We start from the raw sequence: 241198 nt of genomic DNA, 5'->3' as shown, positions 1-241198 counted from the left end.
AACCATAAAATTATTTTCGTTGCTACTTCATAACTGTAATTTTGCAGTGGGAGGACTAGCGCCCCATCACTGATGTCAGTGGGAGGAATAGTGCCCCATCGTTGGCGTCAGTGGGGGGGGAGGAATAGTGCCCCATCGTTGGCGTCAGTGGGGGGGGAGGAATAGTGCCCCATCGTTGGCGTCAGTGGGGGGGGGGGGAATAGTGCCCCATCGTTGGCGTCAGTGGGGGGGGAGGAATAGTGCCCCATCGTTGGCGTCAGTGGGGGGGAGGAATAGTGCCCCATCGTTGGCGTCAGTGGGGGGGAGGAATAGTGCCCCATCGTTGGCGTCAGTGGGGGGGAGGAATAGTGCCCCATCGTTGGCGTCAGTGGGGGGGAGGAATAGTGCCCCATCGTTGGTATTAGTGACACAAATGATGGGGCACTATCCCTTCCACTGACACCAATGATACTTACCTTGCTGACTCCTGCTCCAGCCTGGGCTCGCTCTCTCCCTCTCCCAGCTACAGCCTGCATACCTGGCTGCAGCACCAAAATTTGCACTTACCTGTCAGCTGTCTTCCTTCTCTGGCCTCTCTCTTCACTCGTTCCTGCAGCTCCCTCAATCTTCTTCGATCTCCGCGCGCTGCCGCTCAGCTCCTCCTCTCCAAGCTCCACCTTCTCGCCGGTGATTGGCCGCCTGTGTGCCTCTCCTGAGCTACAGTTCCAGTGGCCAATCAGCGGCGAGGAGGCGGTGACAGGGGCATCATATCATCCCGCCCACACATCGCCGGAGACAGCAGCGGTGTCTCGGTTCCTAAGACCATCGGAAATATGTGTTTTCTGATGGTCTTAGGCGACCCCTGGGAAATGGTCGTTCGACCCCCAGGTTGAGAACCGCTGTGTTAGAAGATAGCAAGATGGTAATCGTGGTCTGATCTGATTACCTACCTGTAGCCAATGTGAAACGTAGACCATCCTACTTCTCCCCTTTCAGAATGGTAATGATCAATGGATTTTCTTCACTATATAGCTGGCGGTACGTGTCAAATACGCAAATCTTATCACCCGATATGTGGGACATGCAGTTCCATGGGCCGGGTAGGTGTTTGTCTTTTTCACATTTAGCCATGCTGCGGGCAAGCAGCCTCTTTAGCCTGGGTTCACACGTGTGCTAAAATTGCAATGCTTCTTTATGAATACCATTCCTGTGCGATTTCATTAGAGGCTCTCTCCCCACAGCTGCTTCCCGTTGACTTGCAATGCAAAAACTCCTGGCAATAGGAATCCTACGTGAACACTTAAATATGCATGCCACTCTACTCCTAACAGTGCAATCCAGACTTGCAAGTGATAAACTCCCACAGGACCCATGTAATAATGGCACTCAAAACGCAATGGGGGTGTGGTTTGTATCTGTGTGAATCACCTCAATAGGAACACGTCTAACCTGTCATGCGAATCTGTACATTTGAAAATGCATCCAGATTTGCATGTGTGAACCAGGGTGGTTACCATTTACACCTGGGCATTTTGGGATCATTGCAGAATTGCTGTCATTCTGCCGGCGATCACAAAATGCAGGTTCATGAGCCATTTTCAATAGCACTTAAATATGGTGCAGCTTTGTAGAGACTCTCTCATAGCAAATCGAATGAAGTTAGTAGCGCAAAAGAAACTCCCTCCTTTTTGGACAACAAGCTTCACGCAATACAATTGTGGCAAAACTACATCATTTTTTTTTTAGGTACCACCAAAAATGACCCCTCACCTTGTGTTTTGGGATGGTAGTGTGTTGAGTTTGCGGACAGAATCACAGCAATTCTGCCATAATGCCCAGGTGTGAACATGTCTGAACTGGGTAGACACCAGAGCTGATTTGACTGCTCAGCGCGTGCGCCCCCCCCCCCATACCTCATTTACTTGCTAAGCAGCTCCACCTCTAAGCCGGACACTCCCCTTTCCTGATGAGCACCCAATTTCTGATTTTCACACTGCAAGGTCACCCCCTCCCTGCTAGTTCCTGGGGGTGGTACTGGAGACAGGCGGGAAGGTGAGTAGGATGTAAACAATGCAATATTAAAAAAGTTTAAAGTTGGCATAAAGCCCCCTTTTTGTTATTAAAAGCCCTAGACAGTCCAAACAAACAACCATTTACTTTTTTTTTTTTAAACTATCTCATCGGGACAAGTAGATTAAGACCCCAATTTAATCCCTTAGACAAGTGGCTTAAAAAAAAAATCCACCCATCTGAATTTCTAGTTTTTACTAGGTATTTGGGGTTATTAAAACATAAGTGCAAAGTCTGGTGCAGCGCTGCATAGGAAACCAATCCGCTTCCAGTTAGAAACTCATTGGCTGATTTTGCACGTTTTAGTAAATAACCCCACATTTCAGAAATTCTCTCCCCTGAATTTCCCCATTCCTGAGGAACTTCAGCTGATTTTAAAAGTATTTATTAAAAGAAATGCATTTAGCAGCCATAAAATGGATGACTGTGGCTGTAAATCCACATTGCATTTTGGCCTGCTTGAAACTCTGACCTCTTGCACACGGCTGCCACAAAATGCTCAGTTTGTGTTGCAAGAACATTACTTAGAACCCCCCAAACATTTTCTGAAAGCACAGACCCTGAAGAATAAAATGGAGGCTGTTGCAAATTGTCACATTTTGCACAGCCCTTTAAGAAAAAAAAATATACATCTAAATTAATTTTAGTGCATGCAATATAATCCCCATTTTTTGTTGGGGAAAATATAAAATGTTGCACCAAGTAGATACTAAACATGTCAAGACTTAGTATTGTGCACACCTGTGAAAACTATGGTACCTAAACTTGTTCATAGCCAATATTGCTCTGTGATTGCAGCACATGTGAGATATTGCTGAAAACATCAGTTTACATATGCATGCAAAGATGGGTGCTTTTAATTTGTTTCATTCAACTTTATTGCTATCACAAGTGATGAACAACATTCCTTGCTGTAGACAGCAGGGGCCTATTAGTCCCTTGATCCATCCTTTTCCTCCAAAGCATCTGATCAAAAAGATTGGTTTGCCCACACAGAATTCACAAGAGCACTATTCAGCAAGATTCATGAGAATAAGCACACCAGATCTTACAGGGCAATAAGGTTTCCCTCTTGAGACTTCTCAAAGTTCCCAGCTGCATGCCATCACTATCTGATAATGCAGATAGTCAGGCTATCTGCTTGAACTCCCAATCCACATTCTTGGACTAGTTTGACTACTGATCAGCTGGCATTTTTAGAAGAAAAGGACAGACTTTATATTTAAGAACCACCTCAGCCCACCCTAAAGTTACACTTAGTGTTTGGGGGAAGTTAGTGCGTTAGGGTGTCTGTTTGTGACAATAGTGAAAGGACTCCAACTTTCCCTATTGCATTGCAGCATACATTAAATAGCCAACACAACAGGAGCAGCCCCAGGGTGGATAGGGACAGAGCTCGTCTTCCTATTCATGTACAAGAGTTGAGGTTATCAGGTTACTTCTTGCTGTATGTCTGACTGGGCAGATTTATCTGAACTGGAGATGACAGGAAAATGAAATCTTCCCAAAGTAAGGGGTGGCCATCTTAGAACATTGTCATCAAACATTTGTCTCCAAATATTTTACCACTCTTCTGATGACAATTTTTGACTTCTACCATTTTACTCAATCTCCATTTTCAGTCCTGCCTCTACATTCCTGTTAATTTAAACCAGAGTCTATATGTGACTGCCCAGTCCAGCAGGCACCAGTGTTTGAGAACAAGGTCCCTTTTTTTTCCCCCCTAAAAGCACAGCATACAGATTACCAAAAACAGCAAGTGCTGTCCCTTGCAAAAAGAAAAAAAAACCCAGGGAACAGGGCAACAGTAGCAATGGACATAGGGTCCATCAGCACCTGTGGCTGACTTGTCCTTTGACAGGCAAGTCAGCCACAATGTATAAATAAATGTAATAAATGCATGCTGGCACATTATAGTAATGTGAAATGACCTAAATACATTTCAGGTGCATCAAAACAAAAAAGGTGTTCACTGTATTTTTCTTTCCAAATCAGCAACAGCCTGAGTAGATCTAGATCCTAGTGGTTGCTTTGCAGAGGTCTGACGCCACCTACTGAGCTGGAGCTCTGCAATCAGCAGGGAGCATATAAGCAGAGGATTGCAGAGCTAAAAAGGTCTGACTCCGTAGGGTGCTCTGCAGACAGACCACTGCTTCCACAACAGCAACAGGCTTTTCTACTCAGGCAGTAGAAAAAAAACAAACTTTTGGGGACCTTTCACATGGGCGTTCTGTTTTTCCTTTGAAAAAATGTGACTAAACTGATGAAAAAAAAAAAAACAGATCAGTGTTTACATCTACTACAAATGGATGCAAAACAAACAGTTGGTCCATTTACATCTGTTTTTCGTCCATTGTGGGGTTTTTATGGAACAAAAAAAAATAGGGCTTTGATCCACTCCAAAAAACAAATTATGATGTGGATGTAAACTGATGAACATCCATTTTTCCATAGAGATGCATTAATGTCAGTTTTTCATCCATCAAAGGATGGATAAAAAAAAAAACAGACAAACAGAATGCCCATGTGAAAGGGGTCTAAGACTGTACACCTTTTTGTTTACATGAACCTGGAAGGTATTTATGGATTTAAAGTCCCCAACCCCCCAAAAGTCTAAACAAATAATGAAATTAAAAATTACACTTCCAAAAACAATCAAATGGAATGTTAAAAGTTGCTTTATTATTTAGAAGTACATACTGCTACCATGTTTATAGGAAACATTCTTTGGTGTAAAGCGGGCTCGGACAGCTTTGTGTTTAGGCAGCTAGTGAAACTGCCACAGCAGTAATCAGAGTAAGAAAGGATGTAGTTTAAACAAGGAAAAGTCAAGTTATAATCTCTTAACACTGATTTAATTAACCATTTCACTGAGCTCTTATTGATCACTAAAGAAAAAGAATAAAATCCATCTGATTGTAAACCAAACAAATGAAACAATATCAAACAAAAAAACTACTTAAAAAATAAAGTGTCGATATTAAACACTAGGTGCTGGTGACTTCCCATACAGGTCTTTTATCCAATTCTGTCACACATCCATGGATCACATGCTGCACTCTGATTCTACTAAATCCTATAGACAGAAATGATCAGGGAAATCTGCTTAAACAAGGCACAAGATACAAAAACGTGAAAGGGGAAACTACAGGTACAGAACAAAGAGGACACCATGAACATAAAAGTTCCTGTACATTACATATTCCCTGACAAACATTTGCCATCAACTACTTTTAATAAGCCTTCATAGTCCTTATTTATAAAAGTGTCCAAAAAAAAAAAAAGAAAAAAAGAGGACTCATCTCAGCCAACAGGAAGATTCCCTTCTTATATCCACAAAAAGCAAGAAAACAATTAGTTCTTATTGGACAACATATTGTCCGAGACCATACTTATTTTATAAATACGTGCATTGATGATTTCAGTACTCTGTACGGTTCAGGTAAACCACTTACGACCCTATTCACAGTTAAATGTTTCTCAATGTTTTCATATCAGAAAGCAAAGTATGGTGTCATCACTTGTATACACAATTCAGCATCATGCCACAATTAGGGACATCTGCTGCTTCAACACAGAATGTGCTCCTTCTAAAAAGGTCATGCTTTACATGTCTATGTATGAAGAGAGCCTTACACACAACTCCTATCTTGCCCCCACATGCCATCCTTGAGGTGGCACAGTATAAATTCCTCTCCCTGGGACTGCAGAGTTGAAAGCAATTGCCAACACACAGCATCTACTCCAATGATGCTTTATTAGGACAACCTGCACACAAGGTAATAACCACTAATATATTTCAGTTTACGTGGCATGGTTAAAGAGTAACTACACTTTCAAAGTGAACTTATTCATTTTGCCCCGACCTAAACAACACAACCCCCTTCGGTGTCACAGATGTATTCTTTTGGTGATCTGACAGCTGAGTCCTCAGCTGTGTTTACATCCAGCAGTGAAAGGCTCCCTCTCCTGGCAGCGCCAGCACATTACAATCATATACAATTCTACGGGGCTGTCTCCCAGCCAGGAGATGGAGGTAGAGGAGGCCCATAGAAGTCTAAGGCTGGCCATAGATGGGCCGTTTATCGGCAGATAAGCGAAAAATCGGTCATTGCTGCCATGGATGCTGCCACCAATACTTATGAAAAACAACTGTTTTTCGTGGATTTTCCAGCATGACCGATAAAAATAAACGAGAAGATCCACGAAAAACAGCCAACGGCATTGCCCCACCAACGGCGTGAATATCGGCCGATTTTTCGTTCAGACAAAAATTCGGCCGATAAACGACCCGTCTATGGCCTGCATAAATCTGTGCTACTTAGGCATGGGCAAAGAGAGGGAGCCTTACACGGCTACATGTAAACTGCTGCACTGAGGACAAGGGCCATCAATATCTGCAAGTCTACATCTGGGAAGGGGGGAGGATGGGATTGTCTGGGTTGAGGTTATAAAAAGGTGCATCTTGCTTAAAAGTTCACTTATATTCTTTAGGGCCACATATGCTGAAACATTAGCAGCTTTTACCTTGTGTACAGAATGCGTTTCTAATAAACCATCCTTGATGTATATTCTGTCCTGCTAACTGCTTTTGTTCCTTACTCTACACCATTCAGAACGATCTGCACCTTACTCTACACCATTCAGAACGATCTGCACAAGGACAAACTCTGCCAATAACTAGAACAGTCAACCCATATGATTGTACAAGACTGTTAAATCCCACATTTTAAAAGAATTGCATAGTATTCCTGGAAAACTCTGCCAAATCAGACCGATTGCTTGAATGGTGTACAAAAGTCAGTGAAATGATTAGTCTTAAATCACAGTCACATGACCCTAGCATAAAGCAGACAATACACTTTTTTAGCCCAGAGACTAAAACGGGAAAAAAAAAAAAAAAAAAAAAAAAAAAGGATTCCTCCATCCATGCTGTACAGTGTGGATGAACAAATCCCCTGCTTCAGATATTGTATTTAAAATACCTGAATGAATACAGCTGCTGCTTGGCTGGAACTTTCCCAAAAGGTTCCTTCAACAAATGTTGACAGAACAACTTTATTCAAATCTAGTGGGGCCAGCAGGGCCATAGAAAACCTGCTGTAACTCACAGCATATAACCAGTATAACCAGCTTTAGTCATGTTACATATTAGCATCATGTCTAGCATGGTTCACTACAGGGTACTAACAAATGGTCACCTGTAAATCATGTCATACAACTCAATGTCCCATTATAAAACAGTTGAGCAATAGGTCAGGAAAACAGAGGTGGCCCATTTGCAGCACAAGCCAGAACAGCTGTAAAAACACATCTACCATGGCTATGATTAAGAGCCAATTACCCCCTTCTACCAACAAATGGAGATATAAATACACAAAGTGGTTTCAGAGGACGAAAGTCACTGAATGGATGTGGATCGGACATCTGCTGGATGAAGTGGTGTGATCAGACCTCTGCCAGAAGTCATAGCTATGGGAGTCCATGTAAAATGTGGTGTATTCCTGGGCACCCCTGTCATGCATGAAGTAGGACAACAGGTCCTAGAGCACCTCTTATCAGGGGTGCCTGTGTGATGATAAGGGTCCATGTATGAAGTAGGCCAAGTTGTAGAGTACACCTGATCAGGAGTATCTGTGTAATCAGAGGGCACCATATATAAAGTAGGACAGGTCCCAGAGCACAGCTGATTAAGGGGCTCCATGTATGAAGTAAAAGGCCAGGTAGAGAACAGCTGGTAAGGTTTGCCTGTGTGATCACAGGGCTCCATGTATAAAGTAGACCAGGTTGTAGAGTGCAGCTGATCAGGGGTGCCTATGTGATCAGGGGCTCCATGTATGACGTAGGACAGGTCCTGTATTACAGCTGATCAGGGGTGCCTGTGTGATCAGAGGGCACCATGTATGAAGTAGGCCAGGTCCTGTAGTACAGCTGATCAAGGGTGCCTGAGTGATCAGATGGCACCATGTATGAAGTAGGAGGCCAGGTAGAGTACAACTAATCAGGGGGCTCCATGTATGAAGTAGACCAGGTTGTAGCATGCAGCTGATCAGGGGTGCCTATGTGATCAGGGGCTCCATGTATGACGTAGGACAGGTCCTGTATTACAGCTGATCAGGGGTGCCTATGTGATCAGGGTGCTCCATGTATGAAGTAGGCCAGGTCCTGTAGTACAGCTGATCAAGGGTGCCTGAGTGATCAGAGGGCACCATGTATGAAGTAGGAGGCCAGGTAGAGTACAACTAATCACGGGGCTCCTTGTATGAAGAAAGCCAGGTCCTGTAGTACAGCTGATCAGGGGTGCCTGTGTGCTGAAGGGGATGCATGTATGAAGAAGTAGGCCAAATAAGAGTACAACTGATCAGAGGGCTCCATGTATGAAGTGGGCCAGGTCCTGTAGTACAGCTGATCAGGGGTGTCTGTGTGATGACAGGGCTCCATGTATAAATGAGGACAGATCATGTAGTACAGCTGATCAGGGGTGCCTGTGTGCTGAAGGGGCTCCATGTATGAAGTAAGCCAGGTCCTGTAGTACAGCTGATCAGCGGTGCCTGTGTGCTGAAGGGGTTCCATGTATGAAGTAGGAGGCCAAATAAGAGTACAACTGATCAGGGGTGCCTATGTGATCAGGGGGCACTATGTATGAAGTAGGCCAGGTCCTGTAGTACAGCTGATCAGGGGTGTCTGTGTGATGACAGGGCTCCATGCATAAAGGAGTACAGCTGATCAGGGGTGCCTGTGTAATGAGTGGGCTCTGGTGTTGCTCTCCGAGTTCCATGGTGTCCTATTAGAATCAGACGTGTGCCTGTTAGGTGAAGGGGAGTCCTCCTAATAGCAGGATCCAGATGGCCCCTTATAAGCCCCCCTCCTTCTCGGGCTCGGCCTGCACGGCCTGGCTATAGGGGGGCGGTGGGCTGTCCTTGGCTGGCATGTTGATGGCCTCCTCGTAGGAAGGAAGGAACAGGGGGTTCTTCTCCTGGCCGGCAGGCACCACGATGAGGGCCAGGCCGTCGGGCTCCCCGGGTGGAGTGCTGACTCTGGTGAGCAGGTATCGGTAGTAGGTGAGCACACAGCGGATCAGGTAGATCTTCAGCAGCAGGAGCAGCAGGGACAGGGCGATGAAGAGCACCGAGCCCCCGGCCACTGCCGCCTTGTCCTGCTCGTCCAGGCCGGGCAGGTAGGGCCTAGTGCTGACCATACGGAGTTCGGAGGGGAAGCGGACGAAGAGGCCGCAGAAGAGCAGCAGGGAGCCCAGGAAGTCGATGATCTGGAAGGCCAGGAAGGGGAGGAGGAGGCCAGGGCGGCGGCGGAGGACCCCGAACAGCAGGCATAGGCTGAGGAAGAGAAGTACGAAGGCCAGAGAGTACATTACAGCCACCGGGCCCGGAGAGCTGAGCGGACCCGGGCACACCCCGCCGCATTTCACCACCGCCACCGTCTGCCACACCAGCGACTGCAGGCTCAGGAACACGTAGTACACCGCCACCCCTAGGACCACCGAGCGGATACTGAAATAGCCGCAACACCGCGGCGGCTCCTGCGTCGTCATCACCATCATTACTCTCCGCTTCCTACAACACCCAACTCCGCTTTCCGGGACGTTCTGATGGAGGACCGGAAGTGGGAGTGCTTATGAGTAGAGCGATGCCCCGCCCATACAGGATGTACCTCATCCGAACACTGTGCAAGAGACTTTCCTGCCTTTGCCATGGAGTCAGGAAATGATGATGTAATGAGTTGCTGCATGAAACGTAAACCTCTGTATATGTTCAAGGCTTGAAAAGGGGGTTTCTGGTGTGGACAGAGGGTGCCACCATCCCTGTATTATTGCAAACTCCTACTATGTACGTCTATTGGGATTTTAAATCAGTTGTAAAGGCTGATGGGTTTTTGCCTTTAGATATTCTATGTATGAACGTAAAAAAACCTGTGTGCTGCTCGCCCCTCAGCCCCCCCAATACTCACCTGAGCCCCCTCTTAATCCAGCCATGTGCATGGGAGCCTCGGCTGTCCTGGGTCTCTCTCTCTCATTGGCTCAGGAAGATGTCAAACACAGCCAGTAAGGAGCGAGCGGGGCTGAGGCGTTGAGTACACATGAGTGCACCCAGAGCAAGCGGCTTGCTGTTGGGGCAACTCAGCAGGGAGGAGGGGGGACCCAAGACGAGGAGGATTGTGCAAAACCACTGCCCACAGCAGGTAAGTAAGCCTTTAAAGCGGTTTTATAGTCATTGTTAGAAAAATTAAGTCAGCAGCTACAAAAACTAAAAGGATGCTCACCTGTCCCAAGACCCAGGGCTGTCCTCACCCAGCCAGCTTGTTCATCGTGGTTCAGTCCCCGGCATACTAACTGTGGGCAGCCAACTGTGACTGCTGGTGGCTTTATAGCCGGCTACTCACTGCTTGCAGCATTACAGCCGGCTGCCCACTGTGCATGTGTGTGCCATGCTACACTATATGAATGGTCCTGCAGCTTTCTGGGACCAGTGACATGTCCCAGAATGCTGCAAGGGAAGAAGAGGGGGGGAGGTAAAACTACCTCTCAGATCCGACTGTCAAAACCAGGTACCTGCCCCCCCCCCCCAAATAAGGTGCCAAATGTGAAGGGGGGAGTAGGTGGAAGAGCAGGACTTCCCCTTTTGGGTGTAGTTCCACTTTTACTAGTTGCCGACCACAGATAGCCAAATGACGGCTGCACTGCGGCCGGCCAAATCTGGGAGGGCGTCATATGACATCCTCCCAGAACGCACTCTCCTGCGTGCACCCGGCGATCTCAGTTATCGCTGTGTCCTATGGACACAGCTGATCACGTGATGTGGTAAAAGGCCAATCACAGCAGCCTTTTAGCACGTGATCAGCCGTGTCCAATGACACGCTGTTCACCAGGAAATGCAATTGCTGGTTCTCGACTGTACTTTCCTCATGCTGTCAGAACATGAAGAAAGTACTGCCGAGAACCGGCAGTTGTCAGAGCAGGGATCGGCACCGATCATCAGGGCACTGATAATCAGTGCCCTGATGATCGGTGCACAGCAGTGCCACCCACCTGTGCCCATCAGTGCCACCCACCTGTGCCCAGCAGTGCTACCCACTTGTGCCGCCCACCTGTGCCCAGCAGTGTCACCTACCTGTGTCCATCAGTGCCCATCAGTGCAGCCCAGCAGTGCCGCCAGTCAGTGCTCAGCAGTTGCGCCAGTCAGTGCCCACTATCATTACCCATCAGTACCAGCTCATTAGTGCCACCTATCAGTGCCGTCTATCAGTGCCACCTATCCGTGTCACCTCATTAGTGTTGCATATCAGTGCTGCCTATCAGTGCCACCTATTAGTGCCCATCAGTGCTGCCTATCAGTGCAGCCTCATCAACGCACATCAGTGAAGAAAAAAAGTTACCTGTTTGCAAAATTTTATAATAGAAACAAAGAAACTTTTTTTTTGTTTATAGCGCAAAAGGTAAAACATCCAGCGGCAAGTAAATACCACCAAAAAAAGCTCTATTTGTGAGAAAAAATTATAAAGATTTCATATGGGTACAATGTTGCATGACCACGCAATTGTCATTGAAAGTGCGACAGCGCTGAAAGCTGAAAATTGGCCTGGTAAAGAAGGGGGTATAAGTGCCCGGTAGGCAAGTGGTTAATATCACTTTAAGTGCAGCCAACAATTATTCTGTAAAATATTTAAACTTTATTATGTACATTATTAAAAACCATAATAAGGTGGTTGCCACCTATGCACATGTTTTTTACAAAAGATATCAATGAGTAGCTGAACACTTTGTACACATTCATTTGTGGCAATCACTCTCAGAATCCAGATAAAACTTATAACATGAGGTCATTATAATTGTTATCAAAAGGTCCATGAACTGGGTATCCCAATTCAAATTTCTCTTTTGTTCTTCCTCAGGGGTGAGGGTCCACCACTATTCTCATACAGAGGAAATGTATAACAATAGTGTTCATAAATACCAGATGTCTCCCACTGAATCATAGGAAAAACTGTCTCCACTCGGCCACCACAAGGATTTACCTAGATTGTAAACTCCAAGGAGCAGGGCCCTCCAATCCCTCTTGTATTGAACTGTATTGTTGCTGTATTGTCTCCCTTTATATTGTAAAGCGCTGAGCAAACTGTTGGTGCTATATAAATCCTGTATAATAATACTCCTAGATTGTAAGCTCCCAGGAGCAGGGCCCTCCAATCCCTCTTGTATTGAACTGTATTGTTGCTGTATTGTCTCCCTTTATATTGTAAAGCACGGAGCAAACTGTTGGCGCTATATAAATCCTGTATAATAATACTCCTAGATTGTAAGCTCCAAGGAGCAGGGCCCTCCTATCCCTCTTGTATTGAATTGTATTGTTGCTGTATTGTCTCCTGTTATATTGTAAAGCACCGAGCTAACTGTTGGCGCTATATAAATCCTGTATAATAATACTCCTAGATTGTAAGCTCCCAGGATCAGGCCCTCCTATCCCTCTTGTATTGAACTGTATTGTTGCTGTATTGTCTCCTGTTATATTGTAAAGCGCTGAGCAAACTGTTGGCGCTATATAAATCCTGTATAATAATACTCTTAGATTGTAAGCTCCAAGGAGCAGGGCCCTCCTATCTCTCTTGTATTGAATTGTACTGTTGCTGTATTGTCTCCTGTTATATTGTAAAGCGCTGAGCAAACTGTTGGCGCTATATAAATCCTGTATAATAATACTCTTAGATTGTAAGCTCCAAGGAGCAGGGCCCTCCTATCCCTCTTGTATTGAACTGTACTGTTGCTGTATTGTCTCCTGTTATATTGTAAAGTGCTGAGCTAACTGTTGCCGCTATATAAATCCTGTATAATAATATAATAATAATAGTAATGGACCACACAGGCCTAAACCACCCAATCTTGTCTAGTGGTTCACTTGTGCACCAAGACTCTCCGCTGTCCTTTATAAGGTGTCCACCTTATGGTTTTTAATATTGTATATAATAAAGTTTTAATATTTTAGAGACTCATTGGTGGTTGCCCTTAAAATCCCAATAGAGATACATAGTAGGAATTTGTGCTATCAATACCCCCTGATGAAGCCACGTGACCAGTGGCGTAACGCGTAGGGGTGGGGCTGCAACGTCACTCGGAGATAGCCGGATTGTTTGACAGACGGCGGGTGCATGACTCAATGGTCGGCGAAGGATTCGTTATACACTGGATTGCCTTATATCGTTTTTAGTAAATGTGAGTGTACTACTTGGAAGGAATAAAGCAGTGTTTTAAAAGGATAAAACACTATGTTTGGCATTTTTTCCCTGCATGTGGAGAGACGCATGGAGAGGAGAGTATAGGGGCTTGTTATCACCGTGAGGAGGGATTAATCCCAGAGGGGATAATCAGTGCTAAAGGATATCCCTGTTCCACAATCTAAAGAGGAGAAATCTTAAACAAGCAGGTTCCAAAGGAGGTGAACCAAAAGCGCATATAGCCTAATTGCAGGCAAATAAGGAGGTGAGCTTACATCTGCACTAATTGGAGGATTCACAACACAGTCACGGATTCATAATCAGTCACGGATTGAAGATTAATTATAGCACAGAGTCACTATATATATATATATTTTGATTAATGGGACTTTGTTTTTGCACAAAATTAATCAATTAATTTTATATGAGTATTTATTCACAAAAATTTTTTTTTATTATTTTTCACTAATCATGATGCACAATTAATTATAATTAATTATAAAATCACGGATATGGATTAATAATATGTTCTATATATTAAGTTATTATTATATATGAATTTTGGGTAAAGTTATATATTCATGTTTTAGCATTTTTTGTATATTTGATCACTAGGAAATGCATGATTATTTATTTTGGGATTATAAGTATCTAAAGAGATATTAATTAATAAGGAGCGCAACACAATATGGTGAAGGAATTTGTTCTATATGTTTATAGATGCTTTGAAATGGAATTGAAAGTTGAATTCCAGATTACACCTAACTACTCGTAAAACTGCTCCCTCCCCCAACAAACACCTAACTAACCTGTGTAATAGAGATCTGTAACTTACCTATTTTCTGCCCAGTCTAGTCCAGTCAAATGATCCCCTGTGTATGTTGTAGCTGCAGGGGTGAGGAGAGAGTGCTCTGACAATGGCTGGTAAAGCTTAAAGTGGTGACAGCACCCTTAGGCTTCAATGGCTCATCCATTGTTGGCACTCCCTCCTCTCCCCTTCTGCCACCACTTGCTGACACAGGGGAGCTGCATTACATGACCAGACCAAAATGGGCTGAAGTTAGGTAAGCATTGTGACAGACCACCTGGCACTACGTCTGAGTGCATTTGCCAAAGAGCTGCTTCTTTGCCGCTGGACACAGGAACACAGGACCAAGGTACTATAGCTGGTAATTGCACCCAAGAACTAGTCAACACTAGCTTAGATGCAAACAGGAACTCTCTTTATTGAATATTCACACAGAATTTATACCACACACAGTCAGATAAGAGCTTGCTCACATTAACCTAAACAATGCAAACTTTAAACAGTAATACCATCAGTACCTCTAACAGTACATCTATTGAACAGCTAACAGTAAGCTATTAAACAGCCAGGCACCCAGACCACCCCAGACAGTCCGCCAACAAGTCCTTTCAGGTGTTTGGCTTTTACTTGTGTAATCTGTCCACTAGAAAAGTCATCATAAGACAAAACTCATACAATGTTCTTGCAGTCTGAAAAAGTGAAATTAATTTATCGTCATTGATTTCTTTCTCGCTCTCAGCGTTCATCAAGTTGTTGTCCATCATTAGAGAATGATCTGCTCTTTCCATGGAATCAGAGGTTGAACTGAGCTCTCTTCCGTGCTCTGACCAGGAATAGCAGACAATTTACCAGATATTCTCCATGGTCCTTAATCAGTGGGTAGAAGGCTAGCCCTTTAGTCCCCTTCAAAAGCCCCTGTCCCGGTTGGGTCTGTCACAAGCATATACATTTTTTTTTAACAGGTTTGTCAGCATAAGTATTAGTAGGGGGGGAGCAGTTTTAATGCCTGTTCACATATATGTAGATTGGATGCGGTTTGAACCGGATCTAATCCGCATGACATGTGAAAAAACATTGCTTCCCATGGTGCCTGTTCACATACTGTATGTCCGGTGTACTGGCGGTGCGGATTCAGTGCAGTTTTAAAAAGAGTCATGTCTGATTTTCGTGCAGTGTGGTTTGGTTCAGGTGCGGATTATAGGCTATTGACTTCTATGGGAACCTTTTCTAAACCACATAAGTGTGAACAGGATAATCCTGAGGTATGTCAAACTGAACAAGATGTATGATCCAAACATGAGCCAAACTCTGAGGAAGAGGTTGTTTCCTCGAAATGTTGGTCATCCAGGGTTCCATCTTATGGACTCAGATGTTGTTTGGATCATACATCTTGTTCAGTTTGACATGCCTGTGTTTTTATGTCTATTGTGAGTATGATACTCACTTTGTTTCTTCAATAAATATTTTAAACGATAATGCACTAGGTCGGTGCGCCCTTTTTCTGTTTCTCCATGACAAGAGAGAAGACAGTGGCGTGGGACTGGGTGTGCTGTGGCAAAGCACCAAATCCCTAGGAATCATTACTAGATCGCCAGGCATTATGTGCATAGCCCACTATACAAATAAGAGGGGAGGCTGAAAAGTGTGTGTATGCGTGTGGGGGGAGTAAAATTCCTTGTTAAAGTGACTTTGTTGCTGATATAAAAATGAAAAGTTCCTGTAAATGAGGAAGGACACCTTATACCTGCTCTGGAGCCCATTCGGTAAATTGCCACCTTCTCCTCCACTGGTAACATAGACAGCAGTTGATGGAACCACAGAGTGGAGGAGGGAGCAAAGATTCAACTAATGGGTTCCAGGACAGGTAAGTATAAGGCGCCTTTCCTCATTCACGGGAGCTTTTTATTTTAGCAACATAAAGTCACTCTTTAAAATTGAATCTTTACTCCCATCTGCACTCTGTGGTCTCATCCACTGCTGTCTACATTTCTCCAGAACACTACAATGACATGGGAGGAACCACAGAGGGCTGTGGGGGGCTTTTATTAAAGCTGAAGTTAAGTGAAAAGTTTCTTTTAAAAAAAGAAGCACCAGGGATTTACCATGAATGAAGATGGTCCCATGTGCTGTGCTGGTGGCTGCCATGTTAAGTTGAATTCAAAAGTCCTCTGCCCCAGTATTCCCCTGCAGTGGTGATCTTCTGGTGCTGCAGGGTTAATATGGGCAGCTGCATCTGAGACAGGTACTCAAGTTCTGACTATGCCCACCCTTTCCACTCCCATGCTACATTAAGAGAATTTGTACTTTAGCTTTAAATTGATACTAAACCCAGGACCCTGCATTCAGTATATCCAGTTTCCCACAGTACACACAACGTGGAAATGCATTTATTTTAGTAAATAGAAACTGCTAAATACCTTTACTCATCACCAGTTATAGCAGTCTTGTGACTTCAGCAGAACACTGGGTAAAGCTTGTAGGAGGAGTTTTCTTTCTGCTCTAGGAGGATGTGAAGCCCCTGACCCTCTGTCTGGTCAGTGCTGATTGGCTCTGTTCTGATCACATGCACTCTCCCAAGAAAAGAAAAACCTTTCTAGCAATACCCACCAAACTGAGCATGTGCATGTGACCACGGATTCAGTTTGTATCAGGTGGTCATTTCAACAAGAAGAGGGGCAGAGAAGAAAAGGATCAAACAGCCTTTTTACACAATGCAGAGGATAACCCCTTAGGTTCCACAGTGAGTATAACAAGCATGCTTTACTGCATATACAGACTGATTTTACTGTTGTGGGTTTAGTAACACTTAACACTTTCCCACCCGGCCTATAGCAGATTGACAGCCGGGCAGGACACTCGCCGCTGTGACTGGCCATCATATGATGTCCTGCCAAACGAGCCGCTCACGCAGCCGCGGGGCCGTGCAGTAGCACGATCTGTCAACGGCTGTGTCCATGGGACACAGCCGATGACATTTCACTAAACCGGCCCGTTGCCAGTGTCATGTGACCGCTGTGACCAACCACAGCAGATCACATGTCAATTGTATACAATGGATGGCTTCCTGTTATGCCATCCATTGTATACAATTATGTTGTTAGCTGTGACTGGTCAAGGCAGTCACATGATACAGACAGGGCTAATCACAGCCCATCTGTATCATGTGATGAGCTTTGCCCAATCACAGCTAATCACATCAAAAGACTGAATGAATCAGTTTCATTCAGTAACAATGATTGCAAATATCAATGAAATCCTGATCACTTGCCCAGAGTAGTTCAATGTTACTATGGTAACATTGTATTGCTTTGATCACAGTGTGTTGAAAAAGAAAAAAAGAAAAAAATTAATAAAAAATAAAAAAAAATAGAAACGTTTAAAAAAAATACAAATTCAATTACTATTATTTTCACCAAAGAAATGTAGCAGAATACATTTTGACCTAAATTTATGAAGAAATGTTATTTATTCGCATAATTTTATAACAGAAACGAAGTAAAGTGCGTTTTTTTTCAAACGTATTAGGTTTTTTTTGTTTTATTTAGCAAAAAAATAAAAAACTCAGTGGTGATTAAATACCACCAAAAGAAAGCTCTATTTGTGTGAAAAAAATTTCATAGGGGTACACTGTTGCATGACCGCGCAATTATCATTCAAAGTGTGACAGCTCTGAAAGCTGAAAATTGGCCTAGACAGAAAGGGGATATAAGTGCCCGGTATTGAAGTGGTTAAAGTCCTCCAAGGTCCTGCTGGAAGTAGCTGGTTGTACAAGCAGATGAAAGACTCCTGGTTCCCAATCTGCTTGGACTAGACTAGTGGAAGGGGATACATAAGGCCCCTTTCATACGAGCTTTCCGTTTTTTTCATCAGTTCAGTCACGTTTTTTCCAAGAAAAAAACAGTTCGGTTCACATCAGTTTGCATCAGTTTTCTTCAGTTTATGTCAGTTTTTCATCAGTTTACATCTGTTTTTCATCCATTTACTTCTGTTTTTGTCTGTTTACATCCATTTTTTTTGTCCATTCCGGTTTTTTTAACGGAAGAAAAAATGGATGTTAACGGATGCGGACATTAATGGATGTAAACAGATGACCATCCGTTTACATCCGTTAGTCCAGACATAAATGGGTGTCCGTTTTTCATCCATAAACAGACATATGAAAAATGGACATACGGAATGCCCGTTTGAAAGGGGCCTTAAGGGGTTTATTTACTAAATCTGCATGGTGCAAAATCTGGTGCAGCTCTGTATAGAAACCGGCTTTCAGGTTTTATTGCCAAAGCTTAATTGAACAAGCTGATTGGCTACCATGCACAGCTGCACCAGATTCTGAGTGCACCAATTTTAGTAAATCTTCCCCTAATTGTCTAATAGATATCCCCACAAATAGGACATGTTACTTGTTTAAAAGAAAATTAAAATATAAAAAAAATTCATACATTTGAAAAAAATAATTGATGCATGCAAATATAAAAATGCATACAGTGCAAAATCATACTTCATCATGAGCTGACAAAGCCCAATAGGGAAACATGCAAGATGTGCATGATATCATTATGTTTTTACATGAAGAGGTATGGAGTTATGTTTGAACACTGGTACTTTTTTACTTGTTTTCAACTATTCTTAAAGAATAATTCCAGGCATCGGCATGTTCTACATAGTTACATTACTCCAGCTTGGACCATACCATACCTGGCCCTTCCCCCTAGAAGCTGGAAATCACTGAAATATACACCACTACCACAGTGAACTCCACTTGCTTCTGGGTCCTGTGCTGGGCAAATGAATTGTGAATCAGGAGGTTGGCCGCTCGGCACAAGCACCATTCAGAGAACATTTTGCATTTTCTAAATCAATACAAAGTGTTCTCTGATTGGAGAAGGTGGAGAGCATGATGTCACTGCCCCAACGTCTCCAATTAGAGAACGCTCTGCATTTATTCCGCACATGCAAAGTTTTCTCTGAATGGTGCCCATGCCGAGTGGCCAACCACATGTGTTCACAATGCAGCAGAGCAGCCGCTTGGTGCAGGACCCTGAAGCAAGTGGAGATCTCTGGAGTAGTCATGTCTACTTCAGCCATTTCCAGCTTCCATGGGCATTGTTATATTCATAATTACACCGGTCCAAGTACCAGTATAATTATATATGTATATATAATATATATAATGTATATATATAAAACATTCCCATGCCTGGAATTCTTCTTTATTAAAATTAATATAATTTTGCACTATGTGCTGTTTTTCATTTTTTGTGCATTGATAAATCCCTGGGAATTAATCAGATTGAGGGAATAGTTTGAGTGCCACAAAAAGTTTAAATAGGTGGATGCGCTACTTCTGAGACTTATCATTAGCATGTACCAATCTCTATATTTGCAGTTTGACATTAGTGGTCCTGGTGAGTATGCACTTCAGTTTTTATAAATAGCCTTTAATAAATGGTTAAGGGAAATCACAATTAGGTTGTGGGTGCTGTACACAGAATGACACTATTGGTTGGTTAAAGTTTTCCTGAATCCTTCTAAATGTTCATTTAAAGTTAGGGCAGTTCCTTGCATAGATCTGTATTCAGCAGTATCAGAGTGGAGTTTAGTGGGTTTAAAATATCACTCTGCATTTTTACAAATGTTTAAAATTCTTTTTGAATATGACTCTTTATAGACTATTGTTAACAAGCTGAGATGATAAAATTCTTATGTCTGACCCAATCAAACAGGGAGACAATTGATAACCATTTGAACCAAAAAAACATTCAAACACTAGATGACAAGCACTAATCCTGTTATTAGTGTCAATTTATATTGCCGCCTAGTGGTCAATTTCTTGTACTGTACATACATCTCATTATTTACCACCAGCAGCTGAAAGTTTACTTTACTGTATGTGCAAAATGTCTCACATGAATTCATGGTGATTATAGAAAAAAAACAGCTGCCATAGATACAGTTCCCTAATTGTTTCTCTTCCTCAGCCTGCTGGACAATGAAGGAGCAGCAGCAAATCTATGAGGTTCAGGGACAGCTGAATCTGGCCAGGTTAGATTGGCCAAGTGTTTGTTGAATCCTATATTGAAATTTTGGTGAACCCGAACATGGGGGCAAAATTTGCTCTGGGGATTTTTAGGGCTAATAAACTACTGTTTAAATAAAATCTTGGGAAGTTGGGCACTTCCATGGGAGACATGTTTTAATACGAAAAAGTTTTTTTTTTTGTGTGGCTTCGAGAGCAACACTGAAAGAAAATAAATCCTCCAAATAACATGCATGTAGTATGGCCTGTAAACCCTCACCTTGTAAAACAACCTATTCAGTTTAAAATAGAAATGAAAGGCAAAACATTTATGTATACATATATAAAACATTATAAATAACTTTTTCCCATTTTATGTAAGTGATCATATACTCTCTTGTTCTCACCTGCAAAAGGAGTTCAGTGAGCTGTGGGTGGAGTAACAGCGTACACTGATCTTCACAGTGAATGGCTGTGCGGGGGGGGGGGGGGGGGGGGTGCGGGCATGTCAGAACAAGTCTGATCATTGAAAGAGAGCAGGCTCTCATCACAGCTAGAAAACTGACCATACTGTGCTCTCATGCCAATTGTGGCTAAATGGTTAGCACTTCCACCTGACAGTACCAGGATCACTGGTTTAAATCCCAGCCACAGCAGCACCACCTGCCTGGGGTTTGCATGTTCTCCCTGTGCCTGTGTGGGATTCTTCCAGGTGGGTACTCCAGTTTCCTCCCACTTCTTTTTTTACTTTTAGAATTTGCTTTGCTTTCATACAGAAGCAGTAGCACCCCAATCTAATTCATTGTAGTTCGAAAAAAAAAAAAAGGCTGATTTCAGGTATTTTCACAGCAACATATGCTTTTTTCATTAAAGTGTTTTTTTACCTTAAGGCCCCTTTCACACTGATGGTCCGATTGGGTCCACCTGTCAGTTTTTCAGGCAGACTCAATTGGACCATCCATACACTTCTACAGACCAGCGGACAAGTGTCCGCTGACACCCGCCAGCAGCCGATCTGATCCTGTACGCCTGGTGAATCGGATCTGATGACAGTAAGGTGGAACGGACAGGTGGTCCGTTTTCATCTAACTGCCCCACAGGAAAAAGCAGGCTGTGTCTGTGTCTACTCTGCAGCAACGGAGCGGACACAGACCTGTCATCCACGTGCTCAGCAGGGATCAGCGGAGAGATCCCCCGCTGAGCAAACAGATCTGCTGGTGGGTCCGCCTCATCTGAAATGGGCCTAATGCATTCTATGCATTAAGGTAAAAACATTCTGTGTAAAATAATCCCCCCAGCCATGTTATACTTACCTGTGCCCCATCGCGATCCAGCACTGAGCATGAGAGCTGCAGCTCTCCTGTCTTTGTCCCTCCTCAGTGGGCAGATCGATACCAGTAGGTGCCATTGGCTGTCGCTTCTGTCAATCAACTCTACTGACGAGGGAGCAGGGGTGGGGCAGAGTCCCGCTGTCTGTGTCAATAGAGCGAGCCCCATGGGAATTGGCTTCCTATTGTGGGCACCAGCAAGAAGAGAGGAGCCAGTAGCACTGGAGGGGGACCCAAGAAGAAGAGTATCGGCGCCACTCTGTGCAATTCTATTGCACAGAACAGGTAAGTATAGACATGTTTGTTATTAAAAAAAAAATCCTTTACAACCACTTTAAGTGTTAAAAGCCCTTCTTACACTGGCAGATAGAAACTGGGCAACAGTTTGTGAGGCTGTCTGTGTTTTTGCTGATACAAACTGTCCTGCTGTTTGCCAATTTCTAACAAACCCTCATCAAGACTAATGCCCTGTACACACGATAAGAAAATCGTACAAAACATTTTGCAGAACCTCTGATCGAATGATTTTCTCTTCGTTGATGAGCAGGATGTTTTAACCGATAACGATATTGTGAACGAAAAAATACGGTTGAACAACAGTGAAAAATGTTGTTGTTTTGCATCTGAACGACCGATTTTCTATGCGGTGGTATGAAGGTCATACAAAAAAAAAATCTATCAAGCTCTATCACGCATGAGCAGAAACAGAAGATGACCCGGATGTTTATGTCCAAGGAATCTTCGTAAACACGAACGAAAAATCCAAATGTTAAAGGAAGATTGGCCTAATGAGATAATGAAACCAGAATTCTGCATATTATATTTTTATGTATCACTATTTATGTATATAGATAATGTAATATATGATAATGTAATATATTATACTCATTGATGTTAATTGTTGTGTATATCGCTTGTTCTGGCCAGAAGAGTGTGGCTACAAGGTCACACGCACACTGCATCACTTCCACTTGTACGGAAGATGTCAACACTACGTATTGCCTGATGAATGATTTTTTTAGATTGGTTAATGTGGGCCATGATTTCGACCAGCGAACGACCGATCGGTCGATTTTCTAATCGTGTATTCCCACCTTAAGTGTTGTAGTATACATGGTGGTGTCCAGGGAGCTAAAAATAAAGTCCCTGATTATATACATATATATTACATGCAGGGTGTAAGAAGTTATTCTACGAAGGAAGGAAGGAAGCTGTGATAACTTTAAATATACAATATCTGACAACAGGTTGCATGGTTCATGCAATGACAAGGGTTGCTTGAAAAAAAAAAAAGTCATATTTTTAGAAACATCTTCATGGATTAAAGGGTGCATTTTAAAATATTTCCCTAGAGGTCTACTGTTACTTTTAATTTTAGTTGCTACGATATCAAAGGACCTACCTTTTTATTCCACATTGTGTATGCTTTTGTTAGAGTGAAATATGAAAATATGAAATTGTGGGATTTTAAAGGTGCAAAAAAAAAAAAAAGAAGAGTCCCCAGGCCAACTATTAGGCTCCGTTCACACCAATGTGTTTTTAGTGCTTTTTGCAGAAATCCACTGCAGTCCATTTAACATGGTTTCCTATAGAACATGTTCACATCTATGCTTTTTTGAGCTGCTGCATTTTTGAAAAGGGTCAGGGACTTCTTTAAAAGCAAAAAGCAGCATTTTTGCTACAATATAGTTAAATTGAGAAGCTGCTGAATGCATGGTAGTGCGTTTTTGCCGCTTTTTTGCGTTTTGCATTTTTATTCTGCCTAGTAACACAAAAAATGTCACTTTAACAAAAAAAAAGCTGAACAAAATGCAAAACGTGTCAGAAACAAGTGTAGAAAAACGCAAAACAAACTGCAAAAAGCACTGGAGAAAGCATCAATCGCAAAATGCATATATGTGAACCAAGCCTTAGAGATTAATGACTGCAGTTTTGAACTCTTTTAAATAGTTTTTTTGCTTTTAAGTGTGAACATCATGGCAAGACCTAAGAAGTGCCCGCAATATGATGGTGAAGCACCTAATTTCTTAACATAGAGTTGTCATTCTGTGTAGTTTTGCAGTTGTAAATAATAATAATAGTTAGGAATGAACAAATTAACAGTATATCTGAACTTGCAGTGAATTCAGCTGGCACACTTTTTTGCCAATGCAGTTTGCTTTCCCGACAAAACCAGTTCCCTAATGTGAACTGGTAAAGTTTACTAAAGGACCACTTAACCAGTATGCTGCAGGCTTGCAGATTGACAGCTGGAATGCTCACTTCATAAACCCCAGTAAACCTAAACATGGATACCCACTGTACTGGAAATCACCCTCTAGATCACTCATCTTCAATATTAATAACAGAACTAATACATATATACAGTGCATTCATAAAGTATTCAGACCCCCTTCATTTTTTTTTTCAATTTTGTTATGTTGCAGCCTGATACTACAGTTGTTTAAATACATTTTTTTCTCTTTAATCTATACTCAGTATCCCATAATGAGAAAATGAAAACAGAATTTAAAAAATGTCTGTGAATTTATTAAAGAGAAAAAAACTGAAATATCACAATGGCGTAAATATTCAGACCCCTTGCAACAACACACAGGAACCTCCTGTTTCTCTTGATCATTGCTGAGATATTTCTACACCATGATTGGAGTCCACCTGTGGTACATTAAATTGATTGGACATGATTTGGAAAGGCACACACCTCTCTATAAAAGGCCTCACTGCTAATAAGGCATGCTGTATCAGAACAGCCATGAGGTCAAAGGAAATACCTGCAGAGCTCAGAGACAGGATTATTGTAAGACACAGATCTGGGGAAGGTTACAAAAAAAAGTCTGCTGCACTGAGGGTTTCCAAGACCACAGTGGCCTCCATAATTCTCAAATGGAAGACATTTGGCAGAACCAGGACTCTTCTAAGAGCTGGTCCCCCAGCCAAACTGAGCAAGGAGAAGGGCCTTAGTAAGAGAGGTAACCAAGAACCTGATGGTCACTCTGACTGAGCTCCAGAGATCCTGTGTGGAAATGAGACAAGTTCCAGAAGGATCACTATCACTGCAGCCCTCCGCTGATCTGGAGCAGCTAGCAAGGGCGTATCTGCCAAGAGGCAAACAAGGCACCTGCCTTGGGTGGCATTTTTGAGGGGGGGGGGGGGCGGCATCACTTTGTAGCAGAAGGGACCAGTGCCATCTACAAAGGGCTGTGCTCGGGAACGAGGGCGGGCTCTTGTGTGCTCGGGCAGATGGGCTCTGCTGTGTTCGGGAGGGGGAGACGGGCTCGTGTGTGCTCGGGCGGGGGCAGCTCTGCTGTGTTACGGTGGGGGGCGGGCTCGTGTGTTGGGCGGGGGGTGGCTCGGCAGTATTCGGGGGGGGGGGGGGTGGACCGCAATACTGCTGCCCTGTGTTGTGTCGGCGCTAGTGGGAGCGGGGAAAGCATGTGATTGGGGGACTTTGGGGACCAAATTAAAGAGAATGGGCTCTAGGGACCCTGATGTAAGGTGGGGGACTCTGAAGACCATGCTGTATAGGGGACCTGATGTATTGGGGGGACTTTTGGGACCCTGATGTAAGGGAAGGGGGGAACTCTGGGGACCCTTATTTAAGGAGGTGGATCTGGGTCTCTGGGGACTGTGATCTATGAGGAGGGTCTATGGGTGGGGGGGGGGGTACTCTGGAGACCATGATGTAAAGGTGGACCCTGATGTATTGGAGGGGACTCTTGGGATACTGATGTAAGTGGTAGGGACTATGGGAACCCGTATTTAAGGAGGGGGGCTCTGGGAGAGCATGATGTAAAGGGAGGGCCTATGGGGACCCTGATATAAGGTAGGGGGAATTTGGAGACCATGATGTAAAGGATTGACCCTGATGTATTGGGGGGGGACTTTTGGGATCCTGATGTAAGGAGGGAGGACTCTGGGAATCCTAATTTAAGGAGGGGGCTATGGGGGCCCTGATGCACATAAGGTGGGGGGACTCTGGAGACTCTGGATGATTTAAAGGGGATCCTGATTTATTGGGGGGCTTTTTGGACCCTAGTGTTGAGGGGGGACTCTAGGGACCCTGATTTAATGAGGGGGAACTTGGGGACCCTGATGCAAGGGGAGGGGTTTTGGGGACCCTCTCCTGTGTCCTGTCCGCAGTCTCTGACCATGGAGGGGTGGGGGTGGAGCTGTAATGGGGAAAGGTGGAGCCTAAAGTGGAAAGGGCAGAGTTTATAGATGAAGGGGTGGATCCTAAACAGGAAGGGGTGGGGCAACTTTAGATGGGGGGTGCGATTTTAGTTTTGCCTAGGGTAGCAGAAATTCAAAATACACAACTGGTGGCTAGACGTGAAAGCCTGCTTGGAATTTGCAAAAGTTTTGCAAACACACATTCAAACACACTCTGGTGGTTCTGGGTCTGTGGAATAGGATGAATAACCATCGCATCATTAATAGCATTCAGGGCAGAACTGTTTTTTCTAAGCTGAGAGTCATTCCATTGATTTTCCAGATCCTCTCTGCAGTAGGGGTCCCATACAAAACTCCACCAGTAGCATCTCAGTCTTAGCTAATAGAGTATGGTGATGGAGGCAGAACCCTTGTCAGTACTGAAATACAGATAACCTCTATAGATCAAAATTAGTCATCCATAGTACCTAGTTGACAGTCTTAAAGTCTGCTTTCTGAAACAGAAATCTTATTAATTCGCCAAAAATTATTGTTGGAGGATTCTATTTCCCAAAAGTGTTTTAGACTTTAGCTTATTATCTGGTCAAAATCAAATATTCAAGGTGGAACCTAGGAATCTAGAATACATTTCTTCTCTTTTACTTTTGTTTTGTTCGGTTGCTTTTCGTGTCATTTATGTAAATATGTCTTTGTTTTCTGCATTTATTCCATTGCAAAAATAATCTCAATATAAAATATAGGGTTGTATCTATTAGATAAAATAATTATACGCAAACTAGCTGTACAGCATTTTGACATTCGTAGTTGCTCTGATTATAATGTTCTGTATGCAGTAATTGCTTCAGGCTAAGGCGTCAAGGTCATGTGTTGCAACAATCAAAGCTGTATAACCGAAAAACCTAGATATTTCTTTTGTTCCTCTATTATTGATGGTAAGTCAACTCCAAAGTGACGTACTGCTTAACAGTCTGACCTCACTGGTCACTTGACACTGAGTTATTTTTTCCACAGAGACAAACAAAATACAAAGGGAAACAAAGGGAAACTGGGTATGCTTGATTAAGTGATCACAATATTCTTAAACAATATGTATTTCATAACTGTTTCCCATGATTGTTAGAAAAGGTCACAATCAACAAAGTCAGAAAGGTGAGGTGGACTTAATTCATTTAGCAGATTAAACTTTTCCCCACTTTATGGAGAATTTTTAAATTGTGTAAAATCATGACAACGTAAAATAATAAACATCCCCCTTTATTGTAGCAAATATTCTGTAAACTGATAAAAAAAAAAGTGTATCCAGAAATTATAATGAATACACGCTACTGTAAACCAGTCTTAGATTAGAGCTGCATGAGAAACGTTTTAATGTTTGAGATAATATGGAATCTTACTTGGGGTAATGCTAACATAAGAACACTGATGCAACGTTGCATCAAGCGAGCTGGACTGGAAAGTGGGGAGTTTTGATCAGGAGATGCCTGGACATCCCTCATGAAGACCAGTCTGGTCTGAAGAAGGTCCACCTGCCCATGATCTATCCATTAAATGCATGTGCCTCTACTATGGGGACTCACAAATTTTAGAGTTAGGACCACAGATTACCAGGGTGCCGTGTCGTGGCTCTGTGGCTTACGTATGTATTTGCAAATGTGTGCTAACTAAACCCCTGTTATAAACGCATACTGTTAGACAGGTTAATTCGGTTGTTAGCAAGCTGGCTGGCAAGTTGTCCAAGAACATTGTTCTCTCCCCTTTATTCACTATGTGATGCCTGTTTATGTGTCCTTGCTTCATAAGCCAGTTATAGACTTGGGCGGGTGGCCACTTTTATGCATGTTTGAGTTTTTGGTACGTGGGTGCACTGGGGCCCTGGTTGCCATTGTGCTACATGCTGGGGTCCAGTGCACTCCTTTGCCTTTAAGAGGGGTGGCTCCCTCAGGTCCACCTGCCCATGATCTATCCATTAAATGCATGTGCCTCTACTATGGGGACTCACAAATTTTAGAGTTAGGACCACAGATTACCAGGGTGCCGTGTCGTGGCTCTGTGGCTTACGTATGTATTTGCAAATGTGTGCTAACTAAACCCCTGTTATAAACGCATACTGTTAGACAGGTTAATTCGGTTGTTAGCAAGCTGGCTGGCAAGTTGTCCAAGAACATTGTTCTCTCCCCTTTATTCACTATGGTCTGAAGAAGGAGCCTACTGAGCATGCTCTGAAACTTGTTACCGCCCCTTCACCTCCTACATCCAACTCTGCTCTCCAAGCCTCATTTTGATACACAGACACATCCTAGGTCTTACTTCCTGATCCTATAGACTGAGGTGCTGCTGGACAGCTGGATGTCTCGCCTGAATCTTAACACACCACATGATGAGTCTAAAAAGACTTAATTCATTTAGCAAAAATAGTTATAGTTAAAAAACTATTTATCTTGTAAGTGCAATTTATCTATTGTTCACTAATAAATTGTCTCTACTGCACTTAAAGGTGTCTTCCTCTCTTTTTCAAAGAAATGTCATGCCTACCAGAGTGACAAGATCTATCATCAGAAGGCTAGCCAAAAGGAAGCCAAGAGGAAGCAGAGTAAAGCTGGCTCACTATTACTAGCAAGGACATTCCAGGGCTGAAGGCTGGAGCTTTCTGTTAGGAGCTTGTAAGTTCTCAGGAGAAGTTGGGTGCAGATCAGGGACGGACTGACAACTCATGAGGCCCCCGGGCAATAGGGGATCATGGGGCCCGTGTCCTTGCCCAAACTCAAAAAAACCTATGAAAAAGGTACCTGGGGCATCTCATGGGGCCCCCTACTGACCCCGGTCCCTCAGGCAGTGCCCGAGTTTCCAAATGGTCAATCCACCCCTGGTGCAGATATAAGGGATGCGAGGGTTGCATCTTGGTGCCCACAGTGCTGAAGATCTCCTGGGTACTGCAAGTGGGATAAATTGGAGCTAGGATAAGTTAATATTCCTGGCAGACATTTTTACTGTTGCATGTGGTTAGTCTGGTCATGTGACGTTACTTTTTAATCTAGTTGATTATTTTTAAAAATTAGTTAATTAACTCTAACCCCTCTACCACAGCCATTAATCCTGTTCCTGTTTACATATGTCGAATCTGATTTCTTTTTATGAGAAAGTAAACAGAGTGGCTGTGGATATAGTATACTTGGTTTTTGCAAAAGTTTGCCACAGTGCCACACTCATGGCTGTGTGTAAGTTAAAGTCTATGCTGATGAAGTCCTGCCCAGGACATAATGTGTATGGGGGGGGGGGGGGGCTAGGTTTATGACGTTATCCCGTGGGCATCTTACCAAGTGGTAATGTGCATCTCACATCAAGTGTATATCCCAGCACTGTGGTGTGCCGATTTTTGTAAGTGGCGTTTTACTATTAACAGCAATAAATCTTTTTGAGAGCACTGTTGGCTGTTCTTTTATCTTTCATGGAGCTTCTGAGCAGAGGAGAACAGTATATTGATTGATAATTTAACCCTTAAAAGAGTAAATGCGCATTTGACCTACTGTTGGCTCAGCGGTCATATTCCAGAGGGGAGCGGCCACTCATTATTTTGGTGGAGGCGTGTTATTCTATGAAGAATATTTCATCACTTGGCACATGTCGGTGATTGGGCCTTTTGTTATTGAGTTTGTGTTTTGACTGGTTTTGATTTATGGACATTTATGCCACGAAGTTGGTTGCTCTGCTGTTTATGTTTAAATATAAAGGTATGTGCACTACCTTATGTTTTTTCCTTGAAATACTCTTTCATTCCTTAAAGCAGAAAGAAACTCTCTCAATCAACATTAACTAATGTTAGTTCTTATGCCGCAAGGCCAAAATTATGTCATACATTCCAAGAGTCTTCATGGGCATTTTCTCTTTCACCTTGAGGACGGAAGAAGGGTTTTTCTCAGCTAAGCACGTCCTCCCGCCTGCATGCCTTAAGGGTAAATGGATTCAGGAAGTAAACACTAGATGAATCATTTGCTGTTACTCAAGATGGCCATGGCTAGAAATGCTAGGGAGTGTTATTAAAGTGAATTCACGGCAAAATAAAAGCATGGAGATATGGAAGGATGGGTAGTTTGCTGTGAATATTAAAAATGAATCAGCATTTTCAGTTTGTGGTGCTCAGATACAGTTAAGTTCCACTTTAAATACTTCCTTTAAATTCACTTTCTGAACATCTTATCATTCATGCAAATGTAACAAATAATACCCGTAAGTTTTGTATTATATGTGTAATTGTTTCTTTGTTGCCTTTCGCCAGTTGCATGTAGCATCCCTAACATTAGATCCAAAGAGATACACAGCCTTAAAAACATTAAACCATGAGAGTTTACATTTACCAATAGAGAAAGTTGGCTATAAGCTAAGAATATTTGACCAGCAGGGGTAATAATATGCGGGAAACGTCAGTACAGTGTGTAGTCTATGGAAATTCCTGTGCAATGGCTGAACGAATGGGTGTTCAGCTGAGGGATCCTCCAGCTGCAGTGTGAAGTGAAACATTTATCATTGGTATTATTGCCACTGTTATTGCCACTGCTATCTCCTAGTTAGTATGGAGCCAGTACCTGCTGGTATCCCAACAGCCAGTGACTGAACCCTGCCCAACACATTCAGCTGTCAGCCAGGAATTCTAGACAGGTAAATGTAAACAAACAATTTACATTTAAAGATAGTTTTTAAAAAAAAAAAAAAAGGGTGGCATAAGGGTCCTCTGCAAAATGATATCAGGTCTGGAATTTAGGCCCTTTAGGTATGGATTTTAAGGGGGACCCCATGAAAAATAAAAAAAGGCATGGGGTTCCTCCCAAATTCCATACCAGACCCTTCAAGTCTGGTAAATATTTTAAGGGCGATCTCCACAGAAAAAAACAAGGAAAAAAAGTGTGGGGTCCGCTCTAAAATTTATACCAGACATTTATCTGAGCATGCAGCCAGGGTAGCCAGGAAAAAGGTGGATGATCAGCGTTCCCCCCCCCCAAAAAATATACCAGACCACATGCCCTCAACATAGAGGGGACAAGGACCACTTATCTACAACCCTAGCCTGGTGGTTGTGGGAGTCTGCGCGTGGAGGCTTATCTGAATCTGGAAACTCCCTCTAAAAACAAGGTGGCCTCCAGATACTGCTCCTTCCATGTGAATGAATATGGGGTAGTGGAAACCCACGGTCAATCACATCATCCACAATGCAGATCCACATCAATAATGATGCCCAACCCTGTTGACACTCCTAAAAGAAAAAAAACAACTGCCCATGAAACTTCCAAACACATCAAATTTTAATCTCCCAGTCCCACTGCCACAAAATAAGCAAAGGGGCAGGGTCTTGGGATGACAGTGACATCATTGACCATATATGGAACATATTTGGTGAATGACGTTACAGGGATTAGTAAATTGAATTTTTAAATAAACACACCACTATTTGTTTTGTGGCCCAAGATATGAACTAGGAGGGCTAAATAGACTCTTTGAGATTGGAATTTGTACCATTTGTATGAAAATAAAAATTATGCAAAATATGTGTGCATAAGGTGTCAATTAATTAAAGTGTTCACCAATGCCATAAGTCTGCCAAGCAAAATAGGTGAGTTGGAAGCTTTGGTGCACGAAGAGAACTATGATTTAATCGGTATCACTGAAACTTGGCTTCATTCTTCACATGACTGAGCCATTAATATTCCTGGCTATGTTCTATGTCCGAGAGACAGGATAAAAAGGAAAGGTGGTGGTGCCTGTCTCTATGTGAGAAGTGATCTCAGAGCGAGTGTGAAAGAGGACCTAGTTGATGGAAAGTGTGATGAGACTGAAGCATTATGGGTGGAACTGCACATGGGGGTGTGTACTACAAAGGTAATCCTTGGAGTTTGTTACAGGCCACCCAGGGTTAATGAGGAGGTGGAGACTCAGCTCCTTGTACAGATCAAAAGAGCTGCAAGGGCTGGGACAGTGATAATAAGGGGGGATTTTAGATACCAATAAATTGACTGGAGCAATGGCACTGCAGGAACAGTTAAAGGGCAAAAAGTTATAAACCAACTACAGGATAATTTTATGGTACAGTTCATAGAGGCCCCAACTAGGAAAGATGCTCTGCTGGACTTGGTAATCTCAGACCATGCAGAGCTTATTACTAATGTCCATATAAAAGAACATCATGGTAGCAGTGACCATAACATGATTTCATTTATTGTTAGCTGTAAACAACAAGCACATAAGGGAAAAATAAAAATGCTCAAGTTTAAAAGAGTTAATTTTCCAAAGCTGAGAGCTGTTCTTCAAGACTTAGACTGGGAGGGAATATTGGCATCAATGAACATAACACAGAAATTGGAGTTCTTCAAAAAGACTGTATGTGAACACACTGCAAAATATATTCCTATGGGCAACAAGTTTAAAAGGCTAAAAATGAAACGTATGTGGCTTACGGCCAAAGTTAAAAAAAACTATAAATAATAAGAAAAGAGCTTTTATTTAATATAAAAATAAAGGAAAGCTAACATTGTTTAAAACATACAAAAAATATAACAGAATATGCAAAAAGACAGATTGCAAAAGATAGCAGGACAATCCCCCAAAAATTCTTCAGATATATTAATAGTAAAAGGTCAGGCTCGAGCATGTAGGTCCTTTACAAAATAATCTAGAGTGGGTGACTGGGGACTAAGAGAAGAAAAATCTATTAAATACCTTCTTCAGCTCTGTGTATACAAAGGAGCATGGGGGAGCTCTTGTCCATAATGGGCATGGTATTGACACAGCTCTAGATGATCCACAGTGGCTCACAACTGATATGATTCAGAAATACTTAGACAGAATAAAGGTGAATATAGCACCTGGACCAGATGGCATACACCCACAGGTCCTTAAGGAATTGAGCTCTGTCATTTCAAAGCCAATGTTTCTCTTTAATGATTGGCATAGTACCACTGGATTGGCTGCTTAGATATAAAAAGGGATCAAAATCTTTACCAAGTAATTATAGACCTGTTAGTTTAACATCTATAGTTGGGAAGATACTGGAGAGTTTAATAAAAGATCACATAGATGAGTTCTTGCTGTAAAAAAATATTTTAAGCAACAGACGGCATGGATTCATGAAACACAGAAGTTGTCAAACACATCTGATTTCTTTTTATGAGGAGGTGCGCAAAACCTTGGACAGAGGGGTGGGTTATTAATGGTGTACCCCAAGGTTCAGTGTTGGGACACTTACCTTTTAATAGATTTATAAACAATATAGGGTCTGGGATTAAAAATCCCATTTCAGTCTTTGCAGATGACACCAAACTGTGCAGTGGAATAACATCCTTACAGGATGTCTTCAACTTACAAGCTGACCTCAATGCACTGTTTAATTGGGCAACTATGTGGCAAATTATTAGTATTATTATTATACAGTATTTATATAGTGCCAAAAAGTTTGCTCAGCGCTGTACATTATAGTGGGGGACAGTATATGAGACAATACAGTAACAATACAATACATGAGGGGTTCGAGGGCCCTGCTCCTTGCAAATGAGGTTTAATGTTGATAAATGTAAGGTTATACACTTGGGGGCTAAGAATATGCATGCATCATACATACTGGGGGAGTACAACTGGGGGAATCAATGGTGGAGAAGGATCTGGGAGTTCTGGTAGATCACAAGCTTAATAATGGCATGCAATGCCAAGCTGCGGTTTCTAAAGCCAGCAAAATCCTCTCTTGTATTAAAAGAGGTATAGACTCCAGAGAGAGAGATATCATTTTACCCCTGTGCAAGACCTCATCTGGAATATTCAGTTCAGTTCTGGGCACCAATTCACAAAAAGAATATTGGGGAACTAGAGAAAGTGCAGAGAAGGGCAACCAAACTGATAAGAGGCATGGAGGAGCTCAGCTATGAGGAAAGATTAGAGAACTGAATTTATTCTGTCTTGAGAAGAGGATATTAAGGAAGGATATGACCAAAATGTCATATAGTGAACTTGGTGTAGATTTAGGGGGCACTCTTTACGTCTGGAGGAAAAGAGATTTAATCTCCAAATACGGAAAGGTTTCTTCATAGTAAGAGCTGTGAAAATGTGGAATAGACTCCCTCAAGAGTTGGTTCTGGCCAGTTCAGTGGATTGCTTTAAAAAAGGCCTGGATTCTTTCTTGGATACACATAATATAACTGGTTACTAACATTCAGGCCCGGACTGGGACAAAAAATAGGCCCGGGCATTTTAGACTGAGCAGTCAATTTTTCCAGGGGGGAGGGGGGCCTTCGCAGGGCAGTTGGTGATGCATTATTCACAGTTGGAGTTGGTCCTCCGCACTGCAATGTAAAGGAGCACTGTGATATAAAGGGGACTGCATTGTAAAGGGGCACTGTATTGATTACAATGCCCCTTTACAGCGCAGTCCCCTTTACATTACAGTGCCCCTACAGATCTAATCAAAGTGCCCTCTATAATTTCAAAGAGATTGTCAATCCGGCAAAGAGACATCCCAATCCAACAAAGAGACATTGCCCATATAGCAAACAGAAAGCCCAGTCTAGCAAACAGACATCCCCATATAGCAAAGAGACATCCCAGCTAGCAAAGAGATAGCTCGTCCAGCAAAGAGACAGCTCGTCCAGCAAAGAGACAGCCTGTCCAGCAATGAGACAGCCCGTCCAGCAAAGAAACAGCTGTCCACCAAAGAGACAGCCCGTCCAGCAATGAGACAGCCCGTCCAGCAATGAGACAGCCCGTCCAGCAATGAGACAGCCCATCCAGCAATCAGACAGCCCATCCAGCAAAGAGACAGTCCATCCAGCAATGAGACAGCCCATCCAGCAGAGACAGCTCACCCAGCAAAGAGGCAGCCCAATTCACCGCCGAGCTGTAACAGTGTGCAGGCGGGTGAAGGAGAGAGGCCACCGTTGTCCCTTCAGTGCGGCTGTGTGCAGCGGCTGGCTGAGGAGGTGTGTGTGTGTGGTTGAACTGGATGGACTTCTGACTTTTTTCAGCCAGACTAACTATGTAACTATATGAGATGACACATGAAGCTTGCACAGGAGAAAGGACAGCTCTGAATTTCTGAAATGATCAACAGGTATTTTTGGCACTTATGAAACAATTATTAGCAATGGCAGAAATTGAATCTGCCTTTTGGATTTTGCCAGTCCTCCCACAAGCTTTTAATTCCTTAGGTTTTCTTTTTGAAGAAAAAAATAATATTTGACAAATTCCTGTCAGTGGGGTGTTCCTCATTTTGTTTTTACTTTGAAGCATTCTTTCCTTCTTTTTGGTGTGGGTGGATAAACAAAGTCTGGTTCAGTTTCCTGATGTGGCAGATACTTGTAGGGATGTCATTATGTTGTTCATTTGTTGTTGCTATTAACTCTGTTTTCTGTTAAAGCAGAGGAAAATGCAATGTCCGTTTCATTTGTAGCCCCCAACAGGAAATGCTAGGTGAAAGAAAAAAATAAGAATATAGCAAAAAAAAAAAAATACGAATAAGAAAAAAATAAATATGTACCTTACACCCCAGTTCCAATTGATTTTGCCTAGACGAGGGTGACATTATTGGTGACGTGACATCAATGGGTCCTCTTGTGGGCTCTTGGGAATGCCAAGGAGTCCAAATCTCACTTTAGCTACTTTTGTACAGTGCTGTAGCAACTTCTTCCGAGAAATCAGCTTTTTGGTATTCCCGGGATCATGGGAGAAGACCTAGTGGCATCACACACATCTACAGGAAATGGCCAGGCAGCATGTAAAGAGGTGTACAGTGACTTGTTTATTTTAGGTATACAGTACAATTTTTATGGGTGTGTTCTGCATTATTTAGAGATTACAGCATATATTAGTTATCTTATTTTTATTGTTTTCATCTACATCCTATTGTATTTGTGAGGGCACATTTATTGGAGCACTTTTTTTGCTTTTGATATAAACAAAATAAGAATATCTAAAAAATACTTGACAAAGCAAAAATACAAACAGAATATACAACCCACACACAAAAACACAAGTACTTGACAAAGAAAAAATACCAGCAGCATACACAACCCATACAGACACAAATAAAACCCCAGAACCCAACCAAAAAAAACAAACAAGAGAAAAAGAAAATTGCGCATGCAAAGCATGATGCAACCACAAAAATTGATAAAACCATCTAAGGTTCAAAGGGAATTCCCTTGTGAGCTGCTCAAAAGATTTAAGTGAACCCTTTTCATATAACTGCGAAAGAGTACAAACTCCTACTTGTTCCCATCTCTCAAAAGCCTGCAGGGTAGATAACTCAGGGAGACTATCATTACCCCAGATGGGAGAATATTTAGTAAAGGGAGAAACCCCCAACAACGTCTTGACAGAATACCAAACCTTAAACAGCAGTATGCAGGTGGGCATGTTGGAAAAAACAATACGCCTTGACATCCCCTCCAAAGCATGTAATGGTGAGCACCCCTGAAGCATAGACGGCGGATGGGAAGCAGCGCCAATGCGGGCTAATGTTCCTGTATGTCAGCCCGCATCGATGGCTCCTGCGTGGCTCACAAAGCGAGTGCCTGAGAGCCTGGTGATTGGTGTGTCACTCAGACACAGCGGATCACATTACTGCCGTGTTCAGGAGATCACGTGGTGTTTTACCATGTGACTGCTGTGACCAATCACAGCACTCACATAGTAAACACTAGAAACTGAAAGTAAAGATCGGTTCTCTCTGCTCTCAGTGTGAGAGCAGAGAGAAGAGATCCTGCAGTATGTGAGTGTTCAGCAGCCTGTCAGGCTGCTTGCACACTCACACACTGCAGTGCTAGCCACCCCAGTGCCCCAGTTTAGTGCCCCAGTGTCCCTGGTCACTGCCCCACCATAACAATAATAAATAATGCAGGGAGGCACTGTCACCTGTCCCAGTGTGCACAAAACACCCCCATACACCATACCAATGTTCTGATCACTGCCATACCAGTGTCCTGATCACCGCAATACCCCAAACACCCTGATCACTGCCATATGCCATGCCAGTACCCAGATCATCTTCATACACCATACCAGCACCCTGATCACTGCCATACACCATACCAGCACCCTGATCACCACCATACACCATAACAGTGCCCTGATCACCACCATACCCCATACCAGGATCCTGATCACCGCTACATCCCACACCAGCATCCTGATCACCCCATATGCCATACCAGTGTCCTGAACACCGCCATACCCCATACCATCACCCTGATCACCAACATACCCCATACCAGCATTCTGATTACTGTCATATTCCCATACCAGTATCCTGATCACCCTCATACCAAATAACAGCATCCTAGATACTGCCATACCAGTTTCCTGATCACTCCCATACCCCATACCAGCATCCTGATCACTGCCATATGCCATACCAGCGTCCGGCATTTTAGGATCTCAACTGATCCATTTTCAAATATATATACCATAGTTTGTAGACTTTATAGCTTTCACACAAACTAAATAATATAAACTGTTTTGGGTTATTTTACCCCCAGACTGTACCAGAATACATTTGGGCCTAAATTTATGAAGAAAAATTATCTATTTGACAAAATTTTATAACAAAAACTAAGCACAAAATGCTTGTTGTTCCAAATTTTTGGTAGTTTTTCATTTATATAGCAAAAAAAACAAAAAAAAAACAGTGGTGATAAAATACCAGCAAAAGAAAACTCTGTCTCAAAAAAAAAGGATAAAAATTTCATATGGGTACAGTGCTGCATTACTGAGTAATTGTCACTCAAAGTATAATAGTGCTGAAAGCTGAAAATTAGCCTGGACTGGAAGGGGGTGAAAGTGTCCGGACTTCCGGACTTGAAGTGGTTAAAGGCCAAGGCAAGATCTGCAGAGCACAAAGCCAGATCGATTCTGGACAATGAATTAAACGTTTTAGAATAACAAGTATGCTAATTTACAGTAGGAGTTAGCCTCCACCACATGTCCTACAGCCCTAATTCACTTCAGAGCCTTCCTAGCAAAGAGAGGCCATCCACATGTAAAGATCGACGAGATGGAAATCAGTCATATGTTGGATTAATCACATTATTGAACTCTCCTGTCACCAGAATAGGAAGCAAGGGAGAGACCTTGGCAAATGAAATAAGCTGAAAAAGCACTTCAGAATTATAGGGAGGAGGAATATATATAGTTAAAAAATCAATTCTAAATCAAATCACTGACATTGAAGAAAAATACATTTTCCATTCTCGTCCATTAGAGTCCTAGTGAAGGAGAATACCACATCATTATAGATTAAGATAGATACCCCCCATGAATAGGAGGCGTTAACAGAATGATAAGCATTCCGAACAAAACGTTGTTGCAGCCAATTGGTAGTGTCACGAGTACCGTGGGTCTCCTGCAAACAGACAACAGATGGACAGAAAGAAGCTATATAATCAAAAACAGCATTCCTATTCAAGGAAGCATTCATGCCACGTACATTTCAAGATAGAACACGAATATACTGTGTTTCCAAAATCAAAAGTAAAAGCAAACTATTTTAAATAGTCCGGGCCACTGACCCATGTATATCCATAAGCATGACTATACAATGCTGATGCTATTGAACCCAAAAGCATGCCAAATAATAACTGAAAAACATGCTTCAAAAAACAAAACAAAAACACACACACGGCTCCTCACAGGAAAACATCGTGAGGGGTTCGTAATCTAACAGCGAGTAAGGTAAGTGACTTACTTGTTATATTTCTGGGGTGTTTGTCTCCAATCACATGCAGTTTTATCAGGTAACACTACTACAACTGCAATCCAGACTATACAAAAAAAAAACAAAAAAAACCCATGTTACTGAATACTACAGTACTTCACTATTTCTTTAAACTTTGTTTTTAAATAAATAACACATTGGAGTAGTGTGACCATCTCTTTTTTCCACATATGCTGACAAAGAAGTGTAATACTACTCACTGTCAAAAGATGGCAGTCAAAACCGTGCAGCTTACTAGGAAATCATTTCAACACCCCATTTAAATATTACTACGTCAGCTAACATTTTTTGTCATAAATACACTGTTCATACTTATTTTAGATTAATTCTGTGTTTAGGGCCAGTTCGCACCATGCCCTGAGCTGAATCACACAGGAATGTGCTCAGTGGTGTATTTAGGATTTGTGCTGTCCTAGGCAACACAAAAATAGGATGCACCCCCCCCCCACCCCCGCCTGGCAAAGAGAGAGCCTAACACCTACCAACACCAGACAGTGATCAACAACACCCCTGCCCCCCCCCCCACCTGAGAGAGCCTTCCACTAACACCCCCCACCATGGCAACAAGGAGACACTCACCTTCACAGCTCTGGATATCCCTGGGAACAACAGTTGGGCTCTGCATACACCATCAAGCAGCCCGCAGCCTCTCTCGGGTTCCCACCTGGTCCCTATGCTGCATATGTCCCTTCTTCCAGGGCGCAGTGCTGCCCCTCTAAAAAATGCCACCATAGGCAAATGCCTTGTTTGCCTTGTGGTGAATATGTCCCAGAATGTGCTGCTTGTTCCTGTGTGATTCATCTGCTGCTCTGTGCTGTGCGATTTCAAGCCCATTAATTTGAATGGACTGAAATCGCACCATGCCGCATGTACTCTTGCAGTACATTATGTAATTCTCACTGCCACACACTGTCAGCTGCATTATACAATAGATAGGTCTGACTGACATTGTTTGAAAGCTGTGCTGTCCTTTTCATACTCTGGACCACTGCATTATGTAAGCTGTGCTGTACATAACATACTCCTGGTTATGGCACTAGTTAAGCTGGGCTGTATATTACATACCCATGAACAGTGTACTCTGTAAGCTATGCTCTATATTACATACTACTGACTGCTGAATTCTGTAAGCTGTTCTTTAAATTGCATACTCCTGTGTGCTACACTTTGTAATCTGTTCTGTACAATATATACTCCTGGTCATGGCACTTTTTAAGCTGTGCTGTACATTACATACTCATGATCACTGCACTCTGTAAGCTGTGCTCTATATTACATACTCCTAACTGCTGAACTCTGTAAGTTGTTCTTTAAATTACATACTCCTGTGTGCTACACTCTGTAACCTGTGCTGTACAGTGAGGAAAATAATTATTTGAGCCCCTGCAGATTTTCTAAGGTTGCCCACTTACAAACAAAATGAAGGGGCTATAATTTTTATCACAGGAATATTTTAAATGATAGAGACAGAATATCAACCAAAAAACACACAATACAAATGTTATACATTGAGTTGTAGTTCAGTGAGTAAAATAAGTATTTGATCCCGCATCAACCAACAATAATTCTGGCTCTCACAGACTGGCTCATGTGGTACACAGATTAGTTCTGTCAATTTAAGAAGGTGCTCCTAAAGACAACTCGTTACGTGTATAAAAGACACCTGTCAACAGAATCTCTTTTTTCCATTCAAATGCCCATTCCATCATGGGCAAGACCAAAGAGCTGTCAAAGGATGTCAGGGACAAGATTGTAGACATGCACAAGGCTGGAAGGGCTACAAGTTCATCAGCAAAAAGTTTGGTGAGAAGGATACAACTGTTGGAGTGATTATTTGCAAATGGAAAAAATACTAAATAACCATCAATCACCCTTGGCCTGGAGCTCCATGCAAGACTTCGCCTCATGGGGTAAGGATGATCATGAGAAAAGTGAAGGATCAGCCCAGAACTACAAGGGAGGAGTTTGTGAATTATCTCAAAGCAGTTGGGACCACAGTCACCAAACAAACTGGTAGCACAATAGTCCGCCATGGATTGAAATCCTGCAGCGCCCGAAAGGTCCTCCTCCTTAAGAAGGCACATGTACAGGCCTGTCTGAAGTTTGCCAATGAACATCTAAAGTATTCAGAGAAGGGTTGGGAGAAAGTGATGTGGTCAGATGAGACCAAAATTGAGCTCTTTGGCATTAAGTGTGTTTGGAGGAAGAAAAATGCTGACTATGACCCCAAGAACACCATCCCTACAGTCAATCATGGAGGTGGAAACACTATGCTTTTGGGGCTGTTTCTCTGCTAAAGGTACTTTGCTGCATTGAGGGGGCCTATGGACAGAGCCATATATTGTAAAATGTTGGATGAGAACCTTCTTCCCTCAGCCAGAACACTGGAGATGGGTTGTGGATGGGTTTTTCCAGCATGACTCAAAACATACTGCCAAGGTAACAAAGGAGTGGCACAAGAAGAAGCACATCAAGGTCAGGAAATGGCCTAGCCAGTATCCAGACTTTAATCCTATAGAAAATGTATGGAGGGATCTGAAACTTCAAGCCGCCAAGCAAAAAGCCAAGAAACCTTAAGGATTTAGAGATCTGTAAAGAAGAATGGATCATTCATTTGAATAGGATGCTGTGCTCAAGCTTCGTGCAAGGAAAAATTGTATGCACCTTTTCTGAAATGCATCCGCATTCAAACAGTATGGTCTTTTTGACCATGCAGTTTTCATGCGGTTCCCGCACCTGCAATCGTGCCATGATCGTGCAGCGTGATGAGATGTGGGGGGTGCCATTCTGAATGGCATTCCCCCCCCCCCCGTGTCTCACAAGAGACATGTGATGCGGCTGTGGGTAATTGTGGGAGTGGGAATTGTATCTATTGTGACAAATTGTACTTCTGTAGCCTAACTTGGGATACCAATACATATCTGGATCAGGAGGCTAGATGGGATGGAAAGTGAGGGAAGATTACCTCAGTGGAGTCAGAGGCAGAAAGAAAGAAAAACCTATCAGTGCAGAAAATAAAGTTTTAAAACAAGGCGAGATAATAATTAACACTCACCTGTTCTACAGCCCGCACTGCCAAGATCTAACTCCTGCTGTAGAATCTTCTGTATCTGACACATTTCTGGGTGTGCTGGGTGCCTGTCCCTCTCTGCACTACATCATTCACTTTTTTAGCTTCATGCGACACAAGGCTCAGGTGTGAACAGGCCCATTGAGAATAATGGGATTATTCAGCATTGGGGAATTGCGTGACTAAACACTCTGGTGCAAATAGTAATGTAATATCGTGGTTTTTGGATGGAAACACAATCCACAGAGGGGGACCAGGAACCCAACGCAACTGGAAAATGTATCAGATGAAGAAGATCTGTTAGCATCAATAGCCTTAAGTAGAGTGAAAACTAGTGATTTTTTTTAATAGGATCCCTTTAAAAAAAAACATTTAAACCCCTACTGCCTACTGGGCACTTATACTCCCTTCCTGTCCAGGCCAATTTTCAGCGCTGTCATACTTTGAATGACAATTACGTGGTCATGCAACACTGTACCCATATGAAATTTTTATCATTTTTTTTAGACAGACAGATTTCTTTTCCTGGTATTTTGAGTGTTTTATTTTTTGTGCTATAAACAAAAAAAGAGCAAAACATTTAAAAAACAAGTTTTTCTTTGTTTCTACTATAACATTTTGCAAACAGGTAATTTTTCTCCTTCACTGATGTGCGTTGATGAGGCTGCACTGATAGGCAGCACTGATGGGTACTGATAGGAGGCACTAATAGGTGGCATTGATAGGTGGCACTGATGAGCTGGCACTGATCATGTTGCACTGATAGGCGGCAATGATGGGCAGCACTGATGGGCGGCACTGCTGGGCACAGGTGGGTGGCACTGAAGGGCATAGGTGGGTGGCACTGATGGGCACAGGTGGTTAGCACTGCTAGGCACAGGTGGCTGGCACTGATGGGCACAGGTCGGTGGCACTGCAGGGCACAGGTGGGCAGCACTGATGGGCACAGGTGGGTGGCACAGGTGGGCGACACTGCTAGGCACTGATCATCAGTGCCCTGATGATCAGTGCCGATCACTTCTATGACAATTTTCACAGCATGATGAAAGTGCAGCCGATAACCTGCAACTGTATTTACCCAGTGATCTGCTGTGTCATTGGACACAGCTGATCACATGGTAAAAGGCCGCAGTGATTGGCCGTTTACCGTATCCTATGATCAGCTGTGACAGTCAGAGTCATAGTTTTGTTTTAGCCCAAGTTCACACTGATGTGGTGCGGGATTCGCAGCAATTCCCGTGCTTTCCCCACACACTGCATCACAATCGCACTGTGTTCATGTGATCTGTTGAAGGTGTCAATGTTAAAGTGTTACTAAACCCACAGTATTAAAATCAGTCTGTATATGCAGTAAAACATGATTGTTAGACCAGGGGCGGACTGACCATTTGGGAACTCGGGCACTGCCCGAGGGCCGAGGTCAGTAGGGGGCCCCATGAGATGCCCCTAGTACCTTTCATAGGCTTTTTTGGGTGTGGTTTGAGTGTGGGTGAAGACATAGGGGCCCCATGAGTTGTCAGTCCACCACTGTGTTAGACTCACTGTGGAACCTAAGGGGTTAATCCTCCACATTGTGTAAAAAGGCTGTTTGATCCTGTCTTCTTTGATCCTCCCCTTCTTCCACAGTCCTCAGTCCATCTGCCATAGTACAGAGAAGCATGCTCCGTTTGGTGTGTATTGCTGGAGATATTTTTTTTTAAGAGAGTGCATGTGATCAGCACAGGGCCTAGTAACAGTGTCCAGACAGATGGTCAGGGGTCATGCAGGACAATCAAGAAAGAGAGAAAACTCCTCCTACAAGCTTTAACCAAGTGTCTGCTGGACACTGATAAAAGTTACAAGACTGCTCTAACTACTGATGAGAAAAGGCATCTACTAAAATAATTGCATTTCCATGTTCTGTGTGAGGAACAGAAGTATTTGAACGCCCTGCGATTTTGCAAGTTCTCCCACTTAGAAATCATGGAGGGGTCTGAAATTCACACTGTAGGTGCATTCCCACTCTGAGAGACAGAATTTACAAAAAAAATTCAGGAAATCACATTGTATGATTTTTAAAGAATTTATTTGTCTTGCACTGCTGAACATACGTATTTGAACACCTAAGAAACAGCAAGAATTCTGGCTCTCAAAGACCTGTTACTGTGCCTTTAAAAAGTCCACCTCTACTCCACTCATTAATCTAACTTAGTAGCACCTGTCTGAGCTCTTCAAAGATACCTGTCCACCCCACAGTCAGTCAGATGCCAGCTACTACTATGGGCAAGACCAAAGAGCTGTCAGAAGACACCAGAGACAAAATTATGGACCTCCACAAGGCTGGAAAGGGCTACGGGGCAATTGCCAAGCAGCTTGGTGAAAATAGATCAACTGTTGGAGCAATTGTTAGAAAATGGAAGAGGCTAAAGACGACTGTCAGTCTCCCTCGGACTGGGGCTCCATGCAAGATCTCACCTCGTGGGGTATCACTGATGATAAGAAATGTGAGGAATCAGCTCAGAACTACAAGGGAGAAGCTGGTCAATGACATGAAGAGAGCTGGGACCACAGTTTCAAAGGTCACTGTCGGTAGAACACTACGCCGTCATGGTTTCAAATCATGCATTGCATGGAAGATTCTCCTGCTCAAGTCATCACATGTCCAGGCCCATCTGAAGTTTGCCAATGACCATCTGGATGATCCAGAGGAGGCATGGGAGAAAGTCATGTGGTCAGATGAGACCAAAGTAGAACTTTTTGGTCTAAACTTCACTCATCGTGTTTGGAGGAAAAAGAAGGATGAGTTGCATCCCAAGAACACCATCCCTACTGTGAAGCATGGGGGTGGTAACATCATGCTTTGGGGGTGCTTTTCTGCGAAGGGGACAGGACGACTGCACTGTATTAAAGGAGAGGATGAATGGGGCCATTTATTGTGAGATTTTGAGTAACAACCTCCTTCCCTCAGTCAGAGCATTGAAGATGGGTCGTGGCTGGGTCTTCCAACATGACAACGACCCGAAGCACACAGCAAGGATAACCAAGGAGTGGCTCCGTAAGAAGCATATCAAGGTTCTGGATCAGCCTAGCCAGTCTCCAGACCTAAATCCAATAGAACATCTTTGAAACTCCGCATTGCTCAGCGACAGCCCCAAAACCTGACAGATCTAGAGGAGATCTGTGTGGAGGAGTGGGCCAAAATCCATGTTGCAGTGTGTGCAAACCTGGTCAAGAACTACAGGAAACGTTTGACCTCTGTAATTGCAAACAAAGGCTTCTGTACCAAATATTAACACTCAGGTATTTTTCTCAGGTGTTCACATACTTATGTTCAGCAGTGCAAGACAAATAAATTCTTTAAAAATCATACATCATGTGATTTCCTGAATTTTTTTTTTAATTCTGTCTCTCAGAGTGGGAATGCACCTACAATGTGAATTTCAGACCCCTCATGATTTCTAAGTGGGAGAACTTGCAAAATTGCAGGGTGTTCAAATACTTCTGTTCCTCACTGTATAGTTAATGTAGGGTCCTGGGTTTAGTCACACCTTAAGTTATTGACATGCCAAAAAACAGGTTGCAAAACACAGTGTGATTGCCTGAATTGGATCACATAGGTGTGAACACCCATGCGATCCAATTCCAGTGTGGCAAAAAAAAAGGTGCCTGCACCTTTTTTATGCAGATGTGGCGCGATTTGAGCCATATAAAGTGAATGGGCTCAAATCTACACAGAATTGCATGTGATTTGTATAGAAAAGCGGTGCGAATCACATGTGATGTGACAACGTGAGCCAGGGCTTGCACAGCCAAAGTATTCATAAAGCATTTGGATAGATGGAGGTCTTGGGGGACCCATTTACACAGCTGTGTTTTAAAGCATGTGTTCTGTGTTGTGGTTTCCCTTAATAAACGTAGTGTCTGTTCCCATCCTAATACTGTAGTGGAATGCGTTATGACATGTCTGTTTTTTTCTGTGTTTGAATATGTTGGGAGGCCCAAAGAAGTAAATAGCAGCACATAAAGTTGCATTTAACATGCAAAAAGTATTAATAGCTGTTAAACCCTATCCGCTGCAAATTCTGAATTCCAAAGCACATTGAAAACGTGGGTCAAAAAGCTCCGAAAAGGAAACACATGTTGACATATCTCCCAAATTTTTGAGATGAGAATGATGGACACCTATCAGCAAATGTAGGTAGGCATAGAGCACGCACCCCTGCTACGCCCCTTAAAAGAGAATTGTATATATAAAACAAAATGTCAAAGCCAAAAGTGCTTTTTTAACCACTATTATTCCTTTATACTGGCTTTTGAAGTTTACAAATGCAATTTAAAAACTGGACCAAAAGTTTAGCACTAGGAACCACTTTTCGAAAGATAAATAGTGCATTTTATATACGATATAGATCAGACCAAAATGAGGGACAAATAAGGAGGATCGAGGGACAGAAGAACTTTGTTCCAAATGAAGGATAGTCCCTCAAAATCAAGGACAGTTGAGAGGCATGCGTTGAACGCACCTGCCTACTGTAATGCTAACAAAAAAATGTACCTCTGCGCATAGGCCTAAAGGGAGCCTTGAAGGTCTCTGATATATACAGCATTGTGGAATTTATTTCATGTAGCTGATTTGTCCCAGCACAAATCTAAAAAAATGTTACAAACTAGCTTGTTACGTGATTGCTGTGGAAACATGTCAAAGCTTACCCATGTATCGTTTTATTCCAATGGGAAAGCTTGTTCATTTAACTACTCTTAGCCTAGGGAGGACTTCACACTGCCCTGCTGTGCTTTGGCTAAAGTGCAGCTAACCTACTGTTTTCATGCAGGTTAGCTGTACTTTCCTATATACTTCTGTCCTGCGGTTTTGATGCGCTTTGTACCTGGAATAAAATGATACATGGGTAAGCTTTATCATGCTTCCACAGCATTCATGAATCAAACTATTTTGTAACATTTTTTTTACACTTATGCAGGCCTGGAAAGCTTGCAAAATGTGCTGCTCTTTAGCAGATGCATAGGAGTTACATTAATTCTTTAAGGCACCCCCATGTATGGTAAGACGCCCACATTTCCATGTGTGCCAAACCGCATGGTGCTGCAGATTCTGTGCAATGTGATGAGCATTGCCATACAATTTTTGGCCATTTCCTTTAGATTTACCTTCAACTATGTAGTGCAAGGGCCTACCTGATTGGATACAAACTGAAAGTGTTGTATAGGTTTGACCTTATGTTATACAGTGGGGGAAATAATTATTTGATCCTCTTCAGATTTTGTAAGTTTGCCCACTTACAAAGAAATGAAGGGTCTATAATTTTTATCATAGGTGTATTTTAAACGATAAAGACAGAATATCAACCAAAAATGCAGAAAAAACACATAATACAAATGTTATACATTGAGATGCAGCTCAGTGAGTAAAATAAGTATTTGATCCTCAAGAAAAACATGACTTAGTACTTGGTGGAGAAACCCTTATTGGCAAGCACAGAGGTAACACATTTATTTAAGTTGCCTACCAGGTTTGCAGACATCTCAGGAGGGATTTTGGTCCACTCTTCTTTACAGATCTTCTCTAAATCCTTAAGGTTTCTTGGCTGTCACTTGACAGCTCGAAGTTTCAGCTCCCTCCATACATTTTCTATAGGATTAAGGTCTGGAGACTGGCTAGGCTACTCCATGACCTTCATGTGCTTCTTCTTCAGCCACTCCTTTGTTGCCATATTTTGGGTCATTGTCATGCTGGAACACCCATCCATGACCCTTCTTCAGTGTTCTGGTTGAGTGAAGAAGGTTCTCATTCAGGATTTTACAATACATGGCCCCGTCCATTGGCCCCTCAATGCGGCAAAGTAGGCCTGAACCTTTAGCAGAGAAACAACCCCAAAGCATAATGTTTCCACCTCTGTGCTTGACTGTAGGGATGGTGTACTTAGGGTCATAGTCAGCATTTTTCTTCCTCCAAACACGGAGAGCCAAGTTAATGCCAAAGAGCTCAATTTTGGCCTCATCTGACCACAGCACTTTCTCCCATTCCTTCTCTGAATCATTTAGATGTTCATTGGCAAAAATCACACAGGCCTGTACATGTACCTTCTTGAGGAGGAGGACCTTTCGGGTACTGCAGTATTTGAATCCATGAGGGCGTATTGTGTTACCAATGGTTTGTTTGGTGACTGTGGTCTCAACTGACTTGAGATAATTCACAAGCTCCTCCTGTGTAGTTCTGGGCTGATCCCTCACTTTTCTCATGATCATTTTTACCCCATGAGGCAAAATCTTGCATGGAGCTCCAGACCGAGGGCGATTGATGGTTATTTTGTATTTCTTTCATTTGCGAATAATCGCTCCAACAATTGTCTCTTTCTCACCAAACGTCTTGCTGATGATCTTGTAGCCCTGTCCAGCCTTGTGTAGGTCTACATTCTTGTCCCTGATGTAATTTGACAGCTCTTTGGGAGTATTCCAGTCAGGCTTCATGAGGTACGGAAATGGCCTACACTGATGGTCTTAACCTTTGGTAAAGGTGAGCTATTCCTAATAGACAAGTTTGACAGGTGGTTCCTCCTGTCAAACTCAACAACCCAAATTACATTTTCCACAGCTACAGCATATGTTTGATCCCCTCCAGCTGTTTGGTTAGGCTTTTTGGGGGTGGCAAAAAATGTGTCCAAACCACCCATTGTGAACGAGGTCTAAGGGTAGTATTCTGACCACCATTGTAAGGCCTCGTTTACACTTAAAAAAATTTAAAAATTTGTTTTTTCTTACCCCCAACTGTGATGATCCCAGGATCGCTGCCACCAATATGTGACGAACGTGGCGTCAGACCTCAGCCCTTCTCACCAAACTCATGACCGAAGGACTAGCCAATCTAAAACCGCGATGTCACGTGAGTTACAATGCCACACCCAGCTGCACCCTGCACAACGATTTTACAGCTAATTGGACCACAAACTATGTACCGGCAGCCTGAGCGATTGTTACTGGGTCAGGTTAATTACGCAATTAACCCTTCACACTGCCACCACCTCCTTTTTGTACAGAGAAAGAGGAAACTCGGCAATATCAGCTATAACACTATAATGGTTTAGATAATCATCTGTATAACACGGTCACCACAGGCCAGTTATACAGAGGGTTAAACAAACACAGTAGCGCTCTTTTAGAGGCAGGAATTCGTAAATTGCAATAAAGAGCTATAGAAACAGTTCAACACTTTCAGAAGGAAAGATTTATTACTAAAAGGTCAAACGGGTGCAGTAAAGATATTTACAGAAAAAAGATGTAACCAATATATATATAAATATACAGAGAACAGCAGCACAGCAAAAAAGTAACAGAAAGGAGGTTAAAGGGTTAAAGTACTTGCCAAAGTCCTGGGTTAGCAGATCAAGTTTCAGAGCGAAAGGGCTGTTTACCAAGCTGGTTCTGATGTTAAACGGGAGAATTCTTCAACTTCCTTCTCATAGGCCTAACATCCCATTTTGCAGTTCCCCTGGCAGGGGGTGTCTCTGAAGTCAAAGACCAATACCCCTTTTAGGGAGGGATCGTCTGGGCGTGGACCTAAACTAGAGTCAAAATCTCTTATAGTTCATATTTTGGCTCATAACTTTCCCTATGCACAAGTGAGATTCCACCTGCGGGTAGATTATTATGCAGATGCCTCTGAGGAGCGGGTAGATATGAAATATGAAATACATATTTGAAGGGTTCCAGAGATGTAATTTTCTGCTTTTCTATGTATTCCAGTCAGGGAGTGTGACCTACCAAACTGTTCGTCTCCTCGGGGCCAATCTGAAGATATGCCTGATTTTTATGTAAGTCTCATATTTCAAGATATGAGACATAGGGGAAAAATTGATTTTAAAAGTGTTATCTGGTTTCCTGCTTCTCTGGAATGCCTTGAACTCCTGGGAAGGCTTGCATTATATCTTACAAGGTGCTATATGGCACAGCTCTCTCAGACAACCAGGCACCTCGCTCAGAGAGGTGTTTTATAGCTCTGGGCTCCATGCTGTGCTCTGTCCTGCCGTGACACTGCCAACACACACAACCAGATGTCACTGTGGCTGAACAGAGAGGAAGGGGGGAGAATGAGGGACAACATGGGGATTCTTAACAAAATGGAGGGTTGGAGCAAAATGATTGAACCGCGTCCATCTCTGTGTGTACGCTTGCTACACCAACCTCTCCCCTTTACAGTGAAAAATAAAGGGGAGCTATTGTTATCTTTCCTTCAATGGTTCCCGACCCTTGCCTGGTCTTTGACTGTCTTCATTAGCTGGCATGGGATGATGTCACTCCTGTGCATGTGTCATCCTGGCACACAGGGAAAGGCCGGCCATGTAAGCTGAGCTGCGCATACACAGCTCAGTTTGCATCACTGGAGTAGACAGTGAGTAGGCAAGTAGGTATATTTTATTGCAGAAAAGGCATTGCATGTCTCTTCTGCAATAAAATCCTACCTGCTTGCTATTTGTCACAGTGCTTTAACTGCTTTCCTGCCGCCCTATAGCAGAAATACTGCTACAGGGCAGCAGGGCTGTGAAAAGTCACGTATATATACGTGATGTTGCAATTTGCCATTGGCGGTTTCACTGAGTCCCGGACGGTGATTCCCCGCCAGCACCCGGCGATCGCAGAGTATCACTGACGGGGCAGAGGTCTGTATGTAAACAATACAGATCTCTCCCCTGTCAGCTCCTGCACACTGCTTTGTATGGCTCTGCATGCATAGCAGAGCCATGCAAAGCAGTGTCCTTACACAGTGAAACATACACACAGTAAAACAGCACACAGTTAACCCTTTGATCGCCCCAGATGTTAACTTCTTCCTGCCCAGTGCCATTAGTACAGTGTCAGTGCTTTTTATTAGCACTGATCACTGTATTAGTGTCACTGTGGATGTCAGTGGCAGTTAGTCAGTTCCCCCCCAAGTATCAGAATGCCTGCCGCAGTCCTGCAATAAATCACTTACTAGTCTAAAAAAAAAAAATTCCAGTTATATACTGCCATTTGTAAACGCTATAACTTTCACGTAAACCAATTAATTTACACGTACTGGGATTTTCTTTTAGCAAAGATATGTAGCAGAATACATTTTGGCCTAAATTTATGAGGAAATTTTATTTACATTTTTTTTTACTGAACATATTTAATAGCAAAACTCATAAATATTGTTTTTTTTCTCAAAATTGTTGGTCTCTTTTTGTTCATAGTACAAAGTGGAGGAGGGTGTACACATGCTGTGGCTGTGATGCTTTACGACACAGCAAACATGATCCCTGCTGTGGGACTGCAGAATGGAGGTGCCCTATAGGTGGGGGCTTTGAAAGGTTAAAACAGGCAATAAGCCCCCTCACTACCTGACACCCTCTGAAGCAGGGGCGGACTGACCATTTGGAAACTCGGCACTGCCCGAGGTCAGTAGGGGGCCCCATGAGATGCCCCTGGTACCTTTTTCATAGGCTTTTTTGAGTTTGGGTAAGGACACGGGCCCCATGATCCCCTATTGCCCGGGGGCCCCATGAGTTGTCAGTCCGCCCCTGCTCTGAAGAGAAGTCCAAACGTGGCAATGCGAGCATAAGAGTCGTATTCTTCCTACTGGCCACCAACGTAGAAGGCAGTTTTACCATTAATCCCTGCTGAGTAGATTTTAGTAGAGGCCCCTGAGACCAGGAAATGGTTTTAGGAATCCCTCTGAGGTAAAATGGTTGAGAAAGGCTCAATGGTTTGTGAGGAACTACAAGTTCCAGCAGAGTGTGCTGAGATTTCTGGAAAGTCCCCAATGAATGCTCTGTGGTTTCTTACTAGGAATGTGAGTGATGGAGAAGTTTAGAAGACAACAAGCTATGTGTACAGAGAGGGAAGAGGGATGTGAGAGCAGACATGGGCGTTATTAGAGGCTTGGGAGGGAAGTCAGTCAGGAACAGGGAGGAGAAGGAGGGGAGGGTTGTGCAGTGTGGAGGAGGTGAGCAAACTCCATACACAAGGACAGGTTGGGGGAGAGGTTGTGTGTGTGGGGGGCTCCTAACATGCTCTGCTCTTTCCTGCACTCTCCCAGCTGACGCAGGCACTGTGTACAAAGGCTCAGTCATTCCATTCTGGACAGTCTGCTGAGCTTGGGACTGACTGTCCGCATCCAGCACCTAGGGAAGAGCACAACTTCACCGGGAGCTCTCTACTCCGACCACCTCTGCACTCCAGGTATGTACTGAGGGCACACTCCCTGCCTTCTCAAAGCGGGAGCTCTCTTCATACTGACATCCATTGCTGGGACAGAGGAGAGCTCAGAGCAGTGCTGGGAGGGAGCCCTGACACAGCCCTTCACAAGGGTGATGGGAACTACTCAGCTCTCTGGCTGGAGACTATTTCGTGTGTGTTCATACTTTGTGTCCATTGGTAATCTTCTCAAGGAGAATGTTCATTGTGTAACCCTGTACACTGGTATTATAGGCTTCTATTCATTCTAGTATCAGCACGTTGTGACTTCCAGTGTTTATTACTTCTAGTATTGGTAGTTTATAGCTTCCGCCATTAATTACCTCTAGTATAATGGCTTCCAGTTACTGACTTCTAGTATCAGTATTTATTACCTCTGGTATTGGTACTTTATGACCTCCAGTATCAGTATTTATTACCTCTAGTGTGGATACTTTATGGCTTCCAGTATTTATTACTTCTATTATTGGTAGTTTATAGCGTCCACCATTAATTACCTCTAGTATAATGGCTTACAGTTACTGACTTCTAGTATTGGTATTTATTACCTCTATTATTGGTACTTTATGACCTCCAGTATCAGTATTTATTACCTCTAGTATGGATACTTTTTATGGCTTCCAGTATTTATTCTAGTATTGGTACCTTATTGCTTCCGCCATTACCTCCTAGTATAATGGCTTTCAGTTACTGACTTCTAGTATCTGCATTTATTACCTCTATTATTGGTACTTTATGACCTCCAGTATCAGTGTTTATTACCTCTAGTATTGGTACCTTTATTGCTTCCAGTATTAATTTCTTCTAGCCTAGTACTATGGCATCCAGTATCGGTATATAATACCTGTGGTGTTGGTACTTTTAGGACTTCCAATGTAAGTATTTATTACCTCTATTATTGGTATTTTATGGTTTCCAGTATCAGTATTACCTCTAGTATGGATACTTTATGGCTTCCAGTATTTATTCTAGTATTATGACTTCAAGTATTATTTACTTCTAGTATTGGTAGTTTATAGCTTCCACCATTAATTACCTCTAGTATTACGGCTTCCAGTTACTGACTTCTAGTATCGGTATTTATTACCTCTGGCATTGGTACTTTATGACATCCAGTATTTATATCCTCTAGTATGGATACTTTATAGCTTCCAGTATCAGTATATAATATCTGTGGTATTGGTACTTTTATGACCTCCAGTATCAGTATTTATTTCCTCTAGTATGGATACTTTATAGCTTTCAGTATCGGTTTATAACATCTGTGGTATTGGTACTTTTAGAACTTCCAATATAAGTATTTATTACCTCCTAGTATGGATACCTTATTATTTTTTTCTAGTATGGATACTTTATGGCTTCCAGTATAAATATGTATTACCTCTATTAGTGGTACTGCGGCTTCAGTATCAGTATTTATTACTTCTAGTACTGGCACTTTATCTCTTTCAGTATTAATTACCTCTAGTATTGGTACCTTTTTTTACTTCCAGTATTAATTACTTCTAGCCTACTATTATGGATTCCAGTATCAGGAATACCTCTTGTATTGGTACTTTTAGGACTTCCAGTAGAAGTTTTTTTAATTATGTCACTGACATCCCCAGTGACACCAATACAGTGATCAGTGCTTAAAAAAAAAAAAAAAAACCAAGACACTGTACAAATGGCACTGGTCAGGAAGGGGTTATCATGGGCGAGCAAAGGGTTAACTGTGTGCTGGGTGTGTTTTACTAGGGGCCGTGTGTTTGTGCTTCACTGTAAGCACACTGCTTTGCATGGCTGTGCACAGCCATGTAAAGCAGTGTGCAGGAGCTGACAGGGAGGAAAACTTTTGTTTACATACAGTTTTCCCCATTGGAGATGCTCAGCAATCACCGGGTGCCGGCAAGTAATCACCTGCTGGGACCCGGTGATTGACAGCCGCGAATGGCGGTGCGGGTAGGGAGTGTGCCGCCTCATGCACGCCCCCTACCCGGAAATTCAAAATGACGTATATATATATGTGATTTTGTGCACCCTTGCCGCCCTGTAGCAGTATTTCTGCTATAGGGTGGTTGGGAAGCGGTTTATATTTATACTTGTATAGCCCTGTCAATTTACGCAGTGCTTTACATATATATTGTACATTCACATCAGTCCCTAACCCTTAAAGAGATTAAAATCTAAGGTCTTTAACTCACATTCATACATACACATACTAGGGCCAATTTTAGATGGGAGCCAATTACCTACCAGCATGTCTTTGGAGTTTGGGAGGAAACCCACGCAGGCACAGGGAGAACATGTAAACTTCAGACAGGTAGTGCTGTGGTTGGGATTCAAACTGATAACCTTCGTGCTGCTAGGCAGAAGTGGTGCCCACTAATACATTATAAGCAGTTACAGCAGGTTTTCTCCCTTTTGAGATAAAGCTTTTACATAAAAACTAATCATTGTAAGCACCCCTGTCAGTGGTAAAAAATAAAACAAATGCAGCCATCACATCTAAGAATTGGTATTTTGCAGTATGTTTGATTTTATGTTTAATACCACTTTAAGGCCTCATGTTGTGGGTGCCTGGGGCCATGTGATGTAATCGCCTGGTTTACCTGTCAGTTTTTCATATGGAACTGATCGTAAGCTATGGGCAGGCAGATGTATGTGGATTTGTGTCTGTTTATATCATCTTACCTCCGACCCCATCCAAAAAAATGGACATGGTCTGTGTCCTTTTTATATTTTTACAGCCCTTAACAAGAATGAGCAATCCAATTTGTGAATGGGGGAGAGTATCCTCTGACTCATCAGACTCTTGTCCATTCACAGGTTGTATTACAGGCTGTAAAAGCAATGAAGAAATGTTTCTCATTGGAAGAGAGGGAAGTCATCAGGACTTTTTTCGCAGCAGCTTACTCCCGAAGCTATTCTGTTATGCTACAACCTGTTGGCTAATTATACCTGGCAAACATCATGAGCACTTCCATACTTGTCTGGTTTTGTTTAGAAAATGTCATTTATGAAGTCAGGTCAGTTCAAGATTTCAGGTCCTCAAAGATTTTCACTTCCTTTAGGAGATCAACCAAGGTAGAGTATGTCTGTTGAGTGTGTTTGTGTGTGTGTATATAGCTTAGTTTGCTCATATTCAAATCAATATGCAGAGTAGAAACAATGCTTTGCATAGAATTTATTTAGCACAAATATGTTGTGCATGAACAAAAGCTATGGAAAATGTTACATTTGGTGGTAACATTACGGCTTGGAAGTGGGGGGAAAAAAAGAGAATAGTGGCAGGTGGATAACAAGAATTTGCTATGAATGTGAACTGTTATTTACTTTCATAATAAACTCCATCCAGTATTTATTTAGTTGTGCACAGTGTGGAGAAGGGTTAAAATGTCCAGAGATGTTTCACTTTGCTGCCTGTCCCACTACCCATGGTCAATGAGATGGGAAATCATCCCAATAAAATCCTAACAGAGGCTGTAACCCTTTATTCTTCCAAACATGTATTTATTGCTGCCCGAGTTTTTACCATCAATTTGTGGGACAGTAACCATTGTCATCAATACAGGTTACAATAAAGTATAGGATATCCTCCTCAATGACTAATAAAGAGGAATAAAAACCTGAGTGATTCTAACCATCTCCCACGATATTAGAAAAAAAAAAGGAAATGAAAAAAAAAAAAAATCAGCAACCTGGTACTATTATGAATTACCACAGTATTTATTTGTTCTTTTAAAATATGTAATGCTTCCTGTCAAATGCAGATGAGGGAGAAGTAGGTTATTCAGATCAGTTAAACAGGGTGCTGTGCATCTTAATGCATACGTACATGTAGTTTTATTGTATTAAAGCTGACTTGTATGGGAAACGCTCAAAAATGCAGCAAACAAGAGTCTTCCCTAAGGCACCTCAGTGTCATGTGTTGTAAGCATATCCCACTGAGAACAGTTCTCAAGCACATTGACTATTCTGAAAAATGCAGATATGTGCCTGAACTGTACCTAATGTGAATGAGCCCAAGTGTTTACTCTTAAAATTCTGACCGTCTCAGGTTTCTTTTTTTTGTTTTGTTTTTTTTTCAGTCTGTGTCCTTATTAGAGAGATTCCCCTCACTTGCCCTCCTAACAACCAAACAGAAATGCTAATTTTATTTTAAAAAAAGTTTTGGTTGGAGTTCTGATTTCCCCACAACCATTTCCTAAAAGACTTCAACCCCACCCCAGAGCCTTTTCAATCTTGGGTCATGCTGGTTTTGTTATTAGCTCAGTCACCTAAACCCCTCTCCCAGTGCCAAACAGAAATATCTAATCCTCTCTGGATCCACACAGTGCTTCAGTATTGGTAAAATATTCCCTTCGCATCACACGGCCCCTGCAGTTGTCCTAGTCTCCATCTATAGGTGACTTTTGAGGGAATTAGATTGGTGCGTACACTTTACACAGCAGTGACATGTGCCACAGCTGATGAAATCCTAAATTAAATACATGTAATAAACCCCAAAAATTATTTAAATATCCAAAAATAAATTAAAAATAAAATATTATGATAATAAAAATAAGTCACTCGTGTCCAAAATTAAAGTCACTCCAATCCTTGATTCCAATAATGCAAATTTTCAGATCCTTTAATATCGCGCCCTCCTATTGGCTCCCAAAGGAAAATATGTACCTCAAAAAAAAAAAAAAAAAAAAAAAGGAAAACTCATATAGTGCATTAACTTTATAAAAAATCAATTATATACCATATGCACTGTGCAACTTAAAAAACGTGATGTTTAAAGTGAAAAAGGGAACACAGTGTAATAACCGTGATGGTGTGTCACTCTGTGAATCAAATAATCCAAGTGACCATTCAGTGTACACTTCTGTAGTGTAAGGCATAAATACACTTACCAAAAAACGCCTTATCAATACTGTGAAATAAGTATCACGCTCCAACGGATTTCTTCCAAGCTCAGAATAATACTCCTTACAATGTCATCAACCACCTTCTCCTAGATGTCATCATGGCTTTTAAGGAAGTACTCCATAGTACTTTTAGTACCCATGCTCCTCTGCTGCCACTTCCATCAATGTCTCCTCGCTGCAGCTCCTTGGAGCTTGTGCTTTTCAGTATCCTGCAACCTCATCCTTCCTCCTGCCTATGTTTGAGATCTGCAATAAAACTTCAAAAGCCGCTCGTAGACTAAGCCTGAACTTTGTCAGTGAGCTTCTGGAGCTGGTGCCAGGGCTGGCAGCTTATGAACAAGTAAGGGGGACCCAATCTTCTTCCAGTGGCTCTTTTGAGGCTAAGTGCTACACATTTTATTATTTTGTACAATCGCATCAGTTCCTGCCCTCAAAGAGCTTACAATCTAAGGTCTATATGTCAAAGGCATGCATACACATCATACCTTTTTAGACAGGAGCCAAGGAACCTACTGTAATGTCCAGCACTGTGTGTATAATATATATTATAGGCATTTTGAAGAAATTTAATCTTCAGGGTTTGTTTACAGCAGTCCACACAGAAAAACTAGCCGAGCAGTCTGGTATCTGTTCTATATGGGAGGGAGATGCTTAGCCTTGCATTTTTATGATGCAAGCCACCCTTCCTTTTTTTTTTTTTTTCATTTTAGAAAGCAGAATCGTGGCAGCCCTGGAATTGCAGTGGATGTTCCCAAGCTTTGAAACCTGAATTTAGAGGCTCTCTTCCCAGGGGATTAAAGGATAAGTCCACCTTGTAAAACAAAGAAACTGAATACAAAACTGAATACACAGGCAAGTATAAAATGACAGGAAGTATCAATGAACTAGCTAGAGTGCTCAACAGCACTCTGGTAGTTCACTGAGAACCACAAGCCGTAAGTCGCCAAGCCTGATGGTAGTTAGTTTCCCATTCACAGAACTCTGTTAATGAATGAAGCTACGGGTGGGCAGAGCCCTGCACGGCTGCATCTTTTTAAAATTGTGGTATCAGGGACTTGGGGGTGTCTGTTGGTGGGCACAGGAGCAGCTGCAGCAGTACCATGTTACACCATGAATACGAGTGTTACAGAAGGTGCACTTATCCTTTAATTCCTGCACAGTATAAGCAGTTAGAGAGGTCAGGAATAGCGTTCAGTTTTAAAGTACTTTTACTGCTTCTGAAAACTTCAATGTCAATTATCTGGGCACAGGTGCACTTTAAAGCTCATCATTCAGCTTCAGACTTGGAGTGTCTAAAACCACCTCAAAGTGAATCTGAGGACAGACCTATACAAGTAACCACGGCTAGGTTTTGCTCTGGAGCGATATGGCCTTCTGTGTACATATGCCATTTATTCCAAATTAAAACTGGCATGTATACCCTTTTATAGTTCCACCACTTGTGGCCATAGTTAGACCGATATCTTCCCAAGTTTAGACCTGTGTCTAAACTTCCATGCCTCTGGAAAGATATCCATGTTTGGATCACTTATCAGAGGGGTTTGACAGGTGGTGAGAAGGTGATGTGATGCCTCCTCACAGGCTGTTTCATTCCTGTAATTGCTGCACTAGTGCACAAAGTTGCGGGCCATTTGCAGCACTTCTCTATTCTTTTGAATGGGTCCCGTTCAGCAGGCTTACTGCCACCAACAGTGACCGGAGAAATAGTTTTTACCATGGGCTCGAAGCAAAGCATTGTGACTGTTGCATGTGAACACTCCTCAGCCCAACTGTGTGTTTTTAATGCCAGTCTGACTGAGGCCTTAAATACCTCAGTTTGCTCTGTGTTTCTCTGGAAAAACAAAAGCATGTTATGCTTGCTCTGTTATTTCCCTCCTGATGAGCAGCAGTAATGTGCAGCCCCATCAAAGAGTGATTATCCAACAAATTAGTTCCACACTGATAAACTAGGGGTTGACATCACCCAGTCATATGAAATCCATTTGCCATTGTTCACAGTGTGCAGGTGCGACAAAGGGTGCATGCGATTTTGTGCATTTCTACACATCATGTTTAGGGCAGCCTATAGTTTCAGTTGGATTTCTCTAGGTTGAAGAAATGTGCAAGATTTCCCTGACCCTTTTTTAAAAAGAACTTTATGCAGATGCGCATGTTGGCAAGATGCATGGGGGTGCCATTAAGAACTAATGGCACCACTGCACGTTGGCTAAAGAGTTATGCGTTTTTGTGCATTGTAAGAAAGTATGGATTTTGTGCTGGTTCCACAATGCACAAGTGTGACCTTATGTTCATTATTCACCAGCTGGCAGTTTCCCATACAAGCTTGTATCAAAGTGGTTGCTTTGGGGCAATATAGACTAGGTTTTTGGGGCACAAAAAGAAAATAATGGGTCCAGCTGACTTGCTCAGCTCTCATCCCAGAAACATGTAGAATATAGACCAAAAGAAGAATAGTGGGATTTTAACCTGTGCTGAAAACCTCTCTTCAGAAAAAACTCATAAAGACCTTTTCATAAAACAAAAAAACTTTTTTTTTTTACAAAATTCTTTAAAATATCTTGAGGTAAGATCCCCTAAAAACCACACACATAAAGGTAAACCATTAGCAGCTCAGCAACCCCCAACATAATCCCCTCCCCCCCAATATAGATCTTATCGTAATAATAATAGTATAAAAAAATAGAAGGGGGTTAATTGTGTAGATGTTATCCCAATGCATTTCCCAGATAGCTTCTTCAGGGGTTCAAGAGGTGCAATTCATTGTAACTGAAAAATAACCACAGAGGGTGTTTAACATGGGCTGATGGATGGCCCAGCTAAAGTACTAAAGGAAAAGCTGCAATTTTACATATAACTTTTTTAATTTGCTAAACGTTTCTTATTTTCACAAGCATTTTTTACTAAAGGTAACCTGTGCATTTGGATTTTGTTCTATGCTTAAATTGAATTGTCAAGGTTTGCATTGAAGTTCGAGTCGAGTGTGTGTGGCCTGATTTCTTGTGTGTCCTTATTTGTGATTTTATGCAACAGTAGTTCTAATCCCAGCACATGTACAGGAAGCGCAAATGAGATAATTTAAAATATGCATGCCTTCTACAATACGTTATTCTTCTAAGGTCTGTCTGATTGCACAAACTAGATAAGAATCCATCTCCTGCACGCCATCTCTCTGCTTCCCACTCACATTTAAATATCATTTATATATAAACACATACTGGATGTAATACCCTAAAAGGAAAATTCTTACTACATTGTGTTTAGAATAACAGCTGTCTGAGAGCACAACTGCTATAAACTTTTATTTTACAGAAAATGGTAGACAAGATGTTTTTTCTTATTTTTCCCCTTATTACCGACTAGTAGTTGTAATAAAGTGATATTAAAGTCTGAAGAGTGTTTGTTTTTTATTAAAGCTTTATTTTTTATAAAAAAAAATACTTACCTGCTCTGTGCAACGTTGTTGCACAAGGCAGTGCCTTAATTCTTCTTTGATCGTCCTGTCAGCATTCTCTGCTCCTCCTTTCTTCCATCTGCTGCCATAGCAAGCCACATTCTATGTGGGCCCCTGTATGGAAGTGCTCCGCAGCTGGACTGTGTGTGTCCATAGATACACTCATCTTTGACTTGGCCACGCTCTCTGCTAACTCTTCACAGAATTTGGGTTAACATCAGCAAGAGCCTATGGCCCCACTGCAGCCTCTGAATCTAGAGAGGATGAAGAAAGTGGGGCCAGTACTGGATAGTGAGAGGTGTCAGAATAAGTGGTTGGGGGGAAAAGCGTGTTCTGATTTACCTCGCCAGCATCCAGCCTTATGGATTAAGTGACAGTGTCTGCTGATAGACCCCCCCCCCCCCTTATTAGTTTTGGACTTACGGCAATCAAGTGTGGCATCCGGGCACAGCAGACTGATCTTGCAGGGACTTAGGTGGAACATGAACAGCTTTGGACAGTGATATAGGTTGGGGTGTAGAGACAGTGAACTGCAAAACAATAGGGTTTCCGGGGTAGTGGTGGTGGGGGGTAATGGTACCTTCCCCATATGACAGAGAGTGATCAGTCCCTACCCAGGTAGGTTCCGACACCTGAACTTACCTGGCATAGAGTCCTGCAGCAGGGTGGCAATGAGGCATCATGGGTAATTGAGTATACATTGATTGTGGGGGGGGGGGGGGTTACAGACTGGTCCTTCCAACTTAAAGGGCAGGTGACAGCATCTCTATAACTTAAATATAATTTTAGGTGAGCTGAAAATATTAGCGTAAAGTACACTAACACATAACAGCATATTCCAGGTTAAAGGTCTGATTGCGTTACAGAGTAACCTTGTAGGTGTTTTCTATGTTTTAAAAATCAACCAGGAGTTTTACAAATGAGTCGTCTTCATGTATGATTGCTGGACAAATCTGTTTCAGATGATTTTCACAAGATATTTTAAATTTTATATTTGATTCTTCTGGAAGATTTATAGTTTTATATGGTTTTTAAATCATCTGTAGGATTTTATATCAAAGCACGTGTGTGCCTAATGTTTGATGATGTTCTTTAAATACACTATAACTTTCCAGTTGGTAATATCCAGTACAGATATTTTGCAGGTCTTAACAGGTGCTAGAGACCAGTGTCGTCATAATCCAGAACCTTTACATGCAGTTTTAGAAGTATCGTTTAACACATTCCTGACTTCTGACAAGAAAGGTGCTGTAATGTACTGAACGCCTGCTTGTATGCTAATATTAACAATTTACTATATCCTAAATCTAGACATAAACACAAACGTGACAAAGAAATGTGAACTAAAACTGATGTGGCTTATCCTGCAGAGACTGTCCATTAACCTGTAACCCTCATATGCTAATGTTAAAGGCGAAGTATAGCCAATGTGTTTTTGTTTTTTGCTGTACTTCTATGGCTCACAGGAGTGCAGCTAGTTCTGCACTCCTGTGACCTGTTTTCAGCTGACAGAGGGCTGTAGTCACAGAGCCGATTCAGGCTCTGAAAAGATCTCGACCATATGGTTGAGATCTGCCCAGAAACCTGGACTGGCAACTGGCTCAGCCTCTCAGCAAGCCACTGAGAGCCTGAGCCAGCTGCTCCTGCACCCTCCACAGCCCAGTGCTCCAGTGAGTGCTGGAGGGGCAGAGCACCAGACAACTGAGTGATCGTGGTGTTTGATCGCTCAGTTCTCTATTCAGTGCTGCCAGGGGACAGATGCAGTATTGGATCGATGCTGCATTGCATCCACCTAGGTGAGTAATGTTGTTTTTTTGTTTTTTTTTTTTCTAATTCTCTTTTAACCCGTGTTCATTCCCTAAAATACAAGGCAGATGTGCATAGCAGAAATGTGCATATATACAGCTCTAAACTCTAATACAGTGGGGGAGATTTACTAAAACTGATGCAGCTGTGTATAGTAACCAGTTGGCTTCTAACTTTAGCTTTTTCACCTAGGTTTTGACAATAAAACCCAGAAGCGGATTGGTTACTATACACAGCTGCACCAAATTCTGTGTGCACCAGTGTTCGTAAATGTTTTTCACGAAATGCATTGGGCAGAGCTACTAGTTAACGTCTTGCCGCCACTTCCAGGACTGGCAGCTATCTCAGTAATCACACTCCTATTATACAGTCCTTTTTGTGGCTTCACTTGGTGAGCTTTTTTTTCACCCAGCTCTCTAAGTGTTGATGGCTTTCTGAAGAGTAGGTTCACACTGCTTTTGTAACTGAGGAAGTCCAACAGAGGCTGTTGGCTTTCATCTTTTACATGCATTGTTTACTGATTACATACATGCAGCTTGGGAGTTGGTGAATGGGAATTGATGGTAGCTGGTTAACACAGGTATGTTATATCAGTTATTATCCTTTATTTGGTGGAAGAAATAAATGAACACGTGTGTTTTCATCAGTGGGCTTTATTATATCTCCTAGATTGTAAGCTCGAAAGAGCAGGGCCCTCGAATCCATCGTGTATTGTATTGTTTCTGTCCTTTCTCATGTTCTGTCCCCCTGCTATTGTACAGCGCTGAGCAAACCCTTTGGCGCTGTATAAATACTATATAATAATAATATTACAATATGCTATTTGTTCTTAAAGACAGTTTCTTATATATTCACTTGAGTTTAGTGGTGCACCAAAATCGAAAATTCAGGATGTGCTTGGCCGAAAACCAAAACCGAAATGGACAGTTTTGTAAATTTTCAAAAAAGTTTAATGTGGCTGGTGTTTTTGCATTGCTTTCACTAGGGAGCGGTTTTGCATTGAAGTCGCTAAGGGAGGAGGGTTTGCATTGAAATCGTCAAGGGGCGTGACTTTGCATTGAACTCTACGGCCATTATCGGCATTTTTTTTTTTTCTATTGGAAAAATGTCAACCCTTTTTTCGGGGGCCGATATTACTATTATTATTTATTATTATTATAATACAGTATTTATAAAGTGCCAAAGAGTTTGCTCAGCGCTGTACAATAGCGAGGGGGACAGAACATGAGAAAATACAGTAACAATACAATACACGAGGGGTTCGAAGGCCCTGCTCTTTTGAGCTTACAATCTAGGATATATCTGTGCATCCCTACTTGAGTTTATAGTGAATTACTTTTTTGTGATTGCTTTATTCTTTTCACTTTTGAGCCTTTTTAGTAATTTTTGTTTTCACATAACTCGTGATCCTCTGTGATATTTTGTCTTCTATAATATCTTGTTGACCATCGTTGTTTTTTATTTTCTCCTTAATGTGGACAGAATATGTCCCATCCTTTAGGGTGGTCTAATAGAAATGGATGTATACATGTACTTGTGGACCCTAATGGCAGAGACATGTATGGAATAATGATTAGATGGTTGAGATGGCCATACACGAGATGAGCATCTCCTGGGCAGGTACATTAAACACATTTGAAAACATGGTCTGCTCGATGTTCCCTGTACAGGTGTACCTCGGTTTACGAACGCCTTGGTTAACGTAATTATCAGTTTACGAATGAAAATCCATTGAAAATAATGGCTCGGTTTACTATTTTTTTTTTTTCGCAATATGAATGGATGAATTGGTTTTCAATGCATTTACAATTTTTTTAAATCATGTCCCTGTACAGTACTATGCCTTTTTAAAGTGCACTTTAAAAAGAGTTTTGAACAGAAGACTTTTTTTTTTTTTTTTTACTTTTTTCTGACCTCCGAAACGGATTAATTGGTTTTCAATTCATTTACGTTTTTGTTTTTTGTTTTTTTAATCATGTCCCTTTTTAATGCCTTTAAAGTGCACTTTATTATTATTATTACAGGTACTTGTATAGCGCCGTCAGTTTACGCAGCGCTTTGTACATTCACATCAGTCGCTAACCTTCCATATAATCTAGGCCCTAGAAAAGGAGTTCTAGATAAATGTCGCTTGAAGCAAAATGGATTTTCTGTTTAAACTCAAGGGCACACTATGGGTTAAATAAAGGCTTTACCTTCCTCCACTTTGTGATTAGGGACTCTGTTTTTTTGTTTTAATTGACCTGATAAAATGCTATATAATGGTATGAACTGTTGTATATGTAAACAAGGTTTCCAACAAGTGAGGTACTAATGCTGTGTCCATGGGACATTTGTGGAGTGGAACAGCAGTATATATTACCTCCTGAATTGTTGTAGTGTTGTTTTTCATCCTGAAGATGAACTGAGCATGTCCAGAAGTTTAGAGGCGCCGTGACGTCACAAATGTGATAACACGTGTGCATGATGACACACGTACGCGGTGACATCACACACATGGTGGCTATTTTGATGGCCTCTCTTTCTCACATTTCATGCCACCATGTGATATTGAGCACAGCTTCTCACTAGTACCTGATCTGATTTTAATTATTCGTACTCCTGATGAAGCTCTGTAGTTTGAAAGAAACATGTAGAGTTCCTTTTTTTTTTTTTTTTTTTTTTTTTTTTTCTCATTCCTCAAGATAGTGAGGTATTTTTGACTTGATATGGTGATGTATGGGGCTTGTCCATTAGAGGCTTGTATTGAGGCCCGTAGATGAGTGTACCCATATTACATATCTGTAGCAAGATAGACCTTATTACCTATTGGGTTTTTTCCTGGGGGAATTTAATTTCTTCAGTGGTGAGTGTATGCATCCTACCTGGTAGGCATATGATCAAACCACAATTGTTTTTGCCACAACGTCATCCAAAAATGGTATGAAGTCAAAACTTGGCTTGGCACTAGTAATTACTTTGGATGTAAGGGATACATTTAGTGGCTAATAATTGTAATGAATTCAGTTATGAGATTGTAGCGCAGTGCATTCCAGTCTATAAGTTTTTGCATTAAATACAATTCTGTATATACATTTTTTTTCTATAAAAATCCTCATAAAAGTTATATTTTAAATGTACTAATTGGCTAAATTGGTGCATAGAGAGTTCTGGATGGTTTTTTTTGGTGTTTTAAGCAGTGCATTCAAATAAATAGGCTAACAGGTGAAATAACATGTTAACAGGTATGTTTTTTTTTTTTTTTTTTTTTTTTTTTGCTGTTACAATAGCACACATGCTATTTCTACCTGAGCATGCATCTTAATTTAATGAAGGTGGGAGCCTGTAGGGCTTTTCAACAGTTCCTGCGTAGGCTGAATTTCAAGGAAAATATTAGCAGATAGACAAAAACAAATCCTTCCTGGCTCCTAACCTACAACCCTCAGCATGAATGCAGGTGCCTCCTATTAACCGCAGGTATGAGAGCTTTCACCATATCTGGCAAACCGTTTTCAAATTGGGAGATAATCATATCACATATAGTTTGACTTCTGTCTTTGAACAGCACTTGCTGTAATATATCTTCATGAACCCTTGAGTACCCTGGCCATGTGAATACCAGCCTTAGAATGGTATTGAGTGGGGTGCAGAGTTGAGTTATTTTGTTATAAAGATGGAGAGATCTCCTATTTCCGCTGTTTGTAGACCATCAGATCTAGCCTGTCTATTAATGTGAGGGCAGGCCTTTTATGTTCTGTGTCATTAATAACTGTCATACGATTAAAATGTAATATATTATACTGCTCTGCTTATTTGTTTCATTTTGTAAATTGTGTTAGTGTTTAATACAGATGGTAGACCAACTAGTAGCCTTAGCACAAGGTGATATTCTAGTAGTTGTACATCCAAGCTTGAATTTCATCTTTTAAAGATGCTGTTGGTTATTTCTAAAAAAATAATTTGTCTCCTTTCAGCAAACTGAAAAGTAAAATGTCACAGCTGGCTGTTCTACTTTTTGGAGAATATGTTGAGATATGAGTGACGCCATAGGCTTGGTTTTGTAGATCAGCTAGCAAGTAAACACATAATGTAGAAATATCAGTTTTGGGTAGATTCAGTCCAAAGGTTTGGCATCTTCATTCTTAAAAAAAAAAAAAAAAAAAAAAAAAGTCAACATTGTACACATTGTCGTTTTCAAATACTAAAATTCATTTAATTGGCATTTTCCTCCTACAAACCTGTACAGAATGTTGTATCACAAACCTGCAGTAAGTCACTTCCCATGTAATCAAAATGTAGCGCTCTCTTGGTAATTATAGTGAAATGTATAGCAAGTAACAGGTTTTCTGTGTAATTTGAGATCAAGACTTTGTAACATAATGATAAGATGAGGTTCAGTGAAAGAACTGTATTATGAATTCTATAGCTATAATTTAAATGCTTTTTAAAATGTTTAAATGCAGTTGTCTAGGTCTAGAAAATGACATGGTTGCATCTATTTATAGTGAAAATAAAAGAGAGCCTGTTTTTGGTGGCATCCAGGCTGTGTTCCCAACCACATATGGGCTTGGTTTGGCTTACAGTGTAGTCTATAATGAGGACATCTGTGAAAAGCAGAGTCTGTGTAGCCTTGCATGTAGCATTTTAATATATCACAAATGTAAATCATACACTGATCAGTCAAACCATTATGACCACCCGTCATAACCTGTCAAGGCATGGACTACAAAAGACCTCCTGAAGGTATGCTATGGTATGTGGCACAAAGCTGTCAGTAGCAGATCTTTTAAGTCCTGTAAGTTGCAAGGTGGGGCCTTCATGGATCGGACTTGTTTTTCTAGCACATTCCACAGAGGCTAGATTGGATTCAGATCTGAAGAACTGTTGTGTTCCTCAAACCATTCTCGAATTCTTTAAACCTCTTCCATTGCTCCATGGTCCAGTTACGATGCTTATGTGTCCATTGTAGGCACTTTTGGTTGTGGATACAGGCCAGCATGGGCATCCTGACTGGTGTGTGCCTATGCAGCCCTATATGCAACAAACTGTAATACACTGTGTGTTCTAACACCTTTCTATTGGAACCAGCATGGACCGTTTAAGCAATTTGAGCTCTTTTGAATTGAACTACATAGGCCAGCCTTTGCTCCCTATGTGCATCAGTGTACCTTGGCCTCCCACAAAATTATCGCCAGTTTGCCAGTTTTCCTTCCTTGGACCACTTTTGGTAGGTCCTGACCACTGCAGACCAAGCACACCCCACAAGAGCTGCAATTTGGGAGATGCTCTTACCCAGTTGTCTAGCCATTACAATTTTTGGCCCTTGTCAAAATTGCTCAAATCCTTTACAATTGCCCATTTTTTTCTGCTTTCAACACATCAACTGCAGGGACAACATATTTGCTTACTGAATAAATATAGACAGTATCCGGTCACCCTACATATAACAGTGTCAATCCCTGTGAATATATACCAGATGTTCAATATATGTTTTAGCAATATGAGTCCATACACCCTATTAAATCTTCATATAGTCCCCCAGTACTTGGTGCTCTTTCAATTCTTTGTGTACAGCAAACCAATTCGTCCTCTTCTATTCAAAGTACCTCGAAACAAACTCAACATAGTGCATTATCCTTAAAAGCAAGTATAATAAGTGCGTGTGAATCACAATCCATATCCCGTGAACACTTTTATAAATACCTCCCCTAGCCAAAATTAGTGAACAATAGCTTAATGCTCCACACTCCTCATACACTGTATGTGCCACGCCACACTATAAATAGTGACCAAACAGTGCAATCAATCAGGTGTGCCTCCTGCCAATCCATGTACCTTACCGAATCAACAGGTGGTGTAGGCTAAATAATTCAAAGTGCTCCAGGATTCAGCTGCCACTACAAGGTCAGCTATTCCTCTTGTAATGTAAACTCGTGCCACACCAAAACTTCAAAAGTGGTCTATATCCTCTGTGGTTTAAATATTAAGGCACCTGTCAACCAATATACCTTACCAGAAGACAGGTAATCCAAGCTTGACTCAGACCCAATAATAGCTCCAGGCTCTTGCAACCAGTACTCCAAATCAGCGATGACAATGCCCAGAAAGAAAGTACAATATCATTGTGCAAAACCTTCTTAAAAGTATTGTGAAACTTTATTAAAAGTGCTTACATCAATGCAGAGTATATGCAGCTTTAAAATTCGCTTAATAGCTCACTATCTCCTTATGGCAGTCCGGACCTCATTTAAGATGGGCGCCGGTAACATCTGACGCCCCTTCTGACGCGTTTCATCATCACGACTTTATCAAAGGATCCTGATCTTGGAGTACTGGTTGCAAGAGCCTGAAGCTATTATTGGGTCTGAGTCAAGCTTGCATTACCTGTCTTCTGGTAAGGTATATCGGTTGACAGGTGCCTTAATATTTAATGGCAGTTAGGGTGCCATTGTCTAGCCTGTAGAGGGCTGTACATCCCTCCATGGATATGCCTCCCTAGACCATCACTGACCCACCACCAAAGCGGTCATACTGAACGATGTTACAGGCAGCATAACATTCTTCTAGGCTTCTCCAGACCCTTTCTCATCTGTCACATGTGCTCAGGGTGAATCTGTTCTCATCTGCGAAAAGCACAGGGCACCAGTGGCAGACCTGCCAATTCTGGTGTTCAATGGCAGATGCCAATCGAGTTCTATGGTGGCAGGCAGTGAGCACAAGTCCCACTGTCAGACGTCAGGCCCTCAGGTCACCCTCCATGAAGTTTGTTTCTGATTGTTTGGCCAGAGACATTCACACCAGTGGCCTGCTGGAGGTCATTTTGTAGGACTCTGGCAGTGCTCATAATGTTCCCCCTTGCACAAAGGAGGAGATACCGGTCCTGCTGATGGGTTAAGGACCTTCTACGGCTCTGTACAGCTCTCTTAGAGTAACTGCCTGTCTCCAGAAATCTCCATGCTCTTGAGACTGTGCTGCGAGACACCGCAAAAGATCTGGCAATGGCACGTATTGATGTGCCATTCTGGAGGAGTTGTACTGCGTGTGCAACCTCTGTAGGGTTCAGGTATCACCTCATGCTACCAGTAGTGACATTGACCCTAACCAAATGCAAAATAGTGAAAAACAGTCAGAAAAGATGAGTAGGGAACAAAATGTCAGTGACCTCCACCTGTAAAACCATTCCTGTTTTGGGGGTCGTCTCATTGTTGCCCCATCTAGTGCACCTGTTGTTAATTTCATTAACACCAAAGCAGCTGAAACAAATGATTAAGCAGCTGATTAACAACCCCCCTGCAATATCCCAGGAATTTAATTGACTTGATGCTATACTCTGATTAAAAAGTGTTCCTTTAATATATATATATATATATATATATATATATATATATATATTTATTATACACAAAATTTTTTCTTAAGCAGAGGCCCCTAGAAAATAAAATGGTGGGTTATGAAATTTTTTTGTCTCGCATATCCTTTTATAAAAAAATGTTGTTTTTTACTTAAAAAAAAATCTTCATAGGTGATGCTTTTTTTTTACAGGTCACCAGTTTAGAGTTACACAGGAGGTCTGGTGTTAGAATTCTTGCTCTGACTTTTGTGGCTTTACCACATATGTGTGGTGCGATTGACGTTTACATATGCATGTGGGATGAACTACATCTGTTCCTCCCACTGTGTCTCAGGAACCAGGATGCTGCTAGCCATGTCCTTACCAAGCTCCCCTAAGGGAGATTTTAACCCTTCGCTACTGTATTCAAAATGAAAACAGTTTGTCTTTTTGCCCTGTTCACATCTCTGTACCCACTGTCCTGCATTTTGGGTGCATTTTTTTTTTTTTAAAGTGTTACTAAACCCACAACAGTAAGATCAGTCTGTATATGCAGTAAAGCATGCTTGATATACTCACTAGGGAACCTAAGGGGTTAATCTTCTGCATTGTGGAAAAATGCAATTTTAATCCTGACTTCTCTGATCTTTCCCTTCTTCCAGTGTCCCCCTCTTATCTCCTGATAAGACATATCTTGTTGAGACCCTTGGCACATGCTCATTTTGGTGTGTATTGCTAGAGGTTTTTTTTTTCTTGGCAGAGTACATGTGATCAGCACAGGACCAATCAGCATTGTCCAGACAGAGGTTAGGATTCTGCATCCTCCTAGAGCAGAAAGAAATCTCCTACAAGCTTTAACCAGTGCTCGGCTGAACACTGATGGAAGCCACAAGACTGCTCTAACTGCTGATGAGAAAAGTTGTTTAGCAGTTTATATTTACTAAAATAATTGCATTTCCATGTTCTGTGTAGTGTGGGAGACCAGATATAGTGAATCCATATCCCCGTGATCACTTTTATAAATCGTGTTTAATAACACTTTAAGTGCTTGTATTTATGCAATTTAGTACTTTTTACATTGCTTTTTTGTAAACCAATGAAGACTCTTTTCCTGTAATGACATAATTAGTGAATGTGCTTCTGGTTTGCAGTGTATGGAGAGGAAACATGGGCGATTTTACACAGCAGTCTTCACATAGCAGGTTTTGGTGCATCTAAGCATGGGTGTTGATTCATTTAAATGGCCATAATAATAATATATTCTGGCCATTGAAGTAAATTAACACTCAAGTGCTAAATGCTCCTAGAGCTTGGACGTGTTTAGGTGTTAGGCATTTGTTCTGCCAAAACGCTGCTGCTCCTGGGCTTGCTGGCAGTGGGTTTTTCTGCCTCTAAATACCCGTGTCTAAACTCCTCTATATGCCTGTGTATGAATGGACACATAGGCTAACAGGCAGGGTTGTTTAACCTCTTCGCGCCGGCCGCACACAAATGTGCGGCCTCCCTGCATCTGGGTCTAGACGCCGAGCGGCCGCACATTTGTGTGCAATTAAAAAAAACATATGTGCTGAGAGCGCGTGCACTCCCAGCACACATGTCCGGTACTCACGGAAAGGTCCTGATCCTCTTTCGATCAGGACCTTTCCCGATTAGGTGACCACCATGACGGCGAATCACGGTGGTCACATGACCCTAAAATCCCGCCTCCCAGCTTCTGAAACCCTTAAACGTCCGGGAGGTGCCGGCGCCAAGGGGTTAAAGGCAGAAAAAAAAAAACGACAAACGCCCCTAAGAGCAGCATCAAAAACGCCCAGTGTGCATGAGGCCTAAATCAATTAAAGCTGAACTCCAAAAAATCAGGCACTTTTTAAAATGCTCTGGCATGCTATGAGTTAAGTCCAACCAGGTGCATACAGTATGTCTCCTCCTGAACTTATCTGTTTAATTTTACATCTGACAGATGCAACTTTGGGAGGATAACTATTGCTAAGTTTCCGAAGCTCGGGTCTCAGCTTCTTCACTTACAGTGTCACAGCCCTCCGCTCCTTATGCCCAATCACAGCTCTGTAGTATGTGAACTCAGATGCACTTGTTACATTTCATCGGAATATTCAGTGGTTTGCCCAGAGTTGCAGACATGAGAAGGACAGAAATAGAGCTTTAAATACATTTGTAATATTCATGATTTTGTTGCAACCTGAAGGAAAAAAAATATGGGAAAGAAAAGAGCACAATTTTTTTCAGGGATGCCTTTTTAAACACATTTAAAATAGTTTAAAGGAAATAAATATTGCGATGCCAGTGCCGTTTCTTATGCAAATACTAGCTGTCTGGCTTCCATGCTAATGCTTTGGCTTCAGTACTTTCTAATTCACTGACCTTGGACAAATGAAGATGAGGAATTCTGAGTTTTTTCTACAAATTTATAATTGTTGGACATGACGCTAACTGTAAATTTATGGTTCAGTGATTAGCATTCTCTTTACACACCCTAAGTTTATTAATATCACTAGATAAAACATCAGCATATCACTTTTATCCTTTTAATGTATTTAGCTAAGTGACCACGTGTAGTAATGTTAGATTATATTATTTTTTTTTAAATCTTTTTTTGAGCTGCTAAAATCAGTTCATCTAATACATTTTGTTTTTCTACATTGTGCATTTTCCCCATTCTTATTCTATACTCCTTGTTGTAAAAGAATATCTGTGGTCAAAATGTAAAATCATATATTCACATTGTATTTCAATTATTTCTAGCCTATTCCCATTAATCTGAATGATTCTGAAGTTTGTACGCTTGCTTTGTGAAGAGCCCCACACATTTGGCTTCCTTGAATTCTGTGAAATGTATTTACTATGCCCTGTGAGTAGGCACTTCTGTATCACACATTTCACAGAGCCTGCCTTCTAAACTACAGGGGTGCTGAGAGGCAGAGTTTCAGGTGGTGGAATCGGTACAGAGATCACTGCTTTCAGGCAGCAAGGTACCATGGGATATGTAGTCCATGGAAAAGTAAACCGCAGAGGAGAAGCTATAAAGTATGCAGGGAATCTAGGAAGTTGTGGAAAGAGAAGGCCTGCACACAGGCAGCACTCACAACATGATAGGAAATTTTTAAAATAAGCTTATATTGGATTGTCAAATTTATTAACTATTATTTTGTATTGCTATTACAAAGCTGATTTTAAAACAGGAAAGTGTATGCTGTGTCATAGAGGTCTTCTCTAAGTGCTTCAAAATATATTACATAATGTTTTGCAGAGATGGTTAAATAGAGCTTATTTGCAGAATCAATGAGGAAATGGTGTAGTGGAAAAGGAAAGTAGACTTCAGAAGATGTTTGTGTGTGTGTTCCTGTTCATGATTATGGGTCAAATAGTTTTTAAACTGTCAGTTTTTGAGGAACTGAATCAGCCTACTTAGACAAGGTTTTGTTTCTTTTCAACAGGTCACAATCAAGCATGACCGATCCCTCCAACCTTACAAAACAAAGCGCATCTCTAGATATTGATGAAAGTCAAGGGGATGATAGATCAACACATAATGACACTTTTCCACTCTCGTCCTTTGCCAACTTGTTTGACAATGAAGAAGGGGCGGTACCCACAGAGGTGAGCCGTACTCCACAGCTTCCAGGAGATGGAAAACAGAACCTCAGAATAAGATTTCAAGGGGCATTCAAAAAGGGTTTAGGTCATCCTATGGATCTCCTGGAATCTACCATTTATGAATCATCAGTGGTCCCAGGTCCAAAGAAAGCACCTATGGACTCTTTGTTTGATTATGGGACCTACCATCATCACCCTACAGAAAACCGTCGGAGGCGAAAGAAAATACTTGCAGAGTAAGCAAACTTGTTTATTAGAAATACAATGTGTGGGGTAAAGTGATTTTTAGCCTTTTTTTTTGTTTTCTATAAATGTGTTATATAAATCCTCAATGAAGAGATTCAGTCTCTGTTTATAGGAGATGATGGAAAACAATCAAGTCTGGTTTTTTTTTTTTTTTTTTATATTTTTCTTTATTTTTATCCTTTTTTTTTTTTTTCCCCTGAGTTTACTGTAGAACTACACTATATTGCCAAATGTATTGGGATGCCTGCCTTTACATGCACATGAACTTTAATGGCATCCCAGTCTTAATCTGTAGGGTTCAATATTGAGTTGGCCCACCCTTTGCAGCTATAACAGATTCAACTGATTTGGGATGGCTGTACACAAGGTTTAGGAGTGTGTTTATGGGAATGTTTGACCATTCTTCCAGAAGCGCATTTGTGAGGTCAGGCACTGATGTCGAACGAGAAGGCCTGGTTAGCAGTCTCCACTCTAATTTGTCCCAAAGGTGTTCTATCGGGTTGAGGTGCAGGCCAGTTTAGTTCTTCCACCTCAAACTCGCTCATTTATATCGTTATGGACCTTGCTTTGTGCACTGGTGCGCAGTCATGTTAGAACAGGAAGAGGTCATCCCCAAAATATTCCCACAAATTTGGAAGCATGAAATTTGTCTAAAATGTATTGATATGCTGATGCCTTAAGAGTTCCCTTCACTAGAACAAAGGGGCCAAGCTCAACCCCTGAAAAACAACCCCACACCATACCGCCTCCACCAGTCTTTACACTTGGCACAATGCAGTCAGGCAACCGCCAAACCCAGACCCATCCATTGAATTACCAAACAGAGCTGTTTGATTAGTCACTCCAGAGCAGGGGCGTCCCTAGGGTTGGTGTCACCCGGTGCGATAACACTTGGTGACACCCCCTCCGACGATCCCCGCAGAATGGATCAGATCTGTGGATTGAGCATAATGGATCAGACTCTGATCCATTATGCTCAATCCGCAGATCCGATCCATCCTGCGGGGATCGTTGCCTGTCTTTACAACTTACCTTTTCGTGGAGCAGGTCTGGTGTCAGCCCGTATAGGTTGCATGCCGACGATCCCCGCAGGATAGTTCGGATCTGCAGATTGAGCATAATGGATCGGAGTCCCCACTGACCCCACTCATTTTACGTGGCCTACCACTTCGTGGCTGAGTTACAGTTGTTCCCAGTTGATTTCACTTTGCTAGAATACCACTAACAGTTGATCGTGGAATATTTAGAAGAAAGGAAATTTCACAGATGGACTTATTGCACAGGTGGCAACCTATCACGGTACCACGCTTGGATTCACTGAGCTCCTGAGAGTGACCCATTCTTTCCCCTAAGTTCACACCTGTGCCTTTTCTGCTGCATTTTGTGTTTTGTAACAGCACAGTCCATTTTACATGATTTCCTATGGGGCAGGTTCACATCTCTGCTTTTTCACCCGGTGCATTTTTTGGAAAGGGTCAGGGACTTTTTTGAATGCAAAACGGTGTGTTTTTTGTTCTATAGACTTCAATGGGGATACTGCAGAAAAGCATGTATTGCATTTTTGATGCATTTTTGATGCGTTTCTGCTGCGTTTTTCATGCATTGTTTAAAATCTACCTAAAAAGAAAAAAAAATGAAAAACAAAATCTGCATCAAAAATTCGTCAAGCGCAACACAAAGGCGTTATACACCTGTGGCCATGGAGGTGATTGGAACACCTGAATCCAATGATTTGGATGGGTGTCCCAATACTTTTGGCAATTTAGTGTATATTTTATTCTAGGCATATCTGAATTTTACCCACTGTTGATTGCTTCTGCGGGAAGGTTGTTTCAAGCATCTACTCTTTTGCTAAAATTCTTTTGACATTCGTTTTGAACTGCCCTCCTGCTAGTTTGTCCTGCCCCCTATTTTTTATTGTAACCTCATACCACAATACTAAAATTATTCACCTTCTGAACCTTATTCACGCCCACTTTCCTCAAGGCTATACATATCAGAGATGCTTTTTTTTTTTTTTTGTTTATTTTATATTGTGCCATAAAAAAAAAACTATTCCCCTTGTTTTATCCCTTTAAATACCCTACAATTACAGAAAAATCTAAACGAAGAAGAAAAGTTGCGCAAGAGGAAAAAAATTCAATAATAGCAGCCAGCACACAGTGTCAGGATACACCATAGTATAGAGGAAAAAAGCACATATAAGTGCAGTTTTAAATCCAACAGTGAGAATTAATTGAAACACACATATACAGAATATCATGCACAACTTAATAAAAGTGAGTTAAACAGGTTACATGTGCAGCAACAAACTTAAAACAAACCCAGCTCATTCTGTGATAAGTGAATTTGATAAAACACCCCGTGTCCTCCACCAAAATACTCTGTAAGGCTTACCAGAGTGCCTGTGACTCTTGGGAGAGAAGTTCAACAGCACTTGTTTAATCCGAATTTCCCCTGGTTCACTGGCACACTTAATGGTGTCTCTCTTCTCACCTCCCCTTACAGCGGTCTCCCACCACAGCACACTCCGGGACCAGGAGTTAGTTCAAGCATCAACCTTGTAAAAGATCCAAAATTACACTTCCTGTAGTGTAAATCCCTCAAGCAGGTTTATTAAAATTGGTTAAAAACACAATGTACAGCATAAATTCGGCTTGAAAAGTACAAAAACCAGAGTTCTCGGTGATGCGCATGCGTGGTGGCGTCACAGCTTCTTGCTCCATTCAATGTGTTTCGCCAGACTACTCGAGCTCTCTCACTTTTTCATCTCTCTATAAAAGTGAATTCTTTAGTCCAAGGATAAGAGCTAGGAGGGCTAACAACTTTTTTTTAGATGACACAGGAAGTGTGGACAAGACACAGGAGAGTTCTGAATTTCTGACATGATCAACATTTTGCACTTCTCAAACAGATGGCACAAAACACTTTCAGTGTTATATTTTGATATATTTAACAGTCCAAAAGGAAGCAAATAAGCTGTGCACAGCTAAAATTCTATCACTGCCACAAGGTTCTTATGAAATTCCACTACCTAAGTGTCAGGTAAACTCCATCCATGCCTCTTCCCTGGACTGACAGAGGCTGTTTGTCACAACACACTTTGAAGCTAAATTTCAGATAGGATCTTTAATTGCATATTATAATAACCTTTCTCAGTGACTTTTCTATTATCTATTCAAAAATTACTTATAAATAAAATATATTCCTCACAAAGCAAAGGAGACTCATATAATAGATTCCAAAGTATAAGGATAAATTTATTAAATGACTTACATTGGAGATAAAAAATCAGCTCTGTGGCTAACTCAACCATCCTTGCAAACAATAGGGCATGTAAACCACGTTTTTCCAGTAGTTAAAATGGTCGCGGCGCACTTCTGGTTTTCGTGCGTGCGTCTTGACGTCACATCCCCTAACTCGTTTTGTCACTTCCCGTCAGCCGCAGTCCGGAAGTGACGAAATGCGTTAGAGGATGTGACGTTAAGACGCACGCATGAAAACCGGAAGTGCCGCCGCGGCCATTTTAACTACTGGAAAACGTGGTTTACATGCCCTATTTGCAAGGCTGGTTGAGTTAGCCACAGAGCTGATATTTTTTTTTATCTCCAATGTAAGTCATTTAATAAATTTATCCTTCTACTTTGGAATCTTACAGTATATGAGTCTCCTTTTGCTTTGTGAGGAATATGGAGGATGGGCTCCAGAAGTGGAGGAAGACTTGGATATAATACCTTACCAGAGATATCATGATAAGCTTATGAATACTACCAGAGGGTAATGGTGTTTAATATCACTATTTGGAGTGTTCACTATATGAATTGGAGTGGTCACTGAGTGTTCACCATAAGTATTGAAGTGTTCACTTTAGTTGGAATTTTGTTCACATCTAATAATTTTGAAGTATTAAAATATATTTTTGGTATATATAAATGTATTTATTTTTTTTGCATAATCACTAGTTTTTGGATTGATGCACGGATTTATTTTGCACGTTTTACTGTTATCTCTTATTGTGGAAGATAATGCACTACATGAGTGTTTTTTTTTTTTTTCGAGGTATCACGGGATTGAAATAGGATTGGAATCCTTCTTAGTGGACTCATTTGTATTTACTTTGGGTGGATTTCTGATTTGGACTTGAATTGGACTACTTTGATTATTTTTTATAATATATATTATTTTGTATAATTTATTTATAAGTTAATTTATTTTATTTATAAGTAATTTTTGAGTGTTTGAATAGATAATAGAATAGTCACTGAGAGAGGTTATTATAATAGTTCTTTCTATGGAGAAAGTGTTACGTTCAAGTGGGGGATTCACATATTAAGGTGTATTGAGTTTCATCTTAATTGTATAGTAACATTTGTCCAGCTTGGACCAATGTGAGTATACATTTTTCATACATGATTTACTACTGTGGAAGCTGAAAATCACTTCTATCTTCTGGTTCCTCTGTCGAGGAGCTGCCCCACTGCACACTGACCACATGGAGTAATTTTTTGGTGCTGCTGCCATTCACAAGAACACCTTGTATCTTTTCCATAAATGCTAGGTGTTTTCTGATTGGAAGGGGTGGTGAGTTGGGGCAGTTTGTGAATGGAAGCCAAGGTAACTATGGAAACAAGCTGGGGATAAGTGGTTTTAGTATTGAAGGACAATTTTCAGCATTTGGTAGAGGCAATGTTAGAAAATGAACTTGCTTGCTTAAACCAGAGCTTCTGCCAAAAATACCAGCATAAATTTGAAGTAGGCACATTCCTTCCTGTGTTTGTGGGCAAACTAGCATTTTATTAAAGATAAATTAATAAAAAAAACTCTGATAATTAGTGGGATCACACCAGTAGAGTGAGTCCCTAATGTAAGGCTCTCTGAAGATGAAGCTGGTTTTGCTCCAGGTAGCAAAGGATAGGCGGTTTTCATTTAAAGATAGTACAGTGTATCATAAAAACATTACGCTTCTTATACAGCTGCTGAATCCTCCATTTGCGTGAAAGGTGCCTCATTACAAAAGTGTTTAGGTGGGGTTTTTGGTTGGCACTGTCTGGTGCTTTTGTTTACATTATTATTTTTGTGTGGATGATTGTTTCCGCCCTTCAAGAGTCAAAATAATAATGTTCTCAATTTATTTTGGGAAGCAAATGTTCTTCTTGTGCTTACCAGCTTATTCCTTTGAATAGTCTAGACCCCAGTGTACATTTCCAGGCCTCCACCTAATACATTCCAGCAGTACTCCTAAATTCCTTTCTTCCTTTTGTAAACTAGTAGACCATGTACACTGTAAAGTCAGACTAATTTCTGAAGCCTGCAGGAAAGTAAATAGAAAGGAGTCACCCATGGCATCCAGTAACATTTAGGTGATATTTTCTTCCATGACCAAAATCTCCACTTGGCAGGTTAAACCGCTTAACAGATGACTGGTTGCATATTCTGCAATTTATTATACAATACTACTATAAATTATGTACAATTGTTAACAGGGTTCTATTTATTTCACACATACACAAAAAGGTTTACAATGGGTTTATGTATCCTGTACTTTAAAGCAGACCTTTAAAAACCTTTAACCCTTAAATTGCTGGAAGTTAGAGCTTTTGGAATGAAGAAACTGTATAAGCATGTTTCTATGATCAGGCTACCTACACTAATGCATTTATATATTCTGAACAATCTGTAAGGGATTTCTAACACTAGATGTGTTGGGGCTACACTGGCAGCTATAGGCACATAGGCAAAAATCTCAGCATCACAACACTGCTGCTGTGAATATAGCTGTATTTAAAATGTCACTCATGACATTTCAAAAAAGTTCTGTTAAACTAGAAAAAAAATCCATCCTTCACATCTGCAGGCTCTGTAGCTATAGATACTGGGAAGAAATTAATCTTCAAGCTTCACAACAGACGGTGTGAAGACTTCTAATAAATAATAAACAGCTAGTGTTTCTAAACTGTTAAAACAGATTTTGGCCACCATTCATTTTTGAGTGAATGCAGGCAAATTTTGAGGCTTTTTTTTTTTTATTTTGTCTGTCACGATCGCAGCGTCAAACCCCAGCCCTTCTCACCAGACTCGTGACCGAAGGACTAGCCGATCTAAAACCGCGATGTCGTGCATAACAATGCCACACCCAGCTGCACCCTGCACAACGATTTTCCAACTAATTGGACCACAATCTATGTACGGGCAACCTGAGCGATTGTTACTGGGTCAGGTTAATTACGCAATTAACTCTTCACACTGCCATCACCTCCTTTTTTGTATAGAGGGGAAACTCTGAAATCTCAGCAATAACTCTATAATGGTTGAGGTAATCGTCTGCATACATGGTTATACAGAGGGTTAAACAAACAGTAGCGTTCCCTTTAGAGGCAGGAATTCGTAAATTGCAATAAAACGCTATAGAAACAGTTAAACACTTTTAGAAGGAAAGATTTATAACTAAAAGGTCAAAGGGGTGCAATAAAAATATTTACAGAAAAGATGTAACTAAGATATATATATATATATATATATATATATATATATACACACAGAGACAAACAGCACAGCAAAGAGAGAGAGGTGAAAGGGTTAAGGTACTTGCCAAAGTCCTGGATTAGCAGATCCAAGTTTCAGAGCAAAAGGGCACGGGTCTCCCCAGGTGGTATTGATGTTAAAATGGGAGACATCTTCAACTTACACTCTTAGGCCTGACAGCCTATTTTGTAGTCCCCAGCAGGGGGTGTCACTGATGTCCAGGAACAATACCCCGTTTAGGGCATGTAGGTATGGGTGGATACCTCAACTAGAGCCAAAATCTCCCTTAACTCATATTTTGGCCCATAACTTTCCAGCTGCACAAGTGACATTCCACCCGCGGGTAGATTATTATGCAGACACGTCTGAGGATTGATTAGATATGAATTATGAAATGATACACTGTACGGTTCACGAGATCTACTTTTCTGTTTTCCTATGTATCCGAGACAGTGCGAGTGACCTATCAAATTGTTCGCCTTCTCGTTGCCAATCTGACGATGGGTCCGGTTTTTATGTAAGTCTCTCATATTCCAAGATATGAGACATAGGGGAGAAAGGGATTTTGAACAAAGGTTATCTGATTCTGTCACCTACGCTGAGTTAGGTTTATTAGGTTGGAATCTTTCAACTCCTGGGAAAGCTTGCCTTATCTCTTCCGAGGTGTTACAATTTGCAGGTTCTTTGGACAGGGAGGCCCCAGCTCCCTTGGGGGGCTTTATAGCTCCTATGACCCTCCTGTGACATTCCTAACTCGCACACATCTGGCCAAATGCCTCTGGGCCTCTCCAAAAGGGAGGGGGGAAGAATGAGGAAGAAATATGAAGATTCTTAAAATGGAGGCTGCGTCAGTCTCTGGGTATACGCTTGTTACATTTTGTCAACTTTTTTTTGCATTTTTAAGAGTGAAGTGCTGTGCAGAAACTTCTTTAAGCCAAGATCATGCATTTTTTTACCCATAAAAGTTGTGGTTTTTTTTTTTAATGGAAGCATCGGAAAAACCTGTATATATTTTTCTTGCACTCCCATTGCAGTCAGTGGGGCTAGAAATGGCCCATTTTTCAGTAGCTCAGTTACCTTTTGGAGCTTCAGACGTTGAACTACAGGAACTTGAATGCTCAAATGAGACCAGGTATAATTTAAAAGTACAGTATTTTGGTTTGCTGAGCTTTGAACTTCAAGCTACAAAACACTTGGGTGTGAATGGGGGCCAGGGCTGCTTCAATCAGCCACCCCTGAAAATAGCAAAACAATATTTTTACTAAAGATACACTAAAATCATTATTAGTGGACACTAACATAACTTGGAAAGCTCCAGGAATGATCGGTACCAATCACTCACTGTGTTCTTCCCCTAAAGGAAGGGGTCGGTAAATAGGTCACTTTCCATCCTGAGCATCCCCCTGTATACCCGCTGCAGATGGCAGGAGAGAGAAGCTGGCAGCACGGCAGGGGAAATGGGGGAAGGGGGGGAGGGGGAGTCCAGGCACACAGTAGGGAGAATCAAATGTGGGCAGGACAGGTAGGGGGATCAGTACGGCAAGGGATGCCCTGTGTGTCTCCCTGTAGCAGCTGAAAGTCGGCAGGAGGGAGAAGGGGAGAAACTGCCTTTCAGCTACTGCAGAGAGCAGCACAGGGCATCTTTCTCCCCCCCCCCCCCCCCCCCCTGCAGCACCGATCCCTTCCCTGTCCTGCCCACATCTGAATCCTCCTGCTGTCTGGGCCCCTCTGTGTGCCAGGCTCCCTACAGGAGGCCCTGATGGGGCTTAGAGGAGTTGTTATGATCTTTGAGAATTAATTACTTCACAGTAAAAGCAGGTCAGGAATGGCTTTTTTTTTTACTGCTTGATCGGAATATGTATCGGATGCCAAAAAGGCTAACGGGACACAATAGACCTCCTAAGTGGGATGTACAAATTATCTATATCATATTGGTTATCTAACAAATTGTAATTCCCATTCTGCTAAATATGGTGGTTTTTGGATTGCATAACTTTGTCAAATGTACATGTATTCCACCCAAGCACACTTTCATCATACCCCTTGAACCCTATGTTTGGAGGAATACATGGGAATTTGCTGGCAATGACCTGGCGATGCTGGAAGTTTGCTCAGGGTGCTGGTCATTTCCCAAAATCTAAACATATCTGGAATTCAGATTACTCTGAGTTATGCATGCTGCCTTTCAGGAGGAGAGGAAGAGGAGTTGGGCAGGAGCAAAGTAGATGGGAGTGGGCATACCAGGAAGCATGTACACTGTTCTCGTTTAGTCTTCTCATTGGCACGGGTGGGGACACATGTAACTGAAAAGGCTAAAGGATCAGCCAGCCATGCCACCAGCAGGGTTTGTTTGTGTATGCCATGTGTATGTATTTGCATAGCTGGTACTGCAATGCTATATATAGGAGGGTGTACTTAGTCATAGGGGGTTTTGTGCACTGAACTGTATATACTTAGTCTTCTGCGCAAACATATGTGTTGCATGCACCTGACCTTGCACTCTGCATTACCCACTCCTGACCCCTACACTCTGTACATTAAACACATCTTATTCCTGCAGTATGTATGTTACCAACCCCAGACCCCTGCACTTTATATGTTACATACTTATGACCCCTGTACTCTGTACAAAGACTCAAATTCTAAACTATTCCTACCTCCCACTACAATTTTGTCATACCTGCCATTCGCCCCTCCACACTTTCCATTGGCCAGTCTTACTAATTACTATTTCCAAAAGTTCCCAAGACTTAATATAGCACAAAATGATTGTGTGTTTTAACTCTGTAACACCCTATTCAGGGACAAGAAAAAATGGTTGCATTTGCAGGTCTGAGCTCTTGTTCAACATCAAAACTACCTTAGATACTGTGTGTCACTTTTCTGAGGGCCAGTGACTTTTGTAAAACATATGGTGGCGGCTACTGTGTGTATATAAACAATTTGAGGTTCAACCGACCTTGCTACCCTCACACCTATAGTCAGGGTACAGGTGCACTTTAATTAGTCACAGAAGAAACTGCATAGGAATGCAGTTCTCTTGAGTAAGAAAATTGCATGTGGCTAATGTAACATTACCCTAATTGTACAGACATGTAAAAATATGTAATGTATATATTAAAGTGTTACTAAACCCAGGACCCTGCATTCACTATATCTGGCTCCTACAATACACTGAACATGGAAGTGCAATTATTTTAGTAAATATAAACTGCTAAATACCATTTCTCATCAGCAGTTAGAGCAGTCTTGTATCTTCTATCAGTGTCCAGCTGACCACTGGTTAAAGCTTGTAGGAGTAGTTTTAATTCTGCTCTAGGAAGACCCCTGACCTCTGTCTGCACAGCGCTGATTGGCCTTGTGTTGATCACATGCACTCTCCCAAGAAAAAAAAAGCTCTCTACCAATACATACCAAACTGAGAATGTGCAGTGACTCCACACGGTATGTCTTATCAGTAGATAAGAGGGGGTCAGTTGAAGGGGAGAATCAGAGAAGACAGGACAAACTGTGTTTTTATGTAAACCCTTAGGTTTCACAATGTGTATAACAAGCATGCTTTACTGCATATAAAGACTGATTTTATGGTTTAGTAACACTTTAAGTGACTACCAAAGACAAAAATACAACAGATGAACTGAACAGACAGGGTCATGTTGAGCATCTTTGTTTAAAGTCTCTTTATCATACAAGGCTCTTCCAGTGTAGAGAAGAAAGGCAGGAAGTCCACAGATAAAAAAAAAAAACAACTCTTTGTGAAAATATAAGACTAACTCAAATATTTTAACCATGTGACCTTTACAATTCTTTTACAAATAAGTGGAAATAAATGAACAAACTAGTGTGCATACCATTACATCAGTCCTGTTCCTATAATTAGGCTATTTAGCTACAAAGTGTACTATTTCCTAGTATTTCATATATTCAAGGCAAGTCATTTCTTTAATCATGTTTGTGGTTGTTATCTCTCTAGATATACTTTTACATATATTCCTTGTCATAAGACGGATAGCCAATAAAAACATTTTAACTTCTCATTGCACATTTTAAACAGTATTTACACCTATTATATACTTGGTCACATGATCAATCCCTTCCTCATAAAATTCCCTTGCTTTGCACGTGGCCGCACAAAGTCAGTTGGTGCTGTTGTGGTCAGGTGTTATTGGGGAAAAACTCTTTCCAAGAAAACTTAATATAGCACATTGAAGCCAAATATTATTTTCCCAAAAAAGACAGCTTTAATAAAACGTTTGAATTTTGGACTGGTGTAGGCAGAGCTTCTGCAAAATGACAGTTCCAGTTAACCACCCTGCTAAAGCCAATCACAAGAAAAGTGCCACATGGAGCAGCTAGCAGAGAGGTAGCATCTGGTACCCTTGCTGGAGCTGTCCCAAGTGACTATCTACCTTGGCTTGTGGGGCAGATCCAGCAAGGTTGACTGACAGGCGCTCCAACAGTCTAAACCTTGTTTTTCATAATTGTAATTTTCAGTAAAAAAAGATTGGCTTTAATTTGTTTTATTTACAAGTTTTCTGGGCTGAGGTGATAAAAGTCCTGAAATCAACCATTCTGTAGCTTCCCGTAAGCCAATGAAAAGTCATGCGGGGTGGCTTCCAGGAGAAAAAAGGCAGTGAATGGGTTGCTCATGGTAAATAATCAGAGTATGCGCACGAAGTGTGTCAACTGAGGATTGGCTGCAGAATAAGGAAGATCAGGCAAATGGCAGGATGAACCAGATTTTTACTAGTAACACATTTAGTAATTAGGTGAGAGTTAGTGTTCCTAAACCCACAACTGTAAAATCAGTCTGTATATGCAGTAAAGCACTCTTGTTCTACTCACTGGGGAACCTAAGGGGTTAATCCTCTTCATTTTCTAAAAAGGCTGTTTGATCCTGTCTTCTTTGCCCCTCCTCTTGTTGAAATGACCACCTGATACAGACTGAACCCGTGGTCACATGCACATGCTCATTTTGGTGTGTATAGGGAGGTTTTTTTTTTCTTGGGAGGGTGCATGTGATCAGCACTGTCCAGACAGAGGGTCAGGGGGTTTCATATCCTCCTAGAGCAGAAATAAAACTCCTGCTACAAGCTTTAACCAGTGCTCTGCTGAAGTCACAAGACTGCTCTAACTGCTGATGAGAAAAGGTATTTAGCAGTTTATGTTTACTAAAACAATTGCATTTCCATGTTCTGTGTACTTTGGGAGTCCAGATATAGTGAATGTAGGGTCCTGGGTTTAGTTTCACTTTAAGCACAGAGGTAGAGAAAAATAATTTTATAGACAATGACACCAAAAACATTTTCGGGTTTACTGACACAGTACAGTAGTTAATGGACTAAGAAATTATAGTCATTCTCTCTTCTCCTCCTGCCCCCACATTCCCAGCATTGACTCAGCTGCATTCTAATATTTGTAAGCACAACTTTGGGCTCTGGACTAACTCCCTTTTGCTCTTTAGGCTGGTCACATATTGCAGCAGGGTCATCTTCATATTTTCGTTCGGCTGACTAGTCCTTCAGTCTGTGGGCTGAACAAAGAAAACAAAAAAACTTAATGAAAAAAAATCAGATTCCATGCTATACAGCAACCATGCTTGGCTTCATTCAACCCAAAAAGACTTAGGAAAACTTTGGCAAAAAGAGATTTTTGCAGGAAACCGTGTAGGATAGGAAGTAAGGTAAAATGTTTTTACACCTGCTGGGGAACAGTTAAAAAATCAATCTGCATACATGAATGTAGATAACCAGTGTATTAAAGGATAGATTCACCTTTAAAAAAAGAAAAAAAAATTATAAGTGCACATTTTTTTGCTGGCAAACAAAAAATGTGCATTTTATTATTTTTTGACACTGGAGCCTGTAAGGCCGTGCACTCATGATCAGCAGGTTTTGGGTGAATTGCCAGGATCTTGCAGACACTCAGTACAGCTGTCTCCCCATACCCAGTTACTGAATTGCAGGAAGACTCAATGAATTACGAGGGTGCTCATAAGCGTTCTTGTAATTCATTCAAAACTACAAGCCGTTGGCCCGACGTAACTTGTAACTCATTCATTCACAGAACTCTGTGAATGAATGACGTGACCCTGTGGGCAGAGCCCTGTACAGCTGCTCTGTTTTTAAATTGCGACAGTGGGTGCAGGGAGAGGAACCCTCACCTGGTGTCACAGGGAGTGGTTGGGGCTGAGGTGGAGAGGAGGCAGGAGCTGGAACATGTATCATGTTTAATCCTAAATACAGGTGGAACATGTAACATGTTCCAAAGGTGAACGTATCCTTTAAGCACTAGAGTATAGTTCGATTATTTCAGAACAAGCATCCAGCATTAAAGATAAAAGACTAAGAAAAACACCCTCGTGACTGGACTGCGACGGAGCATAGGCAGGACAGAACACACCAAGAAGATGATAAACACTCAAAGCTTTATTGAATTATGACAATCACTCAATTTGGGTCTGAGGGTAGCGTCCAAGTACCCGGAGCAGGAGAGGAGCAGGGAAGGGGCCAAAATAATTGTAATCTGGCCCCAGGGAGGGCAAACTTGGAGTCTCTGGTAAATTGTAATCCAGGCAGGGAAGAGTAAGGGGGAAAAGTTCACTGATAGTCCATACAGGGGGAAAACCGGGGGCAAGGATACTCAGTTCTGGCAGGGGTTTTTCCTGGCTCACAGCAACCGACAGCAGGTAGTGACACTTCTCAGCACATGGCAGAGGATCCAAACAGCTGGTATTTCCAGCACACAGCAGCACGGGCAATCCTGGCCCCACAGTATTAGACAGTGTAGCAGCGGGTACTCCTCCTGAGCCCCGTGTATTAGCAGAGTGTTCAGTGGGTAATAATCCTCAATCTCCCGGAGTATAATGCAGAGTGCCCAGCGGGTAATAGTCCCAACATCTCCCGGAGTATTATGGAGGGTGCCCAGTGGGTAATAGTCCCAACATCTCCCTGGAGTATTATGCAGAGTGCCCAGCGGGTAATAGTCCCAACATCTCCCGGAGTATTATGGAGGGTGCCCAGTGGGTAATAGTCCCAACATCTCCCTGGAGTATTATGCAGAGTGCTCAGCGGGGTTGGCTGCAGGAGTCTGGCCTCAGCGCAGACCTCCCAGCAGCTTCAGGCAGCGGACAAACAACCGGAGAGTCCTGCGTCAGCCTTCTTAAGGCTGGGCTGGATGCTCCTGGTTGCCCTGGCAATGTCCGGCGCAGCGCTGCGTTGCCGGGCAACGAGGCACGCCTCCTTGACACGAGACATGCTCTCCAGAGTGCGGCCTTTGTCTCTGGTGAGTGACAGGTCGGCGGCCCTGCGCCGGAATTCTCTGGCGGCTATATGGCCAGGAGAGGTGGGAGTTCCACCGCAGGGGTCACTTTCCTCCCATCCTGTGCAGCCTGTCTTCAAAGGCTGCGACAGGATGAGAAGAGGGTGAGGGGACACAGGGTATATGCCAGGGAGAGGTGTGAGTTCCGCCTCAGGGGTCACTTTCCTTCCATCCTGCACAGCCTGTCTTCAAAGGCTGCGTCAGGATGTGAGGAGGTGACAAGGGGCAAGGGGGGTGAGGTGACACTTCTCATTCTGTGCAGCCTATCTTCAAAGGCTGCGACAGGATGAGAAGAGGGTGAGGGGACACAGGGAAGACACAGGCACCAGGGGGGTGGGGGCAGCAGAAGAGGAACAGGCACGCCATGACATGGACTAATATTGCAAATGCTAATTTATGTGTCAACCAATTGTTTCAGGACAGTAACTCAGTGGGATAGATTGATCTTCACTGTCACAGAGCCAGTTTATGGACATATGTAAAACAATGGCTGCTTCCATCAGCACCTGATCACATTTGCTTTGTGACTGATGCTGTTTAAATGCATAACATTGTGAACACGTTTTTCATCAGATTGTAAAAGAGAGTTATTTACAATTATAAGCTAAATTTAAATGGGATTCCATGGATTACTGTGTTTTTTATACAGTGAGGATCGAAAGTTTGGGCACCCCAGCTAAAAATTTGTATTAATGTGCATAAAGAAGCCAAGGAAAGATGGAAAAATCTCCAAAAGGCATCAAATTACAGATTAGACATTCTTATAATATGTCAACAAAAGTTAGATTTTATTTCCATCATTTACACTTTCAAAATAACAGAAAACAAAAAAATGGCGTCTGCAAAAGTTTGGGCACCCTGCAGAATTTATCGCATGCACTGCCCCCTTTGCCAAGCTGAGACCTGCCAGTGTCATGGATTGTTCTCAGTCATTGTCTGGGAAGACCAGGTTATGTCAATCTCAAAGGTTTTAAATGCCCAGACTCATCTGACCTTGCCCCAACAATCAGCACCATGGGTTCTTCTAAGCAGTTGTCTAGAAAACTGAAACTGAAAATACTTGACGCTCACAAAGCTGGAGAAGGATATAAGAAGATAGCAAAGCGTTTTCAGATGTCAATATCCTCTGTTCGGAATGTAATTAAGAAATGGCAGTCATCAGGAACAGTGGAAGTTAAAGCAAGATCTGGAAGACCAAGAAAAATATCAGACAGAACAGCTCGCAGGATTGTGAGAAAAACGATTCAAAACCCACGTTTGACTGCACGATCCCTCTAGAAAGATCTGGCAAACACTGGAGTTGTGGTACACTATTCCACTATAAAGAGATACTTGTACAAATATGGTCTTCATGGAAGAGTCATCAAAGGAAAACCTCTTCTACGTCCTCACCACAAAAATCATCGTTTGAACTTTGCAAATGAACATATAGACAAGCCTGATGCATTTTGGAAACAAGTTCTGTGGACCGATGAGGTTAATATTGCACTTTTTGGCCAAAATGAGCAAAGGTACGTTTGGAGAAGAAGGGGCACAGAATTTAATGAAAAGAACCTCTGTCCAACTGTTAAGCATGGGGGTTGGATCAATCATGCTTTGGGGTTGTGTTGCAGCCAGTGGCACAGGGAACATCTCACGAGTAGAAGGAAAAATGGATTCAATAAAATTTCAGCAAATTTTGGATGGTAACTTGATGCCATCTGTGAAAAAGCTGAAGTTAAAGAGAGGATGGCTTCTACAAATGGATAATGATCCTAAACAGGGGATTACATGAAGAGGCGTAAACTGAAGGTTTTGCCATGGCCTTCACAATCTCCTGACCTCAACATAATTGAAAATCTTTGGATAGACCTTAAAAGAGCAGTGCGTGACAGACAGCCCAGAAATCTCAAAGAACTGGAAGACTTTTGTAAGGAAGAATGGGCAAAGATACCTCAAACAAGAATTGAAAGACTCTTGGCTGGCTACAAAAAGCGTTTGCAAGCTGTGATACTTGCCAAAGGGGGCAGTACAAGATATTAACTTTGCAGGGTGCCCAAACTTTTGCAGATGCCATTTTTTCGTTTTCTGTTATTTTGAAAGTGTAAATGATGGAAATAAAATCTACCTTTTGTTGACATATTATAAGAATGTCTAATCTGTAATTTGATGCCTTTTGGAGATTTTTCCATCTTTCCTTGGCTTCTTTATGCACATTAATACAAATTTTTAGCTGGGTGCCCAAACTTTCGATCCCCACTGTACATTATTTCTGCACTCTTTATTATTATTATTATTATTATTATTATTATTATTATTATACAGTATTTATAAAGCGCCAATGGTTCGCTCAGCGCTGTACATTACAGAGGGGGACAGAACATGTGACAGAACCAATACAATGCAAAAAATGAGGGGATTGAGGGCCCTGCTCTTTCGAGTTTACAATCTAGGAGATTATTATGTAAATAGTTTGTTATAAATCACAATGCTTTCTGCATTCTCTTTTCACAGCGGCTTTTGGCACTTTCTGAAACTATTACTTTTGGTTAACAAAGTACTTGAATTCTGTGCTTATACAGTATCTATAAAATTTTCAACATCTTGTAGCATTCCTAGCAGCAAAAAGTGACTCCTAAGATATGAGTGTTCCAAAACTATATTACAGTGTTTAATAATTAGTTCCAGAAAGGTCTGGAGTGCTTTTTACTAAGCTCTAATAAATAAGCTTCAAATCTATTTCTCAAGTGTGTGCTTTGGCACAAGCCGTAAGATCAGCAGATCTGTGAGAAAACTGGTCTGATCACTTTATTTCTAGGGTATAAAAAAAACTATATTACACATTCAAATATCATGTTACCCTCCCTAAATATACCACTGTTTTCAATATATTGTATTTCATTTCCTATGCTTTATTTTGTATACACAAGTAATAGACCCACTGTTAGTAGAACTTTATAGCGCTTAATGCAGAAGTTACTCACTCAGGTAATTTTTAAATGTTTCTTCAAATAATGTTTTCTGCAGCTGATGTCCATTGCGGAATGGATGGTTTCAATCACAACTGAGAAATACAGCAATTGTCTAACCTGAAACAGCATATTTTGTTTAAAAAAAAAAAAAAAAATTCTACTCCTTTGAAATAAATGATTCCTAATATTTCAGTTTTCTTTTTCTAATAGATCAATTAGTTGCTAGCAGTGGAGTACTCGAGGCATGTCTGCTTAACCTGTTACCACCCATGTGACGCACATGCGTGGCAGCAAAGAGCGTGGGCTTTGCTGCACATATGTGTCATTTGGACAGCAGAGGTTTCTGTGCTGAGAGCATGTTCACTGCACACTCCCAGTAGAGTGACTGAGCTGTCAGACAGCTCCTGGTCTCTAGTTATGATTCAAAATTTTTATACAAGTGCAAGACTCTTTGGAAGCTGAAAATATTAACTATTTTAGAAAATAAATCATATCCTTGTGTTTTTAGATTTGTGAATTGAAACTATTTTGTTAAAATAGGCTTCAGAAGTTAGTGGCACATGGATATGAGATCATATTCATCCAATGTTGCCGATATCTTCTGGATCAGTTTGTCTTGTTTTTGGGCACCAGCAAAAATTGGCAGCCAATATATTTTGGGGATAGCAGCAATTGGACGATTCAAAAATTTTTATCTGTTAACTGCTTCTATTGAGATAACCTGGCTTTGGAGTCTCTTCCATAGATGCAGGTGTGATCTTGCGTCATTGAAGCAGTTATGCCTGTAACTGGCCCAAAGACGTTTTCAGATGGTGTCTGCATATCTGCTCTTCCTCTGAAGTTTATAGAGGGCTTTAAAAATGCAATAATTTTAGGTTTTCTTCTTTGTAGCATAGAGAAACATTGAGGTGGAAAAGCTGTTTGTGGATAATAAATACCCCCCCCCCCCATTCCTGAGTTTGGTTGGCCAGGGGCTTTCTAAAGAGGTCAATGCAAAAAATCAGAGTATAAACATTTTTTTTTTTTTTTTTTGTGTGTTCAGCCAGTAGGTTGAACGAAAAAAAAAAAAAAGAAAAATCCCCATATTCACACAAACGATGTGTGGTGCAGGGATCTCCCCTGCTGCACTATTGTATTCTGACAGGGGGGGGACAGTCATTGGCTTTGAGCCCTGATCAAATGTTGGTTTTCCAGCATGCCTGTTGAACAGACAACAGCATATGTGGACTGAAAGTCAACTGGTTCTTGCTGAACTGGCTAATTTTCAGGCTATGTATAACTTGCTAAAGCCAGCCATAGATGGATCAAATCTTGTTCAGCGGGGACTGGGTGAGATTCAATATATCTATGGGCAGACTAATTGTACCCAAGTTGATCTATTGACCGACTTTGGTACAACCACCCTATCAGATTTTTAGCATGCGATTAATGTCTGCTTCTGTAACCGCTAGCTGTAATTATTATGTTCTCCTGGCATAGACTGCACCTCTCTGGGAGAACACAATAGTTCCATGGGAGGGACTCACAGTCAGCAACACAGTCAGTGTTGATGGGAAAATCCTAGTGATATTTTTTTTATTTTTTTTTCTTTCCTGCCTTGCCTAAGATTGTTTCCCAGTTTGATTGATTGTTACTTTCCTGAAAAAGCATCAGTTATGTCTGTAGGTCTTTTTTTTCCCTGTGACTTTACCTTACCTGCTTTGTTCTAGGAAGGATAACAAGAATTCCGAGTCTCCAAGTCCTGACCCTCCTGCAGTCATCAAGATATTTAATAGACACATTCTTTTTGACATCGTGTCACGAGGGGCCACATCAGAACTGGAGGGTTTTCTACCTTTCTTGTTGTCTAAGAAGAAGCGGCTGACAGATGAGGAATTTCGAGGTTAGGTGCTGACATTAAACATTGGTGTATCTTTAAGTTCTCACTGAGTTTAATCTTTAGGAATCTTAAGCTTTTAATGTTGGCATGTTCCAGAGTAAGGTCTTAACTCGACTGTACTTTCACAAGATGCTAATATGATATTCATGTGGCGTATTAGGTCAAATATGCAGATTTCTTTAACTTGCAGATTAATTACAGGGGCTACTGGTGGCTATGAGCACACAAGCACAGGGCTTCAAAGTTTTTCATGACTTTAATAGGTCTCTGTTCTTCACAACATAATGTTTTAAAAGTTAGCACATTGCTTATTAACTGATCTACCTATGCATAGTTCAGAGGTCACATGACGTGCTGAGAATCGTTTTTGGTAATGTGTTACTAAACACACAACAGTAAAATAAGTCTGTATATGCAGTAAAGTATGCTTATAATACTCACTGTGGAACTTAAGGGGTTAATCCTCTGCATTGTGTATAAAGGATGTTTTGATCCTGTATTCTCTGATCCTCCCCTTCTACTGTCCCCAATCCATCTCCTGATAGAACAGAATTTTAGGGACAAGCTGCACATTCTCAGTTTGGTGTGAATTGCTAGATAGTGTTTTTATTTTTCTTGGGAGAGTGCATGTAATCGACCCAGGACAGAGGGTCATGGGTCCTTCAGCCTCATAGGACAATCGAGGAATGAAAACTCCTACAAGCTTTACCAGTGCTCTGCTGGACACTGAGAGAAGTCATAAAACTGCTCTAACTGGTGATGAGAAAAGGTATTTAGCAGTTTCTAATTAATAAAATAATTGTATTTCCATGTTCTGTGTACTGTGGGAGACCAGATATAGTGAATGTGGGGTCCTGGGTTTAGTAACACTTTAACATCTTTTCTTTAGTTGGCTTGAATCCCATAACATCTTAAGATGTAATTTCTCCTGATCACCACATTGCTTTGATTTTGCAGCTACTTTATTGCTTAATGTATGGCCCGGAGGACTACTAAATGATCTAGTTCCTATAAAACTATAGAGGATGCTCATTATACAGGTCTCACACTGTTCCTCTGCATATTTTTCTTGTTTATAGTGGCATTTTCTGCCTGGACAGCTTTTTACTAAAAAAAAAATTTGTGTCCAATACTACTTAAAGAGGAGCTCCAGGCTCCAAGTACTGTAGCTGCTTACTATTAATATAAGGGTCCTTACCTATCCAGGGGTCTAGCGCCATCCTCACACAGGCTAGTTCTTCACTAGCCTCCAGGTTCCCAATGTCAGCATAACAAGGGAAACCGGAAGTGAAGCCTTATAGTTTCACAGCCGGTTTCCTACTGCGCATGTGCGAGTCGTGCTGTGCCTTGTGAATGGTCCCATAGTCCTCTGGGATCTGTGAAGTGTCCCAGAAGACTGCAGGGGAAGGAGAGGGGGGCGAACTGAACCGAAAGTGGGAGCAGGTACCTGTCAATACCAGGTACCCACTCCCCCCAAAAACCACGGAAACTGCAAATGCTGACCTTTCCTTCTGAATGTGCTACTTCTCTGGCTGTTATGCTGTTCATTTTGCATTAAATAAGTCTCTAACTTAAAGAATACATGTGCTGAAATATTAAAAGTTAAATTACCCATGTTTTGTGCGATTCCAAGATGTGATGAAGTTGGTAAAAGCAAAATGTTTGTTCTCTGGGTATTCATGTTCTTTGTGATTTTCAGAGCCATCGACAGGGAAAACTTGTTTGCCCAAAGCTCTGCTAAACCTAAGTGGTGGCAGAAATGACACAATACCAGCATTGGTGGATATTGCAGAAAAAACAGGGAATCTCCGAGAATTTCTCAACTCCCCTTTTCGAGATGTTTATTACAGAGGTTAGTACAGCAGTTTGCTACCTTAAGTGATTATGCATGCCAGAATATTTATTTATTTTTTTTTAAGATGGTCAGTAGATTAATGTATTTTTAAGGAGAAGATCAGACCTTGTACATCCCTTGGCACCAGTCAATGTTTTCATGGGTCGAAGAGTACTGTTTTTTCATTATGGTATTCTGATTATGAAGCTAGCCAAACACGGGTGAATGCCTTTATATCACAAAATAAAGATTTATGAGAACTAACCTTTTTTGCAGTAATTGCTTAACACAATATCAGTATGATTTGCTCCTCACTTGGTTGTTCTGTCTTTGCAGAGTTTTTTTTTATTGGACAGTGTGATAAAGCCCTGGTTCACACTGGATCCAAATTTGAAATTGTGCGACTTTACTTGAAGTTGCATGATTTCAAAGCCACATGTCAGTTCGATTTCAGGTGTGACTTGGATGATATCTGTGGGACTTCATACACAAATGTCTGTGCAAGTCGCACCTGAAATTGCAAAAATAGTGCAGGAACCTTTCTTTCAAATCGATGTGGCACCGCCAAGTTGAAGTTGCACCAATTTTGAAAGATTCCTTTGCTGACAATAGCAACTTGTCACGTGATTTAGAGCTGTCAAATCACATGACAAGTCGCATTGGTGTGAACCAGGGCTAAATGACATAGATATTTTCTAACTTGCTAAAAACTTTCTGTTCCTGGTATATTTTGTTTTAGTAGTGTCTGTTGTTAATTAAACCAAACATTACTTCATTAATACAACCTGTGATTGTATTTCAAAAGAGCCTATTTAGGTAAAATATAATGGGGGCCCACCAGAGGACGCCTTGACCCACTTGTGTATCTGGTAAATAGCAGCAAAATTATTTCTCTATAAAATCATGAATGACTAAGGCAGACACAGTGAAGGGACAGCACTACTTCTCACATCTCTGCAAGAAACAACAGAAAGGGGAAGCATAACCCACAAGGGGAATTGATTCTGTCATATAACTACAGGCAGAACAAATTTTCACAGAAGAGGAAAACTTAGAAATCTCCTCCATGGACTTAAAATACAATCAAATAGAAACAGTCAGTCTTGCAAATGTGAACATCAGACTCCCACTTACCAGGAAAAAATGTTTTCTTTTTTTTTTTCAGGAAAGATAAAAAAAGAAGATATTAACAATCATCCACTTCTCCAGTGGCAAGCACATTTGCTGGTCCACATGGGTTGGATGAACTGGTCTCATCACCTGCAGACATTTCCGAGCAGCTTGCAATGCCTCAAGGCACTGAACTTTTGCTTTTAGCAACACAACCACAATCCTAATAAAATCTGTAAATTCTTTCTACGAGGATTTGTTTTTCAAAAATAAAAGTATTTTTCACATGTCCCTATTATTAGGTCCAGAAAAGGAAGGGGGGGGGGGGGTATATGAAAAGCTGGTGGTGTGGCATGTCCAGATATGGCCGAATTGCGTCACTGTAAAGTCTCCTTTAGATTTACCAAGACCGTAATGGGAGGACACACCTAAACAATCCATTCAATTTGTTTCAAATCAGGCAAGCCCTTAAACTATATAGTTGACAGTACATCTAAAGGGAATTGTGTTATCCAATTGTATAAATTATGGTCACCTTTAAAATACTAGTGAAACTCTGCATATTCATTTGTTATGCAGTTTTGTTGTGGCCTTTTTGTAGTGAACCAAGGTGTGATAAACCTTTGTTTTATCAGGGCAGACTGCTCTTCACATAGCTATAGAAAGACGCTGCAAGCATTATGTGGAACTGCTGGTGGAGAAGGGAGCGGATGTCCATGCTCAGGCCAGAGGACGCTTCTTTCAGCCCAAAGATGAAGGTGGATACTTCTACTTTGGTATGTGTAACCTTGGTCCTTTCGTCAGGATTTCACTTTTTTTTTTAATTTTTTTTTCATGAAAATTAGTGTCCATGTGTTTCTGCAAACTGTTGCCCTAATACTGGTTAAACATAATGTTTGTGAAAAGGTTAAATACAATATTTACAAATTTACATGAAACTTTAGTGCAGAAATATATCTGTATTCACCATATTTACTATCCATTTGTTCAAAGTGAACAGCCTCTACTCCTTTAGTAATTCAACCCAGTATTATTAATATTCAGTATTTATATAGCGCAAAAGTTTGTGCAGCACTTTATAATATAAAGGGAGACAGTACCATTACAATACAATAAAATACAAGAGTTAGGAGGGCCATGCTCATAAGAGCTTACACTCTAATAGGGTGGGGCAAGTGGTACAAAAGGTTATAAATGTGGGGGATGAACTGTTGGAAGTCATAAACGTTCAGTTAGTTGAAGGGGTGATAGGCTTCCCAGAAGAGATGAGTTTTTGGGGATTGTATACAGGCAGCCAGTGTAGCAGATGGCTGGATAGGCCAAGGTATAGAGGTCCAGAGGATGGAAGAGGCTCTGGAGAGGTCCTGGTAATAAGCATGGGAGGAGGAGACAAGAGCTTGAGAGCAGGAGATCTTGAGTGGAGGGGACAGTTTGGGTGACTTTTGGAGACAAGATTGGTACTGTATCTGGGGAAAAGTTGTGAATGGCTTTGTATGCCGTTAGTATTTTGAATTTAATTGGCTGGCCAATCGGAAACCAGTGGAGGAACTGGCAGAAATGGGTGGCATGATAGCTTGAAGATGGGATAGGCTATGGAGAGGTAGGCCTATGAGAAAGGAGTTGCAATAGTCAAGGCGACATATAACAAGGAAGTAAATGAGTAGCTTGATGGTTTCATTAGTCAAACAGGGGAAACTTTTAGAGATGTTATGGAGGTGGTCTACAAGCTTTTGACAGTGATTGGACTAAGATTTCACCTAGTACCCTTGCGTGAGGGGAGGAACTGATAGTTGCATTATTGATCTTGATGGAAAAGTCATGGAGGAGGGCCCGGGGGAGAATATATCAACTCTGTTTTAGATATTTAGTTTAAGGATGTAGTGCAACATCTATGCTAATATGTTAGTAATAGTAGAGGAGACCGAAGGAATGCAGTGAGGAGTAGAGAGATAGCTTTGGGTATCATTGGCATAGAGGTCGTATTGGAAGCCGCAGGAGGTTATCAAGTGACCAAGAAATGAGGTGTAGGAAGAGAAGATGTAGAACAAAGCCTTGGGGAACCCCTACAGAAAGAGGGTGTGAAGAAGAGGAGACAGAGTTATAGGTAACACTGAAGGAGCGCTGTGATTGATAAGAGGAGAACCAGGACAGAGCAGAATCTTGGAGGCCAAGGAAGTGGTGTTTATTGAGGAGTGGGTGGTCAACAGTATCAAAGGCCACCGAGAGATCAAGTAGTAAGAGTATGGGGTAGTGGCCATTGGTTTTAGCAGTTAGTAAATCGTTAATGAGTTTTAGTTGTTACGTTTCTGTGGAGTGATGCGAGCGAACCTCAGACTGTAAGGGGCTAAGAAGGTTGTTTTTAGTGAGGTAAGAATTAAGACGATTGTAGATTAAGTGTTCTAAAAGTTTAGAGGTGAAAGGGAACAATGAGGTCTTAAGTTGTTCAGATTGGTGGGGTCCAATGAGGGCTTTTTAAGTATGGGGGTGATATGTGCATGCTTTAGAGGGGAGGGGAAGGTGCCAGTAGATGTGGAGAGGTTGAAGATGCGAGTGATAGAATATAGTATAGAAGAAGAGGGTGACTGTAGTAGTTGCGAGGGGACAAGATCCAGGGGACAAAGGTGGGCATCTGAGAAAAGTTTGGTAACCTCTTCAGTAGCAGCCAGTTCAAAAGAGGAAAGTGTTAACTGTGTTGTTAGACAGGGTATGTTAAGTGGGGAAAATATCTGTACAGTGGAGGTGTTCTCATCGATCTTGCTTTTGAAGTGATTGGCAATCTCTTGGGCAGTGAGTGCATTAGTCAGTGGAGGGGGTGGGGGACAAAACCGAGAGTTACAGGTTCTGGCGCACTGTTGAGTAGTGCAAATGCATGCATACTGTAGCAATGGCATTATAGTGTAAGTTGTGCAGTCAATCAAATTATAATTACTTAGAATCGGGTTGAGGTATGGAGCTCCCTGCTACCATGGGTTTGAAGTGAACCCTGCACGTTTGAGGTTGCTGGTCCCAGCAAAATAATTCAGGATTTCACCTGACTGCATTCTTTGGAACCACGATTCACCACCTTGCCTTTTTGAACCTAGGTCAGTTAAGCTAACCCCCTCATTATAAAAGAGTGAGGTCACAGCAGCCATATTGACAATATGTGTTGTGATAGGGAAAGCCTGAGGAGTGCTGCTGACAAACTGTATAGGGAGATATTTGTTTAGGGTTCATAGGCACTGTTGGGCCTGTAAAGTGGATGTAAATCCTACTGAATGTCATGTGGATAGTCCACTGCTGTGTGTCTTGGGGGACAGATGAAAAAAAAAAGTACTATAGTTATGTGTGATTTGGTAAAAATTGGCCAGCACCAGAATAGTACGTGAACCTGGCCACGTAGAATTGGCTAAAATGTGACGACAAACAAACCCAGGTGTTTGAAATGATACACTTGAACTTTTAGTGTAGCAGAGATGCACTAGAAAATATTTACCAGCAGCAGGGTAATTTTGTGAGCAGATTGAAGTGGGAAAATGCTTAGACACAAGACTGGTGTTTTGTTACACTAAAGGTAAAAGCACACTGCCCCAGAGACATTTCAGAAAAATTGACCTCAGAAAGGTTTAATATATCCAAGTAGAATTGTCAAAACTGTGCAGACACAAACAAGCCAAGTGTGTTTTCTCCAACAAAATTAGTTTAGTATATCTGTGATGGACCACCTAGCACCCCACCTGGGTGCCTCCCAGCCCTCCAAACCCTTCCAGCAGACAGATTAGCTAATTCCACCCCTTTACTCCAAGCATTGTACACAGACAGGATGTTGAGTTAAAAACAAAAGGAATCACTTTATTGAACAGAATTACATGGTTTTATACATTCAGAAATAGGGGCAGTGCCCATATGGACAATACAAACAAAATTTACATTGGAGTAAACATCCCACAATGGTTGGGTAATAAGGTAAAGTTGCCACAAGACTAATCACATCTGGTATGATGAGCAAACAGCCAGAAACAAACAATAGTCAACTCAATGAACAATGGGAATTCACATCTAGGAGGCACACAATAGGAGAGAGACACTTACCCATAAACACATAACACCTTAATAAACCGATTACAACAGGAGAGCCCAGCATCAGGTTGTTTTGAGCTGAATATATTAACATCTGCTGTGAGTCTCTGAGTCTAGGAGGGGGTTGAAGCAGTTAATGCTTGTTTAGGCTGTCTATATCCCAACAAAACACAGAGGCCCCAAATCTGTTCTCAGTCTGTGTGTTTGGGGGAACATGGACTTGAATCCGAAGTAAAACTGCTGCAAAGGTCCCCCAGGCACATGCCTCCCAAAGAATAGAACACCCTCAAATGCCAGGGCCCATGGTCAGTAGGCAAGAGACTAACCTGCAGTCCCCTCCAAAAGCCCCTGTCCCGGTTGGGTGCAATATTTCTTAGAAATCTGACAGTTTCGCTCTTTTTTTTTTTTTTTGTTATAATTACGCTAGAATATTTGGTCCAATGAACTGTGATTGCTGATTAGTTGGTATGGGTTACTTAGATTTGCTTTACCCTACCAAATAAGGCCAAATATCTTTTTTTTTTTTTTTTTTTGTGCACATAAACTACCTGCTGGTATGGAGAAGTTTTCTTGGTTGGTTTTTAACATAAGATGTACTTTCCTGTTCTACACTGGTGGTATTATATGGTTTATGTGGACTGACCAGGCGTTGCCTTGCCTGCATAGTGCTGTTTTCATGGTTCTGCCCTGTCAGGAAATGAGTGCAAAGAACATAAATAGAAACCCTGCCAGCATGTCCTGCAATAAAGGGAGTTCCCTGAATATGAACAGACTGTGTATGTGCTCACCTGTGACAGCATCAGCAGAGGACAGTGGTCTGTTGTAAAACCATCAAGGGGCCTTTTATTAATCAGAGACCAGGCAAAGAGCAGTTTAATTGGAATAATCTCCTTGAAGATTATGAAAGCATAAGTGAGCCAAGGTGACTAAATATGTAGCCTCCCTTCCAGTATTGAATATATTCTGAGAAAATATATAGCATCTTTGATTTGAAAAAAATATATATATCAAAGTGCACAAAACCTTAAAGCGATATTAAACCCGGGGGCCAAAAATGTCATGTATTGCAGCTTACCAGCCGTAAGATTTGGTGGCTGCATTATTTATTTAGGCCTTTTCCCTCTGTTTTAACCTGGTGATCTGGCCAGTAACACACTTTCTGTATTGAGTGCTAGCACCCTGTATGAAGAAACACAAACACCTTTTGGACAACAGCATTGTAAGTCTGGGGGGAGGGGATTGATGGATATAGTAACAGATTTAGATATTCTAAACAAACTGAGGCCAAATTCCAGTTAACACTTTATAAGCAGTTACAGTAACAGTGGTCCTTTTGGGATATAGGGTCTTACATAAATAAAGCTGACCACTGTAAGCACCCCTGTCAGTGGTAATCGATAGGACAGAATGTTCTGTTGAAAAACCGTCTTACAGGATCACCAGGTCAAAATAAAAGTCTAAAAAAGAAAACTAATGCAGCTATCACATCTATCCATTGGTAAACTGCAGTATAATGTTAGCTTTTTGGTTTAAGGATGCTAACGACCCTTGGCCTAATATATGTTTTGAATGCAGATCTGATGATAGCATACCATCTCTTATTTAATCATCATTTTGTTTCTATGAAGAATTCTGTGGAAGAGCATGACTGCTGCATGACCTTAAAGAAGAACTCTGGGATAGGCAAACAAAAGCAACCCATTCGTACACCTCCTTACATAAAACACTAAACCATTAATACATTTGTGAAATTCCTTACCATTGAAGAGAAAACGCTAACTGAATTTTCAGGAAGGCTTCATTGTAATTCAAAAGATAACAGCATCTACTCTGCCAAGGAGGAGGTGTAACAGCAGGGATTACATCATATGCTCTCTCTCTCTGCAGTAAAAGGAAACTATACTTCCCATCAACCTCTGGGAATTGCATTGAATGTGGCCTAGGCACTAGGCCTGTACATGTTGAATGTGTACTCGCTCACTTCAGCATAAATTGCGCCCCTTCATTCTCAAGCCACACTGCTCAGCAACACGCAGCAGGACAGCTAGGTAACAATCATATAAATTGTAAAGCATGGATATACAAAATGTTTATTAAATTCTATGTAGTCTACTTTAAATATTATTATTTTTAATATTTTATCTCTTGAGAAGAGGAGATTAAGGGGGGATATGATCAACATGTATAAATACATCAGTGGTTCATATAGTGAACTCGGTGTAGAGTTATTCACCCTGAGGTCATCACAGAGGACAAGGGGGCACTCTTTACGTCTGGAGGAAAATAAATTTAATCTCCAAACACGGAAAGTTTTCTTCACAGTGAGAGCTGTGAAAATGTGAAATAGACTCCCTCAAGAGCTGGTTCTGGCCAGCTCAGTGGATTGCTTTAAAAAAGGCCTGGATTCTTTCTTGGATACACAGAATATAACTGAATACTAACATTTATAGGTAAAGTTGATCCAGGGAATATCCGATTTCCTTCCTGATCCTCCGAGAGGCATTTTTTTCCCTGCAATAGCAAATTGGATCATGCTTTGCTGGGTTTTTTTGCCTTCCTCTGGTTCAACTGTGGGTATAGGATTATAACTTTTTTTTTTTTTTTTTTTTTTTTAATGGTTGAACTGGATGGACTTTTGTCTTTTTTCAGCCAGACTAACTATGTAACTATGTAATTTAATTCTCCTTCCTCTAGGTTTTCTGTTACTGGCTATGGCTGCTATCTTCACATGTGACCTCTCCCCCTCCAGGCACAACAGCAGATAAATGAATTGATCAGAGACTGTAGACATATTAAAGGAGATGACTTGAAACATCTCATGGAGGTCACATACAAGAACACACTTATAGTGCAGCAACGAAGACATTGAACCTCTGACAATGTTTTCATGGCTGTTCCTGTGCCAGGGTCAGAAATTGAGGGGAAGTCTCCCTCCAGTGTAGTGACCACAGAAGCTGGAGGTCTCCCTCCAGTGGAGGGGTTCGCAGAAGCTGGAGGTCTCCCTCCAGTGGAGGGGTTCGCAGAAGCTGGAGGTCTCCCTCCAGTGGAGGGGTTCGCAGAAGCTGGAGGTCTCCCTCCAGTGGAGGGGTTCGCAGAAGCTGGAGGTCTCCCTCCAGTGGAATGGGGCCCCGGGTTTTCTGTGGAGGGGGTCGCAGAAACGCAAAGTGAGGGAAGACTTCCTCCAGTGCAAGGGTCACGGAAACTAGAAGTCGCCCTCCACTAGTATCACATAAAACTGTTTTAGGTAGCAGCATTTTGTGATAACTAAACATTGTTTAGCATAGGTTGGCATGTATGGTGGCATGGCATAAATTGGCAGGGTCATCTTGACTTGTAGTACTACAGGAGCTGGAGAGGTAGCTGTTATACGCTAAATCACTTATGAATTTTAATTTCTTCTCAACATTTTACCCCACGGGACCCCCTAAAAAAAATTTCAGGTCTCAGGGTAATCCTTACTAAAACCAATTCATTGGGAGTCTGTGGGGAAAAATGTCCACCTTGCGGTGGTGGTGAGTAGGAACAATTACATAGTTAGTCTGGCTGAATAAAGACAAAAGTCCATCTAGTTCAACCATAAAAAAAACAAAAGTTATAATCTTATTTCCACAGCTGATCCAGAGGAAGGCAAAAAACACCCAGCAGGGCATGATCCAATTTACTACTGCAATGGAAAAATTCCTTCCTGATCCCCCGGGAGGCAATCAGATATTCTCTGGATCAATTTTACCAATAATGTTAGTATCCAGTTATATTATGTGCATCTAGGAAAGAATCCAGGCTTTTTTTTAAAGCAATCTACTGAGCTGGTCAGAACCAATTGTTGAGGGAGTCTATTCCACATTTTCACAGCTCTTACTGTGAAGAAACCTTTCCGTATTTGGAGATTAAATCTCTTTTCCTCTATATGTAAAGTGCCCCTTTGTCCTTTCTGTGATGACCTCAGGGTGATGCACTCTACACCGAATTCACTATATGAACCACTGATGTATTTGTACATTTTAATCATAGCACCCCTTAATCTCCTCTTCTCAAGAGAATACATTTATTTTCTTTACTCTTTCCTCATAGCTGAGCTCCTCCATGCCTCTTGGCAGTTTGGTTGCCCTTCTTTCTCCATTTCCCCAACAAACTTTTTGTGAATTAGTACCCAAAACTGAACTGCATTTTCCAGAAGAGATCTTACTAATTGTTTGTACAGGGGTACAATTATATATTTCTCTGGAGTCTATACCTCTTTTAGTACAAGAGAGGATTTTGCTCGCTTTAGAAACTGCATCTTGGCATTGCATGCCATTATTATCTACCAGAACTCCCAGATCCTTCTCCTCCATTGATTTCCCCAGTTGTACCCCCCCCAGTATGTATGATGCATGCATATTTTTAGCTCCCAAGTGCATAACTTAACATTTAAACCGTTTATATAATTTATGAATATATAAAAAAATAAGGGTTCCAACACTGAACCTTGCGGTACACCACTAACAAACTCATTTGCCACATAGTTGCCCAATTAAAAAGTGCATTGAGGTCGGCTTGTAAGTTGGAGACATCCTGTAAGGACATTATTCCACTGCACAGCTTGGTGTCCTCTGGAAAGGCTGAAACTGTATTTTTAATCCCAGACCCTATATTGTTTATAAATATATTAAAAAGTAAGGGTCCCAACACTGAACCTTGGGGTACACCACTGACAACCCTAGACCATTCAGAGTATGAATCATTAAGCACTACTCTGTATTCGGTCTTTTAGCCAGTTTTCTAACCATTTACATACTGATTTTTCCAAGCCTGTAGACTTTACTTTACATGTTAGCCGTGTGTGGGGAACTGTGTCAAACCCAAGGTTTTGCTCACCTCCTCATAAAAAGAAATCAGATTTGTTTGACAACTTCTGTATTTTATGAATCCATGCTGTGTGTTGCTTTAAAATATTTTTTTAAAGCAAGTCATCTATGTGGTCTTTTATTAAATCCTCCAGTATCTTCCCAGCAAGACAAGTTAAACTAACAGGTCTATAATTACTTAGTAAAGATTTTGATCCCTTTTTAAATATAAGCACCACTTATGCCAATCCAGTGGCAATATGCCAGTCATTAAAGACTCCCTAAAAATTTGAAACAATGGGTTTGAAGTGACAGAGATCAATTCTTTAAGGACTCGTGGGTGTATGCCATCCAGTCCAGGTGCTTTATTCACCTTTATTCTGTCTAAATATTTCTGGACCATATCAACTGTGAGCCAATGTGGATCATCTGGTGCTGTGTTAATACCATGCCCATTATAGACAAGAGCTCCCCCATGCTCCTTTGTATACACAGAGCTGAAGAAGGTATTTAATAAATTTGCCTTCTCTTTCTGTTATACTCTTATGTAATGTTTAAACTATAGCGTTTTTTCATTTTTCTATTCAATAAAATCTCTTTTCTTATTTAAAAATGAGCTCCAGGGGTTTGAGAAGTATTAGGAATTTGTAAATTGTTAAAGAGTTTAATATTGTTAATATTGGTCGACCTTCCAGGAATGAATCCTGTTTGGTCGTATTTCACCAGTGAGGCAATGACCGAGCTTAGTCAGACAGCTAGGAAGGTACATTTTCTCAGTTTAAACATTTGATATGGTTTTTATTTTCTATTTTGAAATAAGACTTTTGTCTTTTTTCAGCCAGACGAACTATGTAACTATGCATTTGAAAGTTAATTGGACCAAATCACATATATTTTCTATGGACCCAGATTTCTTCTTTAATGTGCTCCCTGATTGCCCACTGCAAACCACAAACAGATTTAGATACTTAGGAATAGATATTTAACTACCGCTATCTAAATACCATGGCAATAACTTATTACCCTACGTATCCTCCTTTTGCTCCAAGACTGCCCAATGAATTAACCACTAGCCTACAGGGCACTTATACCCCCTTCCTGCCCAGGCCAATTTCCAGCTTTCAGCGCTGTCACACTTTGAATGACAATTGCGCAGTCATGCAACACTGTACCCATATGAAATTTTTATTTTTTTGAGACCGATAGAGCTTTATTTTGGTGGTATTTAATCACCTCCTGGGATTTTTATTTTTTCTTAAACCAAAAACCACTGAAAATTTTGAAAAAAAATTTTTTTTTCTTAGTTTTTGTTATACAATTTTGTAAATAAGTGATTTTTCTCCTTCACTGATGTGCTCTAATGAGGCTGCAGTGATGGACACTGATAGGTGGCACTGATGAGGCACTGTTAGGTTGCACTGATGGGCATTGACAGGCATCACTGATGGGCACTGATAGGCGGCACTGATTGGCATTGATGGGTGACATTGAAAGGCAGCTCAGATGGGCACTGATATGTGGCACTGATGGGCACTGATATGTAGCACTGATGGGCACTGGCACGTGGCACTGATGAGCACTGACTGCTGCCACTGATGGACACTGACAGGTGGCACTTCTGGGGCCACACTGATCATCAGGGCACACTGATCATCAGTGCCCTGATGATCAGTGTATATGTCCCCTCTGTGGAAAGCCGATTACCGGCTCTCCTCTCCTCTTGAGCTGTCAGCGTGACAGCTCGAGAGGAGAGAAATGCCGATAACCGGCAATTCCATGTTTACATGTGATTGGACACAGCTGATCACATGACCGAGCCGACATCTTCAGCTCTTTCCGTGATCCGCTGTGTCCGAGGGACACAGCGCACCGGCGATCGCCGTGCTGTGTACTCCCTGAGCCGCACATGCACGGTGAGAATGGAAGCATGTCATATGACGTCCTATCAGAATGAGAGAACCACCTTGCGCCCGTCATTGTATTATATGGCGGGCGGAAGGTGGTTAAACTTCCCCTTACCTTCAACGGAAGGGTGAAACTATTTAAAATGCTAAAATGTTTGTATTTCTTATCTAACTTACAGATTTATGTTCCCAAAAAGGTATTCAAAAAAATTTACTTGATTTTCTCTAAAATTCTTTGTTACCTGAAATTGGCCAGACTCTCGCTGGAGACTTTTCAGCTCCACGCTTCCTGAGGAGCTGCGTTCCCTAATCTGTCTCTGATAGTATGCTGCCTAGCAGGTATACATCCATTGGTGGCAACTGAATAATGCTGCTGTAGTCTCCTCATACAAGATGCTGGCCAACGTTATTTTTAGGCATACCCTTCCTAGCTTTTCTTTACTCTCTGACAAAGCTCACCTACATTCCCCTAATCAACCCATTTTGGTTTAAGCCCCAATTACCTCACTTTTTTTTACACTTCTAGATGGTCTGCTGTGGGCAAGATATGGCCTCACATACTTGCACTAGCTATATTTTCAAGGCACATTCAAGTCCTTTTCAATACTGCAGCAGGAACTGGGGATTCCAGTACACTGGCACTTTAGGTACTTGCAGCTCTGGCATGCTGTGGAGGCTCAGTTTGGGCTTTGAAGAGTACAGCTCTCTATCTCTAAATTAGAAAAGGCTCTCTTTTCTTGACCCTCGACCCACATTTGCCTTTATCCACTTTTTACTTTTTTCTAATGGATAACCAATGCCCCCCCCCCCCCCCAACACTTTGCCAAGCTGATATCCCTACAAAAAACTGGCAAAAGTGTTTTAACTCGTACCCCGACACTGTCATCTCTGTCAGAGATAAGTTTATTCAACTATGACATTTACACAGAATATACTACACCCCACAACAAATATGTTGAATGCATAAAAAGAAAACACCCCCTAGTCACAAATGTGTGAAAGATCCCAGGATTTCATTCTCATGTACTGGAATTGCGACAAGGTCAGACCATTCTGGTTGTAAGTTACTGCCTTTATTTCTGCTACCTTCACATTCCCCAATATTTGCAATCAGGACTGGTGCTAGACTATTTTGCACCCTAGACAAGACCAGCTACTTGCACCCCCCCCCCCCCCCCCAAAAAAAAAATAAAAGACAAAACATTTTAAAAACAGAAAATATTAAATCAGCAAAGCCTTAAATTGCTAATATTAAAGACAAAATCAGTGTCACGGACGGACTGTATCTGTGGGTGACAGTTGCAGTGAGTGGAGGATGATGGATCCACACTCTAACAGATCTCAGGCAGGGGGGAGATAAAATGCTGTGACAGTATGCAGCTGTACTGAGCACACAGTGACAGATCTGACACAACACAACACACCACCTCCAACACTGACACAGATCAGCAGGCACTAGAAGAGCAGACTGTAGGATTGTGATGATGTCCCCACTCACTGACACATTGCACATGGATGACGGATGTCCAGCTGGCTGCATCACACTCACATGGACACGACACATCAGAGTCAGACATTACCTTCCTCTGCAGGTGCAGCTATGCCTCCGCTGATGAATGGGAATAGAAGGGCTGTAACTCCACAGTGATCAGCAGCCACCAGTCGGCTTGTAGTAAGGGATTGCGTTTGAGAGGAACACTGGCACGACGGCAGCTCAGCTTCTACACTGGCCCCAGACAACCGGCATCTTCCTTTGTCCTTTCTTCCTCCCCTCTGCTGCCCCTCCCCACAGTTGAAGGATCATTCATGATGTGGCGGCATCCCACACAGGGTGCTGGCCTTTGCTGTACCCAGGCGCACCTGGGTGGCAGTGCATCCTAGGCGACCGACTCATTTTCCTAGTGGAAGCACTGGCCCTGTTTGCAATCCTAAATGGTGCTTATTGGGCATTTTTGAAGACTTGGATATCAGTGGCACGCATAAACACTTCCTTCAGATTCCACTATGCCAGGAAACTCCAGTGACACTCATGTGGATCCAGGTGGATTTTATTATAGTGTAAAAGACCGATTAACCGCTTCCCATCCACCCAATACTGCTACAGGGCAGCACGGATGTGCAAAATCACGTATATACATGTGATTTTGTATTTCCGGGTAGGGGGCGGCTGCAGCTGTCAATCACCTGGTCCCAGCCGGTGATTACTCGCCGGTGCCCGGTGATTGCCGAGGATCTCCGACGGAGGGGGAGAACTGTTTGTAAACAAAACAGTTCTCCTCCCTGTCAGCTCAAGTAAACATCTTTTAATGGCTGTGCACGGCACAACCATGCAAAGCAGTGTGCTTACAGTGAAGCACAGACACAGCCCCATAGTAAAACACACCCAGCACACAGTTAACCCTTTGATTGCCCCAGACGTTAACCCCTTTCTGCCCAGTGCCATTAGTATAGTGTCAGTGCTTTTTTGGTTTTTTGGTTTTTTTCAGCACTGATCACTGTATTGGTGCCACTGGGGATGTCAGTGACAGTCCTCCCCAGTGTGCGAATGCCCGCCGCAGTCCGGCTATATGTCGCTGATTGCCGCCATTACCAGTGAAAATTAAAAGAAATAAAAAAAAAAATCCCAGTATATATCCCATTTGTAAACACTAACTTTCATGTAAACCAATTAATTTACACGTATTGGAATTTCTTTTAGCAAAGACATGTAACAGAATACATTTTGGCCTAAATGTATGATGAAATTTGATTTATTTTTATTTTTTTTTTACTGGACATATTTAATAGCAAAAAGTAAAAAATATTGTTTTTCTCAAAATTGTCAGTCTTTTTTTATTTTCTTTTATAGCACAAAAAAAATAAAAACACACAGGCTATCAAATACCACCGAAAGAAAGCTCTATTTGTGGGAAAAAAAGGATGTAAATTTAATTTGGGTACAGCATTGCATGACAGCGCAATTGTCAGTTAAAGTAATGCAGTGCAGTAACGCAAAAAATGGTCTGGTCAGGAAGGGGGGTAAATCCTCTTGAGGGCAAGTGGTTAATTAAAACCTGCCTTTATATAAACTAACTTATGGAGCCAGGGATTGCACAGGAAAATTCTATAAGATATGAGGTACATGGCTGGATAGCCAGGATGCCAGCGATTTTCCTTCTTTCACTGATTACTGACTCTTTATCTTGGATCACTGCTACATCTTTTGTCAATGTGTCTCATACGTTTTGAAAAAAAAACATAAAAAAAAACCACAGGACCCTTAGCTGATATAAAACTAGCACTTCAGTTTATTTTGCTCAGCACACAGGTGAATACAGGTCCAACTTAAAGGATAGGTTATAAAAATAAAATGCATATCATTTTGCAGGTAAGAAAAAAAAAATAAAAAAAAAAATAAAAAAATAAATATATATATATATATATATATATATATATATATATATATATATATATATATTAAAGTATTGCACCCGCATCAGCGGATCGCAGGTACAAAGTCCGACTCCTGCAAACTCTCAGTAAGCTGTCTGCCCATACCTCCTGTCGGCGCCTTCTCAGTTCATTGTGAACTACAAGCCAACGGTTGTGGTAGCCAAGTAGTTGTAGTTCATTTACAGAGCTCTGTGAAGGAATAACACGGCCGCGTGGGCAGAGTCACATACGGTCATGCTGTTTTTACATTATAACAGTGGGTGTGTGAAAGTGATCACCCCCACCCACTGTCACAGTGAGGGGGGAGTGGAGAGAAGGCAGGAGCTGGAACATGTTACATGTTCCACCATAGATACAGGTGGAACCTGTAACCTGTTCCAAAGTTGAACTTAGCCTTTAACTTGGTCATTGCCAAAAATATTGGCACCCCTGCATTTCTGTCAGATAATGCATCACTACCCAGAAAATTGTTGCAATTACAAATGTTTAGATATTCTCATGTTTCTTTTGTTTGCATTGGTATGACAGAAAAAGTGGAGAAGTAAAAAGCCAAATCTGACACATTCAACACAAAACTCCAGAAATGGACTGGACAAAATTAACACCCTCAATTTAATATTTTGAAGCCCACCCCTTGGAAAAAATAACTGAAATTAATTACTTCCTGTAACAATCAATGAGTTTCTTCCACCTCTGTACTTACATTTTAGACCACTCTTCTTTCACCAACTTCTCCAGGCCTCTCAGATTGGAAGGGTTCCTTTTCCCAACTGCTGTTTTGAGATCTATGGTGCTCTATGGGATTGAGATCTGGACTCATTGCTGGCCAGTTCAGTTATCTCCAGCACTTTGTCTGAAACCATTTCTGGTTGCCTTTTGATCAGTGGTGTATTTTGGTTTTGTGCTGCCCTAGGCAAGACTAAAATCGGGCACCCCCCCTATCTAAATTCATCCCACCCCTTCCTGTTTAAGATCCACCCCTTCATCTGTAAACTCCACCCTTCCTCTTTAGGCTCCACCTCTTAGAGCTCCACCTCTTATTTTATTCCTTATCGGTGTCATTTGGAGGAGTAGTGCCCCATCATTGGTGTCAGTGGAAGGAGGAATAGTTCCCCATCATTGGTGTCAGTAAAAGGAGGAATAGTGCTCCATCATTGGTGTCAGTGGCAGGAGGAATAGTTCAATCAGAGTGACTTGCGAGCCACAGGTGTGATAATTACTAGAGGATCGCAAACATGAAACACATAACTACAACTGTGTTGGAAATATCTACAAATATATGTTGCGCTCCTAAATACTTCTCAATAAATAAATTATTACCATTAAATTAATTCAAATTATGATACAAATAACTAATAAAAGTGTATAAATACCAAAAAATATTTAAATAGATAGTTTCAACTAATCAATCTCCTCCAAATAAATATCAAAATAATTCCACATGAAATACTCCTCTAAAATATTTTACCAAGTGCTCATAAATCATCTATTAGTGACATTATGTACTTACTAATACCCTCAATTTCATTTATATTCATAATACCCTCATTTAATATAATAAAAATAGTAAACCAACTAATAACCCTCAACTAAAACGCATTTAAATGATCCCCCATAAATAAAAATAACCAAATGCTCATAAATAATTAATAGTGATTAGTATGAATCCAAATATCATCAAAATAATAGTCCCATTGAATAAACAATTGTTTGTATATAGTGACTTGGTGCTTGTTGTTCTTCAATTTGTGACTTTTGTGAATCCTTCAAATAGTGAAGATGTGCGCTCACCTCCTTTGATACCTGCAATTAGGCTATACACGCTTTCGGTTCACTTTCCCTGGAACCTGCTAGACATACTTTTGCTGGTGAAATAGGGAGATCCTTCCTTTAGGAGTAATGGATGTATCCTCTGGTGGCTGATTATCCCCTCAGGGATTACACACTCCTTTTGTTATCCCAGACCTCCTAATTATAGTCTCCTTGTGTTACTCCACATGCAGGAAGAAATAGAGGACATAGTGCTTTACCTTTTTAAAACTTTTTATTCCCACCATCCAAGTATTAAACTCACATTACACAGGTTTAGGTAACGCAATATCCCATTGGAAATCCTCTGCTGGCCTCTGAGTCATACACCTGCCGTCTATCGTGTTGTGCGGCTCCTCTCCGAGTGATGACGTAGCCCCTCCCCTCAGGGATTGCAGGGATGCCAATATTTTTGGCCATCACTGTATTTCATTGCATTATACAAGCTTTGTTTTTGGATTAGTTGAAGTCTTCACTTTAAACATTTTCTGATGTCATTTACATTCATTTGTGCAACAACAGTCTGTCGTTTTAAGCTCTGTGTGCCTTTTGATAGCTGATCCACTGTTGGTCTGTAAGATAATCCTGTTACTAATGACTGGAATATTGCCTTGTGAATGTATTTTTTTATATACTCAATAAAACCAGTTTAAAAAAACTGAAATTGATGGCAGCAATGCGTTAAAAAAAAATAAAAAAGTTGGAATAGGGCCATGTTTACCACAGTTAAGCATCTCCTCTTCTTTTAACAACACTCTGTATATGTCTGGGAACTGAAGAGACTACTTGCTGGAGATTTGGAAGAGGAATGTTGTCCCGTTCTTGACTCCTGATATAGCATTCTAACTGCTCAACAGTCCTTGGTCAACTTTGTCATATTTTTAATTTTAAGATGCACCAAATATTTTCAATTGGTTCAAAGGTCTGGACTGCAGGCAGGCCAGTTAAGCACCCAGACTCTTCTACTATGAAGCCATGCTGCTGTGATAGATGTAGTATGCGGTTTAGCATTCTCCTGCTGAAATATTCAAGTCCTTCCCTGTAAAAGATGTCTTGATGGGAGCATTAGCTACATGAAAACCTGGATATATCTTTCAGCATTGATGGTTGCTTTCCAGATATACAAGCTTCCAATTCCATAAGCACTAATACACCCCCCCCATACCATCAGTGATGCAGGATTTTTAACTGAGTGCGGATAACAAGCCAGGAAATCCCTCCCCTCTTTAGTGCAGAGGATGCAGCACTCATGGTTGCCAAAAAGAGAATGTAAAATTCCAATTCGTCAGACCACAAAACTTTTTTCCATTTTGCAACAGACCATTTTAAATGAGCTTTGGCCCAGAGAAAACTGTGGAGTTACTGGATCCTGCTCGGATTCTTTGCAGAGAGCTTTACTGTGTATTTTTGGATGGCACGGTGAACTGTGTTCACAGACAGTGATTTTTGGAAGTATTCCTGAGTCCATAAAGTGATGTCCAGAATCGTGACTTTACTGGTACAGAAAGTGGACAGCATATTGTTGCATAAAACATGTTTATTGAGACATATTTTCCACAAATTTACCATGAAAACAGTATTTTGTCTAATCAGCCCAATATATCACAGCATTTTATATCATGACATCAAAGTACTCCAGAGGTTGACGCGTTTCGCTTGTTCGCTTCCTCAGGACCCCAAAGGAGTTGAAGACAAAACGTCCAATATCCTAGCTGGAAGATACATATGTGCATATATTTGCAACACATTAGTTAAGTAATTATAATCGTTACATAACACTACCAAAAGGAAACTTTCTCCACAAACTCACATGTCAACATGAATGGTAATAAAGGGCATCCACATAGCATCCCATCCCAGATGAGTATCTGCCCATACGGCCAGATCCCCACGTGCCGCATAAATTAATAAACACTAAACACAGTCATATTGCATCCTAAGGCAAACAGGAAAGGGGATACACAAAGAAAAAGGGGGGAAAAAAAGAAACATCCCAAATGTGACTCACATTAGATGATTCACTAATAAAGGAAAACACACGGCGACAATATCCACATGCCGCTGTAAATCTCTGTAATGTCTGTAATATGCACCTTCTGCTCGGGGCAATCTAGGCATAATGGTAATAATAACATACAGAGTCAAAGGGGATATCACTATATTTCCAGTTCCATCATTACCACTCCATCTTAAATGAATAGATCTTTACCTGAAAAGCCCCGGATCCAAGGGGAGCTAGAAAACGTCCGCCCCAGCAACAGTAATATCACTAGGTAGTTTGTCTAAAAATTCTCCAGTATCAATCACCAGAAGCATCCAAGTGTGACTACTATAATTTATATAAATAAGCATCTATATTCAATATTGTTCCCAACCTCGAACCCTCCGTACCAAGATGCTGACCCAAATAAACATCTATCATACCTCCAATACAACCATGTGGCGGCAACCGCTCTGTAGATGCGTCCTTCCCTGCTGGCGCCAAAACACTCATCTATCGCGGCATTTAAATCATGTAATCAATCAGGGCCGGACCAAATGGTCCCATGGGAAAGAACCTTCCATCCCACGATCGGCGCACATTGCGCATGTACGCCTACGTCACTTCCAGCTTTAGAAGTGTACGGGTGGAAGTGCCACTTGCATCTGAGAAGCGGCCATGACACCGATCTATTCTAGATGTTAACCCCATAAATAACCATCGAATGCATATACATATACACCATCCTCAACACAGTCCACAGGGCATCCAGCAACCAAAACGCAGTCGCCGCTCGGCTTCCACCACCTCAACTCCACCACCTTGGTGGGTCTAGGACCCAAAATCGGTCCAGTCCACCATATATTATCTATAGCTGAGTATATGAGTTACATCTATTCCAAACTAATGGTCAAAGCCTTGTTAATTATATCAATCAGCTCACCCATATATAAATGGAATCTATAGGATGTCTATAAGGGCGGCACATAAGCCAAGGGTTCAAACATCTATCCAGACCAAACCACCAATAGGCATCTCCAACCCCATAGAACCCCCCTTCTTGACATGTGGTACATAAATGTAGAGAATAATAAATGCAAAAATTAAAAATCTAATTTACATATAGATAAACATTAATGCCCCATAGCATAGTACCAGCAAGGACCAGATGGTTATAGCCTGACCCAATGATATTAACGTAACAGGGAAACCTCAAACATCCAACGGGAGAACACACAGACTATCAAGAACAATGGCTCGAAGAATATACATCCTATAAAAAGGGAGTATAGCTCAATGCCTCATTGAGGCCAGGAGGGGAGGTAGCATTTAAAATATAAATCCATCTTGCCTCTTCCTGCAGCACCCTTCGATCAAAATTTCCACCATGGATCCTCAAAAACCCTTCAAGGGCTGCAAATCGTATCATGTCTACATTGTGACCATGTTTGAGAGCCACATGTCTTCCAATAGACGTGTAAGGCAAATTCCTTCTAATATAGTAGATGTGGTCATATATCCTTCTCCAAAAATTTCTAATAGTTTTACCCACATAAAACACATTGCATCTATAAAACATTAGTATATCACGCCCTTGGTTTCCACACGTCCTTGGCAATCCACAAATTGTTTAATCTAGTGTGTTTTTCCATTGGGTTAACCAATCGATGTCCCCTCCAAGATCCACGGACAGTAGTCACATGAACCACATTTGAAAGTACCCTTCTTACTTTCCACATGACATGGCATATCCTGGAATATCCTGGAAATTACTCTTAGCAACACAGTACTTCAATGATCTACATCTTTTCAATGTAATTTGAGGGTAGTCTCTGATGTATTTATTAAGTATATGGTCACCAGTTAGTAGATGCCAATGCTTCTGTATGACATCTCTAATTTTCTGATGTTGATTAGAAAAAGAAAAGTAGTAACAATTCTAACCAAATCCTGTTGAGACCTTGTTTCCCATTGTTCAGATAAATTGTGTCTCATCTGTAATTTAACCCTATTGTAGGCCTTTTTAAGGATCATCTTGCAGTGACCCCTCCTTGTTAATCTCACTCTCAATGCCGCTGCCTCCCTCTCAAACAATTCCTCCGTAGAACAATTACGCCTAATCCTTAAATATTGGGAGTATGGTATACTTCCAATAAGTGGTTGTGGATGGGCGCTCCTCGCATGGAAAAAGAAAACCTTCGGCAGGGAATACCAGTATAAGGCAGAGCCTACAGTTCCATCCTCCTGAATATAGATATATCCAGAAATGAGATGGTGTTTGGGTCATGTTGTACAGTAAATTTAAGATTGTAACTATTCTGATCCAGAATTTTCATAAACGTCACTAGGGAGTCTACATCAGAGTCCCAAATCAAAAAAATATTGTCTATATATCTGTACCAACAAAGAATGTTGGACATGTAAGATGTATAGGCCTCATTTGAAAAAAGGTTACGTTCCACTCCCTCAGGTACAGGTTTGCATATGATGGGGCACAACATGTCTCCATCACCACTACCTGTACCTGGAGGTAGTGGAAACCATCAAAAGTAAACACATTTCTACTCAGAATGTGTCTTAAGTAAACGTAGAATGAAACAAAGGGAAAGGCTGCTACATCCTTTTTGATTCAAAAACCGCCCCACTGCAGATACACCTAATGAATGAAGGATACTGCAGTATAAAGCCTCCGCATCAATGGATACCAATAAATAACCAGAAGGAACTACTATGTTGTCTAATTTGCGAAGTAAATCTGGAGTGTCCTTAACTAGTTGCCGACCGCAGGTGGCCGAATGACGGCTACACAGCGGCCGTCCAGTTCTGGGAGGGCGTCATATGACGTCCTCCCAGAACACGCTCTCCTGCGAGCCCCCAGCGATCTCCGTGATCAGCTGTGTCCGTAGGATGTGATGTGGTAAAAGGTCAATCACAGCGGCCTTTTACCACCTGATCAGCCATGTCCAATGACACTCTGATCACCGGGAAAGGCAATTGACTGTTCTTGGCTGCACTTTCCTCACGCTGTCAGCGTGTGAGGAAAGTACTGCCGAGAACCGGCAGTTGTCAGAGCAGGGATCTGCACCGATCATCAGGCCACTGATGATCAGTGTCACGATGATCAGTGCCCAGCAGTGCCACCCACCAGTTGTACCCAGCAGTGCTGCCCACCTGTGCCCGGCAGTGCCACCCACCAGTGCCCAGCAGTGCAGCCCTGCAGTGCCGCCAGTCAGTGCCCAGCAGTTGCGCCAATCAGTGCCGACTATCAGTGCCGCATATTAGTGCAGCCTATCCGTGCTGCCTATCAGTGCCCATTAGTGCCACCTGTCAGTGCCACCTATCAGTGCAGCCTCATCAACGCACATCAGTGAAGGAGAAAATTTACCTGTTTGCAAAATTTTATGATAAAAACAAAATTTTTGCTCTTTTTTTGTTTAGAGTGCAAAAAATAAAATGCCCAGCGGCGAGTAAATACCACCAAAAGAAAGATAATTTGTGCGAAAAAAAATGATAAAAATTTCATATGAGTACAATGTTGCATGACTGTACAATTGTCATTCAAAGTGCGACAGCGCTGAAAGCTGAAAATTGGCCTGGTAAGGAAGGGGGTATAAGCAAGTGGGCAAGTGGTTAATATAGGATGGAAGGGTTTATACATAGGGGCACAGATAAGCATCCACTAACTGGCTTCCCTTCTCTGTCTTGGCTCCTATTCCAGAAATGATGGGTCTCCCAGGTGGCTTTTATGTGTCTTAGGAAGAGCATAGAAAGACGGAATTCTCAGAAAGGATACCAACAGCAGCTAATAAAGTTCCTTGTCAATTATAGCATTAGTATATGCCTCCTTTAATATCTCATCAAATTCCTTATTGAAAGTCAGAACCATTTCCTCAGGAATGGGCCTATACCACTCCCTAATAGAATATCGAGACACGACCACGTTACCTCCTTTATCTGCCATTTTTATTGTCAGTGTTAGTTTGCTGTAATCCCTCAAGTGCATGTCGTTGGGCCAAGATTAAATTGTAATTTAGCAGTACCAGCCAGGTCAAGCCTTTCAATTTCCCTGGTGGACTGAGTAACAAATGTCCACATGTTACGATTAGTTTGTAAAGAGGGGAACTTAGAAGATTTCTTCTTTAGTTTCCCAGTTCTTTGTTCTTTACATCTTGTGTGGGTGGGATCTCAGGATTGGACTCCATATCTCCTCCATTCCTCCTACCACTCCATCCCCCTCAGCCACTTCCTCCTTTGCCAATATCCCCTCCCTCCTAGATTGTAAGCGCGAAAGAGCAGGGCCCTCGAACCCCTCGTGTATTGTATTGTTACTGAATTGTCTCGTACTGTCCCCCACTATAATGTACAGCGCTGAGCAAACATTCTGGCGCTATATAAATACTGTGTAATAATAATATCTGCACCATCAGCTACAATAGTTTGGGAGTCATCTACAATTAAAGAGCAGCCCTCATTTTCAGTTAGAAGATCCAAAGCCATGAAGTCCTTCACTGTATATCCCTTCCATTGCTCCTGTTCTTGTATCTCGCATTTCTTCCTTTTTATATCCTCATCAAATAAATATTTGTACGTTAAACTACGAGCAAACAAACTGAGGTCTTTGACACATTCAAATGTGTCCGGTCTAGTCGTAGGACAAAAACGTAGCCCAAGCTCCAAGACCTGTACTTCACCAGGAGATGACTCATGGGATGAAAGATTAATAATTTGTAATTTATCAGTTTTTTTTTTTTCTGTTTTACCACATATCTGTCCAGATTGTTGAGGACCTTTTTGACCATTTCTTGTTTTGGTGAACTTTCTAAAATATCTTTGCTGTTGTCTCGAGAGGACATCCCTTTAGGGACTCCTCCTGATTTGGAAAATGTATCATATTGTGCATTTGTATTAGGTAGTGTTCGTGTAGGTGCTACATCATGAGCAGCCTGTGTGATCGGGGCCATAGCCCCTGAATAAATCTCCCTAATGGAAATATCCAAACCTGTTTCACCTATGTCAGAATCAGTGCTAGTATCAATGTGTTGACCACATTCCCTTGCCTTCTTTTTTCCACCATCATTGTACCCATTACCAGTGTTAGGAAAGTGAAAGGATGGGGTTGTGGTTTCTCTGAAACGATCTAAGTGATTGTGAAGTATAAAAAACTATTGAGATATTGCAAATATCTGAATACGTGCCTTCTTGTGTACCCTCCCTATTAACCAAACCAGCTGGACATGTTGGTCTATTTCTCTGCCCCACCTCCACATTGTGGCCATCTATAGGCATATTTGCCAATAAATGCCATTTTAGCTCTGATAAATTTCACAACTTTATTATATATCAAATCCTTATTATATTTTTCAAAATGGTCTTTTAGTTCCTCATCCTTTTCCAAAAATCTGGGATGTGCACAGAGGACCATATTTTGCCTCTGTACTTCGACAATATCATTGTCATTTTCTTTGACATGATGATCAAGCAATAAAACCATCATTCTCCTAGTACAATCCTGAAGGTTGGGTTCCCATTGTTTTTTAACCGCCTCCCGCCCGTAATATAAGGAAATGACGGGCGCAAGGCGGTTCTCTTGTTCTGGTAGGACATCACATGTCCTCCCACTCTAACTGTGCATGCACGGCTCTGGGGGCACGCAGCGGATCAACGGTCATGTGACCAGCTGTGTCCAATCACAGCTGATCACATTTAAATAAGGAAGTGCCGTTTATCAGCATTTCTCTCCTCACGAGCTGCCATGCTGACAGCTTGAGAGGAGAGCCAGTAATCGGCATTCCTCAGAGGGGACATCTACACTGATCATCAGGGCCCCAGCAGTGCCACCTGTCAGTGTCCATCAATGCCAGCTGTCAGTGCTCATCAATGCCACCTGCCAGTGCCCATCAGTGCCACATCAATGCCACATATCAGTGCTACCAGTGCACATCAATGCCGCCTATCAGTGCCAGTTAGTGCCACCTATCAGTGCCGCTTATCATTGCCAGTCAGTGCTGCTTATCGGTGCCGCATATCAGTGCCAGATGAGTGTGCCTTTCAGTGCCCATTAGTGATGCCTGCCAATGCCCATCAGTGCCACCTACCAGTGCCTCATCAGTGCCACCTATCAGTGCCCATCACTGCAGCCTCATTAGCGCACATCAGTCAAGGAGAAAAATCACTTATTTACAAAATTTTATAACAAAAACTAAGAAAAAACTTTTTTTTTTTCAAAATTTTCAGCAGTTTTTGGTTTGTTTAGCAAAAAATAAAAAAACCAGAGGTGATTAAATACTACCAAAAGAAAGCTCTATCTGTCTGTACAGTGTTGCATGACCACACAATTGTTATTCAAAGTGTGACAGTGCTGAAAGCTGGAAATTGGCCTGGGCAGGAAGGGGATATTAGTGCCCTGTAGGCAAGTAGTTAAAATCACTTTTAATGTCCTATAGGTTAGATAAGACCTGAATTCTCAAACCCTGAGGACTCAGGTCTTTCTTAATATAACGTTCCAGGAACTTCACCTGCCAAAATAGAATCGATTCTGTAGATGATGCTATATTTAAAGTCTTTGAAATACATTGAGGAACATTATTGTAAAATTGTTTGACAATTTTTAAATGCAGATTTTTAACAGATTGGTGAACCTCCGTCCATCTTTACTTCTGAGACACTCGGGGAGATTTAGTAAACCGTGAAAGTGCAAAATCTTGTACATCTCTGCGTAGAAACCAATCAGCTTCCAGGTTTTATTGTCAAAACTTAATTGAACAATCTGAAGTTAAAAGCTGAGTGGCTACCATGCACAGCTGTGCCAGATTGAGTGCTCCAGTTTTAGAAAATCTCCCCATTTGACTCTCTAATGCAGGCCATAGACGGGGAGAAAAACGGCCGATTTTTCTTTTAAAACACGAAAAATCGGTCGTTCAACCGGCCGACGTTACCACCAATGATAAAAAAAAATCGGCCGATTTTCATCCCGTCTACAGCCGGCAAAAAGTGTCCCTGCAGAGAGCTCTGCTATTTCTTTGACAGTTCTTTGACAGTTCCTTGACATTTACAGAGGTTGCAACAATGTATGTATTTGTATCCATTTAGGATACAGATGTTTTTATTCGGAAACAAATAGATACAATGTTGCAACCTCTGTAAATGTCAAGGAACTGTCAAAGAAATAGCGGAGCTCTCTGCAGGGACACTTTTTGCCGGGCTGGAATTCCTCTTATTTTTCATCCTTCTTCTTCATCATCATCCTCTTCCTTCTTTATTCATCATCATCTTATCATCCTCCTTCTCTTTTTCTCATCTCATCATCCTCTTCTTCTTCTTCTTCTTCTTCTACTTCTTCATCATCCTCCTCCTCCTTCTTCTACTTCTTCATCATCACATCATCATCATCCTCTTCTCATCATCATTATCCTCTTCTTCATCATCATTATCATCTTCTTTTTCTTCATCATCATCCTCTTCTTCTTCATCATCATCCTCTTCTTCTTCCTCTTCTTCCTCTTCCTCTTCCTCTTCTTCCTCTTCCTCTTCTTCTTCTTCCTCCTCTTCTTCCTCCTCCTCTTCCTCCTCCTCTTCCTCCTCCTTCCTCCTCCTCCTCTTCTTCATCATCTCTCATCATCCTCTTCACTCTCCTCCTCCTCTTCTTCATCATCATCACTTCACCTCCTCCTCCTCTTCTTCATCATCATCCTCTTCATCCTCCTCCCCTCATCATCCTCTTCATCCTCCTCCTCCTCATCATCATCCTCTTCATCCTCCTCCTCCTCCTCCTCTTCATCATCCTCTTCATCCTCCTCCTCTTCTTCATCATCCTCTTCATCCTCCTCCTCTTCTTCATCATCCTCTTCCTCCTCCTCCTCCTCTTCTTCATCATCCTCTTCCTCCTCCTCCTCCTCTTCTTCATCATCCTCTTCCTCCTCTCCTCCTCTTCTTCCATCCTCTTCCTCCTCCTCCTCCTCTTCTTCATCATCCTCTTCCTCCTCCTCCTCCTCCATCATCATCCTCTTCCTCCTCCTCCTCCTCCATCATCATCCTCCTCTTCCTCCTCCTCTTCTTCATCATCTCCTCCTCCTCCTCTTCATCATCATCCTCTCCTCCTCCTCCTCCTCCTCCTCTTCTCTCATCATCACCTCTTCTTCATCATCCTCCTCCTCCTCCTCCTCTTCTTCATCATCATCCCTCTTCCTCCTCCTCCTCTTCTTCATCATCATCCTCTTCTCATCATCATCCTCTTCCTCTTCCTCATCATCCTCTTCCTCTTCCTCTCCTCCTCCTCCTCTTCCTCTTCTTCCCCTTCCCCTTCCCCTTCTTCTTCCACTTCTTCTTCTTCTACTTCCTCTACTTCCTCTTTTTCTTCATCCTCTTCTACTTCTTCTTCATCCTCTTCTACTTCTTCTTCATCCTCTTCTACTTCTTCTTCATCCTCTTCTACTTCTTCTTCATCCTCTTCTACTTCTTCTTCATCTTCTTCTTCATCTTCTTCATCTTCATCTTCTTCATCCTCTTCTACTTCTTCTCCTTCATCCTCTTCTACTTCTTCTTCTTCATCATCCTCTTCTACTTCTTCATCCTCCTCTTCTACTTCTTCTCCTTCTCCTTCTCCTTCTCCTTCTCATCCTCATCCTCCTCCTCCTACTCCTCCTACTCCTCCTCCTCATCCACTTCTTCTTCCTCCTCCTCCTCCTCATCCACTTCTTCTTCTCATCCTCATCCTCGTCCTCTTCTTCTTCCTCATCCTCCTCATCCACTTATTCTTCCTCATCCACTTCTTCTTCCTCATCCACTTCTTCTTTTACTTCTTTTACTTCTTCTTCTTCTTCTTTTTACTTCTTTTACTTCTTCTTCTTCTTCTTCTTCTTCTTTTACTTCTTTTACTTTTTCTTCTTTTACTTCTTTTACTTCTTCTTCTTCTTCTTCTTTTACTTCTTTTACTTTTTCTTCTTTTACTTCTTTTACTTCTTCTTCTTCTTCTTTTACTTCTTCTTCTTCTTTTACTTCTTTTACTTCTCTTCTTCTTCTTTTACTTCTTCTTCTTCTTCTTTTACTTCTTTTACTTCTTCTACTTCTTCTACTTCTTTTACTGCTTTTACTTCTTCTTTTACTTCTTCTTCTTCTTCTTTTACTGCTTTTACTTCTTCTTCTTCTTCTTTTACTTCTTTTACTTCTTCTTTTACTTCTTCTTCCTCTTCTTCTTTTTCTTCTTTTTGTCTTCCTCTTGCAGGTCACTGCTCATGCGCAGATTTTTTTTCCAACTTTACCGATAAAAAAAACCCGGCCAAAATACCAAAAAACGGCCGAACAAATAGCCCACTAATGATCCGAAAATCGGCCGATTTTATTTTTGGCCGAAAAATCGGCTGATTTTCGACCCATCTATGGCCTGCATAAGATGCTTTTTTTTGTACCCATAATACCTGTTGTCAATCAGCCTATTTAATTACGAAATGTTCTTCCAGCTCTTCCATGTTCGTACCACTTTGTCAGCTTTTTGTTGCCCTGTCCCAACTTTTTTTAAGCTCAAAAAATGCTGGTAATAGTGGGTTTTAGTAGCGTTAGTGTTAATGTTTTTACAGTACATGTAGGGGGAAAAAGCTGGAAAAACTGTTAGGAGCAGTTTAGCAGTGTTTTAGTAGCTTTTCGCTTTTTTTTTTTTTTTTTTTCTTTTCCTGCAAAAAAACGCTCCTGATAACTCTACAAAATCAAATTGTTTTCTGCTCCTAAATGCTACTAGCCTAAAATAGTGTGCATGGACACATAGGATAATAATGTTTAGCTTCTAGGATCTTAAAAAAAAAATACCGCTAGTGTGCATGGAGCCTTAAAAGTTTTTAATTTCAACTACAGACATAAATAACATTTTATCTCAAATTCAAAGGAAGAGAGAGCAAAATACAAGATAAAACAAAAAACAACAAAAAGATTGCGCACTCATTAAAGTTAATTGTATATTTTTTATTGTGAATAAAATATGGGTTTATGAGATTTGCAAATCATTGCATTCTGTTTTTATGTAGATTTTACACAGTGTCCCAACTACCATTTATTTGATCCCCTGCAGGTTTTGTAAGTTTGCCCACTTACGAAGAGATGAACGGTCTATAGTTTTCATCATAGGCATATTTTAAATGATTGATACAGAATATCAGCCATAAAACACATGATACAAATGTTATAAATTGAGGTTCAGTGAATAAAAGTATTTGATCCCCTACCATCCAGCAATAATTCTGGCTCCCACAGACTGCCTATGCACTCATGTGGTACACAGATTAGTCCTGTCAAGGTGCTCCTAACGACAACTCGTAAAGTATATAATACACCTGTCCACAGACAGCTGTATATTCTGTCTCTATTATATACAGGATCTCACAGAGTATACTCCTCACATTTTTGTAAATATTTTATTCTATCTTTTCATGTGACAACACTGAAGAAATGACTCTTTGCTGCAATGTAAAGTAGTGAGTGTACAGCTTGTATAACAGAGTAAATTTGCTGTCCCCTCAAAATAACTCAACACACAGCCATTAATATCTAAACCGCTGGCAACAAAAGTGTGTTCACCCCTAAGTGAAAATGTCCAAATTGGGCCCAATTAGCCATTTCCCTCCCCGGTGTCATGTGACTCATTAGCGTTACAAGGTCTCAAGTGTGAATGGGGAGCAGGTGTATTAAATTTGGCGTTATTGCTCTCTCATACTGGTCACTGGAAGTTCAACATGGCACCTCATGGTAAAGAACTCTCTGAGGATCTGAAAAAAATAATTGTTGCTCTACATAAAGATGGCCTGGGCTATATGAAGATTGCCAAGACCCTGAAACTGAGCTGCAGCACAGTGGCCAAGACCATACAGCTATTTAACAAGACAGGTTCTACTCAGAACAGGCCTCGCCATGGTCGACCAAAGAAGTCGAGTGCACGTGCTCAGCGTCATATCCAGAGGTTGTCTTTGGGAAATTGGGATATTGGGACATTCTCCCAATCCTCTTCTGGATCATCCAAATGCTCTCTAGCAAACTTCAGATGAGCCCGAACATGTACTGGCTTAAGCAGGGGGACATGTCTGGCACTGCAGGATCTGAGTCCCTGGCGGCGTAGTGTGTTACTGATGGTAGCCTTTGTTATGTTGGTCCCAGCTCTCTGCAGGTCATTCACTAGGTCCCCCCCGTGTGGTCCTGGGATTTGCCAGGGCCCATGCTAAAAAAGACTACTGGGACACTGTACTCCGGAGTGATGAGACCAATATAAATGTTTTTGGAACTGATAGCTTCAAAACTGTATGGAGTTGCAAAGGTGAGGAGTACAAAGGAAAATGCACGGTGCCTAAAGTAAAACATGGTGGTGGCAATGTCCTTCTGTGGGCCTGCACGAGTGTTGCTGGTGTCGGGGAGCTGCATTTCATCGATGGTATCATGAATTCACAGATGTACTACTCTATATTGAAAGAGAAGATGCTACCATCACTCCGTGCCCTTGGTTGTCGTGCACTTTTCCAACATGACAATGATCCAAAACACACATCTAAGGCCACTGTTGCATTCTGAAGAAGAATAGGGTGAAAGTGATTCAGTGGCCAAGTACGTCTCCTGATCTGAACCCAATCAAACACCTATGGGAATTTCTGGAGAAACAAGTTGAGCATCACTCTCCATCCAGCCTCTAAAAGAGATCGTTCTTGAAGAATGGAAAAGATGTTGCAATATTTCGCCAACTTGTTCGTTCCATGCCTAGAAGACTTGGCGCTGTCCTTACATATCATGGAGGTCATACAAAATACTAGATGTAGTAGTTTTTGTTGTGGGGTGTATTCATTTTTGCATCAACTAATTTGAGTGAAACTGAAGATTTTGTAATCCAAGTTATAGTATTAACCTTACTTTCATGTAATCAACTACACAAATGTTCTATAAAACTTAGTTTTGTCAAAATTCTGAAAATTGTTCTTGTGTCCATTGAGATGATTAAAATCTTACTGGTACTGTTCAAAAGGGTTGTACTCATTTATGCTGAGCACTGTATATACACACATGCTCACACATATATACCTGTATATATTTATCTATATTTAATTTATATATTAATTTTTTCTGTTCTTTCTGTATTATAGTCAGGACCCAAAATACAATCAAATTTTATTTAATCAATGAATTAATTAATATTTTAGGGAGATATACATTGGGGGGCAGTCCAAAATGAGTTGCCATTGAAAACCATGAAACCCATTCCACCACATTCTGGTCCATGCTTGACCATGCGTTGCTGTACTGGGTGGCAAAGGCATGTGTTTTTTTTTTTTCAAAACACAAAGATGTGACTCAACCATATAGTTTTCTTTTTGGTCTTATCTACCACCCTAGCCGTGATATATCAGTAATATATCTCATATTTGTTATGATAACTAGAAGCTATTAATTGAAACTAACCAAATAGATGAAAAAAAAGTTGTTGCGAATTGTGGTCAATTAGATTCCTTGGTTTATTTTCCCATAAAGGGGAAACCATGTTGGTCAGCAAAAACTATGTATTTTTGTTTTTCTCCACTTTTTTCTTAGAAAAGGTCAGCTGCTCTGGGTAGTACACTTATTTATTTATCTTGGCTACAGTTTCAGGAATTAGCCCTTTGAATGTACACATCAGAGGAATATATTTAATCACTAAGTAGTAAGAACTGATGAGAACTGAAAGGTTGCAGAACCACTGAAATTTGCATTCCAAATACAGATTCAGATACCTGCCCTTCAGATACCATTCAAAAGTCTGTTTCAGAAGTCGGTGATAGACCTGGCCATAATTAAATGGGTTCAATCATGAGTATCACAAGTGAATAAACACTCTTCTCAAGGTACAGTGTACTGATGCAGCATTGGCAAGGTAGCTGTTGTGATGGGAGGTAGTGTTTTAAGCAACTATTATAGTTAATTATGGGTGTTCTCTGTTTCCTAGAATTTTTAACTTGTGCCTGTTTTATCATTTGCCTCATTATCTATGGTAGTTTGAGACAACAGGGCAGGGCAACATGCAGTGCTGTTGCTAGTGTTGGCCTTAAAGTTAAATGGTTTTTGCAAAATATTTCACATGATGCACTTGGTGTGTCTGAATACTGGTTACAATAAATGAATACAGCCTTTGCACACCTATACAGTATGTAAAGGCTCATTCATACTAGCTTTGCTCTTCAGAGAGCATTTGATAGGTGGTGAGGAGGCATTCTATCTCCTCACTGCTTCTTTATCCCCTTGGACTCATATTAGCGTGTTGCAACCACGTGTGTTGATGTGGTTGGGGTGTGCTTGTAGAACACCGACCAAAAGCAAAGGTGAGTAGAATCTAGGGTTGAAACAACTAATCAATATAATCATAAGCAATTATAAAAATAGTTAACTATTTTCATTATCGACTAGTTGGTCAGCCGATTAGTTGGCCTGCATACAGAATGCAATATTTTGTTCACATATCAGGAAATACAGTTCAGCACACATACAACTGAGTGCACAGTCCATAAATGTCAGTAAGTGTCTGAGAACATGTGAATGTGTAAGGAGCAATGCTTCATGGGACATGTCGTCCTGGGCAGGGGAAGAAAGTGATTCTAAAGGCAGAAGATTTTTTTTTGCTATAAGGACACAATACTATACTTTGGGGCTTGCTATAGAGGCTCTCTGAAGGCAGTAGGAGCCAGAAATGCTGATGGGGAACCCCAGAAAAGGAAAATCAGGGCTGCTCATTGCAAAGATCAGGTGAGTATAATGTGTTTGTTAAAAAAAAAAAAAAATTCCCAGCCTTTACAATCACTTTAAGGGCTCTACGCCACTCCTTCTTATAGCTTCATGTCTGGCTCCCAGAGATAGATATGTATGTATATGTGTGTGTGTGTATGTACTGTATGTATGTGTGTGTGTATGTATATATATGTATGTATGTATGTATTACTTTCACTGTTTCGTGGTATAAATTAACCAGTTATAGTAGTGATTTATGTGCTGTTTTTTTGTACTATGGTTATTTTTCTGTTTTTTAACCCCATCCTTACAGGTGATACAACAAGCATTCTGCTGCTACTAGGTGTCTTAGTGATAGAGGGGCGAGTAGCTTGTATCTCGCTACCTGCCTATAACAAGGGAGTCTGCCTTGCATGATATTATATTACAATCCACACAACCGTGTTTTTAGGTCTTCTTTTTTTTTTTTCTCTTTAAATAAAATATATGATCTGAGTATGATGATATGTACCAGATTCAGCTTCAAATAGTGTATATCTATCTATTGTCTGTCATTCTCCTCATTGTTCCTGAACCATATAGCTGGTTATTTATATTTACCACTGTACATAGATATTCAAGAACAAATTGAGGTTTTTTTTAAACTTTACATATTAACTAAATTATGCAGTGCACTTTTTTTAGGTTTTATCCTGTATTTCGATTAATCTAAACAATAATCATTCAATTAATGAATTATGAAAATAATAGTTAGTTGCAGCCCTAGTAGAATTCCTGCCACGGCCACAAAACCTTTGCAGTGAAAGGGAGTAGCAGTTGGGAATGGTGAAAGTGCGGCTCAACCGCGATGTTACTTCCACCCAACTGCTAGTGTAAACCAGCCATAAGAGCAATATAAGAATCATAAAGCGAATTGGTTGCTAAACACCCAATGGAACAATTTTCCCTGTTGGCTCAAAATACAGATAAACGGATGCAATAGACTGGCACACAATCAGTACGTTCATTTTTGTACTGTTAATGTACCCAAAGGACAAAAAAAGTGTGTGTATATATAGCAAAGTGGATATTTCACAGTGCAAGCCCTCTGCTTCAACAGACAAAAATAAATATGATGGTGATGATGCTTTCCATTTGTCTGAAAACTTGTTAACCTGTGTAAACTGTTACCAGCTTAGCCTACAGCAGACATAGATCGATCAAACACTGAATGAGTTCCCCTATCCACACAAGCAAGGTGGGTAGAAGGCCTGTCAGCACAAGTCTGATCAATGGAGGACAGGCAGACTGTGCTCCCAGCAGAGCCAGAAAACTGACCACGCTGAGATGTGCTTCTATGACTAGCTTGGCGAGTCTGAAATAGGAAAGTAGGGGGAATGGCAGGAGCACCAGGATTTCCCACAGAGGAAGCAATACAAAGAGAACAGGATACTTTTTTTTTTTTTTTTTTTGTGCAATAAATCAATCACTAATAAAATGTGAAAAAAGCCTTGGATCATGAACACCAAACTTATGCTGTCACCTTACTTTATATAAATGAATGCAAATATCCCAGTACACTGTGCAATATTATGTAAACAGTTGCTTTTAATGAGTCAGGGATGACATTGAACTGTCATTTCAGACACCTGCGTGCTGTCCCCAGGGAAGGTAGGGTGGGAAGCAGTTTCAGCGTTACCACAGCAGCAGTTGTGACATCCAAGCAGTAAGGATACGATACATGATCCTATTATACATGAGGCAGTGATGAATCATCCTGGAAATGAACAATATTTCCAGTAGGAGCTGTGACACACATTTAATATAGAGGATGGTGTATATACCCCATAAGAACCGAACATACACCTCTCATAGTAAAGGAATAGACGCATTGGTTTTAGATTTGGGAAGGAGGAGCCATTCACCTGAGTATAATTAAAGTTGGCCATTGTACCTTAGGAGTCCAAAGTATGAGGTGCCAGTGTGTTTTCATTAACCGTGCTCACTGACCGTATCCTAGACTGTTATATACAGTATATTTACAAATATTTTCTGGATATGCAATGGTGTCCTGCAAACCATGAAGACGTGTGGCCTTCCATCCCATGAAAGCCTTCATGAGTTTGTATAAATGTGACAGGCTCCGACCTAGAGTCGGAAAGTTAGGGGGCAGGATTTTATTAAGATTCTTTTTTGTAAATCTTACTCTGCAAATTAGTTTACATTTGACCAGATTATTTACAGAATATATTTGGTATTTTGCAGCAGAAAATATCAGGTAATAATAAAGCAACCTGGCCTTCTGGAGGGTGGTGTGTTGACCATGCTCACAAATATTTTTTTTAATTCTGATATTGCCTACTATGCATACATATTTATTTTAATTACATATTTACACCTTCCTATACTGTATAAACATATATTCCTCCTTTTTGTACTTTTTCTGAAGAACATGGTAATAAAGGAGCTATTTGCATCATTGTAGCACAGACCGGGATATAAAATGTACAGTAACAAAAAAAAATATTTTGCAAATAAATGATAAATCCCAGCTATGTTGTTCTAAGAAATGGTGAGAGAATGATGTACCTTTTTTATATACTGTTTGACTTATTACAGTTTGTGTATTCACCCAAGTGCTGTTTTTTCTTTTACCTCAAAAACCTTAAGTTTAAGGCTGCAGCCAATCTAATATTGTGTTTTGCTAAACCAATATGTAATTATGTGCTTTGTGAGAAGTAAAGCAAAAATCTTGGAAGTTGTATTTTGCAGTGTTTAGATATTTAATTTACCTGGATACTTGTCCTTTCTATTCTAGGTGAGCTGCCACTGTCCCTTGCGGCTTGCACCAACCAGCCTGACATAGTACATTACCTGACGGAGAATGCTCACAAGAAGGCAGACCTGCGTCGTCAGGACTCCAGGGGCAATAATGTCTTGCATGCATTAGTTGCTATTGCTGACAACACTCGAGAGAATACTAAATTTGTCACCAAGATGTATGACCTTCTTGTTATTAAATGTGCCAAACTGTATCCTGAATGTAGCCTGGAGGCAATACTGAACAATGATTGTATTTCCCCCCTAATGATGGCTGCAAAACTTGGAAAAATAGGGGTGAGTATGTCACTTGGTAACCATATAGGATATGGGGATGTTTATTTTTAGATAGAATAGGGGACAGTTAAAACAGTGTTTGTTTGTTTTTTCCTTTCATTCCCACTGTGTGCCATTGCTGAGATTTCTTTTATTTCCTGTGCTGGAGGCAATATCGTCACAGTGGTAGATGAGTCAGTCTCCAATGGGAACACATATGGCAAAAAAGGTTCCCCTATCCTAATAATATGGTTTTATTGTCTTTGTGTCCTTGTGTTGGAGAGATCTCCCCTCACTTCCTGTCCTGGTGCTAACTTTGGAAGAGAGGGTGTTATCGAGGTGAGTGGATGGTTTAGATAAGGGGCTGGATAGTTTCGATTAGAAAGGCTAGGCAGGATGTACTTTTTTAGAAAGTATACTTTCCCTTAAAAGCCTAACTAAACTCAATAACATTTGTAGCATCTAGCGAAAATACCTGTTTGTCTTGCAATAAAGGTGGCGCCATTGTCATTTCCTGTGAGATGAACTGGAATCAAAACAAATCTTCTCTATCTTTGGTAAACTGTTAGTCCCATCACCCCACATGTAATTTTCTCTTAGACTGTAAGCGCTAACAAGCAGGGCCCTCTGTTTTCTCTTGTACCAAATTGTATTGTAACTGTATTGTCTCCCTTTATTTTGTAAAGCGCTGCGCAAACTGTTGGCGCTATATAAATCCTGTATAATAATAATAGTAATGTAATCTAGATGAACAAAGGCAGCCATGTTTGAAGACATGTTAAAAGTCCAGCCCCATGGCCCCTTCCACTAATACACTGGAGGAGACATTGTGGCCTCCCTAGGGCAGGAAGTGTTATTCAGAGTATTACCAGTTTGAAGAAAGTAAAAAGCCTAAGAGAGGCCACCACATCTAAGAGTTGGTAAGCTGCAGTACATAGCATTTTGTGTCCGGATTTATATAAGTTTTAAAGCTAGCATGCTTGTATACCTGCTAGGCAAATACGATTATGACAAGGTTGGCCTTGTTATTTTATTACTGATAATTAATACTTATGTATATTCAGTACACATGGATATACATCAACCTACATCTGCAAAATGTTAAAGAAAAAACCCCCCAAAACTTTCCTTTTATGAAATTGGTATTTTGCTGCCCTCTTGTGGTACTAATGAAGATTGCATAGTAGCATTTGTGAGGGTGTACTATAAAGCACGGTTGTAAAGTGACTTTAAATACACATTCTGGCCCTTATTAGCTTGGACAAGCAGTTTTTACCCATTTACCAATGAATTAGAAGTCCTTTTTGAAAAATAAGTAAGAATATTAATTGCAAACAGTCATAACTGGGCTGCTGTACATAATTTATTTTTTGCATTGTTGTTAAAGAATAGACCTCTTTATTACATAGCAGTCAAAAACAGGCTTATTTTCATTTTTATTCAATATGTGGCATTTATGACACATGTCCTAATTTTTTCTGATAGATTGACTTATCATGAACTAAATTTGCCATCAGTAATTGAGACATTGACTTATTATGTCCCTTCTAGATATTTCAACACATAATCCGCCTAGAGATAAAGGATGAAGAAGCCAGGCATTTGTCTCGTAAGTTTCGGGACTGGGCCTATGGCCCTGTTTACTCCTCTTTGTATGATTTGTCTTCCCTAGACACATGTGGTGAAGAAGTGTCTGTGCTGGAAATCTTGGTTTACAACAGCAAAGTGGAGGTAAGAACAGCCAATTTTTGTTTATACTCAGGATTTGGTCTATGAACCTGTTTGTGTCAATAGGTATCTGTGGGTTTTTTTTTTAATGTTAGGGACTTTATAGAGGACAGTGCACTTTTCTAAATATAAAATACAAAGTTTTTAAATTTTTGTTTTTCCAATAATAAATCTGAGCAGAGTATTAACACTGTAATTGTAAAAAAAAAACAAAAAACTTATGTCCTTAAATAGAACCTTCTCTGTTCTCCCCACCCCCCTCTATAAACTGCCAATAAAAGTTTATGCCTAAGCATGCATACTTACATGTACATGACTTTTTCTTCCACTGGTTTTCATGTTGCCCCTCCCATGCCACCATTTTTAAAATTTACATCACGAGTGTGCTCATAGTTTTGTCATAGTACTTGAGATGCATGATATTGATTATACTGCAGATCTAACGTATGATATCATGCTAAAATATACACCAAAAAGCTGCGTATCCCTTTACATGTATGCATCCAGTGAAAGTGCTCTAGTGCAACAATATTCATATACAAAGTGCTACAGTGCAAACAATTCATGTGTATCACATAAAAGTACTTTTAACAAATAAAGTGCTTTTGTGCCTATCCAAATAAAGCATGAATTAGACTGGTGCTGTGAGAGATCCACACCAAAGTGCTAATAAACCGGTACCAACAAAGTGCTCCTGTGCAATTGATAGTCCCACAAAGTTCATAAATCAATGGATGAATTGGTGTTCTAAAGAATCTCTTCCAACGTCACCACTGTGCAGCCCCATTGCCGGAACCAGCATCTTACCAAATGGATTACCCTCCAAATTATAAAAGGTTAACACAGCAGATAACAATCCCCGGGAATCACAGGAAAGATCTTGCTTCCTCTATGTGGCTTTCTCCCTGGGACTTCAGGAATCCAGCTCGTACTCTCCCAGGTCTGGCTGAAGCACCCAGAGAGAAGCAAACCACAAAAACCAATATCTTCATTTCAAAACATGTATTATACTTTGCTTATACTTTGCTTCAACAGGCATTAAAATAGCACTGCTGCCTAACTGGCGGCATGCATGATGACCTGTATAGCCCCGCCCACAGACACTCCTCACTACTATGGTGTCATGTACCTCATCTTGCGTATGTGCAGTACGTTATTACATCCAGTTGTTTTGGGGGGGGGGGTAGCCTTCATCTGAAATCTTGTGCAATCTCTAAGGAAAATGTATTTTGTAAGCAGCAAACAAGTGTAATTTTGCACAGCACATGTGTAAGAAGATGTTCTTACAAGTGCACAGTAGTACAGTACTGTGAGATTTTGGAGTTCATTCATGAGATCTCCCAGGAAGCAATGGTGATATCGCCTTCCCAGTGTTAGACTATTTCACAGTAGCATGCAGAGATGCATTCTAATGTGACTTTTAGAAAAAGAGGTGAAATTATCACTGTAAAGCATATGTAATCTGAGTGACATTTTATATATTGCACGTTACTAAATGGGTTGTATTAGTTTTTTTTTGTTTTTTTTTACAGCCATTTTTTTCCCTTTATTTTCACCTGGTGTTCTTGCCAGTAACACGCTTCCTGCCGTAGGGTGACAACTTTCACATATACTGTATTGTATTTGTGAAGGTGCAGTATTGTCACAGTAGGACAGGAAGTGTTTTAAGACTACAGAACATCTTCCTTTCTCTTAACATAGGGGGATGTGTATTTTATAGTTCACAGAATGAGCTGGAAACAAAGATAATTAAGAACAGTGCACCACAAACGTCAAGGAAATTATTGGTTCACTCATAGCTAAAGAGAATATAATTTAAAACAGAGAAAGCACAAGTGATTGGTGAGTTATTTGACTTTCTGCATTGTAATAAAATTAAAGATGACCTATGGCCATTGTAAAAAAAAAAAAAGTCCAGTGCTGACTTTACCTGGGGTGTTAGTCTTGGGATCCATGGCACTGCCATTTTGAGTATGGAAAGCTTGCTGTGACTTCCTGCTGTTTCACAGCCAGCTGCCCACTGTGCATTCACAAGAAGGGCTGCTCTGTCAGACTGAAAATTGTAGAGGTGAGATTGGGTGCCAATAATTGGGAGGTGGGGAGGATGATGACAAAACCTTTCACTTTTAGGCTCCATGCACACTTGGCATTTTAATAATGCTGGTAGCGTTAGCTGTGTAAAGTCACGTTAAAAATGTGAGTTTTTCAACATTTTTTTTAGTGTTTATGCAGTAGCGTTTAGCCACGATTTTTCGCATTGGCAGTTTTTAGCAGGTTTTTTTTTCCCCCTTTTGTTTTTTTTTACCAAACAAATATTTTTTTTCTGCTGAAAAAAGTCAAAAACCACCATTTTGCTGCGGTTTTCAGCATTGGAGCATTTTTATACCTAAAAAAACTCCTCTAGAAACCCACTAGTTCTGGGGGTTTTTTCCAGCCAAAAAACACCCCTGCCAAAAAATGCTGATTAGAGTCTGTGTGCATGGACACATAGGATAACATGCTGGGGAGTTTACTGGCTGTAGGAAAAAAACATCAAAAGCCAAAAACAGCCGCTGTAAAAACATCTAGTGTGCATGAGGACTAAGTGAAGTTCTTCTTTAAGACTACAACTTCTCTGCATCTTCACATCTCCATTTGCCTTAGTGCTTTGTTTAAGCCTGGCTGGCACATTTATAATGTGTATGGGATACACCACGTGAACAAGCACTTGTTATGAGATCTAATAGAGGTAATAACAGCATTAAACAAGGAGTGATTAAGCATGAGCTCATTTCAGCCAGTTAATACTCTCTAAGACAACAGTTCATTGGGCAAATGGCAGAGCTGACAAATTGCCAGGTTTGGCTTGCTATACATTTATGTTAATGTTCTGAATATGGTGGATTTATACAGAAATGGTACCTAGTAATAATTAACATAGAAATACCTATTAATTGCTTAGTTCTAAGTGTTTATGATTTTTGAAGCAGATATGTTTCCCAGCAGAATGGTCAGATATTTCTGTCTGTTTCCCATGCAGAACCGCCATGAAATGCTAGCAGTTGAACCCATCAACGAACTGCTGAGAGATAAATGGAGGAAATTTGGTGCTGTCACATTCTACATTAGTGTTATCTCCTATCTCATTGCCATGATCATCTTCACGTTAATAGCATATTACAGGCCAATGGAGGGCAAAGTGAGTGTAAAAAAAATTAAACCATTACATTAACACTTGTTAATGTGAAGACCTTCAAAACCTGACTGGAAAGTGTGATCTCTAATGTATTTCAGCATTTTTTAACCAAATGCATTAGGTCGCGTGTGTGTGTGTGTGTTCCCTGAAAAGTGGTTTACCATCTATTATTAAACTATATGTGAACCCTTAACTGTTAAAACAACCCATTCAGTTTAAAATAGAAATTCAAGGCAAAACATTTGTATTTGTGTGTATGTGTGTGTGTGTGTATATATATATATATATATATATATATATATATATATATATATACCGTATTTTTCGCTCCATAAGACGCACTTTTTTCCCCCCAAAAAAGGGGGGAAAATGTCAGTGCATCTTATGGAGCGGCCAGTCCTGTATTTCCACTGCCGCCATGTCAGAATACAGGGCCGGCCGCTCAGCTCTGCAGTGGGACCTTACCTGTTCCTCTATCCAGTGGCGCGCTGTCTTCCCGGCTTCTGTAGTGTGCGTGACAGCCGTGTGCCAAGTGCGCATGCGCAAGAGGCGGTGCTCTTTGTGAATGGTAAGGCGGTACCTGGGACACATGACAGATCCCAGAAGCCGCCGGACCAATCACAAAGCGCAGTGCTTCTCGCTCATGCGCACTGGGCATCCGGCTGTCCGCTGAGCGCCCACACTACAGAAGCTGGGTAGACAGCGCGCGGCTGGATAGAGGAACAGGTAAGATCAAAGAACAACTCCGCGGAAGTAAAAGCGGGTACCTGTCAAATTCAGGTACCCGCTCCCCCCCCTCCTCAAAGGTCAGCAGTCATCTCCTGTACTGTCCGCAGTCTCTGGTCATCTCCTGTACTGTCCGCAGTCTCTGGTCATCTCCTGTACTGTCCGCAGTCTCTGATCATCTCCTGTACTATGTCTGCAGTCGATTAGTTCAGAATTTTTTTTTCCTGTTTTCTGCCTCTAAAACCTAGGTGCGTCTTATGGAGCGAAAAATACGGTATATTTTTATATAGTGTGTTATAGTAGTATAGTATATAACTCCTTTGATCATATGACCACTGTTCTTGGCTGCATAAGAGGCTTACAGAGGTGTGGGTGGTGGCTACAGGGGGTGTGTCAGCACAAGGCAGAGAAAGAGAGCAGTACACAGCCAATGAAAGGCTGTACAGGGGACATGTCAACACGGAATGTGGCCATTGGAGGACAGGCAGGCTGTATTCCTAGCGTGGTTTGCAATAGAAAAGCAAGGGGCATGTTACAAAGGAAGAAATACAAAGAGAACGTTATACTTTTTAATAAAATTAAATAGTACAATAAGCACATATCAGGAATATGAAATGTTGGGGTAACAAACACATTATTACTTTTGCATGTAACATTGTTGTGTAAAGCTCACAAACATATATATTTAGTTTAGTACAAACTGTACATGCTTTGCTATTTCCAGTTACATGACATTTCCTTTTGTGAACTGTGTCCAAGATTTAACTGCATACTCAAGATGAGGCCTAACGTTTGCTTTGCAAAAGGGCAAAATGTTCTGTCCTCTCCTCTGCTTTCTCTCGCTATTCTATTGTCTCTCCTTGTGTTCTCCTCTCTCTTAACTAAGACCTATGTTTTCTTTTGTTAGCCACCCTACCCATACAAGACTACAACGGATTACCTACGGCTAGCAGGAGAGCTTCTTACCCTTGTTACAGGAGTATTTTTCTTTCTTTCCAATGTAAGTACTGGTATGTGATACATATATGTGTATGTGTGTGTACATATACATGTGTGTTTACATGAGTTGGGTTAGGCTGATCGGTTCATCTTTGGTTTGCTTACCAAAGGGAGGTAGATGTCTCCTCAAAAATGATGGGTGGAGAGAGAACTTGTGTTCAAGCGATTTTTCACCCACATTTACTTGCTAATGCTAGTTATCATAATTCAATTATTCAGTTATCCAATTTAGTATGTGAATAAGTGAGGTGCAAGAGTCCATCACTTGCCCTTTTTATCTATTGTCTTACTTTTTATGGTCAGCCATAGACATTGAATGGTGGTGCAAGTAAGCAATCTGAAACAAATTCTGCAGCCCACTCGGTGTTTTTATTTTTTTTTGTCCTGCAATCTCATGGCTGTTTAGCTTGCACACCTTTTAACTTCCTCTTTCATTTTTTTTTCTCGTTGTTCTTCCTCTTTGATTTGCATCACTGTAGCCTGGAAAAAACTGCAGCTCCATAACTACAAGTCATTTTTTCATATATTCATATAGAATATGAGAGATAAGCAATCATTGGTTGCTTTAGGTAACAGAACGTTAAAAAAAAAAAAAAGTAATATAAATTGGTTTATGGTCCTCTTACCTGCAGAAATGTTATGGCTAGAGTGGATGGGAGGTTGGAGTCTGTGGAAGCTTTTCATGTGGACCTGTGGGTTTTTTATTTGGACCTGTGGATTTTTAATTTTTATCTAATATTTGTTTCTTTAAGCTAAAAGACCTGTTTACGAAGAAGTGTCCGGGTGTGAATTCCTTGTTTATAGATGGATCCTTCCAACTGCTTTAGTAAGTTTTCCTTTTCTATATTGGAAGCATGTGCTAGGCTTGTTTCCTGGAGTGATATAACATGAACTACTGTTGTCAAAATCTGATGTACTTGTATCTATTGGTCACCAAAGTGCTGTCTGTAAAATATTAGACAGCCAATACTTCCTACTTACAGGGCTGAAGCACTGTGATGATAATCTCAGTGATTTTGACTATTTGTTCTTTCTACTTTCAGCTTCATATATTCAGTACTCATCATTGTCACGGCTGCCCTGTATTTGGCTGGTATTGAGGCTTACCTGGCTGTAATGGTGTTTGCCTTGGTTTTGGGGTGGATGAATGCACTGTATTTCACTAGAGGTTTGAAGCTCACTGGAACATACAGCATTATGCTACAGAAGGTATTTAAAGAAAACTTTGAACAGTTCTCTTTACACCAAAAATAATATATTTTGTATGCATCTAATATTGAATATACTTGAAAAATTTGCTTAGACCAGAGCTCAGCCATGTCGTATTGAGGTGTGCCTTACGTGTAGCTGTTCTAGCACTGATTCTGTTCAGAAAACGTTTGTTGTCAGGTTACCGTGACAGATGAAAGCCTCTTTATTTGTTCAATCAGTGATAATTCTTTACTGATCTTTTGTTGTACTTAGCCATGCAGGGTTTTACAGTAATTTGAGTTCATGACCTAATTGCTCAAGTATTTTTCTGGTAATTTTATGCAGCCCTTACATTGTGATAGTGTAATAGTGCTATGTAGTGTACAAATCATCCCTGTAGAAAACTTTCAGCATGATTAAACTTATTGTAAAGGCTAAGGATTTAAAAAAAAAAAAAAAAATAAACATATTATACTTGCTCTGTGCAATGGTATTGCACAGACCGCCCCAAAACCTACTCATCTGGGGTCCTTCACCAGTGCTCCTATTTTTTTTTATGTATTTATTTTTTACCGCAGACGGGCAAAAGAACCACTTTAATGATTATCTTTTAGGTTTAGTATTATGCTGTGCATCTGAATTGGAATTGCATATTTGCATTTTCATTGTGCATTTGTGTGCAATATGTTGATATTTTTATACATTTTAGGTTAAGAAAAATGCTAATATTGAGCTTGCTGCCTAAAAAAAGTTGACAAATTGGTAAAATCGAATAGTATTTACACTTGCAATGTTTTGCTATAAAAAGAAATAGGATTTTGTAAGATTTTGGACTCTCTTGCTGCCTGGTCAGTTTCTTTTCCCCTCAACGCACACACTAAACACATTTAAAATTCCCAGAAACATATATTTTCTGAAACCGAAAACTTGGTGATATTGAAGGGATTTTTAAAAAATAATAAACCTGTTCTACTTACCTATAACAATAAAACAAGTGCAGCGCTAAAAATAGTCCTCAAAATGTGAATAGTCCTCAGTATAAAATGTAGAACATATATATATATGATAAAAAGCTCTGTGTGACTTCACATATCTCAATGTATCACTCCTTTATAGGATAGCTGAGGGGCAAGGTAATAAGTAAAGTGCACACTCACCGGACGCACAATGGTTATGCGCAGTGTATAGTATAATGGAGGTCTGCCAATGGGTCCCTCTCAGCATAGGAACAAAATCAATCCAGGATAGGTAGATGTCTTCAAGAATATTCAACCGGAGGTCCCCTATAAGGACACGGGTGCAGCCTCTTCAGTATGGTAAGGTGATCACCAGGGGGAGCTCTGGGGGATTAGGTGCTCAGTAAAGAGCAAAAAATGGAGATGCCCATAGTGTAGTATACTCTAATAGCGTTTAATGAAAGGTATGACTAGTAGCATAAAAGGTATTCCCATACATGTAGATGTTAAAGCATACACCAGAAGTCATGCAGTAAACAGCATCAGTAAAAATGACAACCATAAGGTTGCTATGAGCACTAACCAGCTGGTTTGTAATAGGGGCCGCCAGACCTCCTTGATCCGGCGGCATGACGTCAAGGCTCGCAGGCTCCTCCAAAACGCATTTCGTACGTCAATAAAATTGTACTTTTTATATTTTTTGAGTATATATTAATTTCTTGGTATGGTGCCTCATAAAGTCCTATTAGTTTTTCCAGTTAGGGTTTTCATGTTTTCCATAGAAATATAATACAATACAGAATTAAATATGATTTACAAATGTAGCCATAGGTTTTAACAAGCCTTAAAGTGTTACTAACCCACAACAGTAAAATCTATCTGTATATGCAGAAAAGCATGGTTCTTATACTCACTATGGGATTTAAGGGGTTAATCCTCTGCATTGTGTAAAAAGGATGTTTGATCCTGTATTCTCTGATCCTCCCCTTATTCCAGGTTCCCCATTTCATCTCCTGATAGAATAGAGCCTTGGGGACACTCTGCACATGCTCAGTTTGTTGTGTACTGCTAGAGAGTTTTTTATTTTTCTTGGGAGAGTGCATGTGTTCAGCACAGGGCCAATCAGCAATGTCCAGACAGAGGGCCAGGGGGTATGCAATCTCATAGGGCAGTGGGAGGAGAATGAAAACTGCTCCTACAAGCTTTAACCAGTGCTCAGCTGGCCATTGATAGAAGTCACAAGACTGCTCTAACTGCTGATGAGAAAAGGTATTTAGCAGTTTATATTTACTAAAATAATAGCATTCCCATGTTCTGTGTACTGTGGGAGACCAGATAAAGTGAGTGCAGGGTCCTGGGTTTAGGAACACTTTAAGTACTACACGATTAATTAAATTCTTATTGTGGCGAATGCCTAAAATCTTACATGTATCTTAGTGCATACTTGGCACAGTGACAATCCGTGAGTTATTCACAAAAGCTGGTTATTCATTTGTGGGTGCATTATGTACATGATGGGACGGTGTGCAGAATGCTTCCATGTTGTCATATTGCAATGAATTACAGCAACTGTAGGGTGAAATGGAAAGATAATTTTCAAGAATATTAAATTACAGAATGATGTAATTTTATCTGCTGTATGATTATTTTATTTTTGTTTTTCAAAAGTAAAGTTTACCTTTATGGCTCCAAGAGATCTGAACTGCTGCTGCTGGTGGTGGTGGTGGGGGGGTGTATTCAGCTCATTTAGTGTCCTCCAAACAACAAAGCTAACAGTTTTGGTGGTATTGGCTTGTGAATTCAAAAGCATGGCCTGACATTACAAAGTTTATTACATATCGAAATTTTATTGTATATGGCCAGTTTAGCCCTCACCTTCAAGTAAACATACGCGTTACCTATGCAGTGCAGCAGGCTGTAGCCCAAAAGCATATACTTAAAGGGTAGCTCCACATTCATGGAGAAAAAAATAGCAGTTAAAAAAAAAATGGCATACAGTTGCGATGTTATTAAAAATTACCTTTCATTTCCAATCTGCAGCACTCTAATTTTCTGTAAAATGCAACATGGCAACCTGGAGACGTTCTGTACACTGATGTACGGAATACCCCCCAGAAATGTCATTTCCTGCTCTGTGATTGGTTTACTGATTTTCCCAGAAGTCTGCACCAAGATACAAGTAAGATTTTGGGCATCCCGTGGCCTCTCACCATTTTTGGTGAGATACTCCCAAAGAGAAATCATGTCTAAAGGGATGCAGATTCCGCCAATTTCCTCAATAAACATTTTTAATTTTATATTTCTCAGTTGATTCCTGGCGTCGGTCAAAATTATGCTGTACATCCTAGCAGTCTTATTGTACGTTTTTTGTTTTCATCTGTAGGAGGGGAAGAGGGGCTTTCACAGCTAAGCACACCCTCCTGCCTACATGCCTGAGCTGATGGCATATGAATTCCAGGAAATAAATGCTACGTGAATAATTTGCTCTTACTTCAGATGGCCATGGCTAGAAATGAGTGCTTTCCAAAGTGATTTCTCAACAAAATAAAGCATGGAGACATGGATGGATGGATGAGTTTTCTTTGAATATTAAAAATGAATTAAATATTGCAGTTTGTGGTGCTCAGATACAGTTTTGTTCCACTTTAAAGTGAGCCTGTTGGCTTTCCCGACATGGTCAAAATACTGGTTTGGTTTACGTTGTGGAAATACATATTCCTCCCCGCTTTTAATTTTCATTGCAAATGTACTCCACATTCGCACATTACTGATGATTCATCACCACAAGTACCCCGGAGTTATGCAAGCAGTTTACTTCTACGTTATACATTGTAAACTCTGAAATCGCTGGCAGACCTGCTTGAAATTTGCCATTCTATCAGTAAACTCTCCACTGAGCAATTTTATTCTCAAACGGCAATATCATGTCAAGAAAATTTTTGTGGATTTTGACCTGGAGCAGTTTACAGACTATCTATATTGCAAATGCAGGAACAATGCATGCAGTTGTGTTGAACAGGTATTAAATGTAACAGCATAGAATGAGCAGCATGCGAGTGTGTTTATCACTAGGGATGAGCAAAACTGCCTGTGTCCAATTTGCAGAGAGTTTGGTAAATCCTGTTTGAAATTCAGCAGACCCAAGTCCTCCTGAAGTCCCTAGAGGGACTTCATTTAAACTCTGGCTCTTTTTAGGGATAATAGGCAAACTTGTGTCCCCAAAAAATACTGTGCAATGGAGAGGGGGTCTTTCTAGTTGGCTTCCAAGGAAAAATTGATAAAAGCACAAAACCCTGACTCTTCCAACCAAGGATTGGAACTAAATTTGTGTGTCTCTTTAAGACATCACATAATATCCCTGCCCTGGAGAACTCTGTTAAAGCAGAACTGCACTACATCCGAGCACCACAAACGGAAAACACTATGTAATTCATTATAACATTCAAAGCAAATTTACCAATCCATCCATGTCACCATGCTTTATTTTGCTGAGAAATCAATTTGAAAAACACCCCACTAGCATTTTTGGACATGGCCATCCTGAGTAAGGGCAGATGATTGATGTAACATTTATGTTGTGGAGTCCATCTGTCCTTAGCTCAGGCATGCAAAGAGAAACGCCCTCCTGCCCTCCTATCCTCCTGAAGACTCCAGGGATGTATGACATAATTTGCCTAGGCCTGGGAAACCGAAAGTAACTGAAAAAGTAAGTGTAAAGGAAACGTTTTTAAAACAAGTAAATATAATATCCTTTCCTATTCATTTACTAATGCTAGTTGCATAAGGATTAAAAATAGTCAATGTTGATTGAGAGAGTAAAGTTCCACTTTAAGGTCCTGTCTCAGTTGTATTACACTCCCGCCAGAGTCACAAAATGCCTCCCATCCTTTCCTTCTCTTGTTTTTGGGATGCTTGGACCTGGAGGACATGAAACATCTAGGGTGGCTGTGCCCTAAAGTTAAATGCATGTGGAGACTAGTATACAGTATGGTCGATTATGGTACTGCAAATCAACTTGCACAAACACCCCTGGAAAGCAATCTTTCACAAACCTATCGATCACATTCTTTGTCGGTAACTAGTATTATTCACTCATATCTTTATGGCTACAAAACAGACAATTGCTCGGGGGTGAAAAATACCAACACTCTATTTCAAAGAGGTAAAGAGTCATATGTACTCTTAAGCAAAAAGCTAACTGCTATCCTTGACAACAAACATGATCAATTCCTGAATATCTGGCAGCCCTTGCAACTGACAGCACATCTTTTGGACGTGTAACTTCGCAAGATGTATGTGCATCTTCTGGGGTGCCTTTAGCCATCTTTCTCCCCATTCCTTCTTCCTTCTTTTCCCCACCATCAGCTTCCCTCCTAGACTTCTTTGTTGGTCTCTTCCTCTCTCCAAAGGAAATCAATAAAATTAAAGTGAAAGAAAAGATGCAAATCCTTTAGGTATCATGCTTGGGGATTGCTTTAACCCTTTCGCTGCCAGATCTGTTTTTCGGGTTTTGCACACGTTTCAAAACAATCATTTTAGGCCTGAAGATTACATAAACCCCCAAAACATACATTTTCAGAAAGCCTACATCCTTGAGAATAAAATGGTGGTAGTTCCAAATTTTTTTGTCACATGAATGCACAGGTCTAGGAAATGCAAAATTGCAACAAATTAATACACTAAACAAAAATGCAATAAATTACCCAATTTATTTTGGTAAAAGGTAAGGTTGCAACGAGTAAATAGATACCTAAACCCTAAATTTGAGTGGGCCCATGAAATGGCGACAAACTTCAGCACTCTATATTTTCTAAAGGGAACATTTTAAAACGTCATCAGTTTAGCATTACGGAGGAGGTCTGGTGCTAGAATTATTGCTCTCACTCCGTGCACGGCAATATGTACAATGCGTACTGCAATCAAAGTATTCATGTGTAGGCGCCCCCCGGCCCATCCGTTTTACGTTTGTGGGGGCCTCTGAAAATTATTGAGGGGATTTTATATGCTTGGGCATAACTTTAATTTTGAGAACAAACGGCACAGCGCTGCAGATACTGTGACAGCTGTAGTTGTCAAGCCATGGCTCAGCGGGGATGAGCGATCCCCACTGGCTGTTTCACACTGTGAATACTGTAAAGCTGCAATCCAGTAGGAGGATAGCTTCTGGCCTGTTACAGGACCATGGCCTGGCAGTTTAGAAATCCTATACTAGAGAATGGGGGAAGCCTTTTTGCAATGGTCACATGTCTTGCTCTTACACATGTTTTTTTATTTTCTATATTCATTGCTTTGCCTAAGAGACCTTACAGTGCCATATTTATTATATCATAGACTGATTTGTTTCTCCTTATGATTTGAAAAGCAATACATCCCCTCATTGATAACTGCATTTTTTCTATCTGAATGTCTCTTAACCTAAGTTTGGTTCCTTCTGTTTTCTAGATCCTGTTTAAGGACCTGTTCAGGTTCCTTTTGGTGTACCTGCTCTTCATGATTGGATATGCTTCAGGTAACACAAAGAATATTCACTAGAATCATTTTCAGTAGCCCTTTGCATACACACACAAGCTCCTGCAGCATGGATGGCTAGAGGTGTTCAACCTATCTCTTCTTTATATTTCAAATAAATGACTTTGACAATACAATCAAAATGTAATGGACTATATGCATTATGACAAAATGCTACAAGAGTGTTTGTAAGGAATCCACTTCCATGGTTTTCACCACAATGTATTGCTGTAATCTGAATGGTGTGGGTTACACCATAGCTCATTGCACAATATATTTCCGAAAATATGTCTGAACTACATATTGTGGTTTAGAATGGAAAGGTGACCAATTTGCCACTTAATTAGTACCTGCCATGGAGCATGTGCAGTATGTGTATGCATAGTTCAGTTGGTCCTGTATCTGTGTTGTGACACAAGGTGGCAGACTGCCTGGATTGGTCCACAAAGAGCCACTCTGTTGTCAAGGATGGCTGATTTGTATGTAAGCTGTGGATACCATTTTGCAGATGTTGACTGTGCAAGTAACTCTAGGCAAAGCTTCCTCTGATTGCCTTTTTGTAACGCTGATTTTTGATTTATAATATTACTGTTGACATCCCATATTCCTTTGTGCCTTGGTTTAAAGAAAGCCACAGTATTTCTGGTTACATATAAGCTAAACATAGGCAATGTAGGTTTGTAAATTATGAGATAGTTTTGTTTTCTGACACAGCAGGGGTATTTTTATTTTCATTTGTGGCTATTTTGATGTTTGAGATCAAAAAGTAATTGTGCTTTTTGGCAGAACAAATAGTAGGTTTGGAGTTACAAATTAAAAAGTAGATGTATGTAACTGAACATTATACTGTACTGTGCTGAGAGGACACAGCATGCAATGCAAATATTTTTGGTAACTGTTTTAATTCTTCTTTTCATAGCTCTGGTGTCCTTGCTGAATCCATGTCCTGCTCAGGAGACCTGCACTGACGGAAATTGTACAATACCTGGATATCCGTCGTGCAGAGACAACAGTACATTTAGCAAGTTTCTTCTGGATCTCTTCAAGCTAACCATCGGGATGGGGGATCTAGAAATGATCGAAAGTGCCAAGTACCCAGCTGTCTTCATTATACTCCTGGTGACATACATCATCCTCACTTTTGTACTTCTCCTTAACATGTTAATCGCTTTAATGGGGGAAACAGTTGGCCAGGTGTCAAAGGAAAGCAAACAGATCTGGAAGTTACAGGTAACAATACTTGCCAAACTCAAGCCAAAATGTTTTTTTTTCCTTTAGTTTTGGATAGCGTAAGGAAGGCTCAATTTCATTTTTTTTTTATTTTTTTGTATCCCATTGGCAAGATTTCCCTTGACTGCCTGTCTTATCGACAAAACAGGAAGTGATAGAAAAGCTGTCCAAAGAGAGGAAAATGTCCTCATTAGACAGTTATCATTAAAACAAGTGTTTCTATTGAAAAATGTTGGATTTTCAGTCCTGGCAACAGTAGTCTCTAGGACAGGGGTAGGCAACCTTAAACATGGGAGAAGTCAAAGATCACCGGCACAGTGTTGGCCAGTGTCACCTCCTCACACCTGCAGTATTACCATGTCACAATCATGTGCTTTGCACGGCAATCATAGGTGTAAATCAGGTGGTGAGGAGGTAACATATCGCCTCCTCACCACCTGTCAAACACATTCTGATCACTTTGCTGAGGAGAAGTAGTGTCTGCTGCATGTGTGAATGACCCCCTAGTTGCATCTGGCAGCAGCACTCTTAGGGCTTGTTCACATGTAGAGTTGGAGGGCGGTAAAACCCTGCACTTGAATCATGGTTAAAGCAGGTGGTGAGAAAGCAACACAACGCTTCCTGTTTAACTCCTTGTTTTGCTGTACTGCACAAGGTTGCAGAGCGGCCTCATTCACTTGAATGGGTCATGCTTGGTAGGTGCTACACCCGCCAACCTTGACAGGGTGTAGGAGCCAGCACTACAGAGGTCACATCAACTTATGCAGCTCTTGCTCCCTACTACAGCTCCAACTTTTAGTCCCTCTGCATTGCACTCTGATGCTCTGGGATGGCGTGCCAGCAAGCCCTGATTGTAATCTAACAGTCACCTGGCCCCGATCTACTGGTTGTTGACCCCGCTCTAGGACAAATGGAAATAATCACCCTAGCTCTGTCACAGATAGCAATAAAAAAAACATGACAGGGGTTGTAACACTATACCACTCTATCCGTAAAAATGACTTTAGACTTTAAAGATCTGAAAAAAGATAAGAAGGTGTTTATTTTTCTCAACAAAATGTGAGAAACAAGACTCTACTAAATGTCTTAATGATCACACGCATCCAAAATGATTTTTTTTTTTTTTACAAATGGATTTTTAGGCGGGTATAGTACAATCTCTATGCAGCAAAATGCAATTTCTGTACCTTACATTTTATGTTTAAGGCAGTATCTTTAAAATTAATTGGACAGTTAAAAAAACCTAAGACTGTAGATTTTTCTTGGGCTGAAATAAACTGTTTCTCACCCATACATCACCTCATTACCCAAGTCTTTATCACGATCTAAAAAATGGCAGCTCTCTTTTAGGATTGGAATTTCTAACAACTGAACATGGATTCGATTGTACATACTTAGGTCAGATGCTCACAAAGTGTGTTGGTTGGTAGGTGGTGGCTTAACAGCCTTTTGCTGCTCCAGGTTTAGATGCATAATTGATAAGCAGATCATTTTCGGAGCATCATTGGCATACTTCATCCTTGCCAGCACTTTGTTGGGGCATTATTTTATCTAGAGTAGGATCCCTTATACATGGGAACTATTGAGTTATATTCAGTGATGGGATGTGCCGTACATACACAGCAGATTGGTTTCAGTCAGTCTGAGCTGACTGAAAAGCATGTACTGAGGCAGAGAAATAAACGTTTTCTGTGGAGCACTAGTATGGAGGAAGAACAGCCTTTATTCTTAAATTGCAAATATGCATGCCATTTATTCATATTATAACAAACAATGCACAAAATAATGTTTTTAATTTTACACATATGAATAAGACATGCTTAAAGTCCAAAGGAAGGAAAAGTGGAGGTGTTGCCTATATTAAAACTGGATTCCAGACACAAACATTTTCACAAACAAATATATCCACTTTGTATGCACCAAATGCCTTTGCAAATCCAGATACTACCTTGTAAAAGTACTGGTGATCTCATTGCTTTAATTAGCTTCTGCAGAAAGCAAAGCTGTGCAATGGGCCCAGTGGGTCCTTACACTGCAAGCTGCCTACACAAAACTAGAAATGGTGGGGGATCACAGCACAGATCTGGAAGAAATACACAAAGTACACCCAGATTGAAGTGAAAATACACATTCCTCTTCTGTTTTAGATAATATTTTCTTATTTCGGAAGTCCGCTTTAGCCAGTCAGAACTATATGGGTATGTTCTTTTCTGCATAGGCTCACTTGCAGCTTATAAATGTGCATATTAATTGCTTCTTTTTAAATAGGAGTACTGCTTATGCTAACGAATCTCTCTTTTATTAGTGGGCCACCACCATCCTGGATATAGAAAGGTCATTCCCTGTAATTGTCCGTAAAGCATTTCGTTCAGGAGAGATGGTAACAGTTGGAAAAAATTCTGATGGCACCCCTGATCGACGTTGGTGTTTTAGGTAAAAATGTTTCTGGTATCTGGATGTACAGGGCAGTTCTGAAGGCTCATAAATGAGAGCTAGTAACACAGAAGAAGCAAAGCAAAATTAAATATACTTTAGTATGTCTGTAATTTGTCTATACATTGTAGGAGATTTCGAAGAAGACAGACCACTGTTTTGGCATATCTTTAGCCATGATATTTAGATTCTCGGGATAGCGAAACGCCACCAGCCAAAAAACATCTAAACAGAAGCGAAGATGGGTCTGCCCTCTGCTGTAAAGGATAGGAAGGCTTAGTTCTACATTAATATTGAGCTTTGACTTCAAATTGCAATAAAGTCAAATTGCAATGTTAAACATTCTTTTTCTTGAACGGTGTATTAAGCAGGCAGTACCACTTAAAACAAAACAACAAAAACTTTCCCCAAGCAAAATATTGCATGTTTTGTATACATGTAACTACTAAACCGTTTTTTTTTCATAATTGTCAAATTTGCTTGAGAGAATTCTAAGAAACTGTGATTTGAGGACAGTTCATTTATAGAATAGTTTTGTTGCTGGTAAATTATGCAGCCGTCATTCTACAAGCACAACATTGTCTCTTTGATTATACAGCAATTCCCAAGCAATTTGAACAGAAAAGGCTCTACTGGTAAATAATTTGTTTCTCATTTGAGCTGGCTTTGGCTGTGCGTGACTGAACCTGGTGTGGTGTGTGTAGAATGTATGGTTCTTAATTGTCCAGTTGTACAGAAGTACCGTAATGGAATGAGAGATGCAACTGGATTATTTGTAAAGTCATTTAAATCTATGTCTAGATTGTAGAATTTTTGTTGCTGAAAAACAATCGGTCTTGCATGCATATCCTTCGTATGCTTAAATGTACTTTAAACAATTCTTATTCCTCTGTATCTTGCTAGCCTTTAGCACAGCTCTTGGCATTTGTATTGCTCTGGAACTGGAAGGGTTACTATAGATAGGTTCTAGAAGACAACACACTAGTGTTGATCATTAAAGAGGGGTGCTGTGTTGGTTCCTGCTCTAAAACCACATTTTAATTTGCATATTAATGAAGTCTCCAGCTATACCACAAGGCACAGCATGAATTAACAGATGGTATTTAAATCTTCTAGTAAATATGAGAGACAGGCAGTGACTGGCAATTATGGCAGTATCTAATGGAATATCTGTTATTGATTCATAATTAGACCTCATTAGACCCTTGTCTATCTTTGTGTCATTCTCACTTGCGACGAAAAAGGCTCTCTTGGGTTGGCAGATGGTTAAACTCATTCACTCTGCTAATTGTTAGGCCTGAATAACTATTTGACCTCAAAATTGTCAACATTTAAATTAAGCAGCAAATAAAAGCACATATTACATTTACAGAAAATGTTTTACATAGCAGCACAGCACAAATATAAAGAAAAGGAAATCATATAAGTTTTGCATATAAAATATGACAGTAAAATAGAAGAAAGACTAAGATTTGATTAGGGCAGTAGGTTTCCTGGAACAGAAGAAAAGATGCCAGTAACTGTTAAATTCTGATGATCACATATAAAATGGGGTGAAAGAAACTCTTCAATGGATTTTTTTAAAATTGGAGAAAAGCAAGTCAGAGGTTGCTCATAACTTGCTGCCATGTTTTATTTTCCCAGGTTGTGTTAGAGACTTAACCTGGCTGGCAGTTAACCTTTTTCTTGCTCCACTTTTAAAATAATCCTTAATACTAAGCTTGGCCTCTTGGGGTTGGGGTCCTCAATCTACAATTGTATTTTGGATTTTTTTTAAATAGCCCGCAGGTAGTCAAAATTGGTGAGCAATCGTCTTTTTTGTTATGTGAGTACAGGTACTCCACAGGGATATGTGTTACGTCTGCTATTATTCACCTTGTTTACCTCTGATTGTGCTGCTCATTATGAGGGAAATTGTGTCATTAAATTTACAGATGACACTAACGTTTGTAGGCAAGATTAAAAATGCTGAGGATCTAGGCAGAAATGGATCATTTGTGGAGATGGTGCAAGGATAATATCTGCTGTTAAATGTGAGTAAAACTAAGGAGATGAACATAGACTTTAGAAGGAAGAGAGTTGGGGGCATATCTTAGTGGGTATAGATGGAGAGGAGGTCCAGATGGTGAGTAGTTGTAAGTTTTTGGGAAAGAAATACTGCTTTGTTTCTATAGGGGTGCAATAGAGAATATTATGTCTTGTCACCCTGTGTCAAGGCATGTGCACAGCCCAGGTTATTAATGTAGTGCAGAGGGTAATGGACTGCACAAAATAATACAGGTATCAAATTGCCAGGTGTTAATGAGAGCAGAGATGCCTTTTGTAGGGCACACAATATTTTAATGGATATTACCTATCTGAGATTCGAGTATTATGGGATGCTCCAATCAGATAAGTGTTAAAGGAGCATTGGGAGCAGTGGGGCTCATGCAAATAGATTCAAAAATATTTATTTTTTCCTCAGGCATTGCAGCTTTTAAATTCAGTAGGTTAAATAATTAGGATATAGTGATGTTTACAGCCATACCTGAATTTCATTGTATGATCTGTGATTGTGAAATGAAAGTAAATTGTTTAAATAGTTGAATCCTATAAAAAAAAAATGTTATGTAAGTGTTCTGTGATATATGGGAACCTTAACCACGTCATACCTTTAGGACATACCCATACATCCTTGGGTTGAAGTGGTTATGCCAGGAACATGGCTGCAGCCACAGCCATAATCCCAGTATCAAAATTTTCAGCTGGGTATGGGCTCTCCTGTAGACGTGATCTGAGCTGCTATGCAGGTGCCCAGTCACTTCTACATGGAATGTAAGGGGCCCCTCTCCTCCCACCCGCCACTGTTCCCGAGCTCTCCGGTGCTATTGGTTAGCCCAGGATGCTACATTCTGTGCGGCTGGCTAAACACAGAGGAAAGAAAGGTACATCCTTACCCTCCCCTGCTCTATGATGAAACCAGAAGTGATGAGGATGTTGTCACTTCTGTTTGTTGTTTACAAGCCATTACTGGTTTGATCCGATCAAACCAATCTAGCTTTGAGAAGATGCCTTTGAGGGCAGATGATAGATCTGGGGTGCATTAGACACCAGATCTATCAGTAAAGCACACCTGTCACTGGCCATGCTATCACATGGGGTTTTGTTCATCCTTTGTAATATCAATAATGTTGACCCCCCAAACAAAATAAAACGACAATGTAAAAAAAGAAAAATGTAAGGGCCCCCATGCTCACTTGCAAATGTGAACACATACATAGATCTTGCATGCATCTCTCCAGGGCCTCTACTTTAAAAAATACATAATGTTTGGGTGTTCGAAGTAATTTTCTAACAAAAAAAAATAGCAGATTTCAACATGAATGTGAGAAATGTCAGAATTGTCAGTTCTCCTACTTTGCAGCGCTTAGTTCTGGATTCAGTTACAAACTTTCACTTCATCCACATGACATTTGTGTAAAAAAAAAAATTTCCAGGGATGTAGTTTCCTCAAAGAGCTATGTTAATTATCTTTTTACAGATTTCTTGTATGTGTTTATGATGATAACAGAAACATTAACACCTCATTTACAAGAGATGCAGTCAGTTGCATTTTTGAACACCGCAAAAACACAGTACAAATGCATGTGCAAGAAAAAAATGTATTAAATGCATTTGAAGAAAGAACAGCATGCTGCATTTTTCTGCACTGGATTGTATGGAAAAAGCGCATGAATGCATGCGAATGTACCACAAATGTGCATGAGTGCAGGCAAGCGCACTTGAATGTGTGCAAACACATGTAAAAGCAACTTAGTAAAGAAAATGATTTGAAGTAAATAAAAAAATGTTTTTAAAAAATGCACTGAAACACAGTGCACACAAACACACGTAGAAATGCACAGTGAACACAGAAATTTGTGGTATAAATGAGCCCTAAAAGGTCTATGTACTGTGTAAAAAAACGTTTAAGCGTTTGTCAGCCTAATTTACATTTAAATTAATAGAATACTTATGTATGTAAACAAAGCTTAGGGTTTAGAACTTTCATTTCATTGACTTCATTCTGTTCGGGACTGGTGAAATATTGCTCAGTAACACTGCTGTTTAGCCTCTAATAGAACAAACTGCTTTGCTAAGGATAAAACTGTATGTTTTGGGTTTTTTTTTTTAACGTTAGTTTTTCTTATTACAGGGTAGATGAAGTAAACTGGTCCCACTGGAATCAGAATCTTGGCATTATTAATGAGGATCCTGGAAAGTACGATACCTATCAGTATTATGGCTTTTCCCAAACAGTGCGACAGCTGCGAAGAGGTAGGCCTGAGATCAAAAAGACAATCACATATGCATGGATGTATGTGTGTGTGTTTTAATATAAAGTATAATTAAAAAAATAAAATAGATTCTTTTCTATAGGGCTAATGTTTAAAAATGCATACACAAGTTGACCCTTTACATATACCCTTAAAGTGATATTAAAGCTTTGATTTTTTTTAAATTACAATAACAAACATACCTGCTCTGTGCAATGGTTTTTCACAGAGTAGCCCTGATCTTCCTCTTCTTGGGTCCCCTGCTGGAGTTCCTGGCTCCACCTCTTCAGCGAGTGCCCCCCATAGAAAGTCGCTTTCTATGGGGGCAGTCGCGTGGACTTAATTCTGAGCTGCTCTGTACGCGCCTATTGACACAGACAGGGCAGCTCGGCCCCACCCTCTTCACAGAATTTGATAGCAACGGGAGCCAGTGGCTCCCACTGCTATCATTCTGCCCAGTGAGAAGGGAGAGAGTCGCTGTACTCATGCACATGGCTGGATCGAGATCAGGGTCAGGTAAGTACAAGGCAGAGCTGGTGGGACCATCTGGCACAGAAGGTTTTTTACCTTCATGCATACAATGCATGAAAGCAAAAAAAGTCAGCCTTTACAACTACTTTAAACTACACCCCCCTGATATATGAGCTGAATTGAGGTTTGGGAGGGGGGGTGAGATTGAGGGATATACGTATGTATAGATTTATACGTTTAATAACATCCTTCCTTCCTTAAAGTGCTACTAAAGCTAAAACTTTATTTTACCTAATGCATTCCTTGCATTAAGGTAAGCATTTTCTATTCCTCTGCCCACCCCCCCTACCTTCCCTATGTAGAGCGGAGAATAGATCAGCTGTGTGCAGGGCTGCATCTCTTTTCCCCTCTCTTCCTCTTCACACAACACTCAGTAGCACCAAAAGCCATTGGCTCCTGCTGCTGTCAATCAAATGCAGTGGGGGGGGGGGTGCAGGGCTAAGTCCTGCTGTGTGAGTCTATGGAGCACAGCTCCATAGACACACAGCACGAGAGCGAGCACATACTGTGTGCCCCCATAGCAAATGGCTTGCTATGGGGACACAGGAAGAAGAGGAGGAGCCAAGATCGCCGGTGGGGGACCCAAGAAGAGGAGGATCAGGGCTGCTCTGTGCACGGAGCAGGTGAGTAGAACGTGTTTGTTGTTTTAATTTAAAAAGAAAATATATATATACTTTTTAGTAACACTAAGGTACCAAAGGTTTGTTGCCTTTATTCCTCTCCCATCCTGTATACATGTATGTGTATATGTGCGTGTTTATACATTTTATTTATACACACAAATGACCATCTGAATTCCCTCTCATGAACTCCGCAAGGTCGTTAGTTTATTAGCTTATGCTGGCAGCATACTTGATGGATTAGTTCCGTGGCAAATAACATGTTTTTATCACAGGACTAAATGATCCATCAAATATTTGACTGTTAACAGTAAGGTTTGGTGAAAAAAGGGCCGGATTATTTATATCTGTAGCATGTTTAATAGATGATTCCTTCGAGGCCAAAACAGATTTCACAGCAATAACACATTTTAAGACCATCTTGTGAATGCTGTTCTGCTTAGGGAGAATATACCGTAGTATCTGTGTGTATAAATAGTAAAAAAAAAACATTATTCCTTTTTTTTTTTTTTTTTAAATATAACATATAAGCATAGAGGACAGATTCAGAAGATGGTTTATATGTTAAAGCTTATCTGTATCAAAATAATGTAGTTGTTAGTGTTTGTTTTATGCCCATTTATGTAGCGAAATGGATTTATTATCTGTAAATTCCAAGACGCGGTTTTTGAGAGATCATTTGCAGTTCCCCTATGGGCAACCCACACAGAGCAGAAAGGAAATGTCTGTGTGCAACAGCTCCTGTGAGGTAGAACAATAACAGGATTTTTGTACATATCATAAAATCCTTTCCTTGGAGTTCATTCAGGCACACAAGATCAGTAGAATCAGAAACAGTGAGTTATACTTCTTCCTTTAGGAGGAACTGGACTCTCACAAACCAACAAAGGCTGTTAAACCCACCCACTTTCAAGATGGATGAGACCTGTCTCTTGATGAGAAAATGATTTTATGGTGATTTCAAAAATCCTGTTTTCTTAATCATTCATTAAGGGATATGGGATCTGTAGAATCAGGAGCATCCCAAAGCAGTCCAACTGAGGGAACCTTACGTCCATAGCTTGCATCTGTAATTGCCTGAACATCTACTTGGTAAAACTTAGAGAATGTGTGAATGGAAGGCCAGATGACAGCCTTGCAAATCTGAGAAACAGAAGCTTGATACTGGAAAGTCTATGATGTGGTCACAGATCTTGTGGAGTGTGCCTTGACAAGGAAAGTTAGAACCTGATCCTTAAGCTGGTAGGTCTGATGTTCCTGAAGGTATGAGCCCCTGAGAAATGGTGGGACATATAGCAAGCTGTCCTTTCTCAAGAATGAGAAAAGGTAATCAGTCTGTCTGAAGGAAGATGTAGCTGAGAGGCAGACATATTCAGTTCTAACCACATTCAAGTAATAAAGGGATATCTTCTTAGTATGAATCAGAGCAGGACAGAGAAATGGAAGAACAATGTCCTTGTTAAGGTGGAATGTAGAGACCACCTCTGGGAAGCTCTTATGAAGGATAAGAAAAGGTAATTTGCATACACAGCTGCCATTTGGATACCCACCTATTGGAGGTGAAGGCAATGTGTAAGGCTACCTCAGGAGGTGACTTGTTTCAAAAGGCAGCCTTTAAAGAGCTGAGCAAACCTGGTTGAAATCAGAATAACCACGGAAGGTGTACAGATGTAACTATGTGAGCAACACCTTGTACAGTAGCCTTCACTAGGGAATTCTGGACTGTCTGACTGACATTGCCCAACAAAGTCTGTGCTGTTATAGGAGTTTGTAGAGATATCCCACTATGGGAATGCCCTGTGAACATTACCAGGCTAGCATTGGAGCCAGGAGCTAGTTCATTGGTGAACACATAATCTGCAGAAGACAGAAGTGCAGCAAACTTGTACTTTGAGATCCACGATGGGATGGGTGCCCCCTTTTGGCTTTGGGATCAGTGAACAGGTTTGAGTAAAAACCTTGAAACCCTTCTGCTTAAGGAACAGCAGTGAATCTTTGACATAGGAGGTTTGCCAAGTCAGCATGGGCATCTGGTAATTTTTGTGAAAAGGTAGCCAGATTTGACAGTAGGAAGTGGGAGAAAGGCATAGATTGAAACTCTAGCATGTAGCTACTAGGTACAATATCTTTTACCCATGCATCGTTAAGGCTATTGGTCAAGGTATCCACAAAGACTAACAGACGTCCCCCACTTTGGAAAGTATGAACAACTCCTGCCCACCTACAGCCTCCTGAGACACCTCACATGTCCCAGGAGGTTGCAGGCATGTTTTACAAAGCACTGAGGGTTGCTGATGTGTGCTTCCTCAGTCATATCTTCCGTATCCAGGATGGCGATGCCAGGGATGCACAGTGGTAAGAAGAACCAGCCACAGGAAGACAGCGCTGGACCCCAGACACTAGTAAGTACTTGATCTAATGAACAGTGGGGTCAATTCACTAAAGATTACTGCATATGATAAGATGGTCATGTGACTCATTTGCATAACTTAGCATACTTTAAAAAAATGTCCAATTCACAAAAAAAAAAAATTATGGTTATGTGGTGTTAAAACGCAGAATGAAAAATGTGCCGGTAAATATCGCAAAAAAGAAAGTGGTAAGCTGTTAAGTCCAATTCACAAATGGAACAGAAAGCAAAAAAAGATCTTTATCACCATGGCTTTGCTGGCGGTATCACGTGCTGTATTTTTTCAGATGCAGCGTGGGGGACCCCCCCTATCCATACCAGGCCCTTTGAGTCTGGTATGAAATTTAAGGGGAACCCCACACCAAAATTTAAAAAATAAATGACGTGGGGCCCCCTCTTAAATCCATACCAGACCCTCAGGTCTGGCATGGATTTTGGGAAGACCCCCCATGCCATTTTTTTGAAAAAAAAATATTGTCATAGGGTTCCCCCAAAATCTATACTAGTCCTAAGGGCCTTTTTTTTTTTTTTTTTTTTTTTTCATTTTGGTGTGGCGTTTTTCTTAAAATCCATACTAGACCCGAAGGTTCTGTTTATTTCATAATTTTTAATGGCCGAAATGTTTTGTTAAAGACAAGGCGGCCAGCCGACATGTTTTGTTAAAGACAAGGCGGCCAGCTTCCTTAACCACTTGCCCTCCTGAGGATTTACCCTCCTTCCTGGCCAGGCCATTTTTTGTGTTTATGGCGCTTCAATAATTTAACTGATTGCGCGGTCACGCAACACTGCACCCAAATTCAATTTACGTCTTTTTCCCACGAATTGAGCTTTCTTTCGAGGTATTTGATCGTCCCTGTATTTTTTTTTTTTTTCCGCTATAAAAAAACCCCGACAATTTTGAGAAAAAAAAAAAATATATTTTTGATTTTTTGCAATTAAACTTGTCCAGTAAAAAAAAAAATCTAATTTGTCAAATTTATGTATTCTGCGACATGTCTTTGCTAAAAAAAAAAATCCCAATACATGTAAATTAATTGGTTTACGTGAAAGTTATAGCGTTTTTTTTTTTTTACTAGTAATGGCGGTGATCATCGACTTATTGCAGGACTGCAGCAGACATTCTGACACTGGGGGGAATTGACTTGGTGTTACTGGCATCCCCAGTGACACCAATACAGTGATTAGTGCTACACTGTACTAATGGCACTGGACAGGAAAGAGTTAACATGAGGGGCGATTGGAGGGTGAACTGTGTGCAGAGAGTGTTTTGCTAGGGGGCAGTGTGTGTGTGTTTTACTGTAAGACAAACAAGAAACAAACAAGAGATCCCTGTGCTCAAATCCATACAGCTAGTGCATGCATTTATCCATCAGGTGCTAAAGGGGTGTAACCACATAACACTAGAAATTCTGAAGGACCCTCTGCACACTGATATACCCTTTCAAGCAAACTTGAAAAATATATATATATATTTTTTTTTTTTTGCAGATCGTTGGTCTGTTGTTGTACCTCGAGTGGTAGAACTAAACAAAGCACCCCACCATCCTGATGATGTTGTGGTTCCTCTGGATCATATCCACCGTAGCAACTCAAACTACCGAAGGCAAAATTACCCCCAGAACTGGAAGAAAGATGAAACTCACATTTAATGGGGACCCTCACACCAACATGATCACGGACACCTAAACCATATTGAAATCTGAGGTCTATTCATCTATGCTGCTAACCAGTGTTTGGGACATTGCATATTTGCACAGATGCTTGTCTACATAATGGCTGAATCAGCTAACCAAGTTCTGGATGTGAACAGAAACAATGTTTTTTTTTTTTTATTGTTTTTTTTAAGATTGTTTTTTATAAACTATAAGAACATGTTTTTAATTGTAGAAGGTTATAATGATTTCGAATACTGCATGTGCAGCCACACTGGGACCGCTTGAGGTTCTAGAGTTCCTTACTTCCTAGATGAAATGTGTTGTAATGTTTGACTTTTTATATTGGCAGCTGTTTACATGGGCTAAATAGGTCTTCAAGCCAACACTGATTCCTGCAGGTCCCCTTCAGTCCTTGTCCAGTCTTATGCATGATGAGCTTCCAGGCCTCTGAGCCACTGTGAGGACTATGCCATGAGGTCGTCTCTTGTAGCACTTGGGACCCCCATCTGTCATCTGGTGAAATCACTGAGTGTGGACAGGCAGTAGCATCGCCAAGAGGAAGGCATTGTTTAGATTAGAAAAGGCCAGCTTCTTCTGCATGGTCTTGAGCAGCAGAGAGGATGTTGGACTGTGTTGTGGACCAACACACTCCCCTACAAGATTTATGTAAATCATTACAATATTGCCTAATTGTATTAGGAAGGTCATAGGAGTCTGGAAATAATATGGGGAGATTGAACATCATTACTTAATACATAACTTTTTTATTTTATATTTTGCCAGCTGAATTTTTCCCTATTAGACAAAATTAGGGTATGAAAAAACAAATATATATAATTTTTTGTTATTACAAAGATGCATTTCTGCCAGTAAAATACATTGATGATAAATGATTTCTTAATGATATTATGATTAGCTGCTCATTTATTATTAATCATTCAGTAAATATTCATGCCGTGGCTTTGTCCAAACTTCTTATTACAACCATGTACTTTTATTATGAATATTACATATTTGTATTGCTGTGACACAAAGCTGTACAGAGAACACCGAATCAATCATGCTTAGTTCTAAGAAGAGCAATCCCTATCATAATCACATAATATTACTACTAATATTTTTTTTTTTTGTAAGTCTGAAATATTCAACAGTTCACAGAACCTTATACATCAGGCCCTGAGTGGTGGTAATAATCTAAACACCTCCGAGTCACATGATTGGACCAAAAACATGAACACTGTGCAGTGATGTTTGTAAGAGATTTCTGTGTTAATGGCAGCAAAGTATGTGGTTGAGAAGTGAGCATTAGGTAACTGGCCCTCTCTTTCTCTCCATTAAACATACATGCAGGGGTGCCAGAGGAAGAAGCAGCCTGATGCTGCTTAGAATCTTGCATGCATGCTTGACTGTCCACGGTCTTTTTGGTTTCCTTTTTACAAACCTCATTGACTAGTGCAAGATTTGGGTGGAGGCCAACTAAGCTAGACTCTAGAGGACACAGGAAGCCTAACCTTCATGCCGAAGACATCTTTATTTAAGGTTACTGAATGTAAGCATATCACCTCCAATATAGATCCAGGATCTTCTGACTCCAGCGTACACACTTGTCTATTTCCATGCAGTGAAATGCATTTCAAGTTAAAATACCACTGATTTCAACGTGGCTTTCACACATCAATGCATTACAGCTTAGTGTGTTTTTAATATATAGGGCACAGTGTATTTCTGATCATTTACCTGCAATAAGCAGGGCCATCGAAATTAAAGGTAAAATTTCCCCATTTAAACCTTTGTAGTGATGATGTCAGGCTGAAGAAAGTCAACTGGGAAGAGATGCAGAAAATCTGGATGAAGGACAATTTCTGTAAAGAGATCTAACCTCAAAAAGGATACTTGATTTGGGTGTGTTGGTGTAAAGGTAATCACCAGAAGTAAGTAGAAGCAGTGGTGCTATGGCTGCCAGCAAAGCTCAGCTAGAGGCAGTGAGGTAGTTAATGGGAGTTGTGCCAAGAAACAGAAAACACAGGGAACAAACTTCACTTTGCAAAGACCGATTTGTGGAGCATCAATGATGAGTGTTAATGTAGGGTCCAACCTTTGCACAGTGGCCATGTACAATTGGTGCTGCCAGTGGTACTGTAATAAAATAAAGATTATTCTATGGGAGGAAATGCTTCATATATTTTATATATTATGTATGTTGTTTTATTTTTTTGTTTTTATGTACATTTTAACATTTTGAATATTTTATGTATCAAGCAACAGCGACCAAAATAAAAAAACCCACAAACAAAAGCCTCCATATCATACAGATGAAAATATGTTGCTGAAATGCACAATTACATTTATTTGGCAATTCTTTTCTCTGTCGATATGATGAAATTTAATATTGCATGATTCTCATTTTATTCTCTTTATTCAGTTATGCAAAATTGAATGGAATTGTTCTCCTAAATGTCAGACATCTTTCCCATGCCTCCGTTTCCCAAAAGCACTTGTAGAAGAGTACGTGTCCGTTTTTAAGTAGCTGAAACTTGCCAAGCTCTACAAATACCATTCTGGTGTTCCAAAAAGGTTTCCATATACCTATACGGTATATAAACTCAAAGTCATGAGTTGGTTGTTAAAATAAAATTGTTACTAAACCCACAACAGTAAAACTATGCTTGTTAAACTCACTGCAGAACATAAGGGGTTAATCTTCTGCAGTGTGTAAAAAGGATATTTGACCCTGTCTTCTCTGACCCTCCCCTTCTTCCACAATCCCCAATCCATCTGCTGAACATTATTGAGGGCAAGCTGCACATGCTCAGTTTGGTGTGTATTGCTACAGCGGTTTTTTTTTTTTGGCTGCGTGGCCCTGTGCTGATCAGCACTGTCCAGACAGAGGGTCAGGGGTCCTGCAGCCTTCATTGGACAATCAGGGGAAAATGAAAACTCCTACTACAAGCTTTAACCAGTGCTTTACTGGACACTGATAGAAGTCACAAGACTACTCTAACTGTTGATAAGAAAAGGTATATAGCAGTTTATATTACTAAAATAATTGCATTTCCATGTTCTGTGTACTGTGGGAGATCAGATAAAGTGTTACTAAACCCAGGATCCTGCATTCACTCTAAGTTAACATTTGTAATAAACACATCGCCCTCATGTCTGTCTGGAAGTTACAGTATAAACCAGATGAACGTTCCACACTGTCCACTATGCTGAACACATAACTAACAAGTTTTGATACAAATAGGGGAAAATACTGTGCCCTATATAGTTCATTAGAGTTAAAGCCGAACTCCAGGTAGATATAAAAGACACAAGGTAATGCAGATAGATATTCCATAATCCTAAAATATATTTTTTAGTGTAAGTACCTGAATCATACTTGGAATTAACCTCTTAAATTCCTTTTAATAGAGCAGCAAGCAGACTAGTAGATGGAGCAGGATTAGGTGCACTACATGCAAATATGTTGACTAGAAGAGAGCAAAGTTAGCAGAAGGATGAATTGATCTTTCTGCAGCTGCTCATCCCCACTATATACCTTCCAAAAGGCTTAGATACATTTGACTGGTTGGCAACAGTGGAGCTATAGCCTGTACAGTAGTGTTCAACAATTGATATTCTCCTGGGTCAACCAGTATAACCCATGTACCATAACTCACATTTAGCCCTTTATTACCATTTACAAATTGTTTTATTAGAAAAACTTCCTTTTGTAACTATAGACTGTACAAACTTTGACTTCTTATGGGTATTTACCGTATTTTTCGCTCCATAAGATGCACTTTTTTCCCCCTCAAAAGCGCACTCTACAAGATCAGTTAGTGCTTCTTGGGCTTTTCAGCATCAGGGATCTGTTTTTCAGATATCCAAGGCTGCCACCTGGTATTCTGATCATACATTCATTATGCTTTACTAGATGAATGTTCAGGCCTTAGCTGATGCTGGGTTTGGTTGTAAGGTCCCTTAGGCGGCTGTATTCAACCACCTAAATCACCTGTTGGTTCTTGTGGTTTTGCTAGCCTTTCAAAGTTGTGTTGCCTCAGTTAGACTGCTTTTGGATGCCCCACTGTACTGTGATACTTCATCCTGTGTCTTTTTAATGCTCAATTAAGAAAAATGGATTTTTAACTTTTGAATCCTTATCTTGGAGTCCATTAAGGGACACGGGTCCCTACTTTCTGTTCTTATGATCCACTCCTACTATTGCTTTGCTACAAAACTGCGGCAGCATGGGAGTGTGATTGGTTATACTGTCCTGTCCTATCTCCTGAAGGCAGCAGCATAACCTATTGTCAAAAAGCTTGTGTTTCCTTTTAATGGGTGATACCAATATTGATATGACATTGACACTACAGCTCCTGTCCTAGGTTTCATTTCACTTTAGTATCTTAATACTGATTTAACGCTGAACTGTGTTCCAAACTTGAAATTATATATGAGTAATTAACAGGGAGACATGAGGTTAAAGTGATTTTGTCACTTGTAAATAAAGCCCAGTATATAAAAGTCTATATACTTACCTTTACAGCAGTCTGTTTGTTGAAACTATAGAATATACGAGCTGGTAGAATAAACCACAAGTAGTAGCAGCCCATGTAATCAACATACTCAGAAGTGCTGAATACCTGCAGAAGCCAGAGAGCAGCAAAGCAGCTGTGCTTCAACATACAAACCTCTGGATTTGAAATGTACTGTAAGAATAAAGGTACTTCGTTTACAGGCTGGGCTTTATTTATAAGTGGCTCTGGTGACAGGAGCACAAGTAAGCTGAAAATGTATATGGTACTCTCTTGTCATGGCATTGTCTGGCCCATTGATAATGAAGATTGTACCTGCTTTGATACACTGTTCTGGAATGGAAGGTGTTAAGCATTCCGTGTTATGGGGATGTAGCTTCCAGACTCCCTGTCTCATGTAATCTGCTCAGTGTGATCCTGAGTGAAGTTTACAGAAGCAGTTTAAACTACTGTAGATCTGACAACTCTTTTCTCATGGCTTATATCTTTCTGTGGCTCAAGGACCAGCTGCCTGTAGGCAGAACAGGTCAAACATTCAAGGGCATGGAATACCTAGCTCGTCTTTTAACTACTTAGTCATAGTCTTAGTCAACAGACCTGTCGTGCTATATGTGAAAAATACAGGGTTTCCTTTTTATGCACACATTTCAAAGGAAGTTTTGTAAAATCTATTATTAAAATTATTGTTATTTTAAAGTGGTTGTAAAGGCTCAAGGTTTTTTACCTTCATGCATTCTCTGCATGAAGGTAAAAAAAAAACCTTCTCTGTGAAGCAGCCCCCCCCTAATACTTACCTAAGCCCCCTCTCGATCCAGCAATGTGCACTGGAGTCTCAGCTTTCCCAGGACACCCTCTCCTCACTGGTTGATACAGCAGCAGGAGCCAATGGTTTCTGCTGCTATCAGTCACAGCCAGTGAGCCAATGAGAAGAGAGAGATCCATGTGTGAATGGACACTTGGAGCACCGGGTGTCCCCATAGCAAGCTGCTTACTGTGAGGACACCTGACAGGAGGGAGGGGCCAGGAGAGCCTGCGGGGGAACCCAGAAGAGGATGATCCATCTGCTCTGTGAAGAACCACTACACACAGCAGGGAAGTATAGACATGTTTGTTATTTAAAAAAAAAAAAAAAATGTAAGCCTTTAGAATTGCTTTATCGAAGTTAGGCGTTCCGTCATGTCATTCTTGAGTTTTGTGTCAAAAATGATATCACAGGTAAAATGCATATATTTGTCTGCACGCCACGGATCATCATGTAACGTACAAAATCTTTACTGAAGAATGATCACATCACAGAGAACATAGTGCAATGTTTCAGATATCATCACACACCTGACAAAGGGGCACTGATAGGCTCCGAAACTTTGCACCATGTCCTCTGTGATGTGATCATACTTCAGTAAAGATTTTGGATGTTACTCAATGTTCAGTTGTGTGCTGGCAAACATGTGCATTTGATCTCTGATGTCTCCAGTTCCAGCTGCTTCAGCACCTGCTACTTCTAAGATAGGAATATAAACATTAAAAAATTACATCACTACTGAACACATACACACACACACAAGAATGACTTTACATTCTAAACATACCTTATAAAACACTGATGCTAACATATATACTTATATTGCTAATTGATTAAATCTATTAAATAACAAAAAAGATTTGGTACTGAAAGCAGTATATCATTAAACTGCAGGAAATAATATTTTCCAGATATCAGGAAAAAAAGAAAACAAACATGACATTGTAACCTGGCAGGTATAAATGTGATTTTAAAAATATGCCTGTAACGATTGTGCGCAATAGAGACATGGAACCTGTACGTGACAGCCATTTTTTTTTTCATGAGCAGTGTTCCTACTCCCCCCTTTGCAAACTATGGAATTTGCAGCTGTAACTTTTAACAAACTTCAAAAGAACCTCTTATCTTAAAACAAACATCTTGCCAGGCTGTAAACAGTTAATTAGTCTTGGCAGGATGTCTGTTTCCACCTACCATAGAAAACACTTTCCTCTGCTCATTGTAAAACAAAAATAACTCAGTCAAGCCATTACACATGGCCTGTAAGGCCATTAAGGCTCCAGGAATGCAGAGTGTGCCATAAAACATCTATTCCACATCTTACTAATAGACGTCAACAGGAACAGGGCACATTAATATTGGGTATATATTTGAATGGGGAATATCATACCAAACAAATCAAGGTCACACATGACTATGTTAGCACATAGGAAAGGGTAGAAAGCAGTTTCCTACCTCCTTGGTGGCAAAAGTACGCTATGTTTGGTATCACTGGGTTCGAAATACAATTCTGAATATTAATCTGCCAGTTGCTAGAATACCACCCGCACGTATTGGAGGTTATTAAAATTAGTGTAAAACTGTAGTTGGGACTTGGTCATAAATTTGGTGACCACCTAGCACCCATTCCATAAACCCGATTATTGGTCAGTTGGTCTCTGACGACACCCCTTTGATATCATAGAAAAGGGACTGACCGGATCTAGTAAATGAGCTCTTGTTTAACATCAACCAAGGAACATCTTAAAGGACTTGAGAGCCAAGGCAACATTTTTGCTCGGACAATTGGACTCTGCTAAAACCAGGACTTTGCAAGTATTCTGCCTTCTTAGCTCCTTTATTTCTCTGTTGCTTTATTGTTCTCTTTATGTCTTTGGAACATACCTTTCTGTAAATATTTTGTTTTGGCACCATTTGACCTTTTCATTAATAAATCCTATTTTGAAAAGTTTTAAAACGATCTCTAAGGCTTTTAATGCAAACTAAAGAATCCCTGTCTCTTGAAGAATGCGACTGTATATAATAATCCCCTTACTATACTTGTCTGTGGTGACAGTGTGTGTTACAGAATTTTATTGTTCACATTTGTTCTTGCTAACATTGTGAAGGGTTGATAGGCCCAAAGCTATCTGGTGGCAGTTTGGAGTTCGAAGGGTTAATTGCGTAAATAATTAACCCAGTGACAATCGCTGTCAGGCTGCTGACACATAGATTGTAGGTCCGCGAGCTGGAAAATCTTTGTGCGGAGAGAGTGGCATTGTTATGTCAGTGACAGCGCAGTGTGAGATTGGCTGGTCCTTTGTAACAAGTTGGTGAGAAGGGCAGGGGTCGGGCACCGTGTTCATCACAATGCCTGTCCGAGTTTTGATTAATACAGAGCTTCATTCATGTTTAAAATCAGTAGTAAAAGTATGCAATATTTGGCTGTCTGCACTTTTCTTTTTAGGTTTGAGAGCTGCAGCAGTACCTGACCACAGAGAGGGTTATTTACTAAAACTGGAGAGTGCAACTCTGTATAGAAACCAATCAGCTTCCAGGTTTTATTGTCAAAGCTTAAACAAGCTGAAGTTAGAAGTTGATTGGCTCCCATGCACAGCTGCACCAGATTCTGAGTGCTCCAGTTTTAGTAAATCCCCCCCAGAATATAGCTTAGAAAGCTAGACTACATTTTTTATTGCTGATCAGGAGGTTCAGCAGCTGGATGAAACTGCGACCTGTAATGGCTAGCTTGTTGTCCTATAGAGGCAAGCTGTTGACTAATGCTAGCTATATATGTATTGATTTACAATACATTGTTCATTCAATCCAACCACCTTAATCAAGTGAACGTTTGAAATGTTCCATGCAACATAAAAGTTAAATTCACCTGCGTGATCACATTCAGCCCGGGTTCACATATATGCGGTGTGGTATATTGCATGTGATTCGCACAGGAACCGCATCGCATTCCTGTACAAATCACATGCGATTTGTGTGCTGTGCGATTGGAGCCATACATTTTTCATGGCTTTAATCGCACCGCACCAAGAAAGGTGCAGGACCCTTGTTTGGGTCTGGACTAGAATTGGATCGCATGGGTATTCACACCTTTGCGATCTGATTCTGCACATCGCACCGTGTCTTGTGGACCGCTTTCGGGGTGTTAACTAAACATACACACCCGCAGCGGTTCGCATGAACGGGTTGCGATTCTGATGTGGTGCAGAATTTGCACAGAAAACGCTGCGAATTCCGCACTGCATCAGTGTCAACCAGGGCTCAATGTCAAAATTTTACTGACAAAGTAAACTAGAATCCTATGTGACTATTTCAAAATTAATCAATTCTAAATCAATGATATGGCCCTCCAAAAGAAATTCAAAATTACCAAGCCCATAGATCACTTTCTTATTTCAATCCAGGGGCATCCCTAGGGTTGGTGTCACCCGATGCGGTAACATTTGTTGTCACCCCTCTGACAATTCCCGCAGGATGGATCGGATCTGCGGATTGAGCATAATGGATCGGAGTTCAATCCATTATGCTCCCCAATCCGCAGATCCAATCCATCCTACGGGGATCGTCGGCTTGCAACCTATATGGGGTTAACTGATCTCTCCACGAAAAGGTATGTTTTAAAGCAAGCCGACTGTAACGGAACCGGAACCAGACTGCACTTGGGTATTTCTGTTAGGCTACGTTCACACTAGCCTTGTGTGCAGGCGGCAGAGAGGCGTTTGGGAAGCGTTTTTACCGCTTCCCAAACGCCTCTGCCAACTCTGCACATTACAGCACATGGTGCTGTTCTAACAGGAGCGTTTGCGTCGCGTTGCGGCAAAACGGACGCCTCTGGTCGAGTCAGGAGGCTTTGAAGCCTCCTATTCTCGTCTATGGTGCCGCTCTGCAAACGCCCAGCCAGCGTTTGCGGTGCGTTTGCGACGCGGTTGCGGGGCGTTTGCGGAGCGGTAACACCACTCAAATGCATTATAGGCGTTTGTGGGGCGTTATTAACGCTCGGCAAACGCCTAGCAACCGCCGCTAAACCGCGCATGCGGCGTTTGCGGAGGGTTTGCCGATCGTTAAAAACGCTCCGCAAACACCGGACCAACGCTTGCCAAACGCTATAGGGGCGTTTGGCAAGCGTTGGCAAAACAGCCTAGTGTGAACGAGCCCTTAGACTCCAGCTTCCATGTCCAAACACCATCCATGGACCACACCCGCTGATCATGCAAGAAATAGACAGCACCAGGCTCTTCTTAAGGCAGGAAGTAGACTGCTTTATTTTTACACAAACACAAGATATATACACAGGGCGGGGAAATACAACCAGGAACAGGAAACACATCATCAGGCCATCCCACCAGGAGGGAAGGGCTGCAGGAACCACCCCCCACCAACCCAAGACACACAATAGAACAACGGGAAACCACATGACAGTAGACAATACACAATACTAGGACATTCCCACCCTGTACCCCTTAACAGGCACAGGGTGGGTTAAACATATGAGTAATTTAGGGAGCTGAGACAGGGGTCTCCCCACCCCCAAAAGTCACTCCTGTCACATATCTCCCCTTTCAGTGGGAGACTAATGCAGGAGTAAATCCCAGACGGATGTACTCTGAAGTTAGTCGGTACTTCCAGTCCCCCAATGCCAGCACCCACACAGTACCCCATGCAAATTGTCCCACACAAAGCATTACTCACCCAGCCAACCTCTGCCTCTCCCGTAGAACATACCCGCCACTGGGGAGAAGTATGGACTGGTCCTTCTCCCTGAAGTCCCCTCAGCCGCTGGGGAGAAGACAGGGTGGCTGGGCCAACTCCATCATGCGGTGGGGGATCTGGGCCGACTGCCCAGCATCCCTGGGGTATCCAGGTGGCGACTGTAGTCTCCTCCACTTTGACTTGATGGACATCCCCCAGTATTTGCAAAGTAAGGCTGACATCCTCTTGTCCCAATGCCAGACCCTTTTCTGGGGTTGTGTCAGTGGAGACTGAAGTCCCATCCACGGACATCAGCTCAAGCTGCTGTTGTGAGGTGCCGATTGCATCCTCTTTCTGTAGCTCCTGAGGTGCTGATTGTTGTGGGCAGAGGTCAACCACGCCATGCCCTGATGCCAGCTCTTCTGTGGAAGGAGTGCCGGCTGGTTCCTCCTCAGTAGAAAAGTCAATCAAATCCCCAGTCTCTGGAACTGGTGTTTGGGGATAGGGGTTCACAATCTCCTTTCCGTGGAACTCAGAAAACGTTACCAGTGCTGGGCAGAGTTCACTAATGTTTGGCCTGGTTGCCAGGTCTACTGCTGGTTCCTCCTCAGCTGAGAAGTCTATCAAATCCCCAGTCTCTGGAATTTCCACTGCCGATTCTTGGGCATGCTGCCGAACATGTTTTAGCAGTTGCCTGTATGCCCTTTCCAGATGCAGTTCTTTCTTCAGCAGGTATTCCAGATCTGGTTCAAGCTCTGAGACCCCTGTGAGACTGAACATAGTCTCTCTGCCTTCTCGCAACTCCTCCAGGGCAGGTTCTCCTTCATCGCCAAACACAAAAAGATCTGCAAGACTCTCCCACAGCAATCCAGGCCCACCAAAGTCATGTCCCTCAGGAGAGCATTTTGACACCCCTAAATATTCCTGCTCTGCATACCATTGCAGAGCTCGATATCTGTTGTCCAGCTCTATTTCCAGCTGGACCAGCCTGTCCAACTCAGTCACCCATTACTCCTGGGGTCTCTCTCCCAGGAATGGCATCTGTAACTTCCGATGGTCCCTGGCCCTTTCCCCTGGGGTTGGATAGCATTTGTCTTTGTCCATACCAGCAGCCTGGAGGGCTCATCTCCAAAGCACCTCACAAATCCGCTGCCTGAGCTCCAGGTACTGATCCGTAGACACAGTCCTGGGGTATGTTGCAAGAACAGTCTGCAGCATCCCTGGGAACTCTGATGCCAGGTCCATATCTCCACTGGGGTGACTGACGTCTCCTTTCCTGATCTTGGATCCCGGTGGTGGTTTGGATGTGTTCACAGCTTGGAAGCACAATCCCTCCGCTTGCCACCAATGTAACGGAACAGGACCCCGTCTGCGCTAGGGTATTTCCATTAGACTCTCGCTTCCCCGTCCGAACACAGATTCCTGGATACCACCCTGACCATACAGGAAATAGACAGCACCAGGCTCTTCTTAAGACAGGAAGTAGACTGCTGTATTTTTACACAAACACAAGATATATACACAGGGCGGGGAAATACAACCAGGAACAGGAAACACATCATCAGGCCATCCCATCAGGAGGGAAGGGCTGCAGGAACCACCCCCCACCAACCCAAGACACACAATAGAACAAAGGGATAACCACATGGCAGTAGACAATACACAATTGTAGGACATTCCCACCCTGTACCCCTTAACAGGCACAGGGTGGGTTAAACATAAGAATAATTTAGGGAGCTGAGACAGGGGTCTCCCCACCCCCAAAAGTCACTCCCGTCACACCGATGATCCCCGCAAGATGGATCGGATCTGCGGATTGGGGTGCATAATGGATCGGATTGCGATTCATTATGTTCTATCCGCAGATCCGAACCATCTTGCGGGGATCGTTGGCTTGCTTTAAAACTTACCTTTTCATTGAGCGGGTCCGATGGGTGTCACCCGGTGCAGCGCGCACCCCCCACACCTGCCTAGGGATGCCACTGTTTCAATCATTCAAAACTGGTTAAAACAAACATGTTTGATAGTAGCAAACAGTGATCGCTAATTGCAAGATCTGCAAAACAATCATGTTTGCAAATGTTACATGTATGGCTTGCATAAAACTATTTTTATTTCCTGCCCAGACATCCAGGATCTGGACAGTAGACCTGGGCAAATAAATTCATGTTACATATTGATGACTGAATGTAGGCTTTGGCTTAGGTTGCTTCTTGGAGACCCAAAACAGGTATCAGGTAATATATAAAACCATACTGTTTTGTTCTATTTTATCTCTGCAGCAGCTATTCTTGCTACTAAGAATGGATCATATACAAGGATTATGGGATTGTCTACCTTGGGCATTCTGGCTTATGTTTTTATTATATTGACATTTCCCAGGTTTTAGCTCAATTGGATTTTACCATTCTCCAGTACCAAACATTCTTGTTATATATAGTGCACGTAATGGAAGAAATCTATACAATAACAGATGTGATTCCGAAGGTTACCTTTGACCCTTGCATTTACTGCACGAAATTTTCTAAGTGAATCGCCCATTGTTTGAAAAGGAACATCATATATTATAGAAGGGAACAGTCTATGAAATCAGCTGCTGGCGTACGTCCCAGTGCATTTTTGCTAACTACAGAAAGAAAAATGATTAACATTACAACAAATGGTAAATATATTTGTCCATAGTGGCTGGCTTTAAATAAACCTATTCGACTACCTTCTGGCCAATCCAACCAGTAATCTTTATCTTCACATGCCTGTTTTCAAAAGCAGTAAGTGGGGTTGATTTAAATTGTTGTTAATGACTTTTGCTCAGCCCAGATTAGGGCTGCTTCAATACTAAGATCTCATTAGTGGGCCTCTCTATCAAGATTTATTAAGAAAGCAGAACAATAAATTTGGAGACAGTCATGGAGCCCAGTGTTGGCAATTGTGAGTGTTTAAAATTATGTGCATTTATTTATGCATCCATTCATACTACATATATTCAAGTTCTTAGTTAAGAAGTTGAGAAAAACATTTTTCTTTTTACAACAATGGGACTTTTGTCATCCTGGGACACCAGGCGGCTAAGGTACAGACTCCTTTCCAGGCTGCGTTGCTATGGTTTGATGGTGAACCTATTGCATATTATATTTTAAACTAGCCCTGGGCCAAATGGAAATTGGCAAGATAGAATGGAACGGAGATTATCTTTCAAATGTGCATATAACAAGCTGACTTTTCCAGTACTTCAGAATACAATACCGTGTGGAATTTAGTAATGATATCACTGAAGATGATTGATCAGATGTGGAGGAGTTCTTAGTAATCAGTGAACCCGCATTCCATTTAAGGGTCCATTCAGACTATGACAACTACTAAGTGAGGTGCATGTAGAGCATTCCTCTAGGACAGAGCATCACACCCCTGAACCATTTGTGCATTGCGGTGCACTGTAAAAAAAATAAAAAATAGTGCATGTCCTTTAAATTATGTGTTATGGTAGCTCATTTTAAACAAGATAACGCACGCAATACTACACATTAGTGTACATAAGATAACACAAAATATGTCTGAATGGGTCCTTAAATTTAAGTTAAAGTTATGATTATAGATAGCTATACACATATCCTGAATGAGGCAAAGAAAAAAAAAACTATTTTCCTGGTCTACCCCATCCATGCTGACAGTGCTAAGGAATCACCACTGTCAGCTCTTCATTCATGCAGTTGCGGCATCTGATAGGATTGGCCAACAGCTTTTCACCCAGCTCAGTTTGCTTTTAACCACTTCTTGTCCACCCTATAGCAGAAGTACTGCGCAAAATCAAGAATATATATGTGATTTTGCAGTTCCGAGTAGGGGCCGCATCCCATTCGCGGCCTCGGCTATCAATCACCGGGTCCCGACCTGTGATTACTCGCCAGCGCCTGGTGATTGCTGAGCAGCTCAGACGGGGGGGAACTGTTTGTAAACAATACAGTTCTCTCCCCTGTCAGCTCCTGCACACTGCTTTGTATGGCTCTGCATAGCAGACCCATACAAAGCAGTGTGCTTACAGTGAAGCACACGCACAGCACACAGTTAACCCTCTGATCACCCCACATCCCTTCCTGCCCAGTGCCATTAGTACAGAGTCAGTGCTTTTTATTAGCACTGATCATTGTACTGCTGTCACTGGGGATGTCAGTGACACCAAGTCAGTTCCCCCCAGTGTCAGAATGCCCGCCGCAGTCCCACTAGAAGTCACTGATCACCGCCATTACTAGTAAAAAAAAAAAAAAAACCCAGTATATATACTGCTATTTGTAAATGCTATAACTTTCACATAAACCAACTGGGATTTTATTTAGCAAAGACGTGTAGCAGAATATATTTTGGCCTAAATTTATGGTGAAATTTGATTTTTACATTTTTTTACTGGACATGTTTAATAGCAAAAAGTCAAAAATATTGTTTTTTTTTTTTCACAATTGTTGGTCTTTTTTTTTATACCGCAAAAAATGTAGAAAATGCACAGGCGATCAAATACCACTAACCCATACAGCTACAGCTCTATTTGTAGGAAAAAAAGTAAGTAAATTTAATTTGGGTGCAGTGTTGCATGATCGCGCAATTGTCAGTTAAAGTAACGCAGCGCCGTAACACGAAAAATGGCCTGGTCAGGAAGGGGGGTAAATCCTCTGGAGGGCAAGTGGTTAAAACAAGAGAACGCACACAATACCACACATTAGCATGCATATGATAACACAAAATATGTCTGACTAGGCCCTTAAATTTAAGTTAAATTATTTATTTCAGGTACTTATATAGCGCTGTCAATTTTATGCATTGCTGTACATATATATTGTACATTCACATCAGTCCCTAACCCTCAAGGGGTGTACAATCTAAGGTCCCTAACTCATATTCATAGATACACATACTAGGGCCAATTTAGACAGGAGCCAATTAACCTACCAGCATGACTTTTGGAGGAAACCGGAGTACCTGGAGGAGACCCATGCAGGCACAGGGAGAACATGCAAACTCCAGGCAGGTGGTGCCATGGCTGTGATTCGAACCAACAACCCTAGTACTACATTGCTAACCATTTAGCCACTGTGCTGCCAAAATTAAAGTTCTAATTATACATAGTTATGAATGAGGAAAAAAAAACCAATTCCCTGATCCACCCCATCCATGCTGACAGTGCTAAGGAATCACCCTGTCAGCTCTTGTATTCATGCAGCTGCGGCATCTGATAGGATTGGCTGACAGTTTTTCACCCAGCTCAGTTTGCTTTTAAACCGACTTTTGTCCAGCTCAGTTGTGTTTGCTGGGTCACCCACTGCTCAAATTGCAGCTGATTCAGCAGAAATCTGCCATAATTCATGCTGATTCTGGCCACCTTAGGTATAGACCCCACACAATTCCTGCAGGTTCATTAGTGAGAAAAAACCCTCTCTGACGTTAGTTTTATACGGTTAAAGGAGTGCTGGTTCATATTTCCTTTGGAGGTTTGGAGCAAAATGTAGACTGCAGAACAAGGGGCTGCAGTACTACTGGTCTGATTAGGTGTGGCAAATACCTAAGGCTACGTTCACACTAGCTTTGTCAGCAGGCATCAGACAGGCGTTTGGGAAGTGTTTTTAATGCTTCTCAAATGCCTATTAAAATTCTGCACATGGCAGCACACAGTGCTGTTCACACTGAAACAGGAATTCAAGCAAACCTGTCATCAGAGAATCATAGGGTCAGCAAAAAATGCTGATTATTCCTTCTAAAAAGGGCTAGCTGCCTGGTTGTCTTCAATGCTTCCACTGGCCTAGAACAAGCATTGACAGCATGCTTGTTCCAGGTCTGTGACTAATAAAAATAATGATGCAGGGCACAGCCAGACAACAAGCATTTTTAGAAGAAAGTCAGTAATAGTAGCCACAGTACTTCTCTAACCCTATAGGTTCACGCCTAAGCGTTTTCTTCAGCGTTTTGCAGAAATGCACTGCAGTCCGTTTAACATGATTTCCTACCGGACACGTTCCCATCTCCATGGTTTCACCCAGTCCGTTTTTTGGAAAGGGTCAGGGCCTTTTATAAATGCAAAAAGTTGCATTTTTGGTTCTATAGACGTCAATGGAAATGATTCAGAAAATCATGTAGTGCATTTTTGATGCGTTTTGCGTTTTAAATCTGCCTAGAAAAAACCCTGAAACAATGCAAAACACACTGCAGAAACGGATAAAACACACACGCATCACAAACACGGCAGAAACGCACTACATTATTTTCTGAAGCATTTCCATTGAAGTCTATAGAACCAAAAATGCAACTTTTTGCGTTTAACCACCTCCCGTCCGGCCACTGTTTATAAACAGCTGGACGGTGGCAGTGCAGGGTCGGGTGGCTGTTTATAATGGCCTCCCTGCACCCTGCTTGTGTGCGCTCCCTGGAAGCGCCCAGCACTGCGATCCGGTACCCACTGTGTCCTCCAGACACAGTGGAACACCGATCGTCGTACGGTACCTCTGTGCGAGGTCCTGATCATGTGATCACTGATTGGCCAATCAGTGATCACATGCAGAGTAGTAAGCAAGATGTCACTTCTGACATCATTGCTTACTATGTGTGAAATCTGTGAATGATCACAGAGGTCACATGGTACAAGGCTATTCACAACAGCCTTGTACCATGTGACAAGCTGTGACCAATCACAGCTCACACAGTATTTATCAATGGCTGCAAGAATGCAGCCAGAGAGAAATAGAAATGATTGCTTTTCCAGCCTTTATGGGTGGAAAAGCAATCACTGTAAAAAAAAATCTTCATCACCCCCCACAAGTAGTACAGTGTCACCATGGTGACAATATGTTAAAAAAAAACATAAATAATAATATAAAAAAATTAAATAAAAATGTAAAAAAAATGTTTAAAAATGATAATTTTTGGTTTTAAACTAATTTGGGTTATTTATTTTTTTTACTATAAAGATAACAGAATAAATTTTGGCCAAGATTTATGATGAAATATTATTTATTTGCAAAATGTTATAAGAAAAACACTTTTTTTTCAAAATTTTTGGACATTTTCATTTACATAGCAAAAAAATCCCAGTGGTGAATAAATACCACCAAAATAAAGCTTTATCTGTCTCAACAAAATGCTAAAAAATTCATATGGATACAGTGTTGCATGACCGCGCAATTGTCATTCAAACTGTGATAGCACTGAAAGCTGAAAATTGGCCTGGACAGGAAGGGGGTAAAAGTGTCCGGACTTGAAGTGGTGAAAAAAGTCCCTGACCCTTTCCAAAAAACACACTGGGTGAAAACGCCGCAGATATGGAAATGTGTCCCATAGGAAATCATGTTAAACAGACTTCAGTGCATAGGTGTGAACCTAGCCTTAAGATAGTCTCACCTAAACTTTTACAAAAACTGAGACTGCGGCTCTGCTTGCCTGGCAAAATGTAAGGCCCATTCACCTTTATGGGTTTCAGTAATTCATAACAAAGCTGTGCATTGCAGTGCCAACCATATTGTTCTACAGTAGCAAGCAACACACCCACAAAGCAGCACACTGCGTTTAAAATAAGAGTCATGTTCCTTATTGGCTGTCTTGTGGTGTGTTGGAAGCCTATTCAAAACAAAGGAATAAAAACGTATAAAATATAGTGCCATGATAGCAAAAATATAATTGCAAATAAACATCAGCTGTGTAAAACTGTTACATATATATGAATTACATAAGAAATGGCCATCAAAAGTGTCCATAAAAAGGTAAATGCAAAATCATCAAAAAGTTAAAGGTGCTAAAGTAAAGTATTACTACTAAACCCAGGACCTTGCACTCACTACATCTGGTCTCCCACAGTACACAGAACATGGAAATGCAATTATTTTAGTAAATATAAATTGCTAAATACCTTTTCTCATCAGCAGTTAGAGCAGTCTTGTGATGTCTATCAGTGTCCAGCAGAGCACATGTTAAAGCTTGTAGAAGTTTTCATTTCGCTCTAGGAGGATGCAGAACCACTGACTTCTGTCTGGACAGCAGTGATTGGCCCCGTGCTGATCTCATGTGCTCTCCCAAGAAAAAAAAAAAAAAACCTCTAGGAATACACACCAAACTGAGCATGTGCCGATGACTCCACACAATATGTTTTATCAGGAGATAGGAGGGGGGCATTAAAAGAAAGGGAGGAACAGAGAAGAAAGGATCAAACAGCCTTTTTACACAATGTGGAGGATTAACCCCTTAGGTTCCACAGTGAGTATACCCAAGCATGCTTTACTGCATATACAAACTGATTTTACTGATGTGGGTTTAGCAACACTTTCAGTGACAATTTTCAGTGTTCCTCCACCCAGAGGACGCCATATCAGCTTTTAGGCTGAGTGACACCCAAGTACTCCAGGCATAATGTACACTGTGAGGGAGATTTACTAAAACTGGAGAGTGCAAATTCTGGTGCTGCTGTGCATAGTAGCCAATCAGCTTCTAACTTCAGCTTCTTCAGTTAGGCTTTGACAAACAAAAAACCTGGAAGCTGATTGGTATTTATGCAGAGCCACACCAAATTTTGCACTCTTTAATATTAATAAATCAACCCATCTCTCAACTTCTTGCCACTCCACCATAATCAAGCTGAATAACAACCATGAGAAGTAAAGCAGAGGAATTCCATAGTGCAGTATATATGGTGAACCATTTATTCACAACAGAAAGATATTCACATGCAAAAGCATAAGGAACAGCCCATCAATGATACAAGCAACCACAGCTCAGTCAAGCGGGTGTGATAATGTCACTGTTAACCCATATGGAAGAAAAATATATTTGAAATATAATTTATTCTTGACATATATTTGAAATGCTACAATTTTGGCCATATTCAATATATTTCAAAATACATTTCAATATATATACAGTTGTGTTCAAAATAATAGTTGAAAAAAGTAAATAAAGCTCAAAATCCTTCTAATAGCTTTTATTTCCATACACACAAATGCACTGGGAACACTACACATTCTATTCCAAATCAAAACACGAAGAAAAATATATCAAACTTGTGTTGTTCCTCTAAAAAAATTGAAGAAAAGTGAATATTAGACTGTTCAAAAAAATAGCAGTGTTTGTATTCTTCTCTACAAACTCAAACATTCACTATATAAACTGAAAAATGTCTGAAGATTTTGCTTTCCTTTGAATCACTTAATTAATATTTAGTTGTATAAGCACTGTTTCTGAGAACTGCTGTACATCTGTGTTGCATGGAGTCAACCAACTTCTGGCACCTGTGAACAGGTATTCCAGCCCAGGATGATTGGACTACATTCCACAGTTCTTCTCTATTTCTTGGTTTTGCCTCAGAAACTGCATTTTTGATGTCACCCCACAAGTTTTCTATTGGATTAAGATCCGGGGATTGGGCTGGCCACTCTATAACGTCAATCTTGTTGGTCTGGAACCAAGATGTTGCACGTTTACTGGTGTGTTTGGGGTCGTTGTCTTGTTGGAACACCCATTTCAAGGGCATTTCCTCTTCAGCATAAGGCAGCATGACCTCTTCAAATATTCTGATGTATTCAAACTGATCCATGATCCCTGGTATGTGATAAATAGGCCCAACACCGTAGTATGAGAAACATCCCCATATCATGATGCTTGCGCAACCATGCTTCACAGTGTACTGTGGATTGAATTCAGTGTTTGGCGGTCGTCTGACAAACTGTCTCCAGCCACTAGACCCAAAAAGAACAATCTTACTTTCATCAGTCCACAAAATGTTGCGCCATTTCTCTTTAGGCCAGTCAATGTGCTCTTTGGCAAATTGTAACCTCTTCAGCACACGTCTTTTTTTCAACAGTGGGACTTTGCGGGGGCTTCTTGCAGATAGCTTGGCTTCACATAGGCGTCTTCTAATTGTAACAGTACTCACAGGTAACTTTAGACCTTCTTTGGTCTTCCTGGAGCTGACTGTTGGCTGAGTCCTTGCCATTTTGGCTATTCTTCTATCCATTCGAATGGTAGTTTTTCGCTTTCTTCCACGTCTTTCAGGTTTTGGTTGCCATTTTAAAGCATTTGCGATCATTTTAGCTGAGCAGCCTATCATTTTCTGCACTTCTTTATATGTTTTCCTCTCTCCAATCAACTTTTTAATCAAGGTACACTGTTCTTCTGAACAATGTCTGGAACGACCCATTTTCCTCAGAATTTCAGAGAGAAATGCACTGTAACCAGCATGTACAACATTTGCTGCCTTCCTTCCTTAAATAAGGGCAATAATTTCCACCTGTTTTTCAAAGAATGAATGACCTCACTAATAGAACTCCACACTGCTATTATTTTGAACATGCCCCTTTCAATTAGTGATTCAATTACACAGAATCAGCAGCATGCATGTCATGACTGTTGGGTCTGTTGGATTTCTATTACTCTACTACACCTGCTAGTAAATTATTTGCCATGTAGAAATATGATTTCTACCAAAAACAGTGATTGATCAGGTTAGTGATGTCTGACTGCTATTATTTTGAACACAACTGTATATATATATATACACATACACAAATGTATATATATACACATATACTGAATGTTGAAATGCATTTTTATTACAAAATATTTGAAAAATATTTTTAAAAATGCATTTCAAATATACTGTATGTTTTTAAAAATACAAAGCTACATTTTCGGAATGCATTTACAAATATATGTAAAAATATATGTTAAAAGGACTTTTTATATGTTATAAAAAAACTGAAGAATATTTTAAAAATATATTTCAAACATATTTTTCTTCCATGTGGGGAGCTCCACCCAACGCATTTCATAACAACCGATGTCATCCAGGGGCACAGCATTTAGATAAGAATGAGTGCTGCTATCCATGTCTATTATCTTTGGATATTTTTCAATTTATTTAGCTCTTAGCGCAGATCTTTTTGTTTACATATTCAAAACAAAGGAACTGCATTATTGAAACACATGTTACTGAGCCGCAATGAAAAGGTGTAAATTGGCCCTTATTGTTATTATACAGGATTTATACAGTGCCAACAGTTTGCACAACATTTTTACATTTTAAAGGGAGACAGTACAGTTACACTAATATTCAATACAAGAGGGTAAGGAAGACCCTGCTCCTGAGAACTTACAATCTACAAGGGAGGGGTAAGTGGTGCAAAAGATAATAAGTGTGAGGGATAGGAAAATGAACCTTTCAGTTTTTAAGAGAAGACAGGATAGGCTTCCTTGAGATGAGTGCACTATCATACTTACCGTATGGTGCACTACAGTGCAGGAATGGCTAACCTTCAGCAGGGTCCTTGAATTTAAATACTTTTAAATATACATATTTCTAAGTACTTAGGCTTACTAGTCATTTATATAGCCAATTCAAGTTATTTCAAGTTAGGTCTCAGCAGCATATATTTGTGAATACTTGTAGAAGATGCATGCCTCATCAAGGTCCCATGTGGGACAATGGGACCTATATATAAATGTAAATGGGATAAGACTGCTGAGTTATAAGTTACCTAGTTTCCAAACTGAAGAAAATGAATTTATTATTATGTTAATTAATAACTGGCTTTGTTTTGCCATGCTCACACACTCATTATGACTAAACCACAAAGATTAAATCCTATTGAGCCATGTCTACTTTAGCTAAGCTACACCCACATTTAAAGATATTTTAATTTAATTACTGACAAATCAGTCACCAAACTCTTGTTCATTGCACAGTATAGAAATGCGAACAAAAAGATAATATGCGAACAATGATAACATCAATCTTCCTTTACTACCTACCGACATAAAAGTATACCCAAAAAAATATGGTTGTGTCTGAATAAAACGCCTACATATTACATGTACTTTTTTCACATCTCACAACTACCTGAATAGGATTTTAGTGTTGCTGAAATGTCCCAGTGCTCACCAGCGCAGAAGGACATTGTCTATTAAAATATATTAGTCCCCCCATCTCTGTCCTAGTGGTATAGTGTCCATTAAAATATCCCCCTTTCTATTCCTGACTCTGTGATGTAATAGTGAAGTGTTCCTGAAAGTATCACTCTCCTCATCCTTGGCTCAGTGGCATTGTGCCCTAAAATATCACTATCTCCATCATGGACTCCTTGGTGTAGCACTCCTGATAATATTATTGTTTCTATCCCTTACTCAGGTACTTAGTCCCTACTAATTTGACTCTCTCCATACCTGCCTCTGCAGTGCACTGTCCCTGAAAATGTCCCCTTGGTGTGTCCAATTCTGAAATTTCCAAGCAAATTCCACTGCACCATCACAAACTATTCTTTACAGCAGTGTTCTTAGTAATTCACGGGATTCCCTATCCCGAGACAGTATCCCATTTGTACCTTGACCGTTATCCACATCTCAGCAATGCAGGATAGCACCTCCCAACACAGCAGCTTTCGTAAGTCTCCAAAAAAAAGTAATCCCCCTTCCCTGGCTCATCAGTGCAGTGTCCTTGGAAATATCACTCTCCCAATCTCAACTGACCTCTCCCAAAGCTGCTCAATGATATAATCCTTCCCAGATTTCAGCTTTATGCTGAATTGGCTGATGCAATAAGGGATTATGTAGAAATTGTGATGTGCAAATTGTATTGAGCCATAGACACCTAAAATCATTTAGCTCCAGTAAAAAGAAATCTGATGGGTACTGTATGTTACCACCCTTTGCACGTCTTGCTCCTTGCACTATTTCTTGAACCTGAAAGTATCTACAGCTGATGTGCAGAGATACTGTAGCAATTTGCTGACCAGTTGGCTTCCATTGCAGTATAACTGTCAATTTACTCCTCTAAAAGTAAGGTTGTGGAGGCTGCATGAAATCCAAAGCAATGTTGCTAATTGTTGTGCAACAAATGTTAATTTAAAAATTAAATACATGAGTACACCCCAACAGATTTGTCAGAAGACCTTTGCTTTCCTTTCAGAAACATTTTTTATGGGACACTATACTACAAAATACTGCCACAAATGGGGGCCATTGATTGCAAACAAGATTCATTCAATGTCATATTGCAAAAATGAATACACCCCAATGAAAGTCTTAGGAGCAAAGCTAAATTTTAGACCACAAAATCCTAATTAACAAGAATTCAACTACAGGTGAGTCTAATTATTCATTAAACAGGAGTCCAGCAGACAGCTGATTATAAAAGGGCGTTACTTAAAGAAAACCCCTTCCCATTTCGTGCTGTCAGCAATGGCACCACATGGAAGAGAAATGTCACAAGGCCTGAGAAAGAAAATAATTTCTTTACACAAGAAAGGTGAAGGCTACAAGAAGATCAGCAAAGCTTTACTTATCAGTCAGAATTCTGTAGCAAAAGTGATAAAAAAATTTTACAGAGATGGAACTGCAACCATCTCACAGAGACATCAAGGATGTCTATGGAAGTTAACACCTTGACAGGAGTGTCTTCTGATAAGAAGGGTTGAAGAAAATCACCATGCAAGTTCACTTGGCTAGAGAACTAGAAAGCCAAACTGGGGTGATTGTTTCCCATGACACAATACTGCATACACTGCAGAGGAATGGCATGCATGGGTGTTGTCCATGAAGGAAGCCTCTCCTAAAGCCCATGCACAAAAAAGCCTGCCTAGAATTTGCCAGGATCCATTCTGGGACTCTGTACTCTGGAGTGATGAGACCAAGATAAATGTTTTTGGAACTGATGGCTTCAAAACTGCCTGCATGAATGGGCCTGCATGAGTGCTGCTGGTGTCGATGAGCTGCATTTCATCGATGGTATCATGAATTCACAGATGTATTGCTCTATATTAAAAGAGAAGATGCTACCATCACTCTGTGCCTTTGGTCGTTGTGCACTTTTCCATCATGACAATAATTCAAAACTAAGGCCACTGTTGCATTTCTGAGAAAGAACAGGGTGAAAGTGTTTCAGTGGCCAAGTATGTCTCCTGATCTGAACCCCAATGAACACCTATGGGGAATTCTGAAGAGACAAGGAGCATCACTCTCCATCCAGCATTCAGGCTCTTAAAGAGGACATTCTTGAAGAATGGAAAAAGATCGATATTGCAATATTTCACCAACATGTTCATTCCATGCCTAGAAGACTTGGTGCTGTCCTTACAAATCATGGAGGTCATACAAAATACTAGATGTAGCAATTTTTGGTGTGGGGTGTATTCATTTTTGCATCAAATAAATGTAGTAAAACTAAAGATTTTATAACTAAAGTTATATTATTAACCTCACTTTCATGTAATGAGCGAAACAAATGTTCTATAAAACTCAGTTTTGTAAAAAAAATTGAAAATTGTTCTTTGAGATATTGAATAAAATCTTACTTTTCAAAACAGGTGTACTCATTTCTGCTGAGCACTGTATGTACTGTATATATAACATTTAATATGCATACTTCCTAGACAGGACTACTTGAAAAAGTTAGATCATCCTGTCCTTATAGGCAGTTCAGTTCTTTCAGCCCTCATGCACAATGGACGTTTTGATAATGCTGGTAAAGTTAGCTGTGTAAAGTCACATTAAAAACTTGAGTTTTTCAGCTTTTTTAAGAGTTTTTGCATTAGCGTTTAGCGGTGCTTTTCCGCGTTTGCATTTTTTAGCTTTTTGCTACAAAAAAAAATATTTTTTTTTGGTTAAAACAACATTCAAAAGCCCCCCTTTTTTTCCCAGCCAAAAAACATTGGTTACAGTCTATGTGTGCATGGACACATAGGTTAACATGTTTGGGGGTTTACTGGCTGTAGAAAAAAACGTCAAAAGCCAAAAACAGCCGCTGTAAAAATGTCAAGTGTGCATTAGGACTCATAGTGACGTAACGAACTGAGCTGTCCATGATTTTTTGGCAGTCACGTGGAAAAAAAGAAGTACATTTTGGCTTGACTAATACAGGATTTATAAAAAGGAACATAGTATTCAACATATCTGTGAGGCTTTTCATGACCACATTCAAAGGGGACCTGGATTGAAAAAAAAAAATACACACCTTTTGGAAAGGCTAGTTCCCTGACTACCTTATTATTTCAAACTGAGAGAAGATCAGCAATGGCAATCTCATATTTGTTCCTGTAATGGTTTCCTGTAATGCTTCTTTTAAAGATCTCAGATAGTAGTTGGCTACTGTTCTACAAGCAAGTAGGTTTGCAATAGGCAAAAATGCATACTTGATCTGTGTAGGATGGGGGGGGGGGGGGGTTATGGAGAGATCAGGTACAAGCTTATCCCTGGGAAACATTCAACTTAAGCAATTGCTTTGTTCTTTAGAAACACTTGGCTCAAATGTGATCATTGCTCACACCAACCATAAGAAGCCATATAGGGCAAATTTCCTCTTCTGTCTGTAAACACTTTAGGAAATCATGCTTACATATATCTAAGGGATACCATTATATTTCAAGCAGGTGGAATTCATTGCTACAATGTAAGTCATTAATAAATAGTAATAAAAAAAAACTTGAGAACCCATTTGTTAGTATTTCATTTGCTCCATGCTATATTATAAATATACAGCAGAGGGCACCAAAGCTTGTCTTGTAATCCTGTTCGGCTTTCATTTATCTTCAGAAACTTGCCTGTGTGTCCTTTGAACTCCTGATTGAAATATTTCCAAATTTCTCAGGATCTGATTTCTTCGAGCGACAGCCATGATAGAACTACAGGGAAAAAAAAAAAACTATTTCAAAATCAATGGCTAAGCTCTAAACTGTCAACTGTGGTCATGAGAGCAAAAACCTCTACAAATAAATAATAAGGAATGTTAATTTTGCTAAATGTTTTTTTGTACAATACGTTTCTGTTTATAACGCAAAAGGTCTTTTGAAAAATGAAATAATATTTAATGCTCTTAGGTAAATGCGATTTTATACAAATAGGTGCTGTGTCATAAAAGGATTGGTGACCATTTGTGATGGCAGATTAAATAATAAACCTTTGAGGGTTTATTTACTAAAACTGGAAAGTGAAAACTCTGGTGCAACTCTGTATAGAAACCAATCAGCTTCCAGGTTTTATTGTCAAAGCTTAATGGAAAAGCTGACTTTAGAAACTGATTGGCACAACTCCACCAAATTCTGAGTGCACCAATTTTAGTAAACCTACCCCTTGGTGTCAGTGCTGGGTCTTTTTTAGTGGGGTCTATCCACATGCTAACATGAAAGCCCTTGTCAGAACTGTCTTTGACAGTAAAGATTCCGCTAACATGGGGTAAGTATTCAGCAAGTGACACCTGTTATGCATCAGGTCTGTACCAGGCCAACGGCTCACAAAGGAGTAATAGAAAGGTAACAGCCCTGGAGCATGCATCTACAAAATGCAGTCAGGTTAGCAATAGAAGCTTCCATATTTCCATCATGAGTTTCTTTCAAATGTGTCACCACATAAAATCTGGTCACACATTCTATCTGTCACAACTGATGATATGATGAATTATGCATAATTACCAGCAGAGTTATTACTGAGTTCCAGAAACGTTCACTGTAAAATTAGTATGAGCTGGCATATTTGCTAGATACAAACACATGAGAAAATTGCTTTAGTTGTGTATAAATGCATAGCAATATTTGCTAATCACAATAATCAAAAACGACAGGAAAATCAATGGAGTTACCAGCCTTTGCAAAGCATTAGTGTCTAAGAACGCATTAATGCCTTGTAAATTTCTGTTCAATCATCAAAACTCGTTATCGCCAGTTTAATACTAGATTAATACAAATCCATAAGAAACATTACTGGTGTTATTACATTTATAAATGTCGCTATAATTGTGTCTTTAGGACCATGGCATGCTAGTGATTTTGTAGCAGCGAATAAAGGGTTCATCTTTTCAGAAAAAATGATAAAGTTAACTAAAACCCTACACCCTCCCCATCCCCCTGGTCCCTGATGCACTTACCTCCATGGGTGATTCAATTTCACTGTCCATGCAGCCCAGTTCAGGGCTTTGCCCAAGGACCCCAGGATGGATTAGAACAATTCTGATTGGTCAGTGTGGTCACCATTCAGACCATTTAGAGCCACTCTGATCCAGCACAGTTTTCAGACCCAAACGTTTGCCCTGGACTGTGTGGATCGTGAAACTGTATCACCCACAGAGGTAAGTGAAGCGGGGACCAAGGGGATATGCAAAGGTGAACTAACCCTTTAATTGCTTATACCAATCGCTACTTAGAAAGTATTATTTTACTGAAAGAGTAGTTGGTTCTTGAAGTAGATTTCCAGCAGAGGTAGTGAGATAGACAACAGTAAGTGGATTTAAACATGCTTGGAACAAACACAGACCATAGAACATTATGTGTATATATATATATATATAGACACACAGTGAAGAACAGAAGTATTTGAACACCCTGCGATTTTGCAAGTTCTCCCACTTAGAAATCATGGAGGGGTCTGAAATTCACATTGTAGGTGCATTCCCACTCTGAGAGACAGAATTAAAAAACATTTGAACACCTGAGAAAATCAGTGTTAATATTTGTTACAGAAGCCTTTGTTTGCAATTACAGAGGTCAAACGTTTCCTGTAGTTCTTGACCAGGTTTGCACACACTGCAACAGGGATTTTGGCCCACTCCTCCACACAGTTCTCCTCTAGATCTGTCAGGTTTCGGGGCTGTCGCTGAGCAACACGGAATTTCAGCTCCCTCCAAAGATGTTCTATTGGATTTAGGTCTGGAGACTGGCTAGGCCACTCCAGAACCTTGATATGCTTCTTACGGAGCCACTCCTTGGTTATCCTGGCTGTGTGCTTCGGGTCGTTGTCATGTTGGAAGACCCAGCCACGACCCATCTTCAATGCCCTGACTGAGGGAAGGAGGTTGTTGCTCAAAATCTCATAATAAATGGTCCCATTCATCCTCTCCTTAATACAGTGCAGTCGTCCTGTCCCCTTCGCAGAAAAGCACCCCCAAAGTATGATGTTACCACCTCCATGCTTCACAGTAGGGATGGTGTTCTTGGGATGCAACTCATCCTTCTTTTTCCTCCAAACACGACGAGTGAAGTTTAGACCAAAAAGTTCTACTTTGGTCTCATCTGACCACATGACTTTCTCCCATGCCTCCTCTGGATCATCCAGATGGTCATTGGCAAACTTCAGATGGGCCTGGACGTGTGATGACTTGAGCAGGGGAACCTTCTGTGCAATGCATGATTTGAAACCATGATGGTGTAGTGTTCTACCCACAGTGACCTTTGAAACTGTGGTCCCAGCTCTCTTCATGTCATTGACCAGCTCCTCCCTTGTAGTTCTGGGCTGATTCCTCACCTTTCTTATCATCAGTGATACCCCACGAGGTGAGATCTTGCATGGAGCCCCATTCCGAGGGATACTGACAGTCGTCTTTAGCCTCTTCCATTTTCTAACAATTGCTCCAACAGTTGATCTATTTTCACCAAGCTGCTTGGCAATTGCCCTGTAGCCCTTTCCAGCCTTGTGGAGGTCCACAATTTTGTCTCTGGTGTCTTTTGACAGCTCTTTGGTCTTGCCCATGGTAGTAGTTGGCGTCAGACTGAGTGGGAATGTACCTACAATGTGAATTTCAGACCCCTCCATGATTTCTAAGTGGGAGAACTTTCAAAATCGCAGGGTGTTCAAATACTTCTGTTCCTCACTGTATATATAAAACAAAAAAGGTCCAAGCCTGTTTCTCTATATATTGGAGTTCAGGGGATCTCCATTGTCTGCTCTGCACCTGAAGGATTAAGTTCCATGCTGGGTGTGTGCTGTCCTGACCTGTGTATATATATATATATATATATACAGTTGCAAGAAAAAGTATGTGAACCCCTTGGGATTACGTGGAGTTTTGCATGAATTGGGCATAAAATGTGCTCTGAACGTCATCTAAGTCACAACAATAGAAGAACACAGTCTGCTGAACATAATACTACACAAACATTAGATGTTGCCATGGTTTAATTGCACATAACATGTAAACATTCACAGTGCAGGGAGGAAAAAGTATGTGAGGCCCTAGCTTAATGACTTCCCCCAGAGCTAATTGGAGCCAGGAGTGAGCCAACCTTGACTCCAATCAGTGTGATGATATTGGATGTGTTGCTGACAGCTGTCCTGCCCTTAAAAAACACACACCTGTTTTGGGTTTACTGGTTTCAAGAAGCACTGTCTGATGTGAACCATGCCTTGCAGAAAAGAGCTCTCAGAAGACCTACGATCAAGAATTGTTGACTTGCATGAAGCTGGAAAGGGTTACAAAAGTATCTCCAAAAGCCTTGATGTTCATGTGTCCACGGTAAGACAGACTGTCTACAAATGGAGAAAGTTTAGCACTGTTGCTACTCTCCCTAGGCATTGTCGTCCTGTAAAAATGACTGCAAGAGCACAGCGCAGAATGCTGCATGAGGTAAAGAAGAATCCCAGAGTGTCAGCTAAAGACCTACAGAAATCTCTGGCACATGCTAACATTTTTGTTGACACATCTACAATAAGGAAAACATTAAACAAGAATGGAGTACATGGGAGGACACCACGGAGGAAGCCATTGCTGTCCAAAAAGAATATTGCAGCATGTTTGAAGTTTGCAAAAGAGCACCTGGATGTTCCACAGCACTACTGACAAAATATACTGTGGACAGATGAAACCAAGATTGAGTTGTTTGGGAAGAACACACAACACTATGTGTGGAGAAAAAAAGGCACAGCACACCAACATCAAAACCTCATCCCCACTGTAAAACATGGCGGAGGGAGCATCATGGTTTGGGGCTGCTTTGCTGCCTCAGGGCCTGGATGGATTGTTGTCATTGATGGGAAAATGAATTCCAGAGTTTATGAAGACATTTTGCAGGAAAACGTACGACCATCTGTCCGCCAACTGAAGCTCCACAGAGGATGGGTGATGCAACAGGACAATGACCCAAAGCATACAAGTAATTCAACAAAACAATGGCTGCAACAGCACAGAATACACCTTCTGGAGTGGCCCAGTCAGAGTCCTGACCTCAACCCGACTGAAATGCTTTGGCATGACCTTAAGAGAGCGATTCACACCAGACATCCCAAGAATATTGCTACACTGAAACAGTTTTGTGAAGAGGAGTGGTCCAAAATTACTCCAGATCGTTGTGCAGGTCTGATCTGCAACTACAGGAAACGTTTGGTTGAGGTTATTGCTGCCAAAGGAGGGTCAACCAGTTATTAAGTCCAAAGGTTCACATACTTTTTCCTCCCTGCACTGTGAATATTTACATGTTATGTGCAATTAAACCATGGCAACATCTAATGTTTGTGTAGTATTATGTTCAGCAGACTGTGTTCTTCTATTGTTGTGACTTAGATGACGTTCAGAGCACATTTTATGCCCAATTCATGCAAAACTCCACGTAATCCCAAAGGGTTCACATACTTTTTCTTGCAACTGTATATACACATAGACAGTATACACTATATTACCAGAAGTATTGGTATCCCCCGCCAAATCATTGGATTCAGGTGTTCCAATCACCTCCATGGTCATTGGTGTATAAAATCAAGCACCTTGACATGCAGACTGCTTCTACAAACATTTGTGAAAGAGAGGATCGCTGTCAGGAGCTCAGTAAATATAAGCGTAGTACCATGATAGGTTGCCACCTGTGCAATATGTCCATCCATGAAATTTCATTGCTACTAAATATTCCACGGTCAACTGTTAGTGGTATTGTAACAAAGTGGAAGCAACTGGGAACAACATCAACTTAGCCATGAAGTGGTAGGCCACGTAAAATGACAGAACGGGGTCAGCGCATGCTGAAGCGCACAGTGAGCAGAAGTCATCAACTGTCTGCAGAGTCAATAGCTAAAGACCTCCAAACTTCATGTGGCCTTCAGTTTACCACAACAGTGCATAGAGAGTTTCATGGGATGGGTTTCCATGGTCGAGCAGCTGCATCCAAGCTTTACATCACCAAGTGCAATGCAAAGCGTTGGATGCAGTGGTGTAAAGCATGCCGCCACTGGACTATAGAGCAGTGGAGATGTGTTCTCTGGAGTGACAAATCATGCTTCTCTGCCAATTCGATGGACATGTCTGGGTTTGGCGGTTGCCAAGAACGGTACTTGCCTGACTGCATTGTGCCAAGTGTAAAGCTTGGTGGGGGGGGGGGGGGGATTATGGTGTGGGGTTATCTTTCAGGGGTTGAGCTTGGTCCCTTAGTTCCAGTGAAGGGAATGCTTAAGGAATCAGCATACCAAGACATTTTGGACAATTTCAGGCTCCCAATTTTGTGCAAACAGTTTGGGGATGGCCCCTTCTTGTTCCAACATGATTGAGCACCTGTGCACAAAGCAAGGTCCATAAAGATATGGATTAGCCAGTTTGGAGTGGAGGAACTTGACTGGCCTGCACAAAGTCCTGACCTCAACCCAATAAGACACCTTTGGAATGAAGTAGAGCAGAGGCTGTGAGCCAGGCCTTCTCGTCTGACATCAGTGCCTGACCTCATAAATGTGCGTCTGGAAGAATGATCAAACATTTCCATAGACACACTCCTAAACCTTGTGGACAGCCTTCCCAGAAGAGTTGAAGCTGTTACAGCTGCAAAGGGTGGGCCAACTCATTATTGAACCCTGCAGACCAAGACTGTGATGTCATTAAAGTTCATGTGCTTGAAAAGGCAGGTGTCCCAATACTTTTGGTAATATAGTGTGTGTTTATATATATATATATATATATATATATATATATATATATGACATCCTTTTTTTCTGCCATCACTCCTCTGTTTTTCTGCTTCTAATGTCAGCAATTAACAGCGATTGGTAGCTAGTGAGTTAATCACTATAGTCACTGGTAAGTTCTTCCTAAGAAACAATACTGTATACATTGCTCTCCCTCAGCAATCTATAGCTAAGCCATAGAGGTAAATGAGGAGCAATTGTCGCTGGCTATTGTGTCCATGACATAATGATACGCTACTCAAACACAAACGCTGAGTCATGTTGCTGTAAAAATCAGGAATTCCATAAATAAAAATTAGGATTTCCTTGGTGAGAAATCGCTTAAAAATGGCTGAAAATAAATCGCTTGCCTGAAATAGTCCTAAGGAATCTGAAAATGCCAGTGTTATCCTCAACTTTATCATTGTCTTCTGACCAGCCAATGCTGGCTTCTTCCTCTGCCTGCCCCACTGATATCATTTTGTAAAGTAGGCAGAGCTGACCTTACTAGTTTATGGAGTGTTCTGAAGCATACCGTGAAGTGATGTGAAGCATTCCATGTGCCTGCAATAATTACTTGTATAATGTCTGGATGCATTTTTTCAAAGCATTGTTTTTTTTATTATCAAATTGTATTAAAAAAGTTGTCCTCATTCAAAAATCCCTCTGATTGGCGATGTAACAGTCAGAGCTAATTGCTATCTTTTAACAGCTTAACATCCTCTCAGATGCTTATGGACCAAACCTTATAATTGTACCAGGCTTGGATGCCATGTGGGAGGTCAACAGCATATTTATAATGCTACTGGCAGCCTTAGGATAAAGAACAGAAAAAATTAAGTTTAATTGATTTGAGATGTTTAAAAGTCATATAAGCTCTACACTACAGCCTGTGCAAAAGTAAAGATCTTGAAAGATTTGTGGCTGCTTAGATTATTTTTGACAATAGACCTTTGTCTAATACCTCCTGGTACAAGGTCATGCTGTGTAAGTAATGCCTTCCATAGTGTAGGCTACCATCTGTCCAGTTCTTTCTAACACTTATCATTGCTGAATATCGTACCTTATTGTCAGCGATTGGTTTTGCATAGTATAGTCCAAATCCCAGTGGTAGGTAATATGATGACCTCATTCACACCACTGGCCACTATAGTGTTCTCTGTTCAAGCTACTAATTGGTATACAGCACTTTAAACAGCCCTGTAAATAATTGATAGATCCCCTGAGGAAGTGAAAGGGATATGCATATTGGGGTGTGTCTAGGCATCTAAACAATCACAATGGTTCTGCTAGGCGAAGCTAGAACATTTTTTGTGTCCTTTTGTCAAGGCCAACTATCATATTTTATTTAAACCTTCACATCTTTGAATGTTAGAATCGAATGGCAGACTAACTGGAATAGTCAACATATTGGACTGGGCTACAAGTAAATACAATCAACTAAATGTAAAGGATGTTTTAGTAATCAAATCAGAAATCACATCCAGTAATTAACAATCCCTCTCATTTTAGTATAGATCAAAACTTCTGCTAGTGGATCCCAACAGGTATGATTTGATTACCGTTGACCATATACGTAGCTCAAACATTTAAGGATAGCTAAGCTCAAGATGGTTCTGCTAGGCGAAGCTAGAACATTTTTTGTGTCCTTTTGTCAATGCCAACTATCATATTTTATTTAAAGCTTCACATCTTTGAATGTTAGAATCGAATGGCAGACTAACTGGAATAATCAACATATTGGACTGGGCTGCAAGTACAGTTGCAAGAAAAAGTATGTGAACCCCTTGGGATTACGTGGAGTTTTGCATGAATTGGGCATAAAATGTGCTCTGAACGTCATCTAAGTCACAACAATAGAAGAACACAGTCTGCTGAACATAATACTACACAAACATTAGATGTTGCCATGGTTTAATTGCACATAACATGTAAACATTCACAGTGCAGGGAGGAAAAAGTATGTGAGGCCCTAGCTTAATGACTTCCCCCAGAGCTAATTGGAGCCAGGAGTGAGCCAACCTTGACTCCAATCAGTGTGATGATATTGGATGTGTTGCTGACAGCTGTCCTGCCCTTAAAAAACACACACCTGTTTTGGGTTTACTGGTTTCAAGAAGCACTGTCTGATGTGAACCATGCCTTGCAGAAAAGAGCTCTCAGAAGACCTACGATCAAGAATTGTTGACTTGCATGAAGCTGGAAAGGGTTACAAAAGTATCTCCAAAAGCCTTGATGTTCATGTGTCCACGGTAAGACAGACTGTCTACAAATGGAGAAAGTTTAGCACTGTTGCTACTCTCCCTAGGCATTGTCGTCCTGTAAAAATGACTGCAAGAGCACAGCGCAGAATGCTGCATGAGGTAAAGAAGAATCCCAGAGTGTCAGCTAAAGACCTACAGAAATCTCTGGCACATGCTAACATTTTTGTTGACACATCTACAATAAGGAAAACATTAAACAAGAATGGAGTACATGGGAGGACACCACGGAGGAAGCCATTGCTGTCCAAAAAGAATATTGCAGCATGTTTGAAGTTTGCAAAAGAGCACCTGGATGTTCCACAGCACTACTGACAAAATATACTGTGGACAGATGAAACCAAGATTGAGTTGTTTGGGAAGAACACACAACACTATGTGTGGAGAAAAAAAGGCACAGCACACCAACATCAAAACCTCATCCCCACTGTAAAACATGGCGGAGGGAGCATCATGGTTTGGGGCTGCTTTGCTGCCTCAGGGCCTGGATGGATTGTTGTCATTGATGGGAAAATGAATTCCAGAGTTTATGAAGACATTTTGCAGGAAAACGTACGACCATCTGTCCGCCAACTGAAGCTCCACAGAGGATGGGTGATGCAACAGGACAATGACCCAAAGCATACAAGTAATTCAACAAAACAATGGCTGCAACAGCACAGAATACACCTTCTGGAGTGGCCCAGTCAGAGTCCTGACCTCAACCCGACTGAAATGCTTTGGCATGACCTTAAGAGAGCGATTCACACCAGACATCCCAAGAATATTGCTACACTGAAACAGTTTTGTGAAGAGGAGTGGTCCAAAATTACTCCAGATCATTGTGCAGGTCTGATCTGCAACTACAGGAAACGTTTGGTTGAGGTTATTGCTGCCAAAGGAGGGTCAACCAGTTATTAAGTCCAAAGGTTCACATACTTTTTCCTCCCTGCACTGTGAATATTTACATGTTATGTGCAATTAAACCATGGCAACATCTAATGTTTGTGTAGTATTATGTTCAGCAGACTGTGTTCTTCTATTGTTGTGACTTAGATGACGTTCAGAGCACATTTTATGCCCAATTCATGCAAAACTCCACGTAATCCCAAAGGGTTCACATACTTTTTCTTGCAACTGTAAATACAATCAACAAAATGTCAAGGATGTTTTTGTAATCAAATCAGAAATCACATCCGGTAATTAACAATCCCTCTCATTTTAGTATAGATCAAAGCTTCTGCTAGTGGAACCCAACAGGTATGATTTGATTACCGTTGACCATATACGTAGCTCAAACATTTAAGGATAGCTAAAGAACAAAAATATAATATATTGCAGCTTACCAGTACTTAGGCTTGGTAGCTACTTTAGTTTTCTTTCTCAGGTTAAATACATTTTTGGCAAGTATAAAAAATAACTGTTGATTGTGTCAGAAATGCAGTACTTGTAACTTCCTGTTAGCTGAACTGAAACAAAAATAATCTTATCTGCTTTCTGAAAGCGACCCATCTCTCACCCTTCATGTAAAGTAGATGGAGAGAGCAAGACATGTCTGGAGTTCAGCCTGGGTGACCATCTTGGCTTTTTCCATAATAATGGTGGATGTGTCAGCAATGTCACCCAGGGATAGGAAGTGTATTACTAGCAGGATTTAAAGGTGAAAATAAAGGGGAAATAACCTGGAAAAAACGAAATAAACAAATGCAGCCACATTATTTAAGGGTAATCTGATAAATATTACATTTTTATTTTTCAGGTTTATTATTATTATTATTATGTGGAGGTTTAGATGCTTTATGCCAGTAAAATGTCATACACCCTAGTCAAGTCCTCAACTTGCCACACTGGACATCCTACACCAACTGTTTCTGCACATTATTCTTTTACTTTTTGCCTATAGATTTAAATTGATTGGTTACCAAGATAATATTTAGGCTTTCTCATATAATTCTGCAAATGACTACTTTAGAAACCTTTTACTGAGACTAAAGTTTGCTTGTTACAGTCATTTAATAAATAAAAGTTACCACTACATACAGTAGTGTTACTAGAACAACCAAGGCCCTGGTGCAATAAAACATGAAGGGTCCCCCTGACCCTTGCCTGGGGTCCTTCCCTCTGAGCCAGGTGGCGGAACGCAAGTGCGACCTTTGTGACCCTGGTAGTTCCACCACTAACCTAACCTTAACCCTAGCCCTAACCCTAAGGTGTCAATAGCTTTTTTTAATTATTTTTTTAATCATTTTTTTAATTTTGTTTTTGCAATAGTTCTTTAAAATACTTTACAAGCCCCATTGGGGGCTTTGATGAGATATCAGGGGTCTAAACAGACCTCTGATTTTCTACCTTTGAGACAGAGAAAGGAGATTAAAGATACAGACCACAGTCTCCTTCTTTAATTAATGGATAGGAATAGCTCTGAACAGAGCTTCCCCTCCATTCACAAATTGAAAGTTTACTATGTTTCAATTATGAATGGACAGAGTCAGTGATTGGTACGGATCACTGACTCTCCATTCAGAAAAAGAAGGGGCCAGTAAATGACACATTTACTGACCCCTTCCCCGCTCTTCATGCTGATAGACATTTTAGGGATAAAAATATGTTTAGTTTGTATAATTATAAAGAAATATATAGGGATTTGTACATATTTTCTGTGTTATGTTCAAGACTAAAAATTATAAACTCTAATTTTGTTTTTATTTCCTTTTAGTCAGGTAAATATGAAAAATTTCAAATGAAATTGTAATATTTACAACATGGAGCCAACAGGTGATGCAGTTCTCTACTACTTTGCAGAGTTTTCATACAGGGTTGCAGCATGCCACTCCATGGGCAGCCTAGTGGCTAAATGGTTAGCACTTCCGCCTGGCTGTACTAAGGTTGTTGGTTCAAATCCAAACCACGGCACCACCTGCCTGGAGTTTGCATGTTCTCCCTGTGCTTGCATGGGTTTCTACTCCAAGGGCAGCACAGTGGCTAAATGGTTAGCACTTCCACCTGGTAGTACTAGGGTCATCCATGGGCAGCACAGTGACTAAATGGTTAGCACTTCTGCCTGGCAGTACTAGGGTCGTTGGTTCAAATCCCAACCACAGCCCCACCTGCCTGGAGTTGCATGTTCTCCCTGTGCCTGCATGGGTTTCCTCCAGGTACTCTGGTTTCCTCCCACACTCCAAAGACATGCTGGTAGGTTAATTGGATCCTGTCTAAATTGGCCCTTGTACATGTATGAATGTAAAAGTTAGGAACATTAGATTGTACACCCCTTGAGGGTTAGGGGCTCTTGTGAATGTACAATATATGTAAAGCATGGCATAAATTGACAGTGCTATATAAGTACCTGTAATAAATAAATTAGAAATCTTGCTGGGAACTGTTTTCTCATCTGACTTCCAATGATCATCGCCATTGGTTATATGAAATCAGGAAAGTGACAAAAGGAGCTGTTCTGGTTTTCCAAGAAGATGGTAGATCATGTCCAAATTCCTGCTCAGACTGGTAGATTTATTATCAACAGAGCACAGGGTCAGTGAATATAGCTTATTACATTGACAGCTTGATACAAATTTCATGTCGATTATATCCCTATTGTAATGTAACACTTTTTATGGCCATTACCTGATTGTCTTATGCTTTGTCTAGCAACTTTCTAATAATAGAATCCGTTAACTCATCGTCTTATGATCCTTTTGAACATGTCTACAACAACTGGGTTAAAATCATGACTTATTGTGGTTGTCTATTTCCTTAGAACATCAGAAATATGTCAAGGAATAAGGAACTAACAAAAGGATTACAACACTGAAATAAACAAATGAAATGCAAACAGTGTAAAACAGAATTTTCTAATATATAGAAAAGTTCTTTTCATGAAGACATTTTGTCTCCTAGTCAAAGCCCTAAGAGCCCTTTTTTACAAAAGACTATTTCAACTCAGTAAAATGTAATATGGTACTGATAGGCACATTAGTTGGAAATACGTTCCTCAAGATGGGTACATAGTTTTCTCATTTAATCATAGGAATTTATAAGTTAAAATATACCTAATGGCAACTTTGTTTTTAGTTTTGGATAGAGTGGAGAGGGATTAGAACACCTGTCAGGTTTTTATTACTGTCTGTTCACCCTCTGTACATCATGTTTGCACCGAAAGGCAAAGGAAATCCCAGATTTTTGGGTTATCTCCAGAACAGTAAGGCTCCATGTACACGGGACGTTGGAAAAACACTTCTGAATGATGGAAACTGACTGCTGGAAAATGTAGGTTAAAAAACGTCCGTTTAGCCGTGTTTGCATACCGTGTTTATGCGTGTTTGCGTTTAGAAGCGTTTTCTAAAGATAACCTCAGGAGACCTTCCAAAATGGCCAGAATTCACTGAAAAACAGTAAAAAATTACCTATTTCAGACATTTTGAGAGAAATAGAGAGAGCAGAAGCAGAGAGAGCAGTATGTGTTGAGATGACCTCTCTTTTCTGGTTGTATTCACTTTGGATCCCATCATGAGCATAATGCAGCGCGTTCTACCATTTTTTCCTTCATGCAAAACCTGGAACTGACTGCGCTGGTGTGCTAGGTCCATTTGAATACATGGAAAATGCTTTGCATACATTTCTGATGATGAAAAAAGGCTCTGGAAAGCATTTTGATATGGAACAGTTAAAAAAAACGCTTCAAACGCAAACGCTTATAAACACGGTTAGCCACGTTTACAAGCATTTGGCATTTGAAACGCTGATAAAATCTACTCCTGAACGCAAGCTTGGTGCGTTCAATAAAACGACTGTAAACTCAACTGCCTGTAAACGATGATGTGTACATGGACACATAGGAAAACATTAGGGAGAGTTCAGGGGCTGCTGAAAAAAAATGCAGAAAAGCTCCTGAATGTCAGTTTATCAGCTGCAGTGTACATGAGCCCTAATACAACAGAAATCTTCCAACAAGGACACTAGTTCCCATAGTTCGGAAGGCTTTCCTCTCATGTCCTCTTCTGACTATAGGACAGGAAGTGAAGGAAAATCTCCCCAGTGGGACACATATTAAAATAAAAAACCTGACAGGGCTTAAAACCAGAGCCAGATTTAGTCCTTTGGGGGCCCAGGGCACTGCAGGTTCAGGGGGCCCCTCATACACACAGTTGGTTTACATTCTACAAAAGGCAGCAAGAGCCGGCAACTCCAAAATCCTCATGAAAGCTTTATTAGAGATACAGGAGTGACATAAAAGCATGCTGATGTGTTTCAGCAAGTAGACTTGATCACAGCATAGTGCTTACCCACTTGCCCTCCAGAGGATTTACCCCCCTTCCTGACCAGGCCATTTTTTGCGTTACGTCGCTGCGTTACTTTAACTGACAATTGCGCAATCATGCAAAGCTGCACCCAAATGAAATTTACATCCTTTTTTCCCCCACAAATAGAGCTTTCTTTTGATGGTATTTGATCGCCTATGCATTTTTTATTTTTTGCACTAAAAACAAAAAAAGGCTGACAATTTAAAAAAACAAACAAAAAACAATATTTTTGACTTTTTGCTATTAACCGATTACCAGATATACTGCTACATGGCAGCATGGGTGCACAAAATCACGTATATAAAAAAAAAAAATATATATATATATATATATATATATATATACGTGATTTTGCATTTCCGGATTGGAGGCGCCCTACCCGCGCCACCATTAGTGCCGCCACCTGGTGATTATCGACAATCTCCGATGGGGAGGAAGACTGTTTTGTTTACAAACAGTCTTCCTCCCTGTCGGGTTAGGCACACTGCACACTGCACATCCCAATCAGTGTGCTTACAGTGAAGCACCCCCCCCCACCCCCTAGTAAAACACTCCCTACACACAGTTAACCCTTTGATCGCTCCTCACATTAACCCCTTCCTGCTCAGTGTCATTAGTACAGTGTCAGTGCTGTTTTTTAGCACTGATCACTGTATTGGTGTCTGTGGGGATGTCAGTGACACCAAGTTAGTTCCCCCCAGTGTCAGAATGCCCGCCGCAGTCCTGCTAAAAATCACTGATTGCCGCTATTACTAGTAGGAATTAAAAAAAAAAATCCCAGTATCTTTACCGCCATTTATAATGCTTTAACTTTCATGTAAACCAGGCATGTCCAAAGTCCGGCCCGCGGGCCATTTACGGCCCGGGGGTCGGTTTAATATGGCCCTCCAACAGCCCTCCCTGCTCTGTGTAATGTGGCCCTCCCACGGCCCTCCCTTCTATGGCAGACAGTCTTCTGCTTGAGAGCAGAGAGCAGTGCCCATGCCTGACTGCAGCGTGTTCTCCCTGGTCTGTGTAAATGCGGTTGTCGCACGGCCCTCCCTTCTGTGGCAGACAGTCTTCTGCTTGAGAGCAGTGATGCAGCGCTGGGAGCGACAGAGGGCGGTGACGTCAGGGCCGGGCTTCCAGCGTGAAGTGTGTTTCTCTTCCCCTCCCGGCTGCCGAGCAGAGACTTCAGCTCCAGCTACCTTTTTCACCCTTCACATTAGTGCAGGTAAGTTTTTTTTAAATTTATTTTCAATACATTGTGAAAACTCAGCTGTCAGTTGATCTTAATGTTATGAAATGAAAAGTATGTAGTTTGCAATTAACTTGGCATAAAATAATTTATTTGCATTTAATTGTAATGGTTCAAAGAATGTTTGGAAAAATGTTCGGCCCTCCACCATGTTCAGGCGATTAAATACCACTGAAAGAAAGCTCAAGTCGTGGAAAAAAAAGGACGCAAATTTAATCTGGGTGTGCTGTTGCATGACTGCGTAATTGTCAGTTAAAGTAACGCAGCGCCGTAACGCAAAAAAATGGCCTGGTCATGAAGGGGGGTAAATCCTCTAGAGGGCAAGTGGTTAAACATGTCCAGTAAAAAAATTTTAAAAATCAAATTTTGTCATACATTTAGGGCAAAATGTATTCTGCTACATGTCTTTGCTAAAAAAAAAATGCCAATACGTGTAAAGTAATTTCTTTACGTGAAAGTTAAAGCATTTACAAATGGCGGTATATATATATATAAAAATAACAGTAAATTCAAACTACTAACATTGACATACAAAGCCATTCATAACGCTGCCCCAAACTACATCACCGACCTGATACCCAAATACCACCCAACCCGTACTCTTTGCTCCTCACAAGACCTCCTACCTTCTAGCTCCCTGGTCTCCTCCTCCCACGCCCGACTGCAGGACTTCTCCAGGACTTCCCCCATCCTCTGAAACTCACAACCCCAATCCATCAGACTGTCACCTACCCTCCTCACCTTTAGGCACACCCTGAAAACCCATCTCTACAGGGAAGCATACCCCACCCTCACCTAACAGCCGATCTCCTCCACTCCTCCTACCACTCCATCCCCCACAGCCACTTCCTCCTGTATCACTATCCCCTCCCTCCTAGATTGTAAGCTCCAAGGAGCAGGGCCCTCGAACCCCTTGTATATTGTTCTGTTACTGTTTTGTCTCGTGTACTGTCCCCCACTATAATGTACAGTGCTGAGCAAACCTTTTGGCGCTATGTAAATACTGTATAATAATAATAATAATAATAATATATATATATATATACGTATATATATATATATATATATATATATGTGCATACACAAAATTCCACCCAGAAGAGGAAGGGTCTGAACAATTAACGCAATCACATAATTAACAACAAATGAACAAGGACCAAATGAGCAATACAGGTTTAGTAATATAAATGGCAGATCCAAAGCTCAAATCCTCACAATAAATAGATACCTATAAAGATGGAAAAGAAAAAAAAAAGAAGGAAGAAGATGGGAAAAGGATAAATAAGACCATTGGTTTACATTCTCAATGACAGTCACGCATTTTCAAAATGCATGACACAATGTCATTCTGAAGTCACATCTGCACACACATATCCAATCATAGGCTACCTTCCTTAGGAGTGTAAGCGCTATAAGTGTGGTTCACTTGAGCTGACAAAATTTGTTTATAAAAATGATACAATATACCAGTCCATAGTAAAAACTTTTACAGATGATGGCAGGCAAAATATTACTTCCCAGGGTACATTTAATAAAAGAGACATTTTTTATTATTATATTATATTATTTTTTGAATTAATGGATATCATTTTTTAAATATTGTTTTATATTATTTTTGTATAGATGGGGGGGCCCTTCTTTCAAGGGGGCCCAGGGCAGTGGTCCCTTTTGCCATCTTATAAATCCGACCCTGTTTACAACCCTCCTTACTTTATTCAAAATGAAAAAAGAACTTGCCTTTAGTTCTACTTTAATGATAATACCTAGCCAAGAATGATTCAAGTGAACTTCACTTGTCCTACATACCTGTGTTGGTCTTCAGATGTATCTCTGTGTCCTTGTGATTGGATCCCAGGCTCAGGCTGGACATGGGGCTTTGACTTCAAGCTAACATGTAAATGACAGGTACAAGCTTAGGACTGGAAAGGAATGGAGCCATAAGAGAAGTTGACACCGTGCATAAAGCCTGGGGTCCAGGGGCAGACTGACAACTCATGGGGCCCACGGGCAATAGGGGATCATGGGGCCCCTGTGCCCTTGCCCAAACTCAAAAAAGCCTATGAAAAAGATACCAGGGGCATCTCGTGGGGCCCCCTACTGACCCCGGGCCCTCGGGCAGTGCCCGAGTTTCCAAATGGTCTGTCCGCCCCTGCTGGGGTCAGGATCCAAGGAAGCTCCATTGGGGCACAGGGTTAATATGGAAGCTAACACAGATAATTGCAGGCAATGTCAGCACAGCAATTGCCTTAGAACAATTTTAGGCCGAGACATGTTACCCATCAAAACAAAATATGACAGTGATAATTTGTGCAGTATAAATACCATTTGCCAACAGAATGAAAATATATGTTGGTTATAACCTGCACACTATAAATGAAAAACCCCAATAATATCTAATATGCAACCATAAAATCATGAATCTTGTCTCATTCTCCTTCATGCCCTCTGCTAGTTCATAGTGGACCGGATGACAGACACTGCTCATCCCCAGTGACACATCTCCTCAATGACTAACCACTAATTTACCAAGCTTTTTTCCAGCCAAGAACATTAGTGAGACTTTCCTCCGCTTTAGTTTCAGCTTGAAAATAAATAAAACCTATTTTTCATCCTGATTTTCTTGTGGTTATGTTAATGCTTGCCATAGTGAGTGAGTCAAACAATATGTTTGTTACTTACAGTATTTTAATATATTTTATGAGCCAATTCAAAATGTTGCATTAATTCAGTGAAACACATTACTTTTAAAAGTATGCATAATTCTGGGAATATTTTTGTAAGAGTAAACAAGATCCATTTACTATGGAAGGGAAGACCTTTTTTTTTAAATTTTTCAGTGATTTTAGAAATTAACTGGGTACTCGTGAGAATCTGCAAGAAATATGGAGCTATCGTTCTAAATTCTGCAGTTCTTTCCTGTTGGTATCTTGTAAAGACAAATCTAAATTCACTATGACAGGGTCAGCAACCTGTAGATCAGGGTCAGCAATCTGTAGATCGTGGCCAGGTGACTTGTATATCATGGTCTGGCCTTGCTGACCCACCATCGCAGAGCATCAAACAGAGTGCAATGCAGAGGAACTACTTGTAAAGTTGGAGCTGTAATAGGGAGGAAGAGTCGCATAAGGCGATGACTCCTCTGTAGTGCTGGCTCCTGTCCTATGTGATACCAACTGCACTCCACCTCTTATCCCAGCTAAAACCCCATAGATAAGACATGATTTTACCACCCCTGCCCCCACTTCACCCCCTTTAGCTGCAATGGCCAGGGGTGTACACATGTTGCAGCCGTAGCAGGGGTTATACACCCAGTCATGGTTGGTGGGTGAAGCACCTACTAAGCATGACCCATTCAAGTGAATGAGGCCGCTCTGCAAGTGCAACCTTGTGCAGTACAGCATACAAGGGGTTAAAGCAGGCAGCATTGCATTGCTTTCTTACCACCTGTTTGAACTCCTTTGACCCTGCAGAAGCATGCAATTGGTGGGCGCTTGTAGCGTGGCCCCATTTTCTTGAATGGGTCGCCATTGGCAGGCGGTAGCACCCACCAAAATTAAGAGGGGCTTTTATTCCTGCTGCGTCATGTGTACATCTTTGGCTGCTGCCTCAGCAGCTAAAGGGTGTAGGGGTTGAGGGTGGTAAAAGCACGATTAAACGGCAGGGTTTTACCACCCCCCAACTTTATGTGTGAGTGAGCCCTAAGGGTGCTGCTGCCGAATGCAACTAAGGGCTCATGCACAAGTGCAGAAGGCACTGCTGCACCTCTGAAAAGCAATCCATGTGTGTTTGACAGGTGGTGAGGAGGCAATATGTTGCCTCCTCACCACCTGATTTAAACCCATGATTGCCGTGCAAAGCACATGATAGCAATACAGTAGTATGGCAATTAAAGCTTTAACCATTTGCCCTCCTGAGTATTTACCCCCTTTCCTGACCAGGCCATTTTTTGCGTTACAGCGCTGCGTCACTTTAACTGACAATTGTGGGGTCATGCAATGCTGCACCAAAATGAAATTTACGTAATTTTTTTCCCACAAATTGAGCTTTCTTTCGGTGGTATTTCTTCACCTGTGCGCTTTTAATTGTTTGCGCTATAAAAAAAAACACTGACAATTTTGAGAAAAAAAAATATTTTTAACTTTTTGCTATTAATCATGTCCAGTTTAAAAAATCTAATTTTGTCATAAATTTAGGCCAAAATGTATTCTGCTACATGTCTTTGCTAAAAAAAATCCCAATACATGTAAATGAATTGGTTTGTGTGAAAGTTTAAAAATGGCTGTATATATACTGGAACTTTTATTTTTTATTTTTTACTAGTAATGGCGGTGATCAGCGACTTTCAGCGGGACTGCGGTGGGCATTCTGACACTGAAGGGAACTGACTTGGTGTCACTGACATCCCCGGTGACACCAATACAGTGATCACTGCTAGAAAAAATCCTGACACTGTACTAATGGCACTGGGCAGGAAGGGGTTAACATGAGGGGCAATCAAAGGGTTAACTGTGTGCTGGGTGTCTTTTGCTAGGGGCAGTGTGTTTGTGCTCCACTGTAAGCACACTGCTTTGTGTGGCTGTGCTGTGCACAGCCATGCAAAGCAGTGTGCATGAGCTTACAGGGAGGAGAACTGTTTTGTTTACAAACAGTTCTCCTTCCCGTCGGAGATTCTCGGCAATCACCTGGTGCCGGCGAGTAATCTGTCAATCGGTGATTGACAGCCGTGGCCACGAAATGCAAAAATACATATCTAAATATAAATATATATATATATATATATATATATACGTGATTTTGCGCATCCATACCGCCCTGTAGCAGTAATGGCACTGGCAGGAAGGGGTTAACATGAGGGGCGATCAAAGGGTTAACTGTGTACTGGGTGTCTTTTACTATGGGGCCATGTGTTTGTGCTTCACTCTAATGATGATGTGCACAGCCATGCAAAGCAGTGTGCATGAGGTGACAGGGAGGAGAACTGTTTTGTTTACAAACAGTTCTCCTCCACATCAGAGAGCCTTGGCAATCACCAGGTGCCGGCGAGTTATCACAGGCTAGGGCCCAGTGATTGACAGCCGCGGATGTGAAATACAACAGTACATATATATATATATATATTGATTTTGCACACCCATACCGCCCTGTAGCAGTATTTCAGTATTTAACCAACATTGAGGTCTTTGAAAAATTGGTACTTTACTGATTTTGCCTGTAATGACCACAATGTAGGGTTTCCTGCTGCCTCCAGTACATTGCCCAGCAGCTACACAGCCCTATTGAAGAACATGTAAATAACACAGAGGAGGCACATGGAGTCTGTGGATCAACAGACTTTATGTGGTTGTTCTGTACCTGCTTCCTATTTCTATACCTTTCCTCGATCCCCAGCCTTGAAGCTTTTGAGATGATGTGAAACAGAAAAAAAGTGTTCCAGACTCTTCCATTAGCGGTAACTGTACCTCCTGCGGCTCCTGGAACACACTTTAGGTAGGTAAAGGTGAGAGAGGCCAAGATAAAAAGCATTGCCTGGGGATTCTGTGATTGCTCAATTTGAAACATTTCCCTGTAGGGGTGGTGGAAGGAGGGGGACATATACTCATCTATTTAGTGATACCGTCTTGTAACTCCTTCCCTTCCAGAATGGACAGTGCACAGGCTTATACAGTCATGGCCGAAATTGTTGGCACCCTTGATATTTCTCCAGGAAATCATGTATTTCTCACGAAACGTATTGCATTAACACATGTTTTGCTATACACATGTTTATTCCCTTTGTGTGTATTGGGACAAAACAAAAAAAGGGAGGAAAGAAAGCAAATTCGACATAATGTCACACAAACCTCCAAAAATGGGCTGGACAAAAGTATTGGCACCCTTTCACAACTGCGGATAAATAAGAATGTTACAAGCATGTGATGCTCCTGTAAACTCACCTGGGGCAAGTAACAGGTGTGGGCAATATAGAAATCACACCTGAAAGCAGATAAAAAGGAGAGACGTTCACTTAACCTTTGCATTGTGTGTCTGTCTGTGCCACACTAAGCATGGACAACAGAAAGAGGAGACGAGAACTGTCTGAGGACCTGAGAACCAAAATTGTGGCAAAATATCAACAATCTCAAGGTTACAAGTCCATCTCCAGAGAACTAGATTTGCCTTTGTCCACAGTGCGCAACATTATCAAGAAGTTTGCAACCCATGGCACTGTAGCTAATCTCCCTGGTCGTGGACGGATGAGGAAAATTGATGAAAGATTGCAACGCAGAATAGTCCGGATGGTGGATAAGCAGCCCCAAACATGTTCCAAAGACATTCAAGCTGTCCTGCAGGCTCAGGGAGCATCAGTGTCAGCGCGAACTATCCGTCGACATTTAAATGAAATGAAACGCTATGGCAGGAGACCCAGGAGGACCCCACTGCTGACACAGAGACATAAAAAAGCAAGACTACAGTTTGCCAAAATGTACTTGAGTAAGCCAAAAGCCTTCTGGGAAAACGTCTTGTGGACAGATGAGACCAAGATAGAGCTTTTCGGTAAAGCACATCATTCTACTGTTTACCGAAAACGGAATGAGGCCTACAAAGAACAAAACACAGTACCTACGGTAAAATATGGTGGAGGTTCAATGATGTTTTGGGGTTGTTTTGCTGCCTCTGGCACTGGGTGCCTTGACTGTGTGCAAGGCATCATGAAATCTGAGGATTACCAAAGGATTTTGGGTCGCACTGTAGGGCCCAGTGTCAGAAAGCTGGGTTTGCGTCCAAGATCCTGGGTCTTCCAGCAGGACAATGACCCCAAACATACGTCAAAAAGCACTCAGAAATGGATGGCAAAGAAGCGCTGGAGAGTTCTGAAGTGGCCAGCAATGAGCCCAGATCTAAATCCCATTGAACACCTGTGGAGAGATCTTAAAATTGCTGTTGGGAAAAGGTGTCCTTCCAATAAGAGAGACCTGGAGCTGTTTGCAAAGGAAGAGTGGTCCAAAATTCCGGGTGAGAGGTGTCAGAAGCTTATTGATGGTTATAGGAAGCGACTGATTTCAGTTATGTTTTCCAAAGGGTGTGCAACCAAATATTAAGTTAAGGGTGCCAATACTTTTGTCCAGCCCATTTTTGGGGTTTTGTGTGACATTATGTCATATTTGCTTTTCTGCCTCTGTTTTATATTTGTTCCAATACATACAAAGGGAATAAACATGTGTATAGCAAAACATGTGTTAATGCAATACCTTTTTTGTGTGAAATACTTGATTTTCAGGAAAAATATCAAGGGTGCCAACAATTTCGGCCATGACTGTACATACTCATTTTCCTAGAGATGCTGATGATCCTGAAGATGAATACCATCCAGCACACAAGAAAACATCAGTTATTTGTAAACTAGCGACATTTTTCAGTTTTGGGACTTTCAGCTCTAGTTATTGTGTTGTGTAACTAGATACTTAAATAAAAGAATATATTAGGCGCCAAATAAAACTTTGGAAACATTTCCACAGGTTACTTACCTTTTCCTTCCTGTCCCATTAGGATCCTTCAACATGGCCATTCAGTTCAGATCCATAGGTGAAGCTTTAGATCTCAGGTCTCTCCCCTGCCCTCCAAAGCATCTGATCAACTTGAGATCGGTTTGATTAGATGCTTTTACAAGCCGATAACAGCTTGTCACCAACAAACTGAAACCGTAAGTGACAAAATCCTCATCACTTCCCGTTTCTGACATCACAGAGGGGAGGCAGGTACCGATGTACCTTCCTCCCCTCCCAGTGCTTCACAGATCTTGGTGGTGGGAACCGGGCTCCCTGATAGCTCAGGAGAGCTTGGTAAAGGTGGTATCAGAAGGTGGGGGACCCCCTTTCACAGCCTGTAAAAATGATCCAGTGGCTCTATAGCCGCTGGATCATTTTTATTTTGTAGGAAATCAGCTCCGCTAAAAAATGATAGCAGCTGCAGCAATGTCCGAGATATCACCCTTCCTGTCTGAGGGCGTATATATTTAAGTATGGCAGATTGGAAACAGTTAAAGTGGTTCTAAATGCAAAAATGTTTTTTAAATTAATGCATTTTCTGCATTATGGTACAAAACCTTTCAATAGCAGCTCCCCCCAATCCCACCTAAAGATTTACCTAAGTCCATTGTTGATCCAGCGCTGTCCTGTCTGCATCAGCTCTTCTCCCCTCTTTCTAGTCTCACAGGCTATGCAGAACCATTGGCTCTTGCTGCTGTCAATCAAATCATGTGACGAGGGAGTGGGGCCAGGGCTGAGCCACGCTGTGTGTGTCTATAGAAACACACAGCCCTGCTGTGGACAATGCCCACACAAAAGCCCCCATAGCAAGTGGATTGCTATGGGGGCACTCAGAGAAGAGGAGAGGTAGAGAACCCTGGCAGTGGCCTCCAGAGGAGGAGGTTCACACCTCTCTGTGCAAAACCATTGCACAAAGCAGGTAAGTATAACATGTTTTCATTGTTGGAAAAAAATAGGTTTAAAACTGTTTTAACAACCAAAATCACTAGCCTTACAGCCGGAGCTGAAAAGAGATCAGGCAGCATGTATCAAAATGCCTATATATTAAGGATTTTTTCTACATAAATAAAAGTTATTTGGAGAACTGATGTGTTCCAGCTTCTTCCATACTATACGCACAGTGGCTAAATGGTTAGCACATCCGTCTGGCAGTACTAGGGTTGTTGGTTCATATCCCAGCCACAGCACCACCTGCCTGGAGTTTGCATGTTCTACCTGTGCCTGTGTGGGTTTCCTCCAGGTACCCTGGTTTCCTCCCACACTCCAAAGACATGCTGGTAAGTAAATTGGTTCCTGTCTAAATTGGCCCTAGTATGTGAACGTAAGTTAGGGACCTTAGATTGTACACCCCTTGAGGGTTAGGGACTGATGTGAATGTACAATATATATGTAAAGCACTGCGTAAATTGACAGTGCTATATAAGTACCTGCAATAAATAAATATTTATTAAAGGGAATGTGTAATGATTTTCAACATCATATTTTTCTACATTTATTTGGGCCATAACTAAAAAATTATATTTTTTTTTACAGGTAAATACTTAATATTAGCAAGATACATAGAATGTTTTGCACTCTTGATTTACTAAGGCAAGTTTGCAGGAATCTGCTTTCCAGTTTATAGGATGCCATGTACATTTTTAGAGAGGCCAACAATAGTGTTCTCTAGAAAGCTGCATGCATTCCCAAGGTATCCTAAGGTACAAAAGAAGCAGTGGTTGGCTGGAGTCTTTTAGTTGTTTTTAGTCTTTGGAAGTCACGGGCTGAGAGTGGAGAAAGGGCACAGCTGTTTTTATTTTCTGTAAGCTCTTATCCACATGGCTGTGTTGTGTTAGAGGGCTGTATAAATCTCAGGACTAGATGGACAGAGATACATCTTTGGCAGAATAAACAGCTCCAGTATATGTACAGTATTTCAACTGTGTATTTAGCTGTTTGCCTGGAGTTCAGCTTTAAAGTAATATTAAATGCCCTCACTTTTGTTAAATAATGGGTCTTAAGAGCCCATGGTAACATTTCCCTGTATATACTGTAATTAAATTCATATATGGGTGCCAACATTTTTATCAAACACCTCTGACAGCTCCAGGTCCCTTAGTGCAGCTTCCCCAAACTTCCTCTCAGGGAGTACACACACACACACACACACACACACACTGAATTCCAGTAACAGCGGGACACGATGTCAGTGCAGGAGCAAGATGCTGTTCCTCAATGAGCTTGGAGAAGGCAGGAGGGGAGTGGCTTGCCATGTATATTTTAATGGATGCACACAGCATACTAGCATACAACTGGCTGTGAATGTGCATGCTAGGGTGGCTCTTTAGGACCCTGCATGGGAAAAGAGACATCCAAGAACCAGAAGGTAGGGCCAGCACTTTTGGGAGTATTCAAAATAGGAGAAAAACTGTGAACACAGTACATCATTATATCTGAAGTACTAAAAGAAAATGAGTCTTTAATATTACTTCACAGGTTCATGTCAGGTTTACATCAGGTTCAGGACAGAATTAGCTCTCAGGACTATCCTGTTTACACATATGAGGTTTAGAAAAGGTTCCCCAGTGATTATCAGAGATCACTGACGGGGAGGAGGGCTGCTTTGTTTACCAACAGTCCTCCTCCCTGTCAGTTTGGGCACACTCCGCTGGATGGCTTAGCAGAGCCATCCAGAGCAATGTGTTTACAGTGAAGCACACCCCCGCCCCCTAGTAAAACACTCCCATCACACAGTAAACTCTTTGATCGCCCCTCATTGTTAACCCCTTCCAGCCCAGTGCCATTAGTAGTGTCAGTGCTTTTTATTTTTAGCACTGATCACTCTATTGGTGTCACTGGGGATGTTAGTGACACCAAGTCAGTTCCCCCAGTGTCAGAATGCCCGCCGCAGTCCCGCTATAAGTCGCTGGTCGCCACCATAAGTCACTGATCACCGCCATTATTAGTAATAAAAAAAAAAATCCAGTATATATACCGCCATTTGTAAACACTATAACTTTCACGTAAACCAATTAATTTACACGTATTGGGATTTTTTTTTAGCAAAGACATGTTGCAGAATACATTTCGGCCTAAATTTGTTTTTATTTTATAGCGCAAACATTACAAAATGCACAGGCGATCAAATATTACTGAAAGAAAGCTCAAATCGTGGGAAAAAAGAACGTAAATTTAAATTGGATGCAGCGCTGCATGATCGCGCAATTGTCAATTAAAGTAACACAGCACCATAATGCAAACCGCTTCTTCAACTGTTTCCTGACTGCCCTATAGCAGAAATACTGCTACAGGGCGGCACGGGTGCACAAAATCATGTATATATGTATATATGATTCACGCTCCCGTGATTTTCACACCCCTCCCAGATAGCGTCAGATGGCCCTCAGTACACCAGTAATCACATTCAACCACTTGATTGCCAGGAACACGCTCATACACAGTAAAGCTCCATTGCTGGTATAGTGTCTGAACAGATCAATATCTTTGATCAGATCAGCACTATACCAGCATTCACATTAGTATAGTGTTCCCAAAAACACAGCTTTAGCGGGATCAGCACCTGCCAGCACCTGCGTTTAGCCCCTATACTTACCCCCTACCCTTCTCCCCCAGCAAGTGCAGTGTCAGTAGGTCACTGTCACTTGATACATTGCACACAAAACCGCCGTGTTCGCAGAATCAGGCCTGATCTCTGCTAGCTCTTGCCGGTAAATTTTGATGACTCTTATATGCAGCAGAATGCAGTACTAGTGCCACTGTACATTTTGGTGAACTGGCAAGCACCAGTGGCCTAGTACATCCTGGTCTTTCACATACCAGCACTGCAGTGTCCCTTGGAGATGTGGCGAGTCCCATAAATGCAGTACAAGCTGGTGAGGTGGTGAGCACAAGTATTGTCCCGTAACCACCAAGAATTTGCACACAGGCCCATAGAGCCTCTAGTATCCTTCCAAATGTGCTTGCAAATCCCGATTGGCAGCACACACATTCTGCAGCACCCGTACTTCCCCCATTCACTGTCCAACCCGGAATTCAAGTGGAAACAGCAAATTTAACTACTCCCCTTGATTTTTTGGACCTGTTTTTCACGGAAGATCTGTATGCATTGATTGTGGATCAAAGCAATTTATATGCACAACAACTTATCGCTGCCAACCCAAATTCAAACCTTGCCATACCATTCGCATGGAAACCCATTACAGTTTCTGAATGTAAATTTTTTTGGGGCCTAACCCTCATTATGGGCATTACTAAAAAAATTGAATTGTGGTTGTATTGGTCCTCAGACCCAATTCATCATACAGTTGCAAGAAAAAGTATGTGAACCCCTTGGGATTACGTGGAGTTTTGCATGAATTGGGCATAAAATGTGCTCTGAACATCATCTAAGTCACAACAATAGAAGAACACAGTCTGCTGAACATAATACTACACAAACATTAGATGTTGCCATGGTTTAATTGCACATAACATGTAAACATTCACAGTGCAGGGAGGAAAAAGTATGTGAACCTTTGGACTTAATAACTGGTTGACCCTCCTTTGGCAGCAATAACCTCAACCAAACATTTCCTGTAGTTGCAGATCAGACCTGCACAACGATTTGGAGTAATTTTGGACCACTCCTCTTCACAAAACTGTTTCAGTGTAGTAATATTCTTGGGATGTCTGGTGTGAATCGCTCTCTTAAGGTCATGCCACAGCATTTCAATCGGGTTGAGGTCAGGACTCTGACTGGGCCACTCCAGAAGGCATATTCTGTGCTGTTGCCGCCATTGTTTTGTTGAATTACTTGTATGCTTTGGGTCATTGTCCTGTTGCATCACCCATCCTCTGCGGAGCTTCAGTTGGCGGACAGATGGTCGTACGTTTTCCTGCAAAATGTCTTGATAAACTCTGGAATTCATTTTCCCATCAATGACAACAATCCGTCCAGGCCCTGAGGCAGCAAAGCAGCCCCAAACCATGATGCTCCCTCCGCCATGTTTTACAGTGGGGATGAGGTTTTGATGTTGGTGTGCTGTGCCTTTTTTTCTCCACACATAGTGTTGTGTGTTCTTCCCAAACAACTCAATCTTGGTTTCATCTGTCCACAGTATATTTTGCCAGTAGTGCTGTGGAACATCCAGGTGCTCTTTTGCAAACTTCAAATGTGCTGCAATATTCTTTTTGGACAGCAATGGCTGCCTCCGTGGTGTCCTCCCATGTACTCCATTCTTGTTTAATGTTTTCCTTATTGTAGATGTGTCAACAAAAATGTTAGCATGTGCCAGAGATTTCTGTAGGTCTTTAGCTGACACTCTGGGATTCTTCTTTACCTCATGCAGCATTCTGCGCTGTGCTCTTGCAGTCATTTTTACAGGACGACCATGCCCAGGGAGAGTAGCAACAGTGCTAAACTTTCTCCATTTGTAGACAGTCTGTCTTACAATGGACACATGAACATCAAGGCTTTTGGAGATACTTTTGTAACCCTTTCCAGCTTCATGCAAGTGAACAATTCTTGATCGTAGGTCTTCTGAGAGCTCTTTTCTGCGTGGCATGGTTCACATCAGACAATGCTTCTTGAAACCAGTAAACCCAAAACAGGTGTGTGTTTTTTAAGGGCACGACAGCTGTCAGCAACACATCCAATATCATCACACTGATTGGAGTCAAGGTTGGCTCACTCCTGGCTCCAATTAGCTCTGGGAGAAGTCATTAAGCTAGGGCCTCACATACTTTTTCCTCCCTGCACTGTGAATGTTTACATGTTATGTGCAATTAAACCATGGCAACATCTAATGTTTGTGTAGTATTATGTTCAGCAGACTGTGTTCTTCTATTGTTGTGACTTAGATGACGTTTAGAGCACATTTTATGCCCAATTCATGCAAAACTCCACGTAATCCCAAGGGGTTCACATACTTTTTCTTGCAACTGTATGTCCATGTTCTCTGCTGCCATGGCCAGGCATAGATATGAGAGTATAATGTGTTTTATTCATTTCAACGACAACACACTCTCTCGTCCTCGGGGTAACCCTGAATTTGACCGGCTCCACAAAATTCGGCCCTTTGTAAATTACCTTAACCAAAAATTTGCAGATGTCTATACTCCCCAGCAAAAAAATCTGTGTTGATGAGTCCCTGATTAATTTTTCTGGCCGCCTTGCATTCAATTTCTCCCCAGCAAGCGTGCCAGATATGGGGTCAAGATCTATAAGACCTGTGAGAGGGCGACAGGCTATACATATAAGTTTCGGATTTACAAGGGAAAAGATAGTCACGTAGAGCCCCCCGGATGCCCGGACTACATGGGGAGCAGTGGCAAGATAGTTTGGGACTTGGGTGTCATCCTTTTTCCAAATGGGGTACCACTTATACATGGACAATTTTTATTCAAGTGTGCCACTATTTAGACATTTGAACAATCGTGGAATGTGGCACCGTGCGACCTAATGTGTGCCCACCATTAGAAGTGGGTGGATGCAGGGCGGTATATTTTAATGGTGTGCATACCACACACTCTTTCTGGCAGAAATATCTTCTCTTTTTTTCATTCAGCCCACAGGCTGCAGAAGAAAAAAAAAAAGAGAACATAGCATATATACCCCACAAGGATCAGTGACATACTGGTACTTCACTGGACTTTGAATGGTTATACCAAGATGATGCCTACAGCTGCAGGCATCATCCTGGTATAATTTTTTTCAGCCGACAATCGGCTTTCATGTAAAAGCAATCCTAGTAGCTAATTAGCTGCAGGATTGCTGTTACAAGCAGTGGCAGACGATGTCTTCCACGGCATTCTCGGGCAGTCCCGTGCCATTGGGGGAACCTGAGAATGCAGCCTGTGTTTCTGCCAGCTGACCATAGAGCTGATTGGAGACCAGAATGGTGCCAATCATCTCTATAGTCTAAGAAATTGGAAGCTATGAGCATTTGATCAGTTCAGTTTTGCAGGATATAAAGAGCGCCATTTGTAAATTGGGAAAGCATCTGCTTACACCGATCTTCGTGAGATTAGGTAATGTAAGGGCATAGGAAATATCTAGAGTCTGATAGACCCCAGATTTCTCAAAAAGAATATATGATAATGCCCATTAAAGTTATAGGGGATATTTGCATTCCCTGTGATAGCATTAAAAATGATAAAAGAATTAAAGGGACAGTGTAAAAATAATTAAAAAAATCAAAATAACTACTAAAATAACTAAATACTTAATAACTAAAAAAAGCACCCTCGTCCTCGTGCGCGCACACCTGCGTGTGCGAGCGTTGACACTGTGCCGGTATGTAGACAGTGGTTGCACCATGCATGTAAAGTCTAGCACTAGAACGCATAAGCACTGCCTATGGATTTTAAAAATGTATGCAGTTTGTCGCCATTGCACGGGGCATGCGCAGTTTTAAAGCATGTCATGTTTGGTATCTATTTACTCGGCATACCATTATCTTTTATATCTTACCAAATAATTAGCCAATATATTGCGTTTTTGTGCATTAAAAGTAAAAAAAGTGTATTTTTTTCAAAACATTTGCATTTGAGAAATTGCTGTGCGAGTACTATGTGACATAAAAGATTGCAACACCTGCCATTTTATTCACTAGGGTATCTGCTTTAAAAAAATATATAATTTTTGGGGGTTCAAAGTAATTTCCTAGCAAAAAATACTGATTTTTTTAATGTGAACAAAAAGTGTCAGAAAAGGCTTGCTCATCAGGTGGTTAGAAGAGTCAATGATGTGTGGCATAAACTTCTAATGCTGGACATAAAATGCCCCCACCCCCCAAAATGACCCCTTTTTAGAAAGTAGACACCACAAACTATTTGCTGAGAGGCATGTTGAGTCAATAGAAGAATTTATTTTTTTACCACAAGTTTTTGGAAAATGAAAAAACATATTTTTTTCTTTTACACAGAATTGTCACTTAAATTATTTATTGCTCACACATGCCATGAGTATATGTAGAATTACTCCCCAAAATACATTCTGCTACTTCTCCTGAGTATGGGGGTACCACATGTGAGAGACTTTTTGGCAGTCTATCCAAATACAGGACCCCAAAATCCAATAAGCACCTTCCGGCTTTTAAAGGGCTTTATTTCCTCATTACACTTCCTGACTACCAATCACAGTTTTGGAGGCTCTGAAATGCCAGGATAGCACCAAACCGCCCCAAATTGCCCCTTTTTGTAAAGTAGACACCTCAAGGAATTTGATAAGAAGCATGGTGAGTATTTTGCAGATCTCGTTTGTTGCCACAAGTTTTTGGAAAATGAAGAAAACAAAAACATTTTTTTTATATTTCAAAACCTTGTGAGAAAAAAATGAGATCTGTAAAATACTCACCATGCCTCTTTTTAAATTCCTTGGGGTATCTACTTTCCAAAAAGGGGTCATTTGGGGGGGGGGTTGGTGCTATCCTGGCATTTCAGGGCCTCCAAAACTGTGATAGGTAGTGAGGAAGTGAAATGAGGAAGTTACGCACCTTCAGGCTTTCAAAGTGGTCATTGGATTTCAGGCTCCTGTATGTGGCTAGGCTCCCAAAAAGTCTCACACACGTGGTATCCCCTTACTTGGTAGAAGTAGCAGAATATATTTTGGGGTGTAATTCCACATATACCCATGGCTTGTGTGATAAATATATAATTTAAATGACAACTTTGTGTAAAAAAAAATGTTTTTGTCATTTTCCAAAAACTTGTGGAAAAAAATAAATCTTCCATGGACTCAATATTCCTCTCAGCAGATAGCTTAGGGTGTCTACTTTCCGAAAAGGGGTCATTTGGGGGTGTTTGTACTATCCTGGTATTTTAGCACCTCAAGAGATGTGATGGGCAGTCAGAAAGTAAAAGTTGTGTAAATTCCATTATCTATACCAGCGTTTTTCAACCACTGTGCCGTGGCACACTAGTGTGCCGTGAGATATTGTCTGGTGTGCCGTGGGAAAAATTGCAATTTCATCCGTAACATGTGGCCTCGGCTCACAAATAGACCAATCATTAGAACAGCAATGGGCAAACTACGGCCCGCGGGCCGTATACGGCCCGGCGGACCTTTTAATCCGGTCCGTGGAGCGTGATACTGTCAGGATGATCTGTCCCCCTTGACGTATCTGCGCATGTGCCGGAGATCGCCGATCGGCTGCTAATGCCTGAAACTGGCACATGCGCAGATACGTCGAGGGGGACAGATCCTCATAGGAGACAGATTTTCATGCTACACCGGAACGGCGAGAGGAACGCGCGGAGCAAAGGTAAGTGAATTGACACAGGGGGGGCTTGGGGACTTAATATGGGGGATGAATTAATATGGGGGATGAATTACTATGGGGGATGAATTACTATGGGGGATGAATTACTATATGGGGGATGAATTACTATGGGGGATGAATTACTATGGGGGATGAATTACTATAGGGGGGATGAATTACTATGGGGGATGAATTACTATATGGGGGATGAATTACTATGGGGGATGAATTACTATATGGGGGATTAATTACTATAGGGGGGATGAATTACTATGGGGGATGAATTACTATATGGGGGATGAATTACTATATGGGGGATGAATTACTATAGGGGGGATGAATTACTATATGGGGGATGAATTACTATGGGGGATGAATTACTATGGGGGATGAATTACTATATGGGGGATGAATTACTATGGGGGATTAATTACTATATGGGGGATGAATTACTATGGGGGATGAATTACTATGGGGGATGAATTACTATATGGGGGATGAATTACTATGGGGGATGAATTACTATATGGGGGATTAATTACTATGGGGGGTGAATTACTATATGGGGGATTAATTACTATGGGGGATGAATTACTATGGGGGATGAATTACTATATGGGGGATGAATTACTATGGGGGATGAATTACTATGGGGGATGAATTACTATATGGGGGATGAATTACTATGGGGGATGAATTACTATATGGGGGATGAATTACTATGGGGGATGAATTACTATATGGGGGATGAATTACTATGGGGGATGAATTACTATATGGGGGATTAATTACTATGGGGGATGAATTACTATATGGGGGATTAATTACTATGGGGGATGAATTACTATGGGGGATGAATTACTATATGGGGGATTAATTACTATGGGGGATGAATTACTATGGGGGATGAATTACTATATGGGGGATGAATTACTATGGGGAAATGAATTACTATATGGGGGATTAATTACTATGCTTACTATGGGGGAATATTACTATACTTACTATGGATGACACATACACATCATTCATCTACTCTTGGTCCGGCCCCCGGGTCCAATTATAAAATACTTTATTATTTCATAATAAAGTAATTATAAAATAATTTCTTTGTGTTTGATTCCTATTCAAGAGAATTACTTTATATATAGTCAATATAGGCACAGAGGTAAATTTTTTTTAACATTTTCTAATGGTGGTGTGCCTCGTGATTTTTTTCATGAAAAAAGTGTGCCTTTGCACAAAAAAGGTTGAAAAACAGTGATCTATACCATAGTTTGTAGATGCTATAACTTTCACACAAAGCAATCAATATACACTTATTGGGATTATTTAATCAAAAACATGTAGCAGAATACATTTTGGCCTAAATTTATGATGAAATTTGAGTTTTTTGGATATTTTTTATGACAGAAATGAGAAAATATTGTTTTTTTCAAAAATAATTTTTTTTCAAAATGTTTTTGTTTATGGCACCAAAAATAAAAAGTGCATGGGTGATCAAATACCTCTGAAAGAAAGATCTATTTGTGAAAAAAAGGATGTAAATTAAATTTATATACCATATTGCATGACCGCGCAATTGTCAGTTAAACTAGTGCAGTGCTATATAGCAGAAAAAATGGTGTAAATTGCAGTATCTACAGTCATGGCCGAAATTGTTGGCACCCTTGATATTTCTCCAGGAAATCATGTATTTCTCACGAAACGTATTGCATTAACACATGTTTTGCTATACACATGTTTATTCCCTTTGTGTGTATTGGGACAAAACAAAAAAAGGGAGGAAAGAAAGCAAATTCGACATAATGTCACACAAACCTCCAAAAATGGGCTGGACAAAAGTATTGGCACCCTTTCACAACTGCGGATAAATAAGAATGTTACAAGCATGTGATGCTCCTGTAAACTCACCTGGGGCAAGTAACAGGTGTGGGCAATATAGAAATCACACCTGAAAGCAGATAAAAAGGAGAGACGTTCACTTAACCTTTGCATTGTGTGTCTGTCTGTGCCACACTAAGCATGGACAACAGAAAGAGGAGACGAGAACTGTCTGAGGACCTGAGAACCAAAATTGTGGCAAAATATCAACAATCTCAAGGTTACAAGTCCATCTCCAGAGAACTAGATTTGCCTTTGTCCACAGTGCGCAACATTATCAAGAAGTTTGCAACCCATGGCACTGTAGCTAATCTCCCTGGTCGTGGACGGATGAGGAAAATTGATGAAAGATTGCAACGCAGAATAGTCCGGATGGTGGATAAGCAGCCCCAAACATGTTCCAAAGACATTCAAGCTGTCCTGCAGGCTCAGGGAGCATCAGTGTCAGCGCGAACTATCCGTCGACATTTAAATGAAATGAAACGCTATGGCAGGAGACCCAGGAGGACCCCACTGCTGACACAGAGACATAAAAAAGCAAGACTACAGTTTGCCAAAATGTACTTGAGTAAGCCAAAAGCCTTCTGGGAAAACGTCTTGTGGACAGATGAGACCAAGATAGAGCTTTTCGGTAAAGCACATCATTCTACTGTTTACCGAAAACGGAATGAGGCCTACAAAGAACAAAACACAGTACCTACGGTAAAATATGGTGGAGGTTCAATGATGTTTTGGGGTTGTTTTGCTGCCTCTGGCACTGGGTGCCTTGACTGTGTGCAAGGCATCATGAAATCTGAGGATTACCAAAGGATTTTGGGTCGCACTGTAGGGCCCAGTGTCAGAAAGCTGGGTTTGCGTCCAAGATCCTGGGTCTTCCAGCAGGACAATGACCCCAAACATACGTCAAAAAGCACTCAGAAATGGATGGCAAAGAAGCGCTGGAGAGTTCTGAAGTGGCCAGCAATGAGCCCAGATCTAAATCCCATTGAACACCTGTGGAGAGATCTTAAAATTGCTGTTGGGAAAAGGTGTCCTTCCAATAAGAGAGACCTGGAGCTGTTTGCAAAGGAAGAGTGGTCCAAAATTCCGGGTGAGAGGTGTCAGAAGCTTATTGATGGTTATAGGAAGCGACTGATTTCAGTTATGTTTTCCAAAGGGTGTGCAACCAAATATTAAGTTAAGGGTGCCAATACTTTTGTCCAGCCCATTTTTGGGGTTTTGTGTGACATTATGTCATATTTGCTTTTCTGCCTCTGTTTTATATTTGTTCCAATACATACAAAGGGAATAAACATGTGTATAGCAAAACATGTGTTAATGCAATACCTTTTTTGTGTGAAATACTTGATTTTCAGGAAAAATATCAAGGGTGCCAACAATTTCGGCCATGACTGTATACCATAGTTTGTAGGCGCTATAACTTTCACACAAAGCAATCAATATACACTTATTGGGTTTTTTTTTTACTAAAAACATGTAGCAGAATACATTTTGGCCTAAATTTATGACTAACTTTGAGTTTACTATATATTTTTTATAGCCGAAAGTAAACAATTTTCAGTCTTTTTTTGTTTGTAGTGCGAAAAATAAAAAGTGCACTGTTGATAAAATACCACCAAAAGAAAGCTCTATTTGTGTGAAAAAAAGGACAAAAATTTTGTTTGGGTACAGCATTGCATGACCACGCAGTAATCTGTTGAAACAGTGCAGCGCTGAATAGCAAAAAGAGGCCTGGTCATTAAGGGGATGGCAAGTGGTTAATGCAGACAAGGCACCAAGTGAGTTTAATTATCACCTTAATCAGCCACAGAACCTGTGTAATAATATGTGTTCGGTTTTAAAGGGGGGAGGTAGCAACCCTATGCGGATTGGATATGATTCAAACTGCATCCAATCTGCATATATATGAACCAGCACAAGGAAAATGCATAGGGCCATGTTTTTGCAATGAGCCCCCAATGTGAGAAGAATAAATGGTTTCCTTATGCAGCTCTTCAGGTTAATGAAGAATGACAAGCAGTTTTCTAATCCCAAAGTTTCACACATGATCTGCAATTGCAGGGTGGATAACTGGAGGTTTTACTAGAAGACCCAGGGAGGATGGCTGGCCCTAAGAATGCCACTGATACGATGATTACCCAAACATATTGTAAGCTCTAACAAGCAGGGCCCTTTGTTTCCTCTTGTACCAAACTGTATTGTAACTGTAATGTCTACCTTCATTTTGTAAAGTTCTATGCAAATTGTTGGCGCTATATAAATCCTGTATAATAATAACAATAATAATAACATATAGGTATATAGCTATAGAGAAGCTCCAGCTTGTCTCAGGGAAACCACAGTGATTAGGCAACAAATCCAATACAGCTGATGTCCTTTTTCTCCATGGGATTGGTCAGCAAAAGATATCTGTAAAGTTTTGCTGGTGACCCCAGGCATAGGAATAATTGCCAGTTTGGTTAAAATTGGTCTTATTGGATCAATGATCATCTCATGGGTACCTTTGGACTGAGAAGAGCTCTATTTATCTAATTCTTTGTGGTGTCAACGTTTAAACTGCCTCCTACAAGGTAATTTTCCCAAAAATCTGAGCTTCTACAGTCATATTTTTGGCCACACATTGCTGCAACTCTGCCTGTTGTAAAACCCAGAATACCCAAATGTGCACAATATATAGGATAACAAAAGCAATGATCCAAACCAGGCATATTGAAAAGGATCAGAATATCCCAACACTGGTTTTCTTCATCTTTTTATATTTGTTAGTGCTCAGTGGCTGGAAAACATTAACAGATGCAACAGATATTTGGGAGCTCGGCGGAGTCAGGACATAACAGCCACCCAAGTCTTCCAGAACTCAAGGTGTTAAGAGGATACAAAATAGTTTTCTCCACAGAGTAAAAACGTGGTTTTACTCATGATTTATAAGCCAATTTTCACCCAAGCTGCATGAGGAGGTTGGAGAATCTTTCTGGGTCAATGTGTCACTGGCAAGTGGGTTATTGCTTTAATAATGTAGCGCGAGGAAAGAGAAACACTAGAAATGGAAAAGAAGATGAAATATAGGTGATATACATGTCGTTGTGTGTGGCTGTGTACAGCTGATGCTCATGCAAATCTCACACCAATTTTTTATTTGCAAGTGGCAAAGGCCATGAATATAGGAATCAAATATCATATTAGATCAGTATCTATCAATCTATCTATCTATCTATCTATCTATCTATCTATCTATCTATCTGCCTAATATCAATAATTGCACAGCACATATTGAATGTTGTAATACAGTGCCACATTTTGTACATTTATTTGATATGTGCATGTCTTACATTCACCTTTTCCAACGCTGTCATTTTTATCCTATCCATTAGTAAATCTCTGACAGGCAACAATCTACCTGTTAGGTCTGTGACAGTGCAAACCATAAGTTTCAGTTATTGTTCTATTTTGAGAATATTTATCTATTTAATTCAATCTTCAGATACACAGTTTATGTATTTATTTGTGAAAAAATGAACAGTGAATCAGAATTCAATTCTAAATTGTACAATTAGGGGTTTGTGTATTAAAAAAAAAAAAAAAAAAGTTGCGGATGTCTGAGCATTCATATAAAGGTCTCGAATAATACCTGTAACTTTTGTAATATGTGTGAAATGTCAGGTTCTATTAGAAATGTGCAATTCCTTTTGGTCCGAATTTAAAGTCAGATTAATATTTGGTTATTTGAAGATTTGCCTGCATCCAAATTTTTGAATAATAATAGTGATTAATTTTGTTCAAATTCATTTTGTTTTGTTTATTAATTTTCTAACAAATGTAAAATTTCAGAACAATTTGGATCAGGCAAAAATTTGCGAGCGATCCCCCCCCTGAACCATACCAGCCCACATGCCCTCAAAATGGGGGTGGGGATGCTTTTGGGTAGGGGGGCTCCACCCCAAAAGCACCTTGTCCCTATGGTGGGACAAGGGTCTCTTCCCCACAACCCTGGGCAGTGGTTGTGTGGGTCTGTGCCCCCCATGCCCTGGTCGATGACATCACAAGGAGCAGGGTCACACGGTGATGTCATCAGGTGGCTCCACCCCTTAGTTATTTAAGAACTGTCAGATGGCAAAGGTGTCAGACAGCAGGAGCCTTTGTCAGGTGCAGAGCTCTTTTTTTTCTGGTCAGTGGCCGGCGTTCATCGTGATTGACATTGGATCTACTTCAGGGGACATTTAATTTTTATGTTTTGTTTTTTAATAAAGGACTTGTCAAAAACTGATGTGTTTTGTCTAACTTTGTAGATTTGTAGGGATATGTACAACATACTCATTCATATGATTGGCAGGGAACTGGGGGCCCCCTTGTTAAAGGGGGCATCCAATTCCGATAATCCCCCCACCCGAAGCACCCCACAACCACCGCCAAAGGTTGTGGGGAAGAGACCCTTGTGCACGAGGACAAGGTGCTTTGGGGTAGAAGCCCCTCCTACCCAAAAGAACCCCCCCATGTTGAGGGCATGTGGCAAGGTATGGTTCAGGAGGGGGGGCGGTTGCTTGTCCCCCCCTTTCCTGACCTGCCGGGCTGCATGCTCAGATAAGGGTTTGGTATGAATTTTGGAAGGGACCCCACGCCATTTAAAAAAAAAAAAAATATTTCCAACAATTCTTTTTTTAAAATTCAGCTGTCTGTGGGGAACCCACTGACAGTCATCGGTTGTTCAGGACGCGGCAGCCGGCTTCCCGGCCCTCTCCTTAAGAGCCACCTGTTTTTTATTCCATAAGAAGTATAGGAAGTCCTACTAAAATGCTACATACTTCAACCTAAAACATTTCACACATCAAACATTCACATTTGAGGATACAAGTTTACTATTTGCTATACAGAAGCCCGTCATCATTTTGCAAATTGATTTTTGAGAGGCTTTTTTACATGTTCTGTGACTGTCAAACAAAATATAAATTAATTTTGTTTCATCTCTGGTGCTCTAATTAATCTACAAAGCATAGTCTTTTTCTGAAGGATAATTATAGTTAGTAGAATAAGTTAACTATTTCTGTAAGGGAACACAGAGTACAATATTGTGTATAGTATGTTCGATACAATACCCTCTAAACCCTAACAGTATGTCATTTGGTTTGCTAGAGCACTTTGTATTACAAACAACTGCCTTTTTTTTGTCTTAGAAAGTACTGTTTTCTCTTCTTTTTTCTTTGTTGCATCTCAGTGCTGCTGATCGGATCCAGCCTCTTTACAGCTACTTTCATTCTACATATATGCACTTCAATGGTAGCTGCAAGTCATCGCTCAGGGCAGGCTTGCCGATGGTGACAACAGTGAAACATGAATAAAAGTGTCAAATCAATACTATTTTTTATTACACTGCGCATAAAAACGATGTGTCTGTATGCAAAATAAAGCTGCTGCTACAGTTAAATCATTTTCAAACAAATAATACATTAATTTAGCATAAGATAGCATTTATATCAACATAAATGTATAACATAATAAAATGTATCCATAACAATTTCTCTGTATAGAAAATACTCTTGTAGAAGTAACATAAAAATTGTGATGTAATTTATATACAGTTGTGTTCAAAATAATAGCAGTCAGACATCACTAACCTGATCAATCACTGTTTTTGATAGAAATGATATTTCTACATGGCAAATAATTTACTAGCAGGTGTAGTAGAGTAATAGAAATCCAACAGACCCAACAGTCATGACATGCATGCTGCTGATTCTGTGTAATTGAATCACTAATTGAAAGGGGCATGTTCAAAATAATAGCAGTGTGGAGTTCTATTAGTGAGGTCATTCATTCTTTGAATAACAGGTGCCAATTATTGCCCTTATTTAAGGAAGGAAGGCAGCAAATGTTGTACATGCTGGTTACAGTGCATTTCTCTCTGAAATTCTGAGGAAAATGGGTTGTTCCAGACATTGTTCAGAAGAACAGCGTACCTTGATTAAAAAGTTGATTGGAGAGGGGAAAACATAAAGAAGTGCAGAAAATGATAGGCTGCTCAGCTAAAATGATCGCAAATGCTTTAAAATGGAAACCAAAACCTGAAAGACGTGGAAGAAAGCTAAAAACTACCATTCGATTGGATAGAAGAATAGCCAAAATGGCAAGGACTCAGCCAACAGTCAGCTCCAGGAAGACCAAAGAAGGTCTAAAGTTACCTGTGAGTACTGTTACAATTAGAAGACGCCTATGTGAAGCCACGTTATCTGCAAGAAGCCCCCGCAAAGTCCCACTGTTGAAGTAAAGACGTGCTGAAGAGGTTACAATTTGCCAAAGAGCACATTGACTGGCCTAAAGAGAAATGGTGCAACATTTTGTGGACTGATGAAAGTAAGATTGTTCTTTTTGGGTCTAGTGGCCGGAGACAGTTTGTCAGACGACCCCCAAACACTGAATTCAAGCCACAGTACACTGTGAAGACAGTGAAGCATGGTTGGGCAAGCATCATGATATGGGGATGTTTCTCATACTACGGTGTTGGGCCTTCTTATCGTATACCAGGGATCATGGATCAGTTTGAATACATCAGAATACTTGTAGTGGTCATGCTGCCTTATGCTGAAGAGGAAATGCCCTTGAAATGGGTGTTCCAACAAGACAACGACCCCAAACACACCAGTAAACGTGCAACATCTTGGTTCCAGACCAACAAGATTGACGTTATGGAGTGGCCAGCCCAATCACCGGATCTTAATCCAATAGAAAACTTGTGGGGTGACATCAAAAATGCAGTTTCTGAGGCAAAACCAAGAAATAGAGAAGAACTGTGGAATGTAGTCCAATCATCCTGGGCTGGAATACCTGTTCCCAGGTGCCAGACGTTGGTTGACTCCAAGCAACACAGATGTACAGCAGTTCTCAGAAACAGTGCTTATACAACTAAATATTCATTAAGTGATTCAAAGGAAAGCAAAATCTTCAAACATTTTTCAGTTTATATAGTGAATGTTTGAGTTCGTAAAGAATACAAACACTGCTATTTTTTGAACAGTCTAATATTCACTTTTCTTCAATTTTTTTAGAGGAAAAACACAAATTTGATATATTTTTCTTCATGTTTTGATTTGGAATAGAATGTGTAGTGTTCCCAATGCATTTGTCTGTATGGAAATGAAAGCTATTAGAAGAATTTTGAGCTTTATTCACTTTTTTTAACACACTGCTTTTATTTTGAACACAACTGTATAATTAAGATAATTAGATGTGAAATTAATTTAAAATCAGAGTCTATATATATATATATATATATATATATATATATATACAGTACATTCACACAATATTGCCAAAAGTATTGGGATACCTGCCTTTACATGCACATAAGCTTTAATGGCATCCCAGTCTTAGTCCGTAGGGTTCAATATTGAGTTGGCCCACCCTTTGCAGCTATAACAGCTTCAACTCTTCTGGGAAGGTTGTCCACAAGGTTTAGGAGTGTGTCTATGGGAATGTTTGACCATTCTTCCAGAAATGCATTTGTGAGGTCAGGCACTGATGTCGGACGCTCGCAGTCTCTGCTCTAATTCATCCCAAAAGTATTCTGTCGAGTTAAGGTGCAGGCCAGTCAAGTTCCTCCACCTCAAACACGACAAACCCAGACACATCCCTCGGATTGCCAGACAGAGAAGCATGATTTGTCACTCCAGAGAACATGTCTCCACTGTTATAGAGTCAAGTGGTGGTGTGCTTTACACCACTGCATCCGATGCTTTGCATTGCACTTGGTGATGTAAAGCTTGGGTACAGCTGCTCGGCCATGGAAACCCATTCCATGAAGCTCTCTATGCACTGTTGTTGTGCTAATCTGAAGGCCACACAAAGTTTGGAGGTCTTTAGCTATTGACTCTGCAGACAGTTGGCGACTTCTGCACACTATGTGCTTCAGCATGCGCTGACCCCGCTCTGTCATATTACGTGGCCTACCACTTTGTGGCTAATACCACTAACAGGGATCATCAGGGATATCCCCCTGATGAAGTCACGTGACCCGGTGATGTAACACGTAGGGGAGGGGCTCTGACATCACGACGTTGTCTTGGACACAGCACAGCACGGCAAGCATAGCAGAAACTGCAGGACAGGCTGAAACTGCCTTACTCTGAAGCCTATGCTAAAAACTCTGTTTGGAACTTGCAGCAGCAAATAAAGCCTTAATTTTAAAAGGATAAAGCACTATGATGGTTTTGTTTCTTCATACAATCATCCTGTGATATATTGGAGAGAAATCAGTATAGGAGGAAGGAGACCTTTGGAAGAAAAAGCGAAATATCCATCCAGCCATCAAATCCTGATCAGCAGCAGGCATAATCACTCCAGAGATCCCAGGTGGATTAAGATCGAGCATAATCATCCCATTTGCCATCAGGAATATCCTAAGCAGGAGGATCATCCCAGCAGTCCTATAAGAACAAAAAGCTAGTTTTGCCTTTTTATAAGGCAAAACCTGAGGTGAGCGCATAATAAAATCACACTGCACGTGGATTATGGGATTGCACCATCATAATTTAAATTGAAAGAGGACTGTCTATGAGCACTTTTTCATATATATTGTTTTTATCACTATCACTATTTACTATTGTCACCAGCACAGTATGCGGTATTTATTTATGATGTTATAAGCAGAAGATAATTGTATTTTATACACTAGATATAAGTATATATATCAATTTATTATTTTTTCATATTTTTTTTTTTTTTTTACTTTGGATTGTCATTTGAAATAGTGAATATTGTAATTATTTATACACAGGAGCGTGGCACAATTTATATATTTAATTTTCTCAAGGAAATTTCATGGATGGACTTCTTACACAGGTGGCAACCTATCACGGTACCACACTTGAATTCACTGAGCTCCTGAGAGCAACCCATTCTTTCACAAATGTTTGTAGAAGTAGTCTGCCTAGGTACTTGATTTTATACACCTTTGGCCATGGCGGTGATTGAAACACCTGAGTACAATGATTTGGAGGGGTGTCCCAGTACTTTTGGCAATATAGTGTATGTGAAAGGAGGACAGCACAGGACAGCAATTGAGAGAAATCAAGATGGCATTGTCACCCCCTAACAGGAAATACCTAAATAATGACCTTCATGGCAGGATTATCAGGTGTTATTTTAATGAAAGTTGTACATTTAAAAAGACTGAAAATGACTTTTGAATATGACATTAAAATGGTAAAGTTATGAGAATGTAGTGATTGGCTTCACATTTGCTTTAATAGATATTGTGGGTGACAAGTGAGGTTTTGGGTGCCTGAAGTGCTGGGACATTGGTACAAAGAACACCAAGTTCACCAGCTCCAGGTCAGGGGCATAGATAAAGGGAGAGTCAGGGGGTCTTAAATAAATCAAATAAGGTGGGGGTGGCGACCAGTGCCAGGACTAGAGATGTGTGGGAGGGGTGGCGGTGACAAGCAGCAACCTCCTATATGGCTTTCAATAAAGCAGCTGGAAGCAGTGGGAGGGAGAGGAGGAGAATCTGCTTTCAGCTGCTTTATTGAAAGCCATGTAGGAGGTCGCTGCTTGTCACCGCCCCCCACCGCTGCAAAGAACATACCTGACGGTTAAGTTTTCTTTCTGGAACACGCCCCCTCCTTCGTAGGGCCGCTGTGTTCTTCTCACTGCCTAGCCCCTCCCTCCATCCTCCACACCAATAGGAAAAGAAGGGAGAAAAGCTGGATCTGCTCTGCCTCCCCTGTGCCTACCCATACTGTAGTCTGTGCAGCTTCAGAGGAGGTGTGGGCGGAAAACTGAACACAAAGCAGCCAACAGCTCTTATGCATCTGAATGAGTCATTGTGAGTCCGACTTAACCTTCCTTCCACCCCTCCCTTCCTTCCAGTCACTCACCCACCCCTTCTTTCCTTCCACCCACCCCTCCCTTCCTTCCAGCCACCCACCCCTTCCTTCCACTCACTCCTCCTTTCCTTTCTTACAACCCACCCCTTCCTTCATTCCATCCACCCACCCACCCCTTCCTTCCTTCCATCAACCCCTTCCTTCCACCCACACCTCCCTTCCTCCTTTCCATCCACCCACCCCTCCCTTTCTTCCACCAAACCACCCACCCACCCCTCTCTTCCTACCACCCACCCCTTCCTTTCACTCACCCTCCCTTCCTTCCACCCACCCTTTCCTTCCTTCCATCCACCCACCCCTTCCTTCCACCCACCCCTCCCTTCCTTTACCTAACCCACCCACCCCTTCCTTCCTTCCGCCCACCCCTCTCTTCCTTCCACCCACCCCTTCCTTCCTTCCAGCCACTCACCCCTTCCTTCCTTCCATTCACCCTTTTCTTCCTTCCTTCCAACCACCCATCCACTCCTTCCCTCCTTCCACTCAACCCTCCCTTCCTTCCTTCTACCCACCCCTCCCTTCCTTCCATCCATCCACCCCTCCCTTCCTTCCTTCCACCCACCTCTGCCTTCCTTCCTGAAAACCCACCCACCCACCCCTCCCTCCCTTCCACCCACCCCCACCTTCCTTCTTTCCACCCACCCTTCCTTCTTTCCACCCACCCTTCCTTCCTTCCACCCCTCCCTTCCTTCCTTGCATCCACCCCTTCCTTCTTTTCTTCCTTCCACCCACCCCTCCCTTCCTTCCACCCCTTCCACCCACCGCTTCCTTCCCTACATCCCTTCCTTCCTTCCATCCACCCCCCCTTCCTTCCTTCCACCCACTCCTTCTTTTCTTCCACCCCTTCCTTCCTTGCACCCACCCTTTTCTTACACCCACCCTTCCTTCTACACACCCCTCCCTTCCTTCCTTCTATCCACCCCTCCCTCCCTTCCTTCCATCCACCCCTCCCTTCCTTCCATCCACCCCTTTCTTCCACCCCCCCCCCCTTCCTTCCTTGCATCCACCCCTTCCTCCCTTTCTTCCTTCCACCCACCCCTCCCTTCCTTACACCCACCCACCCCTTCCTTCCTTCCTACCACCCACCGCTTCTTTCCCTCCCTCCTCCCTCCCTTCTTTCCATCCACCCCCTCCCTTCCTTCCATCCACCCCTTCCTTCCTTCCTTCCACCTATCCTTCCTTCCACCCCTCCCTTCCTTCCTTGCATCCACCCCTTCCTTCCTTCCTTTCTTCCTTCCTTCCACCCACCCCTCCCTTCCTTACACCCACCCACCCCTTCCTTCCTACCACCCACCCACCGCTACCTTCCCTCCTTCCCTTCCTTCCATCCACCCATCCCTTCCTTCCATCCACCCCTTCCTTCCTTCCACCTATCCTTTCTTCCACCCACCCCTTCCTTCCTTTGTTCCACCTCTCCCTTCCTTCCTTCAAGGGGGAGACTTGGGGGGGAGGCAGCAAAAATGCAGCTCATCTGCGAGCTGACCCCCCCCCCCCCCGAAAACAAAATTATCTACAGCCCTGCTCCAGGTAGTTCTTGGTGCACGGGTTTCAGTGCTGAAAGCAAGGTAACTTGATCACCCATACACCTTGACCCTTAGCCTTAAAGTGGTTAAAAAGTAAAAATGTTTTTACCTTAACATATTGTCTGCCCACTACCTTACCCACCCCATACCTCTGGTCCCTGAGCACTTACCTGGCTATTCTCATTGCTCCAGTACTGTCCCAGCAGCAGTACTTGTCCCTTCCCTTCCTGGTCTCACATGAGAGACAGGCAGCAGTGAGAGGAAAAGGTTCTTGCTGCTGTCAGTCAAACCCCTGTGAGCAGGGAGCAGGGGTGGGACTTACTGGTGCTGTATAAGTCTATGGATGCACATAGCCTGGCGTGAACAGGTGCCACCCAAAAGGAAGTAGTGGACTGCTCTGTGCAATAGCCTTGCACAGAGCAGGTAAGTATAATATTTTTTATATTTTAAAGCAAAAAAGTTTTGGCTTAAAAATCAGTTCACACCATAGAAATGCAGTCTGGATGCGTTTTTGCATGGCGTTTTCGACACATTCCGGTGTGTTTTTTATATGTTTTCAATGCATTCCGGTGCATTTTTGATGCTTTCCAGATGATTTGTTTTCCTCCTTTTTGGGTCATCTGGGATCCAAACCAACAAACGGCTCTTACAGATCTAATTTCCTGAGCAGCTCCCACTGAATGCAGGATGGGTACAAGGAAGATACAGGTGCCCGGGGTGCAGTGCAGTCATGGCAGAGAGGTTGCGTGGTAGGCTGCACCCTCTGTGATCTCCATTTTTTTCTGTGGTGCCCAGATGACGACTCCCCCACTGGATGATCTCTCTGCAACTGAGAGAGATGGAGCTGCCTACAGTGTGCAGGGAGGTACTAGAGTCGACTGGGTGCTTCAGCTTAAGACGGCAACAACAGTAGGACATATTGAAGATGGTTGAGCTATTAAGGAGGAGGGGGAGAAGATGAGGGCAGTGGAGGGGGGGTTGTGTGCAGAGGTCAGAGCTGAGGAGGGATGAAAGTGAGATGGGGATGGGGGATGCAGAGGTAAGCAGTTGTGCAAGAGGACTGAACTCTGTGAGTAGTACACCCCTGAACACTGCATTCTGTACATAGTGCACCTCTGAACACTACATTCTGTGTGTAACGCAACCCTGAACTCAGCACTCTGTATGTAGCGCCCCCCTGTACTCTGCACTCTGTACATAGCACACCCCTGAACTCTGTACATAGAACTCCCCTGAACTCTGTACGTAATGCACTCCTGGAAATTTGGCCACACTCACCATTTAATGCAGTTTAGTGTGTGTGTGATTGTTGAGTTTCTGCACCTATTTTCCAAGAAAAAAAGCCCTTTTGGTGGATTACACTTTTGGTAGATTCAGGCTAAAGTGGATCTTAGCTTAAAAGGTTAGAGATACTTTCACTGGGCCCAAGCAGAGAAAAGTGACAATGTTTCTGCACAGTACATTTATCCAATTCCCTATATGCTCACCGTGCCTGTGTTTCCTCACAGGGAATGTGACAATGTTTCTTTCTAGGGAGCACCGGTAAGGTGAGCATATGGAGGTCAGGGATGCGTTTTACAGAAATGCTCTCACTTTTTCCCTGCATAGGCAAAGTGACGGTGTCTCTTTTTGAGGTAACATCTATAAATGTTAATACTGTCTAAAATCAACCTTTGGTTCTTTTTTCTTACTGAAAAATAGAAGTGCACCTTCTGTGTCTTGAGCCTCATAGCTATATATCTGCAATATGAGATCATCTAAATCACTGTTTCTAGTCTCAAGAGATGAGAGAAGTGAGAATTAGCGATGTCACTACAGTGCTGATCACTGTTCTCCTTCCTGGAGAGGAAACAGCAGTGCAAAGATCTCAATGCTTCTGCTTCATTCATTCATGCTTCTGCTTCATTCAATAGTCCTAAAATCACCAGTCATCAGGAGGACATCTCTGATATGAGAAAAGAAAGCCCTGGGCATTTACCACACAGAGACAAAGTGAAAAAAGGCATAAAAAATCTGTAGTGGGGAAAGGTTCAGCTGCAGATAGACTACAGGCAATACTGATCACTAGGGCTTGGGTTTGGTGCAGGGTGTGCTCCAAACCCCTATTTTGAATCTGGAACGCAGCTGTCAGTGTCAGCGCAAAGAGATGCAGGTGAGGGATTTCCTGCCCCACAACTTCATATACACAAATGGGTGGGTGGGGCTCAAGACATCATTAACCTAGTATGGTTGTGATAATAATGTCCTTACATGGCATTTGACTTTATTAAGTCACTGTGATTGACCTTATATGGTCAAATGGCCTTAGTAGTTCAAAGTGATTGACCTTATATGACCATGTAGCCTTATTACGTCAATATGATTGACCTTATATGGCCATTTGGCTTTATTAGGTCAATGTGATTGACCTTTTATGGCCTTATAGCTTTATTAGTTCAATGACGTCCCTTTGTATATGTAAACCCAAGCTCATCCCTACAGGTGACTAGTCTTGCTTACCTTTTTGGACACAGCTTGTATTCGGCTTGTAGAATGAAGCTTATACCTAGCATTCAAATCTATAGAGAAGGTATGTGTAGATCTTAAAATATGCCATTGTGAACAACAGTTTCATATACAGTAGATTTACACGTTAATGAAAAAAAAAAAAAGCACCCGCTGGATCAAGCTTATTCTGAGATAAATTCAAGGCTTAATCTGTGGTACTAATTTGAATCAAAGTGAGAAAATTAGTTTTTTAAAGTCTTTTACTGGCGAAGCTCACATTGTGCCTCTAAGCCCACAGAAGGCATTGTTATTGTTTGAAATTATCTGCCAGTGATCTCTCCTAAAACATAAGATGGTATTTTAATGAAAAGATATTATTTTGCAGCCTTGAAATGGAACATAATGTCATTTTATTTTTATGTAAACTGCTAATAGGCATATGCATTTTTGTAATGACTGTGAGCAATTTGAAATGCTGTGAAAACTAGAAATGTTGTGGTTTATCCACTTTGCTAACACATTCTGTAAAATATCAAACGCTCCTGTAGCAAAAATGAAAGAAGGAAAAAAAATACAGATGTTTGTGCCAAATTTATGCGGGGAGACATCAAAGGCTAAGAAAGCCTGTGTACTCCTGGGTGTAATTTGCTCAACATGCTCTGTTTCAACCAACAAAGATTTGTAGGCAGGTCATGCTGATGTACTACGAAGACACATGTTTATGATATGATATTAATTTAAAAGTTTCAGGTCAGTGCACTGCGGACCCTTTAGGATAAAATGAAAAAGAACCTTTTAGAGAACATATTGTACAAAATGTTTATTCAGATAAGGAGCTTAGGTACTTGCTGATCAGAAACAATGACTGGAAATAGCATGGTTCTGGATATTCCTTTTATACATTTGTTTTGTTTTCTCCAAAAATAATCCATACTCATTCACTACTCATTAGCCTTGTAATCAATTTTGCATGGACTCATCTATTACTGTTTTTCTGCCTCCCTGAAAAATCCTTCCTAAACTTCCGAACCTCTATTTTTCCCATGATTTCCATTTGCTGGGAAAGAGTCCATATTCCATGTTGGAAGCAAGAAAAGGGGTGGCTATGCTCCTACATATAGGGGGACCGTGGAGAACAAACATAGCCACCCTCTAACAAGAAGTCGGATCACAACTAAACAAAAAAATTAATTTGGAGATTTGGAAGAGGTTGAGAGCGTAGGTACTTTTTTGAGTAAAGAATACACACTTGAATAGATTTCCTTTTTTTAAACCAGAGTTGAGTGTCACTTTATTGTACTGAATAATAGGTATCTAATTTACAAAAAGAAAACTTGTACAAAAGGAATCCTCATTACCTTCACTAAGTTAAGAGAATATTTCCTTTGCAAAATAAACATGTTCTAATCTACACCTTTGATAAATCAGACACAGAGTAATTGGACTGAGAGTGGCAACTCCTTCTAACTGTTATTGTCCTGTAAATGATCATTTTTGCTTGCTTACGAAAATTCGATTTCTAACCACTTCAATACTGGGCACGTTCACCCCTTTCCTGCCCAAGCCAATTTTCAGCTTTCAGAGCTGTCGCATTTGAATGACAATTGCGCGGCCATGAAACAATATACCCAAATGAGTACACCCCAACAAATCTGTCAGAAAATGTTAGTTTCTTTTCATAATCAACATTTTCTATGGGACACTATACTACAAAATACTCCCACAAATGTGGGCCATTGGTTGCAAACAAGAATTGTTAATTTGCACACACAGAAAAGTATTTTTACTAACAAATTTATTCAAGACCATGTTGCAAAAATTAATACACACCAATGAAAGTCTGAGGAGCAAGGCTACATTTTTGACAACTAAATTCTATTTAACCACTTGCTCTCCTGAGGATTTACTCCCTTCCTGACCAGGCCATTTTTTGCAATACAGAGCTGCATTACCGTAACTGACAATTGCGTGGTCATGCAATGCTGCACCCCAATGAAATTTACAGATGAAACTCGAAAAATTAGAATATCGTGCAAAAGTTAATTTATTTCAGTAATGCAACTTAAAAGGTAAAACTAATATATGAGATAGACTCATTACATGCAAAGCAAGATAGTTCAAGCCGTGATTTGTCATAATTGTGATGATTATGGCTTACAGCTCATGAAAACCCCAAATCCACAATCTCAGAAAATTAGAATATTACATGCAATCAATAAAACAAGGATTGTACATAGAACAATATCGGACCTCTGAAAAGTATAAGCATGCATATGAACTCAGTACTTGGTTTGGGCCCCTTTTGCAGCAATTACTGCCTCAATGCGGCGTGGCATAGAAGCTATCAGCCTGTGGCACTGTTGAGGTGTTATGGAAGACCAGGATGCTTCAATAGTGGCCTTCAGCTCTTCTGCATTGTTCGGTCTCATGTCTCTCATCTTTCTCTTGGCAGTGCTCCATAGATTCTCTATGGGCTTCAGGTCAGACGAGTTTGCTGGCCAATCAAGCACAGTAATCCCACAGTCATTGAACCAGGTTTTGGTGCTTTTGGCAGTGTGGGCAGGTGCCAAGCCCTGCTGGAAAATGAAGTCAGCATCCCCATAAAGCTCGTCTGCGGAAGGAAGCATGAAGTGCTCCAAAATCTCCTGGTAGATGGCTGCGTTGACCCTGGACTTAATGAAGCGCAGTGGACCAACACCAGCAGATGACATGGCTTCCCAAATCAACACAGACTGTGGAAACTTCACACTGGACTTCAAGCATCTTGCAGTGTGTGCCTCTCCATTCTTCCTCCATACTCTGGGTCCTTGGTTTCCAAATGAGATGCAAAAGTTGCCCTCATCAGAAAAGAGGACTTTGGACTGAGCAACAGACCAGGTCTGTTTTTCTTTAGTACAGGTAAGATGCTTCTGACGTTGTTTGTTGTTCAGGAGCTGCTTGACAAGAGGAATATGATATTTGAAGCCCATGTTCAGGATCCATCTGTGTGTGGTGGCTCTTGATGCACTGACTCCAGCCTCAGTACACTCCTTGTGAAAGTCCCCAACACTTTTGAATGGCCTTTTCCTGACAATCCTCTCCAGGCTGCGGTCATCCCTGCTGCTTGTGCACCTTTTTCTGCCACACTTTTCCCTTCCACATAACTTTCTATTAATGTGCTTTGATACAGCACTTTGGGAACATCCAACTTCTTTTGCAATTACCTTTTGAGGCTTTCCCTGCTTATGGAGGGTGTCAATGATGGTTTTTTGCACAACTGTCAGGTCAGCAGTCTTTCCCATGATTGTGATTCCTACTGAACCAGACTGAGAGACCATTTAAGGGCTCAGGAACCCTTTGCAGGTGTTATGGCTTAATTAGCTGATTAGTGTGGGACACTTTGAGCCTAGAATATTGCACCTTTTGACAATATTCTAATTTTCTGAGATTGTGGATTTGGGGTTTTCATGAGCTGTAAGCCATAATCATCACAATTATGACAAATCACGGCTTGAGCTATTTTGCTTTGCATGTAATGAGTCTATCTCATATATTACAGTTTCACCTTTTAAGTTGCATTACTGAAATAAATGAACTTTTACACAATATTCTAAGTTTTCGAGTTTCACCTGTATATCCTTTTTTCTCACCAATTGAGCTTTCTTTTGGTGGTGTTTGATTGCCTGTGCGGTTTTATTTTTTGCGCTATAAAAAAAAGCGACAATTTTGAGAAAAAAACAATATTTTTTACTTTTTGCTATTAAACATGTCCAGTAAAAAAAATTTCAAACAATCAAATTTTGGCATAATGTATTCTGCTACATGTCTTTGCTAAAAAAAAAATCCCAATACGTGTAAATTAATTGGTGTACCTGAAAGTTATAGCGTTTACAAATGGCGGTATATATACTGGGATTTTTAATTTTATTTTTAATAGTCATGGTGGCGATCAATGACTTATAGCTGGACTGTGGGACTGCGGCGAACATTCTGACACTGGGGGGAACTGACTTGGTTTCACTGACATCCACAGTGACACCCATACAGTGATCAGTGCTAATAAAAAGCACTGACACTGTGCTAATGGCACTGGGCAGGAAGGGGTTAACATGAGGGGCAATCAAAGGATTAACTGTGTTTGATTTACTAGGGGGTGGTGTCTGTGTGCTTCACTGTAAGCGCACTGCTTTGGATGGCTGTGCTGTGCACAGCCATCCAAAGCAGTGTGCCCGAGCTGACAGAGAGGAGAACTGTTAGTAAACAAAACAGTTCTCTTCCCCGTCGGAGAATCTCGGAAATTACCGGGTGCCGACGAGTAATCACCGGTGACTGACATCCGCGGCCGTAAATGGCAGCTACCTGGAAATGCAAAATCACATATTTATACGCGATTTTGCACACCTGTACCGCCCTGTAGCAGTATTTCTCCTATAGGGCGGTCAGGAAGTGGTTAACAAGAATTCAACTTCAGGTGAGTTTAATTATTAATTAAAAGGCATCTAGCAGATGGTTGATTATAAAAGGGCATTACTTAACAAAGAACACCCCTTTCCATTTCATGCTGTCAGCAATGGAACCACATGGAACAGAAATGTCAAAAGGCCTGAGAAAGAAGTATGTAAAAGTAAAAAAAAACTATTTTTTTAACACACTGTGACCAGAGCAACATATTGTTGTCAAAGTAACATTGCACTACTCTAGAGAAGAGATCAGGATTTTTCTTTTTTTAACACATTATGATTGCTTTTACCAGTGAATTTACCTGGTATGAACAGCCATTTTGACTGAAAGAAATTGATTAATTCAGTGTGTATTGTTATGATTAGCTGTGATTGGACACAGATAATCACATGGTATATATGGGCTGTGATTGGCCCTGTCTGTACCATGTGACCACTCACAGCTAGCAGCACAACTGTACACAATGAATGGCATGAATCAAAGCAATTCATTCTTTACAATTGTCATGTGATCTGCTGTGATTGGTCAAAGCAATTACATGGTACTGGCAGTGGCCTGGTACAGTGCTCTGTCATTGTCTGTGTCTGGTGCACACAGCCGGTGACAATTTCCATTCTTCTGTATAAAAGCTGTGTATGGGACACTCTTGGACTTTCCAGATATATATACTATATATCGGCTTCCTGACTGCTCACCGTAGATGTATGTGATCCAGCATTTCCGGGTAAGGGACGCATGCGCCTGTGACGGACGCGGGATCGCTGCCACCAATATGCGATGACCCCACAATCGCTGTCACCAATATGTGATGGACGCGGCGTCAGACCCCTGACCTTCTCACCAAACTCGTGACCGAAGGACTGGCCAATCTGAAGCTGCGATGTCACGTGCGTAACAATGCCACACCCAGCCGCACCCTACACAACAATTTTCCAGCTAATGAACCACAATTGATGTACCGGTAGCCTGAGTTACTGGGTCAGGTTAATTATGCAATTAACCCTTCACACTGCCACCACCTCCTTTTTGTACAGAGAAAGAGGAAACTCGGCGATATCCGCAATAACACTATAATGGTTGAGGTAATCGTCTGTATAACATGGTCACCGCAAGCTGGTTATACAGAGGGTTAAACAGACACAGCGTTCTTTTTAGAGGCAGGAATTCATAAATTGCAATTAAGAGCTTATAGAAACAGTTCAACACTTTCAGAAGGAAAGATTTATTACTGAAAAGTCAAAAAGGGGTGCAATAAAAATATTTACAGAACAAAGATGTAACCAATATATATATCAATATACAGAGAACAACAACACAGCAAAGAGATAACAGGGAGAGGGTAAAGGCTTAAAGTACTTGCCAAAGTCCTGGGTTAGTTTCAGAGCGAAAGGGTACGGGTCTCCCCAGGTGGTATTGATGTTAAATGGGAGAATTCTTCAACTTCCCTTCTCTTAGGCCTGACAACCCATTTTGTAGTTCCCTAGCAGGGGGTGTCTCTGAAGTCAAGGACCAATGTCCCGTTTAGGGAGGGGTCGTCTGGGCGGATACCTCAACTAGAGCCAAAATCTCTCCTAACTCATATTTTGGCTCATAACTTTCCATATGCATAAGTGACACTCCACCCGCAGGCAGATTATTATGCAGACAAGTCTGAGGATTGAGTAGATATTAAATATCAAATTATACATTGCCTGGTTCACGAGATCTACTTTTCTGCTTTCCTATGTATTCGAGACAAGGAGAGTGACCTACCACAATGTTCGTCTTCTCTTGGCCAATCTGACGATATACCTGATTTTTATGTAAGTCTCTCATATTCCAAGATATGTGACATAGGGGAAAAATGGATTCTTAAAAAGGTTATCTGGTTCAATGTCTTTTAAACTCCTGGGAAGGCTGTGTTATCTTTTTACGAGGTGTTAAATGGCACAGGTTGCTCAGACAGTGAGGCCCCAGCTCTCTTGGGGCTTTATAGCACGTAGCCCCCCTGCTGGGCTCTGGCCTGTGACATTTTTAACACACACACTCTGAAAATGGAGATTCTTAACAAAATGGAGGCTGCGTCCTGCCTCTGGTGCGCACATTCGCGACAGCACCCACTCACCTTCCCAGCAGTGCTGTCATTCACAACAGCACAAACCGATAAGCTGGTCCCGGCTAATGATTTATGGGTAACCCTTTGGTCTTTTTTTGGGTCGGCAGTGGAGGCAAGCATCGTGATTGATGTTGGATCTACTTCTACATTTCTTTTATTTTTTTTTTATTTTTTTTTTTTAATAAAGGACTTGTCAAAGACTGTCTTCTGTTTTTTTTTGTGTGAATTAGTAGTGGTACCATGTACCCCATACTCATTCACATAAGGGGGGCAGGATCTGGGGGGCCCCCTTATTAAATGGGGCTTCCAGATTCCGATAAGCCTCCCACCCGCACACCCACACAACCACAGGCCACGACTGTGGGGAGGAGGCCTTTGTCCCCATCAACATGGGGACAAGGTGGCAGCCCCAAAGCACCCCCCCATGTTAGGGGCATGTGGCCTGGTATGGTTCGGGGGGGGCGATCGCTCATCCCCCCCCTTTCCTGACCTGCCGGGCTGCATGCTCAGATAAGGGTCTGGTATGGATTTTGGGGGGATCCCACGCCATTATTTTTCCATTTTGGCTTGGGTTTCCGCTCAAAATCCATACCAGACCCGAAGGGCTTGGTATGAATGGGATGCCCCATGCCGTTTTTTAATTTTTTCATTGGCAGTTCTTCTTACATCAGCTGTTAGCTGAAACATTAAAGCATGTGTTCACTACTAAAATGCCGCATGACTTAATAATATAACGCATGCGGTATTTTAGTAGCTGTACCATACTTGGATGCGGTAAGATACCGCTTAGTGAGTTTTCCCGGTTCAAAGTTTGAAAACAGTGTTCGGCCCATCACTAGTTGGAATATTTGCAGAGCCTAGATCAGTTCTGTAAGTGCACTTCTGTGATCCAGAGGAGAAGTATGGCTAGAAAAGCTTTTTCAAGCACTGATAACTTGGCAATGGCAACGTTAAATTGGACCTTTCTGTATTTAAAAAAATCTTTTTACATAATTATTTTTAGAAAAGCTCCACTGTTTATCATTAAAAAATAAACTCTTGATTTTTAATCCAATGTCTTTGCCTAGGCTGAGGTGCTATCATTAGTCTGCTGCAGAATCATTTCCTCAGTTTCCTTTCCCCAAGTAATCAGATTGTAGATAGGCCCCTAGCTCCCTCTGCTAGGGGGCCTACAGAAGTACAGGGCTCTCCTGGCTGCTATCCAGCACTGCATCTGCCCAAGACCATTCAGATCCACCTGATCTACTCACCGTGTGTATGGTTTGTGGGCTATGTTTCTCTCTAGCTATGCCTTACCCAGTGTGCTATTCCTGGCACATCTTGGCCTACATCTGGTCACCTTTCTACTAGTGCATCTACAGCTAGTTATAGACAGATAGGACATCACTACAGATCTATCAGCACTTTAATTCTCACACAGATCATTTATCTTTCTCCCTCTCTTGGGTTTGCTAACACCCAGGATTTCTGGTCCTTGCTTCTACTCTAGTGGTGCTGATTACCACACTCTCAAACAACATTTCTTGTGTCTCCTTTCCCCTCTTGAAGTATCTGCATTACCTTCAGACCATATGTTATAATGGTGCAAAAGGAGTGGTCAGTGTCCACACAACTATAGTTAACTTTCAAACTTTACTTCAACAATATTCTGAGCAGAGCTAATAACAGCAATGAACAGATAAACAAATAGAAAATCTCAATATACAGAACCATGAAATCACAAAAAAAGTGCACAGAGGGTACAGAATGACCAATCCTCCAAGGAGAAAGGGCCTCTAACCCTGAACCTCCTGGGGCACAAGGCTCCTGACATTGACCAGGTATGCCATGGTCCACCAAGGCTGAAGCTAGGAGGACACACTCCTTAAGGGCCAACCAAAGCCAGTCTGTCCACTAAGTACTTGGTGGGGGGCTCTCCCGAAGAGAGATCCCTCCGAATGGGAAGAGGTAAAAGACACGAAGGCCACGAAGACCACAGAACCTCCCCCCAACATCAGGGCAGACCCCCTGATGATTGCATCCTCTGTCTCCATGCAAAAAAACTGAAAAAAAAACAACAACACACATACAGTGCAAGTGCTGTGAATAAATAGTAACAAAACAAACATAAAAAGTTCCTTGCAATATATAGCGAGCTTTTCAGCCAGTATAAAAATTTCCCTGGCTAGCCAAAAGGTCACATAGGAAGGCAAAGTGCAAGAAAAGCAAAGCTGCCAGTGAAACACCCATGGTGTGCAAACCAAAAGTGTCTTTTCGGAACACCTGGCCCACCATACCTAGGGCACACATCACTGGGAGCTCGTTGCACTCCACAGCCAAGGCCAGACAAATACAGCTCCATTCAAATCAGGAAGGCATTAGAACTTAGGGAGAGCTCTTCCATCAATCAGGGACAAGCCTGTGGGACTTAGGACAGATCCAACCTGAGAGGAAAAGGGCCCTCCCACTGTTCCCACTTAATTAAGACAGCGACCCCCCAAGTCCAGGGATACTCCGTTCTCTCCCAAAGACTGATAAGAACAGATACTACACTTAAGCCTAGCACACACGATCAGAAAATCATACGAAATATAACGATTTCGAAGCGATCGTACAATAATCTGATCATTAGTGCACAGCTTTCATCCAAAATTATTTGAAGGGACAAGCACGAAAACTTTTCTCATAAGATACCAGATTGTACGATTTTCATTTAATTAGTACAGTATTAATCTGAAAATACAAAACAAATACTGTGCAATACATTACATAGTCCGTTATTCAAAGGTTTTTGGAGCTTTAGTAACCTCTTCATTTTCGATATGAGACTAGAATGCAAAAAAAAAATGGACGATCATGCATCCGATATTCTCATTGTGTGCATGGGGCTTTAAAAGACCAATAGCAGTCACATCTGAATAGTGTCCTTGCTTAGCAAGCAACCTCCTGTAAGCAGCAGGACAGCCACTTGGCAGGAGACCCAGAAATCTAAGGCTCCATGCACACGGGGCGTTTTAATAACACTGGTAACGTTAGTTTTGTAAAGTCACGTTAAAAACGTGAGTTTTTCAGTGTTTTTTAGTGTTTTTGCATTAGCATTTAGCGGTGTTTTGTCGCGTTTGCATTTTTAGCTTTTTTTTCTGCTCAAAAAAGTCCAAAAACACCGGTTTGCCACATTTTACTGCATTTTTCAGCGTTAGAGCGTTTTTACAGCTAAAAAACTCCTCTAGAAACCCACTAGTGCTAGGGTTTTTTTTCCAGCCAAAAAATGCCCCTGCCATAAAAAACGCTGATTACAGTCCATGTGTTCATGGACACATAGGATAACATACTGGGGAGTTTACTGGCTGTAGAAAAAAATGGCAAAAGCCAAAAACAAAAGTAAAAACGTCCAGTGTGCATGAGGACTAATACTGACCACTATAGTAGTGGTGCCTATTACAATGATTTCCAGCTTTCATGGGGTTCCCACAGGTATGGCATTTATATACTTATATTGGTCCAAGCTGGACCAATGTACAGTAACTATGCAAAAATATCCATATCTTGAATTCAGCTTTAACACCTTCCCGCCTGGTCTATAGCAGACTGACAGCCGGGCAGGACACTCGCTGTTGTGACTGGGTGTCATATGACGTCCTGTCAAAATGAGCCGGTCATGTGGCTGCGGGGCCACGCAGTGGTGCGATCTGTCACCGGCTGTGTCCACGGGACACAGCCGATGACATATCACTACTCCGGCGCATTGCCACTGTCATGTGACCTGCTGTGACCAATCACAGCAGTTCACATGTCAATTGTATACAATGGATGGCTTCCTGTCATGCCATCCATTGTATACAATTATGTTGTTAGCTGTAACTGGCCAAGGCAGTCACATGATACAGACAGGGCCATTCACAGCCCATCTGTATCATGTGATTAGCTTTGCCCAATCACAGCTAATCACAACAAAAGACTGAATGAATCAGTTTTATTCAGTAACAATGATTGCAAATATCAATGAAATACATTGGTATTAGCAATCAAAATGTGTTACAAAAAAATCCTCATCACTTGCCCAGAGTAGTTCAATGTTACTATGGTAACATTGTATTGCTTTGGTCACAGTGTGCTGAAAAATAAAATAGTAAAAAAAAGAAAAAATGTAATAAAACAAAAAAATAGAAACATTTGAAAAAAACCCCAAATGTAATTATTATTATTATTTTCATCAAAGAAATGTAGCAGAATACATTTTGACCTAAATTTATGAAGAAATTTTATTTATTTGCAAAATTTTATAACAGAAACGAAGAAAAGTGAATTTTTTTTTCAGAAGTCTCAGATGTGTTTTGTTTTATTTAGCAAAAAATAAAAAACTCAGTGGTGATTAAATACCATCAAAAGAAAGCTATGTTTGTGTGATAAAAATGTCATATGGGTACAGTGTTGCATGACCACACAATTGTCATTCAAAGTGCGACAGCGCTGAGAGCTGAAAATTGGCCTGGGCAGGAAGGAGGTATAAGTACCCGGTAGGCAAGCGAGTTTTAAACTAATGGGGCCCCTTGTCTGCATAAGTCTGTCTATGTAAAAGGTGAACTTAGGCTTTTTATCATGTGAAACTTCTCTAAATGTAATGACATTTATTCATTCAGCTTGCTGTCTCTAAAAACATATGTATACATTCCATATCTATACACACAAAGGCTATTGTATGGGATTCTCAGAACTTTCTTATATTGTCTGGAAAAAAAATCCTTGTCTATGGGCAGCCTAAGCTTAATGAGTTTAGTAAGATTTATCTCAGTCGGATGATAATACAACCTTTGATTACAGTGTTTCTGCAGGAGAGTATTGATATCCAGCAATGCAGAAGAATAATGTGTGCAAATAAACGTGGCTTTTACAATCATGACTCAAATGAAAACTGGAAAA

At 41.1% G+C, this 241198-nt stretch overlaps 2 protein-coding genes across 2 annotated transcripts; one reads left to right on the top strand and one right to left on the bottom strand.

The window, feature by feature from the left end:
- Window positions 1-4709: 4709 nt before the first annotated feature.
- On the bottom strand, window positions 4710-9674 carry LOC149457068 (lysosomal-associated transmembrane protein 5-like). Its single transcript, XM_089684100.1, has 2 exons — window positions 6709-9674; window positions 4710-6677 (listed from the first exon to the last, which is right to left on the bottom strand). Exon 1 carries the CDS (start codon window positions 9605-9607, stop codon window positions 8903-8905), a length of 705 nt encoding a protein of 234 aa, XP_089540226.1. The 5' UTR covers window positions 9608-9674; the 3' UTR covers window positions 4710-6677; window positions 6709-8902.
- A 41695-nt stretch (window positions 9675-51369) lies between these two features.
- Window positions 51370-159204, top strand: TRPV4 (transient receptor potential cation channel subfamily V member 4). Its single transcript, XM_089684099.1, has 16 exons — window positions 51370-51600; window positions 72529-72924; window positions 91437-91609; window positions 93306-93458; window positions 95186-95326; window positions 129078-129376; window positions 130907-131086; window positions 134103-134261; window positions 135892-135984; window positions 136736-136809; window positions 137027-137192; window positions 143573-143639; window positions 144558-144868; window positions 147174-147301; window positions 151476-151597; window positions 156646-159204. The coding sequence occupies exons 2-16, from the start codon at window positions 72542-72544 to the stop codon at window positions 156804-156806; spliced, it is 2610 nt and encodes an 869-aa protein (XP_089540225.1). The 5' UTR covers window positions 51370-51600; window positions 72529-72541; the 3' UTR covers window positions 156807-159204.
- Window positions 159205-241198: the final 81994 nt, after the last annotated feature.

The sequence above is a fragment of the Staurois parvus genome, unplaced genomic scaffold, assembly GCF_062004578.1.
Source record: "Staurois parvus isolate SC_StPar_1 unplaced genomic scaffold, SC_StPar_1.0 ptg000336l, whole genome shotgun sequence".
Taxonomy (NCBI): domain Eukaryota; kingdom Metazoa; phylum Chordata; class Amphibia; order Anura; family Ranidae; genus Staurois; species Staurois parvus.
This window is presented reverse-complemented; position numbering and strand designations above follow the sequence as displayed.

Bases quoted from the DNA above. Each gene is read 5' to 3' on its own strand.
- LOC149457068 (XM_089684100.1), bottom strand. From the start codon at position 9,607: ATGATGGTGATGACGACGCAGGAGCCGCCGCGGTGTTGCGGCTATTTC.
- TRPV4 (XM_089684099.1), top strand. From the start codon at position 72,542: ATGACCGATCCCTCCAACCTTACAAAACAAAGCGCATCTCTAGATATT. The intron at 136,810-137,026 runs GTAAGTTTTCCT...TTCTACTTTCAG, and splicing joins GGATCCTTCCAACTGCTTTA to CTTCATATATTCAGTACTCA. The intron at 144,869-147,173 runs GTAACAATACTT...CTCTTTTATTAG, and splicing joins AACAGATCTGGAAGTTACAG to TGGGCCACCACCATCCTGGA.